Below are 277,551 nucleotides of genomic sequence, written 5' to 3'. Positions count from 1 at the left end.
GCCGCTAACCAGAACAACGTCCAGCAGTGAAATCCTTTAAAAAGGGAGAGGAATAGGCCTGTTAAGAGAATAACCTTGCAGCGGATCAGAGTGAGACTCAATAGGATGTTTAGTGATTCTGGCATTAAAAACACTTCATAGCTTTAGTCACAAGTTCTTCTTCTAACAGGCATCTGTTCAGAGAGACTCAAGTCCCCAGTGCTGTTGCAGGAGAGTGATCCTGCTAGTAGCTCTTGGACTTTCATGCTTTCCTCCTCTATCCCCACACAGCAGTTTAATTAAAAATTCAGGTTAAGAAAGAGGTTTTCAGCCCCTGCAGTTGTTTGCATCACAAGATAAACCAAAGACAGACAGAGACCAGCTGGCAACAGGCAGGTTCATGGCTGAGTCACCGCAGGGCCATGCAAGCAGCGGCAGCCGAACATCTCCTGGGAAGCGTAGGTTACGTAGAGAAAGCCATCCTCATCCTTGTGGTCGCGGTACACCTCCCCCACGGTCACACTCATGCTGGGCAGGCCCTTGTTCACTAGCAGGTAGAAGGCCTGCGTTGCTGTCAGGGACATGCGAGTTCTGGGGGTTTAAGGAGATTTTCAGAGACTGTTAGATAATGAGATCCACAACAGTTCCAAGGAGCGTGAATTGCAGCATTTGGCATCTCGAGTTACTGATGTCAGTGATTGTCACTAGCTGCTGTACAGACAGGATGGACCCTGCCCAAGAGACCTTGGCATCCGAGTACGAGATGGAACAGGTGAATGAAGCATTTAAAGGCTCTCGATGACTATGCAATGTCTCTGGCTCTCCCCACAGTCACCAAGCCTCAACACTGAATGCATGTGAGGGAGGAAGTCTCATCTCCATGAGATAGGGAGCTGAGGCCCTAAGAGGCTAAGTGATGCACCCAAGGCCATCCAGGGAAGTCATTGGCAGAGCAGGGAATTGACACCCTCTTCCCCCCCCCCCCCCCAGCTCTCCCAAGTCCCAGGATAGCACCCATAACCCCTGCTCTGCCCTTCCTCTGCATGTTCTCAGAGTCCACACAGAGCATCCTTCAAAGAGGTAGTCACCACTCCCTCACACACATTCTGCACTTGTTATTGTAGGGTTGGCTTGCATGCATGCTGTTTGTGTTGATTAATCCTACTGGAGCGTTTGTGGTTAACAAGATACTCATGACAGAGGCCCAGTAGCAGTTCTTATAATGTGTGTCAGACCTGACACCAGCATGTTAGGTGCAGTATCATATACTGACAGTTAACACCCCACCCAATGACTTTTGGAACCAGCATGTGTACAGGGTGTGTATAAAGAGTTATAAATAGGTGGTAGAATCGCCCTCAAAGTCTCTCTGGCAAGATATGCCAAGCCCAGTCTGCCTAGGCAATGGAACGTGTATTTGCTTGTTGGACCTGCCTGGTCACCAGGCAGAGACAAGAAAGGTACATTTCTATCCCAGGTAAACAAAAGCAACCTAGCAAATGGGGCAGACTGCCTCGGAGTAGCATCATGGGGGAGGAAACTGCAGAAGTTAGGGTGGTGTCAGTTCCCTGGCGGGAACAGCAAGGTGGGCCCCCAGGAGAGCTTCCTGGCTCTTGAAGCAGGGTCAGTGACCTTTGGGAAGAGAGAGAAAAGGCCATTTGGCCTCCTTCACTGGAGGGGACCAAAGGAACCCAGCACTTGCCACTGTTTTTATTCCATATCCTTGGCATCACTTAATCCCTGTCCTTTTTGTTTAAGGGACTTGTTTTACTTTTGCTATAAACCAATTCAGTCCTTTGATGAAAGGAGAGTGTTTGTTAACCCCAGCTAAGTCCATGCACTGCTGGGTACCGTCTCTTCAAGGAAGCCACTAACGTAGTAACTCGTTTAAGAGTTGAGCGCAGGGGCTGGTGGATGCTACAGGGCAGATTTAGGGGCGGCGGGGGGAGGATGCCATGCACAGAGCACCTGGGCAGGCAAAGCCAGGGTGCAGCTTGTGTGTTCGCTGTTTGCCACAGCAGTGCAGCATTGAAGGCAGCCAGCAAGAACCCTGCAGCATCACAGCGCCACACAGCCATGTTGGACGGCACTGGCCAGGGAAACATTCTGCCTCAGTGGTGCCACTTTGAGCAGGAAAGCGGAAATGCCAGCCCCAAACACACAGAGTAGCACAGCGAGCTGCTGCCCTGGCCTGTTGGGGGGGGGGGGGTGAGGGGGGGGCTGCTGTTTTCCATTAGCCCCCCCTCACCTCTGTTGTTCTAGTTATTCATCCCTTCTCACTGATTAGTGCAACCCTGAGACATCTGTAATAAGCCAGCTTGGAAAGAAGTTATTAGTCATCTCAGCTGAGCACGCAGGGCTGGGATCCAGGAGGGCTGTCTGTCTTATTAAGCCTTGCAAGTTTGGTATTTCTGGTCTCTAGTTAGAGGGAGTTTCTTTGATCAGGTGTAATGCTGCTAATTAGCACGCTGAGCCTCTCTCGGACATCACTAACCACTGTTGGCAGCAGCGACAGCTTGTTTGCATCACTGCTAATTGCCTGCCTCTAATCAGCTATTCACCTGTGCCTGTTTGCAACTTCACACAGATCATTCACATCAAACAGCAGAAAAGCCAGGCTGCCAGCGTGCCACTGCAGGCCTCAGCAACAAGGCCATTCCCAGCCTCCCATCCCAGAGGGAGCAGGAAATTCTTTACAGCAGCAGCCCCTCCCAGTCAGGGGAAGAGGGGCCAGGTCTGTTACACCAATGGCCCTGGTGGACTTGTAAAGCTGGTCTGGTTTCACCAGTGCAAACCCTGAATGCAGACGCACTTAGAGTTTAAGCCTCACGCACCTATGATTGCCAACTCTGACTGAAGCTATTCTGGAAGATTCCCCCACCCCCAACATGACAAGGTCATTTCCTTAAAATAGCCTATTAAAGTCTCCCGGATTGCCTTCAGCAGTCACCAGGAGATCAGTGCTGATTCTGGGAGACTCCAGGCCAATCCTGTAGGGTTCACAACCCTACTGTCACCCTGGTTCCCAAATTAAGCCAGACAGGTTTAAGGTGCAAATGCTTCTGCATTAGAGGTTTGCATTGATGCAACCAGTTCAGACTTCAGCCTATTTACTGAGATTGATGCAGCTTTTCCAATGTGGACAAGCCCTTTCTATTTTAAAGAGTGTGTGAGGGAAAAGAGAGGGGACTTGCCCTTTCCCAGATCTGGGCCACATGAAAGAGCAAACCCTCCCCCCCACGCACTCATTCCTTACCGCAGGGTGATCACAAACTGAGACATGGAGGAGTCCTGGGAAACTAGAAACTTGGTCCTGTCCAACAGAGGCAGCTGCTTCTCCTTCTGGTAACGCTCCACCACCACCTGGAGCCAGAGAGGAGAGACGGGTTAGAGCAGGACCTAGGGAGTTTGCAGACCAGCTTCCCTGTCCCAGAGGCACTGAGAGCCCACAGGGCCACCTGAGACTAGAAATGCCTTTCCTGAGGGTCTCATTTGCACCATTCCCAAGCCCCAGCATCCAACTCAGGCCCTGGACAGCCCTGGTATTTATAAAGGAAGGTTGAGATTTTTATTTGGTGGATTGTTTGAGCCTGTCAAGGTCTCATTTTCAGGCTTCCCCAAGCCACCAGGCTTAGAAGTTTAAACCAACAGTTTCCCCATGAGAAAAGCGATCACACAACCCACAGCAAATTCATGGGAGTCAGCCATGCTGCCTTCACAGGGCAGAATTTGCCCTTCATCTGCAGGTCTCACTGGATGTCAGGCACTTCAACCACTCAATTTCACGGCCCACGACTCCTGTGCTGGCCTAGGCGACAGTGCCCGGTGTGCAGATACCAGGCTATGTTGTGTAGTGGTAGGAAGCCGGAGTGGGGCAGGAGAAGCTGTGGGCCTTGAGTTTGGTTAGCGAAGCTCAAGAAGTGTTAAACGCCCCCAGGGCAGACAGAGAGAGAGGAACTTTACCGGGATCTTGGTGGGGTACTTCGCCCGGATTTCAGCTGCTTCCCGCATCCTACTGGCTGCAACAAGAGAAACAGACACCTGGGTACAGGGGCCATGCCTGGGCCTCCACCCCAGCTCTCTTCCCCCCTTGGCATTTCTCCCCAATCCCCCCGGGATTTACCCAGGCTCTTCCGCTGCTTGAAAGAGCGACTGTCGCTACTGCTTCGGCGACACAGCATCTTCTGGAGGAGGAAGGTTCCCGCTGCCCTCAGGACTCGCCCCGCAGAGCCGCGTCACTGGTGATGAGAGCAGAGGCTACCTGGGCCCCTGATATAGCCCCGCCCCGCCCACATGCTCAGGTGGGGGCGGAGCCAGCCCTGAGGCCACTGAGGCCCTGTAAGCCTCCAGCCAGGCACCAGGCAGAAGCAGACTAAGCAATTGCTTAGGGCCCCCACGCAGCTCAAGGGGGGGGGCCCATTTGCTTTTTATAATGTGTTGGGGGGGCCCCATGGGTTAGCACGGCCTCTGGCTGCGCCATGCCAGTGCAGGACGAGGGTGAGACACCCAGGGCAAGCCCCGCGTGCATCCGTGCCGTGTCTGCATGAGGGGTAGCTGCTCCATCGGGCTCGTCACACCAGTGCACATTTCCCTTGTCCAGGTGGGGCCCGACGGAGAAGGCAAGGGATGGTTTGGGGGTTCTGCAGCTGGCCTTCTGGCTGTGCGCATGGCTGGTCCTCCCGGCCAAGCTGCCCCTGCTCCAGCGTCCCAGCCCCACAGGCTGCCACTCCACACAAAACACCGTGTGGAGGCTGCAGATGGAAGCACTCCAAGGGCAGGGTTCAGGAGCCTCAGTGCTCGCGGCTCCAGACAGAGCACAGCGCTGCCCTCTGCGAGATGAACTGGGGCAAAGCGCCTGGGTTCAAGCCCGGCTGCCCCAGTGCAAACAGCGGCTCTGCCTGTCAGTGCTCAGGGTCTGGCAGGGAATGGGGACGCCAGTGGCGTCAGCTCAGCTCCCAGCCAGAGCCCAGCTCACTGCTGGCATAGGAGGGGCGGCTGTGGGGTTCAGGCCTTCTGCTGCAGCAAATGTGGGTTCAATTCCTGGCTCTGCCACAGACGCCTTGTTCGACCTTGGGCCAGTCGCTAGGCGCCCTGGGGTAATAGTCCGGTTGGTGCATGTTCAGGCTTTTTGCCGCAGGGGCTGCCCCTCATTGTGTGTCTGGGCAGCACCTGGCACCTGCTCCTGGCACAAAACCCATAGCCGCAGTGGCAGCCCAGGGCTTTGCGAGGGTCTGGCCAGCCCACCGGAGGCCCTGTCCCCTGAGATCCCTGGAACTTGGTTCTTGTCAAGATAATGACACAGGAGCCGTTGTGCTTGGAAGTGTAGTGGGCAGCCAGCCACTCGTCACACGCCGACTCCCCATGGACTCACAGCAGCCCAGCAAGGCTATTTCCCAGGGTCACTGCTGGAGGGCGGGCTGCCGTGCTCAAAGCCCCAGCGCCTCTTGCTGGACCACGACTGACCTCATCCTTCTCTATTGTTTGCGTCTTTTGTTTGTTGCATTTTACGAGTCCCTTCCTCCACGGCCTCTCCACGCTGTCATTGCCACCATCAAACCAACTCGTGCGTCCACCGGCGCCTCGGACGCCCGGCTAGGGCAGAGCACGGCCCATACCTCGCCCTTTCCCCGCCTCTGAGTGGCGCATGGGCAGCGGGGACACAAAGAAATGCACTGGACGCAGTGAAAGGCAGGGAGGCGGCGTCCGGTCTGGGTGGGAGCAAGAGGCTGAGGCGGAGGGGCGGGGGAATATCGAACGTGGTTTGTCTTTTCTGCCATAAGAGACGAGATGGGAGTTTTGATCAGGCTTTGGCTGCGTAATTAAAGAGGCCCCCGGGGCCAGCAGCGTTCCAGCAGAGCCGTGCAAGGAGTGGCTGTCGATAGCAAGGGCTCAGGCAGTGTCACGGCTCATAGGCGGAGTGGGGAGCAGCGACAGATACTGTAGCAGGTGACCTCCACCAGAGCAGGAGTCCCCAACCCATGGCTGTCTATGAGGAGCCGTGGGGCCGCGCCTGCCCTCCGGGGCACCGTGTGCAGGCATTTGCATGTGTACAAAGTGGGTGCATTCATTACAGGCCGGATTCTCCGCTCTGTCACCATGGCTTTACTCTGACAACGATGCGGCGGCTCTGGGCTTATGCTGACGTGAGCACACGCGCCGCTCTGCCCTGACTGGCAACAGCCTGTGCTGTTAACGTGGACCTATGCTCTCCGTGACACTCCAGTCCTGAGCTTGAGGGGCACCGCAGAGCTGGGGGGGGGAGCTCGGGATAACAGGGCTGCGGGTCGGGAGTGAGAGGCACCAGCTGGGCTGAGCGGGAGAGGGAGCCCAGGGCTGGGATAGCAGAGAGCTGTAGGTCGGGATTGAGGTTATTCATCTCAGGGAGGGGTTGGACTAACCGTGTCTAACATCCAGCGTTACGTCACTGTGTGTCGGCATCTGTCCAACGTGGTGCTGAGCGTATCGCTTATTGACCGAGAGAGAGAGAATGCGAACGTGAGGGTCCCCCAGGGAGCGTGCGTTCGATAATTTAAAGCATTTTATAAAACAATTTGTCCCCAAATCGATCGATCGAGAGAGAGTTCGGACGACAACATCCCCCCGACAACACACATTCATTAAAAGAGAGGATAAAAAATGGATAGAAAATACAAAGTTAAAAGTCGCCCCCAGAGAAAGCCGAGGAGAGGAGGATCCATCTGACACAATCTCCAGCAGTGTCTCCCTCCCGGGGAACTTTACGCTTCTTTGTGCAGGCGCGTGGATGGACAAAGTGCAGGCCCCCTGCCAGAGACGCCTTCCCAGGACCCCCTGCCAGAGACGCCTTCCCGGGAGCCCCCTGCCAGAGACGCCTTCCCGGGAGCCCCCTGCCAGAGACGCCATCCGGGGACCCCCTGCCAGAGACGCCATCCGGGGGCCCCCTGCCTGACATGCCGCAGGTTAATGCCCAGTCCTGAGAGATGTGCAAAGTTGTTATTATGGTGGTGCCTGGAGGTCCAATATGGAAGCCCCAATGCCTGGGCACCGCATGGAAACAGGCCAAGGGCTCAGGTTCATGCAGAGTTAATGTGAGCATTGGTCCTGTCCACACACAAACACCCTGGGCTCGAGTGCGGTGGTGCTTTTACTGCCAGGCGGCTGGCTGGCCCCTCGGGGGCTGTAGACTACGGCGCGCCAGCTGCGTACAACCCCCCGCTGTGCAGCTCCGGATCTATTTCATGGTGTGATGCTGTCATCCAAGCTCGCCTTCTCTTCAGGCACAAGAGAGCCTGTGAGGCAGGGCCTGCCCCAAAGACCTTACAGCCTCAGCAGGCAAAGGGGCAGGGGAGGGACTTGGCCAACGTCACCCCCGGGGCTAGTGGCAGACATGGGAAGAGAACCCAGGTCTCAAATGTCAGGCCAAGGAGGCCACGCTCTACAAGGTGAATTAACATCCCTCCCCCACTTCTTGCTCCCGCCCTCCAGAAAGCAAGTGTTAGGGACCCCCTGGAGCGTTCGTGCTGAGGGTGGCAGTGTTTCCAATCCCCGTTCCCAGCTCCTGGCCACGCTGTGAAACGCTAATGCTGCCTTTGTCCCAAACACGTTAACACCTCCCCCGCCCGTCTAATCTGCTTGTGCGCCAGAGTTATTGCTTTTGAAGCTGTTACATTCCCCGTTTAATTTGAAGGACTTTCGCCCCGCACGGAACCCAGGAGAGCAGCACAAATGACGCCGGTAATGAAACCGCACGGCAGATTAGATAATAATTGATGGTTAGAGGCGATTATTACAGCCAGCATGCCGCATGGCAATCACTCTCCCTGGGAGTCGCCGCTTGGCAGGTGGGGTGAGATCGCTGATTGCGTTCACGTGTGCAGAGGAAGTCAGAGTTTGGTGACTTTCCCGTCCTTGCTGGGCTTTCACGTTTACCTGCCTGGGATTTGCTCTGGCCAACGCAGCACCCTCCTTCTTGGCCTCGGGGAGATGGCCGCTGTCACAGAGTCCCCGGGCGATGCTCTGGAACTGCTCCCCACAAAGCCAGTCAGGACTTTGGGGAGCCTCCTCTCCCTCGGAGCAGACCGTCTTCAGGGCAAGAAGCTCACACGGCTTCACCTCCTGGGTCTGACCTTGGTGCATTCAGCATCTGCCCCTCCATGCGCTTCCCACAGCGAGTCCGCCCCGGCGGGGTCCTGGGGAAGCCAAAGGGTTCTGCACCCCCACTTCGCAGTCAGACGTGACTCTCAGCCAGCCAGTAAAACAGAGGTTTATTAGATGACAGGAACATGGTCTAAAACAGAGCTTGTAGGTACAGAGAACAGGACCCCTCAGCCGGGTCCATTTTGGGAGGGGCAGAGAGCCAGACACCCCCGTCTGCACTTCACTCCTTGTCCCCAGCCAACTCCCAACTGCAATCCCCTCCAGCCCCTCCTCTCTGGGCTTTGTCTCTTTCCCGGGCCAGGAGGTCACCTGATCTCTTTGTTCACCTTTAGCTATTCCCTTGCAGGGGGGAAGGGCCCCAGCCATTTGTTGCCAGGATACAAAGTGTCGGCCATTTACGCACACTGGAGACTTAAGAAATGCATAGGGGAAACTGAGGCACCCACCCAGTATTCAGAGGAAACATTAAGAACAGTCCCACTTCGTCACAGCTACAGAGACAGGTGATGACACGTTATTTCTGCAGTGCCCAGCGGTCCGTGAGACACCTCCTGGAAAGCAGTGACGCGACAAGAGGGCCCGATTGTGGGGCCTGGCTGCTTGTGCCATTGTTAAAACCAGAGCCAAGTGGCTGGGAGACGCTCCTGGCTCAGAACAGGAGCATCGTGTGCTCACGTTCTATGGGTGCAGGTGCCGGCAGCAGACGGGGAGTCAGTCCCAAGCTCCCTATTCCTCCCTCACTGGCCATCTGAGGCCCTGATCCTGCAATCGCATCCATGCAGATTCCAAATCACTTATCGTCTAGGGCCGGGACCCTGCTATTGGACTGTCTTCCAGTCCTGCTGAAATCTATCGGCCTGAGCAGCCCAGTGGCAGGACGGGGGCCTCATTCTGGACATGATGCAACAAGAAGGCGACAGGTCAGACAGGGGAGATGGGTGGCCGGGCGTGAGAGAAAAGTCTCTCCAGAACAAGAACCTTGGTGCTTGGTGAGTGAACCTGGGCAAACGCATCACTCACCTGCCCAGCCCAGCTTCCAAGCAGCGGGCACCTGCCTGAGTCGTCTGGCCCTGCTTGGCAGGCTTGTCGCTAGCCACGGAGGCCAGTGGTGATACAGTTGCTTCCCCGGTGAGATGGCAGGTTAATGGGCAGCGTGAGTGCTATTAGTGATGGGCATTTGGGTAGCGCCTAGAGACCCTCGTTGGGCCAGGTGCTGTCTGCAAAGGTGGCCCCCGGCCCACAGAGCGGCTCAGGTAAAGACTGATCCAGGAGATTCCCCACTAACTAACGAGGAAGGGGGAGGGGCACTGGGGGCAGGGGGCTGCACTGGGCTTGCAGGGAGGTAGGGTCTTGTCTCACCTCCGCCTCCAAGCCTGAGCCAGTCCCCCCCCACCCTTCCCTTGTCTGTTTAGTCTGAGTCCTTTGGGGCCATGGCTGTCTCCCGCTGTGCATCTGTGCAGCCCCCAGCACAATGGGACCCTGGTCTCTGCATGTCTTAGTAGCAAAGACAGGGTGGGGGAGGTGCTCTCTCTTGTATGTTGTAGATTATTATGGGGCATGCGAGCATCCTCTGACTGCTGCTCCTTCTGTAGGAGAGGAAGCAAAGCTGATTGTCACGGAGTGTGGGGGAGACAAGGCCCTGCACCCCCGGCTTCCTGCGATTCACCAGGACTCTCAGCCAGCCAGTAAAGCAGAAGGTTTATTTAGACGACAGGAATACAGTCCAAGACAGGTCTTGCAGGCACAGACAACAGGACCCCCTCAGTTAGGTCCATCTTGGGGTCCTCGGGCACCCCAGCCCCCTTGGGAGGTCAGAGCCCCGTCTGCCTCCCAGCCATATCACCAGCCAGCTCTGAAACTCCCCCTTCAGCGACCCCTCCCACAGCCTTTGTTCAGTTTCCTGGGCAAAGGTGTCACCTGGCCTCTAACCCCTTCCTGGGTTCTCATGTTACATGCTCAGGTATTCTCCTCGGTCAGTCTCCCATCCCCCAACGCAGACTATCCCAGCCACACTCCCCTGTCAGCATTCACAGACCACAGTCAGAACAGTCCCAGTTCGTCACACTGATGAATAATTAGGTGACTAATTCCGGCTGCTGGGGCTCGCAGCCCTGGACTGACGCCTGGCTTTGCCACGGCGGGGGGAGACCGTCCTGGTGGCGCTGGGATACGGATTGGGTCCACACACCAGAATGCTCCAGCTCCGGCTGACTGGCAAAAACAATAAACGTGCATTATCTTGACACCTTAATTCTTTCGCTATCTCTGCTTTGATTTAAAGAGCGGCCTTTGTCGAGCAGGAACCATAAACTTGCTGAGGGAGCCTCCTCATTCACATGCCGCAGGTATATTTCACGCCACGCCAATTCCCCGAGTCAGGAGAGAAGCGGCTTTTGAAAACAAATTAGACCCCATTACGCAAATTAGATCCCCATTTGTCTCTTTTTTCTCTCTCCTGGAGTCACTTGTGCACGGTTTGAACAGTCTCTCCCCCCCCCCCGCCCACTCCCCCTTCAAAACAGGGAGGAACCAGCAGCAGCCTGGGTAATTTAGACACTCCAGAATCTCAGCCTCATTGAAATAAACTCTGGAATAACAGGCCGTTTCGGACGGCAGCTGTGGAGCGTTGAGAGGGCTTTGCTGGGCAGCGGCTGCCGCTAGGGGCTGTTTGCTGTAGCGAGGGGGCGAGAGTGGCAGACAGAAGCAGGGGTAGGGTTACCATATTTAGTGCCTCCGAAAGGAGGACACTTTAAAGGGGCCCCAGCCCCGCCCCCAGCCCCGCCCCCACGCCCTCCCCAACCCCGCCCCCTCCCCAAAGTCTCCGCCCCCTCCCCTGCTTCCCGCGAACATTTGAGTCGCGGGAAGCCTGAAGCAGGTAAGGGGGTGTGTGTGTGTGGGGGGGGAGGAGGCGCGGCCCACCCCCGGCACCGCAGGTCCCCAGCCCGTCCCCCGAGCCCCCGGCCCGGCCCGGCACCGCCGGCCGAGCCCCTGACCCGACACCCGAGTCCCCGGCCGGGCCCGGCACTGGGCCCCCCCGAGCACCGCCGGCCGAGCCCCCGGCCCAGCACCCGGCCACCCCGAGCACCGCCGGCACCCGACCCGGCACCCGAGCCGCCGGCCGAGCCCCCCGGCCCAGCACCCGAGCCCCCGGCCCGGCACCCGGCCCCCCCGAGCACCGCCGGCCGAGCCCCTGGCCCGGCCCGGCACCCGAGCCCCCGGCCCGGCACCCGGCCCTCCCGAGCACCGCCGGCCGAGCCCCCGGCCCAGCACCCGGCCCGGCACCCGGCCACCCCGAGCACCGCCGGCACCCGACCCGGCACCCGAGCCGCCGGCCGAGCCCCCCGGCCCGGCCCGGCACCCGAGCCCCCGGCCCGGCACCCGGCCCCCCCGAGCACCGCCGGCTGAGCCCCCGGCCCAGCACCCGGCCCGGCACCCGGCACCCGAGCCGCCGGCCGAGCCCCCCGGCCCGGCCCGGCCCTGGGCCCCCCCGAGCACCGCCGGCCGAGCCCCTGGCCCGGCCCGGCACTGCCGGCCAGGCCCCCCGAGCCCCCGGCCCGGCCCCGGGCCCCCCCGAGCACCGCCGGCTGAGCCCCCGAGCCCCCGGCCCGGCACCCGAGCCGCCGACCGCATGTCCGATTTTCCCGGACATGTCCGGCTTTTTGGGATTTCCCCCCGGACGGGGATTTGGAGCCCAAAAAGCCGGACATGTCCGGGAAAATCCGGACGTATGGTAACCCTAAGCAGGGGTGGGATGGAGAAGGTAGATCTGCGTGACTTGGCCCTGCCAACAGGCACTGGAGCGCAGGGCCCTGGGTTGTCGCTAGATGGCGCGGCTGGGAGGTGTTTCGCCTGCCCCGTTCTGCTTGCTGAAGGATGCTTTCCAGAAAGGCATCTTAACTCCCTCTCCCTCCTGCACGGCCTGTGTGGCCCTCTCCGGACCCCTCTCCTCCCGGCTCCCCCGAAGCACGCAGGGCTGGCAGGGCTGTGGCCATGTGCAATCCCCGCTCTCCTGAAACCAGGGAGAGTCTGATTTGCTCTTTGTTCTCGGGCGGCTGCCAAGTCAACGTAGGGTGACCAGACAGCAAATGTGAAAAATTGGGACGGGGTGGGGGGGGTGGTAATAGGAGCCTATATAAGAAAAAGACCCCTAAATCGGGACTGTCCCTATAAAAATGGGACATCTGGTCACCCGAAGCCAACGGGGGCGACTCACGGACATTAGAAACAGAGGCCTAGATTCTGCTTCCAATTGTGCCAGCTTTAGACCAGAGTAACCCTGCTGACCGAAGTGGAGTCACTCCTGATTTACACCAGTGTAACCCCATTTTCCTCAGTGGAGTCACTCCTGACCAGAACCCAGGAGTCCTGGCTCCCGTCCCCCTGCTCTATGCACTAGTGAGAATCCTGGCTGCTTGGCAAATGCTAACGCAAAGCAGGAAAAAGAAGGGGAAAGAATCCAATCTTGGGGGAGGGAGAAGGAGCAGTTATAGGCGGGCACCTATAGGGGAGGTTTCCTTGGCTTCCTCATCTATTTGCTGTGGGGAGCTGTTGAAAATTTTGGGTCGTTCACGTTATTTCTGAGCCATTTCACTGGTCCTCTTACACGACTCAGCACAACTCACAAACGGGGCTCGTAAAAGAAAAAAAATAATTGACACCTCCCCACCCCCAGCCTATTCCTACTGCCACTTTGTTATTAATAGTCTGAGCTGTTAGCGTTACAGTCAGAACTAGAGACCTCAACTGAGACTGGGCCCAATTGTTCTGGGTGATGCATAGTCCCCAACTTGGATCAGGGCCCCATCACGCCGGGCGCTGCCCAGACCCCAGCCAAGATCAGGGCCCCGTCGGGTCGGGCGCTGCATGGACCCCGACTGAGATCAAGGCCCCGTCGGGCTAGGCGCTGCCCAGACCCCGGCTGAGATCAAGGCCACGTCGGGCCGGGCGCTGTCCACACTCCGAATGAGATCAGGGCCCCGTCATGCCGGGTGCTGCCCAGACCCCGACCGAGATCAGGGCTCCATCGCGCCAGGCGCTGCCCAGACCCCAGCCAAGATCAAGGCCCCGTCATGTCGGGCACTGCCCAGACCCCAGCCGAGACCAGGGCCCCGTCGTGCTGGGTGCTGCACCGACCCCAACCGAGATCAGGGCCCCGTCGCGCCAGGCGCTGCCCAGACCCCAGCCGAGATCAGGGCCCCGTTGCACTGGGCGCTGCACAGACCCCAGCCGAGATCAGGGCTCCATCACGCCGGGCGCTGCCCAGACCCTGACCGAGATCAAGGCCCCGTCGGGCCGGGCGCTGCCCACACTCCGAATGAGATCAGGGCCCCGTCATGCCGGGCGCTGCCCAGACCCTGACCGAGATCAAGGCCCTGTCGGGCCGGGCGCTGCCCACACTCCGAATAAGATCAGGGCCCCGTCATGCCGGGCGCTGCCCAGACCCCGACCGAGATCAAGGCCCTGTCGGGCCGGGCGCTGCCCAGACCCCGACCGAGATCAAGGCCCCGTTGCGCCAGGCGCTGCCCATACCCTGGCCGAGATCATGGCCACGTCGTGCCAGGCGCTGCCCAGACCCTGGCCGAGATCAGGGCCCCGTCGTGCCAGGCGCTGCCCAGACCCTGACCGAGATCAAGGCCCTGTCGGGCCGGGCGCTGCCCACACTCCGAATGAGATCAGGGCCCCGTCATGCCGGGCGCTGCCCAGACCCCGACCGAGATCAAGGCCCTGTCGGGCCGGGCGCTGCCCAGACCCCGGCCGAGATCAGGGCCCTGTCGTGCCAAGCGCTGCCCAGACCCCAGCCGAGATCATGGCCACGTCGTGCCAGGCGCTGCCCAGACCCTGGCCGAGATCAGGGCCCCGTCGTGCCAGGCGCTGCCCAGATCCTGACTGTGATCAGGACCCCATTGTGACAATGCTGCACAGACACAATCTCGCCCCTGGAGCTTACAGTCTAAATAGCAGGGAGCATAGTAGGGACTTGCCCAAGGTCACACAGCAGGTCAATGGCAGAGCCAGGAACAGGAGGCAGGTCTCCCGAGTCTCGTGCCAGGGAGAATAACTTTGCACACAGCTGGCCTGATGTCCTGTGTCACTGCATGCACAGAGCTGTGCCTGGGACGAGTGACTTGACTCCACGGATTGGCCTTGAAAGGAGAGACAGAGCTATCAGACCTGTCTGCTTCTCCCAGCTCGTGCGTGGAGCGTGAGGTCATGCGAACTGTGTCCTTGCAGGAAATGGAGCCTCTCACTAGGTGACAGCGTGTGAGTATGCATGTGCATGTATCAGACTGAACCCCAGCGATGCGCCGCTTGCAGGCGTCTGAACTAAGTAACTTTCTCTTTGATGGATTGGAATATTCCCCTACTGCCACCTCTGCCCCGGTGCCACAGGATATACTGGAGCAAAGCATAATCTGTCATCGTATTTTTTGATGTGTTTCATATACATATTTAATATATTTTGCTGTTCTGCAATATATTAGACTGAATTACTTTGCCATAAAAAATTCCTCAGACGTGCTCATCACTGGTTTGGAAAATTACATTAGCAATATATATTCCATATGTGTAGCAAGTGAGGCGATTATAAATTTATCCCCCTAATAAATTTAATTCTTGAAACTTTGAGTGGGATTCAAAGTGGAGGTTTCACAGGGGAAAGGGTCATTTTAATTCCAGCTGAACTCTGAACAATACGCTGATAAATATTAAAGGGCCTCTCAATTTGCTAATAAAAGGAATCGATTACTATTCACTGGCTTAATTCTATATTCAAGTGGGAACTAATTGCTTTCCTCAGAGCAAAAAAAAGTTTTGAAGGATTTTTATCTCCATTTTAAATTAGTTCATTAAAAGCCAACATTTATTATTTATTGGTTTAATTTCCAAATATTGCTGTGATATCGAGCTGGACCCAGGAATCCCAGGCCCACGTGGAAATGTGATGATTTTATTAACCTGAAGTAATTAATTAAAGATTAAGGGAAATTGTTTTCCCTGATTGGAGGACAGCGCAGCAGAGTCACTTCTCCAGCGTTCCCCGCAAAGGCTGGACCTTCTCCCTATTTCAAAGCCTCTGTTGAGCTCTGGCGCCTGATGCGAGATGCCTTGGATGTGATTTTCAGACATGCCCATGTAGTAAAGTCCCAGGTTTCCCGCCGGGGCCAGGTCATCTAGGGGAAATCTCTCCGGGGCAGGGGTGTCTTTGACTGCACAGCTCCCTATCGCTGGGGCCCCGATCCTGTCCCCAGCTCTGCCTGTGTCCTTGTGGGAAATGGGGTCAGCCTGGGATCTCTGCATGTGGAGGGGGAAGATCTATGTACCGCTCTTACTGCTGGACCCAGCAGAGAGCACGGAGCTGTGCTAACGAGAGAGCCCGCAATGGACCGGGCGGCTGCATTTCACACGAGTGGGTTGCGGGCTGGTACCCTGAGCACGCGCAGCCTGCAGCCCAGCCAGCTCGCGCTTGTCTATAAGTAGGGCCCTACCAGAGTCACGGTCCATTTTGGTCAATTTCATGGTCGTAGGGTTTTAAAAATTGCAAATTTCATGATTTCAGCCATTTAAATCTGAAGTTTCACAAGGTTGTAATTGTAGGGGTCCTGACCCAAAAAAGAGTTGTGGGATGGGGGGGTCACAAGGTCATTGTAGGGGGGGTTGTGGTACTGCTACCCTTATTTCTGTCCTGCTGCTGGCGGAGCGCTGCCTTCAGAGCTGGGCAACAGGCGACCAGCCGCCGCTCTCCGGCCGCCCAGCTCTGAAGGCAGCACAGAAGGAAGGGTGGCAATACCATGACCCCCCTAAAATAACCTTGCGACCCCCTGCAACTCCCTTTTGGGTCATGACTCCTAATTTGAGAAACATTCATCTCCCCTGTGAAATCTGTATCGTGTAGTGTAAAAGCACACAAAAGACCAGATTTCATGGTTCGTGACGTGTTTTTCGTGGCCATGAATTTGGTAGGGCCCTGTCTGGAAGTGCTGGGTATTCACAGTGATGGACGGGGAGAGGCATCAGCAGCAGAAAGGCTGGCAGGTTCAGTGGGTAAATCCCTGGCTTGGGAGAGCAGGGTCTAGTCCTGTCTCTGACCTACTGTGTGACCCAGGCACACTCCTCCCCTCCCCATGGCTCTGTTTGGACTGTGAACTCTGCAGGGTGGGGCAGAGTCTGGGCGTGAATGCCGAGCTGCCTGGCGTAGCTAGTGTGCCTTCCTGGGACACCCTCCCTTCAGGCGGGTGGGTGCAGTTGTAACCCACACGCCTCCTGGTGGTGTCTGTCCCATCTAGTGGCACCGAGTCACTTAGCGAGAGAGATTAATGAGTTTGCTCTACAGCCTTAGCTAACAGCCAGTTGGCTTTTGGCTCATGCACTGAGCTCCAGAGGTCCCAGGTTCGATCCCGCCCGCCGACAACCGGGGTCTGTCGGTGTTACACAATGCCCTCTGGAGCCCTTCACTGCGGGGGATTCCCTGACCGTTTTCCTCGGCCCGACTCCCTGGGAACCCAGGAATTCGAGCAGTTGATAAAGTGCCGCTTTGACTGCGGATGCACAGACTGTCCCTGGGTGGCATGAGATGCTGCAACAGCAGCTGGTGGATTTGACCGAGCCAAGCCATGGGGTTTGCAGCTTGCCAGAGGGGCAGAAAGCACCGTTCGGAGAATCCAGCAAGAGCTTGTGTTTACGCAACTGGGGCCCCGACCCAATCAGCGGCGCTGGCGAATCTGGTGCCAGCCCTACTTTCTGCTGCTGGGGGGGGCAATCCCTGAGGAGCTGACCTCAGCTTGCATGAAAAATGGGGGAAGGCCAGATGTGGGCAAGAGGACACCAGCTCCAGCTCCCTGTCCCAGCCTGGCGTGGGGAGCTGTGTCCCTGCCCTGGCAGGGGGCTTGGTAACAGAAGAGGGCTGGCAGTGCGCAGGGTGGATGGCGCGGTCCTGTCACACGGGGTGGTGCTCCCCTGCCTCTCGGACGCAGCCGGGGATGAGCTGCTGCCGCGCTGCCAAGGCTGGGTAAGGCCCTGGACAGGGTTAACGTGGAGCCTGGATTCCCTCGGCGACTGATCATCCTGCTCCTGGGGGGAGAAACCAGGTCCCCTTACCCCCGGCAATCACTTTGTTCAGAGCAGTGCTGCCCACACAGGGAAACTGATCCCGATGCTTCCGGGACATGTGCCGCTCCGTTAATTAACACCCCAGCTTGGGCAGGTGGGCACCGGGGCTCTGCTGCACAGTGGCAAAGGCAGGGGGTCTGTTGCATTGCTCAGAGGAGAGATTTGTTTTGCCGCTGCTCAGGGTCCCAGTGGAGGGCAGGGACTGGAGCAAGTTGGAGGCTCTGGGCCCCATTGCCAGTGATGCTCGGGACCCTTCAGACAGCCCCTGTAGTGTGAAGTGTGTGGGAACAGCCCCCTGAGACTCCCCCGCGGGCAGGGGCCCCCTGAGACTCCCCCCCCCCGGGCAGGGGCTCCCTGGCTGGGATGGAGCTGACGTAAGGGCCAAGCTGCAGCTGTTCTCTGCTTCCCAGGTGCCAGAGGTGACAGAGCGTGAGCTCCTCCCGTCTCTTTGGGGATTTCAAGGGACAGGCCCACCATTCGCTGAGTGCAGACTCTGGGGCTGTCTGCACACAGCCCTGCACTGGTTTGGTTCAGCCAGTGCAACCGCCCCGTGCGGACGCTCTTATTTCAATTTCAGAGCGACTTGTCTCCGTTCAGACTAACCATGTTCCTGACTGACGTAAACGAAACAGAAATAAGCCCGGTTTAAAACAAAATGGGGCCTGTGGCATCGGGTTAACAAAACCAATATGAAATCGGACCTTTTGTTCAACCAGTGCAGCTCTGCTTCGTCTTCAGGAGAAAAACAGGCCAATGGGGTTAAATCGCTTTAAAAGCTGGCTGAGTTAAATCAAGTTTCAGAGTAACAGCCGTGTTAGTCTGTATCCGCAAAAAGAAGAACAGGAGTACTTGTGGCACCTTAGAGACTAACAAATTTATTAGAGCATAAGCTTTCGTGGACTACAGCCCACTTCTTCGGATGCATCCGAAGAAGTGGGCTGTAGTCCACGAAAGCTTATGCTCTAATAAATTTGTTAGTCTCTAAGGTGCCACAAGTACTCCTGTTCTTCTTTTTGAGTTAAATCAGTCCCTCCCCGCTGAGTGCGGGCTCGAATTGCAGTGTCAGAGTGACACGCATGGATTTAGCTAGCACCAGGAGTCGATTTCTTCTTGTGAGTCGTAAGTAAATGGCTATCCTGCATCTGCAAACCGGAATGGGTCTCCATGCACACAAGGGGACTTCACTGATTTAACTAAACCAGTTTAGTCAGATTTCTAAGTTTCCCTTAGTCCCACGGGTGCAATTTTCCCATGTAGACCAGGCCCCTTCCCCCCCAGAACACCCTCCCAGCTGCCCACGGCTGTGTTCGAGCAGCAGGGGTGCTGAGCTCTGGACAGAAGGGGTTTGGCCAGGTTTGTCCCCCCCCCCCCCATGTGCTTTGGAAGCGAGGTGCCGGTGCAGGCAGCCCGGTCTCCGGAGGCTTTCCTCAGGCAGCCGGCATTCCCAGGGATGTCGATATTATAACCCAGCGAAGGGATCAGCTGGTGGGTTGATGAGATGCAGGCTTTATTATCGGCAGCTTCCCTGCCGGTGATTGATGGGGTGCTGACAGCTCCCAGGCCGGGCCTGCTCTTCAAGGAGACTGCGCTTTTGTCAATGCAGCTCATTGCAAAGGAGACGCAGGAGCCACCTGGTGGGACAGATGCCTGAGCTTGCCCTGTTCTGCCCTGTCCCGCATCCGGCCTCTCCCTGCGCCGGCCAGCTGAGGGGCGCCTTGGGAACAGCAGTGATTGGAAGTGACAAAGCACTCAATGCCCAGATGGAAATGGCTCCGCATCAAAGCGGCGTGGTTAGCAGAGATCAATGGTAGCGCGGCGGGGCGGCAGAGGAGCTGAGGATGAGGAAATTGGAAAAAGGAGGGGGGGGATTATCTGCACTGCTCCGGCTGCAATTCTCCCTTCAGCTCCAAGGCCACAGCTCTCTCTGCCCCCGAGAGCTCACACAGGGCTCTGGGGTAGAGCAGGGACTTGCACCCCCATCTCCTGAGTCCCAGGGCCTCAATCACAAACCCTCCTCTGTTAGCTTCCTGGGACTCTGAAAACTTTGTCACTGGATCAGGACAGAAGTAAGGGCGGCATCAAATGGACTCTCAGAGAAGAGTTCCCAGGCCTGTTGTTTCCGCAGCACGCCCGAGAGATTCGTGGATTTGTAGGACTGAGCCGGGTCTGGGAGCTTCCATGGTCCCTCTGGCTGGCGCAATAGCCCTCAGCAGACTGCGGGTCTCATCCCCAGTCAGCCACACACACAGACACACTCTTAACTTTCTGCATGCAGAACCCTAGCAATGTCGGACTGGAAGAGACCTAGAGAGGCCAGGTCATCTAGGCTTTCCCGCTTGCTGAGGCAGGACCTAGTAAACCTGGATCACCCCGACAGGTGTTTGTCCAGCCTGTTCCTAAACACCTCCCGTGATGGGGATTCTGCAACCCCCTGGGTAACCTATTCCGGTGCTTAGTTAGCCTTAGAGTTCGAATGTTTCTCCTGGTATCTAACCTAAATCTCTCTCACTGCCAACCAAGTCAAGTTTGTCTTCTCCTACCCTTGCTGGATGTGAAGAGCGATCGATCACCATCCTGTTTATAACAACCTTGTCCACCCCCGAAGACTGATGTTATGTCCCCCTTTCAGCCTCCTCTTCTCTAGACTAAACATGAGCCAGGCTTTTAATATTTCCTCACAGGTCTGGTTTTGTTCCTCTCCTCTGACTCTCCAGTTTGTCCCCATCTATCTTAGAGCCCAGTGAACAGAGGTCTCCAGTTGAGGCCTCCCCAGTGCCGAGCCGAGCGTGACAGTTACTGCCCATGTCGTAGCTATGACGTTCCTGCCCCTACAGCACCACTTGGGTCCTGCTGGCTTCAGTGGGAGGAACATACTCAAATGCTTTGCTGAATTGGGGCCTCAGAAATCCAGCCCACATCAGTGTGGGATTCCACCCCAGGTCCATAGTACCAGGCAGCTTCGGTGTGTCAGGACAGCCAATGGAGCTCCCTTTCTCCGCCAATGTACTCAGCATGTTTTCTGAGTCCAGAGCATTGCGGGGAGCTCCTTGCCGGGCTGGGGGGAGACAGGCAGAGAAATCTCTTGGGAAGTAGCCCACCTCTCATGCTCCGTCCCCTCCGCTGTATATTTACCGACTAGCCCCTGCGGGAACCAGACATTCTCACGTGGATCAGGACTGTCTGAGAGAAGCCCCTGAGGCTCCAGGAATGTTAATTTCCTTGGAGAGCAAACATCCCAGGCATTATCCAAATAAACTAAAATAAAAAATGCAGGTCCCAGAGCCGGGCCTGTGGCGGGGGAGTGAGCGATAATTTATATCCCCAGCTCTGCCAGCACCGTGCCGGGGTAGACTTGGAATGAGCATCTCATCTGTATTCTGGGCTGCGCCCTGCTGGGCTCTCACGGAGCAAATTTCAGCTGAAGCTCATGAATAAACCCTCTTTGGCACAAGGGAAGTTTTATTCATAGCTCACTTCGTGAGCCACCGAAATGAACCCCCCTCCCCGATTTATCGTTAATCTCAACGGTTAACGCTGAGAGGCTGTGGGTGAATTTCAGGCGTAGTTTAGCTCCCAAGGCGGGGGGAGGGGAGGCAACCAAAATGCATCTCTTTAGTCACATGCTCTCCACGGAGGGCTGAGACTTCACCCAGGACCTGCCCCTCTCTGCCGCCGTTGGCTGAAGGGGGGTGAAGGGGCCCCCATGGCCCAAGGTGCCCAGCTGCCGTTCAGCCTGGCTTTACCGGCACAGTCAGGCCCGTGTCACAGACCGGGAAGTCCAAGGGGCAAGAATGGAAACAGTCTCTAGTCTTAAGTGGGGAGGGAGAAGGTGTTTCCTGACTTGTTTCCTTGTGGGTGAGGCCCTGAATTGTGACCCAGGAAAGCTGGAGTCTGTTCCTGACTCTGCTGCAGACGCCCTGTGTCTCTCTGGGCTCCGTTCCGCGCTGTGGAGTGGGGATGATGAGCCGTCTGGCAGCGTTTCTGGGCAGGGATGCTCTCGCCCTGTGTCTTTGTGCCCCTGCCTCTCTGATCCATCCGCAGACACCTGGCTGCAAACCCATCCAGGTGAATCTGTTCGCTCCTGTTGCCGTGAGCATCGTCTGGTGCACAGCCCAGCGAGTGACTTTCGTGTGAACTGCAGCAGAGGGCCTGCCTGGGCCCTGACTTCTGGTTCTTTTCCCACGTGCAAAGAGGGAGCAAAGCGAACGTGCTTTGTTCAGCAATGAGGATGTCCCTGTTCTGTGCCCCGAAACGTTCCTGGGCTCTAACGGGACCCTTTTTCCTCAAGGCAAGGAGCCGAGGGGCTGTGGCGTGTAAAGTCTGACATCCTTCGGCTTCTCAGGAACGGCACCTGAGCTGCAAACCTTCCCCTGGGCTTTACAAAGGGTGTAATTTCTTCCCTTCTCTGCGGGGCACTGACGTGCATACGCGCCAGGTGCAGGTTACAAACAATGGCCAAAGTGACGACGGGGGCCTGATTTAGGACACCATAACGGGGTCTGAGTTCCATAAAACGCTGAGTGCCCGGCCTTTGGAAATCAGCCTCCTTCAAGGTGTCTGAGAGCTGGCGTCTGTTCCCAGTTCTCCTCCTGACTCCCAGCTCAGTGCTTTCTCCACGGGGCTGCCTCCGGGACTCTGGCAGGGATTCCTGAGTCACTTCGCCTGTCCCCAGCCCTCTGGTGTCACCGCGCGAGGAACTGGGAAGAGCAGAACGTTCTGCCGTGAGCAGGGAACACGCTTTGTTTGCGTGTGGCCATTTCCTCCCCTACTTCACTTTGACAGGGCTCTATCCGTGTATAAAGCCTGACCCATTTGTCCTCCTCTTGAGTTGCTTGCAGCCCGTGTTTGTGTGCCCTGCATTTAAAGGGATCAGTAGAGGTCTGGTTATGCTAATCTGCCCAGCAGCTCTCTGGATCCTAAACACTGCACCCAGATTAGCAACGGCACACTCAATATCCCGCATCCTTCATCCCTGTCCGTTCCCCCCGCCCCACACACACACACACTCGCCGAGGCTGTACGTAACCTTGCAAACTCTGCGCTTTGTTCTGGCTTCCAGGGCGCCGCGGATAAAAACCAACAGCTGTTAACATTCAGGGAAGCAGCGGGTTCTTCTTACTGTGGATGCAGGCGTGACTGGAGCGGCTCATCCCTTCCGAAGTCTTTTCAGGAAAGAGAAGCCACTTAGATGCTGCTGTGGCAGAGTGACCGGCCCCATTCCCCTCCCCCCACCTTGGTTAAATCTCAGGGACACAGACAGACAAGTATAAAGTTAGCAACACACTGGCTTGTAGCTCCGTGGCCCTTGCAGAGGGTTTTGTGTCTGAATTCACCAGGAACAGCAGGTCCTCTGGGCCTGCTCCTTTAATCTTCATTTTCTGCACAATTAAGTCTAAGTGCAGACAACATTACAGCCCTCTCAATGGCCCATGGGCCCTGCTGCACAGAGAGATTCCCCGCCACGCAGTCGCACGTTATCCTGGAATTGTGTTTGGATTCTCACCGATGAGGTGGAAGATTGCTGGAGGAGAGCCAGCCGGAGAACTGGAGGCAGGATAGCGACGCCACATTACACCGTTTTTATGGCAGCACCTAAGGAACCTAACGGAGATCTGGGCTCCCTGGGGCCGGGTACCGCACAGCCACAATCAGAGACGGCGCCTTACGGTCTAAATATCAATCCAAAGGGAGGGGAAAAGAGCTGTGAATGAGCCTCAGTTATCCCCCGTTGCAGATGGGGAACGGAGGCCCTAGACTAAGGTCTAGGTTTGCTGAAAAGCTGTGGAGTCCGAGCATGTGAACAACCTGGACCTAAGTGACTTGCCTGAGGTCACACAGCAAGTCTGTGGCAGAGCCGGGCATTGCAGCCAGGTCTCCTAAGTCCCAGCCCAGGCCCTTCCCCACAAGCCAGGCCTCCATCGCTGCTTGACCAGCCATTAGCCCGGGAGAGTATCGTTCTGCTGAGCTAAGGCACACTTTCAGGCATGTATCTGTGATGTAGGTGCCTGCCTCCCATTTTCCAAGGGGACCAAGGTGCTGCGCTGCCCTGCGTGGCACTGAAAGGCAGGGGCGTTGAGCTGCCAAGGGGCAGATTTTCGGAGGTATTTAGGCACCTAACGCTGCAGTGAGGGGCCAGTGGGGTTGTGAGAAGCACCCGAGCACTTAAATCCATGGGAGTCAGGCGCCCCCGTCGGCTTCGGTGCTTTGAAAACCACAAGGCATGGGTGTCTCTCTCTAAAGGCTATTGAAAGTCTGACCCTTTGGCAGCTAAACCTCCCTGACTTTCAGTGAGACTGAGGCTCCTAACTCACACCTCAGCTCCTAAATCCCATAGGCGTTTGGGGAAACATTCCCCGCTCCCGAACAGCCTGGCTGGGCTGGTGGGATAATAATGCACGTCCTGCTCTTTGCAAACCTAACAACAATTATGCCATTCGGGGCAAAGGGCACCAGCTCTGTCTTTGGGTTGTCTGGTGCCCTGGCCCCGGATCAGCCACCAGTCTACTTTGAGAATGAAGCTACCCCCTTCCTTTGCCTGGTGTGACTGCATTCCCCCCTCCTCTGGCGCTGGCCCGAGGCCCGCCGGGGAGGCAGGAGAATGTGATTGCCTTCCCCAGAATGTAGATTGAAACGCATTCAATTTTTTAGTCTTCCCCTAACCAATCTCCCAGCCCTGACAGCTGGCTACAGCACCTGCATCCTGAGCAGCTCCTCACGCCTGCGAACCATCAGAGGAGAGGCTGGTAATAGAGTGGCTGCAGGTCTGTTTGCTTAGCTATTCCAGTGGCATCCTCGGGGAAAGCAACGGGAATTGTCTCTGAAAGCCAGGGGCTGACCACCCTGCCCCTGCTCATATGTACTTGTGTCTCCAGCGGGGCTCTGTGCACGCCAGGCTGGGTCACAACACTCCGGCTCTCTGCAGCCTCAGAGACTAGAAGCAGAAGGGGGGAGAGAAGAGAGAAGGGCCAGGGTGTTCAAAGGAGCTGAAGTGTCCAACTCTCACTGAATTTCACTGGCTTGCAAAGTCCATTGGGAAACCCCGCCTGACTCAGGCGCAGGGGGTGAGCCCAGGGTGGTGTGCTGGTGTTGGGATATATAAATAGATATCTCAATACTGTGACAAAGTGGGACTGTTCTTAATGTTTCCTCTGAATACTGTGTGGGTGCCTCAGTTTCCCCTATGCATTTCTTAAGTCTCAAGGGGGTGAGATTGTTGCAGAGCAAAGGGCCAGTGCACATAAATGGCCGACTCTCTATCCCTGGCAACAAATGGCAGGGGCCCTTCCCCCCGTAAGGTGATAGCTAAAGGTGTTGGAGAACAAAGAGATCAGGTGACCTCCTGGCCAGGGAAAGGGACAAAGCCCAGAGGAGCAGGGACTGGAGGGTGAGTTAGTTTGGAGCTAGCTGGGGTTGAGGAGTGAAGTGCAGACGTGGGTGTCTGGCTCGCTGCCCCCCCAGGATGGACTCAGCTGAGGGGTCCTGTTCCTTGTACCTACAAGCTCTGTTTTAGACCATGTTCCTGTCATCTAACAAACCTCTGTTTTACTGTCTGGTTAAGAGTCACGGCTGACTGCGAAGTGGGGGTGCCGGACCCTCTGGCTTCCCCAGGACCCTGCCAGGGCGGACTCGCTGTGGGAAGCGCACGGAGGGGCAGAGGATGTTGAATGCTCCAAGGTCAGACCCAGGAAGGTGAAGCCGTGTGAGCTTCTTGCCCTGAAGACAGTCTGCTCACAGAAAGGAGACTTCCCCAGAGTCCTGACTGGCTTTGTGGGGAGAAGTTCCAGAACATTGCCCGGGGACTCCGTGACAAATACACATTGTGATTAATATATCCATGTAATATGTTATAGGGCATTGAGGCCTGGTATGAATGACACGTGCTTGATATGAATGTGTGCGTTGCAAGTTAGCAACCTAAGCAAGGACTTAAGGTCAAGGACTATTAGAACTCTTTGTGCAAAACCAATCTTATGTTCTGAGAAAAATACGGAAAATCATTCGAAAAGGAAATAACACCAGCTGGACGGATATAAAATTCCTGTTAGACCCGCAATAGCGGTCTCCCTTCGGGATGGGGAGCAGGCAGATACCGGACACAGTGTTGGTATATAGTACTCTAAATGCTCTTTATTGATTACAAAACAAACCTTACTCACTTCACATTCACACCCCTACCATACTGTATCAGAGTCCAAAGATCAGAATGGTCCCGATGGCCAGTCAAGATTCCTTTTGTCCGGATAAGATCATAAGATGTGGGGAGCTGGCGAAAACCACATCTATATTCACATGGATTCTGGATCAATAAACAACTCCGATTTGCAGAAATCATAGGCACCATTTATAGTCCATTCTGTTGCTTCATCGGTTCTTTGTCTTTGTTTACTAGGCCTTCTACCCACACAATTCCAAAGAGACAGTCCTGGGCGGGCCACCATGATCCAAGGGGGGCCAGTTCCTGCTATTCTGATATGATTTTATATCCCGCCCTCTACCTCCTTGGGCTGGGGTGTTTTGTCCTCTACCAGGACCTCTTCCTCTCTCACGGTATCCTGATCTATAAGCACTCTCATTTGAATACGTTATTGCTTCAACAAAAGGTACTCTGGGTTTCAATCCTTTTACCTGGCTTCCCCCTTTCATCATTCGTCGGCATACTATCCAGTGCTCCAATGCATCCCTAACAGTTAACCCCTCATCCTGGGCTGCTTGGTTCACCAAATTAGTAGACATCGCTAATAAATTTCTGTCCAATCCTTCAAACACATTGTCATGGAGTGTGGGGGAGTCAGGGCCCTGCATCCCCCCACTTCCTGCGATTAACCGGGACTCTCAGCCAGCCAGTAACACAGAAGGTTTATTAGATGACAGGGACACGGTCTAAAACAGCTTGTAGGTACAGAAAACAGGACCTCTCAGTCAGGTCCACCTTGGGGGCTGGGGAGCCCAGACCCAGGTTCTGGGCCTCCCCCCATCTCCCCAGCCAGCTTCAAACTAAAACTCCCTCCAGCCGTCTCACCCAGACACACCCCCCGGCCCCTCCTCCAGCCTTTGTCCAGTTTCCCAGGCAGAAAGTGTCCCCGGGTCCCAACCCCCTCCTGGGATCAGGGTACATACTGGCCTTCAAGTGACGTCAGACCCTTATCTCCCACCAGCATCCAGTGTCAACGCAGACACTAAACTAGTAAAACTCCCACGCAACATTCCCAGGTTAATACTCCCGACTCCGTCACATCCATCATTCCAAAATTCCCTCGGATTCAAAGCACCTGCCATCAAAGAATCAGCTGTGACATGTCTGGCGGCCTCCGCCCTGGGATGAGTCACCGGTTGTATTTCTCCAGCCAATAATCCCAGTGTTAGTCTCTTTAACAGGTAATCTCTGGATAAATCTCCAGGCTTCATGTAATCTGCACTGGATAACAGCTTCCGGGGTCTGTGACCTCTCTCTCTCCCTAACAGCGTAATAAATTGTGGTATCAGCTGCTGTGCTTCTGGCTGCCTGTCCAAAGCATTTTTCACTCGATCTACTGCCTGTCTAATCTCTCCAGAGGTAGCTGCCTTGATTAACCTGTAAGATTCACTCATATTTAAATTCTCTGTTTCTCCTAACTCTGCCCACTGTACTAGACATGTAGCTAAGTTTTTCATATTCACTGGGCCTAATGACTTTACCATCAACTGTAAGTCTGACGAACTCACAGGAATTATTATGTTTGCTCTGACTGTATCTCCCCCGCTGCATCCTTAATGGTTGATCTCAGTTCTATCACTGCTACAGACTTTCCTGGCTTAGGCTCTCCTGGTCAGTTTCTTATTTCTTCCCTCAACTTAGTATAAAGCCCCTCTCGTGGTTGGCCAAATTCCCTTTTCTCTTGACCCCCTCGCAGATCCTCCCCGCACCAAATATCATTGGAATCCAAATCCAAATCTCTCTCTTTTTGACACACAGCCGCAACTTGCAGCTCCTGTATTTTCACTTGCTTTTTCAATGCTGCTACAGTTTTCTGGCACCAAGTGTGAGAAACGCTTGTGACCTCCTCTTCCTTTTCCTTAGTCAAATCTTGAATTAACTGTTTCAGTCCTATCACTTGATGGTCTAATTTATCTTTGTCTGCTTTAATCTTTTCCCAATCCATCAGTCTTTTCTCCAATTCCCTGTTTTGTTTCCCCATTTGTTTTACCTGAGTTTGCATTATCTGTGCCTGCCTCACTTCCCACTCCAAATTTTCCTGGCAAGTTTTAAAATTCTCTTGTAATGTTTGTAACTCTTGGAAAATAAGACGGTTTTTGCACAAAGAGTTCTAATAGTCCTTGACCTTAAGTCCTTGCTTGGGTTGCTAACTTGCAATGCCCTTCCTTCCAGTTCCCAGCTAGCTCCAAAACTCCCACCCCCGTCCAGCCCCTCCTTCTCTGGGCTTTGTCTCTTTCCGGGGCCAGGAGGTCACCTGACCCCTTTGTCTCCAACACCTTCAGTTTCAGAGTAACAGCCGTGTTAGTCTGTATCCGCAAAAAGAAGAACAGGAGTACTTGTGGCACCTTAGAGACTAACAAATTTATTAGAGCATAAGCTTTCGTGGACTACAGCCCACTTCTTCAGATGCACCTTCAGTTGGCACCTTTGCAGAGGAGGGGCCCAGGCCATCAGTTGCTAGGAGACAGAGTGTCGGGTATTTATGTACCCTGGCCCTTTGCTCTGCACCAACCACACACCCTTATCCCACTCCCTAGATACTTAAGAACTGCATAGGGGAAACTGAGGAAAACATTAAGAACAGTCCCACTTCGTCACACCAGGCCTCAATGCCCTATAACATATTACATGGATATATGAATCACAATGTGTATTGAGATATATATACATATATCCCAGCACTGGGGGTGGGTAACACACGTGGTCTGGGGCAGCAGAAAGACCTCCTTCTCTTAACAATCAAAATACACATAAATGAACCAGCGCAGCTGCTAGTGCAAAGGAGGGTGAAACACTCCCATTTCCGCTGGGTAGCCTTTTACACTCACTTTGCAGGAGACAGAGGGCAACCTGGAGAGCAGGTGTACAAGCCCCAAAGAGCTTACAGGGTAAGTAGCTTGTTCACACTGTGCATCACGTGGTGCATAAATCGCTGGGATCAGAAATGTTCTGTCAGGGGGTGGATTCTGCTGGGCTTTTCTTGGGGAGATCAAACCCCCCCCCCCGCATTTCCATCCCTCGTTATGGGGATTTGTTCACACAGACCACACTTCAATGCAGCAGTCGTGTCCTGGGGACGTCCCTTCACAGGCCGTCTCAATGCCTCCGCTCCGTTCCCATACGGACCACAGCGGGGTAGCCTCCCCAGCCACTGCCGACATGGAAACCAAGGCGTCACGCCTTGTCATGGCCCAAGGAGCCCAGCGTGAGATCAGCGGCGTCAGTGAAGAATGTCTCCGTTAATATGCTGACCCATAGGCAGGTGTGTGACTCTGCGTGTGCGTGTGCTTTTGGGCATGTGTGTGTGTGTGCGTAACTCTGTGTGTGTGTATGTGTGCGCAAGCGAGCAACACATGGCTGCAAACAAAAACAAGCGCTGGCTTTCGACACAGCAGCGGGGACCAGGGAAGGCAGCGGCCGTGCTGATGACAGAACCGTTCGGCGGGGCGTGATGGGATCATTCCTTTAGCCAGCGCAATAACCCGCAGCTGGAGAGGAAATCACGGCTCAGCCTGATGTCATGATCCAGAAGGGTCTGGAAGCAGCCAGGCCCCAGCTCTCCCGGCGTGGAACTAATCGGCAGGTTTCTCTGACCGCGGCCATTCAGCCCAGGTGGGGATCCATAGCTATCAATTACCTCCGGCGCTGATCGGTCCTTTCGGCTGAACGTCCCCTGCTTCTGATGGATGATACAGGTCTCCTGGCGGCTGGGACTGGCGGTGGCCTTAGAAACACAAGGGGGGTCCCTACAGGGGCAAACAGATACTGGAAGGCAGCATGAAGAGCGATTTACAGTCCAGCCGAGGGCAATTGCTTGAGGTTTGGTGCTTTCCTTTACGGGGACTGTTTTAGAGGTGACAGTTATACGCGCCTGCTGTGAACCACTTCCCTTCCATAAATAAGCCTCAATTATCACGCTCACACTGCATTTTGTTAGGGGAAGGTCCCTGGCGGGCTGTGAAGGGAGCCGCGGCTGCAAACACAACAATAAGTCTCGGCTGTAAACATGATTAGTGTGTATCCCCGTGCAGGCGGGAACGGAGGCAGATCTATAGCTGCTTAATGATGAAGCTGGTTATTAATGGGGGACTCGGCGTTCCGTGAGCTGATTTCCCTTCCGGCTGCGATTCCAGCCGGTCTCGGAGCAAGCGTCACACAAGACTTGTTTGGAGTTTGCAAAGTTAACATCCAGGGTCTCCCAGGCGTCTGAGCCGCAGCAAGGTGTGACGAAGTGGGACTGTTCTTAATGTTTCCTCTGAATACTGGGTGGGTGCCTCTGTTTCCCTATGCATGTCTTAAGTCTCCAGTGTGCATACATGGCCAACACTCTGTATTCTAGCAACAAATGGCCGGGGCCCTTCCCCCTTGTAAGGTGATAGCTAAAGGTGAACAAAGAGATCAGGTGACCTCCTGGCCTGGGAAAGACAAAAGCCAGAGAGGAGGGGCTGGAGGGGGTTTCAGTTTGGAGCTGGCTGGGGATGGGAACTGAGGGCAGACGGGGTTGTCTGGCTCACTGGGCCCCAGGATAGACCCGACTGAGGGATCTGGTTCTCTGGACCTACAAGCTCTGTTTTAGACCGTGTTCCTGTCATCTAATAAACCTCTGTTTTACTAGGTGGCTGAGAGTCACGTCTGACTGCAAAGTGGGGATTCAGGACCCTCTGGCTTCCCCAGGACCCCGCCTGGGCGGACTCGCTGTGGGAAGTGCACGGAGGGGCACATGCTGAATGCTCCCAGGAGAGAGCAGTTCCAGAGCATCGCCTGGGGACTCCGTGACACAGGGCATGTGGGAAAACAGTGCTTGCAGTTGTGAGCCTGAGAGATCTGGCTTCAGGTCCTGGCTCTGCCATGGACGCCCTTGGGCAACCTGCTGCATCTCTCTGTACCTAGTGATCCTTCCTTTCTTCTGTCCCATTGTCCAGTTAGACTGTGAGCTGCTGGGGCCAGGGACTGTCTCTCACGCTGGGTCCGTGCAGCGCTTGGCACAGTGGGGGCCCCTGCGCTAACAGGCCTCCAGGCGCTGCTAGAATGGGCTGACATAATGTCGTATCGCTGTCTTTTCTGGAGAGTTTCAAAAGCAATCGAGGTCTCCAAACAGCACAACACCAGAGGGGTGTTTGCGTGTGGATACACACACACCTGCAGAAGCCCTGACACATTCGGTGCTAACAAGAAGGAGCGGGGCTGTTCCCAGCGTCTGCTGATGCTTCCCAGGACATGGGGGCTGTCAGCTGTCCAGGGAGCTGTGTGGATTCTTCACCCACTCTCAGGCATTTTGGAAATCCCTTCATCTTACGTGGGCTTTTAATCGAGGAGCCTGAGTCTCTGAACTGCTCAGTCGCCACTCAGGCTGAACCCCGCCAGGAGAATTCTGCGGCTCCTGCAGCACGTTTCCAGATGGAGCTCGCTAGCTTCCCCCGCCCGGCCCTTGAATAACCAACTCGGCTCCTGTGCGGTTTGATCCTTTGCAAGAATGACAACAAGCTGAAAACCCTGTTCGCAGAATAAGTCATTGAGGGACGAGGCCAGGGAGGGAGGCTGTTTTCCAGAGGAGTTTCTACATGTGCAAGGCTTGTCTTGGGGGGCGGTAAGGCCCAGTCTAATACATAACAGGGGGAAAAGGAGGCGGTTTCCATCTTAACAGAAATCTCAGCTGTCAGAAGGAGTTGCGCACTGGAGCAGCCGCTGCACTGTACCGCTCCTAGTGAGTGGTTCACTACATCGTAGCCACATTGCCTGGTGTTAGTAGTCATAGCACCATCAACGGAGATTGGGGACCCCGTCGGGCCAGGTGCTGTGCAGACACAGAGAGAGTGACAGTCGCTGCCCAGAGAGTGCACTGTAGACAAACACAGGAAAGATCAATAGCCCCATTTTACAGATGAGGAAACTGAGAAGCAGAGAGGTGAAGGCGAAGGCTGGGGCTGGGAACTAGGGGACGCCATTTCCATTGGATTTGACCCCCGCAGGATCCTTTAGGAACCCCTGGCCAGCTCACAGAGGCACTGTGGGACCTTACAAGAACGGAGGAAGCCCAGGTGGTAGCCCGGACTCCGGAGACTGTGACCTGGAGCTAACACCTCTGCCCTGCCTCCCAGGTGGGTTGTGAGGGTTGGAGCTGTGTATGTACCTAAGAGAGATGCTGCCCATTGGAGAATGCTGTGACAGTGTAAACAGCATGGAGGGGAAGGAATTTGTAAAGATTTAGCTCCCGGGGAGTTCCACGCTGACTGGGCCTGCGGCTGTGCTAGTGGTGAAAGTGCTGAAGACAAAATTCCAACAGTAAAGCAATTCTGGCCGTGTGCGTTCATACCCAGGGCACCTTTCTCCTTGGCACGCCCCCTCCTGCTCACGCCTCTGAAACCAGCGCTATTCCCCACGTGGCAGCAGGTATGCTGGAGAGAGCTGGGCTCATTGCATTGACTGGCTCCCTCTGACGCCGCCGATGTTGTTATTAATCAGAATTACAGTAGCCACAATGGACATCAGGACCCCGTTGCGCCGGGCGCTGCACAGATGCCATCTGAGATCAGAGCTGCATTGTGCCAGGTGCTGCAAACAGCCTGGCTGAGATCGGGGCTCACGTTGTGGCAGGCGCTGCCCAGACCCCCCAACCAGGATCGGAGCCACGTTGTTCCAGAGGCTGCCCAGACGCACAGCGAGAGGCAGGCCCTGCCCCAAGCCATCCCAGGCTGTACAGACAAAGGATGGGCGAACAGAAGGGTCGTGAGTCCAGTTTACAGGCTGGGGGAGAAGAGGCCCAGAGACATGCGGGGACTTGCCAGGGTCACACGGGGTGTCTGTGGCAAAGCCAGGAAGTAAATTCAGGTTCCTAAGTTCCATTTTAGGGTGTGAACAACAGGACCAGTGTGTCCAAAGGGACCCTGCTCCACCCCAGAGCTGGCAGCCCCCAGCCCCGGCTGGCCTGAGAGGAGGTTCAGCAGGACAGTTGGAGTCTGAACCGGCAGGTGCGGGAGCTGACCGTTACTCCCAGGTGCCTATGCCTGGCAGCCTGGGTAAATTATTGTGGTGCGTAAGGCGCCACGGAGGGAATTACGACATACAGGGGCATTACGCAGGAACCAGCGGAGCGTGTTGCAGCCCGAGCTGGAATAGAGACATCGCTGTCACATCCTCTGGCTCCTTCCCCTGCCCCACTGCTCGCCCCTGATTTAACGTGTGTGGCGAGTCTTTGAGCGCAGAGAAGTGCCCGGCCCCATCGCTATGGATCCAGCCTCACCAGCCCGTGTGGTTAGCAAGATGGGGAAATATTCCATCTGTCTGCACCAGGCTCTGCGGGGTGGGAGGGCGATTTGTCTTCATGCAAACAGGGGACAGCCCAGCCCCTGCCTGGACTGCTTCTAAAGTCATTGCAGGGTAAGAAAAATTTAGTGGTTCCCCCTCTTCCCCCACACAGCTCAGGGCTGGTCTAACCGTTGTTTATTATGGTAGCAACTAGGAGTCCAGTCATAGACCAGGTGCTAGGTGCTGTACATTGTGTATTAGGTGTATTACGGTAGTGCCTAGGTGCCCAGACAGAGACCAGGACCCCGCTGTGCTAGGGGCTGTACAAACTCAGAGCAAAGACCCTGCCCTGATCTAAGTCTAAGACAAGAGACGACAGGTACAGCCAGACAACGGGGAGCACAATGAAACAACAGCCGCTACTAAGCAGCGTTACAGGGTGCGGACTCCATCCACAATCTGGCCCTGGATCACAAACTCCATTTTCAGTCTCACCATGTCTTCTTGGGGGGGCGGCTGCACCTGCCCGCTTGGCTGGTCTAATCACAGTGATTTAGCTTCAGTTGCTGCTGACGCAGCAGTAAATGGAAAGCCGCCGCCCGCGTGCGCCCGACCGTGGCCGTGCCAGGCCTGGAATACTTGTGGGGAGGAGGGTACAGAGCTCGGCACGCCGGGCAGGCCCCAGGGTTTCCAGCTCCTGCAATAGCAGTGGGCAGGGGCAGGGGAGTGACCAGAACGGAGGCCGTGTTAGCTCCGGGTGCTAATTCCCTTTTCTCCGGCGGCAGCACAATTCATTCCCCAGCCTTAGGCAGAGACGGCGCCATAAATCACCTGGCTCCACCGCTGCGGAGCTGAGCGTTTAAAGGTGCGTGTGCAATGCAAACCCCATGGACGCCATCGCTCAGCGAGCGCCGGGGGCGGGAGAGGGGGGAGACAGGCTGCGGGAAGGAGAGCAAGTCACAGGGAGATGCTGGAGGGACCAGTGGGGTCTAGGCGGCATCGGCAGAGCTAGGCATGGAGGGAGCCCAGGGCTGGGGTAGAAGGGGGTTGTGAGTCAGGATTGAGGGGCAGCAGCAGAGCTATGTGCATGTTGTGGGGGGAATCCCCAGCTCTGCCGGTGCCCCTCAATCCCGACCCGCAGCCCCCTGATGTCCCAGCCCTATGTTCCCCCTACAGCAGCTCTACTGCTGCCCTTGTCTCCACCGCCTAGACCCCCCCACAGCGCCAGCCTCTTCCTGCCAGTTCTCCCCTCACAGGAAACGCGTCATTAGGATTCACGGCTCTTTACAGACCCCTGGGAATTCGCCTCCCGTTTCCTACAGAGCTTTGTATCCCCAGCACCCTGGGTGAGGGCAGGCAGCCCCTTTCCCTCTGCAGAGGAGGACAAAAGGCCTCGGACACATCCCAGCGGGGCTCTGGGTGGACCGGGTCTGATGTTCTCTGGGCTCCCCGCCTAGGAGCAGCTGGGCCAGGCCTTGCCGGCTAATGCACCCATGTCTGGGGGGCTGACGTGTTGTTCCACACAGGGCAGGCACCCTGGGAGCGCGGCTAGAGCCTGGCGGAGCGATGGCCTCCACTGACCCCTATGAAACACCCTGCACATGCCACATGTAAGGCCCCGGCTGCTGCTGGGGTGCGAGAGAAGGTCATGAGTCTCCCCATCTGCCTCTGCCCTATGTCCTGAGGCGAGGGCCGTGGCTGGCAGAGCTGGGGGCTGGAGTTTTCACCCCGAGAGGAAGGCAAAAGGGCTGCAGCTTGGGGAAGCGGCTGCTCTTGCAGGCAGCTCCCGGCAGAGGCGCAGGGCTGCGAGGGTGGGCGTGTTATGGCTTGTATGGCGGGGACCACAGGCTGTGTCCCAGGGCCCTGTCTCTGTCCCTCGCTCGCCATCGGGACCTCTAGGTGCTCCTGTGAGCCAGGCACGAACAATCCCAACTCCGCAGTGGTCAGGGAGGAACGAATGTTGTAATATTTCTTCTCGGATTCCTAGCTACAGTCCGGGGCTGGAGGGGGTGGCGTGAGGGGAACAGCCCCCCCAGCCTGGTGCAGATTCAGCTGCAGCTATACTCAGCCCATCCTGCTAATGTCCTGGCTCTCCCACCCGTTCTCTGCGTGAGGGGCCCTTTGGCCCCATGTGCTACCTGCTCTCGCAGCGTCCCCCTTCCTCTCACCGCCGTCTGCTGCGAATCACAGACTCCTCCGGCAGCCCGTAACGCCGGCGCGGCCAGGAGAGACACGGCAGCGGGGGTGGGGGGCGTGATCGCGGATGCTCTGCCACAGATGGCTGGTTAAATGCTGTCCATTAGCGCCGGGGAGGGGGGAACATGCACGGAGACAACAGCTCTGCGCCACGGAGCGGGTGGCAGGAATTAGAGAGAGCGATGGGCTGGCTGCATTCAAAGCCACTTAAATGTGGGAAAACCCTCTGTGTCCCCGGCTTATGCATGCGCTGCACCAGTTCCTCAGCGTCGCGCCTGTCCGAGGGGCGAGGGACCCCTGCCAGGCGCCCAGCGCAGGAGCTGCGATGACATTGACTAGCTTGGGCAATAAGGCTCATTTGCAGCCCAGGTGTCCTGGGAAAGACACGTCCTTCCCCACGCTACCCCCTGGCAGTGGGTGCAGGCAAAGGATGCCAGGGCTAGGTACGTGCTGGCGAGGAGGCCCAGGGGTCACAGTAACAAGCGACCATGGTGGGTATCCAACCCAGGACCACTGGCGCCTGTTTGTGTGAAGCACGCAGCTCAGATGCAGCAACCACTCGTGGGCCAGGCGGATGGGTGCACTCTGCCGTGGGAAAGGCAGGGCGTCTGGCCACGAGCTAGTCCATTGGGGCCCGGTTTTCCGGGTGCTCAGCTTGGGACACGCTTTGGAAATCCAGCCCTGGGAGTCCCCACCCAAAGGGGCCTGTTCCAAGCCAAACCAGCGAGCCGCCCACACCGTGACACTCGCAGGTTACAGAGATTTGCCTGGCCGGGGGGCTGCAGGCCCCTTTGCGAGCACAGCCCCAGGGGGTGGAAATCCAGGGACACACTTTGTCCCAGGTGCAGTGAGATGAGGCGTGTGCAGTGCGGCTGCTTGCACTGGGCCTGGGCTGTGTCCTTTACGTTCGCCCGGCGCTGGGCTCTGTCTACCCCGCCTGCCCTGCACAACACAGACAAATCGACAGAGCTAACGAACCCCTCGCTCGCCCTCCCACCTTCCCGGCGGAGCCTTTCCAAAGTCTCAGCCCGATCAATCCTCATGACATAAGCTCAGGATCTCAGCGCGGCCCAGAACCAACGTGGCAGTTCGTGCCGGCTTGCAGATGGCTCCGTCCTTGTGCTGAAGGTCGGGAGTGACCACAGTCAAAGGAAGCCGGCAGCGGGAAGGGCACCCGGGGCTGTTCGGGAACTCAGACGCACATGTTCAAACCTGGCTCCCGGGGCGGGTGCTGAGCGAGCCCCTCTGGACGGCTGGGCACTGGGTGTTTCTGCGCCTTGGGCCGGTGGGGCCCAGTTTGCTGCAAGACACCCTCTTTTGTGACACCGTTAGCATGGGGCTGTTCTGTGAGCGGGGGGGCTGGATTGGGGCACAGGACACCTGGGTTCTAGTCCTAGTGCTGACCTGGTGTGTGAGCTGGGCAAGTCCCTGTCCCTCTCCGTGCGTCTGCCTCCCCACCCCCCCGACTAGTTAGACGGAGCGCATCGGGGGCGCCGGGTGCCACGGGGCCTCACTGCGATGCCGACACCGAACAATAACTGGATTTGCATTTAAATCTCCTAAACCCAGCGGGATGCCTCAGCGGGGGCGGGGCGGAATCAGCAGCAGCGGCTCCGCGTAGGGTTTTTATCACCCACAGCCGGGACAGGGGGAGATTTACAGGAAGCCGCCAGCCCCAGCAGCTGGGGTGCGGCCTGGCCCGGCACACACCACAGGGACTTTATGGCTGCTCCGGCAGAGGCGTAATGAAGAGCCACCCCTATGCCTGAGTCAGCTTGGAAGGACACGTCGGACTTTTAGGGCCTCTTCCCACAGGCAGGACGCCAGGGATGACCCCAGGCTGGGGTGCTGCTTCCAGGGCCTATCTGCCACATGTGATGCACTCAGTGCTGTGGGGGAGCACATCGGTGCAGGGTAGGGGATACAAGGGTTGACAAAGTGGGACTGTTCTTAATGTTTCCTCTGAATACTGTGTGGGTGCCTCAGTTTCCCCTATGCATTTCTTAAGTCTCTAGGTGGTGGGATAAAGGCCAGTGTGCATAAATCACTGACACTCTAATAAATTTGTTAGTCTCTAAGGTGCCACAAGTACTCCTGTTCTTCTTTTCACTGACACTCTGTCTCCCTGGCAACAAATGGCCAGGGCCCCTTCCCCCCCTGCAAGGAAATAGCTAAAGGTGAACAAAGCGATCAGGTGACCTCCTGGCCTGGGAAAGAGACAAAGCCGAGAGAAGGAGGGGCTGGAGGGGGTTTGAGAGTTGGAGCTACCTGGTGACTAGGAGTGAGGGCAGACGTGGGTGTCTGGCTCTCTGAGCCCCATAATGGACCAGGCCGAGGGGTCCCGTTCGCTGGACCTACAAGCTCTGTTGTAGACCGTGTTCCTGTCATCTAATAAAGCTCTGTTTTACTGGCTGGCTGAGAGTCACGTCTGACTGCAAAGTGGGGGAGCAGGACCCTCTGGCTTCCCCAGGACCCTGCCGGGGCGGACTCGCTGTGGGCAGCGCACGGAGGGGCAGATGCTGAATGCTCCCAGGAGAGACCCAGGAGGTGAAGCCGTGTGAGCTTCTTGCCCTGAAGACAGTCTGCTCCGAGGGAGAGGAGGCTCCCCAGAGTCCTGACTGGCTTTGTGGGGAGCAGTTCCAGAGCATCGCCCGGGGACTCCGTGACAAAGGGGCTCTGGCAGTGCTGGCTGTTTGGGTCCCTCTCTAGGGCATTCACCCGTCCCCCACCCCTCATGACCTGCCTTTGGTGGCCCCTGAGCCCCACTCCTTCAGCTGACCAGGTGGCGTCGCGAAGGCCCTGCGGCCATGGGCAGAGCCGCTGGCCCTCGCTCCACAGCATGTTCATTCAGGGCCCCGCCGGCACGGGTGCCGCTGATGCGCTGGTTTCACACTGGAAGCCGCTCCACAGGCCAGAGTTGATAGCGGCTGAAATATGGCCCCATTGCTCCAGCGGGTGAAATACCTGGCAGAACCCGGACTCAGCGCTGCTCTCCCCTGGCCAGGCACAAGGCTCCTGCACCACGGCTTGGCGGGGAGCAGTCCCTTTGGGTGGCTCCAATTCATTCCGCTGTGGGGCTGGGGGCTGCAGGACGCCATCTCTGAGCGGGGGCAGCCTAAGGGCTCACGGGCTGCTCATTTCACTGCGCTCACCTGGGGGCTGGCACAGGTGGTTAAACTGGTGCTTGTATCTCCGGTTCCTCTCTGGTTGGTTCATCCCTGACAGGCAGCCGCGGAAGCACGTTGCTCCGTCTGCACTGGGTCCCTCGTCTATTAATGTGTTCTACCCGGAGACTGGCTCTCTTCATTAGCTCCTGTCACTCCAGGGCTATAAAGAACTGTAATTGCTACAAATTGGTGCCCGCTTGGTCTTCAACTCCCCCCTCCTCTCCTGGGCTTTGGGGAGTCGCTGTGTGTCTGGGCAGCGCCCGACCCGACAGGGCCCCGATCTCAGTCGCTGTGTGTCTGGGCAGCGCCCGACCCGACAGGGCCCCGATCTCGGTCGCTGTGTGTCTGGGCAGTGCCCGGCCCTATGGGGCCCCGATCTCGGTCGCTGCGTGTCTGGGCAGTGCCCGGCCCGACAGGGCCCCGATCTCGGTCGCTGTGTGTCTAGGCAGTGCCCGGCCCTACGGGGCCCCGATCTCAGTCGCTGTGTGTCTGGGCAGCGCCCGGCCCGACGGGGCCCCGATCTCGGTCACTGTGTGTCTGGGCAGTGCCCGGCCCGACGGGGCCCCGATCTCGGTCGCTGTGTGTCTGGGCAGTGCCCGGCCCTACAGGGCCCCGATCTCGTTCGCCGTGCGTCTGGGCAGTGCCCGGCCCGACGGGGCCCCGATCTCGGTCACTGTGTGTCTGGGCAGTGCCCGGCCCTACGGGGCCCCGATCTCATTCGCCGTGCGTCTGGGCAGTGCCCGGCCCTACGGGGCCCCGATCTCGGTCGCTGTGTGTCTGGGCAGTGCCCGGCCCTACGGGGCCCCGATCTCGTTCGCCGTGCGTCTGGGCAGTGCCCGGCCCGACGGGGCCCCAATCTCGGTCACTGTGTGTCTGGGCAGTGCCCGGCCCTACGGGGCCCCGATCTCGGTCGCTGTGTGTCTGGGCAGCGCCCGGCCCTATGGGGCCCCGATCTCGGTCGCTGCGTGTCTGGGCAGTGCCCGGCCCGACGGGGCCCCGATCTCGGTCACTGTGTGTCTGGGCAGTGCCCGGCCCGACGGGGCCCCGATCTCGGTCGCTGTGTGTCTGGGCAGTGCCCGGCCCGACGGGGCCCCGATCTCGGTCGCTGTGTGTCTGGGCAGAGTAACTTTGCTCCATCTTTCTCCTGTCCCCTCCATGAGAGGATCCTGTTTCTGGTGCTGGCTCCAAGCACTCCCTGTTCCGAAGCTTTGAGGGCCAGGAGCCTGCAGTAACACACACACACAGTCCCAAGCACAAGCGCAAACACACACACACAGAGGCACAAACGCACACATCTAGAGATGCAGCTGGAAGAAGCAATAGGAACACCACGGTGGTACTGCAGAGTGCACTGGTTCTCCCAGTGTCCCCCCAGTGTCTCCATGCCAGCCCCCCTTCCATCTAGCAATACAGAGATCAGGGCCCCGTCACGCCGGGTGCTGCCCAGACCCCAGCCAAGATCAGGGCCCCGTCACGCCGGGTGCTGCCCAGACCCCAGCCGAGATCGGGGCCCTGGCGTGCCGGGCACTGCCCAGACCCTGACCCATAAAGGATGGAAACATACATACTTGTTGTGGATGATGTTAGATCGCGAGTCCTACAGAGGACAGCTCGCTGACTTACCAGATCAGCTGTCGGGGTCACCAGTGTGTCAGACGTTGGCTGCGTGTGTTCATTCAGCACGCTGGCCCTGCTCTGCACAGGTCACGGAGACAGCAGACCTCAATTAAACTGCCCAATAAATCCACAGACTTGGTTTCCAGTGAAGGTGCCCGGCCAGGTTTATTCGTGACGGCGCACGGCAATCGCACCTGGCAGACTCTACGAGGAGACTATGCGTACACCTGTGACAATAGACCAGCTCAATCGTGGTGGGACTTTCCATTCCCCCCTCAGCTGGACAAAGACACCCCCTCTGAGATACCTCTTTAGACCCCGATATAAACAAGTTAGTTCTGCCCCCTTACATAGTTAGTTACTGCCCCGAGGTCGCCAGTGTACAGGGTGGTTCGATTAAAACATCTCCCTTACGTTCTGTCATCCTGACCTGCTCTTTTAGGAGGGGTCAGTGCGTTCCTGTTACCCTTGGGGACTGTGTCTGCACCAGCCACGCTATCCGGATGTTCTGGCCTGAGCGCTCTGTGCCTAGCACGTCTTAGGAATGTGTATTTCTGCAATATCAGCCCTGTTCTTCCAGAGTCTGTGAGCAGGTTCTGCCTCCTACCTGGCCTCTGATACAAGGGCTCATGTCTCTGTCTACTACACTTGTTCAATGAAAGCTGAGTGTCTGATGTCACCATGAGTTGGGGCCCCGTGCACAGGCCTATGGCGTACCTGGATTGGGGGGGGGGGGGGCTCTCTAGATGCCTAGAGAGACAGAAGCAGCCCCCCACACACACACACATTGTAGCGCTGCACTTTTCCAGCTCCCCACTGTCAGGGCCCCCATCCTTGCAGTAGCCGAGCCCCACACTCCGCCGTGCATTTGTCCCCTGGGGGGCAGGGAAGTGTCACCCCCACAGTACAGCTGGGCTCGGAGCCTGGGCAGATGCCGGGACCCCCCCCAAGGTCACACGAACCGTCAGCAGCAGGGAACTGAACCCAGGTGTCCTGGGCCCCGGGAATGATGTTGCACTCTCTCGTCAATGACTGGTTGATAAAACAGGTGGAGCCGGACCACCCTAATCCCTGGGCTGCCTTTCTGCCCCTTTTCCCACCCCCCAAGGGCAGAGGAAGGGGGCGGGTGTGTTTCCTTGGTACCCCCCAAACACTGCCTGGGGCATGTTCTCCAAATCGATACCTGCAAACAGCAGTTTTATCCCTTCTCATGCTACTGTTGCTATAGTGACACTAAGATCCCTCCTCGCAGAACAAACTTTATAGCAAACGTGGAGGCTGGGAGAGAGCCCCCCCCCCCCCCCCCCCCGCCAATGACTCAGCAGGGACATGAACTCCGGGCTCCCTGGGCAGGGGGTGCTCCGGGCTCTCCAGCACCCGGCACCTTGCACCAGCACGTGCAAACTAGGTGCGAAACGCTGCTGACCCAGCATCACCCTGGTGTTCAGAGCAGCACCACAGTCTGTCTGGTTCTCTCAAAGCCCCAGCCCCTGTGCCTGGCCCACATTCGCAGCTCAGCTTGGGCGTGAAACACAAACTGGGGAGGAAGTTTCTGCCCCTTGGGGCCGCAGAGAAAAGTGCGGGAACGTGGCCCCGGCCGGCTCAGGAACTGAACAGTGAGTGGAAGGAACCTGCTGCTGATGATTCATTTTATGATTTCATGATGTGGCACCAGGCACAGGGCAATGCAGAACCAGGCCCTGCCTGCACTCTTACCCCAGAGCTCCCAGTCCTTCCCCCCCCCCCCGCTAATCTGGGAACGCCGGCCCCTGGTATGACCCCGCCACGGCTCTGCAGCCCTTGGTGCTAAAGCAAATGACGGCTGGGAAGCCGGCGTCGTTCAGCGCCAGGGCCAGCACCTGTGTGTAGCCAGACAGAGCTTGCGTCTTTCGCCAGCAGCACCGAGTCGGCTTGGGAACCTCTGGACCCACAGACCCCGATTCCCTTCCACAGCCACTGCACTAGGGCAGGGGGGGCACAAAGCTCTGGCTGGGCCCTGGGCAGCCGTCAGCCCATTACACCCGCTTGGCGTCTCTGTGAAACCCAGGGAGCAGTAGCAGAGACCAGCCCAGGCAGCAAAAGCGGGGCCGTGGGCTCGGAGAACTAGCCCGCGCTGACTCCACCAGAGCGGGCTGCCTGTAGCCACCACGCAGAGAGACTACGCCCAGGAGCCCTGCCCTTGGGCCCACGGCAAAGTGGGAGCGTGTGCACACGTAAAGATGTGCATGCACGACGTGAGCGTGTTAGTGACTGCACACAGGGGTGTGCGGGGGCTGTGCATTGTATCCTGGGGGGGAGGGGCCCGGCCCTTCTAACTAGCCCAGGCTGATGCGTGGCACGGCAGTAACGGGTTTGTGGGCGTTGTGTTTGCACTGTCCCCCATTTCCTCTGGGGAGGCGGCTGCGAGTTTAACGCCCTCGTTTGTCCCGGGGAAACACAACCAGGCGGCCGTGCTTTGCCAACCCCCCCAGGAATCGCAGAAGGCCGAGTCTGATCGGGGTACTGGCAGCCAGGCTCCCCGAAGACACAGGTCTACGGCCCAGCAGCAGCTAGGGGATTCGCCCCTGTGCAAAGGCCCCAGTGCAGTCCGGGCTCATTCTTCACAGGGAGAGCGGCTGGGAAGGGAGCGGCAGGGCTGAGCGGCAGCAACGGGGGCGTTGTGCATGCTGAGCGTGTCCAGGCTCTGATGTTGGGTTGTCGATCAATAGCGCTGCCGGCGTTCTCATTTGGAAAACAAGGCTTCGCAGCACCTTGCGGCAGGAGCGTGCGGGGGAATCGATCAGTGGGGGCTGCAAGGACGGGGTGGCCGGTCGGGGCTGAGTGGGACTGTCACCCCCAGTGACCGGCCCCGGCTGCATGGAGCCGCGGGGCCCAAACCTCTGCAGCCGGCTGGCACCTCACGGCTGCCTCGCCAGAGAGGAGGTTTTCCGACCTGCTGCTCCAGAAGGCTGGGCTCTGAGCACCCGCGAGGGCCTGGGACAGTCCTGCTGGGCTGGGATCTAGGACACACAGGCAGAGACATGCAGCCGCACCTCCCCATGCTCAGACGCCGCCCTGGGTCCCCACTCAGTTCCAAACAGCTGCCCAGGGCAGCCTGGGCTGACCCTGCTGCACGGCCCTGCTCCAGCCCTGGCACCAGGCCTGTCACGTCCTTGTCAGCACCAGAATGAAGCGCTGCTGTGCTGGGCTTTGGTGCAGCATCACCAGCGGTGCTGGGAGAACCGGTGCCCTCGGTCCCTGGCCAATGCCACTTGCCCTGCAATGCCACAGCCTGCCCCTACCCCTGCCCCTTCATCCCCCCCACACCCACCGGCCTCTCTCCAGCGCCTCCTGGGGGGGGTGTGGGATGCTATGAACTAGTCCCCTGCCTGCACGCTCAGGCTGGGGGCGTTGCTCCAAGTGTTCCCGGCAGAGCCGGCTGCACAGAGCTCAGCAGGTGGCAATTGGGAGCCCCCAAGTGTCTGGGCCCCATGCACAGGGGGTGGGGGACGTTAGAGCCCCCAGGGCCCAGATGGGAAACCCCACAGCACCTCCCAGCTACTGGGCCAGTTTGTCTGGCCTAGAAGCTGCTTTGCCCCTTGGAGGAGAATTTCATGAACTTAATTTACCTGCAAACGCTACCTGGCTCCTTCCCTCCCCAACGCAGCCCCCCCCCCCCCAGGAATAATGCTGGGCACACCCACATGCACTGTGCACCCCTCCCCACACACACACACGTGTGCACACACAGGCCACAACCCCCCCCCCCCCACACACACACATGGGGGACACATTCATTGTGTGCACACGCGCGCGCGCACACACACACACACACACACACACACACTCTCCTGCATGGTGTTTTGCAATCACCACAACCATTTACTCTCTCCTAGCAGCCAATAGCTAACGAATTAAAGCTCTTTGCAGGGTGATGGCTCTCCGGACTCAAGAGCAGCAGCTGCCGCTCCAACCCCACGCTAGATTAATATTCATGCCCACAGCTTGTTTAGCTCCTGCAATTACCAAGCCAGGGAGTTTTGGCTGGGCCCTAATTGCTAAACAACTGTCTGGGGGCGTCTTGTTTACTGTGTGCTGCCCAGGAACCACGCCGCTGATTACATTTTGAATTTGCCCTTTTACGAGGATGCTGTCCCGGCTCGCGGGGAACGAGGTGGGGGCTGGGAACGGTGCTGTACAGCAGAGAGCAGGGACTGCCCTGCATACGCCACAACCTGTCAATGCTCGAAGCGCCTTCCCTTGCAGAACAGGAGTCGTTATGGGAGAGCAGCCTTGGTGGCTACAGGGCACTTGCCCCGCTGCTCTGAACTGCCTGGTGCGTGCCCCGTGCCCCGGTCTCTTGCCTTTCCCCGGTGCTCCTCCCTCAGGTGCTCAGCCCACCCCCTGGATCCTCTGTCCATAGAGAGCCACTTCCGCTCCCTGATGTCCTGGCTGGGTAACCAGTCACCTGCCCCAGCGAATCCGCGGAGCCCACTTACCCCTCTGCCAGCAGGAGCGGTGCCTGCTGATGGGCGCTGAGGGGCTTGGGGAAATGCAGCCGGCTTGGTACCGCACACCATTGGGACACTGACAATCGCACAGACCGTCTAGTACTGGCCTGACTGCGATGCCCAGACACCCCACGGTGCTGGGTGCTGCCTCAAAGAACTCCCAGCCGCGCCAGACCCGTTTCACACCCGGAGAGATCCAGGCTGGATTTTCAAAGGCACCTGGGCTGGGCCATTCTCTGACCCTCAGTGACCTGTCCAAGGTCACAGCCGGCGTCTGCAGCACTGTCAGGAATCGAATACAGAAGACCCGAGAATCCGTCCAGTCTCGTAGCCCCACGACTGTTCTTCCCCAAGGCCGTCAAGCAGCCAGCCCAGGCCATTTTCCCGCTGTAGATGTCTCTGCCGGAGGCTGAGCGGGGCTGGTGAGATTCCAGGCAAGGTGGGTGATTCACCCGACCCCGGGACAGCATTTCATGGGGTTCAGAGGGCAAAACAGCAGCAGAAAGGCCAGTGACCTGCAGCCGCCCCTGGGGCAGCCCAGCTACGCAGCGTTTGCTCCGCCGTTTCCTGACTGGGTGGGAAGTTTCACAGCCAAAAAGAGCAATAAAGAAGCGACAGACACACAGGCTGACTCTGGGCAGCCTGCTCCCCGCCCCCGCCCGGCTGTGTTTAATAACGGTTTCCCCGAGACGTGAGGAGCTGGCTGGTGTTTCTCTCGCTCACCGTCTCCAGCAGCCCACGCATTCCTGGCAGCAAATTAAACTCCCTGCCCGCCCGGGGAGCCCAGCCGCAGCGGGAACTGGAGCCAGCGGGGAGCCCAGCTGCCCTGCTAACAGGTGGTGGGCGAGCAGAGCGCAGCAGGGGCTGGGCTGAGCCGCAGAGCGGAAAGGCATTGCTCCAGGGGCAGCGTCACCCTGCAGGGCGAGTCTCAGCTCACGGCTGGGTCCAGTGCACGGGGGCGACTGCCACTCTCTGAGCCCAAGCACCAGCAGCGGGGACGAGCGGCCAGGTCGCACTCTGCTCCCACACAGCTGCCAGGCCCCTGGGAATGGAGTCCATTGGACAGGCGCAGGGTGGCTGGGGAGGGAGGTGTGAAGCCAGGTGCCTGGGGGATTTTCTGGTACCGCCAGCATTCCCCGCGGGCTCCCGGCCACCTGCCCGGAGAAGAGGGGTAACGTGGGGGGGGGACAGGCAGCTTCAGACAGGCTCTGGTGGGATTGAGCGGTGAGTCCCTTCCAGCAAGTGCATTTTAACCCTTTCCTGTCCTGGCTGCATGATGCAGCACCATCGGTGCTCATGGCCCACGGGGACCTGCCTTCCCAAGCGCTCAGAGCCCGCACTGGCGGCTGGAGCCCGGTCAGGGCGCTTAGAGCAGCCTCTCTCCTCTTTAAATCTGTGGCACACAACTGGAGCAACCCTGCCGTGTGGGACCTGCTCTGCTCCAGCCAGGGCTGCAACCCCGGAGCATGCGGCTGCCAAGAGCCGGGGAGGGCGGGTGCTGGAGGGAGCGGCGGCTCTAAGAGCCCACACGGATTCTGCAGGGCGCTCCCTGTCCTGCAGCCATGATGCCAGCATACGCCCTGGCCCAGCTCTCTGCACAGGGACCAAGGCTGCCGGACGTCAGTGCTGCTGACTTCCCAGCAGGGCTGGACGGCGGCTGGTGGACGCCCCCATGCATGGTACCTGGGCAGGGATTCTGCCCTGAAAGCCCAGCAACTGCCAACAGGGATAAATGCAAAGTGATGCACTTTGGAAAACATCATCCCAACTCTACAGATACAATGATGTGATCTGAATTAGCTGTTACCACTCAAGAAAGATCTCGGAATCATTGTGGAGAGTTCTCTGAAAACATCCACTCCGTGCGCAGCGGAGTCAAAAAAGCAAACAATGTTGGGAATCATTAAGAAAGGGATAGATAATAAGACAGAAAATATCATATTGCCTCTATATAAATCCATGGTACGCCCACAGCTTGAATACTGCGTGCAGATGTGGTCGCCACATCTCAAAACAGATATATTGGAATTGGAAAAGGTTCACAAACAAGGGCAACAAAAATGATTAGGGGGATGGAACAGATTCTGTATGAGGAGAGATTAATAAGACTGGGACTTTTCAGCTTGGAAAAGAGACAACTAAGGTGGGAGATGATAGAGGTCTATAAAATCATGACTGGTGTAGAGAAAGTAAATAGGGAAGTGTTATTTACTCCTTCTCATAACACAAGAACTAGGGGTCACCAAATGAAATTAATAGGCAGCAGGTTTAAAACGAACAAAAGAAAGTATTTCTTCACACAACGCACAGTCAACCTATGGAACTCCTTGCCAGAGGATGTTGTGAAGACCAAGACTATAACAGGGTTCAAAAAGAACTCAATAAATTCATGGAGAGTAGATCCATCAATGGCTATTAGCCAGGATGGGCAGGGATGGTGTCCCTAGCCTCTGCCAGAAGTTAGGAATGGGCGACAGGGGATGGGTCACTTGATGATTATCTGTTCTGTTCATTCCCTCTGGGGCACCTGGCATTGGCCACTGTCGGCAGACAGGACACTGGGCTAGATGGACCTTTGGTCTGACCCAGTCTGGCCGTTCTTATGGGAATTCTGCAGGGTTCTATGCTCCAGAACTGCCCCCTGTCTGTGGGGCGGTCACGTCCCAGCCTGGCCATGGCCTCCGCAGTGGGTCTGGAAGAGGCGGCAAACAGGCAGCGAGAAAGGAAGGTTTCAAAGGTCCTGCAGGATTAGCATGGCCGCGAGGCCCAGCCAGATATTGGAGTGCAGAGCGACTCCTGGGAGAGAACGCTGCTCCTCCGAGTGCCGATCAATAGCGGTCAAGCTCCTTGGTAATTCAGCTGTCGCCAGCGGAGAAGGAAATAATGAAGAGGCCAGCAGGGGCACGAGCGCGCCCTAGGGAGGCGAAGACCCGGGTGCTGTCCGCCAATGGTGCTGGAGTGCAAGGCTGATTCAGGCTCATCTCCCCCTCCGGCAGCGTAGTGGGGCCAGAAGGGAGCTCTGCCCGTGCTGGCCACACCCTGGCTGGCACCGAAGTGGTGTGGCTGGTTCTGTGCCAGCCCTGCCCAGGGTAGAGGGCATGAATGCACTGGGCTGGAGAACTAGTCCCCAGTGCTGGTCCCTTTGGGGACTTAGAGCAGCGAGAGGCAGGATGCATAGGGGCGCCGGACCTAGGACTCCTGGGTTCTGTTTCTAGCTCCAAACTGCTCCCCATCTCAGTCTTGGTTTCTCCTCCTGCCTTTTGCCTGATTAGACAGTCCAGTTCATTGAGTGTCTGTGTTGCATCCAGCACAACGGGCCCCTGATCTCAGCTGTGCCCTGACGCTCCTGTCCCCGAGCCTCCTGCCCTGGGACATTTCGAGTCCCCTCCCCGTTACAAGGTGAACGCGTCCCGGCGACACTCCGGGGCGTGATTCAGCCACTGCAGTGTCGGGACCCCCCCAGCACGGATGCTGTTGCGACACGTCATCGCCGTGGTTCGCACAGCTAGCCAGTAAAAGTGCGAGGATTTACAGTCGCACTTGGAAGCAACTTACGCTCCTCTCCTGGCACATTAGGCCGGTGGGAAGCAGAGGGCTCGTTAAAAGGAAATTGATTAATTTTCTAGCCTGCAGTGTCTTTTCTCGAGAGAGCAGCAGCGCAGGTGACACCAAGCTCACAGGGGTCACTTCTACTTGACGTCTCACATTTCAGCAGCACCTGCCTAGCACCCCCCATCCAAGACGAGGCTGAACCATGCGGGGAGCTTGCCCAGACAGAGGCTGAGACGGGCCCTGCCCTGAAGAGGCTGCAGCCTAAGCAGCCAGAGGAAGGATTAGCGCCGGAGAACCGAGCCCCAGAGAGACCCTAGAGAAGCCTCGAACTTAACCCAGCTCTCTGGAATCTCAGCCCAGTTCCCCAGCCTGCCTCTCCTTGCAGCCCCAGCTCAGCCTCCCGTTTCGTGAGCCGGGCAGCGGGGCGCCCAGGCCAGCGGGACAATGAAGCCCTTCCACCGGGAAAAACCGTTAAAAGCAAACTGTGCCAACAGTCTCTCTCTGGCCGCCATTATCCGCTGCCCCTGCAGCCCCAGCACGTGCTGCATCACACAACCAGGCAGGGCTCAGCACAATCAATTTCCTTCCCTCATGCATGAAGCTGGAAAATTAATAACCAGAGAGGAAGAGTGGCCCTGGTGTAACTCTGGCCATATGATTAGTGGAACCACCTGGGGAACCCGTGATTAAAGCCCAGCGCGGCTGTGGCGGCGTGGCCGGGATCCAAACACCAGCAGAAACCCAGTGTCACGTGGGGGGTTGCAGCAGCAGCAGGGGTCTGAAAGCAGCCGCCTCACTGCCCAGGGAAAGGACAGTGCCCACCGAGAGCCACCGAGCCAAACCGTACGCCCTGGGGACGATGGAAATCACTGCAAGCCAGGGGGAGCGGCCGCCCCCCAGCCCCAGCCCCAGATCGGCAGTGAGGAGGCAGAAGTCTCTGGCCAGAGTGGACGGACGACAGCAGGTGAACGTGGCTCCAGGGGCGGCACCATGAACGCGGTGGGCACCCATAGCCGGGGCTTTGCCGCGGTGACAGACCCTGCCCCACATGGGGATAATGACTGTCCACAGTCACAGCATTGCTGGGAGGAGAGAAACACACCCCCACCCCGAGCGGTACAACCAGAAACTGGCTCCTGCCCCCCCGAAAGGAGAACCAGGCCCATTCTGGGTACAGCCTTGTGCCCCGCGGGCTGCTCGCTATGGCTGGGACTCACCCCGGCATGAGGCCGTGCCCCCCCGTCCCCCAGGCAGGACATGGAGCTAGGCCCCCTTGAGCGCTGATACTTCCTCTCTGGGCACCTCCAGCATGGCCTGGCCGTCTGGAATAAGTGTCAGGAAGGGACGGGGTGGCCCCTGGGGGTTCTCTCCCCCCTCCCAGTCTGGAACTATGGGGAACATGACCAGGGTGCTTTGCTGTTCTCGGCCTGGAAGTTGGGGTGATTAATTCTCCCCCCTGCAGCCTGCACCTCGGCTAGCTGCAGCCCTGCCGCTGTGAAAACCTTCGGTGGAGGAAGGCAGGAGTTCGAGCCCGCTGGCCCCTCTCCTCCATTCCTCTGCGCCCGGCCTCGATGTTATCGCAGGAGCGGTGATGGCCAACGCCCCCGACTGATTCCTGGTGCGTTCTCACACGACAGTGCGGAGCCCTCTACGCCCTCCTGCGTGCGCTTCGCTGCCGCCTCCCGTGAATTCCCAGGGCTGCTCTCCCGGGCTGGCACGGGTGGCATTCCTAAGAGAGGCAGACGCCCAGTTTAGGGACCGTGCCTGGTGTGCATGCGCGTGCACCGCTCGCTCACACGCCTGGAGCTCGGCCGCACCCTCTCTCTTGCACACTCCCCTCTGCCCCTCCCCACGCCAGCCCTCGCTGCTCACACTAGAGCGGAGTTGGCAGCCGGGTGGAGCCAGGCTCCCGATCGAAACCCCCCCTCCAGTTCGGGAGCGAGTCCCGAAGCCCAGCTGGGCTCTGCATGCAGAGGTCCACCAGGGCACGCCCAAATCTTGGTCCCTATAACCAACAGCTGTTGGAAAATGACACCCTAGTGCCAAGGCATAGCCCACCACCTGTCGCCATCCTGGGGCGAAGGAGACAGAAGGGGTTTCACCATTCCCCCAGCAGCCCTCTGGCTTGGAGGAGTAACAACAAACACCAAGTACCTAGTTTCCATCAGCTGCACCCCCACTATACAAATTGTTCCAGCCCCCCCTTGTTGTACCTAAAGTACTGCACAGGAGCTTCTCAGGGGGAATAAGGCAAAGCGCCACATTCATTGGTAATACATGTATCAATCCACACTGTGTCATCTGCATATGAGATATTACACACACACACACACACACACCTTGCTGTTACCAACTAGTTGCTCCCCTTAACTTCACTGGCCAGGTGAGTTAGATGGGGGAGGGGATGGAGCCGGGCTTCTGCTGATCCGGATCGATGCTCCCATGTTGACAAGACAAGACCCAGGGTCCTCTGCAAGACACCTCACTTTTATAGCAGCTTCCCTCTCATGCAAATCTATACCAGATTAAAAACCTGTATCTGTGTCCCTTGGTCCTTTGTGCTGCTTCTTTCTGGGTGTTGTCCCAATGCTGTTCAAAGAGGGTGTTTTCAAAAGAAGGTGCTCGCTTCTAACCCCCCAGGCGGTCAATATATCTGCTCTTCTTTAGGGAGCCCACTTGACAAGTTTTATTGTCCTTGGGTCTGGCTTCCATCCCCTCTCCAACTGTTGCAGCTGTCTGGAGGTGCTGCCTTCCATGCCTTCCTCATTCACACCTCGTTCATTCAACAGGGCAATTGATTACAAGGGGGTGGGGAGATTTTATTTCTACTCCTAGCAAAAAGACTTTTTTTAACATTATACCAAGGCTCAATACAAAGTTTTCTATATAAGGATCTGATACAAAGTTGTATGGAAATAGAGGCATAATACAAAGTCATATGAAAGTTATGTGAAGATGCTTAATGCAGAGATTTATCTACACCCTGCACTCAGTGCCCCCAGGCCAGAACACCCCCCCCCCCCCCCCCCCCCCCGCTCCAGCAAGTCTTGCTGCACCAGGCTCTGGCCTGACCGAAGCCAGGGCTGGGAGCGGGACAAGGAGCGCTTAGCAGGACTCACTTGCAGCTAGCACGGCCAGAAGGGACCACTGGGATCAGCTAGGCAGCTCTCCGGCATCGCACCGGCCCAGAATCGTTCCTAGTGCAGCTCTCCCAGAAAAACAGCCAGGCTTGATGTGGTCAGCGTTGGAGAATCCACCACAACCCTGGGTAAGTTGTTCCGATGGTTAATTTCTCTCACTGTTCAAAATTAACACCCGATTTCCACTCACAATTTGTCTGGCTTCAACTTCCAGCCGTTGGCTCATGTTAGATCCTCCCCGGCTAGATGGACCCGTTGCTATTTATAGACTGGCATCAAGTCACCCCCGAACCTTCTCACTAGATGCAGCTTCGCTACTAATACACTGGACCCTTGCTAGAACGCGGGATTTGGGATCCATGTGCGGGACCACGTTAACCACATTCAAATGAATTTCAATGAAAGTAATTAAATTTGGGATCCATGCCCATGACCGCGTTATATGCGAATTCATGCTATATAGACGTGCGTTCTAGCGAGGGTCCGGTGTAATTTAATCCTTCTCGTGGCTCTTCTCGGAGCCCTCTCTAATCTATCAGCCTCTGTCACCCCAGAACTGGACACCCTATTCCAGCAGGGATGGTGTCACGGAGTGTGGGGAAGTCAGGGCCCTGCACCCCCGGCTTCCTGAGATTCACCGGGACTCTCAGCCAGCCAGTAACACAGAAGGTTTATTAGATGACAGGAACCCAGTCCCAAGCAGAGCGTGTAGGTACAACCAGAACCCCTCAATCAAGTCCTTTTGGGAGGTTCAGGGAGCTTAGACCCCAGTGTGGGGTTCCCTGCGTTGCACCACCCAGCCCAAACTGAAACTAACAACTCCTCCAGCAGCTCTCTCCCCCCTCCCCCCAGCTCCTCCTCTCCTTTGTCCAGTCTCCCGGGCAGGTGTCACTTCTCCCAACCCACCTCCTGGCTCAGGTAACTTCCTGCAAGGGAAGTCCCCCATCCCCAATGCAACCCCCCTGCAACATTCCCAGGTCAAATCCACCCGCTCCCTGCTCCGTCACAGATGGCACCAGCGCAGCAGCCCCTTCTGCTCTCCCTGCCTGGATTTCTGCCAGCCCCTGCCTCTGGGCTCCACCTTCAATCAGTGCTTCTCCGTCAGGCCTAGGGCTCCCCCCAGGTGCAGCCTAGTGGGTTACTTCGCCCCTCCTGAGCCACCGTAAATTACCCCTTCGGGGGTGGGGTGAGCACCCGTCACACGGCCAGACGACAGGGGACGGAGCATGTGATGGTCTGTTCGTTCGCTCTGGGGCACCTGGCCCTGGCCACTGTCAACCACAGGAGACCGGGCTGGATGGACCCTTGGTCTGACCCCGTCTGGCCGTTCAACAGAGAAGGGCCAAGAAGTGACCCAGGCTGGACCGCCCCTGGGGACACACCCGTGCAGTGAGGATTCCCTGGGGACAGTTACCTTAGGGCACCCGTCAGTTCGCTGAGCCGGCTTTTAACCATTCACCGTGTGCCATGGGATTGGCGGGTTTTTAAATCAAAGTCTTGCGCGTCCCGAGACAACTGCCCTGTGGAAACCTAAGTGTATTGTGCCAACACTGTTACCTTTAACAACCCAACTTGCGCTCTCGTCCCAGGAAGCCAGCCGTCAGCCTGACAGGCGCGACTGTCCCCACACCCACGATGAGCGGCTCCTCTACTCCTCCAGGAAGGCTGAGCAAAAGGCCCAGGTCCTGGTGACACCTCTGCTGCCCACTCCAGAACCAGAACAAACAAAGCCAAACCTCTCTACGGCTGCTAACAAATCCCCAGTTCGGACCCCGAAATGTCCCTGCCTTTTAATGGGGCTGTGAGATGAGGCATTTCCTGCCGGGGACACTAGTCTGGCCACAGGTCGGAGCACTGCGCCCCTGCTCGGCAGATCTTTTCCCAGCCTCTGTGAGAATTGCCGGGAGTCCCCCAGGTGCTGAGAGACACGGGCCCTGGTCAGGCTGCAGCAAGCCCAGACCGGCGGAAGAGGAAGCTGCCGAGGAGGGAAAGCCCTGGCCGCAGTGTAGCGCTTTGGTTTGAGGGAGGAGAGGGGTGTGCTGGATTGCTTCCTTCAATACCCCCCTAGACCATGTCCCTGCTCCTGCGCCGTGCCTGCATCTGCACCGTTTCCCGCGCCGCTGGCCTGACAGAGCCAAGCCACTGCAGCGTTCTGGCCAGGGGCCCCTCCGCCCGAGCCCCAGGGCAGCTGGGAGGGCCATTCCCAGACATCCCCACTAGCCCTGCTGTTGCTGGCACCTAAAATGACAGCGGGGCTACCTGCGTGCACACCCAGGGGATTAGGAGGCTCGCCCCAGCTGCCGTGCTAGTGCAGGTCTTTGCAGGCTGGAAATGGTGGCTCCCAGCTGCGGGGTTGACACATCCTCAGAGACACGAATTTAGCTTCGCGTGTGGAAGAAGCATGGGCCCCCTTTTGTGGACTAGGCCCAGAGGGAGAGTCTCCCGCTACAGCAGAGCCAGGAATTGAACCGAAATCTCCCGCGTGCAGCCCACAGCTTTGCACACAGCATCCGCGAGCTCACACGTGCTTTAACCTACGGCTCTTGGCGCGCATTATGAATGCTGACACCAACGCCCAGGACAGGAGTCCCTAGTTCTCATGGGTGGAAACAGAGAGATAAAAATCTCTCTGCCTGCAGCTTGAGTACTTGGATTTCTGTCCCTGGACGCGGCCCTGCAGCACGTGGAGGGCTGGACATTGCTCAGGCATCCCAAGCGCTCCCTCCTCTGTCCCAACTTGCTGATTCCTCGTCAATTCGATTAAATTTTGCATTTAAAGGAGGCCGCGGCAAACACAAGCCAGCCCAGCACAGAGGCGGGAAGGAGCTGTGCTCTCACCAGCATCTGAGCAGAGTGCCCAGGTCTCCAGTCTCCAAAACCCTCCCAGCTGCTTCTCCAGCACATAAGCACATAATGGGATTACCAGGGATTAGCTGCTTATCCCCCCTTGAAAGGGGAGCAGAGAGGCCATGGACCAGCCAGCCTCTCCTCGCTTCAATCCAAACGCGGCCGGCAGCAGGATAAGGGAGGGGTCCGGAACTCAGCCCACAAGCAGCTGGTGCTATGAAAGCCAGGGAAAAGTGTTCCCAATAAATATACGGGCCAGATTCACCATTGGCCTGCACCTCATTGTGCCACCATTTCCACCCGTGCAAAGTGCGTGCCAGCACATCCAGAGGAGAACAGCAGGGCCTGACATCCCCCTGGCTTCAGTGCAAACGGGGGCACAAGTTGCAGGGAAGTGGCAAATTAGGCTCTAAAAGGGGGGGGGCAGCCCTGGAGCATAGACTGTAGGGAGCCCCCAGCCCTGGGGCCGGGAGGCACTAGATGAGCCCAAGAGTTGAACTGGGGGTGCAGTCAACCTGTGGAACTCCTTGCCTGAGGAGGTTGTGAAGGCTAGGACTATAACAGGGTTTAAAAGAGAACTGGATACATTCATGGAGGTTAATGGCTATTAGCCAGGACGGGTAAGGAATGGTGTCCCTAGCCTCTGTGTGTCAGAAGGTGGAGATGGACGGCAGGAGAGAAATCACTTGATCATTACCTGTTAGGTTCACTCCCTCTGGGGCACCTGGCATTGGCCACTGTCGGTAGACAGGATACCGGGCTGGATGGACCTTTGGTCTGACCCAGTCTGGCCATTGTTATGTTCTCCTCAGCCCCACCAAAGGATGAGTTCTGCCTGCCTGGTGGGGTGCTGCTCACCGTCGATGGTGCAGACACTGCACTACTGTTATGAGGTGCCAGTGGTACTCTCAGGCTTTGATCCAGAGACCACCACAGACAGGCCTGTGCCTCGCACCCTCCTGCGGGCTCTGAAAGGATCCGCTCCAGCCCCTTTCGACAGTAAAGCTACCGCCCAAAGCAATAGGCCGCATTGCTGCTCAGAGATACGCGAGGTGGACTGAGGGGTTTTCCCTGCTTGCAAACGAAGGGGTTCGGAGACCGGTAGCATGTTGCTGTTGGCGAGAGAAAGCTGGAGGAATGGTGAGCAGGCATCTGGAGGAGCCGATCCGGGGAGAGGGCGGCCTGGGGGCTGTTCTGCAGGATGTCTCCCCGCTGATGACGTAGGAGGCAGGTGAAACCGGGATGAGATTCCAGGCCCCGAAGCAGGTTGGTGTCACCCCGGCTTGGAGGGATCTCTCCTGCCTCACAGCCCTGAGTACGGAAATCAGTCACAGGCCTCGTTCCCCCCCCCACACCTCTCTGCAGCGGCGCTGGGGGGCAGCCGTTCCCATCGCCCCCAAGGGTTACAATTTGGTTCAGTGGCTCTCGGCACCCTCCTTGCACAAACTGTTCCAGCTCCCCTGCCGCTCGGGCTATAACGGCTCTGCAAGCAGCCACTGCAGCTGGGAAGGGAACCCGGCCTCCCCCACCTCTAGCCCCACGGCTGGAGCCTGGGCCAGGCTGGCTATTCCCCAGCCGCTCCTCCACTGCTAATTGTTTTGTAAATAATTAAACTTTTATCCTGAATTATTCACAGCCTGCTTAATATCAATGCGCTGCTGTCTCCGTGGGAAGAATCCATCATCTCTGCCAAGCCAGGCTGCTGCTGCCGACTCCCTGTGCTGGCCGAGGGGACTCCGTTCCCTTCCCCACAGGCCCCCCCAGTCGGCGCTCGCGAGAGGTTCTGGATTCTCAGCCCTAGAGGCTGGATCCTGCTGGTTACACCGACTGGGCAAGCTCCCCCCATCTGCCCCCACAAGAGCCCCACAGCCGGGGGCAGTAGGGTGACCAGACATCAAGTGGGTAATAGGAGCCTATACAACAAAAAGACCCCAAGATTGGGACTGTCCCTATAAAATCGGGATATCTGGTCACCCCAGGGGGAGGCCACCCTGGCCTATTCACCCTTTGCCTTCGCTGCAAAGGCCAAGTGCATTTGGGTGCTGGGGCCCACCCAGCTCCGCTAATGCGGGGGCCATCTCTGCGACTGGCCTTAGCACTGCCGGAGAAGGGAAGAGCGCCTGCCCCCCCGCTGTCAGCGACCCCCAGAGCTGCCTGCCCACCCACACGGCTGCAGCACAAGCCAGTCACTGACTGAAGGTGCCTTGAACCTCCCTTCGGAGTCCGGCTGTCAGAGATTCCGAGGCCAGCGGGACAGCTGTGACCTGCGGCCAGACATGGCCCCAAAATAATCCCAGTTGGCTCTAGAGCAGATCTGGCAGGAGTCCAGCGTCCACTCCCCGGCTCCAGCTCTGAAGGGAGCCTTAAAGTCTAACGCACCCCCTCGGCCCAGTCACCCCTCGGTGTGGGGCTGTTACGTCCTTGATAACTGGCCACCCGCGCTGGGTGCCTTGCAAGCAGCTAGCATTGAAAGAATTTCCCTCTGCAGACCCCCAACCCTTCCGGCCCATGTGAGCTGCCCTTAAACCCAACATGTTCCTGTCTTAGTGCTACTGGACCAGAGCCTCCCTTCGAGCCCCTGCGCGGCCGCCCAGAACGGCAGCCATCCCATTGGATGACATTAATTTGCAATAGTCGCCGTATCAAAAACAGCTGAACCCAAAGCTGAACCTTGCGCTAAATAGCAATAAAAGCCACAAATGGATTTTAAAGGACCCATTTCAGTTTTGTTCAGCCCACAGGAGCCACTGAGCCGAGACCTGCCAGAGATTTGATCATGGGAGACGGAGCCCCCAGAGATGACGACAGCATTAGACTGGTTATTCCCTCAGACGCTGAGCAGCGGTCGCAGACGCCTGAGGAGAACGTTCCTTAGTACGTCTGCTCCAGTGGGTAGGGAACTGGGCTGGAAGCCAGGACACCTGGGTTCTAGTCCCAGTGCTGCCGTGTGTCGCTGGCCTCTCTCCCATCGAGTCAGGGTGTACGATCTCTGAGGCAGGGCTGTCTTGCCAGGTGTACGTGCAGCGCCTGGCGTTACGGGGGGCTGATTTTGGTTGTTCTGCCGTAGTGCGAATGACAACAATTTGCGCGGTCAAAGCAGTATGTGGGCATTAGTTAGCTGATCTCCACCAGCCCACTCCTGTGAGATGTCACCATCACGGTCACCCCTAGAGGAGACTGGGGACCCACTGCACCGGCCCGTGGGGCAGAGACTGTTTGTTCATTCTCTGCACGTACAGCACCTGGCACAGTGGAGCTCGAGTCTTTGATTAGGGCCCCTAGGTACTATTGCATTGTTAATATCCCCACAGTACAGACTGGGAAACTGAGTCACAGAACAGAGGCAGGATAGGAACCCAAAGCCACCTGCCTCCTAGCCCTGTGCCCATTCCTCCACAGCACGCTGCCTGAGACAGGGACGCCTCCCGGGGAGAAACAGCTGCCTCTTTGGAGGGGTGTGTAGAGAGTTTCTGCCTCCCATGTCAGTTATTTCCAGCTGCAGAGATGAGCAACACGCTGCTAAGCACCAGATTGTTCTCTTGCTGCGTGCCCAGGAAACAATCCTCAGGGCGGATTTCCTACCAAGAACCCCCCTGCGATGCCCCCCGCCCCCCGAGCCGAGTAGCGCAGCCGCTAGAAACTCGACCCCGCGGTGCCCTAAAGCCAGCGGGCGCCAGGTCTCTCAGAGCAGAGCCGCTCACTCTCAGCTCAGTCACGGCTGGCGAGTTCTAGGCTCTACCAGAAACCCTTCTGCCAAGGGGTCCGGCAGCCTTGAGGGGCCCTTTAACAAGGCTGGCTGGAGCCGCTAGCCAGGCTCCCTGGTATTCCTGCTCTGAGAATGAAATAAATGCAACCCAGTGCTCTGGTCGCCCGCCCCATCCTGGCCATGCTGCCCACAGAACAGGGGAAATGAAACGCCAGAGGAGAATATGGGAAACTCCCCTTACCTGAGAGAATCAGCGCTCACATAACAACCCTTCCCTGTTTTACTGCTAGCCGCACACCACGGCCCAGCTGTGCACGACTCTAAGGTTAGGGCGACCCCTCACTCAGGGCATATTTCATACTGTTCTTTGGCCTTTTTACTGCCCATTCAGGAGAACCAAATTCCATTATCTCACCACTCCATACTTCAATGAATTTTTACCAAAATGACCAAAACTTTCACAGTGGAATGGTGGGTAACAAAAATGCAAATGAAGCCTGGGCCCGCTCCGCTTTTTCCCTTGGACACCAGTAGGGGGCAGGATAGAGACAGCTTAGGTCCAGATCCTCCCATTGGTTTCCCTGTGAGCTGAACAACCTAAATACCCGTAGCCCTCAGAGCCCCCGCAATGGGGCTTGCATCAGTCTTTGGCTAATGGCCGTGCTCCCACGCTAGGGGTGCGCATGGGTCAGGACAGTCTCACTGCGAGTCCCTGGTACGGGGAGGGAGGGGGGGTTGCCTCCGCGCAGAAAGATTCTCTGGTACAAGCTGAAATCCACTAGCAACGTCAGGGCTGGCGGCCCCAGCAAACGTCTCCTTCACGGTTAAACACCAAGGAGAGAGGCCCACACGGAAAGGGGAGGAGGGGACAGTGGTTGCTGAGTTGAGGATCCCCCTTGACTGTCACTCGGCTGGGGACGCAGCTCGTCAGAAATGAGATGGGCCCTGAATCCCCCTTATTCATTGGCCGTCCCGGAGTCCCTGACAGCCTGGGTAATTGTTTCCCGGCAGACGTCACCCTTCACCAAAATCAATTAAAAAGAAAAACATTCCTGCTCCATGGTTTGCCCGGCTCTAGTGCAGGCTACCTGCACTGCTGCAGTCCCATTTATCTCAGCCTCAGCTCAGAGCCGGCGTGTGGTTAGGTACTGACCTGACTTGGGAGAGCTGCCTTCAGTTCCCAGCTCTGCCCCCAAGCCCCCGGGCGACCGTGGGCAAGTCACCACCGCTTTGCTGGGGCTCGTCCCCCACCTCTGCCTTTGGCTGGTCGGTTTAGAGGGGGAGCTCTGGGAACCAGGACCATCTGTCACTCTGTGCACGGCCCCGGCCTCGGTCAGCGGTTGTAGACACCACAGCTACCTACAACTCCTCGCCTGCTCCTTCCACCCAGTGGCCCTTCTGGTCTGGTTCTTCTGAGGAAGAAGCTATTTATAAATTCTCTCCCTTTTCTGATGTTCCCCAGCGCGGTTATAATATCCCTGGCATCGGAACGCGGTGCATTAAACAAGCCCATAAACCACAGCTCCAGCACCCACCAGGCCCTCAGACAGGCTGGTGGCGTATCAGCTGGTGAAGATGGGCCGTTAATGCGCCCTGGAATACCGGAGCCGCATCCTGACACTGCATCATACAGAGCAATGAAGCCCTTTGGAGCTGGCAGGGTGATTGCAGCCAGCGCAGTCCTGCAAGCCCAGCCCGGCTGCGGCACGAACAAGCATCAGGGAACAGAATCACCTCCCAGGGGCCCTGATTGCAAGCAAGTTACTCCTAGGAACCGGCTGTGGGCCCAACACCAGGCCTGGCCCCCCATCCCAAATACCTTATCCCGGGCAGGGCCTGGCCCAGGGTTACTAATTACTTTGCACTTCAGCCCACGGCCTCACCGAGCGGCCCACTGGTTCAGAATACAGACTTGGCAGATAAATAGATGAGGGGGTGTATGGGGATAGATAGATGGATGGATGAGGGGGGTGTATGGGGATAGATAGATAGATAGATGGATGGATGAGGGGGGTGTATGGGGATAGATAGATAGATAGATAGATGGATGGATGAGGGGGGTGTATGGGGATAGATAGATAGATAGATGGATGGATGAGGGGGGTGTATGGGGATAGATAGATAGATAGATAGATGGATGGATGAGGGGGGTGTATGGGGATAGATAGATAGATAGATAGATAGATAGATAGATGGATGAGGGGGGTGTATGGGGATAGATGGATGGGGCTAGATAGATAGAGGGGGGGATGGGGATAGACAGACAGATGGGGTGTCCATGAGGATAGATAGATTGATCATGGGGCTGGCTGAATCTTTTGCCAGGGGGTGACGCGTATTACTTACACGGCAGCAAGGGGACGCCAGTGACCCCCAATTCTGGCACGCCCGGCTCGGGCTCAGACAGGCCACACCTGGCGGGGTCGAGCCGAGCTGGGGCAGCTATTGGAAGCCGGCGGCTCGGTTTAGGCGCAGCCAGGACAGCGGCATTGCAACTGGCTGGATCTCTAGTCCCTGGGGGGCAGGGACCCGCTGGAGTGAAATTGTCTGGCCCTCGGCCTAGCCGGGGGCCGTACAGCAGATGTGGCTCTCGGGAACCGGCCCAGTGAGAATAAATCCATTGGCGACAAACCCAGGCCTGATGCTGGGCCTGAGCCGGGGCCCAGCGCCCTCCTGTGGCGCCGAGTGCCGCTCCCCTGATCACACCAACAAGCGACAGCGTCTTCTCGGGCTCACAAGTGTCCAGGCGGTTGTGCAGAGCCTTTTCTGCCGCGCTGGGAGCGTCCCCGGGCAGACAGTGCGGGGGAAGGCCTGGCAGTGGAGGCTGGAGGATTATTGCTTGCCGAGGAGTGGGCGGCACATCATTCCTCAGAGCTGGGTTTAGCTGCACTCAGGCACCCCCCCTGCCCCCACACTGCTAATCCTGGGATCAGGTCCAGGCTGCTGGTGCAAAGAGGAGTGTGAGCGAGCGTCGCAGGGTATCTGAGCCAGTCTGTGTTCATCGTCCATCCCCTGCACCCCAGCGAGCCAGTCCGCAGCCTGCGTGTGCTGGGAACTTTGGAGCCAGGCCCCTGGAGAATGTGGGCTTTGCCTTTCTCCTACCAGGGCTTCCCTCCCCGCTCTCCGAATGAGGGACCCCTCCAGCAAACAGCCTCTGCAAACAGAACAACTGGGGAACGGCACGATTCAGCCCCCGGCAAAATGTCACTGTTTCCGCAGCTAAACTTGTCCATTCACTTTACATCGAGCTCCCAGTGCAAAGGGGGTCAGTTCTGCAGGGAAAGATGGGATATGCCAGAATCGAGCAAGGCAGCTCCAGCAATGCCCAGTACCAGACAAGTATCAGAGGGGTAGCCGTGTTAGTCTGAATCTGTAAAAAGCAACAGAGGGTCCTGTGGCACCTTTGAGACTAACAGAAGTATTGGGAGCATAAGCTTTCGTGGGTAAGAACCTCACTTCTTCAGATGCACTTCTTCTTGCATCCAGACAGTGTCCTCTTAACTGAGCTGGAGTCAATTTTACTACCAGAGACCCTTGAGGCCCCAGCTCAGACCTCAGCCCCATCGCGCCGGGCACTGCCCAGACACACGGCGACTGAGACCGGGGCCCCGTCGGGCCGGGCACTGCCCAGACACACAGCGACCGAGACCGGGGCCCCATCGCGCCGGGCACTGCCCAGACACACGGCGACTGAGACCGGGGCCCCGTTGGGCCGGGCACTGCCCAGACACACGGCGACTGAGACCGGGGCCCCGTTGGGCCGGGCACTGCCCAGACACACAGCGACCGAGATCGGGGCCCCGTCGGGCCGGGCGCTGCCCAGACACACAGCGACCGAGATCGGGGCCCCGTCGGGCTGGGCGCTGCCCAGACACACAGCGACCGAGATCGGGGCCCCGTCGGGCTGGGCGCTGCCCAGACACACAGCGACCGAGATCGGGGCCCCGTCGGGCTGGGCGCTGCTGAAGAGGAGAAACACCCCGTGCACGGGGGGCAGCCAGAGGCCCAGACGCCACGTACGCCCCATGCGTGTTATTAGCTGTAGAGGGGTACCACCAAGGAGCCCCAGTCCTGGAGCAAGACCCCATTGTGTAGACGCCGTACGGCATGTATTGGGTGTATTACGGTAATGCCTGGAAGCCCCAGTCACGGGCCAGACCCCGCTGTGCTGGTCCCTCTGCGCAGAACTACTACAAGAGAACAGAAATGTTACAATCCGCGGCGCAGCCAGCCCAACGCAGCCACCAGCGAGGACTCTGGGTGACATGGGAATAACTCAATAGTAACAAGGTGCTAGTTCTGTTATCGTATTTGTATGTCTGGGTTTTCATACTGACCAGTAGTTTACCCATAGAGCATTTTAAAATCGATCCTTTCTAACGCTTCCCAGTATTTTACTTGCGTGTATCATTTTTAACATTTATCATTTGAGTTGTATACATTTTATCTCTCTCATTTTTAACATTTACCATTATTCTAGCTGGGTACGTCTGCGCTTCGGTGCTCAGCTTAACGGCTGCTATTATTTCAATATTGAACTTTGGCTGTCGAATTTTTACATTTCTCACCCTTCTGGTTATATACACTTGGTGTATAATGCACTTTTTAATGTTTGTGTGCAACTCTCACGTATTTCTATATTTACGGGGTGAATTCCCCGCGGGAATTAGAATCCCGCGTCCCCTGCACAGAAGCAGAGAGGCATGGCCACAACCGGAAAGAAAAGGCACAAGCTCCATCAAATGTCAAAGAAATCATTTTTATTTGCCACCAAAAATAAAATAAAATAAAATAATTGACCTTGGCTCCAACGAAAGCAGACGAGATCCATGCGTCATGTCAACCACAGGAAGAAAGAAAAAAACACAAAGAACCACCTCTGGGCTTTGCTTCATGAAAAGAACGGTCGATCCCGCAGTGTAAAAAAAGAAAGAGCGAAGAACCGAGTCCGGCAGTGGTTTCACAACTCGCCCGAAGTCTTTATGACATGGAAGAGCGTGACGTTGTACACGACCTGGTGGCCATTGTTCCACGTGTACAGCACCCTCTCCCGTGGGTTGTAGTCCAGCATGGAGATGTGGGAGTACTGGTTGTGGAACGGGATGTCCGTGTACTCGTAGCTAGAAGTGTTTGTGTAGTAGGCAAAATAGATCTTGGCCCCGGCCAGGTGAGAATTTGTGACATAGAGGGTGCCGCAGATCATGAAGGACTCGCCGGCGCTGCGCTTGGGGTAGCCGGTGTCCCAGCTGCGCAGGATCTCCAGCGTCTGCGGGTCCACCTTGCTCACCACGATGTTGCCGGCGTTCTGGTTGGTGGTGTAGACCGCCCACAGCCCGTTCTCGTCCACCATGAAGTCGATGTCAGAGAAGCCCCCCCAGGAGTAGGGGAAGGTGTTGTTGTAGCCGGCACTGTTCAGACTGCGCTGCACCAGCACGCTCCGCGAGCGGAAGTGGTACTTCACCACGATGTTGCTCTGGTACTTGTTGTAGTAGAGGGAGCCGTTGAAGACCACGTGGCCCGTCCCGGCCCAGGGGTGCGGCAGCAGGTGCTGCACGAAGTTCTGGCCCGTGATGAAGTCGTTCAGGGTCCGGAACTCCAGCACCCGGCGCCCCTTGTAGTAACCGTCCATGTACCAGACCTGGGCGGGAGAGACCAGCCACACGGTTAGAGGGGGCAGCGGATCCCGGGGAAAATTCACCCCTGTGTGGGGCCCAGACCCCCCCGGCCCCCAACCCCTGAGCAGGGCCCAGCAAGAGGCCTGGGCCCCCTCACCCCGTGTGCGACCCAGCATGGGGCCTGGGCCCCCCAGCCCCTGGGCAGGGCCTTCCATGAGGCCTGGGCCCCCCAGCCCCTGGGCAGGGCCCTGCATGAGGCTTGGACCCCCCAGCCCCTGGGCGTCTTTCCAGCCCCTGCGCTGCAGCGGCATCAGCACGGCTGCCTCCCCCATGCCGCTCCCTCCCCGCACGGAGCAATGACTCCCTGGGCCCCCAGCCCGGGCAGCTCCCACGCCAGAGCAGGACTTCGAGGTTTCATGAATTCCTGGAGCTGCAGCCCAGGCAGGAGCCTTTGGGGCCGGCTGAGCCGGGACTAACCGAGCCAGCAGCCCCCCAGCCTCTCACACTGGCTTAAATGTTTAGAGAAGAATGATAGGGGAGCGAGCGCCCCCCTGAGCCCCACGACGCTGGGCCCCGCGCAGACCCCCAGTAAAGTCTATTGGCAAGGGCCCTGAACGGCAGCTCCACACGTTAAACCTCGGGTGGAAACAGGAGGAGAGAGACGGGCAGAGACGCCAGCTCCAGCTTCTGGCCGAGCGACGGGACCCTGCTCCTCAGCAGGGCTTACTGCCGTCATCTCCACCCGTGCAACCCACATGACAGGGCCGCCCCAAGCAAAAACAAAAAAAACCTGCGGCGTGGCCGGAGTGTGGGTGCAGGGGACCGGCTGGGGAGGGGAGGGAGGGAGCGGGCGGGAAAGAGAGAGAAGGGGGCGGCCAGGGCTACAGCAGGGGCACTGCCACGCAGCCCTCCCGCTGCGCCGCCTCCTGCCGCGAGGGCTCCGCTCCGGTCGGCGGGGAGGGAAGGAAGAGGACTGCCCTGCAGGGCGCTCTGGTTCTCCGCGCCGCCACCTCCTACAGGGCGGCCGGAGCGGAACAAGAACAAAAAAAAAAGCGGCCGCGCCGCCCTAGGATTGGGCAGAATGCCGCCTCCAACAATCTGCCGCCCCAAGCACCAGCTTGCTCGGCTGGTGCCCGGAGCCAGCCCTGCACGTGACAGGCAGCCACGGGTCTGTGAACATGCCCGAGTCAGGCCCCGAAATCAGGCGATTGCTTTTAACACGAACCCTTCGGGTTCTTTTCCGCTGCCTGGGTCCCGAGCTCTCTGGGGTCCATTCGGTAACCCCCAGGGCTGTTTTTGAATGGAAGCTGAAGGTCTCCGTCGCTTTCACAAGAAGCGCTGAGCACCCCGTGCTAGCACCTCGCCCAGGCCAGGCTCGATGCGCCCGGCGGCCCCTGATCTCGGCAGGACGAGTGTCACTAACAGGAGATGTGCAGAGCCCGAGCGAACGGACTTGACAGAACAGTCCTGCCCTGGCTGGATGAGGGGAGGCTGAATAAGCCATCCCTGCCCTGGCTGCTTGCCCCAGCACGAGCAGTGAGGGGAAGGAGCTCTCTACCCCTGGGCACCGGGCCCGGCACGCACCCTGCAGCTCTTGGGCCAGTCCCAGCGCTTGCCGCTCCACGGCAGAGCGACGTGGCCCTGCCCACGCCGCACGTGACTTCAGCTGCAAATGGACGCTCTGCTGGGTGCGTCGCTGCTGCGGCGTTCGGGGGTCTCCCAGCAATAGGGAGAGAGAAATCCAACAAGGACTGGGGAGCAGACAAGTCCCCTCAGGCTGGTCTGGGGGGGGCAGGGCCTGGTGCTGACTGGCTTGCTGGCCTTGGACGTTATTCCATGCCTGTCTCAGGCCCCAGGGAATAGAGGAGGAAGGGGCGTAACACACGGCAGCCCCAGGGACTTTACGAGGGCTACGCCCATTTGTGCCAACTGAGGATTTGGCCCCAGGGGCCCGATCCACCGCCCGGCCCCTCGCACAGCCATGTATGCCAGTGAAAGCAAGTGCCTCCTCCCCCCCCCGCCAGCAGGGTACTGGGCAGCAGAGAACGGAGCCCCGTGCGCTCGCACCCCCAATCTTAGCACAGTTCTACATTGTGGCTGGAAATGCCACTAACCCCCAGCTGGCCCAGCCAGCCCTGCTCCTCGAGTGCCAGCACCGGGCTGAGCCCGGAGTCCAGGCACAAAGGACGCCCAATCCTCACTGGATGCTGGGGAGAGTCACTGGGGCTTGGGGGCTGGTTTGGTCCTTTGGTCCCCCAGGCCTCTGCCCATCTGGTTTGAAAACGCAAACCCCACGATCAATAAAAGGCCGATTGCTCTGCCGCATGTTAGAAATCCAATTTCTCCCAGAGGCCATCCATCAGCCCCTGCCGCTCCCCCGAGCCCTACATAAAAACCTGCCATTTGCAGTGACACGCAGCTCTCCCATCCATCCTGCCAGGCAGCTCGAGCTGCCAGCACTGGCCAAGCTCCCACGCAGCTACAGAGCAATGGCGGCCTGAACTCTGGCCTCCTGGAAGCCTCTCTTCCTTCATGAATTAAAACGACCAGCAGCCCCGGCTACGTCTCCATTGGTTACCAGCCACGCCGGGTGTGCTTTCGCTCTGCTTCGGGCGGGTGCTGGGACAGCACTGCTGTGTGACGACACACCCACTAAGCAATTCTTGGGGTCACCCCTGTAGTATCTCCAGCATCAGGCTCTGACATGCCGGGCGCTGCCCACGCAGAGCGAGAGACAGCCCCGCCGGTGTGAACAGGAAAAGGAGACAAGGGAATGATGCTTGTCCTGAGGCCCAGAGAAAAGTGACTTGCCCAAGTGCTGGGAAAGAATCCAAGAGTTCCCTGCTCTAAACCCAGACTCCTCTCCTCAAGTCAGGGCTGGAGCTCAGGAGTCCCAGCTTCCCACCCTCCCTCCCTCGATGCAGGAATAGAACCCAGGAGTCCTGGCTTCCCTCCCTTCCTCGATGCAGGAACAGAACCCAGGAGTCCTGGCTTCCCTCCCTCCCTCCCTTCCTCGATGCAGGAATAGAACCCAGGAGTCCTGGCTCCCAGTTTCACCTCCTCAAGCACTAGGTTCAGTCCTATGAACCATGCGCCCCCTCTGGGTAACTTCCCCGCTCCCCCAATCCTTCAGCTGTGTCCCCAGGTGTGATGCACAGCCCCATGGAGCCCTGCCCCCTGCAGCCAGCCTGCTACAAGGGGAACAGCTCTGCCACTGGCTCCAGCACGCCTCTGGCTGTGTTTACAAGGCCCTGGCTACAGGCCTGCATGGCCAGCAGGGGCGTCCATCATATAACCAAGGAAGGACATACAGAGAAGTAAGGCCCCGATTCCCCCTGCACACGGCCACGCGTGATCCTGCACTGAAGTAACTCATGGCGCGAGCTGCAGCCGCGGGCGTTAGTCTGGCCCCAGTTTCCAAGTCGACAAGGCCTAGGGTATCTTTAGGCTTCAAGACGCCATCGCCGGGGGCCATGCAGCACGCTTCCCTGCCCCCACCCCCTTCCTAGTACGTGTTCCCGGTGCCAGGTGACGCCAGCGAAGGGTCTAACCCGCTTTGCACCGTGTGGCCAGAGGTTACTCCAGGCGCCAGGCTCACTCTCCGGCTACGCACGTGGGACACGCTGCTAGGGGGCACCCGACACCGTTTGCAGGAGGTGCAACAGAAAGACAATGAATGAGAGAGATGTGGAATTAGAAACAGGAGCCTCCGCTTCCGCTCCACGTTGTTAATAGCCTCCAGCGTGCAGCCCTGGCCCTCCTGGCAGAAAAGCGGGTGCTTGGCTGCAGAAACGGCTGGCATCTCTCACGGGGACTGGGATTTCTTGACACTAGTAATTGCCTCTCTCGAGCTCTGCTGGGCTCTGCACAATGAAGACGCTGCACCTTTACGGGTGTTTCCCAGAGTTTTATTAGCTCTCCCCACCCTCCACAGTCTACCATGATAAACGGGTTTTCGCTCTTTCTGCAGACCGGACGCTTGGCGACATTTTAAGAACTAAAGCGGCACCATGATAGAAATGCCTGGTGTGCCTGATTTCAGAGTTGGCTGAGCGTCACCCCCCCAGGCTCATCTCCTCTGGCCACGGTTACAGGCGGTTTTTAAGGGGTGTGTGTTTCCCATTGCTTGGATTAAAGGCTGGACTGGCCCTGGGCACGGAAATAGACAGGGCAGGGGCTGGAATTGTCACAAGGGCTCCTTGTCCAGGATCGGGGCCAGCAATCCTTTAGGCCAGGGGTTTTCAAACTGGGGGTTGTGACCCCTCAGGGGGTCATGAGGTTATTACATGGGGGTCACGAGCTGTCAGCCTCCACTTCCAGCATTTATAACAGAGTTAAATTTAAAAAAAGTGTTTTTACTTCATAAGGGGGTCGCACACACAGGCTGGCTGTGTGAATGGGGTCACCAGTACAAAAGTTTGAGAACCGCTGCTTTAGGCACCGGAATAAGTGGCCAGATTGTCTGACGCGCCCAGCACGGCAGATCCACGCTGGGTGCTGAGCTCCTGGGAAAACCCTGCCTTGAGTGGCGTGTCAGGAGCTGCTGAGAGATCCGGTCCCGACTGCGGGTGCTGCGCCCTTCTTGGGGGCTGGGGATCAGACCCCTTCCTCCACGGTGTGCACCCAAAACGGCCATGGAAGCCTTGGCCTGCAGCCGTCTGAGGCTTTGCAGAGTGATGCAAGCCACATGGGTGGCTTGCAAGGGGAGAGGAGCCATGGGAAGGCTAGGCAGCCCCCGGACTCCTCCCGGCCCCAGCCCGGCACTCACCCGCCAGCACAAGCCCTCGGCACTCACCCTGCTGTCGGCGCTGGGAGCCATGGTGTCGGTCATCCACGATCCGAACCGGGATCCCGACGCCCGGATGGTGATGGGGTTACTGACACCCGTCAGCTTCCCGCAGCCTGCGGCAGGACAGAGAGAATGGTTACAGGAGAGAAACCTGCCCAACCGCTGAGGCGGGCGGGGATCAGTGGGGGGCAGAGCAGGGTGTGCGGGAGGGGGCTGGGACGGCAGTGACAGAGACCCCTCCACACTCGGCAGCCTCCTGTCCGGGCTGTGCAGTGCTTCGAGAACGTCCCCTACCGACAGCCAGCCGGTTGGTGCCTCCCCGAGCCAGGTAGATGCTGCTCCTGTCCCTGCCTGCATCCCTCACCAGAACTGGGCGCAGTGGGGGAACGTTCGTCCCACCCATGGCGGCAGCAGCGTCCAGCCGCACAGCAAGGCTAGTGGTGTGTGCTTACATCAGGCCAGTCCCCCGGTGGGCGCTCTGCCTCTGATTGCAGCTGGCTGCCCTGGGCCAGTGTGAACCCGACGCCTCCCCAGCACGCGCGCGTCTCTGGCACACTGGGTGAAATCGGCGGGAGGGCGGCAGCACAGGCGTTTGCACCAGTGTAACTGAATCCCTTCCAACCCTGATTTCTGTTAAAGCAGTGCGACTTTGGGGGGAAAGGCATCCCCATCTCCACGAGGACCCCCCGATCCCAGGACAGAGCTAGACAGGAACTGGCTCGAGTCAGTCCCCGTCTTCAGCGGGTGTAAATTACTGGAGCCCCGGTGCCTTCGAGGGGGCGCTATCGATTCCGGCCAGCGGAGGCTGATGTCTGTACAAGGCTCCTCGCTCTCCCAGTCGATCCTGACCCCTGGGATTCACGTCCAGGCAAAGCAGGGACCTTCCTGGGGGTTTGTGGCCTTGAGCCTGATCTCAATTAATCCAGTGTGGATCTGGAGTAACCGGATTCACACAGGCGTAATTACAATCCGGGTCCCTCTCCATTGTCACTGATCCGGCTGAGAGCTGGATCCCAGATTTTGTTCTGCCTGGCGAAATCAAACCCTAAAACCACAGCTCAGAAGGGAGCAGGCCCAAACGCCTCAACAGGCGATGCACAAAACCTCCAAAAAACACCAGCAAGATCGGCTGAAAATCCCACATGCAAATACCACTTTGCTTCGGGCTAATTCGTCAACACCTGGAGCCTTGTACCTGACTTTTCACTGCCCTGTGCACAGCTCCCCCCACCCTGGTGAGGGAGTGGCAGGGCCTGAGCCGAGAGGACAGGGGGCAGTGGTCAGGGCACGCCCCTAGGCCTTGGGAGACCTGCTCTGCAACAGACTCCCTGTGTGACCTGGGGCAAGTCACTTAGCCCCTCTGTGCCTCAGTCCCTGTCTGTGCAATGGGGACACCAGCTCTGCTTCACTGGGGAGGGGCAGAAAGACCCCTCCAAACCCCCATCTATAACCCGCTCATATTGCCAGGGGTCCAAGCAGCGGGCGATCAGGCTGCCTTGTATACACCAGCCTTCATGTGCCACCTCCCCCCGTCCCTGTGCAGCGCCGGTAGCCACCGAGCCAGAGCAGGGCTGGGTCCTGCCTACCCCGGTTATTACAATATTAAAGCAGGGACTGGAGCCCTGCTGTTCCGGGTGCTGCCCAGGCCCTGACCGAGATCAGGGCACCAGCCGTGCCAAGTGCTGCATGGATGGAGAGCGAGGGACAGCCCCAGCCCCAGAGAGTGAAGTGTCAGGATTAGAACCCAGCTCTCCCGCTTCCCAGCCCAGCACCACGCTGGCTCATCACACACATGGGTTCACTGGGGAAGCTCAGCATGGGAGATGCCAGGGGAGTGGGGGAGTTTTCAGGAAAACATCCTGATTCCCTCTGGCTCTGCATGGGGCAGCCGTTTCTGCCAGCGCAGAGCAGGCACAAAACAATCCCGTTCCACCCCTGCTCTGCACGGGCGCCAGGGTCTAAGCATTAGCACTGGAAAGGGCTCAGCAGAGCGGCAAATCAGCCACGTGGACGCCTGGGTGCACTGGGACAGCTCCCAGCATCTGCAGCCTGCATCCAGACAAGAGGTTGGCAGCAGGGAGCGAGCAGAGCTGCGAGGGGGGAGGGATAGCTCAGTGGTTTGAGCATTGGCCTGCTAAACCCAGGGTTGTGAGTTCAATCCTTGAGGGGGCCATTGGGGATCTGGGGCAAAATCAGTACTTGGTCCTGCTAGTGAAGGCAGGGGGCTGGACTCGATGACCTTTCAAGGTCCCTTCCAGTTCTAGGAGATGGGATATCTCCTTTATTATTAAATTAAATTAAATTAAAACTGCCTCTGTCTCGAGACCCAGGCCTCAGGGCGGCATCACAAGGCCAGCCCAGCCCAACTGAAGCCCCTGCCACCCTTGGCTACTGTTGTATTGGGATTTCTAGCTTGGAGCAGCAAAGCCCGTGGGCTGGGCTCCTGGAGAGTGAGACACAGGTGAAAAGCAGCCGTTCCCAGCCCGCATCGGAGGGCAAGCAGCGACCCAAGCTGAGAGGGGAAAGCCAGGCAGCCCGGCAGAGCCGTCTGCTCATCAGAGCTCCGTGCGAGGGCTGCCCCGGCTTCACGGGGAACATGGCGCCCCCGGTTACAGAAGAGAAATGGAGATTACAGGCCCCTCCTTGAGCAACTCTCCTCCCGGCTCTCATCTCAGGCTGGTCTTGCCCAGGGAAAGTGCTCGGGGGGCAGGGAATGCACCCGGGTCTCTTGTCTGCTGGGTGACCTGGGGCCGATCACTTCCCCTCTCTGTGCCTGCCCCCTGCCACGCCCACTGAATGCCCAGACGGGAAGGGCTGGTCTTGTGCTGTGCCTAGCACGGTGGGCCGCGGTGATGCGAATAACACTGTAGGAATAAACGCTAGGCTGCTCTCAGCATGGGCCGACCCCGAACAATAGAGTCGTCTTCCAGGCCAAGGCTTGGCTGGATCTTCGGTTCTCCCTATCTCATAGCAAAGGGACGGTCAGTGAAACAGGAAGGTGGCAAGTTCAAAGGCAGCGAGGAGGAAACACAGTTTCTGTTGGCCAGTGGAACTCTCTCCCACAAGGTGTTGCTGACACCAAGTTCAGCAGGGTTCACAAAAGGGTTGGACATTCAGACGATACAGAGACTATTCACTAAACCAGCAGGTGCTCTGGAAAACTTCCTGCTTCAGGGTATAACTACTGGGGGTCAGGAAGGGTTTCCCTGAGGGCAGATTATCCCATCTCTGCCTCCTGCAGGGCTCCATACGACTTCTGACACTGCTGGAGACGGGCCCGGGCTGGATGGGCCCCAGTCTGCCCCGGGCTGGTGCTTCCAGCTGCTCGCTCTGCACGTGCCCTCTGCGGAGGCTAACCCGGCTGTCTGGCATCAGTCCCCTAGCGCTGCCCTCTCTCCAGCCTGGCGGGATGTCTGCCCCCTGGACCCTGGCTGGGGCTCGGCCCAGGAGCACGTGGGAGCGAATCAGCTGTCAGCTCAGCCACAATAGAGATGGCATGAGGGTGACACCATCCCAGGCGCTTTGCAATGGGAGCTGGCACTCCCGGCACCTTTCGCTGGGGGGAGCCCAGGGGAATTCCTGTCACCCTCCTAGTCTGGCCCTGGCATCCAAACGTGAGAGAGGAGCCTAGGCATCCCCAGACACGGGTCACTGGGGCCGGGGTCCTGGAACCAGACTCAGAAACCTGCATCACCTTCCTCAGCAGCTGGCGGCACCTCCCCTGCTTATAACTCACCAGACCCTGCTTCCCTCCCACAGCTGGGAGAGAATCCAGGAGTCCTGGCTCCCAGCCCTCCCCTGCTCTGACCCATCAGACCCTGCTTCCCTCCCAGAGGTGAGCAGAGAACCCAGGAGTCCTGGCTCCCAGCCCTCCCCTGCTCTGACCCATCAGACCCCACTCCCTTCCCAGAGGTGAGCAGAGAACCCAGGAGTCCTGGCTCCCAGCCCCTAGCTCTAACCCATCAGACCCTGCTTCCCTCCCACAGCTGGGGATGGAACCCAGGAGTCCGGGCTCCCAGCCCCCCTGCGCTAACCCCTAGACCCCACTCCCCTGTGTGTAGAAACAACACAGGGAATGAGATTACCCAGACAGGGAACCCTGCGCTCACTCAGCAAGCAAAAGCCATACCCAATGGACATGAAAGAGGCACTCTCATGCCCCCCCCCCCGAGCCCTCCCTCTTGGCCCGCGACCGTGTGGCACACTCAGCGTGAGCCCTTTGGAAGCAGAGAGGGGAGCCCCTGGGTGCTGTCCCAGGCGTGAGAGAGAGGAAGGGAAGGGAGGGAAAGGCAGCTGCGTTCCATACCCAATTTCTGCATACAGGCATGTAACCGCGCCTCCAGGACCAGCACCCTCTGCTGAAGCTCCTCATAGTCATACGCGCCCATCTCCTCCTGGATTGCCAGCAAGCTCCCCGAGACGTTCCTCACCTCCTCCTTCAGCTGCACGATCATTTTCGTGTCCGCTTTGTATTGATCCAGGACGGGGATCAGAGGCAGCAGCTCCGTCATTTTGTCCTTCAGCTCCTGTCAACGTGGCCAGAGGAATCGGTGAAGGGAAAAATGCAACCTCTCAACAGCAGCCAGGTCCCTCTCCCTGTGCCCCCTTTGGACAGGCACACATCACTCACCCCCCTGCCACACACACACACACACGCATCACTCACCCCCCTGCCACACACACACACACACACGCATCACTCTCCCCCCTGCCACACACACACACACACGCACGCATCACTCACCCCCCTGCCACACACACACACACACGCACGCATCACTCACCCCCCTGCCACACACACACACACACGCACGCATCACTCACCCCCCTGCCACACACACACACACACGCACGCATCACTCACCCCCCTGCCACACACACACACACACGCACGCATCACTCACCCCCCTGCCACACACACACACACACGCATCACTCACCCCCCTGCCACACACACACACACACGCACGCATCACTCACCCCCCTGCCACACACACACACACACGCACGCATCACTCACCCCCCTGCCACACACACACACACACGCACGCATCACTCACCCCCCTGCCACACACACACACACACACGCATCACTCACCCCCCTGCCACACACACACACACACGCACGCATCACTCACCCCCCGCCACACACACACACACACACACGCATCACTCACCCCCTTCCCCCCCCACGCATCACTCACCCCCCTGCCACACACACACACACACGCATCACTCACCCCCCTGCCACACACACACACACACGCATCACTCACCCCCCTGCCACACACACACACACACGCATCACTCACCCCCCTGCCACACACACACACACACACGCATCACTCACCCCCCTGCCACACACACACACACACACGCATCACTCACCCCCCTGCCACACACACACACACACACACGCATCACTCACCCCCCTGCCACACACACACACACACACACGCATCACTCACCCCCCTGCCACACACACACACACACACACGCATCACTCACCCCCCTGCCACACACACACACACACACACGCATCACTCACCCCCCTGCCACACACACACACACACACACGCATCACTCACCCCCCTGCCACACACACACACACACACACGCATCACTCACCCCCCTGCCACACACACACACACACACGCATCACTCACCCCCCTGCCACACACACACACACACACACACGCATCACTCACCCCCCTGCCACACACACACACACGCATCACTCACCCCCCTGCCACACACACACACACGCATTACTCACCCCCCTGCCACACACACACACACGCATTACTCACCCCCCTGCCACACACACACACACGCATTACTCACCCCCCTGCCACACACACACACACACACACACGCATCACTCACCCCCCTGCCACACACACACACACACACACACGCATCACTCACCCCCCTGCCACACACACACACACACACACACGCATCACTCACCCCCCTGCCACACACACACACACGCATCACTCACCCCCCTGCCACACACACACACACGCATCACTCACCCCCCTGCCACACACACACACACGCATCACTCACCCCCCTGCCACACACACACACACCCTACCACCCGCCCGCCCCTGCTTCCTGGCCAGCACCAGCGGTTTCCAACATCCCTTACTAGCCTTCAAGTTTTAGCCCCCAGACACAACTTAAAGTACGTGTAGGTCACTAGTGCCTGGTCACCCCACATCCCAGCTCCACCATGCCGGGCGCTGCCCAGACACAGAGCGACCGAGATCGGGGCCCCGTCGGGCCGGGCGCTGCCCAGACACACAGCGACCGAGATCGGGGCCCCGTCGGGCCGGGCGCTGCCCAGACACAGAGCGACCGAGATCGGGGCCCCGTCGGGCCGGGCGCTGCCCAGACACAGAGCGACCGAGATCGGGGCCCCGTCGGGCCGGGCGCTGCCCAGACACACAGCGACCGAGATCGGGGCCCCGTCGGGCCGGGCACTGCCCAGACACACAGCGACCGAGATCGGGGCCCCGTCGGGCCGGGTGCTGCCCAGACACACAGCGACCGAGATCGGGGCCCCGTCGGGCCGGGCGCTGCCCAGACACACAGCGACCGAGATTGGGGCCCCGTTGGGCCGGGCGCTGCCCAGACACAGCGACTGAGATCAGGGCCCCGTCGGGCTGGGCACTGCACGGACACACAGTGACGGAGATTGGGGCCCCATCACACTGGGCGCTGCCCAGACACACAGCGACCGAGATTGGGGCCCCGTTGGGCCGGGCGCTGCCCAGACACAGCGACTGAGATCAGGGCCCCGTCGGGCTGGGCACTGCACGGACACACAGTGACGGAGATTGGGGCCCCAATCACACTGGGCGCTGCAGACAATCCCTGCCCTGAAAAATTCCCAGTCTAAGAGCTTGTCTACGTGAGAAAATTGCACCAGTTTCACATTCAGTGTGATTCTGAACTGATTTGGTTAAACTGACACAAAAGGCCGTGTGGACGCATGCCCTTTGTTTCACACCAGGCTGATGCTGGCTTGGGGTAAGTCAATCAGGAATCGGTTCCAGCAAAGGGGAAGTACGATGCTGATGAAATAAGACTCTTCGGGCCAGATGAAGCGCTCGGCCCCACATACACTGCCCTCCTTTGCAGCGCTGGCCAGATGGGCTTCAGCCTTAACCTTTCCCAGGGGTGAAATTCACCCCGAGCGGATGGAATCAGGACAAGGCCTGGATGCCCCCTGGCACATCTTAAGTCTCCTCAGGGCTGAAGTGGGGTTTAAGTGGTGCCCAGAGGTCCCATGCGGCCTCTGCCCAGTGCCAACGTCAGGCTCGGCACAGAGGAGGGCTCCATGGCCTCAAGTACCCCCAACCCCTCCCGGCTCTGGCCGATTCCCTCTCTGAACCCCCAGCCTCCCCGGTGGCTACCCTGCACTCCTGGCTCCCCGGAAGGCAACGCCTGTAACACAGAAACCCTGCAGCTCTCCTGCTCACCACAGTCCCTCTCTCACCTCCCCCTAATGAAGATCAAGAGGCCTGTGCGCGGTTTACCTCAGGCATGATAATGATGACAGAGCTCTGGCACCATCGTTAAGAGCTCATTAATATGCCAGAGGCAGGTTCCGGCCCCTGGGTTAGAAATTAATAATAATTACAATACTTAGCACTTTGCATCTTCCAAGCAGTCGGTGAATAGGAGCTAATTAATCTTCTGCAATCTGTGTTGCTGTCTCTGTGTTACAGGGGAGAAGGGGCTCACCCAAGGTCACAAAGGGAGTCAGTGTCGGAACCCACTCGGCCTGGATGGCTCGTTTGGAAAAATCCGTGCTAGCTCAATCACAAGATATGGGCTGGGTACATAAACCACACAGGGAAATTCTATGTCCTGTGTCCCGCAGGAGCTCTGACTAGGGGATCCAAACGATTCTTTCTGGCCCCAAAAATCGATGAAACTCAGCACCTCCCAGAGCAAACCACCAGCAGCGTTGGCCAAGGTCTGGAAGACAGCTTACAATAAGAGATGGTGAAGAGGTGACTTGGCCCCAGAAGTCCCCAGGGGGAGAAGATCCCCGGAGCACAGGGCAATGGAACCCAGCCAGCAAAGACAGACCAGAACCCTGGGGCTGGAAGCAGAGGCCTGACAGGACACGGAGGGGAGGAATTAACTCCAGCAGAGTTTTACTAATGGATGCGGTGAATCCATGGACGCTTTTCTCGGCTCACTTGCACCTGTATTTCGACTGACCTCGGGGGAGGTGTTCCACTGACACCGCTGTCTGCCCGGCAGCTGGAGGGGAGCAGTGGCCGGCTTGGAGAGACCCACGGACGCTAGTTTTGATCAAGCTAGAGCGCTAAAACCAGCGGTGCAGCCACGGCAGGGCAGGCACCAGGCCGGCCAGGCCGGCTGCCCAAGCACGACCTCATCCGCAACCCTCGCTACGTTCGCAGTGGGGAGCCCAGGCTGCCGCCCGCACTGCGGTCTCTGCACAACGGCCTTTCGCGCGCTCCACGCTGAGCGGGTGCGGGAAACGCCACACCTCCGGCTGTAGAGCCGGCTCCCTTTCCTGTCCGACTGCGGGGGCCGAGCTGTTCGCTGCCCTTCCCCGTTTACACCAGTGCCAAGCAGCTCAGAGCAGAGATGATCTGCACTCCTCTGGCTGGTATAAGTGGCGGCACAAGGTGCTGGGCACCGGGGAATCTGGCCTTTGGTGGCTGGCTACAGGATCTGTGCTAGCCCGTGGGAGGGGAGCTCTGGTCTGCACTACGCAGCCAGCCAAGGTGCTCCCATGGGCCCGTCTGCACTCAGGGGCCGGTCCTCCTCCTCCCAGCAACCCCAGGAGAACAGTGGTGTTACCAGGGGGGAGAGGGAGGGGAATCGGGTCCCAGGGCCATGGGCTTGCTAGTTCCCACTGCTTCTCGGAGTCCAGACGCTGCTGCGCGTGGTGCTTTGTGCCCCCCCAGCACATTTCCATGATTTCAGCCGTCCCACACCGGCGGCGAGACACTGCGCAGGTCCTGCCTGCTGCTGGCCTCGGTCATTTCCTCTGCCCTCCCCAGTCCCTGCACCTTCCAGGCCTGCGCTGTGTCCTGGGCAAGGTTGGCTGCACAGAGCGACACCCTGGAAAGGCGGCCCAGTAATTGCTGCTGCATTTTTTATGACCGCTGCTGGAGTGGAGTGTGTGAAAGAGAAGGCCCGGGAATGAGCGGAGCTGCCAGGATCCAGCCTCAGGGACAGGCGGGGGGAGGGCAGTGCCAGTGGAGGGGGGTGGGAGGGGGTTGAGGAGGGGGCAATGAAATATCACTGGGTGTGTGCATGTGGCTGTGATCTGGGTGCACAACAACGCCTGACTTGAAATCACGGAAAAATACCCTTCAACTAGGGGAGATAAAGCCAGTGACCAAAATCACCGTCCAGAATGACGGGACTGCATCCGCCATGGAGCTAAATGCAGACGGCTGCAGCTGAGCGGGAATGAGTCAGGCTCCCAGCTGAACGTCCCTCTGCGAGTGGAAAAACCCAGGCTGGGCTCTGCAGGCAGCCAGCAGCCCTGAGAATTAATTGCCACCCCGTGGGAGTCAACATTCACAGCAAGAGCTGGGGCGGGGGGAGGGAGCGAGTGAGGGACTCCATCCTGCGGATTGACTCCTTGGCACTCCATGCCCCCGCGGCCAAGCCCTGAGACCCTGCATCCGAGCACAGAGACAGCCCCCATTGAAACCAACAGGAACCGTGTGTCCAGACCCGGCCTATGGAGACAGGTGCTTCCAGAACACGCTGAGCTCTCAAGGGGACAGTCAGAGCCCTGGTCTCTGTGGTGCTACACGGACACCTCAACCGAGATCAGGGCCCCAGCGTGCCAGGGGCTGCGCCGATGGAGAAAGAGAGACAGCCCCTGTGCCAAAGAGCTCTCTGGGCATGGAGGGAGGCAGTGACTTGGCCAAGGTCCCCAGCAGAGCCAGGACTAGAACTAGGGTGACCAGATGTCCCGATTTTATAGGGACAGTCCCAATTTTGGGGGCTTTTTCTTATATAGGCTCCTATTACCCCCCACCCCCGTCCTGATTTTTCACACTTGCTGTCTGGTCACCCTAACTAGAACCCAGGAGTCCTGAGTCCCTTTGCAGGGCCCCACCCAAGGGAACGCGCTGCCTCCTGTGACGGCAGCAGAGATGGTTTAACTGCTGCAGAGCTGGGGAGCTGCTGGGAACTCCAGGGCCGGAGAAAGGCTTCGGGGCACGTGCTGGTGCTTCAGGAAGCAGCCGAGCAAAGCTCCCGCCAGGCACGAGGCTGGGGGGGGAAGGGGGGGCCTGTCACTGAGCTCCCCACTGACAGTCCAGAAGCTGCAATTCCAGGCCATTGCCCAAGGTTCGTGTCACTCACCCTGGGTTGCTCCACAGAGGCCCCACTGTGCCAAAGTGCTGTGGACAGAAGTACAGACGCCCCCGTCCCTCCATGCCAGCCTCAGGTGCCATCTCTGGGCTTGCAGGGCACGGGCTTGGCATGGATAGGCGACTGCTGCTGCATCAGTGGCCTCCCCCTTCGCCTACCATGCCTGCCTCTGCCCAGTGAGTGGCCGCGGCCGGACGCACATCTAATCAGAGATGCCGCGGGCTCCCCGGGAACAACGCCCCACCCACACCAGGCACCAGAGGCGCTGCGTGTTACTTGCCTTCGGTCTCGCGGCCACGGGCAGGCTGGAGACTCGCGCCCCTGGAGCGCTGCTCTTTGAAACCAGGTGATAAATCTGCCAGGCAAGAGCACAACGAAGATGCAGGGGTGAGGGGGAAACGGACAAGTGACTCCCCAGCGGGAACTAGCTGCTCTGCTCGGGGCAGTTCTCCAGTCTGGGCACAGCACCTGTGTCCTGGTGTTTGAGCTGTTAGGGTGCGTCTACACTGCAATTCCAAACCCGCGGCTGGCCGGTGCCAGCTGATTCGGGCTCCAGGAGCTGTCTAATTGCGGCGTGGATGTCTGGGCTCTGGGACTCTCCTCGCACTCCTTGACCCTGCAAGGTCAAGTATTCCCTGTCAACATCCTGACTCACACGCACGAACAGATTCGCTTGGCGCAGCCTCCTCCTGTTTTTATCGCACATGTGAGGGGAGGGGGCTCGGCCAGAGTCTCTGCCTGCGAAGCAGGGTCACCTTGGGGGGACGGTGGAGAATCATTGAGCAAGAGGAAATGTTCTCGGTCGTCAGTTTCAGGATCTTGGTGGAGCCCTGGGAGGTAGGAAGGAAGTACTGGCGAAGAGCCGGCGATTTCACTGCCAAGACGGAGCCCCTGTGATTACAGAGCCTGCCCTGAACCACACAGGCCAGAGAACTCACCCCGTGAGGCCGGCCCCCAGCCCCAAACATCCCTAGTAAAAGCAGCTGTTACTTACTCCTCCTTGTCACCCAAGAACTAGGGGTCACCCAATGGAACTAATGGGCCGCAGGTTTAAAACAAATAAAGGAAGTATTTCTTCACACAATGCATAGTCAACCCATGGAACTCCTTGCCAGAGGATGTTGTGAAGACCAAGGCTAGAACAGGGTTCAAAAAGGAACTAGATCAGTTCATGGAGAGTAGGTCCATCAATGGCTATTAGCCAGGCTGGGCAGGGCTGGTGTCCCTAGCCTCTGTTTGCCAGAAGCCGGGAATGGGCGACAGGGGATGGGTCACTTGATGATTCCCTGTTCTGTTCATTCCCTCTGGGGCACCTGGCCCTGGCCACTGTTGGCAGGCAGGACACTGGGCTGGATGGACCCTTGCTCTGACCCAGTCTGGCCGTTCTTACATTTTGAGCTACAGCCTCGGAGCACAGGCTTCCTCTTCCCCACCAGCCGCTCTGGTTAACAGCAAACTCTGCCCGCCGGTGCTAGGGCGCTGGATTTGCTGAGGGCGGGTCTGCACTTCCAACGCTGCATCGGCCCTGCGGCAGCACTTTGGAGAAGACGCTCCTACGCCACCGCGCGAGCTCCTGTAGTTACTGGTGTCGGGAGACGTCCTGCTGCTGCCATCGCGCTGCGCACACCAGGGGCAGGTCGGTATAACGATGCGCTCGTTTCTCACCCCCCCCGAGCGACCCAGTTGTACCAATGTACGTCCGTAGCGCGGCCCCGGCCTGAGAGTCACCTCCCTGGGCTGAGGCAGGAGGGGTTGTGCCGAGCAGATCTCGGCATTAGCTCCCCCTGGGCCATGCTGACCTGGGCCTGGCTGGAAATCGCTCTCCATGTCGCCTCCACTCAAGGACTCCATCCACCTGCCTTTCAGCAAGCGTCTCCTCGCCCTCAGCAGCCCCACGAGGCCAGGAGACGACAGCGATTCCCCTTCTCTTTCCTGCATGTTACTGTGTCTCTGCGGTGCTTAACAGCGAGCGAGCCAGGGCCCACAGCTCTCACCTCACGCAGATGCAAAGCAAGCCGGAGGGACCTCGCCTGGCAGCAGTCGGGTCCCAGACCTGCCAGGGCCTCTTCCCTTGATTTATGCTTTGACAGCTGGCCCTGGACCTGAGCCATCAGCCCCAGAGGGCGGCGAGGGTTAGCCAGCACCATGCCAGGCTCCCTCCGGAGCTGGGCAGGAGGAAGTGCTCAGAGGAATGGCCTGATATCCTGTCTCCACCAGGGGCCAGCACCAGCTGCTCCAGAGACAGGGGCATGAAGCCCCATGGAGGCAGCACTGGGATAATTTGCCCCCTGGGGAAGTCCCCCCATGACCCCTGGATGTTAGAGGTTGGAAGCAGGAAAGTTCAAGGCCATTCCCGAGTGCCTATTTCCATAATTCCCACCGGCCTACGAGAAATGCCCCTGTCTTGCACTGTCACAGGAATCTCCATTTGGCTTCTCTGTCCCTGCAGCCGGAACAGACACGGCCGGGTACCAACCTGCCTGTCTCACCCTGCCCGCTGTCCCTCACCCCCATCCCTCCATAGCTCACCTCTGCCCAAGGCGAGACAGAGGCTGTGACGCAGTAGGGAGCGGGGTGGGGGGGGCAGATTGACCTGGGAATGTCGTCTAGTTTTACTGGGACTGTCTGCATTGGGGATGGGATAGCAGGGGATGATTTTACTTGAGAGTTACCTGAGCCAGGAAGGGGTGGTGCCAGGTGACACCTTTGCCCGGGAAACTGGACAAAGGGAGGGGAGGAGCTGGGGGAAGGGGGAGAGAGACGGCTAGAGAGGTTTTGTTTTCAGTCTTGGGCTGGGTGGTGCAACGCAGGGAACCCCAAGCTGGGGTCTAAGCTCCCTAAACCCCCCAGAAGGACTTGATTGAGGGGTCCTGGTTGTACCTACACGCTCTGCTTGGGACTGGGTTCCTGTCTAATAAACCTTCTGCTTTACTGGCTGGCTGAGAGTCACGGTGAATCGCAGGAAGCCGGGGGTGCAGGGCCCTGACTCCCCCACACTTCATGACCGAGGCCCAAAACGAGACATGTAAGAATAGGTGTCTACATATGGCCCCTTGCTAGCACAGGGATGGGCGCATCCGTATCTAATGGGACAGAGAGATAGCAGGGGTGGCAGGGCGCGTGCGTGGGGACAGACAGACAGCTATAGGGGTGTGAATGAGGGCAGACAGACAGACGATAGCTGTACCCAGCTGAGGCTCCTTTGCCAGTGAATTGACGGATCTGTACAACCCCATTCTCCTACGCCAGGCTCCCTTCTGCAGGCAGCTGGTGCTGGGCCCTGGGGGCTGTGTCCTGCCAGCTGGCCGGGGGTCTGTCCTGACCCCTGCCCTCTCTGCAGCCTGGCAGACCCGCCCCAGTGAAGCAGGAAGGGATCCCACAGAGCGGGGAGACCTACCCTAACCTGGCTGCAGCACTGGGGACGGCCCGTCTCAGCAGCCAGGGACAGGGGCTTGCAGGCTTTGCTGGGAGAATGGCTCCAGCTCCGGCTCCTCTCTCCCCCCCAACGCAGGCATCTCTGACCCAGAGCCCGCGCCAATCCCAGCCCCACTTTGCTCCCCGCTGCTGCTGGCAACGCCGGTGCCAATAACCACGAGGAGGCGGCAGCAGAGGGCGGTCGCGGGGCTGAGCCCCACGGCAGCTGGGAAGGGTTTCAGCCATTCCACGTAGCCTGGCACCACACAGCCTTCCCCGGGGCCCCACCCGCCAGGACTGGGAGCAGTGGGCCCCGCGGGTAATTAACAGCGCTTCACGCGCCCCGGGAGGTGGGCCAGGGTCCCTAGCCCCACCCTACAGGGGGAAACTGAGGCACCGGATGGTGATGTTACTTAACCACAGTCACATGGGAAAAGAGCAGAAAAGAACCCAGGAGTCCTGCCTCCAAGCGCCTTGCTCTTATCCACTACAATACGCCCCCCACCCGGAGCTGAATTAGAGCCCAGCGGTTCCCCATTGCCAGTCCCCGCTCTCGCCACTAGACGCACCCTTCACGGGCCAGCCGGGCGGCTGGGGGGTTACTAAGGCTGGCGTGGCTTGACGCAGATCTGGGCCCAGACGACCGACAGACAGACGGGTGTGTAAGGGCTGGACAGACAGACACTGGCCTGGGGAACGGGACTGCCCAGAGCACCCTTGGCGAGGGGGGGGCTATTTAGGGTTTCTGTCTCTGACCCAAGCTCATCCCTGGGGCTTGGGGCACCCCCCAGCGCCCGTCTCAGCGCAGGGTGCACCTCACATGGGGTCAATGCCTGGGTCCCTGGCGAGTTACCTCCAGAGACCCCCATGCTCCCGTCCCAGCTGCCTGGTGGGGCAATTGCAGCTCCTGGCCGCTCCGCTGCCTGGTGGCTCTGGCTGGGTTACAGTTCCTCTCCCATCTGCTGCAGAAATCAACAGCCATTACTCCCAGCAAACGGTTTCTAATCACAGCAGGTCCCGAGCACTTGAGAAACGACTGGGGGAAGGTGATTGAATGGAGAAGAGCTGGGGAGGCGGCCGGGCTGCAGTCATTTATCAGCACAGATTCCTCCCCAGGGGCTGCAGGGAAAAGCATCTGTTTGTTTACTTATTTTTAATTGCAAATTCTCCCGGTGTCAGCCTGGCGCTTGCCCAGGGCCATGCCTCCTCTGCCGACTCTTGAGTTGAGCTGGTGGAGGCAGGACCAAAGGGCTCCTGGCAAGAGCTGAGCGGCAGGGCCTTGCCTGTAGAGGTGCAGCGTTAACTCCGGCCCCAGCCGGACCAGTCTAGTGTGACCTCCTGCAGGCCAGAGAGCACCCCCACGAGCCCGGCATCCCGCCCAGTGGCCTGCGGTCTAACGAGACCACGTCATCCAGAATCCCCTGCACCTCTAGGTCAGCTGTTCCAATGGTCAGTCCCCTCACTGGTATAAACGTGTGCCTTCGTTCTACGCTGACTTTGTCTGGGGCGGCTTCCAGCCATGGGCTCTTTACTGCCCTTGTCTGCGATCGGAAATCTCCTCCCCACGTAGGCACTTCTAGGCCGTGATCAAGCCGCGCTGTAACTTTCTCTTCAGCAAGTCAAGCAGATTATCCTTTCGCAGTCAGGCAGGTTTCTCAGACCTCGAGTCCGTCTCCTGGCTCTTCTGTGAACGCTCTCCAACTTCGCAGCCCACTTTGCTAACGCTATGACGCCAGCAACGGATGCTGATTTTTGCAGTTGGGATTTGCAAAGCTGGGGAAGGCTCGTGGCCATGCAGAAGACGCTAGAGAAAAAGAAAATAGCATGGCGGAGGCCGCAGACCATGGGAGAATAAGCAACAGGGAACACGCCCGTATTGGCCAGCAGAAATGGGACAAGGTAGCCCGGCAGGGTCTTTCCAGCTGTAATGTCCATGGGTCTCGGAGCTCCTCTACACGTGGTCACTGCAGACAGCCCAAGAGAGGGGACCTCACCTTGCCGCCTCCTCTGTGAAATCTGTTTCATGCTCTGCCCGGGGCTGGCAAGCAGTCACCTTTCACCGACCCCGCCATGCCATGCCAGGCTCCATGGCACCATCTCCAGCAGGATCAGTAATCCACATGAACACAGCAGGGGCTTTGTCCGTCTCCAGCGCACATGGGAGGTGAACAGCATACTACAGATACTAGCCGGAGGAGCTGCTCCCTTAGCTCGTGTGGCAGCTCAACCACTGACATTTTCACACGCAACTAGCAGTTCTGGGTGGCCCGGTTGATCTCCCGGGACATGCACTTACCACAGCGTCCCTTTGAGGCAGCTCACCACTCGGGGTCCCAAACGGAGGCTTTCACAATCAGGCATCGCTTTGAAAACATCGTGTGCTGAAGGCCGTGGGTCCAGACTCTGCTAATGACGCCGGCTGCAGTTTGCCAGGTCGGGGGGCTGAGGTGGGGAGAGGGGGGAGTTCTGAATGCACATATCGGCTGTCGGAGCATCTCTAGCCGAGCTGGAATGAAAATGCAGCTGAACCCCAAGGCACCCCCTGCACACATGGCTGCCGCGTCCCCTTTCAGCGCTTTCGATGCTCACGGAATAGACGCCCGCCTCTGCTGCAGAGAGGAATGACGGGCTCCTGAAGGGTCTGTCTGCACCTGTCGCGCTTTGATTCCACCGAGCAGGACTGTTCAAAGCACCATCGGGGGAGAAAACAGGATGAAATATTCATGTGTGCGGCTCGCTAACAGGCAGGTGGCAGCTCTGGGTAACGAGCCTGTCACGGAGTATTGGGGGACTCAGGGCCCTGCACCCCCGGCTTCCTGCGATTCACCATGACTCTCAGCCAGCCAGTAAAGCAGAAGGTTTATTTGGATGACAGGAATACAGTCCAAGACAGGTCTTGCAGGCACAGACAACAGGGACCCCCTCAGTTAGGTCCATCTTGGGGTCCCCGGGCATCCCAGCCCAGCCCCCCTTGGGAGGTCAGAGCCATCTCTCCCTGCCTGCTTCCAGCACTCTGCCTTCAGCGACCCCTCCCACAGCCTTTGTTCAGTTTCCCGGGCTAAGGAGTCGCCTCCCCTTCAACCCCTTCCTGGGTTCTCATGTTACACACTCAGGTATGCGCCCTCGGGCAGATCCCATCCTGCAATGCAGACCATCCTAGTCACACTCCCCTGTCAGCATTCACAGACCACAGTGAGAACAGGCCCAGTTCGTCACAGAGCCACAAGCTCCCTCATTAGGGAGGAAGAGATGTGAAAACACCTTTCCAGCCAGCATCTCACTCTGGGCAGCTCCCGTCCCTTCTGTGGGAGACACCTCCTCCACCTCGCAAGCCCGATAGCACTATGCGTTCCTGGCAAAGGCACCAAGGACACAGGGATGGCCAGACCGCTCCATCTACCCTAAAAGAAGAACAGGAGTACTTGTGGCACCTTAGAGACTAACAAATTTATTAGAGCATAAGCTTTCGTGGACTACAGCCCACTTCTTCGGATGGGCTGTAGTCCACGAAAGCTTATGCTCTAATAAATTTGTTAGTCTCTAAGGTGCCACAAGTACTCCTGTTCTTCTTTTTGCGGATACAGACTAACTCGGCTGCTACTCTGAAATCCATCTACCCTAGTATCCCGTCATCTAGAGTGACCAGCACTAGCTGCTTCACAGCTAGGTGTGTCCCCCCCCTGCAGTCGGCAGAGTCGGGGGGCAGCAGGCAGGGGTGTGCCTAGGGCAGGCCAGCCATGGGAGGGTGCAGGGAGCCTGTCTTTGGGGAGTGGGCGATAGGAACAGGCCCACGGTCAGGGCAGCCAAATTACAGGTTGACTGAGATCCGTGGGCCTCCCTAGTCATGGGCACGTGAAGACGCTTCGTTCTGCAGCATTCACCTTCTGTTGCCGCTGCTCGTGTGGGATGAAATTCGCCCCCAGGCAGTGGGCCAGTCAAAGGCCTTAAACCCAGCAGGACCCAGAACCCGACAGGGACAAACTCCTTCAAAAACAGGCCTGTCCGGTTTAAACCTGGATGACTGGCCTGCCTATGGGGACACAGGACCATCATCTCTGTACCAGCGAGGACTCCAGATGGACATGTCTGATCCTACTTCGTCTTCCCCTCCCTTGTGTGACCATACCCCCCCAACCCCCACCCCGTCTTCCCCCTGTCCTCTCCGTTGGCTGTTTGCTGATCCTGGAATCAGGTGCCCTGCCCGGCACCGCATGGTGAGATGAGACGGCCCGGCCAGCTCCTCCCAGCCAGACAAGGACCAGTGGAGAGACCTGACGACATCCCTGACCAGGGAGGTGAGCTGGGGTCCAGAGGAACAGCTGTTGTGGGTGACCCACCAGCCCAACACATCCCTCCATGACGGAGCAGCCGCCCTGCATTCGGAGAACAAAAGCCGTCTTTCCCCATCTTTACTGGCCTAGTGCTGCTCCCCCTCCTAGGTCTGGTTGGTCAAAAGCAGCCAGGTGCCCACCGCTCCCAGCCCAGAACTGACCACTGCTTCCTTCCCCACCTCGGAGGGCTGGACAGCATGAGACGCTCACCGATATCCAGTCTCCGAAAAGAGGCGGCGATAGGCTGGGGTTACGTTTGCTTTCAATCTTCACTCAGTTCAATTTCAAACTGTCTTTTGCTTGGGTTTCATTCCTTCCCCCAGCACAATTCTCATCCCAGCGCGTTTGCCATGGCACTGAGCAGGCTGCAGTCTCCGGGCCAGCCCCGAACCCTGGACAGCAACAGGGTCATGTTAACACCTGTCACTCTTGGGGCCTTTATTCCACTCAGATTAATACAACAGGCTCAGACCCAGAGCTGGCCCATCCCCTGGGGTGAAAGATGGGAGGCCAGGCCTGGTGCTGGGCCCTGCCCGGGGTGAAGGGCTGGGGGAGACGGGGGCAGGCCTGGTACTGGCCCATCCCCTGGGGTGAATTTCACTCACCGGGTGCAAGGCCCCACCCTACCTCATCCTCCTTCGAGGCATTTTTGGTGCCTGCAGCTGCCCCTCAGGAGCTCGCCCGCTAGCCGGGATCTCCTGGAAGCCGCTGAACTAGACCAATCCTCAGCCTCCGGCTCCCATCACATGATGCTTTTCTCTCCATTTCTCGCCAGGGCCCTGATTCCCAGCCGGTGTCCTTGGGCCACAACTCCTGCCTCTTGACAGGATCGTATTCCAGTCCCAGGGGCCTGGCCCCTGCCGCTGTGATTAAACCCACCAAGACATTTGCTACAGCTCAGATGTTTAATCACTGTCTCGTCTCTGCGACTGTCAGCTCCGGGTTCCCGCTCTGCCTGCGCTTCCTTTGGCCGGGTTTCAGCATTCGGCACTGGCTGCTCCCGAGACCCAAACACACTTTGTCTGTCAGGCTCATGCTGACGGCTTCAGAAAGAACCCCATTCCCTGGCTGGGGGCTTGCAGGGGGAGAGGGAAGGTCCCGAGCGTAGGGATCAGCCTGGTGCTCACTCGGGGTTTGGTCACAGAGTGCTCCCGTTATGGCACATGGCAGCTGGTTGTCACTTGCGGGGTAGCAATAGCACATTTGCTTGGACAGAGCCCTGGGTCATGGACTCAGGCATTTATTTAAGGACACCTAAATGTGGCTAAGGCTCTGGACTGGGAATAGAGACCTGGCCATGGTGATTCCACTCCCCGCCCCTTCTTGGTTAGGTGTGATTTTCCCACCGACATCTCTCTGATGGTAGAAGCTCCAGTGTAGAAGCAATTCTACCACCAGGCATAGGTGCCGACTCCGTGGGTGCTCCGGGACTGGAGCACCCAGGGAAAAAAATTGGTGGGTGCTCAGTCCCCACCGGCAGCTCCCCGTGGCCCCGCCCCCCTGCTCCAGCTCACCTCCACCTCCTCCGCGAGCGCACCACCGCGGCCTGCTTCTTCCCCTGCTCTCCCAGCGCTTGCGCCACAAAACAGCTGATTCGCGGGGCAGGGAGGGAGGGGGTGCGCATGCGGTGCGCTGGGGGAAGAGGCAGGGCTGGGGCAGGGATTTGGGGAAGGGATCCAATAGGGGCAGGGAGGGGGCGGAGTTAGGGCGGGTGTAGGACTGATGAATGAAATTGTTTTTAATTGTTTACTTTATTAATGTAACTTCATAAGTAAAGTTTTATGAATGAAACAATATTCATTCATAAAACCGGTTACCCCAATAACTGGCTAATTAACAGTTAAGATGCTTGTTAAGAGCCATAGCTGTTCAGTCAGCTGCCTTTGTAAGTTTCATTATCAATCCAATTCCTGCTTAAATCACTGAGACTTGCCCTGTTTCAGTATTGTAACTTCTGTTCACCATTTATTACACTTGCCTACAGTGTCACTTCTGTTCACTGTTTGCCATATTGTAATTCAAACCCCATTTTAAAACGCTTACTCCATTTTGTAAGGGCTTGCTGCAACCTTCATTTTTGCAAACCCTGCTGTAATCTTATTAGTTTAGTTTAGATGTGTGAATGAAGTATGTACGGATGATGGACTCAACCTCCAGCCCCAGCCTGTCCTGATTAAATAGAGTTCAAACACCAGCGGCTGAAGATGCAGACAAGAGCCTTAACAAAGTAATGACAAGTTTCAGAGTAACAGCCGTGTTAGTCTGTATCCGCAAAAAGAAGAACAGGAGTACTTGTGGCACCTTAGAGACTAACAAATTTATTAGAGCATAAGCTTTCGTGGACTACAGCCCACTTCTTCGGATGCATATAGAATGGAACATATAATGAGGAGATATATATACACACATACAGAGAGCATAAACAGGTGGGAGTTGTCTTACCAACTCTGAGAGGCCAATTAATTAAGAGAAAAAAAACTTTTGAAGTGATAATCAAGCTAGCCGAGTACAGACAGTGTGATAAGAAGTGTGAGAGTACTTACAAGGGGAGATAGAGTCAATGTTTGTAATGGCTCAGCCATTCCCAGTCCTTATTCACCATGATTTCAATAATTTCCATCCCACCATCAACCTCAGCCTAGATCAATCCACACAAGCGGTCCATTTCCTGGACACTACTGTGCTAATAAGCGATGGTCACATCAATACCACCCTATACCGGAAACCTACTGACCGCTACACTTACCTACATGCCTCCAGCTTCCATCCAGGACACACCACACGATCCATTGTCTACAGCCAAGCTCTAAGATAGAACCGCATTTGCTCCAATCCCTCAGATAGAGACAAGCACCTACAAGATCTCTATCAAGCATTCTTAAAACTACAATACCCACCTGCTGAAGTGAAAAAACAGATTGACAGAGCCAGACGAGTACCCAGAAGTCACCTCCTACAAGACAGGCCCAACAAAGAAAATAACAGAACACCACTAGCTGTCACCTTCAGCCCCCAACTAAAACCTCTCCAGCGCATCATCAGAGATCTACAACCTATCCTGAAAGATGATCCTTTACTCTCACAGATCTTGGGCGACAGACCTGTCCTCGCTTACAGACAACCCCCCAACCTAAAGCAAATACTCACCAGCAACCACACATCACTGAACAAAACCACTAACCCAGGAACCTATCCTTGTAACAAACCCCGATGCCAACTCTGTCCACATATCTATTCAAGTGACATCATCATAGGACCTAATCACATCAGCCATACCATCAGAGGCTCGTTCACCTGCACATCTACCAATGTGATATATGCCATCATGTGCCAGCAATGCCCCTCTGCCATGTACATTGGCCAAACCGGACAGTCTCTACGCAAAAGAATTAATGGACACAAATCTGACATCAGGAATCAAAATACTCAAAAAACAGTGGGAGAACACTTTAACCTGTCTGGTCATTCAGTGACAGACCTGCGGGTGGCTATATTACAACAGAAAAACTTCAAAAACAGACTCCAAAGAGAGACTGCAGAGCTAGAATTGATATGCAAACTAGACACAATCAACTCCGGTTTGAATAAGGACTGGGAATGGCTGAGCCATTACAAACATTGACTCTATCTCCCCTTGTAAGTACTCTCACACTTCTTATCACACTGTCTGTACTCGGCTAGCTTGATTATCACTTCAAAAGTTTTTTTTCTCTTAATTAATTGGCCTCTCAGAGTTGGTAAGACAACTCCCACCTGTTTATGCTCTCTGTATGTGTGTATATATATCTCCTCATTATATGTTCCATTCTATATGCATCCGAAGAAGTGGGCTGTAGTCCACGAAAGCTTATGCTCTAATAAATTTGTTAGTCTCTAAGGTGCCACAAGTACTCCTGTTCTTCTTTTAACAAAGTAAGAAGAATCCACCCTAAAAAGAAAAGGTGCAATAGAAGGAAGATCAAAGCCCGGTCCAAGGCTGAAAGTCATGTCTGCAATTGACGGGTGATCAATCACCAGACCCAGAGGCAGCGTGACACAGCAAGACCTATAGACTCTGGATTCAAACTAAAGCCTACAAAAAGGATGGGTGAGATGGAAAACTTTGGAGGAGGGTAACATTCTGCTGCCAACATGGAAGGGCATCGGTGCATGCCCAACAGAGACCCAGCTCGTCCTTGTGCCCGGCTTTCCTGGGGATGGGGTTGGAATGGGGGTGGGGGCCAGGGGCGGGGATGGGGTGGAGTCGGGGTGGGGCCAGGGGGCGCAGGCACCCACCGGCGCCGGAGAAAGTTGGTGCCTAGGCCACCAGGAAAGCACGTAAGGCAGCAGAGAGCAGAACAAGCGACACTACCATAAGTGCTTTTAACACGGACAGAACTGCCTACATGGACATGCCACAGTCACGCCGCCGCAGCGTTTGAAGACACTACATTCGGCCAACAGCAGGGGTCTCCCACCAGCGCAGGCTCTCCCCTCCCTGAGAGGCGGTAGCGAGGCTGACAGGAGAATTCTGTCTACACCAGGGGCTAGGTCAGTTTAACCACGTTGCTCGGGGGCGCGGATTTTTCACGCCCCTGAACGACGCAGTTATATGGCCCCAAATTCCTAGCGCCGATTGGGCCTAGGGCAGTTTGTGGCTAGCATGTTAGAGCAGCAGGACATGAGCACAGACAAGGCCTTAATCTGCCTTGTCCATTGGACTGTCTCGCACTGTGTCTGTGCAGCACCTGGCACCATGGGGTGCTGGTCGCAGTTGGTGCCTCTAGGCACTCCTAGCAGCTGCAGAATGGGATTTTCAAAGCCATCTCGATGCCCAAATCCCACCAAGGCCTGGGCATCACTTACGCCTCCCTGCCTCTTGCCCCATATTGTCAGCTGTATCCACATAACAGCGGCACCCAGCCCTGTGCTCCAGACACTCCTGGCGTAGCCGATAGCGCCCAAGGGCAGCAGTACCAGACAGCTAGACCACTGGCAAACGGGAATCTGCAAAGGGTTTACCTGGAAGCTTTTAGTGTTCAGGCTTTTCTGGCTTTCGGTGGCCACCTTCAGCCTGGAATCCAGCCCCTTCATGAGGGACTCCGTGTTGCGCACGTACTGCAGGTCGCGATAGGTTCTCAGGTCCAGCACCTCCATGGACTGGGAGATGTTCTGCACCTGGAAAAGCCAAATGGAGAGGTGAGAGCAGGGGCTCTCCTGAGTCGTGCAGCCCCTCCTTCCCAGAGCAGCGCTGGCGACCAGTACAGGTGAGCGCACGCGGTGCATTCGTGGGACACGCGCTCTCTCTCTCGAGCTCCATTCCCGGGGGTTTCTCTCCAACACAAGCTGAAGTTCTGCAGAAGTTCAGCACGATTTCTACTTCCTGAAGCCCGGAGCTCAGGACCCGCAGGATTGTCCAGCTCCTTCCCCAACGTGCAAAACAACCCAGCTCCATGCAATATAGATCCCAAATCATAGCTCAGTGCTGACAAGAGCGGGGGAAGAGTTGGCCACCGGAATTGTTCTGAGTGTTATTAATAAGGGCCCGGGAACAGAACGAAGCTCTGATTTAATACCAGCGCTCCAGGGAGATGCCTCATTAGCACCGCACTCCTCTGCCTTCCCTGGGAAGGCTGCAGGTGACTTTTCCATTTGGATTCTGCACAGAGTTGGCCAGAATTGATTTGATACGCCCTGCTCCCTTCCCTGATCTCAGTTTAATTAACGAGGCCCTCTCCCAGCTCTGCACCTCCTGCCCATAATGAAAAGATGATTGTGCTAAATGAATTACAGGCATGCAAGGAGAAAGCATCTTCGCTCTGCACCAGAGAGATGGGGAAGTGAGCAGACAGCTGGCCTGGCAGCATCGGCAGCCATTAGTCACTCATTGGAGCATATTCACTGCATCCAGCTCCCCTCCTCCTTCTGATCACACTAAGTGTGGGAGCAGATTCTCACTTACAACCAGGCCTGTTTGTGCTGCCAGCACCGTGCAAAGGGGTTACCGGGTGAGTGACAATGAGGCCTGTTATACGCGAGCCACAGGGCAGCAGGAGTGTGTGCGCGCAGGGGGTTGTTTCAATCCATTCATCTCAACGAGTGGATGGCAATTGGGTTACAGCCAGAAGCTTTGTGATTGTTTTTTTTAAACAAACGTTTAGATTCTGGGCACCGCATTGGAACCTGCTGGCGAGCCTTGTGCCCGAGGCGGGAGCGTGAATTAGCAGGTAGGGCACTGGATGGAGACTCAGCAGATCTGCCTTCTATTCCCAGCCTCTCTGGGCCCCTTTTTCTTTTGTCCGTCTTATCTAGTCACCCTGTGTGTTTGTTAGGGGCAAGGAACCGTCTTTCCCTACTAGGGCTGGGCGCATCGCCGACTGGAACAGCCATGAACGGACCAGAGAAAAAAACGTTTCACTTTGGGTCAAATGGAAGCGGAATTTGGGGTGACTTTGGGTCTGTTCCAGAGCGAGGATTTCAACCTGCATCTCCCACCTCCCAGGTGAGCACCCTAACCCCCGAGAAATCATGAGCCCAGGGGGTTAGGGAGCAACACTTCCCCCTCCCTCCCATCTCCTCCTCCTGCAGCCCTTTTACGAGTGGCCAAAACTATTCATGTCAGAGTCACAAATCAGTTCAAGTCGACCACAACTGCATTTTTCTCTGAATAAAATATTCTTCGGGGAAATTTCACCCAGGTCTACTCTGTGTGTGCGTGAGCAGCCCCCAGCACACGGGGCCGGCGTAGCTGCTGGCGAACGGACTGCAGAGGGGCGCTCCGCCCTGGGACAGCCGGCCCCACACCGCGCTGCTGACCCCGAACATGTGTGTCACACAGCACAGGCGGGTCCATGCTACAGAGGGAGCGGGCAAGCTGGGGAGAGGAAACGAAGCAGCACGGGATACGTCACTGGTTCCCAGTTCGTCCCCGTGCGCCGGCTCAGGTTCGATGCTGGCTCTGTTTATGCAGCCACACTTTGAAAGGGGTGAGTTCATGGGCTGTTTAATTCCCGGTGTGGCAGTGATGTCTCCGGGCTGCCTCTGCCCCAGTGCCCTTGTCCCACCCTGCACCCCATGGGAGGAGGACGGGACAGCGACAATTCACGCCGCTACCTCCCTGGGCTGGGGAACAAGCAATTCCCACTGCCCAGCGTTACGGGCGTGTAAACCCTGTGACAAGTGGCTCCAAACCCTAGGCAGGGCCAGGCTTCCTCGGCACCTAGCTAGACACCGACGTACCCATAGAAATGGTGACACTGAAACTGCAGGGCCCAGTGCCAGGCCAGACACACATCCCTGCTCCCCCTCAGGCCAGGCCCACCCTCCCCCTTGGGCCAGGCCCAGACACCCCCCGCGCCCCGCTCCTCCTCAGGCCAGGCCCAGAGCGCACGCTAGTCCCATTTAGGGATTTAGATGAGGCCTTGGCCGAGCAGGGTCAGTTCCCCCGAAGGGCTGCCCCTGCCTGTCAGTAGCCTACCTAGTGGGGTGCAGGGGAAGCAGCTGCTTCTCCTTAGCACATTTTCCAAAAGCGGAGCCCACACTCCGCTCTGAAGCTTGGTCTGTCCGGCGGCGCTGGGCTCCGGCAGGCAAGGGAGAACAGCATGGGGAGGGGGTGACACGGCCGGAGGAGCATGGCCACAGTGCTCCCCCCGCCCCCCCAGACAACTCCCCCCCCCGACAACTTTCATGCACTGACCGGGTCCCAGGGCGCCCTCGGGGCAGGGAGGGTCTCCCCCGTCTCCTTGCGGCAGCCACACCGGACGGACCCGCGGCCGGTCACTCCCAGCAGGAGCCTCGGCGCCGCCCTCGGCTCATTGGAATAAAACTCCCCCGAGGAGGGGAGAGCGCTTCCCCCCTCCCGCCGCGGCCTCTCAGCGCGACCCACCCACAGCCAGGCTCCCCCAGCAGCCCCGGGCAGGGCAGCGCCCCTGGGCTGAGCAGGCGAGCCGGGCTGGGCGGGTGAGCCGGGCTGCAGCTCGCTCGGACCGCGCCTGGCGGAGCTCGCTGCCTTCTGCCCCCTGCCCCAAGGGGTAGCGCCAGCGCCGAGCCTGGGCTGGTGCTGCTCGCGGCGAGCCCCTCGGAGGCAGTGGCAGTGGGGTTTGCTGCTCTCTGCTGCTGGCTGGGCTGGGCCTAGTGGCCGGGCCCCGGAGAGAAGCAGCGGAAGGGCAGGCAGCGGACTCCCAGGCTCTCCCGGTCCCGGGGGCAGCTCCAGCCCCCTCTGCACAGAGAGCCCCGGGGACCCCAGTCCACGGCACTCCCATCCCCGGTAACCCCTCCCCAAGCTCCATACCCCGTGTACCCCTCCCATGTACCCCGGGCCCCTGCCTTTCCCTCCCCTTCACCTCCCCTCGTACCCCCGTCCTCTGCCACCCTTCCTACATCCTCCCCTTCACCTCCCCTCGTACCCCCTTCCTCTGCCACCCTCCCTACATCCTCCCCTCCACCTCCCCTCAAGTTGAACCCCCTGTCCCCCTCCCTCCACATCCTCCCCTTCACCTCCCCTCAAACCCCCTGTCCCCTGCCAGCCTTCCTCTACAGCCATGGGGGGGCAGCGCGGCTGGAGGAGCGAGGGGGGGCACAGCATGGCCACAGTGTGGCCGGAGGAGCCAGCCAAGGTGGGGGGGGGTACAGCGTGGCCGGAGGAGGAGCCGGGGGGGGGGGGGGGGCTTTTTTATGTTTGCTCCCCCTGCTCTTAGAACCTGGCTACACCACTGCTGTCTGTGCCGTGCACACCAGGTACTCGTAACGCAGCAGCGTCCGGCAGAGGAAAGTTTGCCGTAATCGCACAGCAGCGGAACACAGGCGCCGGCCGCAGATCTCCAGCTCTGTGTCCCGTGAGGAAGGGTCACACTGCAGCCTGATTTCCCTAACCTCTGCCTGCCCCGGGCTCTCTCTTTTCCTGCTTTCCTCTGCCAGGCTGTGGTGAGCATCCGCTCCCCCGCCACACGCTGCAGCAGTGTCCGTAGCCCGGGGTGAGCAGTTGTTACAAGACGCGTGTGAAGATCTTTGCAAATGCAATTTGCTTGCTCACTTGGCTGCGCGTGGTGTCTCGGCCTGGCTGGCGCATTGCCCCCGTGCACCGGTTCTGGATAGACAAACCACTGGCTGAGCGAGAGGTGGCTCTGAGCGGACTGCTACCGCAGAGAGCAGCACCCAGGTCGCTAGCAAGGCCCATCCATCAGCGGGTATTTAACGAACACCAGCTTTCCTCCCAAAGGCCAGGACAGAGCAGCTACAGGAGGCTAAATCAATACAGCACTGAGTTGTTACACACTCCGGTCGCGCCTACAGGCTCCCAGGGAGACCAGGGGCCTGTTGTGCCGGGCGCTCTGCAGACACGGAGATGGACAGAAATTCCACCCCAGCCGGAGGGACTGAATTCTGTCTAAGGCACCACCCAGAGCCAGGCAGAGACACTCTCCGGCCCAGGCAAATCAGAGGTGAGGTGATCCTGGTCTAGTGCCTGGCCCCGGGATTAGCTGAGAACACTCTGTCACGGAGTATTGGGGGACTCAGGGCCCTGCACCCCCGGCTTCCTGCGATTCACCATGACTCTCAGCCAGCCAGTAAAGCAGAAGGTTTATTTGGATGACAGGAATACAGTCCAAGACAGGTCTTGCAGGCACAGACAACAGGGCCCCCCTCAGTTAGGTCCAGCTTGGGGTCCCAGGGCATGCCAGCCCACCCCCCTTTGGGGGGTCAGAGCCATCTCTGCCTCCCAGCCATCTCTCCAGCCTCATTCTAGCCTGCTTCCAGCACTCTGCCTCCAGCGACCCCTCCCACAGCCTTTCTTCAGTTTCCCGGGCTAAGGAGTCGCCTCGCCTTCAACCCCTTCCTGGGTTCTCATGTTACACACTCAGGTATGCGCCCTCGGGCAGATCCCATCCTCCAATGCAGACTATCCCAGCACACTCCCCTGTCAGCATTCACAGACCACAATGAGAACAGGCCCAGTTCGTCACACACTCCTCTTCCTGCAGCTTTCATGTATAAACTCCCGTCTTTCGTTCAGGGGCTGCAGCTGTTCTTTGCTTCTTAAACCACTCGAGTGCACATTTCTTGTGGGCTTTGATTCTTTCATTTTATCGGCCGCCGCTGCTAAAATTAGTTTATTTCAGCGCCTTAACGAGATGAGAACGCAGCCACGTTCCGTCAGTGGTTATTTATTTATAAACAGGGGCCCTGTTGGTGTTTACGGCTGCGGCAGCCTCCGAAGGCTTCAGAGCCGTTTTGCAGCAAGTTATAATAAAAGTTTAATCGTTTTTTTGGGTGTGAATGTATAAAGAGCGGAGAGGAAATAAAAGGAAAGCCGCCTGCTCGTGGACTCTGCCCACCGCAGACGGGGGAATTGAGACCAGTTAGAAAACTTAATAGCTTTTAATAACATTTACCGCAGTAAAGCGACCCAGGGGGCGATTCCTACGTGGGGAGAGAGGGCAGGTCTCTCTCTGCAGCACCTCGCAGAGAAGCAACGCAACCCCCAGAGACTGCATCCGCCTGTGGAGCATTGCCAGCCCCGCCAGGCCCCCCGGGAGTCCAACCTTGGGGCAAACCCCCCCAGACGTCCCACGCTAAGCAGGAGGGGAGACCTCCAAAGGCGGCGAAAGTCTCGGCGGCACAGCAAACGTGTAGAGCTTAGCACCATGGGCACGTCTGCACTGCAATCAGAGGTGTGAATGCAGCACAGGTAGCCATAGCGCAGTTAGCTCGGAGCCAGCCAGCTCTGGGAACAGGAGCCGGGCGGTGTGACTGCTCCAGTGCGAGCTCAGGGTCCCATGCGGGGCCGTACGCTCGTGCTGCGCGCTCGTGCTGCTATTGTTTTCCACGCTAGCTAGGTCCAGGGCAGCTCAGGGGTCTGCATGTGCTGCAGTCACAGCTCGCACGGCAGTGTAGTCAATCCCCGTGTCTCTGCTGGAAATCCAGGGGGAAGCAGGTCACTGGAGCCAGGTCCTGGGGGGCACCCTAACCCCTCCACTGCCCTTCCCCTACAAACGTCAGCTCCGTGTGCACCCTTCGTGGCTCACCTCTGCCAGAATGCTAGAGAGAGCTGCCGTCAGCGAGCGCTGGGCCGTGGTCACAGCTCCAGCCTGGGAATCCTGCACACCCTGCTAGCTTTGTGACCTCATCCCTTCCACCCCGGCCAGGTCTCATCTTTGGGACTGTCGTTCAGTACGTGTTTGTACAGCTCCTAGCGCAGCGGGGCACCATCGTGGCGAGCCCCTGCCATGACTGCAATGTGGATATTAAACAACCACCACCAACACCCTAGCGCTGATGTGATCGCTGCCACACCAGGGCCTGAACTGGGGGCCTCTGGAGCTACGCACATGAGCTGCTACAGCTGTAACAGGCACACGGGAGACCCCTAACACTCGCTCGCCAGCGGTTTACACTCATACCATTGCTTCGGCTGCAGCCTTCCTCATGCAACCAAAACCCACTCGCGCGGATGCAGCCCCAGGCAGGGCAGAGAGCAGTGTTCATAATTCATCAGGGGGCCCCCGGCCCCAACTTGGGTCTGGGGAGCGCTGCGGCACTGCAGGGGCCTGTCAGGCCCACTGTCAAACTGAGCCCCCGCCTTCCACTTTCCACAAGCGCTCACAGGGTTAACCCTTAATCCTTAGCCAACCAGGGGCAAGAATTATACCTTGCCGGGAACAACTTAGTGCCCTGGGTGCCTCTCGACGGGTCAGATCCTACTTCCCCCGTAGCACATTCCGAATGCCGGAGTCCCCTCTGCGCCCTGCCGTTAAACTGACCCTGCCGCTCACCCGAGAAGTAGCTGCATGTTAGCGGTGGGTGAAGTGCCCCTTGTGTGTATCTAGGAGGCTCCACTGGGCTGGGCTGGGCGCTGCGCACGTTGCCCCAGAGTTTACAAGCTAGGTAGACAACGGCAAGATTACGGGTGGCCCCATGTTTACACCGGGGGGAGCTGAGACCCGCAGATTTGCCCACCGTCACATACACAGTCAGCAGCAAAGCTGGGAAGCAAGACCAGATCTCCTGCATCCCCGCCCAGTGCTTCAATCCGCCAGGCCAGCCGGCCCCTCAGCTCCCCGGTAACAGCCCACACAGTGAGCGGCACTGTCAACGTATATGAGTCTCTCACAACGAAGGCTGCACCGGCAGCAGGATCTCTCATCCGTCTCCTCTCCCCACACATCAAACACGGGTCCTTCATTTCGCAGCTCTCCCATCTCCTGCCATCCCAGCTGCTGCTGAGAGGAACAGACTGCTGGCAAAATGGGCAGCATGGCTGCGAAGAGACGTCCCCTTCCAACGTGCTGGGAGGAGATGCTGTTCCCCAGACCCCTCCGTCGGGCTGCAGGGAGCTCGCGTCGAATGTTGCATCACACCGCCAGGGCTTTGCACACAGGCAGACGGGTGGTTCGGGCGACAGCCTCCGCTCGATACTGGCGCTTAGCTGGGGTGTTACCGACGGAGCTGTGCAGAGGCCAGCTCTCTCTCTCGCTCGCTGCTTCCGAGCCATTTTAATTCCTGCCAAGGTCAGGGGCTGACTTCCCTTCACCACCACCTGAGCCCTCCTGCCACTCGGGGAAGATTTATGGGTCTTTATTATTTAGTTTGTGCCTCTCCAGGTCAGTGGTGCGCCGTGCTCAATGCACAGCGCACCGCAGACTCCCTGGGAAATGCCTCCATCGCTTTCCCTAGCTCTCATCACAGGGGCTGCAGACTAGGAGCATTTATCTGGGTCTGTGCAGACGTGGGAGCTCATCTCCCTGCCAGATCTCCTGCCGTCAGCGTCTGCAGCCCCTCACGTGAGCAACAGGCACCCAAGGATCAGAGCTGACTAGGGAAAACCACGTCCATACGTTCCACTCTGGACTTGCCGTCCAAAGCCTGGAACGCGAGGTCCGGGCTCCCAGTGGGCGAGGGCAGAACAGATCCAGGAACCTCGGTCACTTGATTTTCTCTCCATGCCGCGTGGAGCTGGGCTGGATGGTTCGGCAGGGGATCACCAGTCGTGGCTGCCCTGGGCTGTCCTGAGCTGGGTGAAATGAGGGAGTTGGGGGGTAAGGAACAGTTTGCTGCACACAGCGGCGAGATCTACCGGCTCGGGACTCCAGACCCCCGGATTCTTTCCCAGCTCTGTGACCTTAGGCCAATGTTCTGCTCTTTGGGGCAGGGCCCGTCTTCTTGGAGTCTGGGCAGCTGTGGGCACAACGGGGCTGTGACGAAGATCCCAGCTGAGGCTGCTGGGTGTGTTGTAATGCAGATGTGCTAAGATCTCCGAGAACATGGCGATGCGGGACGAGGCTTTCACATGTGGCTGTGTGATGACGAACACGTGAAAATAAGCGTCTCCCAGTTTCCAGGGAAGCGGTGCGCTCACACCTCCAGCGAGGGCAGTGGCAGCTCGGAGAACCAGGACACGCATCCAGCCAGGCACCTGCGTTTGGAAAGGGTTGTCCCTGTCCCTCAGGCAGAGTCTGCTTTCCATGGAGCGAATATAGCTTAACACACGAGAGCCAGTCGAGATTACAGCCGGCATTGCAATAAGCAACAAACGCCCAATGCTCAGCCCTGCACCAGAGCCAAAAAGGATTTAAACCCGCTTAAAAACACTCAGGCCCAGGCCCTGCCAGTCACCCATCGCGGGAGAAGCAGGCATGACCCTGCCCAGGGCCCAACTGTGGAGTCACCCCGTCCCATCTGTCCCGCAGGAGAAAGAAAACTGCCCTGTTCTCACTCCAAACCCAACCCACTGACTCCGCCCAGACAGGGCTTGTTTCCCTGCGCAGCTCCGGGGACGCACCCCACGGGGAGGGCTGCAGGCACCACCTCCGAGCTTGGGCAAGGTCATCTGGAGAAACATCGCTGCACTGGTCCGGAGGAGTCCGAGGCAGCGAGACCAAGGGGCCATGCATCTCAGAGAGCAGCACCCCCTCCCCCCTACCCACAAAATGATAGCAGCGTCTCCACAGTGGGGAGCAGCCGTTCCAGAAATCACGAAGGACCCCCCACACACACACGCCGCCCCGGCAGTGGGGCTCAGAGCCACCCGCTCCTGAGACATTCAGCACGTGACACTCCAGGCCAGGGCTCTTCAGCTCCCCGGTGCTCAGGTGAATGGGACGTTCTCCCCAGCCGCACACGGCAAGATGCAATCGCCAGGGGCAGCGCACAAGCAAGACAGCTCTTCAGCAGGCGCAGCCCCACCCATCCACATTGCTATACGCCTTCCGTGAGCGTCCGCGAGCCCCCAGGTGAGCGCCGAGCCCTAGCCAGAGGGAGAGCCAGCCCTGCCCTGAAGAGGTGACAGGGACGGAGAGGTGCAAAGAGGAGAAGTGACTTCCCCCGGCCCACCCAGCAGGTCAATGAAGAGCCCCCAGCTCTGCTGTGCCCCCGGACTGCCCCACCCACAAGCTTTGCGCCCGAGAGAATGACAGGTGCATGGTGGGGATGTCACACCTCTCTCTGGGCAAGCAGCGGGGTCACGGGCAAGAGCAGCACCCCAGGGGAGCTGGCACATGGCGCTGGCAGTCCCTATGCCCCTAGATAGGACTCGCTCTGCAGTGGTGCCTCTCCGAGGTCTGCATAGCCCGGGGGGAGACGGGGGGACGACAGACTGTGGAGACGCAGCAGAGTCTTGTGGGTCAAACACTGCCCATGTGTGGAGGCGGCGCGGGAGCAATGCCAGCTCTGTGGCGGACTCCCTGGGGGACGTTAGCTGAGCTCCCGCATCTCTCCGGGCTCCGTCCCCCACTGTAACAGAAGGGCAGTGGCACGTCCGCGTCTCTTCAGCCTGAAGCTCTTCGGGGCAGCGGCTCTCTTGCTGTGTAGCTGCGCAGCGCTGGGTGCCGGGGCCCCAGACGTCTTGTCCCCCCCCCCCCCGTCTGTCCGCACCCATCACGCCGACCAACTTGGCCCGTGCGCGGCCGCCTCTTCGCCAGTAGCTTTAGCTGGGCTCCGTGGGTTAAAGCCGGCAGGGATGCGCCAAGCCCAGCTGCACCCCGCCTCTAACGGCAGGGGAGACACCCCTGAGGGCCTCAGCCAGAGCACCTGTGAACCTGGGGCTCCCGAACCTCTGCACCGTCCTTTGACACCGCGCTCTGCGCTTGTCTGCCCGGCCCCACTGTGCAAAGTCATTCCTAGTCTCACTGCCAGTTAGCAGCCGGGAAAGGTGAAGAGCAGAGAGGAGCCAGTCCCTATTCCCGCCCCACTTCCCCTGTTGTTATTAGGCGTTATTCGCCCTGCCCGAGATCTGCCGTGCCAGGCGCTGCACGGACACAAAGCGACAGACAGTCCCTGCCCCACGGCGCTCAGCGCCTAAACAGACAGGAGGGGATGGGAAACAGAGGCAGAGATTTCCAGAGCTGCTGAAGGGATGGGAGCTGCACGTGCTCAGAAATCGGCTGCTATTACCTGAGGCTCCAGCAGGGCTCCTGGAATCGCTTTTGGAGACTGGGCCCCAGGCTGGGAAAACGTGACCCGGGCTCCCGCGCTGGACCCTTTGCCCACAAGTAGCCACAGAGGCAGGGTGCCTTCATTCAGGCACCCTGCGCTGGGAGGTGGTGGGGTGCAACGGATAGGGTGTGAACCTGGATTCTACACCCAGCTCTGACGCCCACCCACTGGGCGAGCTTGGGTGGGACACGTCCCCTCCGTGTGCCCGCCTCCCTTCCCACCCTTTGTCTCCCGCACGAGCGTCTCGCCCCAGGGTATGGCCAGCACCTCGCACAACCAGGCCTCTGGAAATCGCCTGCTCTTGTGCTGAAATAACTTTTTCCTGGAACGAGCTGAACCATTGCAAATAATCAATAGCGATTTGCCTCTAATCTCCCTCTTAGCTGGAGATTTATCTCTGTATCTGGCCTGAGAGTCCCAGCCTCGAAGGCAGATGATAAAATCAGCTACTGCCTTGTTCAAAAAACAAACCATTTTCCTGGGAGGGGACCCTGCCTGGCCTCCAGCGCATTTGCCTTACGGGGCTGCCGGCTGAAAAACGTTTCGGATTAACTTCTCGTCAGGTTTAACCTTTATCACAACAGGCAGGCTCATTTTGCGCAGGGCCCACGAACAGTGTTTGATTGCTTTGCCCACCAACCATGTTCCCAGACACACAATGACCCGAGCTGGTGGTAATAACAATTCACTGCGGTCATGTTACGTCTGATAGCAGCCCTTCATCATTCGAATGGCCATGGAGAACCAGAACATCCCCATCTCCACATCTCACACGGAATGTAAAGGCATTAAAGATGCTAATGCCGGCAAATAGCCACTTTCCCCACAGATTGAGGGGGGGGATGGGGCAGAGATAGAGAGAACGCTGCCCTCATTTTCAGCTATGGTGATGAATAGCCACCTAGCCAGAGGGTCTGAGGGTAGGTGGACAGAGCAGAGAGAGGGGTAGGTAGCGAGGGAATTGGAGAACTGGTCTGAATTCAACAAGATGAAATTCAGTAAAGAGAAGTGCAAAGTCCTGCACCTAGGAAGGAAAATTCAGATGCACGATTCCAGCGTGGGGTACCTGCCCAGTACTGCTGCAAAGAGCTGGGGATTCTACTGGGTTCCAAATCGAAGGCGTCAACACCGTGATGCAGTTGCAAAAAAGGCAAATATCAGTCTGGGCCGTATGACTAGACGTGTCGCCTGCTGCACGTGGGAGGTCACTGTCCTGCCCTCAGCTGCAGCCCTGCTCCCATTCTGGGCAGCTGTAGGAAAGCTGTGAACACGCTGGGGAGCAGCTTAGCAGCAAAGATGATCCAAGATTTAGAAAAGCTGACGCAGGAGACGAGGTACAAAACACCTGGGCACTCTTAGTCCTGAGGAAAGAAGGTTCAGCAGGGATCTGATAACAGTCTTCGAATCTGTTACCGGCTTTTGCAGAGAGGACAGCGATCAATGTTTCTCCCTGGTACCGGAGGTAGGACAAGACGCGGTGGGTTTAATCTGCAGCCAGGCTGGTGTCATGGAGTGTGGGGGGACACAAGGCCCTGCACCCCCGGCTTCCTGCGATTCACCAGGACTGTCAGCCAGCCAGTAAAGCAGAAGGTTTATTTAGACGATAGGCACACAGTCCAAGACAGGTCTTGCAGGCACAGACGACAGGACCCCCCTCAGATAGATCCATCTTGGGGTCCCAGGGCACCACAGCCCCCTTGGGGGGGTCAGAGCCCCATCTGCCTCCCAGCCCTTCCACCAGCCAGCTCTGAAACTCTCTCCCCAGCCTTTGTTCAGTTTCCCAGGCCAAGGTGTCACCTGGCCTCCAACTCCTTCCTGGGTTCTCACGTTACATGCTCAGGTATCTTCCCTCAAGGCCAGTCTCCCATCCCCCAATGCAGAACGTCCTAGCCAACCTCCCCTGCCTTCCCAGCCAACACTCCCCACTCAGCGTTCAAAGACCACATTAAGAACAGTCCCAGTTCGTCACAGCTGGATATTAGGAAACCTGCCTAACTCCCTACGGAGAGAAGCTCTGTGAGAGGTTCCCAAGGCGGTTGGGGAAGCCCCGTCACTGGAGGTGGACAAACCCGCATCAGGGCGGCTCTGGGTTTACTCACTCCTGCCTCAATGCCGGGCACCGGATGTGACTTCTCGAGGTTCCTCCCAGCCCCACCTTTCCGGGATTCAGCAGGAGCTCGCTTGCCCTGTCTCTCGCTCTGGGTCTGCCCAGCACCACCAGCTGCTACTACAAGGGTGAACATCTGGCCCCTAGCACTCAGGTGGGGTGTGGGCCTTTACCTGCACTCTGCAGGGGGCTGCTTCTCACCCCTCCAGGCCTGGCTCTAGGGGGAGGAGGCCGTTCCCCACTGTTTCACCAGGGACTCACGCCCGCCCCAAGCGCCACCCACCCCTCTGCTCCCCGCCAGCCGCTCCCGCGTGCTGGTGCTGCATTAACAGCACCAGGCACGGCCACAAATCCGGGGACCCGCCCCTCCCTGATCTGACTAATAAATACGTTATTTGCAGGTTCAGAGTCAATAACAAGTTGGCTTCCCTGGCAGGAAGCGCCAGGATTAATTGCATTCAAATCGACTAGGATGGATTTGCTGCTCACCCTCCATTAGGAGTGACACAGACCCCATTTGCATGTCATTAGCGGAGGGAAGGGAACTCCTGCCTGGCTCTCCCCCCCATCCTCTGAGCGTGTCCATGGCTGCACTGGACTTCCGGCTCAAAGCAGCCGGCTTCCAACATTTGCACAGGGCCGGAGAAAAAACACTGCAATTAGCGTGTTGGGAAGTGGGTGTTAAGGACTTCCAGGGACGTGGGTATTTCCCAGGACAGGGAAAGACCAAGTCACCGCTCCACACCCATTCCTATGGTGCAGAGGCGAGGAGGCGCGCCGCGGCACACAGCTGCAAGGGGCAGTTGGGACAGGCTCCCCACCACCCTGATGGCCGGGGGACTCGGCCAGCCGGTCTGCGCAGAGGCCGCGTAACCCCAGGTCTGCGTGCAGGAGCGAAGCCGAGTCTCTTACCTTTTCCATCAGCTGCCGGAGCTGCCGGCTGCGCAGGTCTCGGGAGCAGGTGCCCTGCACCGGGATGACCGCTGTGCAGAGGCATTTGCCATCGGGGGCTTGAGCGGAGGTGTAAACTTGCCAGCCGTCATCGGGGCTTTGGAAGAGAGTCTGCAACAGAGAGGGAGGAGACTTATCGGCCTGACTTTGACAGGCTGCTGCGTGGCTTCAGAGCCTGTCAAAGGCTCTCTCGAAGTCCAAGGACACTCTGTGCACTGGATCCCCCTTTGGCGACCCCCTCAGAGAATTCGAGGCGCGATTTCCCTTTACAAAAGCCGGGATCTCTTCCCCACCACACTGTGGCTACCTACGCCTCTGACCATTCTGTCAATCGATTGGCCTGGGACTGAAGTCAGGCGCCCCGGCCTGCGATTGCCAGGATCCCCTCTGGAGCCTTTGTAAAAATCTCCACTCATCGGGAACAGAGGCTGATTTAAGCGAGAGGTTACACCCCACTGTTAGTAGTTCTGCAGTCTCAGATCTGAGTTCCCTCAGAACTTGTGCTTAAATACCATCTGTTCCTCAGGACTTCCTACTTCAGGTTGTTCTAAAATCTCCTCAACTGACACCTCAGTCTGGGGCAGTTCCTCAGATCCGTCACCTAAACCGAATGGCTCAGATGTGAGAGTTTCCCTCCCGTCAATCTTCCGCAGTGAAGATTGATGCAAAGAATTCATCTCGCTTCTCTGCAATGGCCCTAGCTTCCTCAAGGGCTCCTTTAGCACCTCGATTGTCCAGGGGCCTCACTGATTGTTTGGCACCTTCCTGCGGCTGATGCACTTAACAAAAATGTTGCTGTTAGTTTTTATCTTTTGCTAGTTGCCCTTCAAATTCTTTTTTGGCCTAATTATACTTTTACACTTGACTTGCCTGAGTTCATGCTCCTTTCTATTTTCCTCTGTAGGATTTGACTTCCAGTTTTTAAAGGATGCCTTTTTGCCTCTAACTGCCTCTCCTACTGTTTTGTTTAGCCATGGTGGCATTTTTTGGTCTTTTCTTTTTAATTTGGAATATGCATTTAGTTTGAGCCTCTTTATGGTGTTTTTAAGACATTTCCATGCAGCTTTCACAAATTTCATTCTTGTGACTGTTCCTGCTAATTTCCCTTTAACTGGCGCCTTCATTTTTGTGCAGTTCCCCTTTCTGAAGTCAAATGCGCCTGCGGTGGGTTTTTGGTATTTCCCCCCCGCAAGGATGTTAAATTTAATTACATCATGGTCGCTATTACTGAGCAATTCAGCTACGTTCACCTCCTGGACCAGATCCTGTGCCCCACTCAGGACTAAATCCAGAATTGCCCCTCCCCCCTGCGGGGTCCAGGACGGGCGGCTCCAAGAAGCCGTCATTAATGGGGTCTAGAAATTTTATCTCTGCATCCCATCCTGAGGTGACGTTCCCAGTCCATATGGGGATAGTTGAAATCCCTCATTATTATCGAGTTTTCTATTTCTGTAGCCCTCTACTCTCCCTGGCATTTCACAATCACCGTCACCCTGCGGGTCAGCTGGTCGGCTGTACATTCCTACTGCTAGACCCTTATTATTCAAGCAGGGAATTTCTATCCAGAGAGGTTCTATGGTACCGTTAGAGGCAGTTAAGATTTTTGCTACATTTCACTCACTCACACACCACCACCCCCACCAGCACGACCTCGTCTGTCATTCCTGTACAGTTGGTTCCCTGGCATTCCCAGGTCCCATTGAGGGTCATTGTTCCATCAAGTGTCTATGACACCTGTTACATCCGTATCCTCATTTAGTACCAGACACTCTGGTTCAACCAGCTTAGTACCTAGACTTCTTGTACTTGTACACAAGCATTAATAAAATGTGTCAATATTTTGGCGTCTGCCTTCACGGGATGTAACTGAATGGGACTGGTTTTCATTTGACTGTTTCTCTTCAGTTCCTACCAGTCCTCTATCAACGTCTATCCTCTCCTTGTTACCAGGAAATAGAGAATCCCCTTCAATAAATACTTCCCAAAAGAATGGCTCTGTCCGAACCATGTGCTCCTCTGCGTCTGTCGGCTTCCCCCAGCCCTTCGGTCAAAAACTCCTCCACGACCTTTTTAATTTTCCAGGCCACCAATCTGGTTCCGGTTGGGTTTAGGTGGAGCCCATCCTGCCTCTGGAGGGTCCTCCTTTGCCAAGTTTCCCCAGTTCCTAATAAACCTAAACCCCTCCTCCGAACACCATCTCACCTGCGCATCGAGACCCTGTGGCTCTGCCTGTCTGCCCGGCCCCGTGCATGGAGCTGGAAACATCACCAGATACCTGCTACCTGCCAGTTCTTAATCCTAGGGGTGACGTTCTGGGCAAAGCCCTACTGGTGCCTGTCCCACGACTGCAGGCTCATGGCTAGAGCCAGCAGCCATCGCCTGGGATCCTGGCACTCCATGGACACCTTGTGGCCTTTGACGTCACGCTCAGACCCATTTCTGACCCAAAGCGTTGACGCAGGGGCTGGCAGTAGGGAGGAGGAAGAAGGGGAGGGTGGAGTTACGCTAGGAGAAGTCAGAGATGTGGCTGGCAACCTAATGCATCATAAATCCCCTGGCTGCAAGGCAGACTTCCTAGTCACTCCTTCTCTGCGCCTCCTTTCCCCAGGACAACGCGGATACCAGCCCTGCCCTGCCCCAGGGATGTCAGGGTAAATACAGTAGAGAGGGTGAGGCTCAGGCACCAGAGAAGGGGGGACAGAGAGAGAGTCAGGAGCTCAGCTTCTGACAATTCCCAGGGGAGCTGGATGCTTCATTAGGAACTTTTTAGCCTTTTAGACACCCCCCCCCCCCCAAATTAATGTTTTTTCTCTGTGTGTCAGACACACACGCCTCCATCCTCCCTTTCCGGGCAAGGAGTAAAGTGCAAATTAACACCGGTTGCTCCTGCAGGGCCAAGCGCACAGAGAGCCCGGCCCAGACGCAGGAATGGGGCAGGCTGGTGAAACCGGCGCCATCCCCCAGCCTGGCAAATGCCCGCGTGACAGCTGGGAGCACATGGCGTCTGTGTAAATATTTATCAGTGCAAGTGCAAAGAGACCTGTGAGGTGTGTACCCGCCCACGCTCGGTGCTGTACGATAAACAGGAACGTGACGCGGGAGCTAACCATGGGATAACACCCATGGAGAGGGCTGCAAACATCGTACAGGCCCCCACGATGATGGGCTCCCACAGAGCGAGAGGCGCCCCCTGCCCAGAGAACTCTTCCTGGGGAAGGATCAGTTCCTCATTTGACAGAAGGGGCTCGGAGAGTCCCAGCCACAAATCAAACCCAGGTCGCCTGCGTCCTGATCCAACCCCTTCTCCTTGCACCGGCCTTGCTGACACGGCAAGCTGCAAAGCCCATGAAGCCAGTGGGACTTTGCCCTGACTCCGGCGAGGTCTGGCCCAGGGCCGAAGGGCAGGAACGGGGAGCGACGGCCCCACGGGACTGACCCTGCGGGGTTTATCCAAATTCCCTTTTTCCCACCAGGCCCTCTGGCTCTCCACACACCGGTGCTGCACTATGCTCGGTTACTGAACCTTTGTGGGGGTCAGCCTTGGGTTGGGTGAAGGATGGGCATTATCTGCCACCCAAAATTCTAAACAAAGAAAAATACATGACAAACCTCAAAGCAAATGAAACATTTCAATTTTTCAAAGAAATGAAAATGAGTCAAGTACTGAACATTCGTTTTGTTTCATTTTTTTGCAACCCCCCCCCCCTTCCCCTTTCTCTGGGGAAAAAAGGGAAAGAAAGAAGGGGGAGAAAAACAAAACAACAATATGAAAAACAAAACTTTTCCATTTTTCAAAGACTAAATGTTTGATTTGAAACAAGAGAAAATGAAAGTTTTCATTTTCCTTTTAGCTCGTATTGAAAAAATGCAAAGAACATGATTTTTTGGTCAAAATTTACACTTTGTCCTAAAAGCCTTTTTCTGCCACAAAAAACACCCCAAAAGTCACTTGCCTTTCTCTGGCTCTCAGCCCCCTGCCTGGGAAAGGGGGAAATAGCACCGCCCTAGTGGACAGTGAAGAGAAACATTACGAGATTGTGAGGTGCTCAGATACCGCGGCCATGGGGCCTGATAAGTACCCACAACACTGAGGCTGCAAACACCATGGTTTAGCTCGTTGGCAGGACCAGACCCAGGCAATGTCCCCTCTGTGTTTTAAACATTCCCGCCTCTATTCCCGTCCCTGGGCCCGGTTCCCATTCGGCCGGGACCCCAGGGCGGATTATCACTTTCTAACCAATGCCGACGTGTGGAACAGGAGGGGGGCTGGAGCTCTCCTTCCAGGCCAGCTCTGAGAGCTGCTAACTGGGGCCTGACCTACTTTGTACGTCCCAGCTCTCCAATGCTAAGTGCTGCAGCTTCCGTCTCTCTGCTCCTTCGCCCCCAGCCCGGGGCCTTTCGCAGGCCCCTGGCGGACGAGCTGGGGGTGGGGGCCCGGCCAGCCCCTCTACCGGGGGACGCTCCATTGTGAAGAAGCACGGCCTTTATTTCATCCGCTCTAGTCACTTCCACAGCGAATGTCGGGGGCGGGGGGACCCCGAGCCAGAGCGCAGGGGAAGGAGAGGCGCTGAATGGGCAACAGAGCTGCACTTAACGGGCGAGGACAGAATAGGTCACGCCACAACTCATTACGCCAGGGCGGCGTGTCCCGGAGCTGCAGCAGCAGCTAAAAATAGAGGAGGCTCCGTGAACAGCAGGATTCCAGTTATGGATCAGCAAAACCCCCGACCGCTGCCACTTGCATAGGGCTGGCCCCTGCGGCTCGCTCTCGGTCCTACCATCCCCCTCCGAGGGCAAACGCCCTTCAGCTGCGCGGCCCGGTGTGCTACAGCTCCCCCCGGCCGGCCCGGCTCCAGCGGCACAGGGGCAGACAGAGCAGCTCCCCCCGGCCGGCCCGGCTCCAGCGGCACGGGGGCCGACAGAGCAGCTCCCCCCGGCGGCCCGGCTCCAGCGGCACAGGGGCAGACAGAGCAGCTCCCCCGCCCGGACCGGCTCCAGCGGCACCGGGGCCGACAGAGCAGCTCCCCCCGCCCGGCCCGGCTCCAGCGGCACCGGGGCCGACAGAGCAGCTCCCCCCGCCCGGCCCGGCTCCAGCGGCACCGGGGCCGACAGAGCAGCTCCCCCCGCCCGGCCCGGCTCCAGCGGCACCGGGGCCGACAGAGCAGCTCCCCCCGCCCGGCCCGGCTCCAGCGGCACCGGGGCCGACAGAGCAGCTCCCCAAGCAGCAGGGCCTGTATCGCTCTGGGCCAGAGGCAGGCTCGTTACCTAGGCAGCAGGCCCTGGTCGGGGCTTGTGGGGCAGGCCCACACTCCAGAGGGCTGGAGTCTCCCTCATGCCTCGCGCTGCCATTGACACTGGTGCAAATTGCTACCAAAGGCATCACAGGAGTATCGGGGCCCCTCGGAGCCCCAGGCACAGAGCATCCTCCCCCGGCGCTAGGCACGGTACAAACTCTGAGCGAGAAGACACGGTCCCCTGTACGCTCCCTCCGCACTGGGGAAGTGACGGCACAACACAGCAAAGGAGACCCAGGCCCACAGGCGACAAGAAGATTAATCCTCATTTTGTTGCAAGCTCAGAATTCCTTGCTTGGGGCAGAGCTGCCAACGCCAAGAGATTTTATAAACACCGCTGGGGTTCTGCACACTCGCCGTCTCCTCTCGAGCCCCCACGGCCGTGCTTGGGCCACGGGTCCGGGCGTTCCGCCAGATTGCCCCACTCCCAGTTTCTTTTGCCAGTTCAGTTTAATCGATGAACAGGGGCTGGGAGGGGAATATAACAAATCGTTTTTAATATGAAACGTGGATCTGTCCTGCATCCGGACGACTCCGCATTACCAGCTGGCCAAAGCCCCCCGCTAGCTGAACGACGCCTTTCCATATGATGCTGCCGGCAGGCTCCGGGAAGGCAGCCAAAAGTTGTCCTGTACCCAGGAAGTCCTGGAGAACTCACGGCTTGGAATTCCTCGTGGAAGAGCAGTTAGATGAGGCTGTTTTACCCCAACCTGCCTTTGCGTAAAGTCACTGGGGCAGACAGAAAACAGCCTTATTCCCGGAATGTCTCAGGCCTGGCCGTGAGCTCCCTTTCTTCTTGCCGGGGCTGGGCAGACAGCTGTAATTGTGAAGTAAAGGAACGCTGCCCTTTGCCAGTACGTGGCGCAGACACAGTGACGGAGTCGCACACTGTGGCAGGTTCTGGGAGCAGGTCGCCCCAGCTCCGCAGCACAGTACAAGGGGTGAAGATCACCCTCCCCCCCAGGCCGCCGGACGAGAGCTACACTCACAGGAGAAGCCTGGGAACTCTGTGCTGCGTGGCTTGATGAGTGTTTGGGTCGCACCTTCCAGAGCAGAGGGTGTGTGCGATTTTCTTCCCTTTGCTCAATTCTGGGGACCCCCCTCCCCACGACCTGGGGCGAGTCGCTGCAGCTCTCGGTTCTCCGCCTGTACCACACAGATGATCATTCTGCCTTGTCCATGTAGGTGGCAAACTCGCTGGGGGCCAAGGCTCTGAGTCCATGCAGCACCTGGCACCGGGGACCGGGATCTCCACGGGGACCACAGGGCTGCTGCTAACAACAACCGGCACTACCGCAGGGTGGAAAGGGAGCACCTGAACCCCACCGGCTCTGGCTAAGAGCGGACAGGCGGAAGCAGCACCTCAGGGATGCGTTTCTGGGCCAGTCTCCTGACTGGCTTACCTGCACTGACTCTAAGGGAATCTGGTCCTGTGTTTCCCCGGTGGCGACCGTCTGCGCCTGGTAGAGGAACGAGACAATTTCCCCACAGCCCTGAACCGTCTGTGTCTCTTGCTGACACCTGAACGACATGTGGCGCCTTAGGGGGAAGGAGGAGAGCGAAAACTGCAAAACTCAGCCCCTTTTATCTAACAGTAATAGGATTGATGTTCCAGTAATTCCCTGTGCAGAGGTGACTCTCCCCGCAGGGGAGAAAAGCTACACGAACAAATTGCTAATTTATTCCCTCTAATTTCAGGTCCCTTTGCACACGCTTGAGGAGCCCGCCACGCCTGAAGTGACAAAGCCCTGCTCATCTTAGACCGGCGGAGACGCCACCCCAGAGCCTGGGCAAACACTTCCCTGGCTGCACGGAGGCCATAAGCAGTGAGAACAGTGTCACGGAGTCCCCGGGCAATGCGCTGGACCTGCTCCCTACAAAGCCAGTCAGGACTCTGGGGAAGTCTCCTTTCTGTGAGCAGACTGTCTTCAGGGCAAGAAGCTCACACGGCTTCACCTTCCTGGGTCTGACCTTGGAGCATTCAGCATATGCCCCTCCGTGCGCTTCCCACAGCAAGTCCGCCCAGGCGAGGTCCTGGGGAAGCCAGAGGGTCCTGCTCCCCCACTTCGTAGTCAGACATGATGTGACGAAGTGGGGGATTTTCTTGTTTGTTTTCGGTGGGGTTTCAATGGTTTGCATGCGGAGGGGGTGGGACTCAGTTTCCCGGGATGTTACTGGTTTAACAAGGTGAGGGGAGAGGGAGTTTGTTGTTACAGAGGACCAGAGAGGGAACGTGGGACCCCAGCCAATGGCCTGGAGGATGGATACCCCAGCGACCGGTGACCTAACCAGCCGGTTCCAGCCAGAGGACAGATGCGAGGAGAGGAGGCCCCGGTTTACGACCCTGTTTACCTGGAGAGAAGACAATGGACAGAGGCGGGCAAGGCCAGGTGATCTCAGAGGCCCAGCTGGGAGCAGGGGGGCTCTGGGCTGGAGAGGGGAGCAGGCAGAGCCCACCTGGATGTAGGGGAGACTGGGATGTGCTGGGCTGAGGGAGGCCAGGCCTGAGGCCCTGAGAGTTTCCTGTGCTGTGTTCAACTCTCAATAAATCCTCCTGTTTTATGCTGGCTGAGAGTCACTCCGGTCTAGAGAACAGGGTTGCATCAACCCCTTTGGGGGTGGAGACCCGGGGGGTCCAGAGCGAGTGGACTCCCTGAGGGGCCCCATGGCGAGAAACAGGTGTGCTAGGGCTCCGAGAGGTGCGGCTCCAGGAGGTGGAGGGGCCTGACCCCGAGAGAGAGTGGACCCCCAAGAAGGGCTGTCGCACTGAAAGGGGCTCCCCCCCACACGGACCACACGGGGCCAAGAGTGGGCACGATCTGTGAGTCCGTGACATGTGACTCTCAGCCAGCCAGTAAAACAGAGGTTCATTAGATGACAGAAACACTGTCTAAAACAGAGCTTGTAGGTCCAGAGAACAGGACCCCTCAGCTGGGTCCATTTTGGGGGGCAGTGAGCCCGACACCCACGTCTGCACTTCACTCCTTGTCCCCAGTTAGCTCCCAACTGACTTCCCCTCCAGCCCCTCCTCCTCCTCTGGGCTTTGTCCCTTTCCGGGCCAGGAGGTCACCTGATTCCTTTGTTCTCCAACACCTTTAGCTATCATCTTGCAGGGGGGAAGGGCTCCGGCCATTAGTTGCCAGGAGACAGAGTGTCGGCCATTTATGCACACTATGCATAGGGGAAACTGAGGTACCCCTACAATATTTAGAGGAAACATTAAGAACAGTCCCACTTCGTCACAAATGGACTGACGAAGGAATGGCAATTAGGACGGAGCCTTTTAGGAGGAGGCAGGGGACTAATCAGCTGTTTCAGTCCCTGCTCCTCGAGGGTGAATTCAGGGCCCGGCCCGCCGAGATCCCTCAGTCTGGGGCAGGGCCCTGCATAAGGTGCAGCAGGGCTGAAGTGGGGCCTAGCCCCTGCCCACGGGTGAAGGGCTGAGGCCTTGTGCTGGGCCCTGCCCTGGGTGTGAATTTCTGCCCTATAGGGACCCATCCTATTCCACTATATTGGCTGGGGATGCTGCCCACAGGCCGCAGTGGTGTGAGCAGGCCACTGCTGCCACGTGCTCGCTGCAAGATGCCCACAACAGGGAGCCAGGCGTGTGAACAGGATCATGAAAACGCAGCCCCACACACACACACACACCCCGATTTCTCTCATTCACCCCCCACCTCCGCACTCCCTGTCCCCTCTCTGATTTCTAGGCATGGACACGCCGGTCCCTCCCGTGGCAGCGACCAGCCGGGTCCCCCATGCTCCTGCACCACCCAGCGCCGCCGCAGGCCTTGCGCCCGGGCCCGTCTCCACGACCGGCGCCCCCACGGTCTCGGCCCCCGCTCGTCACGCTCTCACCCATCAAGGTGGAGTCCTGCCAGCACGGCAGCTTTGCTGGCACCCCCTCCACGGGTCCCATGTGCAGCCTGGCCCAGCTGCCCTGCCCAGCCACGGCTCGTCCCGGCAGTCCGCCCGGGGGGCAGGCAGGCAGCTGGGACTAGGGCGATGGTTCGGTTCCTGGCTCTGCTGCCGACGCCCTGTGTGACCATGGGCAGATCACTTAATAGCGCTGTGCCTCCGTCCCCGCGTCAGTACAAAGGGGTAAGAATCTTTCCCCTGCAGTGAAATCAAGGCCAAAGCAGCTGGCACAGGGGCCAGCGGGCAGCTCTGGGCGAGCTGCCGCCTCAGACCGGCCCCGTGTCCCCCGCTCATGAGGAACGACATCGGAGGCTCTCACTGGGCAGAATTTTCCAAAGCACCTTCGGAGCCTAAGCCCCATACAATCAGGCTCCTTAATCCCTTAGGCACATGCAAACATGTTCCCCATGGAGAGACCAGAACCTCCCCCATCCTGGGCGGAGCACCGAGCAGCCTGCAGAAAGGGCCTCCGACGCCAGTCGCGGCTCAGCGGGCACCAGCAGAGACGAGGAGTTTCGTAGGAAGGAGAATATCCAGTGTTACCCCCGTGAGCGTTAAAACAACAGGACACGCCGGAGTCCTGGCTGGGCTGCTGCTCCGGGGCGCAGGCTGGTTACCCCATGCACTTTCCTCGGCAGCCGGAGAGCACAGACCAGGCTGGATGGCCCCTGCCTTGAGCCAGGCTGGCAAACCTCTGCTCCCCCCTCGTCTCTAGGCTCCTATGGGGCTGCCTCGCCCCGATCCCCATCTCCCTGTTCAGGGCTCCAGGCTGATCCCAGCACGTTTTCTTAGCCGATGGCTGCAACTAAGCCGCATACCAGGCCCCGCTGGGCCAGCAGTGGCGATTCCCCGTGCAGCTTGTGGAAAGAGAGGCGAGTACGCCAAGAGGAGATGCCCCTTCCTTCCCCCCTGCCTGATTTATTCATGCCATGAGCCGGCATTTCTGCGCTGGGTCGTTTTACATTTCCTGGGCAATTCATAATTATTAATTACGAAAATCAACAGCAAACTAGTCTCTCTCAGCTGCACTGGGCCAGGCAGAGACAAATGACCCGGCGCCTGCAACGAGCCGGGGACGATACTTTACTCGGCATGCAGTGGTTTTATCATGTTTCACATGGGAAGGGATTGATTGGACACAGCGCAGGATAAAACTGCTCTCAAATCCCCAGCCCAATGGATAGAAATTAATGGGCGGTGGGGTAACACGCTCCCTTCATATACTGCATCCCTGAGTCATCGCAGGGGACTCACTGGAGAATTCCCGCAGCAGTGGGACTGCCCACGCTCCTCCAGCCCAGGCCCTGCCTCTGTCGGCAGCACACGGGTAATTCGCCCTGCTTTCCCCAAGCGACGTCCATGCACCCGGGGACAAGGAAAGCCGTGTCAGGCACCGATGGAGTTTAGCCCTGGGCTAAGCAAGTCGCTGCTTTCCTGGCCCTTGGCAGCGTCCCTGCTTGCTGGAGTCAGGGCAAACCTCCCATGAGAGCTGCCAGGAGGCCGGATGGTTAAAGCACTAGACTGGGGCGCAGGAGATCTGGGTTCAAGTGGGGCAGAGCCCTCTGCTTTGTCTGTGAGCTCTGGGGGCAGGGGCTGTCTATCCCCCTGTCTGTGCAGCGCCCCGATCTCAGCCGGGGCTCCGAGGTGCGACCGTCAGCGAACGACGGGCCCGGACGTAGTGGTGCTTTGAGCTCTAACCCTGCCTGTCCCCTTCTCCAGCCACAAGCGAAGGAGACGGATTCCTCTTTCCGGGCATCTCTTCACTTCGAGCTGCCGGCTGAACTGTCACAAGGGTGGGGCCGCGGTTTCAGCGCACGAACAAGGGCAGGGTGGATTTCACAATGAACCTTTGGGGAAAAAGTGAGATTTCAAACCCAGGGCCTCTCTGTTCTCCACCCCACCAAACCTTCCCCTATTTATAGCCTCTTCCCTTGGGGCATCACCTCACATCTGGCTGCACCAGATGGGTCCGGAGTCAGGCACCGCGTCGTGCAATTCTGTCTGGGATCAGCGTTTTCTCCCGGAGAAGGGGGTCACAGCTGTGCGGGCAAGGCCCAGTCCACACAAACCCAGCGGTGAACCCCCTGGGCGGACACACCTACTTCAATTCAAAGCAGGCTTCTTGTCCTGTGATTGTCTAGTGCCGGCACTGCTGGGCCGATGCCTCCAGCTGCTGCCACGGTAGAGAAATAATTAGAAGCTACGCCTGCAATTTAAGGACCGTTACGCAGGGCTGTGCAGGAACAGAAACCAAGGGCAAGCGGCGCAGCCTCCCACCAAGTTACTCCTCCTTCCTGTCCTCTCTCCACACAGTTGTGATGAGTTGTGTGGGGCGGGGAGGGGGAGGGACTGGGGTGGGTTTGTGCACACGCACTGTGTGTGCATACGGCAATCCCTGCAGAAATAACTCCACCCAAGTCCTCCCCGCAATCTCTTCTCAGCGCTGGCGAGCCGGGGAGCCAGATCTCCGGGTAATGGCCATTTAGGAAAGAGGCAGATCTGAATAGCGATGTTCACTTACTGCTATGACAGGTGAATTAATATGATGCATGATTATCAGATGTACTTGTCAGGAAAGACTTAATGCCGACAGCGCTCTGCCTGTCATCGCCCGGGCGCTGGAGAACAGGGCCGTGCCCTTTCTCGTCGGAGCTGACGCATGACACAATCCTCCGACTGGATAAGCCGCCGTGTCTTACGGAAGGTATTAACCAACACGGCAAACAGGGAAATATCGCCCTCGCCCACCAAGCCTCACTGCCAGTGTGCGGGCCAAGGCTCGGGGGAAGCACTGGCAGGTCGGTGACGCATGTGGAGAGGAAAGTGGCACCAATTTTTCCCGAGCCGTGTGTGTGTTTGCACGCGCCCTAGGGACACAAGACGGGTCCCGAATGGGTTGAAGGGTGTTCATCACACAGCAAACTGGGCACCACACGCCATCTACCCCAGATCCGCCTCCCAGAGCTGGGAGCAAAACCCAGCAGTCAGCACGGACTCCAGGCCTCACTCCGCTCTAGCCGCTAGACCCCACTCCCCTCCCAGACCTGGGAGCAGAACCCAGCAGTCCTGCTCCAGGCATTGCAGCCCATTGGCCCCTCTGTGGTACAACAGACAAATTGATTTGCCATGCAGCAGGAATCAGCACCCAGGGCCCCAGAAGTCCCTGAATCCAGACTTGCTTGGACAGGGGTTCCCCCACGCCCGTCTCATCCTGGCATCAGCCACCCCAGAGCCCGCGTAGCCTGAGGGCTGCAGTGCTTCCCGGTCCTCACGCCAAAGCCTGCAAGCTCCCTGTGCCTTGAGCGCCAGCCAGGGCCAGCTCACCCATCCACCCCTCCAGAACAGAACACAACAGCCCCCGTTCACAACCCTCCCCGTCTTGCACTTGGGCAGATTTAAGAGGCTTTAAGCCCGTCCTCCGTGTCTGGGACCAGCAATGTAAAGCGGAGCAGCCCCAGGGCTGCTGTAACTCCAACTGTCACCATGGGAGGCGCTGGGAAGCTGAGGAGACCTGTAGACTATGAATCTGGGCCCAACATTTTAAGAAGGTGCTGAAGTCCCCCAGACTGCCATGCGTTGCTGAATCAGGGCCCTAGCGGCCATGTCCCTGAGCTGCCCCCTGTGCTGTGGGTGGGGCCTGACTGACAGCTCCATGGGGTGAGAGTTCTCAGGGGGCCGTGTCCACTCTGGGGCCTTTAGCCTCACTGACAGCTGGTCCTGGTGATTCCCTTTTAACCCCCATCGGGGGGTTCCCCGCACACGAACGTCTGAAACCAGCTGGAGACGCTAGACGGAGATTTCCAGCACCCAGCTCCAGGGCCACGGGGAGCAGCTCGTCGCCCTCTGCCCAGGCCCCAGCCTCTGCACAGCGCTGGAAATTCCTCCACCGCGCAGCAGGGAGGACCGGGCCCCAGCACACGGGTCCTGCAGCCCGTCAGGCCTTTCTGGTCCCAGAGTCGGCTCCCCTCTTACCGCCCGCGCCCCCTCCTAGCTGCACCGTGACCCAAGGAGCAGTTAGGATCTAGCAGGCGGCGCGCAAGGCTGCCTACAGCCCATCTCGCTCGCTGCTCTCCGGACGAGGCGGGGAACGCGATCGCTGCTGCAGCCAGAAGGGCCGCGGTGCCAGGCCCACCTACCAACGGGCTGGGAATTAGTCTGGCTCCTCGGCCGCGTAGCCGCCGGCAGCGGCTCAGAGAGCGCTGGGTGAACTCGAGCAGAGAAGGAAGCAGTTTCTCCGCCAGTGCCAGACGTCCAGACACCAAAAGGCCCCGCGCCCCCGCTGCAGAGGCGGCTGGGAAGCGACAACGAACCGCCTGCGGGAACTCGTTTCTGGCTGCGACACCTGCTGATAGTCCGGGCGAGTCCCTGCCGTGAGCTGGGGTGAGGGGCTGCCACCTGCTGCTGTGCCAGGCCACGGTGCCGCCCAAGCACAGGGGTTGGCTGGCAGCAGGAACCCCTGGGAACGCCACGGGCTGCGCCACGCAGGGCGTCAGGCCACTGTGAGTCTCTCACAATCTGTGAGCTTCCCCCACCACCGGCAACCGACTCCTCTGGGGAATGGTCCTGCGCAGCCCACTTGGCTCCGAGGAGGCAGGATAGCTGGGACCCAGGACGCCTGGGTTCTATGCCAGGCTCCGCCGCCGGCTCCCCCTGTGACCTTGGGTGAGCTCGAGGGTCAGGTTTTCGAAAGTTCAGCTCCCAAGCAGAGGCCGGTTTCTCTCTCGGGCCATTTTACTGCCTGGGCACTGAGCGCAAGGGGCAGGTGCCGAGCCCCCGGAAGCCCGGCCTGTGGGCTCTGGGGATGCTGCGAGGGGACGCTCTGCCGGGGGCACTGGGGCGACCTGAGCCAGTGCCACATAGACATAGACCGAGCTTTGCAATACAAACACCCAGCCAGAGCCAGGCTCTGTCTGACCCCAGGGCCAGCCGCAGAGGGCACTTTGGGCTCAGCCCGCTGGTTCTGCCCACTTCCGCAGGAGAATGGAGCGCATGGACGCAGCATTTATCCCCTTAAACCCCCTCCCCTTCTGCCCGCACTCGGCACGAAGCACCTGCTGCGGCAGCACGAGCGCCCTGCACCAGCAGCTCGTCACATCACCGGGACAGGGGGTATTGATTAGCAGCAGCCAATGGATGGGAAATCAATGCAGGACGGAGCTGCACGCAGGCCCTTTCTCATCCAGGCTGTTGGCAGCCAGGCCAGAGAGATGAACCCGCTGCTGCATTCATCAGCGTGGGAAAGCCAGGAACGTTCACCCCTGCGCATGGCGGCAGGGCTGGAAGAGGAGCCAGGCAGCTGCTGTGCGATTGCTCATGCGGATTTTCCCTGCAGGCGAGCTGCAGTCAGGGCCCCTCTATTGGCTAATTGCCTCCCGACCGGCATCAAAGCACAGGCACAAGAGACCCCGTGCCTGGAGTCACGTTATCAGGGCACGGTTGCAGCTTTCCTCCTAAAACGTCAGTCCCTAGCGCTTGAGATCGTGAGACTGAAAAACATGAGCTGAGCGTCACTAATGCAGCGACGCTGCCTGGGTCTGCAGAGAGCCTGAGCCCACTGCTCTGAGAGGGGGAGCTGCCCCAAATGTAACTGACACAGCGACGCTGCCTGGGTCTGCAGAGAGCCTGAGCCCACTGCTCTGAGAGGGGGAGCTGCCCCCAGTGTGACTACCGTAGCAATTATTCTAGCCTTGGTCTGATTCAGTCCAGCGGGTCCCACCCCCGTGACTGTATTACATGCTCCCAACACAGCCCTGGTTAGCCGCACTTTGCGTACAGCAAAATAAATAAATAAACAAAATAACCCACATCCCAGCTGACATGTCCCAGGGTGCCACATCCCGGCAGGCCATTTCCTGTCACATCCCTTCACGCCAAGTGCCAGGCCGGGGTGTGACAGGAGCCTGTAACGTGATGCGACAACGTGGCAAAGAAATGTGCAGAGACAAGGGGTTGCTGAGAAATCCAGCTGCTAGGAGAGAGATGTCTTGGAGAGTCTGCTGCCTGCCAAGCGTCTCCGTGACAACTCACCGTGGGGCGGGAGGGCAGCTGCAGAGAACGAAGGACTCTCGCTGCTCCACAATCCGGTGCCTCAGCTGGGACGGGGCGAAAAAGGAAATTTTCATTGCGGGAAATTTCGGGGGGGGGGGGGGGGGGGGAGGGAGGGAGAATGATTTTTCCCCTCAAAATTTCCAGCATTTTTTCGCCTTTTTGGATGAAAACCCCCAAACTGAAAACTTAGATTTTGAAACCAGAAAAATTCAATGGGGGGGAGGGAGGGGAGAGGGGGTTTGTTTTGTTTTCTCCTCCGTCCTCCTCCCCCATTTCTAATGTTTGAAACAAAAGGATTCCATTCAAACAGAGTGGAACTTTTCCGATCATTTTCTTTCCTTTCAGCCATGAACCAAAATATCCAGGAAGACACAAACCTTGCCACAGAAATGCTCCTTTCTTCCAGAAAGCCATTTCACGCTCTGACCCCCCTAAATCCTGGGCGGCCTCAGACGAGCAGCAGCTCTGGCACCAAGGAGATATTTGCTTTGGGGCACTCCTCGGCAGCCCTGTGGGGACCTCACAAGCTCCCTCCTCCTGGAGTCACAGATTGACACGGGCAGAACGGAGCATGAGACCCTCCAGTCCGACCTCCTGTGTAGCGCAGGCCAGAGAATCTCACCCAGCACCCCTGCCCCGAGCCCAATACCAGGGAAAGAGCCTCACTCACATTAATTAGCTGTATGGTGGAAGCACCCAGGAGACCCAGCCCCCCACTGTGCCAGGTGCTGTACATTATACATTAGCCAGCTTCTGCACTCCGGGTAGGAAGGGATACCCCATCCTCCTGGGGGCGCAGCTCCCCCCTGCCATGGGCCCCACGCAGCCGTTTGCACCAGCACAGACTACCGGGGGCACAACAGAAACCGACCTCACCAGGACCCCACGGCTCAGCTGTGGCAGGTATAATTACCACCACAAGAACCTCAGAGCTGCCACCTGGGGCAGCCCATGGTCCGTTCGCCCAGCGCCCTGTGTCCGACAGTGGCCAGGATCAGAACTTCAGGGGATGCACAGACCTGGGCAACTGTGAAGTGAGCCTTCCACTCCCGGCTCCCGGCAATCGGAGGTTTACGGTCATCCCCAGCATGCGGCTGCAGCCCTGACCTGGCTAGCAGCTACTGATGGACCCATCCATCATGAACTTATCTCCTCCTTTTTCAAACCCAGTTATACTTTTTGCCTTCACAGTATCCCCGGCAAGGAGTTCCACAGGTTAACCGTGCATTGTGTGAAGAAATACTTCCTTTTGTTTGTATTAAAGCTTGCTGCCTGTCCAGCTGCTTGGGTGACCCCTGGCTCTTGTATTTTTGTTTGCAGTGCCATGATACCCTCCTGAGATGGGGGGGGGGGGGTCAGAACTGGGCACAGTACGCAGGCGAACCAGGGATTTATATAGTGGCAGGATGACATTTTTTCTCCTAAGAGTTCCTATCATATCGTGAGCCTTTCTGACCGCATCTGGACCCTGTGCGGCCACTCCCCCAGAACAATCCCCGGTGAGTCCAAGACCTTTTGCGTGGGTGCTCCCAGTTAATTTAGAATTCAGCCCTGTCCTCTCCAGAGCCACCCTTTCAACAAGGGTCAGCTGTGACCTGCCGCCTCCTCGAGGCTGGACAGGCCCAGTTCTCAGGCTTTCCTCACAGGTCGTGTTTTCTAAATCGCTGCTCCCTGGCGCCTTCCAGAGGGCAGTGGGCGCCTTCCAGAGAATCAGCCTCTGCCAGGGGCCAAGGCCCCCATTCACATCACCAGTCCTAGAGAGGCACCAACTGAGATCGGGGCCCCGTCGGGCCGGGCGCTGCACGGACACTGCAGGGTCTCAATGCGTGGACGAGACGACGGTGTAGGGAGGAGGGGGTCCAATTTATTAGGAATGGGGGGAACTTTTGGGAAAGGGGCTTATACAGGAAGGATGGGCTCCACCTAAACCAGATTGTAACCAATTGCTGACACTTAATTAAAAAGCTCGTTGAGCAGTTTTAAAACTAAAGGCTGGGGGAAAGCCGAGCGGTGCGGACGAGCACGTGGTTTGGACAGAAACATCCCTTAGGGGGAGGAACTACTAATGGAGATCCTCTATGTCCTAGTAAGGAGGAGAGGACGGATGATAAAATACAGGTAGTCAAATGAAAAAAAGTCTCATTCAATTACATCATGTAATGGGGAGACCGCTACAAAGTGACAAAGTGCTTATATACCAATGCTAGAAGTCTAAATAATAAGATGGGTGAACTAGAGTTCCTCATATTAAATGAGGATCTTGATATAACAGGCATCACAGAAACTTGGTGGAATGAGGATAATCAATGGGACACAGTAATACCAGGGTACAAAATATATCAGGACGACAGAACAGGTCATTTGGGGGGGGGGGGGGGGGGGAGGGGGGGGGAGGTAGTGGCATTATATGTGAAAGAAAGCGAAGAATCAAATGAAGTTAAAATCTTAAATGAACCAAACCGTACCATAGAATCGCTATGGATAGTAATTCCATGCTCTAATAAGAAGAATATAGCAGTAGGGATATATTACCGACCAGGATGGTGACAGTGACTGTGAAATGCTCAGGGAGATTAGAGAGTCTAGAACAATAAAAAGTCAATAATAACGGGGGATTTCAACTAGCCCCATATTGACTGGGTACATGTCACCTCAGGACGGGATGCAAAGATAAAGTTTCTTGGCACCTTAAATGACTGCTTCTTGGAGCAGCTAGTCCTGGAACCCACAAGAGGAGAGGCAAGTCTTGATTTAGTCCTAAGTGGAGCACAGGATCTGGTCCAAGAGGTGAATATAGCTGGAGCACTTGGTAATAGTGACCATCATATAATAAAATGTAACATCCCTATGGTGGGGAAAACACCACAGCGGCCCAACACGGCAGCATTTAATTTCAGAAAGGGGAACTGCACAAAATGAGGAGGTTAGTTAAACAGAAATTAAAAGGTACAGCACTGAAAGTGAAATCCCTGCAAGCTGCATGGAAACTTTTTAAAGACACCATAATAGAGGCTCAACTTAAATGTATCCCCCACATTAAAAAACACAGTGAGAGAACCAAAAAAGTGCCACTGTGGCTAAACAAAGTAAGAGCAGCAGTGAGAGACAAAAAAGCATTCTTTAAAGAGTGGAAGTTAAATCCTAGTGAGGAAAATAGGAAGGCGCATAAACTCTGGCAAATGAAATGTAAAAATATAATTAGGAAGGCCAAAAAACAATTTGAAGAACAGCTAGCCAAAGACTCAAAAAGTAATAGCAAAAATAATTTTAAGTACATCAGAAGCAGGAAGCTGCTAAACAGCCAGTGGGGCCACTGGACGATCGAGATGCTAAAGGAGCACTCAAGGGCGATAAGGCCATTGTGGAGAAACTAAATGAATTCTCTGCATTGGTCTTCACAGCTGAAGATGTGAGGGAGATTCCCACACCTGAGCCATTCTTTTTAGGTGACAGATCTGAGGAACTGTCCCAGACTGAGGTGTCATTAGAGAAGGTTTTGGAACAAACTGATAAACAAAACAGTAATAACTCACCAGGACCAGATGGTATCACCCAAGAGTTCTGAAGAAACTCAAATGTCAAATTGCAGAACTACTAACTGTGGTATGTAACGTATCATTTAAATCAGCTTCTGTACCAAATGACTGGAGGATAGCTAATGTGACGCCAATATTTAAAAAGGGCTCCAGAGAGGATCCTGGCAATTACAGGCTGGTAAGCCTGACTTCAGTCCCAGGCAAACTGATTGAAACTACAATAAAGAACAAAATTGTCAGACACCGAGATGAACATAATTTGTTGTGGAAGAGTCAACATGGTTTTTATGAAGGGAAATCATGCCTCACCAATCTACTAGAATTCTTTGAGGGGGTCAACAAGCATGTGGACAAGGGGGATCCAGTGAATATCGTGTACTTAGATTTTCAGAAAGCCTTTGACAAGGTCCCTCACCAAAGGCTCTTAAGCAAAGTAAGCTGTCATGGGATAAGAGGGAAGGTTCTCTCATGGATTGGTAACTGGTTAAAAGACAGGAAACAAAGGGTAGGAATAACTGGTCAGTTTTCAGAATGGAGAGAGGTAAATAGTGGTGTCCCCCAGGGATCTGTACTGGGTCCAGTTCTATTCAATATAATCATAAATGATCTGGAAAAAGGAGCAAACAGTGAGGTGGCAAAATTTGCAGATGATACAAAATTGCTCAAGATAGTTAAGTCCCAGGCAGACTGCGAAGAGCTACAAAAGGATCTTTTAAAACTGGGTGACTGGGCAAGAAAAAGGGAGATGAAATCCAATGTTGATAAATGCAAAGTAATGCAAATTGGAAAACATAATCCCAACTTTACATATAAAATGAGGGGGTCTAAATTAGCTGTTACCACTCAAGAAAGAGATCTTGGAGTTATTGTGGAGAGTTCTCTGAAAACATCCACTCAAGATACAGCGGCAGTCAAAAAAGTGAACAGAATGTTGGGAATCACTAAGAAAGGGACACATAATAAGACAGAAAATATCATACTGGCTCTGTATAAATCCATGGGATGCCCACATCTTGAATAGTGTGTGCAGATGTGGTCGCCCCATCTCAAAAAAGAGATATTGGAATTGGAAAAGGTTCAGAAACGGGCAACAAAAATGATTAGGGGTATGGAACAGCTTCCGTATGAGGAGAGATTAATAAGACTGGGACTTTTCATTTTGGAAAAGAGACGACTAAGGGGGGATGTGATAGAGGTCTATAAAATCATGACTGGTGTGGAGAAAGTAAATAAGAAGTGTTATTTACTCCTTCTCCTGACACATGAACTAGGGGTCACCAAATGAAATTAACAGGCAGCAGGTTTAAAACAAATAAAAGGAAGTATTTCTTCACACAACGCACAGTCAACCTGTGGACTCTTTGCCAGAGGATGTTGTGAAGGCCAAGACTATAACAGGGTTCAAAAAAGAACTACAAAACTTCATGGATGGTAGGTCCATCAATGGCTGTTAGCCAGGCTGGGCAGGGATGGTGTCCCTACCTCTGTTTGCCAGAAGCCAGGAATGGGTGACAGGGGATGGATCACTGGATGATTCCCTGTTCTGTTCATTCCCTCTGGGGCACCTGGCACTGGCCACTGTCGGCAGACAGGACACTGGGCTAGATGGGACTTTGGTCTGACCCAGTCTGGCTGTTCTGACACAGAGAGAGCCAGACCCTGCTCCAAAGGGTCAAGAGAGGTCGCCTAGGGGCACCCAGCAGCAGACCAAGCTCCCAACTCCCAGCCCAGTGCCCTACCCCCAGACCACATTGCCCCGTGTGAAACAGCTGCTCTATCCTAGTCCAGCAGGGGCTGCATGTCAGTCGTGCGCAAAAAGGTGGGGCCAGACCCCCCACTGCCCTCCCCCCTTGTTTGCACTAGTGCAGAGGGGGCGTGCTCCTTGCACTAGTGTGAAGGACTGCACAAGGCAGCTGAGAATCTGTCCCCAGAGCGAAGGCCTGAGCGCCGTTCAGAAGCACACGGGTGACACGGCCTCTTCCAGCCACATCAGCAGCGTTCCTTCATCCTGAGTAATGATTTTACAAGGAACACCACCGAGTGCCTAGCGATTAGCCAATTACTGTAAAGCAACGACTGCTTCGCCGGGGTGACGCTAATTACCCTGCCACACAAGCACCGACCGTGTAATCCCGGGGCGGTTCCGCTTGACACGAGCCAGCCCAGGGCCGGAGCCACAGGCAAAGCTGCCCGGGCCGAGCCGGCTGCATTCGGGCCCGAAACGCGACTCTGGGCACTTGGGAGCTGGGGTCTGGCCATTCGCAGGGGCGCACAGGGGACACGTTTGCTGCACGAGCGACCGGGGCGAGCAGCAGGTGCTCGGTGCTCCTGGAGAGCAGGCTGTGGACTAAACTGGTGCCGCATCAAGGGACCCCGCTGAGGGGAGACACGGGACTGGGCACTGCTCCGGGGGCAAGTCACGCCCCCAGCCAGTGCCCTGCTGCCCCTCCTGCCCCATTCAGCCGGTGAGCTCTTCAAGGCCAGGGCCAAAACTGCGCCCTGGCCAGGGCTGTGAAATGTCAGCGCCGGACGGGTCCCACCTGCGTCTGGCGCACGGCCCCTAGGCATCCGGTGCTGCCCCCTCAGAGACCGGCTAAGGCAATTCCTGTGCTGGGCGACGCACAGGGACACAATCCGTGCGAAGGTCGCGCACGAGGCCTTTGAAGAAAGGAGGGGAACCAAAGGAAGGAAACAGACTGAGCTGACCGGTGGAGGAAGGGGGCTCTGCTCCGGGCACCGTGCTAGAGCGCCAGGCCAAGAGCGGAGCCCACGGGAGAGGAAGCATTCCCCACACGGCCCCAGCCTGCCAGCCCAGCTGACTGTGGGATCATTCGAGGCAGCGTGGCTAACTAGGCTCAAGTGGACAGACGGGACGTGCCCTGGAGGGGGGCAGGAGACCCCGGGGAGAGCCAGTGAGGCTCCCAGAGACACTCCAGCCCAGCAATCACTGGTGGGGGCGGGGGATCCCCAACGGGGCATCGGCGCCAGTGCTGCAGAGGGGCAGGCGTGCCGGGCACAGGGACAGACAGAGCCGTCCGTCAGGCTGGAGCGTGGCGTTGGTCCAGGCTTGTCACTGCAGGGTCCCACTGGCTCCAGGCCCTCCCTAGAGGCAGCTATGGACAGCAAGGGCAGAGAGGCAGGGGCCTGCTCCCCCTAGGCGCTGCATAGAGAATGACAGTGCCAAGGAACATCCGTCTCGCAATAGACCAAGGGGAAACTGAGGCACGGCACTCAAAGGAGGGAGCAGCACACACGTCTCCTCACATGACGCTGGCAAAGGGAGAGGCTCAGAGCTCTGAATTAGCCCCAGCGCCAGGCCCAGACTGAGCCCCACCCCCACGCAGCCGGGCGCTCCTGCCCCGAGGGGCTGGACAGTGCAAGTGCCTCCTCAGGCGTCACTGGCCGGCGTCAGACCCGGTTCCCACGGACCCCGGGGACAGCGTCGGAGAGGCCTGGGGCCGCGCCTGGAGGGAACACACCTCATTCACTGCTTCTAACACAGCGTTTGAGCGTGGTGAAGGGCCAGGGGCCGTCTCTGGGGGCCCCATGGCAGCAGCTGCAAACTGGCGCCGTTAGAACTCAGAGCTAATCACAAAACAGGCGACGAGGCTGCAAGTGCTCGTGACATGCAACCCCCCCCCCCCCCATCTGTGACACGGGGAACCATGGGAACCCTGCGGACCCACTGCGGGAGGGCAGGGGAGGGCGTGTGGGGCTCGCACCCCACACTTGGGGGGACGCCCCGTCCCAACAGAGCCCAGGGCTGCCGGGCAGTTCTCTGCCCTGGTGCAGACGCTGCCCGCGGCCCCGGCGCAGTGACGGGGGCTCACTCCTGACGGCTGGGCCAACCAGTGCTGTGTGAACAAGGGCCAGGCGGCCGCCTGCTTCGCAGCCCAGCCCAGCGCCAGGGAGATGCCCGCTCGTCGTTTAGCCGCTTTGACTAAACCGGGCTCCTGCAGGCGGCAGGGCTGGGAGAGTCTGGCCCTGGCGTTCACAAGGCAGCTGGCTGAAGAGCATGCGGGGGCGGCTATATCAGCCCAGGAATCAGAGGCCAGGAGGGACGTGCCAGCCTGGAGCCCAGGGCTGGGCAAGGCCGAGACGCCCCAGCGTGGGGCAGATGCGTTGCCGCCTGCCGGCAGCCCAGAGACAACGTGGCTCCCACCCCAGCTCCGAGGAGATCCCCCATCAGGCCTTTCCAGCCCAACAGAAAAAGGGTCGTTTGCCACATTAGACCAACAGCTCTTCGGACCAGGGACTGAGCCCAGGTCACCGGGTCTCCACAGTACCTGGGCCCACAATTGTTCCGGTGTTTGTCGCCCCCCCGTGGCAGGGCTGTTACCCCCATTGTACAGATAGGAACTGAGGTGCAGAGAGGCCGAGGGATGTGCCCAAGGTCACCCAGGGAGTCAGCGGTAGAGCTGAGAATCAAATAGGGAAGGTTTGGGGCCAGCGCTCTGCAGGGTCCTATCAGATGGTGCCTGCCAGCCATCGAGTCCTAAGAACCACTGTCCCATCCGTCCTCTCTGCGAGGGCAGAGACCTCAGCTGCCTTGTGTCCACTGGAAACCCCCTTGGCTGATGGCAGCCTCCGTGCAGAGACCCAGGTGGCGAGTCCTCCCATTTCCTGGCCTAAACTCTGGTACAGTATAGAAAGCTGCTAAGCAGCTGCTGGGTTCCACCCCAGAGGTGGCTGCATCTCAGGGTGGCTGGAGCCATCGCCGTAGATGGCTGCTATGAGGGGGAGGGGTAACGTGCTGTGCATCAGGGAGCCAGCACGCCACGTGAACACACACGCAGTCATCACTGCCATTATAACAATGGCCATACTGGGTCAGAGCAAAGGTCCATCCAGCCCAGTGTCCTGTCTCTGACAGTGGCCAGTGCCAGGTGCCCCAGGGGGAACGGACAGAACAGGGAATCATCCAGTGATCCATCGCCTGTCGCCCATTCCCAGCTGCTGGTCAAACAGAGGCCAGGGACACCATCCCTGCCCATCCTGGCTAATAGCCATTGACGGACCTACCCTCCATGAACTTATCTAGTTCTTTTTTGAACCCTGTTATAGTCTTGGCCTTCACAATATCCTCTGGCAAAGAGTTCCACAGTTGTACATTGTGTGAAGAAATACTTCCTTTTGTTTGTTTATTAATTTCATTGGGTGACCCCTAGTTCTTGTGTTATGAGAAGGAGTAAATAACGCTTCCCTATTTACTTTCTCCACACCTGTCATGATTTTATAGACCTCATTACAGCAACGAAATACACCGAGCAAGATCGGACCGAACACGAAGCCAACGACACCTCAACCATGAATGAGAAAATGGGAGAGGCAGGATGGTCCACTGGCCTGGGACTCAGGCCTCCTGGGTTCTACTCTTGGCTCTGGCAGTGCCCTGCTCTGTGCCTCAGTTTCCCCTCCCACCCTGTCTCTTCGGACTCTGAGCTCTTTGGGGCGGGGTCCATCTCTTGCTGTCTCTGCAGCACCTGGCACAGCAGGGCCCCCACCCCCCATCTCAGTCAGGGTCTCTAGGTATCACTGGAATATCTACAATCTCATCTCCCGTGTCAGACACTGCCGACTCCAAAGAGGGGCTCATGCACAGGGTCTCAGAGTACGTACAAGGTTAAGATGCACTGCCCGGCTTCCCACCTGGTACCCAGGCAGCCAAGGGGTCCCACTTGGGGGGCAGGCAGCCAAGGGGTCCCACTTGGGGGGCAGGCAGCAGCTCCGCCCCGCTCTCCCCCAAGCTGGTGGCTTGCCCAGTACTTTCCCGTTTGGGGCAGCACGCAGCATTTCCCCACGATCCGGAGGTATTTCCACGCAGAAGGACGGCAGCCTGCAGGCTTCTAATAGCATTAGCATGCAGCTGCTCTCCGGGAAAGGCAGGAGCTGGCATGGGGTCGCCTGCGTCAGCTCTTAACGTGGAAGGAAAATCTGCTGCCAGGAGCAGTTATTGGCTGGCTGGAGCCAGATGCGCTGGGAGGATGTTTGGCAGGAGCAGCAGCCTGGGGCGCAGAGGCGGGGCAGAGAGCCGGAGCCCCCAAAGCCAGGAGAACGGAGAGGCTACCAGGGGTACGATTGCGCTGGCCCCGTGTGCCCAGCCAGAGGGAGAGCCGGCAGGCTGTGCTCCCCGTGACGTCTGTCGGGAGGGCCAAGTGCGAGAGGAGGAATCCAAAGACAAACCCAGATGGAGCCACTGTGGGAGCCGCGTTGGCTCCTGGAAGTTGGAATTAAACAACGCTGATGCCTTTGAAGACAAGTCTGATCATCTGGCTAGAGCTGGCTAGATCGTCGGGCTCAACGGACAGCGATCAATGGCTCCATGTCTAGTTGGCAGCCGGTTTCAAGCGGAATGCCCCAAGGGTCGGTCCTGGGGCTGGTTTTGTTCAATATCTTCATTAATGATCTGGAGGATGGTGTGGACTGCACTCTCAGCAAGTTTGCAGATGACACTAAACTGGGAGGAGTGGTAGATATGCTGGAGGGTAGGGATAGGATACAGAGGGACCTAGACAAATTAGAGGATTGGGCCAAAAAAAACCTGATGAGGTTCAACAAGGACAAGTGCAGAGTCCTGCACTTAGGACGGAAGAATCCCATGCACTGCTACAGACTAGGGACCGAATGGCTAGGTAGCAGTTCTGCAGAAAAGGACCTAGGGGTTACAGTGGATGAGAAGCTGGATATGAGTCAACAGTGTGCTCTTGTTGCTAAAAAGGCTAACAACATTTGGGGCTGTATAAGTAGGGGCATTGCCAGCAGATCGAGGGACGTGATCGTTCCCCTCTATTCGACATTGGTGTGGCCTCATCTGGAGTACTGTGTCCAGTTTTGGGCCCCACACTACAAGAAGGATGTGGAAATATTGGAAAGAATCCAGCGGAGGGCAATAAAAATGATCAGGGGGCTGAAGCACATGACTTATGAGGAGAGGCTGAGGGAACTGGGATTGTTTAGTCTCCAGAAGAGAAGAATGAGGGGGGATTTGATAGCTGCTTTCAACTACCTGAAGGGGGTTCCAAAGAGGATGGAGCTCAGCTGTTCTCAGTGGTGGCAGATGACAGAACAGGGAGCAATGGTCTCAAGTTGCAGTGGGGGAGGTCCAGGTTGGATATTAGGAAACACTATTTCACTAGGAGGGTGGTGAAACACTGGAATGCGTTACCTAGGGAGGTGGTGGAATCTCCTTCCTTGGAGGTTTTTAAGGTCAGGCTTGACAAAGCCCTGGCTGGGATGATTTAGTTGGAGTTGGTCCTGTTTTGAGCAGTGGGGTGGACTAGATACCTCCTGAGGTCCCTTCCAACCCCTGATATTCTATGATTCTATGATCTGGAGAAGAATCACCCAACAAGCCAAACGCACGCCCACGGAGGTGACCTTCCCCAGCTTAGCTCTCTACCTGGGACAGCACAAGCAGGGGACACGGAGATCAGGACTCCTGGGTTCTTCCATGCTCTGCCAACAACTCCATCTGTGCTCTTGGGTGAGTCACTTAACCTCTCCATGGGGACAACGGGCTGATCCAGCTTTGAGGGCTCTGGATGAAGGCTGCCAAAGCTACTGGGGGCAGCAGAACCGGGGCACCCAAAACTCCTCCTCCAGCCCCCATCTGGGTGGGGGTCTCAGGCCATTTCTGCCGTACTGGGACAGCCAGCAACATGGAGCTCAGCAGAGCCGCTAGCCAGGGATCCAGCCCGGCCTGCATTACCTCAGTGGACCCACAATTAACAGTGGGCTTGTGGCTACGTGGTCCACTCTAGACAAGGACTGAGACCCAGGACACCTGTGTCAATTCCTGGGTCTGCCACAGACTTATTTACATTACAGCAGCATCTAGACAACCGAGATCGGGGCCCCGTCGGGCCGGGCGCCGCCCAGACATACGGCGACCGAGATCGGGGACCCATCACGCTGGGCGCCACCCAGACACACGGCGACCGAGATCGGGGGCCCCGTCACGCCAGGCGCCGGCCAGACACACGGCGACCAAGATCGGGGCCCCGTCACGCCGGGCGCTGCCAGACACACGGCGACCACGATGTCTCTCTCTCTCTCTGTTTTGCCAGAGTGGGGCGCTGATGCCCCGTTACAGCTGCTGCAGGAATGCAGATAGCGGAAGCACCAGTCAGTGTTTGCACGAGAGCTGAGTTTACACGGCCTGTCCTCTGGCATGCTGGCGTCTGCCCAGAGACACAACCTACAGCTCCAGGCTGTCCTGCTCCGGGCTCCCACAGGCCCCAGGAGCCCAGGCTCAGGCCCTGAGCAGGGAGATAAGAGGAGCTGTCCAGAGCACAGCGGTCCTGAAACACTGAGTTAGCACCACCAGCCGGAGCCGCCCACAAGTACCCAAGCCAGGCCAGGGCGACACCAGGCTCCCGGCTGAGCCCAAGCCGATGAGGGGTGTTTGATGGGCCAGAGGGGGTCTGGGGAGGGTGTGGGGAGGTGGGGGAATCTAGCCCTGCCCCCGCAGGGCACCCCATTGGGAAACACGCCGACTCCACTGGCATCACCCCACCAAACCGCTTCGAGCCGCCGGCCAAGCCGAGACACAGGTGCCCTGGCTACAGGGGGAGGGGGGGGGGGGAGACTCCCAAATGTCGGCGGATACAGGGGCCCCCCAACAGGTGCTGCAGGCAGCTCCAGGGAGATTCAGACCCAGAGCCCAGCAAGGCGCTTCTGGCTCAGCTCGCTGCAGGCCAGTGGGCATGGGGCCCGTGCAGCCGTGCGCTGTCCCCGCCCCCTCCACAGGAACAACCCGGGAACACACCCAAGGGCCCGTGTGCAGGTCTGTGTGCACCGTGTGTGCGCACACATGCGTGTCCACGAGCCACTCCTGCTGCCCCGTCTCCCCCGCACACGCTCAGCGAGGGGGGCTGCCCCCCACCCGACAGCTGCAGGAGGGACCGTGAGCAAAACGGGCTTCCCATGACAGCGAGAGATTTCAGGACAGACGGACGGACGGGGCGGACAGACAGCAATCAGAGCCCCGCTTGCTCCCCCAGTTGGCGTCCGAGCGAGGAGCAGGACACTGCATCCCGGGGCCCCACGCTCCAGCCCGGCCGTCGGGTGCATTGACACAGACTCACGGCAGGCAGCCTCCAGCACCGGGGAGGGAACCCAGGCGTCCTGCGGGGAACCCAGGTGTCCTGCAGGCAGGCATGTGGATCGTTATTCCCTACGCAGCCGCCTCGCCGGTTTGATCAGCGCTAAGGCAGCCCGCGCTGCAGGGTGCTGCCAACTGCCACCGACCCGCGCCCGCCGAGCCGGGGCGTCAAACCAGCCTGGGCTAAACATTGCGACCTCCAACCACCCCCACCCGAGCGCTTCCCCTCCATGCCGATCCCCCCCGCCCAGCAAGCTGCAGCCCCAGGAAGCCGCCTGCAACGTGTGACCCCCCCCCCCCCCATGGTGGGGCCAGGCCCCCCAGCAGAGCCAAGGGAGTGGTGCCCACTCACACCGGCGCAGCCCCCGGCCCCCGACGGACCAGGCAGCTTGCACAAGAGACAAGGCAGCAATTTAGGGCTTGGGTGAGGGCCGGGGGGGCCCTGGCTGCTTGGGAGGGGCAAGGAAGCTGTTACAATCTCCCCCCCGCCGGCCGGCCCCAGGGCGCTTTGCTCTCCAGGCTGCCCTCTGGGGCAGGGAAGATTCCCCCATGAGCGCTGCCCCACCCCTTCCACGGGGCCGGCCCCCACACAGCCCAACTCCTTGGGAGGATGGGTTTCCTTGGGGGGTGCACCCTCCTCCTCACCCTCCACACTCGTTAGCACTGTGCCTGGGGTTAACGAGGATCTGAGCACGCCGGACCGGCTTCACACCAGCCAGTTCCCCTGCGCCGCTCCCAATCCACAGAATCGGGGCCCTTTTCTCCTCTCCAGCAGCGGCGGCAGGTCCCCCTGCAGCCCGCCCAGCCCCCTCACCTTCAGCTCCCCATCCCCGGCTCCCCCAGCCCCCTGTAGTGTCCCCCCCCAGCTCCTCCAGCCTGGGATCCCCCAGCCCCCTGCAGTCCCCCCGCCGGATCCCCTAACCCCTGCAGTCCCCCCGCCGGATCCCCCAGCCCCCTGCAGTGCCCTCCCCCCCCCAGCTCCTCCAGCCGGGATCCCCCAACCCCTGCAGTCCCCCCGCCAGATCCCCCAGCCCCCTGCAGTGCCCTCCCCCCCAGTTCCTCCAGCCAGGATCCCCCAGCCCCTGCAGTCCCCCACAACAGCTCCTCCAGCCAGGATCCCCCAGCCCCTGCAGTCCCCCACAACAGCTCCTCCAGCCAGGATCCCCCAGCCCCTGCAGTCCCCCACAACAGCTCCTCCAGCCAGGATCCCCCAGCCCCTGCAGTCCCCCACAACAGCTCCTCCAGCCAGGATCCCCCAGCCCCTGCAGTCCCCCACAACAGCTCCTCCAGCCGGGATCCCCCAACCCCTGCAGTCCCCCCGCCAGATCCCCCAGCCCCCTGCAGTCCGTCCCCCCCCCAGCTCCTCCAGCCAGGATCCCCCAGCCCCTTGCAGTCCCCCCCAGTGTGCTGAGGGGGTTTGAAGCAGACACTTTCGGTACCAGAGCAGTCGTGCGGGGGTGGGGGGGACCTGACACCCGGCTCGGGAAGGACACACGAGCCAAGACAGCTCCAGTCCACGAGGCCCCAAGACGCACAGGAGGGAGGCGGAGGCATCGGGCGTGTCCCATCACAGACCCAGCAGCACGTCCCCAGCCGCTGGCAGAGCTGGGAACCCCCGGGCCGGGGCCCACAATTCAAGGCAGAGAAAGCGCAAAGTCTCTGGCGCATCCAGCGGGTGCAGAATCGACTCGGACGGGCACGAAGCTGCCAGAGCGGGTGGGGGGGGAGGTCTGTCCTCTTCGGGGGGGGGGGGGGGGGCTTTTTCAGGCAATTAAGGAGCCTCAGGTGGGCCCCACCCAGTGCTGCCAGCTGCCAAGGGCGGCAAGCGGCCGCCAAGCCTGGGTCTGCTCAGGGGATGGAGACGCTCAGTGCAGCGCGAGTCACTTAACGAACTGGGGGGGGGGGGGGGGGGCTGGATTATTGTTCACTCAGTGCCTGCAGCACCCGCCTCCCAGAGGGGCCGGCCAGCGGGGTCACTGGCACGGCCCCATCGGCTCCCCTACAGCAGCTAGGGGGCCACCAGCCCCTCGCCTGGTCTCCCGCAGGGGCCGGGGGGGAACCACAGCAGGGACACTTCCCTCTCCAATTTGCCATGGGTGCAGGAGGGTCTGAAAATCCCGCCCCACCCCACAAAGGGAACCGGAGCCAAAGGAGTCTGGAAACGCAGGAGCGTGACCGCGGGGCCCCAGCTCGGACAGACGGACAGGAGAGAACGCTGCAGCCAGTAAATCTGTAACAACCAGCCCCCTCCCCCCGGTCCCCTGCGATGGGGACCCACAGCACAGAGCAGCCGCTGGTCTGTTCTCCCCCCGGGGGTCCCGCCCTGCTCAGCCCCAGCGGCACAGCACTCCGGGGAGCTCTCCATGCCAAGTGGGGGAAGCAGGGAGATGGACGGCGGGGCAGCAGGGAGCAGAGAGACCGGGGCATCCCCCGCCAAGCTGGAGCAAAACACAGACAGCCCCAATAGGGTCCCTGCACAGGCAGTCGGACACGGATGGACCCTGACCCCCGCGTCAGCTGCCCAGCAGCGTGCGGGGCACCCAGACGGACAGATACCACCCCCCGCCCCCCAGCCGCTCATGCAGACGGACGGACGCAGGCACGCAGATGGACAGACACCCCCCAACTCACACACAGCCGCTCCCGCAGACACCCGGCCACGGGGCACCCAGACGGACAGACACTCCCCCCCACCAACCCAGCCGCTCGCGCAGACGGATGGACAGACAGACACCCCGCAACTCACACACAGCCACTCATGCAGACACCCGGCCACGGGGCACCCAGATGGACGGACACCCCCCCTCAACATACACACAGCCGCTCCCGCAGACCCCCGGCCACAGGGCACCCGGATGGACAGACACCTCCCCAGACACAGCCGCTCCCGCAGACCCCCGGCCACGGGGACTCACGATTTTCTCCGAGGTGCCGGCCCGGGAGATCGTGGTGCCGTTCAGCCCCACCAGGGAGGGCAGCGTCTGCGACATCCAGTTGGTGACCATGGCCATGGTGCTGAGCACGGCTCCGATCTTCAGCAGCGGCACGGTCATGTCGGCCCCTGCCTCATCCCCCCTCGGTGGGGCGGCAGCCTGCTTCCCGACCCTCGGCTCCCGGCCCAGGGATCCCCCTCACGCCCCCGCTCGCCAGCCGGCCCCCCAGCCTCCTCCGGGGCTGAGAGCGAGCCGGAGAGAGCCGCGCGGCTCCGCTCCCGTCCTTATAAAGCGCCCAGCTGGAGCGAACCCCCGCTCCGCTCCCCATCACTTCCAGCCGAGTGACGTCAGCTGGCGCTGGCCACGGGCCGGCCGGGCGGGGGGAGCTGAGAAGACATGGCACCGGGAAGCCCTGGCCATCTGGCCCGGTCTCCGCAGAGCCCTGGGCTCCCAGGGGGGCAGCGGGGGGAGACGGGGGCTCGTCTCTGAGCCTCTAGCACCAGCCGTGAGCTTAAGGGGTTGTCGAGGAAACGGGCAGGAATCCGGGGAGGGGGGTTACGAGAGCTCCGGGGAAGGACACATCAAAGCGGTGAGATGGGGGGGCTGGTCACTGGTAGAGCATCGCACAGGGGGCCCTGTCAGTCACTTAGGACCTCGCCAATCGTCAGCTGGCTGCAGGGAGAGGCCCTGGCCCCACGTGGGGGCTCCGGGGGAGGGATAGCTAGCAGGATGGGAAGGGCCTGCCCCCCCCCCCCAGGGTTGCCCCAGAGCAGGAGGGAGGGCGAATGGCTGACAAGGCCAGGACCCCAGGACCTTGCAGCCCCCACAGCCCAGCTGCCCCCTCCCTGGAGGGGACCCGACCCTGCTATTGCTGCTAACCCCCCCAGGCAGGGGAGAAAGTGCCCAGACACCCTGGTGATGGCACCATACCGAGCCCAGACACAGGGGAACAGACCAGGCCACCTGGTCAGAGGCTGCTGTCAGAGACCTACCGAGCCCTCCAGAAGGGGGGGGGGGGGGGAGGGTTGCATCATTTGCAATTTTAATTGTAAACTCCCCCCGCCCAGCTCTGCTGGTGTCCCTCACTCCTGACCCGCAGCCCCTGCTAGCCCGGCCCTGGGCTCCCCCCAACCCAGGTCTGTCAGTGCCCCTCGATCGTAACTCTCCGCCCCTTCCCGCCGAGCCCGGCACAAGCCGAGTCTCCCCCGCCTGCTGCCTGCTCCCCACAGGGGCTACACGGAGCCAGACACCGAGCCCATGGGGCAGGACACGGGTACTACCCCAGGGGCGCCTGGGGCACCCTCGCTCAGTGGGGATGGGTCACAGGGCCAGGTGCCCGGCAGGCTGCGCTCCAGCCCTGTCCCTCCCCACTCCAGACAGCGGCCCCGGGGCCCGCACATGCCCCCTCTCTGTCACGAGCGGGACTGGCCCCTTTGCCTCCCGGCTGCGGCGCTGTGACTGCAAGAGCCGGCGCAGAGGCTACGTGAGCGTCCCCCCCAGCGCCCCCCCACACACCTGCCTCAGCCCAGCGCGCGCCCCCCCCCCCCCCCCGGTTAGTTTCCAAGCCCGGCGTCGCCACCTGCTGGCCACACGGATGTCTCACTACCTCGGATCGGGCCAGAGAGCAGCTCCCTCTTCATGCTGGGACAGAACCCGAGTCCTGGCTCCCAGCCCCCTGCTCCAACCACTCGACCCCACTCCCCTCCCAGACCTACAGATAGAACCCAGGAGTCCTGGCTCCCAGCCTCCTGCTCCAACCACTCGACCCCACTCCCCTCCCAGAGCCGGGACACAACCCAGGAGTCCTGGCTCCCAGCCCCCTGCTCCAACCACTCGACCCCACTCCCCTCCCAGACCTACAGATAGAACCCAGGAGTCCTGGCTCCCAGCCCCCTGCTCCAACCACTCGACCCCACTCCCCTCCCAGACCTACAGACAGAACCCAGGAGTCCGGGATCCTGCATCCACAGAACTCAGTACACAGGAAGGAGTGTTTGTTTTGTTCACATTAACATAATTTCTATGATGGGAGCCCTTTCTGGCCGGGCGCTGCCCAGACGCACGGCGACCGAGATCGGGGGCCCCGTCGGGCCGGGCGCTGCCCAGACGCACGGCGACCGAGATCGGGGGCCCTTTCTGGCCGGGCGCTGCCCAGACGCACGGCGACCGAGATCGGGGGCCCCGTCGGGCCGGGCGCTGCCCAGACGCACTGTGACCGAGATCGGGGGCCCCGTCGGGCCGGGCGCTGCCCAGACGCACGGCGACCGAGATCGGGGGATCCCGTCGGGCCGGGCGCTGCCCAGACACAGCAACAGACGGTCCCTGCCCGGGAGAGGTGTCAGTTGTGTGACTTCGGGCCCCGGTTCAGCACGACGTAACGCTCGGCACTTGGCTGAATCGGGGCCCCCGTCCTGAGTCCAGAATCCGGATTCCCATTGCCCGGAGGGCGGCTGTGGCTGTTCCTCGGGCGGGGGCTGGGCTGGGCTGGGCTCCATCGCCGTCCCCGTCCCCAGGGGCTGCTCTCCGAGGACGGGCTCCTTGGGGCTGAGTGCGGTTTGGACGTGCTCTCCGCCCCGCCTAGCGCTGGGAACCCAGACCAAGCCGGACTGAATGGTGCTGCAGTGCCACCTTGTGGGGACGAGCAGTCACTGCGTGTGCACACACACACCAAGACAGGGCCCATCTAGCCCGGTATCCCGGCTACGACAGCAGCACCACACACACACACGCACACAAACACACACACATACGCACACGAGTCCCTAGGCCAGCCCAGGGCCCATCTAGCCCGGTATTCCGGCTCCAACAGCAGCAGCACCACACACACACGCACACGAGTCCCTAGCCCAGCCCAGGGCCCATCTAGCCCGGTAGCCCGGCTCCAACAGCAGCACCGCACACACACACGCACACAAACACACACACACGCACACGAGTCCCTAGCCCAGCCCAGGGCCCATCTAGCCCGGTATCCCAGCTCTGACAGCACCACTGCTGTGGAGGAAGGCGCCCGGAGCCCTGCGGGTGGCAGCGGTGGGATTCTCAGCCCCGGGGAAGTCCCCGGCTGACCCCTGCGAGTTAGATGTCAGGACGCAGGGGGTCTGTGGCCCAGCCAGGCCTCTTGGGCCCGTTCTGCCCTTCACTGATCTAACTAGGGACGTACTTGTTAGCCACAGAAACGGCTGGTCCCTTTTCTCAGCTCTGCCCTGCTCTCCGCTGCACAGAGACTGTTAGTTCTTCGGGGCAGTGTCTCCATTCGGCGTCTGCACCACGCCCTCACCCTGGGGCCCTGCCGTAACACCAGTAAACAGCACTCCTCATCCTGCGTGAACCCTGTGGCAGAGAGTTCCACCGGCCCACGCCTCTTCCTCTCTCCCGTTTGGAACCTGCTGCCTTCTAGCCTCACTGAGCCTCACCCAGGCCACGGGGGCGGGAGCGAGACAGTCACCCCCCCCGCCCCGCATTTATCCATCACGCAAACCCCTGCACCAGGTGCCAGCGCCGGCTACTTGGGCTCCGGCTCCCCCCCATCGGTGGGGCGAGTGGAGGCGGCCCCAAGCCAGGCTGGCTGCAGGGGGCTCTTCCGAGTGCCTGGGGGGGTGCAGTGGGGAGACAGGGATGAAGCCGAGGGGGCAGACTCCGGTGGGCAGAAAAACAGAGCCCGGGGGAGCAGGAGGGGCAAGGTGGGTGCAACCCCCTCCCCCCAGGGCTCCGGGTGAGGTGCCTCAATCAGGCACACACACACCCCCAGCCTCAGCTAGGCAGAGCTTGCAATGGGGTGAGACGCAGGGCAAGGGGGGAACTGCAGCCAGTTCCAGGCAGGGGGCAGGCAGGCGGTGCCCAGATGCTGTGGGAGGCTCCCCCCAAGCCCCCTGGAACTGGCACCATGAGGGTCGAGGCCCAGAGACCCCAGGTCTGTCCCATCTTCCCTGCCCCCGTGCCAGGCTGCATGCCAAGGACACTGCCCTGTGCGTGGTTGGTAGCAGCGCCGGACGCCGCAGCGCTGCCCTGCCCTGACTGAGACGGGGCGTCCTGGTGCCTGGCGCAGGCAGGGACCCAGCGAGCGTCAGGAGGCAGCAGCAGCCCGCGCGTCGCACCAGCCGAGTCCCCGCAGGCGACGGGCTGGGGCTCAGCGGCCACGGAGTGCGGGCAGCACAGCTGTGCGCTGGTGTGATGGGGAGACCCTGCCCTGCCCCGTCCCCGCCCCCCTGCCGGCTCCCTCCCAGCCTCTGCCCCGGACCCTTCACGCTGCCACTTTGCTGTGCCCCGAGTGCCCAGCCCCGGCCCTCTCTCTGCAGGACTCTGGCCAGCCGGGGAAGAGAGACCCCCATGAGGGAAGCCTCTTGCCCCGCCTGGGGCACCCAGCTCCCGACGGGCATCCCAGCAGCACCCACAATGCCCAGCCTGGCTGAAATATGCACACCCGGCCCCGCTCTCTGGGTCGCCCGCAGGGAGATGGCTCTGCCCGTGGGGCCAAGGGAACGGGAGCTGGAGGCGCTGAGGTACCCGCCCCACGGAGGGGGCACAGACACCTACACGGGAAGTGTGTATTGTTACACTATAAGCCAGAGATCAGTGACCTCCTGTCACGGAGTCCCCGGGCGATGCTCTGGAACTGCTCCCCACAAAGCCAGTCAGGACTTTGGGGAGCCTCCTCTCCCTCGGAGCAGACTGTCTTCAGGGCAAGCAGCTCACACGGCTTCACCTCCTGGGTCTCTCCTGGGAGCATTCAGCATATGCCCCTCCGTGCGCTTCCCACAGCGAGTCCGCCCCGGCGGGGTCCTGCACCCCCAACTTCGCAGTCAGACGTGACTCTCGGCCAGCCAGTAAAACAGAGGTTTATTAGGTGACAGGAACACGGTCTAAAACCTAGCTTGTAGGTCTAGAGAACCGGATCCCTCAGCCGGGTCCATTCTGGGGCCCAGCGAGCCAGACAACCCCATCTGCCCTCCCTTCCCATCCCCAGCCAGCCCCAAACTGAAACCCCCTCCAGCCCCTCCTCCTCTGGGCTTTGTCTCTTTCCTGGGCCAGGAGGTCACCTGATCTCTTTGTTCACTTTTAGCTATTTCCTTGCAGGGGGAAGGGCCACAGCCATTTGTTGCCAGGGAGACAGAGTGTCAGCCATTTATGCACACTGGAGACTTAAGAAATGCATAGGGGAAACTGAGGCACCCACCCAGTATTCAGAGGAAACATTAAGAACAGTCCCACTTTGTCACACCCCCCGCGGAGCCCAGCACCCAGCTCCAGCACCCACCTCAGCCCTCACTGATTCTCTTCTAATTTGCCCAACCATAGTGTAATCACTGGGAATCTGCATGTAAATTGCTCGTTAATTCAGGCTCGTTATGTGGCATTTAGTGCCGTGCTGGGGAACGAAACATGGTCATAAGGAGAGAATGAGCAGGGAGGCAGCGCAGCTCCCCGGGGAGAGGAGAGTCAGACACATGCACACCCCCAAACTTGTCCATGGGCGCCAGAGTGGGGCAAAGGCGCCCTCAGGAGACAGGGGCAGACCCGAAGGGGTTACCAAAAAACTGTCAGAGAGAAACCCGCGTCCCTGGAGAAACCGAGCAGCCACTGGCCACGGACACTCCGCGACCCGGGGGCAGCCAGAACAAAGGATGGGGGGCGCCCCCCGGGAACTGACCAGCGAGGTCAGGTGGAGACAGACGATGGAGTTTGAACATGGGGTGGCTGCAGCTCGGCTGGCTCCGTGAGCAGCATGGACGGGGCTGCCCTACGGACCCCCCGCGCTGCGTCCGGGTGACTGACTGGGCGAGCATCCCTGCACATGCCGCACACTCACATTGCACGCCAGGCCCACCCGGCCCTCGTGCACCACTCCCAACCACCACACGCTCGCTTTGCACGCCAGGCCCACCCGGCCCTCGTGCACCACTCTCAACAACCGCATGCTCGCTTTGCACGCCAGGCCCACCTGGACCTCGCACACCACTCCCAACCACCGCACGCTCGCTTTGCACGCCAGGCCCACCTGGCCCTCGCGCACCACTCCCAACCACCGCATGCTCGCTTTGCGCGCCAGGCCCACCTGGCCCTCGGGCACCACACCCAACCATTGCACGCTCGCTTTGCACGTCAGGCCCACCCAGCAGCGAGTAACACGCTCACTTTGCACAGGGATGCGAGCGACAGCAGAACTAGGTGGAACCAGAGCACAGCACTAACGGGCTCAGAGCGGAGGACACCCTCCGCCCCCACGATGAGACCTCCCTGCCCCCACCGCCGGGCATAGAGGGGGCGGGGGGGCTGAGCAGCGGCTGTCTAGCCAACCAGAGCCCCCGGCACATCATGCATATTCAGCAGACAGAGCCAATGCTGGCCAATGGCGGGCGAGCCTGCCCGGGTGAATATTCAGCAGGCCCAGCTGTCTAACCAGGAGCCCGGGAGCAGCTGCAGCCTCCAGGCCCTGGGACAGGGCTCGCAGGTGCCAGCTCTGCCAGGCTGCGCGGGGTGGGGGCCAGGGCTGAGGCTGGGGGAGCCAGAGTCTGCAAAAAGCAGCTCAGGGACCCCCGCCCAGGGAGTCCAGCCCTGCAGGCAGCTGCAGATCCCGCCGGCCGCTCCGCGACAAAGCCCTGCCAGCTCCAGGCCGGGGGCATCCCCTCCTCCCCCCGCCAGCTCCCCCCACGGAGCTCTGGGCCTGGGCAGCACCTGGATTCTAGCCACTGGAGCCCACAGGGTTTACAGCCCGGCTTCCCGTGGGGCTTGGGGGGGGGAGATGCCGGCCCAGGGCCGGTGCAGTGCCGCTGGCGGGGACCCATGGGAGGCATCACTCATGTTTAGAGCCAGGATCCCCCTTTCCTGGCAGCCCCTCTGGCCCAGGGACCCCCAGGCAGTGGGGCTGGGAGGGAGGCAGAGCAGTGGGGGGGGCGCGGAGGCTCAGGGAGGGAAGAGCAGGGGAGGTTGGCTGTCAGCAGAGCCGGGCCTCTGGGGTCACAGCTCCCCCTGCGTGGACTCCGCCCTGCCCGACCTCCCGCAGCTGGCCCCAGGGACGCTGGGCTCCAGGCGACCGGTCACTGCAGACACTCAGCTGGACTCACCCCGGGGCCAGAGCCCTGGAGGCTGCGTGCCGTGCCCTGCCCGCCTGGGGTGCTAACGGGGCTGCCGCCAGGCCAGGGCTGAGGCTTGACTCTGGGATCAGGGACGCAGCAGCTGGGCCCAGACCCCGTTTCCTCCCTCGCCAGCTCCCACCGCGAGCCAGGCCCACCCGTCACTGACACAGCCCGGGAGAGTCTCCCACCCAGGGTCACACGGGCGGGAGCTGGCCCTGAGAGGAGCCCTGCCCCCTCCCCAGGCCATGCGCAAGCACAGGGCCAGGCTGGGGAGACCCCCACCCAGCTGTATGCATGGGGGCCCTGAGCTCAGACCAGCTGGGGAGGGACCACTGCACCCAATGGGGGGCACACATCACAACAGCCAGACTGGGTCAGACCAAAAGTCCATCTAGCCCCGTATCCTGTCTGCCGACAGTGGCCAATGCCAGGTGCCCCAGAGGGAGTGAACAGAACAGGGAATCATCAAGTGACCCATCCCCTGTCACCCATTCCCAGCTTCTGGCAAACAGAGCCTAGGGACACCATCCCTGCCCATCCTGGCTAGTAGCCATTGATAGACCTGTCCTCCAAGAATCTGTCTAGCTCCCTTTTGAACCCCATTATAGTCTTGGCCTTCACAACATCCTCTGGCAAAGAGTTCCAGAGGCTGACTGTGCGTTGCATGAAAAAATACTTTCTTGTGTTTGTTTTAAACCTGCTGCCTATTAATTTCATTTGGTGTCCCTTTGTTCTTGTGTTATGAGAAGGAGTAAATAACACTTCCTTATTTACTTTCTCTACACCACTCATAATTTTATAGACCTCTATCATCTCCCCCCTTAGTCGTCTTTTTTCCAAGCTGAACAGTCCCAGTCTTATTAATCTCTCCTCATACGGAAGCTGTTCCAAACCCCTAATCATTTTTGTTACTCTTTTCTGAACCTTTTCCAATTCTTCCACACAGAAGCTGAAGTCTGTGGGCACAGGAATGGTGGTTGGAACAGGACGGGGGGATGGGACTAGAGGAGGTGGGGGGGCAGGGAGATGGGGAAAAGGCTCCTGCACCAGCCCCCCATTTCAGACACTGCAGCTGCACAGAGCATCCACGCCCCCAAACTCCGGTTTCCCTCTCCCCAGAGTCTCCCCCCGCCCCATGTACAGCTGGGGCACCGAGGGCAGAGAGGGACCTAGAGAGACTGGGCCGGGCACACCCCCTGAATCCTGCGGGAAGAGACACACACCCCCCCCATCGGCCCAGAATTGGGGCCCCGCTCTCACCCTGGCGTAGCCATTCCCACACAGAGGGACCAGACGCCCCTTGCTCTCAGCCGGGATCCTGCAGCCTTGGGAAGCTGGAGGCAGGAACCTGCCAAATCCCATGTGGAGCAGTGCTACCAACTCTCCGCACCCTGAGCCCAGGGTCCCGGGGGATCAGCACGGATTTCCCCCTTTGCTGACAGGACAAGGCAGGAATTTTCTGTAATACTGTTATGAAGCTAATGTGTGCCTCAGTTTCCCTCTGTACTCTGCACTGCTACCCAGCGGGTGCAGCAAAGTTAAAGCTGCTCTTGGGGCAGAGAAGAGACGGGAGGACAATGGGAGCACACACCCACACACCCCTGCCCCGGAACTGAGCAATGAACCCTACGAAGGCAGCACACGGGACGGGGCCGAGCTCCGCGGGATGATGCCCGAGAGGTGGCAGGAGGAGGGGTCTGAGGAGGGGCTCAGCAGCTCTCTCCGGGACCGACAGAGCCGGAGATCCAGCCCAGACGGACTCACAGCGGCTTGGCCAGGCGGAGCCCTGGCTCGGCCGCATGGCCCATGTCTGAGCCTTCGCTGCTCTACGCCAACCTGGGGCCGTCCCAGGGGCCAACGAGCCCGTCTCTGCTTGGGGGACGCGCCCGGGGGTCACTGCCAGTCCTGCCTGAGCTGCGCTGGTCCCTGCAGAGGGGCCAGGTCTGTGCCCAGGCGTCGGGCTCAGCCGGACCCACCGGGCAGAGCTCACAGCGGGCAGCAGGAGGGCTGGAGCCCCCAGGCTCAGCCTCGGAGGCGGTGAGGCGCGTGACCAGGCCTGCAGGAAGAGCGGGTCCCCTGGGGGCTCCGGCACGCCGAGGGGCTCCTGCCTGGGGGGCTGGAAAGCCGGGGCTCAGCGCAGAGCCTGTGCATCCTTGACGCTGGCGCTAGGGAGGCCTTTTGCGGTCGGGTGGCATCGGTTACTGACGCTCCCGTGGGAATGAGAACTTCTGCCAGCCCCGGGGTGGGAGCGGAGATAGGGCTGGGCCTGGGGGACAGCGGGTGCCATGGGGCACAGGACGTGGCACAGGTGCCAGGGAGACACCAGCAGGACACGGTGCCGGGGGCACAAGGATGCTGAGCCCCCCACAAGCTGGAGGAACCCAGGAGTCCTGGCACCTGTTCTGCCAGCTCCAGGGGCCAGCAGCCCACAGCCAGCCCCAGCCCCAGCCCCAGCCCGGCTGAGAACAGGCCCCAGAGGGACCCCCGGCCGGCCGGAGCTGAGCTCCCCTGGGAAACACCCGGCGCCCTGGGTCCAAGCCTCCACCTCGGCCCGGTCGGGGCAGGGCTCCCGGGGCCCGGACAGGTGCACACCTGGGGGGGGGCTAGGAGCCACTGACCCGAACTGTCCCCCTGGGGGTGATGGGCTGCGCCCCCGGCACCCCTAGTTCCAAGGGGAGCCCCCCGTAGGGAGCTGGGGGCCCAGACCCCTGGAGCCACCCACCGCCCCGCCCTGCCTGGGGGCCGCGCCCCCGAGACCCCCGCCCGCCTACCTGGGCTGCCCGGGACCCGGCCGCCAGCAGCAGGCAGAGGCTGGGGAGGAGGCGCATGGTGCAGACGCGGAGCCCGGCCCGGGCGGCTCCGGCTCCGGCTCCCCCGCGGCCCCGGCTCCCGCGGCGGGGACCCTCCGCCCCGCGCGGCTCCACGCGGCTCCGCCTCGCGCGGGGCCCCGGCCGGGCTCGCTGCGCGCCGTTTGCGCCGCGCACCCCGGGGCTGCGCCGAGCAGGGAGCGTGCGCGCGGGGGGAGGGGCCGGCCCGGCCCATGGGCCCGGCCGGGCTGCGCCTGCCGGGGGTGGGGGGCGAGGCCCCGCCTCAAACACCTGCGGGGGGGCTGCCCGGCTCCTGCTTAGCGGCGCTGGGCGCCGGACTCCTGGGTTCTCTCCGGGCTCGGGGAGGGGCTGGGCAGTTAGGGGGGAGGGGCTGGGCGCCGGACTCCTGGGTTCTCTCCCGGCTCGGGGAGGGGCTGGGCGCCGGACTCCTGGGTTCTCTCCGGGCTCGGGGAGGGGCTGGGCAGTTAGGGGGGAGGGGCTGGGCGCCGGACTCCTGGGTTCTCTCCCGGCTCGGGGAGGGGCTAGGCGGTTAGGGGCTGGGTGCAGGGCCGCAGAGAGGATTCAGGGGGCCTGGGGCAAAGCAATTTCAGGGGCCCCTTCCATAAAAAAAAGTTGCAATACTCTAGAAAATATTTAAAAAATAAACGATACAGAAAATTTGAAGCATCGGTTATTGGTCATTGGGGGTAACATGCAGAGTATAGGGGCATGTTGGTGTTTTGGGGCTGGGCAGCACACATAGTGTATACACACTGCAATGTCCCCAATGAGGGGTGGGTAACCGGTGGGCGGGATCAGGAAACAGTCGATAAGCGGTGAGGGTCTGTCACCCATACAGGAAGTAGAGACAGTCATGGGTATAAGTAAGTGGGCTGGGTAATGGGGATGGGGTGACCCTCACGTGGTGGGATTCAGTTAGGTTTGGTGGGTTCAGGGCTCAGGGGATAAAGTCCAGCAGGGGGTGCGTGTGGGTGCACAAGGTCTCTACTATATTCTTGTGGAGGCCTCAGGCAAATTGCCTCACTTGCCCCCCTTGGCGGCCCTGGCTGGGTGCTGGACTCCTGGGTTCTCTCCCAGCTCGGGGAGGGCCTGGGGGCCGGACTCCTGGGTTCTTGCTCGGGGAGGGACTGGGTGCCGGACTCCTGGGTTCTCTCCCGGCTCGGGGAGGGGAGGGAGGTCTAGTGGTTAGAGAGGGGTCGAGCGCTTCAAGGGGGCGGGTTAAGACTCCTCTTTCCCTTCTTCCATTGTTGTTGTGTGTCCTGGGCCGGGAGGGCCCTGCTCCCTGTTCTCCTACCCAGATCCTTGTGCCCATCATTGTGGCCTCTAGGTGCCCCCCGCTGGGGCTGCACAGCGGGACCCGGCCTAGTGTCCAGCCCCTCATGACGTGAGGATTGTGCCCCAACCAGGTCCGTCCTCCTCCCAGACGGCCATGAGGGGTGGGCGCCCAGCCCCAGTGGGGTGAGCCGGGCAGATGCCCCTCCACACACCCGGGGGCGGGGGAGCCGAGGGTGCCAGAGCTGGCAGGGAGTGGGCAGAGGGCCTGGGGGGGATGCTGTGAGTGGCTCCGCATGGCCCCCACCAGCTCCTCACGCAGAGCCAGGGCTGGGGCCTGGCTTCGGGCCGTGCTAGGACCCAGGCTCTGGGGCTGCTGCGGGCGCTGACGGGCCTGGGAGCGGCTGCCACAGGATGACAGGAGGCGCATGCAGGGCTCTGAATCCGGGGGGCCGGTGTGTTGCCGGTGTCGGCAGACCGGCAGCTCCATGTGACCGCACGGTGCCCGGAGCTGCCACGGACAGGTCGTCTGCGTGCCTGGGGTCGCTCGGGGCCAGGGGGGAAGACCTCAGCATCGGGGGCTGCTGGGCAGGTTATCCCATCGCTGCCTCCTGCGGGGCTCCAGCCACCTTGCCCCGGAGCACTGAGGCCGGGGGCTGTCGGAGACGGGATGCCGGGGTAGATGGGCCCCTAGGCTGGCAATTCCCGTGCTCCTCAGGGGAGCGGGTGCCTCGTGCCCCAGGATTCCCCGCTCTGCTCGGGGCGTTCTTGACCATGCTCTTAACGACCCCGGCCTGTAATTAAGCTGCACGGCGCAGGCTGCTATTAACTGCCTGGGAGCCTCACAGCAACTTCCCTGTCAATCAGCCGCCCCCAGCCTGGGTTCCTCCCCCTGAATAAATTGGCTCCTTGTTTTTAAGAGTTGCCTGGCAGCCCCTTGACAGCTCCCCACCCCCAGCACCTCTTCCCTCACAGCAGCATGGGCTGCGACAGCTCCTGGCAGGGATGTAATTCCCTAATTATCTGCCTTCTCTGCAGCTCCGTTCCCAGGCTCTGTCCCAGCCACGGGGAGGTAACTGACTTCGGGCCAGTGCTCTGCCCTTTTGGCCACAACCCAGGCTGCTCCCTTCCCCACAGCGAGGGACCCTGCCGAGGCCGGGGGGTGGCGGCTGCTCCTCGTTCACTATTCCCGGGCACGGTGGGACCAGAGTCCAAGGGGTCAGTGGAAGCCGGCCCCTCGTGCCGAGTGGTCTGTGTCCTCCCCTCTCTTGGTGCAAGGGGGTGACTCCCACCCCCGCTAACAGGGGAAAGGGAAGGCCCCACTTCGCCAGTGCCTGGTGTGCTTGTTCACACTCGTGCAAAGCAGGCGTGAGACATAGAGGCAGCATGTCCTACACCCTCCGCACGCTGGTGCACAAGGCTCAGGTGACAGGAAACAAGGTCCCTTCTTTTTAACCACCTGTCACGGAGTATTGGGGGACTCGGGGCCCTGCACCCCCGGCTTCCTGCGATTCACCATGACTCTCAGCCAGCCAGTAAAGCAGAAGGTTTATTTGGATGACAGGGATACCGTCCAAGACAGGTCTTGCAGGCACAGACAACAGGGCCCTCCTCAGTTAGGTCCAGCTTGGGGTCCCAGGGCATCCCAGCCCACCCCCCTTTGGGGGGTCAGAGCCATCTCTGCCTTCCAGCCATCTCTCCAGCCTCCTTCCAGCCTGCTTCCAGCACTCTGCCTTCAGCGACCCCTCCCACAGCCTTTGTTCAGTTTCCCGGGCCCCAGAGTCACCTGACCTCCAACCCCCTCCTGGGTTCTCATGTTACACACTCAGGTATGTTCCCTTGGGCCGACTCCCATCCCCCGATGCAGACCATCCTAGTCACACTCCCCTGTCAGCATTCCCACACCCCAGCAAGAACAGTCCCAGTTCGTCACATCTCTCCCCCCTTCGAGACCGAACTGAGCAGGGTCACTTTAGCCAGTGACCCGGGGAAGTTCGAACCTACCCCCGTTCCCATGGATGCCCCCGCATCCCTCCAGTTCCTTGGTGGGAGTCACACCAGGCCCCTTCCGTTCCACGCCCCCCCTTAGGTCGGGGGTGCTTGATGGCACTCGCAGTTCGCATGTGGGAAGGTTTATGCGGCCTGTGCCCTTTTCCCACCCCCATACCTCTGGGGGTCCAACTGGGCTGTGGTCTTCTCCCAGCGCTCCAGTCTGGAGGTCTGTGCTTTGGGCTCTCTTGGTTTAGAGCCGCCCTTTTAACCTTGGCCACCCTCTGGAAAGGATCCTTTATGCTGGGCAAGGGTCCTAAAGCTGTTTTCCCCTTGTCCCAGGCCTTCCTCCCCCTCTGACAGGGGTCACAGGATCCACAGTACTGTCGGACAGTAACAAAGACCCCAGGCCAGTAAAAGCTCCGTAGCAGCCTCTGCTGGGTACGCCAGGTTCCCTGGTGCCCTGAGAGGGGAATGTCATGGGCCCGGCACAGCAGCTGGCGGCGATACTTCTGGGGTACCACCAGCTGCCTCCTGATCCCCCCTGACTCCATTTTCCCTGGGGGAGCCCATTCTCGGTACAGAAACCCCTTCTCCCACAGGAACCTTTTCCGGCCACCTCGTCCCATGGTCTGTACCGCATTGAGGTCGGCCAGGTCCCTTATCTTCCGCAAGGAGGGATCTCTCTGCAACTCGGCCTGGAACTCAGCAGCTGGGACAGGGATGGCCACCTGCTCTTTCTCGCCCGCTGGGTCTGAAGCTGCAGCCTCCCTGAGCCGTGTCCCTGGGCGTTCCCTCCCCACCAGGTTAGGGTCCTGCGCCTCAGGCAAGGCACCCCCCCCAAGGCCAGGGCGCAGGGCCCCTCGCCGGCTCTGACTGCGGGTCACAACCAGTGCCTTTTGGGGGTTGCCTGGCCAGTTCTCCAGGTCCCCCCCCATCAATACCTCAGTGGGCAAATACGGGTGTACCCCCACATCCTTGGGGCCCTCCTTGGCCCCCCACTTCAGGTGTACCCTTGCCACGGGCACTTTGACTGGTGTTCCGCCCACCCCCGTTAGGGTCAGGTAGGAGTTGGGCACCACCTGATCTGGGGCCACCACCTCGGGCCGGGCCAGCGTCACCTCTGCGCCCGTATCCCAGTATCCATTGACCTTCCTCCCATCCACCTCCAGGGGAACAAGGTACTCTCTCCGGAGGGACAGCCCCGCGCCCACCGTATAAACCAAAAACCCTGAGTCTGGGGCATCCAGCCCCCTAGAGGAGCTGGCCTGGGGCCCTTCTCTCTCTTGAGCAGTTGATAAGCTGCCAGCCCCTCTTGCGTGAGAAGCCTGCCCCTCGTCCGTCTGGGCCTCTACCAAGTTAACCCTATGCGGGTTCGGTCTGCTCAGTCTGTCCTTGAGCTTGGGGCACTGGGCCCGAACGTGGCCTCTTCGGCCGCAGTAATAGCAGCTCATGTCCTGTGGGTCCCCTCGAGCCGGTCGGTTGTCCCTGACGCTGGGCATTCCCCGTGGGAGGGGATTCCCCATATTCCCCCTTTGGGAGGTCCCAGGGTGACTCTCTCTCTGCATCGCGGCGGGCCTGTTCCTTTGGGGCTCCTCCCTGCCACCCCCTGACCGGCTCTTTACAAACTCATCGGCCAGCTGCCCGGCGTGTCGCGGGTTCTCTGGCTTTCTGTCCACCAACCACAGCCTCAGGTCGGATGGGCACCGCTCATACAGTTGCTCCAGTACCAGCAGTTTAATCAGGTCCTCCTTCGTCTGGGCCCCACCAGCCCACTTGCTGGCGTATCTTTCCATGCGGACGGCTAGTTGCAGATATGAGATCTCAGGGGTTTTATCTTGACTCCGGAACCTTTCCCGGTACATCTCAGGAGTCAGCCCAAACTCACGTAGCAGGGCCCTTTTGAATACTTCGTAGTCCCCTTTCTCTGCCTCTCCCAGTTGGCGGTACAATGCCACGGCTTTGGGGTCCAGTAAGGGGGTAAGGACCCGGAGTCTGTCCGCGGGATCAACCCGGTGCAGCTCGCAGGCCGTCTCAAAGGCCTCCAGGAAGTCATCCATGTCCTCCCCCTCCTTGTATGGGGCCATGATGCACTTATCAAAGCTCCGTGCAGTCCTGGGTCCCCCCTCACTCACCGCAGCCGGGGGTTCGCTGCCCTTCAATCTCGCCAGTTCCAGGTCATGCTGACGCTGTCTCTCATTCTCCTCCCGTTCCTGCTGACGCTGTCTCTCTTCACGCTGATGCTGTCTCTCTTCATGCTGTCTCTGTTGTTCACGATCCTCCAGCTCCCTCAGTTTTAGCTCTTTCTCCCATTCCAGCCAATTCCGCTCCACGGATGCCGAACGCCGCCGGGAGGATCCTCTGCTGGCCGGCGAGCTTCGCCGGGAGGGTCCCCTGCTGGCCGGGGGGGTCACGGCGCCCTCGGTATTTGCTGGGCTCCTCCCCACCCTTCCCTTAGGCATAGGAAGGAGGGGTCTCGGGAAGCCCTCAGCAGCCGGCTGACCACTCCCAGCTGGGACAGACACTGGGGCCTGCGCTGCATTTGCCAGGCTGCTTCCCTGAGGCACAGGGATCAGTTCATTCGCGCGATCTTCCGCCTCCAGCTGGGCAATGAGCTGTGCTTTGGTGAGCCTCCCAATGCGCAGCCGCCTCTGCTTGCACAGCTCCACCAGGTCGCTCTTAAGCCGCTTGGCATACATCTTCCTGCTGGCCACTCACCGGCCTGTGTGCTCACAGCTCCCCACAGTTCCCAGGGGGACCCCTAGTGTGCCAGCCCTTCTCGAGGTCACCGCCTCTCTGCCAGGGTCGAGCTGCAGACTCCTCCGCCCCTGGGACCACTCGCTGCGATCCCCCCGGGGGACCCTGTTACTGCAAAAGTCCTTCTCGCTGGTCACACACTCCCAGGGGTAATAACCGTCTCTCTCCCACTCTTCAGCCGGCCTGGTCCCCGTCAATCCCCCTTCGTTTTACTGCTCCCCAGTCACTTACTGCAGGAAGCGCCGTCCACGGGGTGCAGTAGATCCCACCGCTGCCACCAGTTGTCACGGAGTATTGGGGGACTCAGGGCCCTTCACCCCCGGCTTCCTGCGATTCACCATGACTCTCAGCCAGCCAGTAAAGCAGAAGGTTTATTTGGATGACAGGGATACCGTCCAAGACAGGTCTTGCAGGCACAGACAACAGGGCCCTCCTCAGTTAGGTCCAGCTTGGGGTCCCAGGGCATGCCAGCCCACCCCCCTTTGGGGGGTCAGAGCCATCTCTGCCTCCCAGCCATCTCTCCAGCCTCCTTCCAGCCTGCTTCCAGCACTCTGCCTTCAGCGACCCCTCCCACAGCCTTTGTTCAGTTTCCCCGGCCCCAGAGTCACCTGACCTCCAATCCCCTCCTGGGTTCTCATGTTACAAGCTCAGGTATGTTCCCTTGGGCCGACTCCCATCCCCCGATGCAGACCATCCTAGTCACACTCCCCTGTCAGCATTCCCACACCCCAGCAAGAACAGTCCCAGTTCGTCACACCACCACATTGTTTTCAGGGGTGTATTAGAGCCAGGCCAGCCCCCCCGCCCAAGTCCCTGTGGCCAGGGGCCCTGCCAACCGAGCCCCATTCCCTGTAGGATTCGCATCCCCACAGGTTCTGATACCCTCTGGGGGGGCAAGGATCACCCGGCGGCTTTTGGGCTGCGAGGAGGGACGAAGGAACTTTCCCCAACCAGCCTCTCTTGCCCCAAGCCCAAAGAGCGAACCCTGGTCAATGCGCGGATTTGGTTTGGCCCAAGAAGCGGAAATGGCTGGTTTTATGCCAGGCCCGGCTGCCTGGAGCCAGGGGAGCTGCGGGGGGGGCTGATTCCCTAAATCCTGGCCTGCATCGCGGGGCTGCCAACCCCTCTTTGCACCATCAGCATATCAGCAGTACGAGTCTTTGGGGCACAGACTCTGTTCATAGAATATCTAGAATATCAGGGTTGGAAGGGACCTCAGGAGGTCATCTAGTCCCACCGCCTGCTCAAAGCAGGACCAACCCCAACTAAATCACCCCAGCCAGGGCTTTGTCAAGCCTGACCTTAAAAACCTCTAAGGAAGGAGATTCCACCACCTCCCTAGGTAACGCATTCCAGTGCTTCACCACCCTCCTAGTGAAATAGTTTTTCCTAATATCCAACCTAAACCTCCCCCACTGCAACTTGAGACCATTGCTCCTTGTTCTGTCATCTGTGCCACCACTGAGAACAGCCGAGCTCCATCCTCTTTGGAACCCCCTTCAGGTAGTTGAAAGCTGTTATCAAATCCCCCCTCATTCTTCTCTTCTGCAGACTAAACAATCCCAGTTCCCTCAGCCTCTCCTCATAAGTCATGTGCTCCAGACCCCCAATCATTTTTGTTGCCCTCCACTGGACTCTTTCCAATTTTTCCACATCCCTCTTGTAGTGTGGGGCCCAAAACTGGACACAGTACTCCAGAGTTGGCCTCACCAGTGCTGAATAGAGGGGAATGATCACATCCCTCGATCTGCTGGCAATGCTCCTATTTATACAGCCCAAAATGCCGTTAGCCTTCTTGGCAACAAGGGCACACTGTTGACTCATATCCAGCTTCTCGTCCACTGTGACCCCTAGGTCCTTTTCTGCAGAAATGCTACCTAGCCATTCGGTCCCTAGTCTGTAACAGTGCATGGGATTCTTCTGTCCTAAGTGCAGGACTCTGCACTTGTCCTTGTTGAACCTCATCAGGTTTCTTTTGGCTCAATCCTCTAATTTGTCTAGGTCCCTCTGTATCCTATCCCTACTCTCCAGCGTATCTACCACTCCTCCCAGTTTAGTGTCATCTGCAAACTTGCTGAGAGTGCAATCCACACCATCCTCCAGATCATTAATGAAGAGATTGAACCAAACCGGCTCTAGGACCGACCCTTGGGGCACTCCACTTGAAACCGGCTGCCAACTAGACATGGAGCCATTGATCACTACCTGTTGAGCCTGACGATCTAGCCAGTTTTCTATCCACCTTATAGTCCATTCATCCAGCCCATACTTCTTTAACTTGCCGGCAAGAATACTGTGGGAGACCGTCTCAAAAGCTTTGCTAAAGTCAAGGAATAACACATCCACTGCTTTCCCCTCATCCACAGAGCCAGTAATCTCCTCATAGAAGGCAATTAGGTTAGTCAGGCATGACTTGCCCTTGGTGAATCCATGCTGACTGTTCCTGATCACTTTCCTCTCCTCTAAGTGCTTCAGAATTGATTCCTTGGGGACCTGCTCCATGATTTTTCCAGGGACTGAGGTGAGGCTGACTGGCCTGTAGTTCCCCGGATCCTCCTCCTTCCCTTTCTTAATGATGGGCACTACATTAGCCTTTTTCCAGTCATCCGGGACCTCCCCCGATTTCCAGGAGTTTTCAAAGATAATGGCCAACGGCTCCGCAGTCACATCCGCCAACTCCTTTAGCACCCAGCGTGGGCAAGAGAGCCAGGGAGCGGCACTGGGGCCTGGGGCGACTGCTGGCTGCTCCCAGCTGCAACGGGCAGCGCCTGAGGGGCGGGAGCGAACCGTGCCCAGGGCTGAGGCCTGGACTGAGCCACGCGTGGGGGGTCCTGGGCGACCTCTGAACTCTTACTGCAGGAATAGTAGCCACGGGTCACACATGAACACGTACACATGCATGGATGTACACGTACACATGCATGGACTCGCACATGTACACACGCATGGACGCACGCACATGCATGGACGCATGCACACAGGGTACACACACACACAGACACACACACTCACACCACAATTCTGTCTAGGGTCCTCGCTGGTTTCTCCTCTGCCGTTCCTGGCTCTCCCGCTGTGGCCGGGCAGAGGTTGTTGGTTTTCACGCAGATCCCCTGGCTGGACTGCTTGCAGCTCTGAGCGGCCGCGGGGGGGGCTGTCTGGGGAGGGGGCTCCTGGCCCCTGGCTCCATTTCCATTTCTGCACCCCTCGTTTACCAGACAGTTAATTATACAGCAAATGAGCCTGGACGTGGGCTGGGCTAGAAGCAGCTCGGGGCAGCCCTGGGACGAGCCGCCGGCTGCAGGAATATCCTGAACCCTGGAACTCGCAGAGAATCCGCCCACCCCACACGCAACCCCCACTGCCCCCCGTCCCCCGCAGTCCTGGCTCCAGCACCACCCTAGCCACTGCAACACTCCCCTCCCCGAGCCAGGGACAGAACCCAGGAGTCCTGGCTCCCAGCCACCCTCCCCTGCTCTAACCACTCGACCCCACTCCCCTCCCCGAGCCAGGGACAGAACCCAGGAGTCCTGGCTCCCAGACGCCCTCCCCGGCTCTAACCATTCGACCCCACTCCCCTCCCCAAGCCAGGGAGAGAACCCAGGAGTCCTGGCTCCCAGCCGCCCTCCCCGGCTCTAACCACTCGACCCCACTCCCTTCCTAGAGCCAGGGAGAGAACCCAGGAGTCCTGGCTCCCAGCCGCCCTCCCCGGCTCTAATCACTCGACCCCACTCCCCTCCCCGAGCCAGGGAGAGAACCCAGGAGTCCTGGCTCCCAGCCGCCCTCCCCGGCTCTAAGCACTAGACCCAGCGACAGCAGATGGGCGAGGGTGGAACAGTAAAAAGGACCAAAGACTAGTTTCCTCTGCAGCTCTGAGCTTCGGGGGGGGGGGGGACTTACACCCCCCAACACAAAGGAAGGGGCTTGCTGGGTGCCTTGGCCCAGGGATCAAGGGCTCCGCACAAGAGCCGTGGGGCTTTGCCAGGTTAGCCCTGACTCGCACACGGAGCCGGCTAATGACAGATGCTCTTGTTGCCTTTTGGAACAGAGGGTGGCGGAGGTGTGGCAGGGGTTGTGGGGGGGATGTGATGGGGGGGGATTTTCTTGTTTTTTTTCCTTGTTTTTCCAATGGTTTGCATGCCGAGGGGATGGGACTCAGTGTCCCTGGGTGTTACAGGTTTAACGAGGTGAGAGGAGAGGGAGTTCATTGGGACACAGGACCGGAGAGGGAACTTGGGACCCCAGCCGATGGCTGGGAGGATGGACACCCCAGCAACCGGTGACCTGGTGACCCAGAGGTCCAGCTCAGGAGACGCAGCCGGTTCTGGCCAGTGGGAGGACAATGGGCTGCAGAGTGAGGACCCAGTGACCTAACCAGCCGGTTCCAGCCAGAGGACAGAAGCGAGGAGGGGAGGCCCCAGTTTACGACCCTGTTTACCTGGAGAGAAGACAATGGACGGAGGCGGGGCCTGGGGCTGGTGATCTCAGATGCCCAGCTGGAAGCAGGGGGGCTTGGGGCTGGAGAGGGGGAGCAGGCAGAGCCCACCTGGATGCAGGGGAGACTGGGATGTGCTGGGCTGAGGGAGGCCAGGCCTGAGGCCCTGAGAGTTTCCTCTGCTGGGTTCAGACGCTCAATAAACCCTCCTGTTTTACGTTGGCTGAGAGTCACTCTGGGCTAGAGAACAGGCAGGGGGGTTGGGGGCATTATTCCCTTCGGGGGTGGAGGCCCTGGGGGCCCAGAGAGAGGGGACTCCCTGAGGGGACCCATGGCAGAGACAGACATGCTAAGGCTCAGAGAGGTGCGGTTCCAGGAGGTGGAGGGATCTGACCCCGGGAGAGAGGGGTCCCCCGAGAAGGGCTTGTGACGTTGTGCAGTCTATATGGTTTTATAAAAACTTGATAATAAGTCAATATAATGTAACTGAGATAGTTTTAGAGAAAATACGGTAATAAGTGAATGTAAGTAACTGGGATATGCCTCATGCAAAAGGTCTCTTGTAAGGTATCATTACAAAGCTTATAATCTACTGAGTATGATCATCTGATTTGTATAAATGTACCACTCTTGTATCTAAAACTAGAAATATAAAATGTAACTCTGAGGGCCTATTGTAATTGTGTAAAGTGTGGACCATTAATGATGGTTTGAAATCTTGATGACTCCCATTGTCTGCAGATGGCTGTATTTACCTGTGAGTCTTCCTGTATATGTGTGTGCTGGCAAGTGAGTAATGAAGTCTTGCAGTGACATGTGATCATGTCACCTGAACTGGAATCCATCTTTAACCTGGTGCTTTTTCAGTGAGGGGGGGTGGAAACCCAGAGAGACAAAGAGTTCCCGCCTTATGCAAAAGATATATAAAGGGGGGAAGAGAACAGGGAGGGAGAGAACCCATCATGAAGAATCCCCTAGCTACCACCTGAGCTGCAACAAGAGCTGTACCAGGGGAAAGAATTGTGCCCAGGCCTGGAAGGTGTCCAGTCTGAGAAAAACTTACTGAAACATCTCTGAGGGTGAGATTATCTGTATTTAGTTTGATTAGGCATAGATTTGCGCATTTTATTTTATTTTGCTTGGTGACTTACTTTGTTCTGTCTGTTACTACTTTGAACCACTTAAATCCTACTGTTTGTATTTAATAAAATCACTTTTTATTTAGTAATTTACTCAGAGTCTGTATTAATACCTGGGGGAGCAAACAACTGTGCATATCTCTCTATCAGTGTTATAGAGGGCGAACAATTTATGAGTTTGCCCTGCATAAGCTTTATGCAGGGTAAAATGGATTTATCTGGGTTTAGACCCCATTGGGAGTTGGGCATCTGAGTGCTAAAAACAAGCGCGCTACTGCGAGCTGTTTTCAGGTAAACTTGCAGCTTTGGGACAAGTGATTCAGACCCTGGGTCTGTGTCTGGAGCCAGACGGGAGTGTCTGGCTCAGCAAGACAGGGTGCTGGAGTCCTGAGCTGGCAGGGAAAACAGAAGCAGGGGTAGTCTTTGCACATCGGGTGGCAGCTCCCAAGGGGGTTTCTGTGATCCAACCCGTCACAGGGCTGTCTCACCGAAGGGGGCTCCCCCCATGGACCACATGGGGCCAGGAGTGGGCAGGACCTGAGAGTCCGTGACAGGGCTCGAGTTGGTTCTGTGCTGGACTGATGGGAAGGAACCACTAGATCTCGACCCTGGCCCTGGGTGCTACCGTCTCCGCCTGGCACAAGGGTTACACGGGCGATTTCCTGGGGGGTTGGAGTCACCAGGGACCAGCTGCCCGCACCTGGCGGGGTCTCTGCCCCTCTGCCCTGCTAGACCCAGCTCCGCGGTCTGTTGTTCACCTCGCCCCACAGTCGCCAGCCTGCCATGGGGCAGAACTGCTGCCTGTGGGGCTGGGATGGAGGAGTAAGGCCCCACGCTGCAGCCTCCAGCTTCTCGCAGCAAATTCAAACCCGCGGGGGCTCAGCTGCAGGGGGGCGGCCGGGGCCAGAGCCGCAGCAGGTGTGAACAGCCCCGTGGCTCGGCATGGCCCTTGCTGCTGTGCCGGAGAAATGTACCCCTCAGAGCGTGACCCTTCGGACCAGGGGCCGTCCCCCCCCCCCACTGCCCCACAGATGCAGTCCGGCTCCCCCCCATGCTGCCCCATGGACGTGCCCCCCCCCACTGCCCCACAGACGCAGGCCGTTCCCCCACCACTGCCCCATGGATGCAGGCCGTGTCTCCCACCCGCGCTGCCCCACGGATGTGGGTCATTCCCTGAGCCTCCAGGGAGACCTCCTGCCCTATGGAGCCCCTGTCCACACAGATCTTGGCCTGGGACACCCCCCCAACCTGGTCACTCCGGGAGCAGCGACTGATGGCATCGCTCCCCCCCACAGCCCCTCGGCACAGGCGTGGAGGTGGGGCAGGCTGGCACTGAGCCGCGGGAGGGTGACGCGCTATCAGCAGGTCGGGCAATTAGCGTTAATTACAGCGTGTCGCCTCTGTCTGTCAAACGCTGCCTGACCCCAGCGTGGGGGGGGCAGCTCTGGGGGGGGGGACCAGACAGCACCAGGCCCTTCTGGGAGGGGGGGGGCTCAGGTTCATGGCTCACAGACTCCAGTGTCTCCGTCCAGCCCCCCATGGAGCCACCCGATCCCAGAGGCTGATGGGAAAGTTTTGCCCCATCCCTGGGCCGGGCCCATCCCTGCACCAGGGCGAATCCGGGCGTCAGCTGCCAGCAATGAACCACTTCTGTTAGAGTGCCAGGGCTGCAGGTCGGGAGTGAGGGGCACCGGCAGGGCTGTGGGGGGCAGGGCTGGTCTGGCAGGGGCTGCAGGTCGGGAGTGAGGGGCACCGGCAGGGCTGGGGGGGCAGGGCTGGTCTGGCAGGGGCTGCAGGTCGGGAGTGAGGGGCACCGGCAGGGCTGGGGGGAGCCCAGGGCTGGTCTGGCAGGGGCTGCAGGTCGGGAGTGAGGGGCACCGGCAGGGCTGGGGGGGGGGGGCAGGGCTGGTCTGGCAGGGGCTGCAGGTCGGGAGTGAGGGGCACCGGCAGGGCTGGGGTGGGGGAGGGCTGGACTGGCAGGGGCTGCGGGTTGGGAGTGAGGGGCGCCCGCAGGGCTGGGGGGCAGGGCTGGGCTAGCAGGGGCTGCGGGTCGGGAGTGAGGGGCACCGGTAGAGCTGGGGGGGGGCAGGGCTGGGCTAGCAGGGGCTGCGGGTCGGGAGTGAGGGGCACCGGCAGGGCTGGGGGGCAGGGCTGGGCTAGCAGGGGCTGTGGGTCGGGAGTGAGGGGCACCGGTAGGGCTGGGGGGCAGGGCTGGGCTAGCAGGGGCTGCAGGTCGGGAGTGAGGGGCACCGGCAGGGCTGTGGGGGGGAGGGCTGGACTGGCAGGGGCTGCAGGTCGGGAGTGAGGGGCACCGGCAGAGCTGGGGGGCAGGGCTTGGCTAGCAGGGGCTGCGGGTCACGAGTGAGGGGCACCGGCAGGGCTGGGGGGTAGGGCTGGGCTAGCAGGGGCTGCGGGTCGGGAGTGAGGGGCGCCGGCAGGGCTGGGCTAGCAGGGGCTGCGGGTCGGGAGTGAGGGGCACCGGCAGAGCTGGGGGGGCAGGGCTGGGCTAGCAGGGGCTGCGGGTCGGGAGTGAGGGGCACCGGCAGGGCTGGGGGGGGGGGCAGGGCTGGGCTAACAGGGGCTGCGGGTCGGGAGTGAGGGGCACCGGTAGGGCTGGGGGGCAGGGCTGGGCTAGCAGGGGCTGCAGGTCGGGAGTGAGGGGCGCCGGCAGGGCTGGGCTAGCAGGGGCTGCGGGTCAGGAGTGAGGGGCACCGGCAGGGCTGGGGGGGGGGGCAGGGCTGGGCTAACAGGGGCTGCGGGTCGGGAGTGAGGGGCACCGGCAGGGCTGGGGGGGGACCAGGGCCAGGGTAGCAGGGGCTGCGGGTCGGGAGTGAGGGGCACCGGCAGGGCTGGGGGGCAGGGCTGGGCTAGCAGGGGCTGCGGGTCGGGAGTGAGGGGCACCGGTAGGGCTGGGGGGCAGGGCTGGGCTAGCAGGGGCTGCAGGTCGGGAGTGAGGGGCACCGGCAGGGCTGTGGGGGGGAGGGCTGGACTGGCAGGGGCTGCAGGTCGGGAGTGAGGGGCACCGGCAGAGCTGGGGGGGGCAGGGCTGGGCTAGCAGGGGGCTGCGGGTCGGGAGTGAGGGGCACCGGCAGGGCTGGGGGGGGACCAGGGCCAGGGTAGCAGGGGCTGCGGGTCGGGAGTGAGGGGCACTGGTAGAGCTGGGGGGGGACCAGGGCCGGGATAGCAGGGGGCTATGGGTTGGGAGGGGCACCGGCAGGGACAGCCACAGGCCTCTCTGTTCAGCAGGCCAGCAACGGTTGCCATAGCGACAAGAGCTGCTGGTCCCCGTTGCCATGGGCGATGAGAGGAGCTCCCTGCATCCCAGGGCAGCAGGGCCCGGCAGGGGGAGGGGGAGGTCACCCCCCCCACACACAGAGGAAGTCAGGAAGGGGGGCTGGCGGCCAGCGCGTGCGGGGGGGGGGGGGCTGGTGTCCATTGCCCCCCCCAGTATCAGGCCAAGAAGTTCCCACCTGTGTGCACCCCCCATTGCCCCACAGGCCTCCACCCATCATGGAGAAATCCCTCCAGCCTCCCGCCATTCACAAGCACAGGGCACTGAGTGAGTTCCGGGGAGACGTGGGGGGGCAGGAGGTTCAGGGGCTCAGAAGTGTGGGGCAGCAGTGGGGGGTTCCTGGGGCTCACAAGTGTGGGGCAAACCTGGGGCACAGGGGCTCAGTAGTGTGGGGCAGGCCTGGGGCAGCGGTAGGGGGTTCCGGGGGCTCCGAGGTGTGGGGCAGGCCTGGGGCACAGGGGCTCAGAGGTGTGGGGCAGGCCTGGGGCGCAGGGGCAGAGAGAGAGGCGCTGCGGTTTCATACAGGTTGGTTTATCGTACAGTATCTGCGCTGGCACCGCATGGCTGAGATGCAGCGACGTGGCCAAGAACAGACGTGGGGGCCCAGCGAGGGGGGGGCAAGGTCTGGGTCTCTCACCCCCCAGTGCTGCCCTCAGGCTCTACCCCGAGGGATCTTGTGCAGGGGTTGCCGGATCCTTGCCCCCATTACGCACCCCACTGCCCAGCCATGGCTCCGGGGCTCCAGCTTCACCCTCGTTCCGAGGGACCGGGGGGGGGGGGCAAAGGGGGTGTCCGGAGCCCCACCCTGAGCTACAGGCGTCTCCACGGGGGTGTCAACTCTCGGCCCCTCCCAGCCCCGGATGGACAGACCCTCCTGGGCTGCCCAGGCCTCTCCCTGCTGGGGGGCCCCTGCGCTGGTCTGTTCAGTGGGACAGGGCCTGGATCCCCCAATCGGGCCCCTCGCCTGGGCATCATCGAGTCCCTGGGGGGGCTGTTTTGCCCCCAGGGCCCGTCCCGCCCGGCTGGGCATTGTGTGTGGGGGGGCTGCTCGGCCTAGAGACGTGTCCAGTGCGTTGCTAACAGAGGCTCCGGGGGGGTATCATAGCACCATGGGGGGTCAGTCCGTGCCCTGCTCCCCCTTCAGGCCACAGAGAGGTGCCCGCCCGCCTGCCCCACAGCACCGGCCCTAATAGGGCTGGACGTCCCGCGGGGTCCCTGGGCTCGGGCTGGGGGCTGGTGGGGCCAGCGGCAGGGTCCTGAGTGCGCCCTGGAGACAGTAAGGAGGGGGTGCCCGTGGAGGGGCAGTGTGGCCCTGGGAGCTGCCCCCCCCGGCAGTCCGGAGCAGGTCCCCAGAGATCTCTGCCTGGTGGGGGGCAGCCTGGCCCCGGGAGCGTCCTTTGGGGGCTCCGTCCGGCGCCCTCAGCCCATGAAGCAGACGGGTCCCAGCTCGAAGCCAAATTTCTGGTTGGCGGCTCCGAAGTCCGGCACGGCCACGTCGGCCAGGGGCAGCGGCTCCGGGCGGGACGATCTCACCTCCAGCACCGTGCGCGCCTGGCCCTGGCGCAGCTGCGGAGACACGGCCAGCGTCAGGGCTGGGGAGGGGCCAGCAGCCCGGGGGAGGAGCCAGCAGCCCGGGGGAGGGGCAGATAGGGGGAGGAGCCAGCAGCCCAGGGGAGGGGCCAGCAGCCCAGGGGGTGGGGCAGCCTTGCCCGGGGGGAGGGGCCAGCAGCCCATCTCTGGGGGGGGCCCAGGGGGCCCAGGCTGGAGCAGCTCCCCCAAGGGAACAGCATGGCCAGGTGCCCGGCCCGGTCACTAGGTCCCGATCCCAGGGCTGTGGGGCAGGAGCAGTGGGAGCAGGTGTGGCTGGGCTGTGGGGCAGGTAGGGGGTGGGAGATGTGGGGCAGGGGCAGCAGGGAGCGGGGCCGGCTCACCTGGCAGCCGTCGTGCAGGGCGCGGATGGGGGCCGCGGGGTGGTCGTGCCCCAGCTCCTGGCCGTCGGCCCCCCGGAAGCGCAGGGCCTGGGCGTAGCTGGCGGCCCCGGCGTGGAACCAGGCGGCCGAGTCCTGGCAGCTGAGCGTGAAGTTCTGGCGGGCGCCGGCACTCAGCAGCCGCAGGAAGGTCAGTTGGGTCACGCCCAGCGGGTTCCCGTCCGCGTCCACGTAGGAGAACTGGGGGGGCAGAACCGGGCACACGGCCTTAGCCAGGGACCCCCCAGTTCCCCCGCAGCTCCCCCCACCCCGACCCTCCAACCCCCCTAGTGCCCTGCGACCCCCGGAACCCCACCCGATACGCCAGGCCCAGCCCCCCGGCCCCGGCCCCGGCCTACCTTCCTGCCCCTCCTGAAGCTGCTGAACCAGCTCCCCGGCTTCTCCTTGCTCCAGGCAGCCAGTCGCACCTGGGGGCGAGAGGGGACAGAGCTCTGCCGGTGCCCCTCACTCCCGACCCGCAGCCCCTGCTAGCCCAGCCCTGCCCCCCCAGCTCTGCCAGTGCCCCTCACTTCCGACCTGCAGCCCCAGCCAGCCCAGCCCAGCCCAGTCCAGCCCCTGCCCCTGCCCCCCACTCTGCCGGTGCCCCTCACTCCTGCCCCATAGCCCCTGCCAGCCCAGCCCAGCCCCGCTCCCCCACTCTGCCGGTGCCTCTCACTCCCAACCCGCAGCCCCCTGCTAGCCCAGCCGTGCCTGCCCCAGCTCTGCTGGTGGCCCTCACTCCTGACCCGCAGCCCCTGTGTGACGAGACAAAGTGGGACTGTTCTTAATGTTTTCTCTGTGTGAGTGCCTCAGTTTCCCCTATGCAGTTCTTAAGACTCTAGGTGGTGGGATAAGGGTGTATGGTTGGTGCAGAGCAAAGGGCCAGGGTACATAAATGCCCGACACTCTGTCTCCTAGCAACTGATGGCCTGGGCCCCTCCTCGGCAAAGGTGCCAACTGAAGGTGTTAAGTATCAGGGGGTAGCCCTGTTAGTCTGTATCTGCAAAAACAACAAGGAGTCTGGTGGCACCTTAAAGACTAACAGATTTATTTGGGCATAAGCTTTCGTGAGTAAAAACCTCACTTCTTCGGATGAAGGTGTTGGAGACAAAGAGATCAGGTGACCTCCTGGCCCGGAAAGGGACAAAGCCCAGAGGAGGGGCTGGAGGGGAAGTCAGTTTGGAGCTAACTGGGGACAAGGAGTGAAGTGCAGACATGGGTGTCTGGCTCACTGCCCCCCAAAATGGACCCGGCAGAGGGGTCCGGTTCTCTGGACCTACAAGCTCTGTTTTAGACCGTGTTCCTGTCATCTAATAAACCTCTGTTTTACTGACTGGCCGAGAGTCACGTCTGACTGCGAAGTGGGGGTGCAGGACCCTCTGGCTTCCCCAGGACCCTGCCAGAGCGGACTCGCTGTGGGAAGTGCACGGAGGGGCATATGCTGAATGCTCCAAGGTCAGACCCAGGAGGTGAAGCCGTGTGAGCGTCTTGCCCTGAAGACAGTCTGCTCCGAGGGAGAGGAGGCTCCCCGGAGTCCTGACTGGCTTTGTGGGGAGCAGTTCCAGAGCATCGTCCGGGGGACTCCGTAAAAACCCTGATTGCCCAGCGCTGGGCTTCCCCCGAGCTCCGCCGGTCCCCCTCACTCCCAACCCGCAACCCCTGCTAGCCCAGCCCTGCCCCCCCACTCACACTCTGGAATCTCTTGTCTGGGAACAGGCAGGTCTCGCCGCCCGCTGTGAAGTTGCAGAAAACCTTGAAGGCGTCTCGGGCGCAGCCCTGGTTGGGGTCGATCCAGTACTCGCCTGGGGGAGGGGAGAGGTTGGGGGGCAGCCACAGGGGCCTTCCCCAGGCTGGTCCCTCTGAACGCCCGGCCTGCCCCCCCCCGACGGGCACCCCCGTCTCACCCTCTGGTGTGGGCATGGCACAGATGTGCCCACAGACCCCCCATTCCCCAGCACCCGCGCCAGACAGCAGGATCTTGGGCCCCCTCCCCGGACTCCGGGGTCCCCGCGCCCCCAGGGTCCCGCGGGGGCTCACCGTCGGGGAAGTGGGGGTGACACAGCTGCAGCTCCTTGCAGACGTGGGCTGGGCTCTCGGGGGTTCCCAGGGGGCGTCTCAGCTGCTCGACCTCAGTGCGCAGGGAGCTGAGCGAGGCGAACACCTCCTCCAGCCCCTCGGGCACGGAGTCGGGGGGCCCCGCCTGGTCCCCCTGCTCCCCCTCCGCCTCCCGGCGCCTCTTCCGGACCCCCTCCACGGGCAGCGGCTCCCGCAGCTCCGCCGGGCGGCCCTGGGCCGAGACGCGGGTGTGAGGGGCCCAGGCAGCACCCCGGGGGCCACTGGGATGGGACCCCAGCCAGGGAGCATTGCCCCCAACTCCACCCCCATGCCCTGGCTTTGGGGCCTCTGCCCCCTGCTGCCCCTCAGCCCCCGCTGCCCCCAGTGGCCCCCCCAGCCCCACTGGCCCCTCCGCTGCCCCCCCAGCCCCTGCTTCCCCCCAGCCCCCACTGGCCCCCCTGCTTCTCCCCCAGCGGCCCCCTTGCTGCCCCTGCTGCCCCTCCAGCCACTGCTGCCCCCTGCGTCCCCTCCAGCCCCCGCTGCCCCCCCCAGCCCTCGCTTCTCCCTGCTGCGTCCCAGCCCTCTGCTGCCCCCCAGCACTCACCGGTGGCCCTGGTTGTCCAGGGGGTCCTGTGTCTCCTCTGGGGCCCAGGGCTCCCTGCAGAGGAAGGGTCAGAGCCCAGCCAGAAACTCCTGCCGCCCCTCCCCTCCCCCACAGCCTCCCCATTGCCCCCTACAGCCCCTCCCCTCCCCCACACCCTCCCTATTGCCCCCGCTACCCCCTCCCCTCCCCCACAGCCTCCCCATCACCCCCTGCGGCCCCTCCCCTCCCCTCCCCCACAGCCTCCCCATCGCCCCCTGCAGCAGGACCTGCACCAGCAGCCCCCAGGGACCGACAGACCCTGGCCATGGAAGAGATCACGTGGGTCGGGAGCCAGGACTCTTGGGTTCCCCCCAGCTCTGTGGGGAAGCGGGTCTGGTTTCCTGGCTGTGGTCTGGGGGCTGCCCCCCCTACCTCCCCACCCTTCCTGGAGCCCCAATCCCTGCCCTGGGCACTCACCGGCGACCCCTTGGAGCCCTTCTGGCCCAGCGGCCCCTATGGAGAGAATGGGGGGGTGAGCGATGGGGGGGTGCTGGCGGGTCCTGGAGCCAGGACAGGGGTGGGGGCCATTCTCCAGGGGTCTCTGGGTGGCGCTGTGGGTCTCCAGCCCAGCTCCCACCCCATCCCTTTGACAGAGGGGGCGGGCGAGGGGCCCCAGGGCGTGGAGGGGGCGGCTGAGGGGCCCAGCAGCCGTGTGATACTCACCGCGAGCCCAGGGGATCCAGGAGGGCCCGGGGGGCCAATGGGGCCGGCCAAGCCCTGCGGGACAAGGAACATGTCAGCTCCGCTCCCCCCGACCAGACGCTGACCGACGGCCAAGGGGGACCCCACTGCTGACGGTGCAGACCCAGATGTGTGTCCCCAGCACTGGGAGATGTGGGGGGCACATGCAGCCTCCCCATCCTGCCTGAGCCCCCCACCCTCCATGCAGCCCCCCCATCTCACACGCAGCCTCCCCATCCTGCCTGAGCCCCCCACCTCACATGCAGCCCCCCATCCTGCCTGAGCCCCCCCACCTCACACGGAGCCCCACATACTCACAGGGTCTCCTTTGGGCCCTGGGACCCCCTGGTTGCCAGGCAGCCCCTGGTCGCCCTTCTCCCCCATCTCCCCTGGGGGGCCGATGAGTCCGATGAGCCCTGCGTGACCCTGGGGGGGCAGAGGGTTTAGCTGAGGGGGGGGCATCTGTGCCATGGAGCTGGGGGGGTCTGTCCTGCGGGACTCCACTCTGGGCAGTGGTGTAAACATGGGGTGCCGAAGTGGGAATGTTCTTAATGTTTTCTCGGAACATGGTGTGTGCCTCAGTTTCCCCATGTACTGCTGGGGGGATTCGGGTGTGTGACCCTGCAGAGACCCCCAGAGGGCAGGTGTAAGTACCCTCGGCACAGGCAGTGGGGGCCAGACTGTAACCTAGCAACTGACACCCCCCCCCAAGGTGTTGGGACCAAAGAGACTAGGGGAGGGCGGTTATGGGGGTGGGGGTCAGAGGCCAGGCAGCTGGAGGCTGGTCAGTCTCCTGGTTTGGTACTGGGGGGGCAGGAGTCTGGATCCCTCCCCCCGAACTGGACGTTTTGCTGAGTCCCGGCTCCCTGGGCTGCCGAGCTCTGTACCCGCCTGTGCCCCACGCCGGGTCCTGCCGTGGGGGGCTCATGGGGTGACCGAACGCTCCGAGCCATTCCCGAGTGCAGGGGCAATACATTAAAACAAATGAACGACCCCAGCTGGGTGCGCCCCCCGCAGCGACAAGGACCCAGGAGTCCGGCTGCACCCCCTGTCCCGGGGCTGGACGCTGGGTTAAGGCCCCCAGCGAGGGCAGCGCTGGCTGTGATGGGGCCTGGCGCAGGCCAGCTGTGGGGCTGGCAGCAACGGCCGCAGCACGGGCCCCATGTGGGGGGAGCTCACAACTGGGGGCAAATCCCAAAAGCAGGGGGGGCAACAAGCCGAGGGGGGGCTCTGAGTAGGGGGGGCCATTCCTGGGCCTGCAGGGGACTGGGGGGAGGGGCCATGCCAGGCAGCAAGAGGACGGGGAGGGGGAATGGCTAAGCAGTGGGGGGGAGGCACAGGCCCCCCCATGGGGCCCCACTCACCTTGTCACCCTTGTAGCCGGGGTCTCCCTTGAGGCCGGGCAAACCTGTGGGACCCTGTGAGAGATGAGAGGCCATTACCCTCAGTGCCCCAGCCCTGCCCCCCAGCCCTGCCCCCGGAGCTCACTCACCATGGGGCCCGGCGGCCCTGCCTGCCCCGGGGCCCCCAGCAGGCCATGCTCCCCCTGGGGAGGAAACACAGAGTTATGAGACGTGGCTCCCCCAAACCGAGACCCCCCAGCCACAGGGCGAGTCCCTGACCCCCCGCCAGCTCCAGACGGGGTCACCCCACAGACCAAGTGCCCCCCAATTCTCTCATCCGGCCCTCCTGCCCTGCCCCCTCTGCTCACGCAACCCAGCCCCCTGCCACCTCCCCAGCTGCCCCCCGCCCCCTCACTCACCGGCCCTGCCCCCTGTGCTCACCCCCCCAGCCCCCTGCCAGTCTCCCAGCTGCCCCCCGCCCCCTCACTCACCGGCCCTGCCCCCTCTGCTCACCCCCACCCCCTCAGCTGCCCACCGCCTCCTCACTCACCGGTCCCACCCCCCGCCCCCATTGCGCCCCACCAGGCTGGCACTCACGGCTGCACCGGGGATCCCACGCAGACCTTCTGAGCCAGGCCGGCCGGGGGGGCCCTGCACCCCCACGGGGCCCATCTTCCCAGGAGGCCCCTCGGTGCCCGGCTCGCCCTGGGCAGGGGGAGAAGGGGTCGCGTCAGAGCCCGGGCCCCAGGCAGGGATCCCCGTCTCGCCAGCTCCCGGGTGTGGGGGGGATCGAGTTGGGGGGGTCTCAGCCCAGCCCTGGGGGCAGGTCTCCCGAGCACACAGACCCCCAGACCCCCCGCCCCCCCCGGGTCCCTGGCTGCCAGCTCAGCACAGATGGGGGCTGACCCAGCCCCGGGGGGGGGGGGGGGAAGGCCTGGCAGCGCCCGCGACGAAGCACCAGAAGTGCCAGGGGAGTCCCCTTACCTTGGCGCCCTTCTCGCCCGGCCGACCCTCGCGCCCAGCTGGCCCCACCGCACCCTGCACAGAGAGAGGGCGAGTGAGTCACCCGCACCCCGACCCCACTGGGCCTCTCCCCCAGACCCCAACCCCACTGGGCCCCTCCCCCAATCCTTCCTCCCTTACTCCACTGGGCCCCTCCCCCAGATCCTGACCCCATTAGCTTGTCCCCCAATCCCCCCACCCCAACGGGCCCCTCCCCCCAGATCCTGACCCCATTAGCCTGTCCCCCAATCTCCCCATCCCTGACCCCATTGGTGCCCTCCCCCAATCCCCTCCTCCCTGACCCCACTGGGCCCCTCCCCCAGATCCTGACCCCATTAGCCTGTCCCCCAATCCCCTCCTCCCTGACCCCACTGGGTCCCTCCCCCCAGATCCTGACCCCACTGGGCCCCTCCCCCAAGAGCCGTGACCCACTGGCAGCCTCTACTTACCCTCTTCCCTGGGGGACCGGGGGGACCCGGTTCTCCAGAAGCGCCTGCCGGGCCCTGCACACAAACCACAAGGTCAGTAGGAGCCTGGGGGCCCCACACGCTCAGGGGAAGGGGCCCCAGAAACTGACAAGGAGCTTCAGCTATAGCTCAGCACCCCACCCCCCCACAGGGCCCTTTGCTTAGGGGCACCAGGCACCATCGCCCAGGGGTCTCTGTGAGGGGTGCTGGGCACCCAGGGGTCCCCCCCATTGCCCAGGGGTCTCTGTGAGGGGTGCTGGGCACCCAGGGGTCCCCCCTCGCCCAGGGGTCTCTGTTAGGGGTGCTGGGCACCCTCTGGACTTTGCGCTGTGACGGAGGGGGGAAAGGGTTACGCAGTGCAGGAGAAGGGAGGTGCGCGCGTCTGGACAGGACATAGACCCCTTGCAGCCACAGCCGGAGGGAGATTTTCCTGGCCTTGCGCAGGGACGCTGAGGGGGCCCCAGATCGGGGGCCCAGGACGGCAGGTGAGAGTCTGGGCCTCACAGATCCCAAGGCACCGCTGTGCCCATCTTGTCCGACTCCAGCCGGCCAGAGCCCTGCAGCCCCCAGGCGGACTGAAGAGTTACCAGCGCTGGAGGAGCCGCCCGGCCCCTGGGACGGGCCAGTGGCTAATCACACTCCCGGGTAACGGCCCCATTCACAGTCTGGATGCGTCTGGCTGCCCCGGCCAGCCTGGAGCGCATTCAGTGGGGGAGCCCCGTGTAAATACCCCCCCCCCCATGGCGCTGATCGTCACTCCTCACCCTTCTGTTCAGTTGCGTCAGCGGCTGGTGGCCACCTGGTCACGGGCCAGCCCAGGCTCGGGGCAACCCGGGCGGATCCTGTTCTGTACACGGCCCCGAGGCTCCTGCCAGAGCCAGGGTGCTGGGCTGGACAGGCCATCGCGTGCCCCAGCCTGGCCGTCCCGGTGTTCACAAATACATCGAGCTCTTGGCATTTCTCACTCTGAGGCAGCTTCTCCGACCCCCCTCCAATGTATCAACCTCCTGCCTGAATAATCCAGGAGCGTCTCAACCAGAAAAGATCCGCAGCCAACGCCTACGGCAGGAGCCGTCTGTTCAAGCCGCGCCGGAGACGCTAAGGGCCTCTCTCAACAGATCCTTATTTCAGCAGCTACAGAAAACGCCAGCCCTCGGCCATCACAACCAGCCTCTTTCTGGCCATTCCCTAATGGCCAGCGAGCCACCGGACCATCACTGACAACAGCTGAGAGCCAGATACAACTCGGCTCCTGCGTAACGTCAGAACGGCCAGACCGGGTCAGAGCAAAGGTCCATCTAGCCCAGTGTCCTGCCTCTGACAGTGGCCAGTGCCAGGGGCCCCAGAGGGAATGAACAGAACAGGGAATCATCAAGTGACCCATCCCCTGTCGCCCATGGCCAGCGTCTGGCAATCAGAGGCTAGGGACATCATCCCTGCCCATCCTGGCTAATAGCCGTTAATGGACCTATCCTCCATGAACTGATCTAGTTCTTTTTTGAACCCTGTTATAGTCTTGGCCTTCACAACATCCTCTGGCAAGGAGTTCCACAGGTTGACTGTGTTTTGTGTGAACATATACTTCTTTTGTTTGTTTTAAACCTGCTGCTTATTAATTTCATTTGGTGACCCTGGTCCTTGTGTTACGTGAATGCATAAATAACACTTCCTTATTTACTTTCTCCACAACAGTCATGATTTCATATCCCCCCTTAGTCGTCTCTTTTCCAACCTGAATAGTCCCAGTCATTTTAATCTCTCCTCATACAGAAGCTGATCCATACCGGGGTGACCAGATCTGCCTGCAGCATTCAAGAGGTGGGCGTCCCGTGGGTTTATATAGAGGCAACAGGACAGTTTCTGTCTTATTATCTGTCCCTTTGCTAACAGTTCCCAACATCCTGTTAGTTTCTGTGCCTGATGCTGCGCACTGCCTGGATGTTTTCAGAGAACTCTCCACCATGGCTCCCGCATCTCGCCCTGGGGCAGCTGACATTCACCCTGAATACAAAGAAACTCTCAGGCGTGGTGGGCCCATGGCTCCCGAAGCCAATCGGGGGGGTTGGGGAGCTGAGTGACCGTGGGCAGGTGACTGGTTTGTTGCCTTCAGGCCGGCTGGAGCAGGGACCCAGACAGGACAGGGTGGAGCAGGCTGAATACCAGGGTTCAGGCCCCCAGCTGGCCCCACACACCCAGCCTCCCCTGCCCTGGTTTGTCCCTGCAGGTGTGGCTGGGTTTGTATTTCCTTTCCCTGCTCCCCGCCCCAGCAGCCAGCCTGTGCGCGTCCCTCCTAGACCAGCCAGCGGGGCAGCTTGGGATCTCTCACCCCCGGACTGACAGAGCCGGAGATCTGGCCCAGATGGGCTCCCTGGCGGCTCGGCTGGGCGGAGCCCAGGTCTGATGAAGCAAGCAATTTTCTGGATGGTCTGCATGAACACTGTGTGTGCCTCAGTTTCCCTGTGTGCTGCGTGTGTAAGGACAGGTGGCGGGGGAGGGGATATAGGGGGCTGGGCTGGGGACAAGGAGCAGCCGGCCCATGGGGACGGACCCAACTGGCTGGGACTGGCCAGGCCGAGGCCCCTGAGACCTGCCTGGGCTGGATTCAGACGTACAATAAACCTCCTGTTTGAGGCTGGCTGGGTCACTGCTGGGAGCGACTGGGGGAGGGGGCGTTGCTCCCTCTGGGGTGGGGGTCCCGGGGCCCACGGCAGAGCCAGGCTGCTGAAGGCTCAGAGGTGCGGTCCCAGGAGGCGGCAGGGCCACCCTCGCCGGGGCACTGCGGGGCATTGCTCCCGGGGTCATTCGGAGCCGAGAGCCGGGGCCTGGCTCGGCCGCATGGCCCATGTCTGAGCCTTCGCTGCTCTACGCCAAACTGGGGCCATCCTGGGGCCGGGGGCCAACGAGCCCATCTCTGCTTGGGGGACACGCCCGGGGGTCGCTGCCGGTCCTGCCTGAGCCGCGCTGGTCCCTGCAGAGGGGCCAGGTCTGTGCCCAGGCGTCGGGCTCAGCCGGACCCACCGGGCAGAGCTCACGGCGGGCAGCAGGAGGGCTGGAGCCCCCAGGCTCAGCCTCGGAGGCGGTGAGGCGCGTGGCCAGGCCTGCAGGAAGAGCGAGTCCCCTGGGGGCTCTGGCATGCCGAGGGGCTCCTGCCCGGGGGGCTCAGCACAGAGCTGTAGATCCGTGACATTCCCCCCCCCATCACGTGTTGGCCCCTCTGTTAGGGGGCCCGGGGCCTCTCCCTCAGGGGCTCTGGGTGCTGGTCCCAGCCCATGGCAGGAGACGATGTCTGTGCAGCATGGGACCCCCCCGTTGTGCCATCACTCACCGGCATGCCTGGGTCCCCGCCGTCACCCTTCTCCCCGGGGGCTCCGTCCAGGCCCTGCGCACATGGGACGGGTTAGTGCCCCATCCCAGCCAGAGCCACCCCCCACTGGCAACCAAGGGGCTGCCCAAACTCAGCACTGCCCCCCTCCTGGGAACAGAGCTGGGGAGAGAACCCAGGAGTCCTGGCTCCAGCCCTCCCCCCACTAGCCCCCACTCCCCTCCCAGAGCCAAAGATAGAACCCAGGAGTCCTGGACAGACCCCTCCCCCCAGGGCCTGGCTGGACTGGGCTGATGCTGCCACGTGCTGGGGCAGCCCCGGGAACTCCCTTGCCCCCCTCATGTGGGGGCAGCACAGCGGGGCCGCAGGGGCTGTGTGCCCAGGTCCCCGTCTGCAGGCACAGTCTGGGGGAACATGGGAGGCTCAGGCCTGTCAGGATGGGCTGGAGCCACGTGGGGTGAGCAGGGGTACTCACCGGCACCCCGGGGTCTCCAGGGGGGCCTGGGTCGCCAGGAAAGCCGATGGGGCCCTGCAGGGAGAAAGGGTCCGTGAGCCGGAGGCAGAGCCCGAGAGACCCCTCGAGGCCTGGACACCGGGGGAGTGGGGGCAACTGGGGGCTGGGCGGGTGTGTTGGGGGGGTGCAGGGTGAGGGCAGGTGTCAGCAATGAAGTCACGCCCCCGTTCCCCTTGTTCCTGGCCCCATGTAGTACCCCCAGCCCTGCTGGCCCCATGCAGAGCCCCCCCCCCCCACTGACCCCATGCGGTGCCCCCCAGCCCCGCTGGTCCCATGTGGTGCCCCCCATGCAGTGCCCCCCCACTGGCCCATGCAGTGCCCCCATGCAGTGCCCCCCCCACTGGCTCCCTCCTGTGTCCCCCAGCCCCGCTGGCTCCATGCGGTGCCCCCCATGCTGTGCTCCCCCAGCCCTGCTGCACTCACCAGGTTGCCTTTGGCTCCGTCGTCTCCTGGGGGCCCCCTCTTGCCCGGGGCCCCAGCAGCGCCCGACAGCCCGGAATCCCCCTTCTCCCCCAGCTCCCCATTCATACCCTGCAGGGAGACACGGGCATCAGGGCCGGCACTGGGGGGCAGCGTCCCCCCCCGGCACTGCTTCCCCCGCTCCATGGTGGCCCCCGCATGGGGCTGGTGGACACGGCACAATATGGTGTTAACCTGAGGGCCTAGCTGCCGCAGGAGAGGGCTGGGCCAAGCACCCTCAATTTCGTTCCAGCCCCCAGACCCCTCAGCATGCTGCCGGGGGGCCCGGTCCCTGGTCCCCGCTGCGTATGTCCTGAGCATAGACAGAGACCCCCCGTCCCACTGTGCCCCAGAACTTACCGGCCGGCCCGGCTCCCCTGGGGCCCCGGGGTCTCCCGCCTCGCCCGGCTCCCCCTGCGCAAGGAGAGACGAGCAGAGTGAGCCCCGCGCTGCTGCTCCTCCCGGCCCAGGTGATGGGCCCAGCCCCGCCAGGCTGGGAGACCCAGAGGGCAAGGCAGGGGGCAGAATAGACAAGGGGGGGATTTCTGTAAAATTTATATGGAAACTATGAGTGACTCAGTTTCCCCACTTGCACTGTACTGCTCCCCCCCCCGAGTGTTCATTTTCCTTCTAGGGCGGGGGAGAGGGGAGGGGGGCTGTGGCCCCACCGGCCTGTGTGGGCTGGCAGGGTTCACTGCCCTGGAGAGACCAGAGCTGGGCAGGGGAGGGGGCTGGGATGGGGCCCTAGGGAGGGGGCTGGCACAGGAGAGGGGGGTGTGCAGGGACATTGCTGGGAGGCGGCCCGTAGCTGGCTCTGGGGGGCGGAAGGTTCCCATGCACCCTTCCCAGCTGGGGTCCCCAGGGCCCTGACTGGGGTGGGGGTGGGGGGGGTCACAGCATCAGGTCCAGTGCCCCTCCCCCAACTCACCTTGTCCCCGACGGCGCCCGGCTGACCCGTTCCACCTGGCATCCCCTGAGGGCCCTAGGGACGGGGGGGGGAGGGGGGAGGGCCAGAAAGAGTTAATTAGCTCACCCACTGACCTGACCCAGGGCCGAACATTAGAGACTGGTTAGTATGTAACTGAGCAGAGCTGGGAAATGCAGCCGCATTGTTAGGGGTAGAAGGGAGCTGGGTGCTCAGGGCTTGGGATGGCAGCAAACAAGTCTGGTCTATTGCTAGAGCTTTGATTCAAAGATTAGAAAAAGGAGAATTAGTATTTAGGGAGACACTTGAGGGAAATAGTATTATTGTCTCTATGTCTCTTTGAAGGTTGTGGTAACCTGGATCTGAACGGTTAATGGGTAAATGACCCTGTGCTAATTGCCAGGATGTTTGGGAGAAGGAGAGTTAAACCTATTATTTTCTCAGGCCGAAAGGCTGCTGGAAATGTATAAAACCCTGGGACACGCGATCTGCTTTGGGTTTCAAGAGGGGGAAACCCTGAACCACAAGGATTGAGATCCCCAGTCACTGACTGGTGTCTCCCTGAATATGGATATTGGACTATAACTTCTGGACTATCATCACAAACTCCTTCCCCCCACAGGGGCTGTGCCCTCCCAGGGAGTGGGGCTCACAGCAGCCTCTGCCCCCCAGACACCCCCTGCGCCTGGAATCTCCCCCCTCCCCAGGAATGGACAGGGAACTCACATCGCCGCCGGCAGGTCCCTGTGCCCCACGTGGCCCCGCAGCACCGGGGGGGCCCTGCAGAGAAGGGAAAGGACAGGCAGTTAGAGCCAGGGAGTACGGGGCACCCGACGGGCACAGTCACTCGGGGAGGGGCAGGAGGGGGATCTGAAGGGTGGCGGAGAGGCAGGGAGATGTCTTCACACAATGCACAGTCAACCTTTGGAACTCTTTGCCAGAGGATGTTGTGAAGGCCAAGACTATAACAGGGTTCAAAAAGGAACTAGATAAGTTCATGCAGGACAGGTCCGTCAATGGCTATTAGCCAGACTGGGCAGGGACAGTGTCCCGAGCCTCTGTTTGCCAGAAGCAGGGAATGGGGGACAGGGGATGGGTCACTTGATGATTCCCTGTTCTGTTCATTCCCTCTGGGGCATCTGGCATTGGCCACTGTCAGGAGACAGGACACTGGGCTGGATGGACCTTTGCTCTGACCCAGGCTGGCCGTTCTGATGTTCTTATGGGAGCTGAGAGGAGGAGGAGACAAGGGGGGGAGGGGGAGCTGAGGGATGGGGGAGCTGAGGGGCCGGGGGAGCTCATACCATGGGGCCGACATCTCCGGTCTCACCCTTCTCACCCTGTGGGCCCGGCATGCCCTGCGGAGAACCACACAGGGGGTTAACTGGGGGCATAGGGGCTGCCTGACCCCTCCTGGGACAAGGGCACCCCCAGCTCACAGGCCTACCCCCAAACTGCTCTGCTGACACCAACCCGCAGCCCCCACTAACCCAGCCCTGGGCTCCCCCCCAGCGCTACCAGTGCCCCTCACTCCCGACCTGCAGCCCCTGCCAGCCCAGCCCTGCCCCCCCCCAGCTCTGCCGGTGCCCCTCACTCCCGACCTGTAGCCCCCACTAGCCCAGCCCTGCGCCCCCCGCAGTGCTACCAGTGCCCCTCACTCCCGACCCCTGCCCCTGCCAGCCCAGCCTAGCTCCCACCCGTGCCCCGGGGCCCATCCCTACCTGCAGTCCGACAGGGCCGCTCAAACCAAGGAATCCCCGCGCCCCCTCGTCTCCCTTCTGGCCAAACATCCCCTGCTGCCCACGGCGGCCGGGCTCTCCGTCCACTCCCTGCAGGGCCAGAGGGGTTGGGGTCAGCGCCTCCCGGTGCAGAGCCCTCCTGGGGGGCAGAGCTGGGGGTCATGCAGCTCGCAGGGGGGTCACGCAGCTTGGGGGAGTCACACAGCTCAGGGGGGTCACGCAGCAGGACACTGGGGCAGGAGGGGTCTCCTGGGAGTGTCAGACACAGGCCCTGGGCACTAGTGGGGCACGGGTGGCGGGTGTGCGTGACTCCCTGGCAGGGAGCAGAGGGGAGTGTGAGGAACTGGGACTGTTCTTACTGTGGTCTGTGAATGCTGACAGGGGAGTGTGGCTAGGATAGTCTGCATTGGGGGATGGGAGACTGACCGGAGAATACCTGAGCATGTAACATGAGAACCCAGGAAGGGGTTAGAGGCCAGGTGACACCTTTGCCCGGGAAACTGAACAAAGGCTGTGGGAGGGGTCGCTGAAGGGGGAGTTTCAGGGGCTGGCTGGTGATATGGCTGGGAGGCAGACGGGGCTCTGACCTCCCAAGAGGGCTGTGGGGCCCTGGGACCCCAAAATGGACCTAACTAAGGGGGGATCCTGTTGTCTGTGCTTGCAAGACCTGTCTTGGACTGTATTCCTGTTGTCTAAATAAACCTTCTGCTTTACTGGCTGGCTGAGAGTCATGGTGAATCACAGGAAGCCGGGGGTGCAGGGCCCTGAGTCCCCCACACTCCGTGACAGGGAGCAGTTGGAGGGTGACTGTGATGAGGGCCCCGGGGGGCCAGCTGGGCGCTCCCTAGATACTCACCGCGGAGCCGGGGTGCCCGATGGGTCCCTGGATACCGGTCGGTCCCGGTGGGCCCTGGTGGGGGAAGCACAGAGATAGAGCTGGGGCAAAAGCAGCCCCTAAACCAGCCCCCCACCCCCTTACCTGCCCCACTGTTCACCCACCCAGCATCTCCAGCCCCTTCCGAGCCCTCCACTACACCCCTCCCCTGTCTCCACCTGCCTCCTCTGCACGGCCGGACTGGGTGTGAGGAGCCCGGTGGCGGGGCCCAGTCAGGGCCCCCCAGCGACCCCAGCGCTGCCCCCGGTACTTACCGCCTCGCCCTTGTCCCCCTTGCTCCCCTTCTGTCCGGGGCCCCCCAGCTCCCCCTGCAAAGGCAAAGAGACCTCGATGAGACCTTCTGAGGACCCCACGCCAGGGGAACCGTACCCAGGGACCCCGCCATCGCCGGAGGAACCATCCCCCCAAAACCAGCCATCGCCACGGGAACCGTCACCAGGGACCCCGCCATCGCCGGAGGAACCATCCCCCCAAAACCAGCCATCGCCACGGGAACCGTCACCAGAGACCCCGCCATCACCGGGGGAACCCTCCCCCCCAAACCAGCCATCACCACGGGAACCGTCCCCATTGCCGGGGGAACCGTCGCTGGAGACCCCAGCTCGGCACGATGCTCCATCCCACCTACCTTGTCGCCATCCTCGCCCGCAGGGCCCGGGGGTCCGGCTGGGCCTGGCAGGCCCCTGGGCCCCTGAATCCCATCACGCCCGGCAGGGCCCATCGGGCCCCTCTCGCCCTGTGGGGCAGAAAAGGGAGCAACCAAAAGTAGGGTCAGTGGGGGGGCCACACGGACCAACCTCCTCCCCCCACCCCACGGGGCACAGACCGACCCCCGACCCCCAGGGTCCCCAGCCCACCCACGGGGCACAGACTGACGCCCTAAAAAGGGGCAGCCCCCCCGCTGCACTCACACTGCCCCCCTCCAAGAGCCCCACGGGGGAGGGGGGGGGTCAGGGTCCAAGCGCAGCCCTGACAGGAGCAGCCAGCACTTACCGGGGCGCCCTTCTCTCCAGCAGGACCGGGGGGGCCCTGCTCCCCCCCATGGCCTGGCAGCCCGATGCCTCCAGCTGCCCCTGAGGGGCCTCGCTCGCCGGGGGAGCCCTGGGGAGAATTGCACATTGGTTGGGGGGTGCCGTGCCCCCAATTCCCCCATGGAAGTCCCCCCACCCCCAAACTCCACTGAGACCCTGCCCTGAGAGCCATCAGAGTCCACCATCTCGCACCCCCTCCTGACAGCGCCCCCAAGTCCCCCATTGACCCTCCCACCGACAGCCCCCCAGAGCCTCAGCCCCCCAACCCCACAAGCCTCCCAAAGGCCCCCCAAGAATCCCCAAACCCCCTTCCTGCCAGAAGTCCCCTGTGGGCCCCCACCCCAGCATGGGGATGGGGCCATGGGGCCAGCTACTCACTGTGGGGCCCGGGGGCCCGGGAGGCCCCTCCCTGCCCTTCAGGCCAGCTGGCCCCTGTGGAGGAGACAAGACAGAACCGTTACACCCGCGGGTGCCCCATCCCAGCACCAGCCCTCCCGGCCCCCCACCCAGGCAGCACTCACCGCCTCGCCGGGCGCAGCCCTGGCGCCAGGAAAGCCAGGGATTCCCGGGGGGCCGCTCTTCCCAGGCAGGCCAGACGAGCCAGGGTCGCCCTAGGGGACAGAGACGGTTAGCAGTGCGTGGGGACCCCTCCCACACCCTACACCCCCACCGCAGGCAGACACCCCTCACCCTACCAGAGCCGAGGAGGCAGGGCCTGGGGCAGGGCACAGCCCCCCATTCCCCAGAGCTGGCTGGGGACGCCGAGCCCCCGGTCCGTACAGGGAGCAGCGAGGGGGCCCAGCAGGCCGAGGCAGAACGCGGGGGGCCAGAGCAGTTGCTGGGCATGTGAAGAGCGGGAAGAAGGTGACTGTTTGCCAGGGGGCCCTGAGCAGCTGACCCCAGGCCTAGGGTGTCACAGCCTGTGACGAAGTGGGGTTTTATTCATCTTGTTATGCTGCATGTGAGTCTTACTGTCCTGTGCTAATACTCTGTGTGCCTCAGCTTCCCTGTGTACTGCACCAATACTTAGGTGGTGGGAATTGGGGGTGTGAGTTTTGCTGGGGCAGGTGAGGCTGTCCAGGTATTTGCACCTGTGTAACCTGACCCACAACTGTCCTCACCCACAACTATTTCACATTTGGGGACAATATATACCTTCAAGTCAGCGGCACTGCTATGGGTACCCGCATGGCCCACAGTATGCCAACATTTTTATGGCTGACTTAGAATAACGCTTCCTTAGCTCTCGTCCCCTAACGCCCCTACTCTACTTGCGCTACATTGATGACATCTTCATCATCTGGACCCATGGAAAAGAAGCCCTTGAGGAATTCCACCATGAGTTTAACAATTTCCATCCCACCATCAATCTCAGCCTAGATCAATCCACACAAGCGGTCCATTTCCTGGACACTACTGTGCTAATAAGTGATGGTCACATAAATACCACCTTATACCGGAAACCTACTGACCACTACACTTACCTACATGCCTCCAGCTTCCATCCAGGACACACCACACGATCCATTGTCTACAGCCAAGCTCTAAAATAGAACCGCATTTGCTCCAATCCCTCAGATAGAGACAAGCACCTACAAGATCTCTATCAAGCATTCTTAAAACTACAATACCCACCTGCTGAAGTGAAAAAACAGATTGACAGAGCCAGACGAGTACCCAGAAGTCACCTCCTACAAGACAGGCCCAACAAAGAAAATAACAGAACACCACTAGCTGTCACCTTCAGCCCCCAACTAAAACCTCTCCAGCGCATCATCAGAGATCTACAACCTATCCTCTCACAGATCTTGGGAGACAGACCTGTCCTCGCTTACAGACAACCCCCCAACCTAAAGCAAATACTCACCAGCAACCACACATCACTGAACAAAAACACTGACCCAGGAACCTATCCTTGTAACAAACCCCGATGCCAACTCTGTCCACATATCTATTCAAGTGACATCATCATAGGACCTAATCACATCAGCCATACCATCAGGGGCTCGTTCACCTGCACATCTACCAATGTGATATATGCCATCATGTGCCAGCAATGCCCCTCTGCCATGTACATTGGCCAAACCGGACAGTCTCTCCGCAAAAGAATTAATGGACACAAATCTGACATCAGGAATCATAATACTCAAAAACCAGTGGGAGAACACTTTAACCTGTCTGGCCATTCAATGACAGACCTGCGGGTGGCTATATTACAACAGAAAAACTTCAAAAACAGACTCCAATGAGAGACTGCTGAGCTGGAATTGATATGCAAACTAGACACAATCAACTCAGGATTGAATAAGGACTGGGAATGGCTGAGCCATTACAAACATTGACTCTATCTCCCCTTGTAAGTATTCTCACACTTCTTATCACACTGTCTGTACTCGGCTACCTTGATTATCACTTCAAAATTTTTTTCTCTTACTTAATTGGCCTCTCAGAGTTGGTAAGACAACTCCCACCTGTTCATGCTCTCTGTATGTGTGTATATATATCCCCTCAATATATGTTCCACTCTATATGCATCCGAAGAAGTGGGCTGTAGTCCACGAAAGCTGATGCTCTAATAAATTTGTTAGTCTCTAAGGTGCCACAAGTACTCCTGTTCTTTTTGTGTAACCTGAGACCCAGGAAGGGTGTGTGACCAGGTGACACCTTTGGCCCGGGAAGTTAGACAAAGAGAAGGAGGAGGGGCATGAAGGGGGGTGTCGGAGGGAGGTCACGTGGCTGGAGACTGGCAGTCTGCGTGGGGGGAATCCAGAGCGTCTGGCCCAGGACTCCCAAGATGGACTTGGCTGAAAGTCACTGATGTCTGTGCTAACAAGCTCTGTTCTACGCTGTGATCCTGCAGACGAATAAACCCTCTGTTTTACGCTGGCTGAGAGCCACGTCTGACTGCAGAGTTGGGGGGCAGGACCCTCTGGCTTCCCCAGGAGCCCGCCTGGCTTTGTAGGGAGCAGCCCCAGAGCATCGCCCGGGGACTCTGTGACAACATGGTGTGTGTCGGACCCCACGCTTCTCCCACGAGCACCGGAGCAGAGTTGACATGAAATTGGAGCCCTGGTCCGTAAGGACCGACTTGGGGAACCCCGCTCTGCAGAAAACGCTCAGCAGCGTGTCTGCCACGGTGTCTGCCTCGCTAGAGGACAAGGCCACCGCCATGGGACAGTGAGTAGCGAAATCTACCACCACCAGGATGTATTTTTCCCTGTCCGACTTGCCTTGCTGAGGGGTCCCCAAGATGAATAAAACCCCACTTCGTCACACGGCCCCTCTGCATTTACCAGGGTGGGAGGTTCTGAGACCTTCTCTAGGGTAAACAGGCACTAAGCGGGGGCTGTCCTAGGGCTGGGGGCACAGCAGGCTGGATGGGACCCTATTAATCTCTTCCCCAGGCACGCAGTCAGCCTGGGCAGAGCTAAGGGTAGGACCCAGGAGTCCGGGCTCCCCCACCTCCCCCGCTCTAACCACTAGACCACACTGTGACAACGTGGATTTTTCCTCCTTTTTATGTTGTACGTAAGCAGAGCATCGGACCCACCCACTCCCCGCCCAGAGCCGGGCAGAGAACCCAGGCGTCCGGGCTCCCAGCCCCTGGACAGCTCTGCTTGCCGTGCTGCCCAAGCAGGAACTGGGGGTGCGTGCCCACACAGCCCCTGCTCCCCCGGCCTCCAGCATGGCACTTACCTTGGCCCCTTCCCGGCCGGCAGCCCCTGGCAGCCCCTGCTCCCCAGGGGGGCCAGGGGGGCCCGGATGCCCCCGCTCTCCAATGGGGCCCGTCTCGCCCGAGCTACCCTGAGGGGCAGAGGAGGGGGAACAGTGAGGTGGGGCAGGGTGGGCTGGATCCAATGGGGGGCTTGCTGGGCCCTGCAAGAGAAGAAGCAGCCCCACCCCCACAGCAGCCGGGGGCGGGGGTCGAACCTGCAGCAGACGTCCCAGGCAGCTCAGCGAGGGGCCCACGTCAGCCCTGCCACCCCCCAAGGCCTGGGGGGCCTGGCCTGGCCAGCTGTACCCCGCGGGCACAGAGGGAGAGCAGGGCGCCCCCCACAGGACACGCCTGCTGACTGCGCCGCCTCCCAGCCCAGCAATGGCCCCCCCCATGGACAGAGCGGGGGAGGGGGGCATCACAGGCCACTGACAGGAAGACGGACCCAAACTCCCAAGGTGTGGGGCCAGGACGGGCATGGGGCCAGGGGGCGCGGGGCTCACTCACCTGGGGTCCCACCACCCCCGTGGGGCCGGGGGGGCCAGTCTTGCCATGGTATCCCTGCGGAGAGACGGGGGTGAGTGTCCGGCAGCCCCTGCAGCCGGGTCCCACTTGGGGGGCAACAGGGCGTGGGGGGGCCACTCACCGGCTCCCCGCGCTGTCCTGGGTGTCCGGGCAGCCCGTCCTTCCCGGCCGGGCCCTGCAAGGCGCAGAGTCAGGGGCTGCGGATCCCACTGGGGCCTGCCCCACACGCCTCCCCCCCTCCAGGGCAGCTCCACGCACCAACCAGCCTGATCCCCACTGGGGCCTGCCCCACACGCCTCCCCCCTGCCCCGGTCCCTCGCCTCCGCCCCCCCCCGGTCCCGCCCCACATGCCTCCCTCCCCCGGCCGCCCCACACACCTCCCCCCTCGGTCCCACCCCACACGCCTTCCCCCACGGCCCCCCCATCCCACCCCACACGGCCCCCCCAGGGCCACCCCATGCGTTAACGGCCAGATCCCTACTGGGGCCTGCCCCACACGCCTCCCTTCCTGGTCTCACCCCCCACGCCTCCCCCCAGGGCCGCCCCACACAGCTCCTCCCATAATGTCTCTCCCTGAACCCCAGCCCTGCAGGAGGGACCCCTAGGAGGGTTTGTTTCCAGCCCCGGGGGAGGGGGGGTGAGTTGTACTTACGGGCGGCCCCTTCGGGCCTCGGAAACCGTTGGGGCCCTGCGACCCCTGGGGGCCCTGGGAGAGCAGGAGAACAGGGGTGAGCACAAGGGGGACAGCACCCGGACCCCCCTCAATTCCCCTCCCCCACCCTCTCCCACAGCCCCCCTGGGCCCCTGTATTCCCCTCCCCCTCCCCTTAGCCCCCCCCCGGACCCCTGTACCCCCCCTTCCCCCAAGCCCCACAGAGGCCCTGCCCCCCCGGGTGGCTGTCACCCCCCCAGGGCAAGGGGGGTCAGTGGGGGATCCCCTCCACGCCCACAGACACTGGCCAGCCCATGGGGTCCCCGCTCAGACTCACCTTCTCCCCCCCAGCTCCGGGGGCCCCGTCATGGCTGGCGTCGCCCTGGGGACAGAGAACCAGGCTGAGGGTGGCCAGGCTTCCCCATGGGGACGGGGACCCTGCGTCAGAGCACGCACCAGCCGGGGCACGGGCAGCAGGGATGGGCACCGGGTAGGGGTGAGTCGAGGGGATGGGGACGAGGCAGGGACTGGGGGGGCGGAGCAGGGGGCAGGATGCATGGCAGGGGTGCCAGGGGAGGAGGATGGGGCGCTGGGGGGCACTGGGCACTGGGGGATACCAGGCGCCTGGGGGGCACCAGGCACTGGGGAGCACTGGGGGGCACCGGGCACTGGGGGGCACCGGGGGAGGGCCGGGGGACACCGGGCAGAGGGAGGGCTCTGGGTAGGGGTGAGTCGAGGGGATTGGCACGAGACCGGGACTGGGGGGGGGGGTGGAGCAGGGGGCGGGACGCATGGCAGGGGTGCCAGGGGAGGAGGATGGGGTGCTGGGGGGTACCGGGCACTTGGGAGCACCGGGCATGGGGGGGCGCTGGGCAGAGGGAGGACACTGGGTATGGGGGCAGAGGTCAATGGGGTGATGGCAGGGAGCTGGATCGGGTCCCCAGCACCCCATGGAGTGGGGCTAGGGTGCTGTACCCATGGGGCAAGGGGGCTGAGACTGGGCACAGGGGGTCTGGCTAGTACCCAGCAGGTGGACACCGACACAGATGGACGGACGGAGCGGGTGGGGCTGGCGCTGCACAGCCAGACCCTGAGGTACCTTCGGGCCCGGCTTCCCCGTCGGCCCCATCTGGCCTCGCTCCCCTGGCAGGCCCTGGGCAGAGAGAGGGAGAGCGGGATGAGCGGGGGCAGCGTGGGGCAGGCTGCCGGAGACCGGCCTGGCGGATGGGGGGCACCGGGGCCTGCTCAGCGCTGGGGTGGGGCTCTGGAGCCCAGCTGGGGCCGATCACTGTGGGGGTGGGGGGCTACAGGGCTCAGCCAGTCACTGGGGTTTGGGGGGGCTCTGGGGCCCAGCTGGGGCCGGTCACTGTGGGGGTGGGGAGGTTCTGGGGCTGGTCACTGGGGTACTGGGGGGGGCTGTGTCCCAGCTGGGGCTGGTCACTGTGGGACGTGGGGGGCTAAAGGGCTCGGCCAGCCACTGGGGTATGAGGGGGCTCTGGGCTGTGGGGGGTTCTGGGGCCCAGCTGGGGCCGGTCACTGGGGTATGGGGGGCATCAGGGCTGGTAGCTTGGGAACAGGAGGGCTGTCACCGGGGCCAGAACCGGCTCCTTGGCCTGTCCCCCAGCGCTGAGGGGGGCCGGGGAGGTCTGGGGCCGCTCACCGGAGGTCCACGCTGTCCCTCCTGCCCGGCCTGTCCAGCCTTGCCCTGCAGGGGGAGAACAAAGCGGTAGCGTGGGTGAAATACTGTGCGTGGCACTGCCCTGCCCCATGGGCACACGCGCCCCACGCCTGCCACCACCTGGGAGTCAATATTTAGATCAGGGCCCAGCTCACTCACCCTCTTTCCTTTCTCCCCGGCAAGCCCCAGGGGGCCTGGGAAGCCGGCAGAGCCCTGCAGGAGAGAGCACAGGTTAGGGGGGCGAATCCAGGGGGCCTGGGGCCCCCTCCCAGGATGCCGTGGGCTCCAAGGCCCCAGACTCCTGCCCCCCACTTACCTTGGGGCCCTGGCGCCCCGGGTAGCCCGGCAGGCCTGGCATGCCCAGCTTGCCCTACAGGGAAAGAGAACAGAGCTGAGAGGCGGCAGGACTCCAAGCCAGACGCAGGGGCGAGGGGACGGGGACGCACTCACCTTCTCACCCGCCAGGCCGGAGGCGCCCGCCTCCCCCACGGGGCCCAGCTGGCCCTTCAGCCCCTCGGGGCCGTCCTCCCCCCGCGGCCCCAGCGGCCCCACGTCACCCTGCAATGGAGAGAGAGATGCCCCCCAGTGCCAGGATAGCACGGCATTCGGGACTGGGGCTATCCCTGTGCCGCCCCCTTCACCCCCTCGCCCAGAGCTCCCCTCCTGCCCCCAAGTCCCACCCCTCCCCCTCCTGCCCCACACCCAGAGCCCTGTGTGACAAAGTGGGGATGTTCTTAATGTTTCCTCTAAATATTGTAGGGGTACCTCAGTTTCCCCTATGCATTTCTTAAGTCTCTAGGTGGTGGGATAAAGGCCAGTGTGCATAAAACACTGACACTCTGTCTCCTGGCAACTAATGGCCGGGGCCTTTTCCCCCTGCAAGGGAATAGCTAAAGGTGAACAAAGAGATCAGGTGACCTCCTGGCTCGGGAAAGGAACTCAGCAGAGGAGGGGCTGGAGGGGGTTTCAGTTTGGGGCTGGCTGGGGACGTGGAGTCAGGGCAGACGGGGGTGTCGGGCTCGCTGGGCCCCAGAATGGACCCAGCTGAGGGGTCCTGTTCTCTGGACCTACAAGCTCTGTTTTAGACCGTGTTCCTGTCATCTAATAAATCTCTGTTTTACTGGTTGGCTAAGAGTCAAAGTGGGGGTGCAGGACCCTCACCCTCTGGGGGTGCAGGACCCCGCCTGGGCGGACTCGCTGTGGGAAGCGCACGGCGGGGCATATGCTGAATGCTCCCAGGAGAGACCCAGGAGGTGAAGCCGTGTGAGCTTCTTGCCCTGAAGACAGTCTGCTCCGAGGGAGAGGAGGTTCCCCAAAGTCCTGACTGGCTTTGTGGGGAGCAGTTCCAGAGCATCGCCTGGGGACTCCGTGACACCCCCCACCCCTCCCCTCCTGACCCACACCCAAAGCCCAACCCCCTCCCCCGTGTCCCTGCACCACTGCCCAACTCCGACAGGCCCAGCCGGTAGGAAACGCCCCACATTTTGCGGTGAAATGTGCAGTCAACACCCCCCCGCCAGGAGGGGCCCCACTCACCCTGTTGCCCTTGTGGCCCATGTCACCCTTGAATCCGGGGAATCCGTCTTCTCCCTGGGCAGAGACACGGGTCAGGCCGGGCGGGGCCAACCCCGAAACCTGGGGGGTCCCCTTCTCGGAGCGAACTGGGAGCACAGCCCCTTAACGACCAACGTGGGTCTCCCGCACCCACCCCCACCTCTGCCAGTGCCCCTCACTCGCGACCCGCAGCCCCTGCTAGCCCAGCCCTTCCCCCTCAGCTCTGCCAGTGCCTCTCACTTCCGACCCGCAGCCCCTGCTAGCCCAGCCCTGCCCCCCAGCCCTGCCAGTGCCCCTCACTCCCGACCCGCAGCCCCTGTTAGCCCAGCCCTGCCCCCCAGCCCTGCTGGTGCCCCTCACTCCCGACCCGCAGACCCTGCTAGCCCAGCCCTGCCCCCCTCAGCTCTGCCGGTGCCCCTCACTCCCAACCCACAGCCCCTGCCAGCCCAGCCCTGCCCCCCTCAGCTCTGCCGGTGCCCCTCACTCCCGACCCACAGCCCCTGCCAGCCCAGCCCTGCCCCTCAGCTCTGCCGGTGCCCCTCACTCCTGACCCACAGCCCCTGCCAGCCCAGCCCTGCCCCTCAGCTCTGCCGGTGCCCCTCACTCCCGACCCGCAGCCCCTGCCAGCCCAGCCCTGCCCCCCTCAGCTCTGCCGGTGCCCCTCACTCCCGACCCGCAGCCCCTGCTAGCCCAGCCCTGCCCCCCCTAGCTCTGCCGGTGCCCCTCACTCCCGACCCGCAGCCCCTGCTAGCCCAGCCCTGCCCCCCCAGCTCTGCCGGTGCCCCTCACTCCCGACCCGCAGCCCCTGCTAGCCCATCCCCAGTCCCGCAGTGGGACATTTTTCTTTCCCTTGTCACCTGGCAGGTCCCAGCTGGTATATGTGTCTCCCCCACCCCCCCCCCCGTCATCCTTACCTTCTCCCCTTTGCTTCCCTTCAGGCCCCTGGCTCCAAAGGCCCCCTGCGGAGACACGGGGGGGGGGGGGTCAGAGCAGGACTCTGGGCCCCGAACACTGTGGAGGCAGCACTGCATCCAGAGTGCAGGGGCTGGGGGGCTACAGCGCTGCGGGGAGGGGACCCAGCCAGCACCCCCCATGCTCCCTGCTGGTGTCGGTCTGGAAGCCCCCGGGCACGTAGGGAGAGGGACTGGGGGAAGAGGCCCCAGGGCACATGGGGGGAGGGACCGGGGGGAGAGGCCCTGGGGGGTTACCAGAGTCGCAGGGGGAGGTGCTGGCATGGCAGTGGGCAGCTCCCGTCTGGGCTCTGACCTTGCCGTGGGGCTGGCCTGGCTGATGGCCCGGGGTGGGGGAAGGGCAGCGGGGAGGGTCCCTTCGCTGGAGCCCGGCCGAGCATTGGGGGGCGGTGTGACGTTATTGACATAATCTGGGACCGAATAGAACATGGTTGCAACCAAAGTCCTGTAGTGGCACCAAATCTTATATAAAGGGGGTCAAATGAGGTGTCTAAGACGAGGTTATGGTTTGCTGGTTATGATTATGCTGTCTGTATGTGTGTATCAGTTTTGTAGTTGAAGTTATGAATATTGGCTCTATACTGTCTGTATTTCAAACTTATATAGATTCATAGATTCATAGATTATAGGACTGGAAGGGACCTCGAGAGGTCATCGAGTCCAGTCCCCTGCCCGCATGGCAGGACCAAATACTGTCTAGACCATCCCTGATAGACATTTATCTAACCTACTCTTAAATATCTCCAGAGACGGAGATTCCACAACCTCCCTAGGCAATTTGTTCCAGTGTTTAACCACCCTGACAGTTAGGAACTTTTTCCTAATGTCCAACCTAGACCTCCCTTGCTGCAGTTTAAACCCATTGTTTCTGGTTCTATCCTTAGAGGCTAAGGTGAACAAGTTCTCTCCCTCCTCCTTATGACACCCTTTTAGATACCTGAAAACTGCTATCATGTCCCCTCTCAGTCTTCTCTTTTCCAAACTAAACAAACCCAGTTCTTTCAGCCTTCCTTCATAGGTCATGTTCTCAAGACCTTTAATCATTCTTGTTGCTCTTCTTTGGACCCTTTCCAATTTCTCCACATCTTTTTTAAATTGCAGCGCCCAGAACTGGACACAATACTCCAGCTGAGGCCTAACCAGAGCAGAGTAGAGCGGAAGAATGACTTCTCGTGTCTTGCTCACAACACACCTGTTAATGCATCCCAGAATCATGTTTGCTTTTTTTGCAACAGCATCACACTGTTGACTCATATTTAGCTTGTGGTCCACTATAACCCCTAGATCCCTTTCTGCCGTACTCCTTCCTAGACAGTCTTTTCCCATTCTGTATGTGTGAAATTGATTTTTCCTTCCTAAGTGGAGCACTTTGCATTTGTCTTTGTTAAACTTCATCCTGTTTACCTCAGCCCATTTCTCCAATTTGTCCAGATCATTTTGAATTATGACCCTGTCCTCCAAAGTAGTTGCAATCCCTCCCAGTTTGGTATCATCCGCAAACTTAATAAGCGTACTTTCTATGCCAATATCTAAGTCGTTGATGAAGATATTGAACAGAGCCGGTCCCAAAACAGACCCCTGCGGAACCCCACTCGTTACGCCTTTCCAGCAGGATTGGGAATCATTAACAACAACTCTCTGAGTACGGTTATTCAGCCAGTTATGCACCCACCTTATAGTAGCCCCATCTAATTTGTATTTGCCTAGTTTATCGATAAGAATATCATGCGAGACCGTATCAAATGCCTTACTAAAGTCTAGGTATACCACATCCACCGCTTCACCCTTATCCACAAGGCTCGTTATCCTATCAAAGAAAGCTATCAGATTGGTTTGACATGATTTGTTCTTCACAAATCCATGCTGGCTGTTCCCTATCACCTTACCACCTTCCAAGTGTTTGCAGATGATTTCCTTGATTACTTGCTCCATTATCTTCCCTGGCACAGAAGTTAAACTAACTGGTCTGTAGTTACCTGGGTTGTTTTTATTTCCCTTTTTATAGATGGGCACTATATTTGCCCTTTTCCAGTCTTCTGGAATCTCTCCCGTCTCCCATGACTTTCCAAAGATAATAGCTAGAGGCTCAGATACCTCCTCTATTAGCTCCTTGAGTATTCTAGGATGCATTTCATCAGGCCCAGGTGACTTGCAGGCATCTAACTTTTCTAAGTGATTTTTAACTTGTTCTTTTTTTATTTTATCCGCTAAACCTACCCCCTTCCCATTAGCATTCACTATGTTAGGCATTCCTTCAGACTTCTCGGTGAAGACCGAAACAAAGAAGTCATTAAGCATCTCCGCCATTTCCAAGTTTCCTGTTACTGTTTCTCCCTCTTCACTAAGCAGTGGGCCTACCCTGTCTTTGGTCTTCCTCTTGCTTCTAATGTATTGATAAAAAGTCTTCTTGTTTCCTTTTATTCCCGTAGCTAGTTTGAGCTCATTTTGTGCCTTTGCCTTTCTAATCTTGCCCCTGCATTCCTGTGTTGTTTGCCTATATTCATCCTTTGTAATCTGTCCTAGTTTCCATTTTTTATATGACTCCTTTTTATTTTTTAGATCGTGCAAGATCTCGTGGTTAAGCCAAGGTGGTCTTTTGCCACATTTTCTATCTTTCCTAACCAGCGGAATAGCTTGCTTTTGGGCCCTTAATAGTGTCCCTTTGAAAAACTGCCAACTCTCCTCAGTTGTTTTTCCCCTCAGTCTTGATTCCCATGGGACCTTACCTATCAGCTCTCTGAGCTTCCCAAAATCTGCCTTCCTGAAATCCATTGTCTCTATTTTGCTGTTCTCCCTTCTACCCTTCCTTAGAATTGCAAACTCTATGATTTCATGATCACTTTCACCCAGGCTGCCTTCTACTTTCACATTCTCAACGAGTTCCTCCCTATTTGTTAAAATCAAGTCTAGAACAGCTTCCCCCCTAGTAGCTTTTTCAACCTTCTGAAATAAAAAGTTGTCTCCAATGCAGTCCAAGAATTTGTTGGATAGTCTGTTCCCCGCTGTGTTATTTTCCCAACATATATCCGGATAGTTGAAGTCCCCCATCACCACCAAATCTTGGGCTTTGGATGATTTTGTTAGTTGCTTGAAAAAAGCCTCATCCACCTCTTCCACCTGGTTAGGTGGCCTGTAGTAGACTCCTAGCATGACATCTCCCTTGTTTTTTGCCCCTTTAAGCCTAACCCAGAGACTCTCAACACTTCCGTCTCCTATGTCCATCTCTACCTCAGTCCAAGTGTGTACATTTTTAATATATAAGGCAACACCTCCTCCCTTTTTCCCCTGTCTATCCTTCCTGAGCAAGCTGTACCCATCCACACCAACATTCCAATCATGTGTATTATCCCACCAAGTTTCAGTGATGCCAACAATGTCATAGCTGTATTTATTTATTAGCACTTCCAGTTCTTCCTGCTTATTCCCCATACTTCTCGCATTTGTATATAGGCATCTAAGATACTGGTTTGATCTTTCCTCCCAGTTTTGTCCTGACTCTCCTTTCTCTCTGCCAATATAGCCCACACTCCCTCTCGTTTCTGACCCATCTCCCCGGTCTCCATGTTCCCCACTTACCTGTGGGCTTTGCTCACCTGTCCCCGTCGAACCTAGTTTAAAGCCCTCCTCACTAGGTTAGCCTTTAAACTAACTATGCTTCTGGGAGACACCCCAGACAAGTTGGTGTTAGCTCTGCCTAGCCTGCTTGATGGCCCATTAAGGGCCATCAGCCATACAATTGACCCATTGAGAGAAGGCAGATACGCCTTGTAACTCAGCAAAGTATGCAGGGACTGGCCCATGTGACTCCAGACTCCATTTTGCTGTAATTTTCCACAGTAAGAACAAAGAGATGTTCTTACACCTGGAAAAGACTATAAAAGGCTGATGCCTCATCTCCATCTGGTCTTCAACCCTACTTCATGCCTCTGGAGGGACTTTGCTACAAACTGAAGCTCTGAACAAAGGACTGAATGACCCATCCCAGCTGGGGATGTTCCAGAGACTTGATTTGAACCTGCAGTTTATTCTATCACTGGTACAAGCCTGAACCAAGAACTTTGCCATTACTGTATGTCATTGATTCCATTTAACCAATTCTAACTCTCATCTCGATCTTTTTCCTTTTATGAATAGACCTTTAGATTTTAGATTCTAAAGGATTGGCAACAGCGTGATTGGTGGGTAATATCTGATTTATATATTGACCTGGGTCTGGGGCTTGGTCCTATGGGATCAAGAGAACCTTTTTCTTTTACTGGGGTATTGGTTTTTATAACCATTTGTCCCCATAACGAGTGGCACTGGTGATGATACTGGGAAACTGGAGTGTCTAAGGGAATTGCTGGTGTGACTTGTGGTTACTCAGTGGGGTGAGACCAAAGTCCTCTTAGTCTGGCTGGTTTGGTTTGCCTTAGAGGTGGAGCCTTGAGCTGTGACTGCCCTGTTTTAAGTGATTTGTCCTGAATTGGCGCTCTCAGTTGGGTCCTGCCAGAACCAGCATCGTTACAGGCGGTACCCACCTTAACCCCGCGGGGGCCTGGGTAGCCAACGGGTCCCACGGCGCCGGCTGGGCCCTAGGGAGAGAGAGCCTCAGACACCCCAGCCCTGCTCCCCCTGGGCCTCGCCCCCCACGGAAACGCCCTGCCACAGGCCCCACCGCTCACATAACCCCCCATGGGCCCCGCCCCTCATGGAAACGCCCCCCCACGGGCCCCACCCCCACATGACCCACCATGGGCCCCGCCCCCCATGGAAAGGTCCCCCCCAGGGGCCCCACCCCACAGGCCCCACCGCTCGTAAAACCCCCCATGGGCCCCGCCCCTCATGGAAACGCCCCCCCACGGGCCCCACCCCACAGGCCCCACCGCTCGCATGACCCCATGGGCCCCGCCCCCCATGGAAACGTCCCCCCCACCAGCCCCCCCCGACAGGCCCCACCCCACAGGCCCCACCGCTCGCATGACCCCCCCCGCCATGGGCTCCATGGGCCCTGCCCCCCCAAGGGCACCGCCGGGATGGGACTGTGGGCCTGGGGCGTGTGGCTGCTTGGTGCCCCTAGAGGCACCTCCTCCCTGCCCCACACCTGCTCCCCATGTGCCCCCAATGGGGGGCAGCCCAGGCACTGGGGGCTCTGTACCTGGAGCCCTTTCTCCCCCGCCGGCCCCTCTCTGCCTGGGTGACCCTGCAAGGAAGCACAAGAGACATGGGGAGGTTAGCGCCAGGCTGGGCTCCGGGGGCCCCAGCAGCCCCCCCCCAGCCCCAATCGAGCTCACTGGCGACAGGGGATAGAAGAGGGGGGATGGGGGGGCTGCTCGGGGAGATGGGACATGCTGGGGAGGGGGAAATGCCAAGGGGAGGGTGTGCCCGGGGGTACGACGTGTTGGGGGGGCACATGCCGTTCTCTGCCTGTGTGTTTGTGCCTTGGGGGGAGCATGCTGGGGGGGGGTGTTCCCAGGGGGGGACTGTCACGGAGTGTGGGGGAGTCAGGGCCCTGCACCCCTCACTTCCTGTGATTCCCCGGGACTCTCAGCCAGCCAGTAACACAGAAGGTTTATTAGATGACAGGAACACAGTCCCAAGCAGAGCGTGTAGGTACAACCAGAACCCCTCAATCAAGTCCTTCTGGGGGTTCAGGGAGCTTAGACCCCAGCTTGGGGTTCCCTGGGTTCCACCACCCAGCCCAAACTGAAACTAACAACTCCTCCAGCAGCTCTCTCCCCCCTCCCCCCAGCTCCTCCTCTCCTTTGTCCAGTCTCCCGTGCAGGTGTCACTTCTCCCACCCCCCCTCCTGGCTCAGGTTACAGCTCAGGTAACTTCCTGCAAGAGAAGTCCCCCATCCCCAATGCAACCCCCCTGCAACATTCCCAGGTCAAATCCACCCACTCCCTGCTCCGTCACAGGGATGGGGGGGGGAGGGACATGCCGTGCTCTGCCTGTTTGTTTGTGTCTGGGGGGGGGCAGGATGTGCCGGGCAAAGCCCAGGCCTGCATTTGAGTCCCAGCCCCTCCCCTGCCCCCAGCACCCCCAGTACTTACGGGGGGGCCGTCGGCGCCAGCCACGCCCTGCATGCCCCGCTTCCCCGGTGGGCCCTGCGTGGAGAAAGGACATGTTATGGGGGCGCCCCCCCCCCAGATCCTACCCCCTCCTCGCAGCCGCCATGGGGCCCCGGCAGTCCCGGCCGCCCACACCAGCCCCGCAATGGGCACCCCGCAATGGGCACCCCGCAGAGCCATCGCTCCGTGCCCCCAACCCTGCAGTGGGACCAGCTGGGGGTCGCAAGAGGCCCAGTGCCCAGCCCCCACCCCAGCCCCACACATGCTCCAGAGCAGCCCCACACCCTCCCCACACTCACCTTCTCCCCTGGCATCCCGATGGGCCCCTGGGGGCCAGGCAGGCCCTGGCGGAGAGAACAGAGATGGGTCACAGGGGGACGGTGTACACCCCCCCCGCCACACCCCGGGCCCCAACCCCCCCCCAGCATCCCCACCCTCCTACCTCAGTCCCACTCCCCAGCACCTCCCCTGGCCCCACCCCTATCACATGTGCCACCCCAGCCCCCCACTGCAGCCCCATCCACCAGGCCAGGCCCCCCCACGGGACTGGCTGGGGGGGTGGGGAGCGATCTGGCCTTGCCCCATGTGGGTGACGGACGTACCTGGGGTCCTGGGGTCCCCTGCTGCCCGGGGGGGCCCGGCTCCCCCTGGATCCCCTGGGGAGAGAGCAGCATCCGTGAGATGTGGGCACAGCCCCCCCGCCCAGCCACCAGTGCAAGGGGCTTCGAGTCCAACTGTGTGGGCCCAGGCGCAGAGGGGAACAGAGCCCGAGGGGCCGCCCAGCGTTCAGTGCCTCCCCAATGCATCCTGCTGCATCCGCCACTGGGAGCCCCAGGCCTGAGCCAGCCCCCCCACACCCGCTTATGCCCCCCACAGGCCCCCACACCTCCACAGCCCCCCCAACATCCCACAGCCCCCCTACACTCCCTTATGTCCCCCACAGACCCCCTATAGCCCCCCATTCCCCCACAGGCCCCCAACATCCCACAGCCCTTTAGCCCCCCACAGGCTCCCTACAGCCCTCAATAGGCCTCCACACCCCCATAGGCCCCCACAGCCCCCGGCACCCCCAGGGTCGGCCCCGCCCACTCTCACCACGTTGCCCTTGGGCCCAGATGCGCCGTCCATGCCGCTCACGCCCTGCGGGGGGAGGGGAGACCGTCAGTGGGGGGCAGCAAACACATGGGGAGGGGGACAATAGACAGGACTCGTACCGGCTGTCCTGGTGGGCCGGGGGGGCCACGGGAGCCGACCAACCCACGCACGCCCTATGGCCGAAGAAAGAGACGTTAGACTGCCTGAGAGTACCAGCCCCTCCATGCCCCCAACCCCACCAGAGCCCATTGCCTCCCACACCCAGGAAGGGAACCCAGGAGTCCTCCCCCCCCGGCCCCTCTGCTCTAACCCCTAGCCCCCACCCCCTCCAAGCCGTGGAGCGAACCCAGGAGTCCTGGCTCCCAGCCCCTCTGCTCTAACCCCTAGCCCCCTCCCTCCTCCCAGAGCCAGGGAGGGAACCCAGGAGTCCTGCCCTCCAAGCTCCCCTGCTCTAACCCCTAGCCCCCACCCCCCTCCCACAGCCAGAGAGGGAACCCAGGAGTCCTGCCCCCAGCTCCACTGGTCCAGTGTGGGGTACTCACGGGCTCCCCGGGCTGCCCCCTGGGTCCTGGCAGGCCGCCCGAGCCCTAGGAGAGAGAGAGCAGAGCTGAGGAGGGGTCGTGCTGGGTCCAGCAGCACCCGTGCCCCCTTCCCCGCCTGGGGCCCTTACCTTGGCTCCGTTCTCTCCTGGGGGGCCCGGGGGGCCCAGCTTCCCCACGTCTCCCTGTGGGAGAGAGAGCGAGAGGTGAGGCCTGTGGGGCCCGGGGGGGGGGGGGGGGAGGCTCACACCTGCCCCATGGGGCCGGGTGGGGAGGGGGCTCACACTTACCTTGTGACCCTTCTCGCCCGGCAGCCCCGGCAGCCCATCAAAGCCCCTGTCGCCCTACGGGGGGAGGGGGGAACACGTTAGCCAGGCAGGCCTAGTGGAGAGTGGGGCAGGGACCAGGCCCAGCACACAGGGCGTGAGGGGGGCCACAGACACCCCCTGCCCCACCCCAGAGGGCTCCGCTCCCCGCCTCGGTCCCTCAGCCAGCCCCTCATCTCCCCCCTCCCCTTCCCTCCCCCCATTTTGCCCCCTCCCCATCGTCCCTGGGGCCGAGCGCCATCTGCAAAGTCTCTCAGGCAGCCACAGCGTCACCTCTTCGTGTCAGGGGAAACTGAGGCCCCAGAGGGAAAGGGGCTCACCCAGCCACACAGCAGGGGTGTTTGGGGCAAGGCTGGGAACAGAACCAGAGCTCCGGGCATCCCCCTCCCCTTACCTCCCCCTCCCAGAGCTAGAGATAGAACCCAGGAGTCCTGACGCCCACCTCCCCCTCCCGGGACCTCAATCCAGCCACAGACCTTGGGTCCGGTGTCCCCCGGGAGACCCCTGGCACCGTCCGCCCCAGAGCGACCCTGCAAAACACGTCAAGGGTGTGAGGCCGGCTCCGGCGCGCTCGGGCCAGACCAGCTGGAGGGGGCAGTTCGGGGCCAGCCATGGGGACGCTGGGGGGCATGGGGGGAGCGTCTGGGACGTTGGCAGGGACTGACACAGCCTGGGGGCCGAGCCACCAGAGCACGTGGAGCAAAGCCCCGGCTCGGCTGAGCTCTGAGGGGCTGGGGGGGCTGCGGACCCCACTGCGGGACTCAGCCCTTACGTGTCCCCCAGGGGGCACCGTGGCTGCAGTCACCTGAGGACAGTTCAAAGCTCCCAGCGGGGTCCCCGGGCCCAGCTCACACACCACCAGGCCTGGTGAATAACCAGCCGGGCCGTGTCTGCGCCAGCGAAGGAATGGACCCCAGGGGCCCCATCCTTAGGGGAGGGCTGGCAGGACAGAGGCCCCAGGGGGATCCCCCTGCCCCCACTGGAAAGTCCCCGGGGGGCGGGGCTGCCCCCGCCAGAGCCCCTGCCTGGGGGTGCCGCTGGCAAGGCCATGGGCTTCCCTGGTTCTGTCACACATTTACCCCCAGGCCCTATGGCCGGGCGGGACCCGGGGGCCGTCCCTGGGGAGGAGCACGGCCCCGCTGCTCTGAGCCGTGACCGGGCCATGGGGGACCCGCCGGGCCGCCCTTGCTGGGCCGGGGAGGGATCGGGGCCCCACCGCGCTGCCGGGCTGACCCACATCAGGCCCCGGCTCAGGGCGACTCGCGGCACCGACGGGCAGGAGCCGGGACAGGGACGGGGGGCCCAGAGGGTGGGCACGGGGGGCCCACAGGGCGGGCTGGGGCGTGAGGGGCACGGAGCAGAGGTGCCGGGGCAGGAACTGTCGCTTTACTGCCCCTGGGGCGGGCGCTGCATTGTCAGGTGCCCCAGGCTGGGCAGGAGGGGGGCAGCCCCCCAGGGTACCCCCCAGACTGCGCCCCCAGCGGCTCGTCCCCACAGGCAGCAGCACTCACCCGTTTGCCCCCTTTCCCCGGCGGGCCAACTGGGCCCTGCATCCCCCGCGGACCCTGCAGGAGAAAGAAGGGCTGACGGCTCCACTTGATACCCCCAGCTGGGCCCCCCCAGGTCCTGTGCCACCTGCCCCCAACCCCCCCACAGGCCCCCATTCTTCCCCCCTGAGCTGGGCCCCTATCCTCCCTCCATCCAGACTCTGCACCCCACTGGCCCCAGCCCACTCCCCATGCCCCCCCAGCTGGCCCCGGCACTGACCCCCCCCCAAACCAGCCCCAAACCCTGTCCCCACAGTGCCCATCGGCTGGGCATCGGGGCCATGCGCTGCTCAGCCCCACCTGCCCCACGGCACAGGGAGCCCCCTGGGGTCGCCCAGCTCACCTGAGGCCCCATGTCTCCCGAGTCCCCTTTCAGGCCGGGATTTCCAGGGAGACCCTACAAAAAACAAATGAGAAAATCCTCAGTGCGGGGCTGGGGGACAGGTGACGACCCCCAGGTCAGTCACTGGCCAAGGAAAGGCCATGTCTTGGCTCAGCCCCCCGGGCTGGCCCCCCCGCTGCCACTCCAGTCCCATTCCCTGCCCCCCCAGGCCGGCCCCCCCGCTGCTCCCCCCCCACCTCCCATTCCCTGCCCCCCGGTGCCGGCCCCCCACTGCTCCCCCCCACGTCCCATTTCCTGCCCCCTGAGCCAGCCCCTCGCTGTCCCCCCCACGTCCCATTCCCTGCCCCCCAGGCCGGCCCCCCACTGCCCCCCCACATCCCATTCCCTGCCCCCCGAGCCGGCCCCCCACTGCTGCCCCCCCACATCCCATTCCCTGCCCCCCAGGTTGGCCCCCCGCTGCCCCCCATGTCCCATTCCCTGCCCCCCACTGGTTCCCCCCACATCCCATTCCCTGCCCCCCAAGCCAGCCCCCCCAATGATCCCCCACACACATCCCATTCCTTGCCCCCTAAGCCGGCCCCCCGCTGCCCCTCCCACGTCCCATTCCCTGCCCCCCTGAGCCGGCCCCCCACATCCCATTCCATGCCCCCCCTGCTGCCACCCCCCACGTCGCATTCCCTGCCCCCCAGGCCAGCCCCCTCACTACTCCCCCCCCACGTCCCATTGCCTGCCCCCCGAGCTGGCCCACCCACTGCTGCCCCCCCACATCCCATTCCCTGCCCCCTGAGCCAGCCCACCCAGCCCTTGGGGGTTACTTTACACCCCGAAAATAAACGCGAAGACACCCCCGCTACCCCATGCTGCCCCCCAGCCCCACCACTCACCAGGGGGCCCGGCCGGCCGGTCAAGCCCATGGGGCCCGGGGGTCCCTTCATGGAGAGCTGAAAGAGAAGGAGCTGGGTGAGGCTGGGGCAGAGAGGGGGCTTGGGGGCGAGTGAGAGGGCCTGGGTGCGGGTCCTGGCGCGGGTGCAAGGCCCGGCCTTACCTTGGCCTGCTGCAGGACGGCCTGGGCCTGCGCCTCCTGGAACGACACGGTGGGGCCCTTGGGCGAGTCGCCGCCAAACTGGAACTGGAACTGGGGGGGAACGGGGCAGCGCCCGGATCAGCGACAGGACGGGGAGCGGCTGGGCCCCCCCTGCCGGGGCACCAGCCCCCTGCCCACCCCCCCACAGAGCCAGGAACAGCCCTGCCCCTCCTCCCCCCCCCCCCCGTGCCGGGGCACCAGCCCTCTGCCCACCCCCCCACAGAGCCAGGAACAGCCCTGCCCCTCCCCCCCCCCCCCCCCCCGCCTGCACAACAGCCCTCTGCCCCCCCACAGAGCCAGGAACAGCCCTGCCCCTCCTCCCCCCCCCGCCTGCACACCAGCCCTCTGCCCACCCCCCCCCAGAGCCAGGAACAGCCCTGCCCCTCCTCCCCCCCCCCGCCTGCACAACAGCCCTCTGCCCCCCCACAGAGCCAGGAACAGCCCTGCCCCTCCTCCCCCCCCCGCCTGCACACCAGCCCCCTGCCCACCCCCCCCAGAGCCAGGAACAGCCCTGCCCCTCCTCCCCCCCCCGCCTGCACACCAGCCCCCTGCCCACCCCCCCCCAGAGCCAGGAACAGCCCTGCCCCTCCTCCCCCCCCGCCTGCACACCAGCCCCCTGCCCATCCCCCCCAGAGCCAGGAACAGCCCTGCCCCTCCTCCCCCCCCCGCCTGCATACCAGCCCTCTGCCCCCCCAAAGAGAGCGGGGAATGGCCGCTCCCCCCCACCTGGGCACCAGCCCCCCCAGCCCTACCCAGAGAGTAGGGACCAGACTGCCCCCCTCGATGGACACCAGCCCCACAACCAGTCGCAGCACCCCACAGCCCCCCCGGCCCGTCCTGCCCCGCACACCCCCCACCTACCGGCAGCATGATCATGGTCCCCGGAGGCCCCCGTCCCCCGTCGGCTCCCGGCAGCCCCGGCCGCCCTGCAGGGCCCTGTGGGGGAGGAGAGGAGCCCCCCGTCACTCAGCGGGCGACGCAGGCAGGGACTCGCAGCCCCCACGGCGGGGAGCATGCCGGCCATTCCTGAGCCCCCCCCCCCAGCTCTGCAGCCTCTGACAGGGCCCCCTCCCCCAGCCACTTACCTGCTCGCCAGGGTCCCCTGGCAGCCCCGCCGGCCCCACCGGTCCTGGGGGGCCCATCTCACCCTGCGAGACACACAGAGGAACCTCAGTCGCTGCAGAGACCCAGCGAGCCCCCCCGCTCCCGCCAGCCCCTGTTCCCCCCAGTTCCCGCTCCCCGCAGCGCCCGGTCCCCCCAGTTCCCACTCCCGCCAGCCCCCGGTCCCCCCGGTTCCCACTCCCCCCAGCGCCCGGTCCCCCCGGCTCCTGCTCCTCCCAGCCCCCACCCCCCCAGCCCCTGTTCCCTCCGGTTCCCGCTCCCCCCAGCGCCCGGTCTCCCCAGTTCCCGCTCCTGCCAGCCCCTGTTCCCCCCGGTTCCCACTCCCGCCAGCGCCCGGTTCCCGCTCCCCCCAGCCCCCAGTCCTCCTGGTTCCCGGTTCCCCTGGTTCCCACTCCCGTCAGCGGCCGGTCCCCCCGGTTCCTGCTCCCCCTGGTTCCCGCTCCCCCCAGCCCCTGGTCCCCCCGGTTCCCACTCCCCCCAGTGCCTGGTCCTTACCGCTGGGCCCGGGGCTCCCGGCGGCCCGTCGAATCGCTGGCCCTAGGAGGAGAACCACCAGTTAGGGCAATGCGTCCAGACCCCAGACTGGGGATCCAGCCCCTCACGCAGCCCCAGCGCCCGGCAGGATCAAACCCACAGTCCCCGGAGCTGGGCAAGCCCCCAGTCCCCTGCTGCCCCACCCAGCTCCCCAGGGCCGGTCAGCTGGACGGGACGCATGGGGGGCCTCACGGGGGGCCTCACGGGATGGGCTGAGCCCCCCACAGCCTGGTTCCCTTTGGCCAGGGCCCCCTGCATCTCCTGACCTAGCCAGGGGCCAGTCCCATCCCCCGGCCCGGCGGGCTTGGCTGGTTCCCCCAGGACGATGCTGCCCCGGGCCGTAGCACCACTGGCCGCGCTGGTACTCACGGGATCGATGGCGCCCGGCTCCCCCTTCTCCCCCTTCTGGCCGGCTCCCTGCAAGGGACGCACGGAGCAGGTGACACCAGCGGCAAACAGCCCCAGCCCCCCACGCCCGGCCACTGCAAACCCCCCCCCGACCGGCCTCCCAAGCCTGCACCACAGGCCAGGCCTGCCCTCGCCACCCTCCTGCCCCCGCCCGCAGGCCTGGTTCTGGGGCTAGCGACTGATTACGAGAGGCCCCAAGGAGAAGCCCAGATGGCCGGTGCTCTGTCCCCCGATTCCCGCCCGCTCCCCGGCACCCAGTCTCCACCAGTGCCCTGTGCCCACCGGCGCCCCATCCCCCCGGTACCCTGTCCCCCCGGCGTCCGTCCCCCCATTCCCGCCCACTCCCCGTCTCCACCAGTGCCCTGTCTCCCCCTGTGCCTGTCCCCCCCATTCCCGCCCGCGCCCCATCCCGCTCATACCCGGGTGGCCTGTCCCAGGGTTCCCCGTCGCTCGGCAGAGCCGTAGCGCTCCAGGCTGGCGTCATGGCCCGGGGGCTCCCCGTCCTCGTACTCCTCATACTCCCTCAGGGCGTAGTCGGGGGGTTCGGTGCTGTTGGCCTCGGGGTCCCCATCCGCCCAGATCCTGTGCTCCTCTCCCAGATCCTGCAGACGAGGGTGAGAGCCGGGGTCACTGGCGTTTGCAGGGGGTGACAGCTGTGTGCCCCACTGCATCCCTCCAGCCCTCTCCCCCAGCTGCCGTACCTCGTAGGCCTCGGGCAGGTTCAGGCTGATGGTCACAGTGCTGGCAGGGGTGGTCCCGGGCAGCGGGGTGACATGCTCCTCCCCAGACGGGGTCGCCTCCAGTGCAGGGGCTGCTTGGGTCAGGGCCTCCTCAATGGGAGTGGAGAGAAAACTGGTCATTAGGGGAGAAAGGTCAGTGCCCAGGACGGCCCCACCCTGGGCATGGCACGCCAGGGGGAGGGACGGGCAGGGTGGCGGCAAGGGAGGCTGGCTGGGGGGCAGTTGGGGGGTAGCTGGGGGGCAGTGCGCTGGGGGGGCAGTGAGGGGGTGGCTGGGGGGCAGGGGCACCTCCTGCTGTGGGGAGCGTTGTACCCACCCAGGTGCCTGTCCCAGCTCCCCCCAGCACTGAGCCCTGCACTGACCCGGGCGCTGGCTGCGAGTGCCAGGCGCAGGATCCAACCCGGGGGTTGTCACCGACTCCCAGGTCCTGCCCACTTTTGGCCCCGTGTGGTCCTTGGGGGGGAGCCCCTTTCAGTGAGACAGCCCTTCTCGGGGGTCCACTCTCTCCCGGGGTCAGGCCCCTCCACCTCCTGGAGCCGCACCTCTCTGAGCCTTAGCACGTCTGTCTCTCGCCGTGGGCCCCCTCAGGGAGTCCCCTCGCTCTGGGCCCCCGGGGCCTCCACCCCCTCTGCATGCAAACCCTTGGAAAACCAGGAAACCCCCCACTTGCTCACAGGCCTGCAGCAGCCAACGGCTCCGGGAGCCAGGGAAGGAATCGCTCCCACCCCGCCCCGACCTCCCAGCCAAGTGACTCACGGCGCCGCTCCTGCCCTGACCCACATCCGCCAGCTGCAGCCTTGGGCCCACTCCTGGGGGGGCCTCGCTCCCCGTCCCAGCCCTCAGCCCTCCCATTCCCAGCTCAGACACTGCTCTGCCCAGAACGGTCTGAGGCCTGTGGAGAGAGTGACCCCCCCATCCCCTGCCCCCCCCCCAAACTACCCCAACCCAGCCCCCGGCTCCCTGCCCCCCATTCCCCGGCTACCCCAACCCAGCCCCCAGCTCCCTAACCGCCCCCCGCTCCCCCGGCTACCCCAACCCAGCCCCCAGCTCCCTAACCCCCCCGCCACCCCCCCCCCCCGGCTACCGCAACCCAGCCCCCGGCTCCCTGCCCCCCCCAACCCAGCCCCCGGCTCCCCGGCCCTACCCCACCCCAGCCTGGGAGCTGGGCTGCCCGTCTGGCTCTATCCCCAGCAGGTTTCTAGGGAAGCCAGGAGTGAGCCAGGCAGGATCCCCAGGCCGGTGATGGAGGGGGGAGCGGGGGTGGGTCTGTCCCAGGACTCCCCACGTTACCCCCTGGCGGAGTCTCCCCCTGCCCGGGGCTTGGCCCGAGTGCCAGTCCAGGGAGCACAAAGGCTGAGTCGTCCCCTGGAGGGTCTGGGCCTAGAGGTGGCTGTGGGGCCTAGTGGGAGGGGCCTGGGCTGGAGGGGAAGATGGAGCGGGGGGGGGAAGGTGGCTAAAGTGTTGGGGGGGGGGTGGGGGGAACAGAGGGGGTGTGTAAGGAGGAGGTGAGGGGGTGGATGGACGGACGCACGGAAGGACAGACAGATGGACAGATGGACACGCGGCTGGACGGACAGACGCACGGATGGATGGACGGACAGACGGACGCACGGATGGACATGCAGATGGATGGACAGACACACGGATGGACAGACGGACACGCGGATGGACGGACAGATGCACGGATCGATCTCTCTCCTCTCGCCCACCCCCCTCGCCACAGGCCGCGGCCTGGCTCTGGGTCTCCGGGGCGGGCAAGGGGGCACCGCGGGGAACGGGCCCTGGCACAGGGCTCCCCACAGGCTGCGGTTTGCGCCCGGGAAGGGCCGTGCTGGGGGAGCCGCGGCTGCGGGGAGGCACCTGTGCGGCACTCGGCTGGGCGCTCCCGGCCCCGGGGCGGGGGCGGCGAACCAGCGGCTCCGCTGGGCCCGGGGGCGTGTGTGGGGTTCGGGACGCGGGTGAGGCAGAGCTGGGTTAGCCGGCAGCAGGATTAGGCACAGGCAGCGGCGGGTTAGTCGCTCTCTCTACCTGGCCCGGCCCCGCGGTGGGTGCGGTGTCCTGCTGCTCCACCTGCTCCTTGTTCCTCTTCTTCTTGCCTTTGCCCCTGCGTTTGCCCTTCCCTTTGCCCTTCCTGCCCTTCCTCCGAGCGGGGGCAGCCGTGGGCTCCGGCCCACTCTGCACGGGGCAGGACGGGGGTGACCGGAGAACGGGGGAGAGACAGAGAGGGGCATGAGAGAGCCGCAGGCTGGCGTGGGCAACCCCCGCGCTGGCACTGGGGGGCGAGAGCCCGGGCGTCTGGGGGCTCCCAAGCTCTGGCACCGTCCGTCCCCGTCCGGCGACGCCCAAAGTGCTCTGGAGGGCCGGGCCCAGCGGGGAGTGCTGGGGGCAGGGGGTGTGACGAACTGGGCCTGTTCTCACTGTGGTCTGTGAATGCTGACAGGGGAGTGTGGCTGGAATAGTCTGCATTGCGGGATGGTAGACTGCCCGAGGGCGCATACCTGAGTGTGTAACATGAGAACCCAGGAAGAGGTTGAAGGCCAGGTGATACCTTGGCCCGGGAAACTGAACAAAGGCTGTGGGAGGGGTCGCTGAAGCCAGAGTGGGGGAAGCAGGCTGGAGAGATGGCTGGGAGGCAGAGATGGCTCTGACCTCCCAAGGGGGGCTGGGCTGGGATGCCCTGGGACCCCAAGATGGACCTAACTGAGGGGGTCCCTGTTGTCTGTGCCTGCAAGACCTGCCTTGGACTGCATTCCTGTCATCCAAATAAACCTTCTGCTTTACTGGCTGGCTGAGAGTCGCAGTGAATCGCAGGAAGCCGGGGGTGCAGGGCCCTGAGTCCCCCGATACTCCGTGACAGGGGGCTCCCACGCCAAGACGGGCAAGGGGCAGCAGAGGACTCATCTCACAGCGGCGCGAGCTGCGTGGGGCGGGGGACACACTGGGCGGCTCTGTCAGGGTGGGGTCGGCTGCCCCTGGGGCGTGTTCGCAGGCCCCGTCCGTGACTCATCCAAGCCCAGATGGAGACGCCCCCAGGCGCAGATGCAGGCTCCGGCCGTGCCAAGCCCAGCTGGGCATATCCTGGCAGCCGTGGGCGCACCTGGCCTCCTGGAGCTGGGCCGAGCCCACAGGGGGCACCTACCTCCTCAGGGTACAGGCCCAGCAGGCCGTAGGGCAGTGGCACGTCGCACCCGGGCATGTAGGTCTCGCAGTAGTGCAGGGCTGCCCGGGGGTCCGGAGAGATCAGCAGCTGCTGGACATCGCCCTGGGGCGGGGAGACGAAATGGGCTGAGCAGGGGCTGAGACACTGCGGGGTGAGCCCGCGGGGGAGGGGGGCAATGTCCAAGCTCTCCCCTCCCCCCCAGCCCTCCTGGGCCCGGGCCAGCCCCGCGGCCGCAGCTGTGAGGAGCTGGCTGGGACCCGCGGGCAGGTGTTTCCGAGCTTGCAGCGTGACGGGGCTGGCGCGGGGCCCGGGCACTGCTGGAACCCGCATCCCCCAAGGCCTTGCTGTCGGCTCGTTAGCGCCTCGTCGTGGGGAGCAGGCAGGGGGGCTGAGGACAGGGGAAGAGGGGTCGCAACGTCAGGGGGATGAGCACGGCCTGCCGGGCGGGGATCTGTGAGAACTGCAGGGGCGCGTGTAACCACCGCTAACCCCCCCCCCATGCCCCCACATACCCAGACACCCCCAGAGCCAATGGGACCCACGCTCACCCCACCACCCCCCTCACCCCTGGCCACTGGCCCCACAGCCCCAGGGAGAGACACCCCTCAAACACAGCCCCCCAACCCCGCTCGGCTTCCACCACTCAGCTCCCCATGGAGCCGCCGGTCTCCGGGTGGGGCTCGGACGCAGCCCTTGGGCAGCGCACATTCCTGGTGGGGGCGTGGGAACTGGGACCAGATGGGCGGACGGGGGGCGCCCTGGGAACATTCCTCCCAGCACGGCCGCCCCCACGTTCCCAGGGAGATCGGCTTCACCAGCCGGGCACAGCCAGCGAGTGCCGGCCAGCACGGGGCATCTGGGACTAGCCAGAGGGGGACCCCCAGGGTCAGCCCAGGTCACCCTGCTCCCCAGCCCCTCTGTCCAGCTGGAGCTGCCAGAAAAGAGGGGCCCCACCCAGGGCCAGCCCCTTGGGGGCCGTGCTGGGGACCCTGTGGGGGGGCAGGGCTGCGGGTGGCCCCGGGCTCTGGGGCAGAGCCCAGGAAGGCAGCTGTGAGCTGTGGCCTGACCCAGCCCCTCTCCAGCTCTGCCCTGGGGAGCCCCCAGGGGTCCGGCTCCAGGACAAGCGCGGCCTTGTTCCCAGCCGCCCCCAGCCCGGCTCCCCGGCATCAATGGGGCCCTTCTCCGCGGCCCCTGACATTTGCCGCTGGCAGCCGCAGCTGGCAGGAATGTGGGGGGTGGCAGGGTCTGGGGGCAGCTCTCGGCCCTGCTGCCGCGGCTCCCAGCTCCTCGGGGTGCTGAGGGGAGCAGGCTACACAGCCCCCACCCAGCCCCAAGGCCCTGACCCCCGCATGGCCCCCCTGCACTAGGTTGAATGGCAAACTGGGCCCTGCCTGCAGCTCCAGCCCCTCCGGGAGGGCAGACTGTGCAGACGCAGCCGGGGGGGTCCCTGAGCCCGGGCAGGGGCTCTCCATGCCAGGCAGCCCCCGGAGTGCCAGGAGCTGGTAGAGCAAGGGGGACGCCGGGCCCGGCCTGACCCACATAGCCCCCCGGCACCAGGACAAAGGGCCGGCACGCAAGGCAGGGGCTCCCCACAGCCCCCCACAGCCTGCCCCCACCCTGGCTGGGAGCTGCCAGGCTGCGCAGAGCGCTCAGCCCCCCCTGGAGCCGTTCACAACCCCCCGCCCCCCGGCGCGGCCCCACCTGGAACACCTCCTCGTCCAGCAGCCGGGTCCCCAGCAGGGTGACGCCTGCGGTGCTGACGACGGGCCGGGGCCCACGCTCCAGAGGCAGCGTCACGGGTGCCTCGCAATCCACCAGCAGCGACACGTTGGTGCCCTCCACGCTCAGCGCCACGCGGTGCCACCTGCGGGGGGCATCAGCGTCACAGGGACAGGCTGGGAGCCCGGACGCCTGGGTTCTCTCCCGGCTCTGGGAGTGGAGTGGGGGCTGGTGGGTTAAAGCAGGGGGGTTGGGAGCCCGGACACCTGGGTTCTCTCCCCAGCTCTACCCTGAGTCACTCAGAGACCATGTGGCTGGTCGCCCCCAGCTGGCAGCAGGGACAGCGGGCATCCCTCCCAACCGTGCCCGTCTCTCCAGCTCGCCCGGACCTGTCCCCACGCCCTGCCCAGCCCCAGTCCCGGCACTCACTTGCCATCGGCCAGGCTGACCCTGCTGAAGAGCGGGTATCTCTCTGGCGCCGGCTGCCCGGCCTGGTCCTCGTAAAGGAAGACGGGCGAGCGGCCGATCTCCACGCCCAGCTGCTGCACCCCGCGCTCGTCGTACAGCGACAGCAGGAAGGCCTGGCTGCCCCGCCGGGCCCGCAGCGTCGCCAGGATGGAGAAATCCTCGGGGAAGGGGCCATCTGGGGTGGAGACGAGGCATCGGGCTGAGCCCCGTGCCCAGCGCCCCCCTGAACCCAGAACCTCCCTGCCTGGAGCCTCCCCACAACCAGCACGCCCAGGCCTATGTCCGCCCCACAGAACAGCCCCGCACCCCCTCTGCCCCACCCCACAGCCCCTCAGCCCACAGCCAGCACCGCTCAGCTCCACCCCACAGCCCCAGTGCCCCTCAGCCTGTCTGCCCACAGCCAGCGCCCCTCAGCCCGCCCCACAGCCCCTCTGCCCCACCCTGCAGCCCCAGCGCCCCACCCCACAGCCCCTCTGCCCACAGCCAACGCCCCTCAGCCCCAGTGCCCCGCCCCACAGCCCCTCTGCCACTGCCAGCGCCCCTCAGCCCTCTGCCCCACCCACAGCCCCAGCGCCCCTCAGCCCCGCCCCACAGCCCCTCTGCTCACAGCCAGCGCCCCTCAGCCCGCCCCACAGCCCCTCTGCCCCACCCTGCAGCCCCAGCGCCCCACCTCACAGCCCCTCTGCCCACAGCCAACGCCCCTGTTGCGGAGTGTGGGGGAGTCAGGGCCCTGCACCCCTCTTTCCGAGATTTACTGCGACCCTCAACCAGCCAGTAAAGCAGAAGGTTTATTTAAGGACAGGAACACAGTCTCAAGCAGAGCGTGTAGGTACGACCAGACCCCCTTAATTAGGTCCCTCTGGGAGGTTCAGGGAGCTTAGACCCCAGCTTGGGGTTCCCTGCGTTGCACCACCCAGCCCAAACCGAAACTAAACTCCAAGCCCCTCCCGCTGCTCCTCTCCTTTGTCCAGTCTCCCGGGCAGAAGGTGTTAATTCTCCCCACCCCCGTTCCTGGCTCAGGTTACAGCTCAGGTAGCTTCCTTCAAGGGAAGTCCCCCCTCCTCACTGCAATCCCCCTGCAACATTCCCAGGTCAAATCTGCCCTGCTCCCTGCTCCGTCACAGCCCCTCAGCCCCAGTGCCCTGCCCCACAGCCCCTCTGCCACAGCCAGCGCCCCTCAGCCCCTCTGCCCCACCCACAGCCCCAGCGCCCCTCAGCCCCGACCCACAGCCCCTCTGCTCACAGCCAGCGCCCCTCAGCCCGCCCCACAGCCCCTCTGCCCACAGCCAGGGCCCCGCAGCCCCTACCTGGGAAGAGCTGGCGAGTGGGGGCGCTGAGCTCGGTGCTGTTCTCCAGGCGGAAGGCGAAGTCGCTCTCCTCGGCCCCGCGCCGCTGGGTGCAGATCCCAGCCGCGATGGAGACGCCGTCCCTGCCGTCCTGCACCCCCAGCGCCCGCAGCACGTCCACCGGCTCGGCTATGGAGCAAGGGGGAGGCAGGGTCACAGCCCAGGGTCGCCCCCCACCCCCGGAACACACTCCCCCCCCCCGCACCGGGGTCACCCCACACACTCAGCCGGTCTCGGTCTGGACTCATGTCAGGCCCTGCACAATCAGCTCCCAGCATGCCTTGCTCACCCAGCCTGGGGTGAGTCCCCCCACTCAGTGCCTCAGTTTCCCCCATCCTGGGGGTACTGCCAAGGCCCTGGGACCAGCCCGGAGTCAGGCAGTCCCGACACCCCGTCCCCACCGTGTGGCCATGATTCCTTCCCTTCATTCCTCCGCCCCACCTGGCATCGGCACTCGGGCCAGGACTCTGCCCTGGGGAACCAGCAGGGCCAGGCAACCTCCGCTGGGGCCTGTCTCCCCATGGGGCATGGAGCTGCCCTGCCCCCATCTCCCCTGAGGCAGAGTGGGGCAGTGAGGGGGCAAGCAACACCTGGGGACGCCCTCCCTGCCCCCTTCCCAGTCCCACTCCCCCCACAGGATGGAACAGGGGGGCTGGGTACGAGCAGCCACCCCTCCTCCCATTTCCCACAGACTCCTGGGGCAGGGACGGGGACCCCACCCCCAGCAATGGGATCATGCACCCCCTGCAGACCCGGCACCTCGGGGGTTAATCTCAGAGCGGATTTGCATCAGAGACAGAGAGTGGCCCCCTCTGCCCTGGGGCAGCCCCACCCCTCCCCACTCACCTGGTGGAGGGGCCTGTCTGGACAGGCTGGGGGGGGGGGGGGGGAGCCGGGGGAGGGGCGCCTGCTGAGGGGGAGGGGGGGAGGTCCTCCACTAAGGAACCGGCCTGGTACTGAGCCAGCCGGACAGACAGACGGGGCTGGGACGCCTGGCGTGTGGGTCAGAGCCACCGAATGGGGCCGGGGTGGTTCTGTGAGCGAGGGGAGCCAGCGCCCCACGTCGGCCCAGCCCGAGGGGCCTGGCTGAGAACCGGCGTCTCCGTCTCCCAGGCTCTCTTGACCCCAGCGCTCAGTTCCCATTTCCTGCCGGGAGCTCCCAGCGGAGCTGCCCTCGGTCTCCAGGCCCCAGCGAGGGGGGCTGGGGGCTGCGTCCCCCCCAGGCTTGGACCACGGGCTACAGCGAGCAGGTGGGGCAAGGAGCTGCCCCCCCTCATCTCCTGTTGCCCTGTGAGCCTCCCCGCGTCCCCAAGAGACCCCAGCCCAGCCACAGGCCCCCACCACCCGGGACAACAGATCTGGGGGGGGCAGAGACCCCCCCTAAGCCAGGGACAGGCGTAGAGCTGGGCTAGCAGGGGGCTGCGAGTCGGGAGTGAGGGGCACCGGCAGAGCTGGGGGGGGCAGGGCTGGGCTGGCAGGGGCTGCGGGTCGGGAGTGAGGGGCACCGGCAGAGCTGGGGGGGGCAGGGCTGGGCTGGCAGGGGCTGCGAGTCGGGAGTGAGGGGCACCGGCAGAGCTGGGGGGGCGGGGCTGGGCTAGCAGGGGCTGCGGGTCGGGAGTGAGGGGCACCGGCAGAGCTGGGGGGGCGGGGCTGGGCTGGCAGGGGCTGCGGGTCAGGAGTGAGGGGCACCGGCAGAGCTGTGGGGGTGCAGGGCTGGGCTGGCAGGGGCTGCGAGTCGGGAGTGAGGGGCACCGGCAGAGCTGGGGGGAGGGCTGGGCTGGCAGGGGCTGCGGGTCGGGAGTGAGGGGCACCGGCAGAGCTGGGAGGGGGGCAGGGCTGGGCTGGCAGGGGTTGCGGGTCGGGAGTGAGGGGCACTGGCAGAGCTGGGGGGGGGCAGGGCTGGGCTGGCAGGGGCTGCGAGTCGGGAGTGAGGGGCACCGGCAGAGCTGCGGGAGAGCCCAGGTCTGGGCTCGCAGGGGCTGCGGATCAGGACTGGGGGTCAGCGGCAGAGCGTGGTGGGAGCCTGGCCAGGACTTGGGGGACGTGCAAGCCCTGGGAGGGAGCAGGGCTGGTCGCTTGGCCTTGGAGGCTGCGCTGTGGGTGGTCTCTGGCCATGGGTCCAGCCCTGTCCTGCTCCACCCCACAGGCTGCACAAACCCCAGCCCAGCCCCCTTCAGCCCCGATCCCAGCCCTGTTTGCCCTGCCCCCCCCCACGGCACCAGCAGCCCCGGTGCGACCGAACCCAGGAGCAGCTTCACATGACCCTGGTGGCTCCCGCTTGGCGTCAGCCCCTGGCTCTGCCCCCGGGTGCCGCAGGGTCCCTGGCCCAGACCGGGCAGCACGGAGCGTCCAGGGACCCTGGCGGGATGCAGCCAGCCCAGATCCCGCCCTGCGCCCGGCCCCTCCTGCCCCATGGCCACGGGGGATCGGTTCTCTGGCTCACGGGGGCCCTGGCCCGCTGGCACCGCCAGGGTTAACCATGCAGCCCGGCACCGGCTCGGCCGGCCCAGCTAGATTCCCCAGCCATGGCCCGGGGCAGCGCCGGGTGCTTGCCAGACAGCTGGACCCCCGGGGCACTGCACCAGGGCAGCAACAAGCCCAACGCCCGCCTGGCACAGACCTGCACAGCCGGGACACGGCCCCATCTGGGGGGTCCCGCCTGGCCCCGTGTGTATCGCACCTGGGAGTGGGGCAGAGCCCCGGCCCCCGGCCTCACAGCGAGAATAAGGGAGCCAGAAATGGAGCCTTGTCCCCGGGGGTGGGCGGACGGACAGAGGGGGGCTCCCAGGCCAGCCTTGGGGCGACCCTGCTCTCCACGGGCCATCCCAGCTCAAATCCCCCTGCTGCAGGGGCTGCCCTGGGGTCCTGGCTCCAGCTGTCTCAGCCGTGGGGCCCAGCCACGCCCCAGGGGCCAGCTGTGCACAACTGGGCGTGTGTCACCCTGTCAGGGGCCCCATTCCCCATGGGGAGGCGTCAGGGAGAGAATCCGGGGCAGAGAAGACACCCCCCCCCCGTCCCTGCTAGGAGCCCCCCACTTGCTGGGCAATGCCAATGGCTGAGGCCAGAGGCACTGGCTGCCCCATGGCCGGGCTGGGCAGATACTGCTGAGGCCCCCAGCAAGGGCCTGCCCCTGCCAGCCAGGCCGCCCCACACAGCCTGGGGTCACTCCCACCCCCAGGTGTGGGGCTGGAGCCCTCCTTGGTGCTCTGTCCATGGTGCTGAAGGTGGCCTGGCAGGCAAGGCCCCACCGCTGCAGGGCAGGGGACAGGACCCAGGAGTCCTGGCTCCCAGCCCTCCTCCCCTCCCCGAGCCATGGGGCAGTGGGTAAACGGGCCTTGGCCCATCTCTAGGGCTTCTGTGGCTCCAGCACAGGGCCAGGCCCCTCCCCCAGCCCCTTGAGCCCAGGGCCGAGGGCAGAGTCCAGCCCGGCAGGGCCCCCAGCCCGAGCTCCCCGACAGTACCTGCTCCCCACCGGAGCCCGGGAGGTAGCCCAGGGACAAGTTGTGGGGGCAGGAGGGGGCAGAGCCCTGGGGGCTGGACCCCTGGGCACAGTCTGGGCTCTGCTGGGGGAGGCAGAGGAGCTGGGGCCATGACACTCCCGCTGCCCTGAGGGGCTTGACTGGGGCAAGCTGGGGCTTAAGGGGCTGGGGGCTGGGGAGGGGTCTGGGGCACATGGATGGGAGGGGGAGCTGGCCCGGGGGGGCAGAGGCTGGGGAGGGGTCTGGGGGCACAGGGATGGGAGGGGGAGCTGGCCCGGGGGGGCAGAAGCTGGGGAGGGGTCTGGGGGCACAGGGATGGGAGGGGGAGCTGGCCGGGGGGGCAGAGGCTGGGGAGGGGTCTGGGGGCACAGGGATGGGAGGGGGAGCTGGCCGGGGGGGCAGAGGCTGGGGAGGGGTCTGGGGGCACAGGGATGGGAGGGGGAGCTGGCCCAAGGGGGGCAGGGGCTGAGTAGGAGTCTGGGGCCACACAGATGGGAGGAGGAGCTGGCCGGAGGGGCAGAGGCTGGGGAGGGGTCTGGGGGCACAGGGATGGGAGGGGGAGCTGGCCCAGGGGGGAGCAGAGACTGGGGAGGGGTCTGGGGGCACAGGGATGGGAGGGGGAGCTGGTCGGGGGGGGCAGGGCCGGGCGTGCCCCGATCTCTCCCCCACACGCCCACCCATCGCACACTCCCTCCAGTTGTTTTCAATCAAAGCACATTTTTCCCCGAGTCTCCCGGGCGAAGCTTCAGCCAGAATTGTCCCTGCGCGGCCGGGGCAGCCCAGCAACGGGGCGGGGGGGGGGTCGTGTGTGTGTCTGGGGCATGGTGCAAAGTGTCTGTGTCTGTGTCACAACGTGCGACTGGCCCAGACGGGCATTTGTCTCCTGCCTTCAGTGGCGGTGGGGGACAGAATGTGCGGGGGGGTGCACGGCGGGGGGTATCGGGGGGTGCATGGCGAGGGGGATCGGGGGGTGCACGGCGGGAGGGATCGGGGGGTGCACGGCGGGGGAGGTCGGGGGGTGCACGGCGGGGGGTATCAGGGGGGTGCACGGCGGGGGGTATCAGGGGGGTGCACGGCGGGAGGGATCGGGGGGGTGCACGGCGTGTGGGTGGGTGACATCAGCTTGTGTAAGTGTGTGCATGGAGGAGATAAACAAGTGTGTGACCATGAACAGGCGTGGGGGGCACAGGCATGTGTGGGAGAAGCCCCAGTCCCCTCCCAGCCTGCCTCAGCGCCCCCCATCTCAGAGCTGCCTCCCAGGCCCAGTGGTGTGCGGCTCTGCCCCCTTGGTGGCCTGCCCGCCGCACTCCCGGTTGGGGACACCCTGCACCCCCCTCCTGGCAGCGCTGGCCGGCCTGGCCCCCGAGCCCCACTGCCCTGGGACACCCCCCCCCCGAGCCCCACTGCCCTGGGACACCCCCCCCGAGCCCGCCGTTACCTGCCTGCGCCCGGGCCGTGCCGCGCAGCAGGAGCAGGAGCAGAAGCACGACCCTTGAGGGACCCTGCGCGCCCGGGCGTCTCTTCTCCATCCTCAGCGCTGGCTCAGGCCCGCTCCCCCGGCCGCTTGGGGCTCCGATCCCAGCCGGGCGGCTCCGTGTGCAGACTCGCCCCAGCCCCTCGGAGAGACTGGAAACGAGAGCCCTCCCTGGCCCCGCTCGGCCCTGTTCCCCTCCCCTGTTCCCTCCCCTCCCCTGTTCCCTCCCCTCCCCGGCCCCGCTCGGCCCTATTCCCCTCCCCTGTTCCCTCCCTTCCCTCCGGGTCTCCAGGGCGCCCCCTCCCCGTCAGTTGTCCCATGAGGGCTGGGCATGGCTGGGGGATGCTGCCTCACTTGCTGGCCAGGCCTGGCACCCTGGGGACCTGGGGCGAGCGGCTGCACCCCCCGACGGGGCCCCCTCCTCGCTGGTTCCCCCGGACAGGGCGGCTCAAAGCAGGGGAGGAGCAGTGGGATGGTATCAAGCGTCCAGCTGAGCACAGCCTGGGCCGGGCCAGGCCAAACGGGGACGCTGGGCTGGGCCAGGCCGGGCTGGTTGAAAGCACAAAGTGGGGCCGGGAGCAGCGCCGAGGGCTGGGGACGAGAGCTATGCGGCCTGGTCCCCGGCAAGCTGTGGCCCAAGGAGGCTGGGACAGAGCCAGCGATGGAACCCAGGTGTCCTGCGCCCCCCTGGCATCTCTCTCGCCTGAGCCCCCAATGCTGCGCTCAGGAACCAGGCCAGAGGGGAGCCCCGGGGCTGGGGGGGGACTGGGGTGTTAGACCCCCCGGCTCTGCCAGGTGGGCACCGTGTGTCCATCTACCAGTCCGGGGCCGGGCAACGTCACCGGCCCTAGAGCCTCAGATGCCCTCCCCCTCCCCCCGAACTCCAGCACCCCTCCCCCCTCGGGCCAACCCCAGCTGGGACCAGGCTGCTGTGTCCCCCCCACCGCCATCATGGACCAGTCCCTCCCCACTGACCCCCCCCCGGGGGGGGACTCCCCACACAGCTGCCCTCTGGTGGCCAAGGGCGGGGACTGCTCATTCCCGAGGCCAGGTGCAGACGGAGCCTGCAACCCCCCTCCCCCCACGCCCCCCATCTTCCCCCATACAGCCTGTCACCTGCCTCCCCCCACACCCCCTGATTCCCCCCCACCATCAGCCCCCCCCCCACAGCCCCATCCCCCCACCTCCCCCATACAGCCTGAGCCATCCCCTCCCCCCGCGTCCCCATGCCCCCCACCTGCCCCCAAATGCTGTGCTAACCCCTCCAGATACCCCCTGCCCCTCCCCCTCCAAACCTTGAACCCTTCCCCACCCCCTACCTGTCAGGGTCTCCGCCGAGCTCAGCTGGGCCCAATGAGCCGCGGGCAGTGCCGGTTCTCCTGGCTGGACAGACCGACCCAGGGGGCCTGGCTCCACCTGGCAGCCCCTCACTCCCCTGTGGGTCTGCTCTGACCACTAGGCCACGCTGCCCCCCCCCGCCTCCCACAGCCCAGACCCCAGTGGAGCGAAGGTAGCACTGCCATTGGTGCCCCCGGTGCCACCCCCCCATCCCCATGGCCCACGGCGTCTGTCTGTCCGTCTGTCTCTGCCCCAGACACCTTTTCCCAGCCCTTCCTGTGGCCTGTGGGACCTCGGGGTTATTTATGTCACTGTTTCTTTCCCTCTTCAGAAACCAGATGTGTGGACCCCCCCGAGCCCTGCAGTGCCCCTCACTCCCGACCCACAGCCCCCTCCTAGCCCAGCCCTGCCCCCCCCCAGCTCTGCTGGTGCCCCTCACTCCCGACCCGCAGCCCCTGCTAGCCCAGGGTCCCGCCCGCGGCCATGCAGCTGGTGTTGCTCCCCGCCTCGCCTCACTGCGTGAGTCACCAGCTCGGCTCCAACCCCACTGACCCCCCTCCGCCTCCTGGCAAATATTTACAGCGTCTCTGCAGTAACGGGCCCCCTGGGCCAGGCCGGGCCATGGGTTCCCACCGGCCCTGTGCCCCCAGCCGCGGCACCCACCCCCAGCTGCTCTGCTGGGGGGACAAGGCAGGGGGCCAAGCGCTGCCTGAGGCCAGCTGGGAAAAGCCCATTTGAGCCCCCGCCTCCCCCCCCGTGACCCAGCATGTTGGGGAGCTGGGGCTGCATCTGAGGGGGGAGCCGGAGGAGCAGGGGGAGTTACAGAGCCCCCCCCAGCAGGTCCCGCTCATCCCCCCCTTGTGAGAGCTTCCCGGGGGCCAGGGCTGGGCTAGCAGGGGCTGCGGGTCGTGAGTGAGGGGCACCGGTAGGGCAGGGATAACTGGGGGCTACGGGTGGGAGTGAGGGGCACCGGCAGGGATGGGGGGGGGGCAGGGCTGGCCTAGCAGGGGGCTGCGGGTCGGGAGTGAGGGGCACTAGCGGAGCTGGGGGGAACCCAGGGCTGGGGGAGTAAGGCCTCCCATTCTGACCTTGGGTGTCCCTCCCCTCCCCATGCCCCTCAGCAGCTCAGAGCACCAACACCAGGAGCCACCTTTACCCACCCCCTGCGGCCCCCCCGCTTGGCTCCGGGGCCCCCCACCCCGTGGGCGCCACGTCCCACATTCCTGGCGGGGGGCGGGGGGGGGGGGAGTCTCCACCGCGCACCTGGCCAGCTGCCCCGGGGCTCCCATGTCAGGGGCTGACAGGAGCACGCGGGGGGCGGGGGGAAATCCCACAGCACAGAGCGACCAGCCTCCCTGCCCCCGACCCCTGTGCACTGGGAGGGGAAGGGACCCCCTGGAAGTCACAGCCAGGCAGGGATGGAACCCAGGAGTCCTGGCCCCCTCCCCTGCCATTGCCCCCCGTGAACCTGGCCTCTGTAGTCAGCCCCAGACACCCCTTTGCTGTCCCCCCAGCCCCACGTCCTATGGGGCAGGGGGTCCCAGGTTCCCACCCACATGGCCCAGAGCTCTGCCCCTCCCAGCCCCACGAGGAGTGGGACAGAGCAGGGGGGTCCTGAACACCCGGCGTGGGGCAGGTGGGTGCAGGGACACAGCCCGTGCCAGGCCCAGGGTCACCGGGGGGGGGGCTGAGCTGGGGGGACAGGGCCAGCACCTGGGGGGCCTGGTGTCCTCACTCACTCTAGTGGGCAGCGTCTGAGCCGGGGGGTGGGCGGGGGCAGCATCTCAGCCCCACACATGTTGCCATGGTACCAGGCTCAGGGGACATGCTCCCCCGTTCTCTGGGTGCTCATGACCCGTGGCCGCCCCACGGGGGACTGGGCAGGTGGAAGGGCAGGCGGGGCTGGGGGGAGGAGATGATAAGGTGGGAGGGGGAGGGGTGTGAAGGGCTGGGGGGCAGGGAGGTGGGGGGCAGGGGATGCCAGGAGCTGGGGGGCCAGGGGCAGGGGGGAGGGGGCCAAGGGATGGCAGGAGCTGGGGGGAGGAGAGAGGGGGACCAGGGGATGGCAGGAGCTGGGGGGCCAGGGGCAGTGGGGCGGGGGCCAGGCCTTGGCCCGCCCGGCCCAGCCCCGCTGGGCTCAGGGCTGCCCAGGGACTGGCTGATCCCTGGCCCCACGTGACGCCGGGTCTGATCCCATAAGAGCCTTTGGGTGGCGGGCAGCTCAGCCATGGGCAGCGCGGGGCCGAGGACGGTGCTGGTCACGGGCTGCTCCTCGGGCATCGGGCTCCGCCTGGCCGTGCAGCTGGCACAGGACCCCGGCCAGCGCTACCAGGGTGAGGGGCTGCGGGACATGGGGGGGCTGTGGGGGGCCTGTGAGGCACGGGGGGGCTGTGGGGAGCCGCAGGGGGGCATGGGTGCCAGGGGTGCAGGACGGGGTGCATGGGGGATGCGGTGCCCAGGGGCTGCCCCCCCTGCGCTGGGGATTGCTGGGGGGGGACTGGGGGGTCTTTCCCAGCCCTGGGGGGCCAGGAGTAGCCTCTGGGCCCAGCATGGCCTGGAACTGGGGGCTGCAGTGGGGGTGGCCTGGTGCCCCCCAGCCAGCGCCCCACCCCCGCCCGGCCCCTCCCTGGCACCTTTCCCCGAGATTATCCCAGAGCAGATTGTGGGGCCGCCGGGAGGGCACTTGCATAACCCCCCACACACACCTTAGCTGACCCCCCCCCCAGTCAGGGTGTGACACCCCCGCCCCCCGCTCAGTAATACAGGCCCTGGCCTGGCAGCTGCCCCCCTCCCCCCAGGCCTGGCCTGGCTAATGTGGCCCCGTGACACCAAAGCCTCTTAGGGAGCGAGAATCCCGGCTTGACCCCTTGACTCTGAGCCAGCCCCTCCCCTGTCCGGTGCCAGGATGGGGGGAGCAGGGCAGGAGGGGCCGTGCCGGGCTGGGAGGGCAGGGGGGCAGGAGGAGCCCAGGGGCCTGGCTGGGCCCCGTGTCGCCCCCTCCCCTCAGACCCGCTGCGCCCTCCAGTCGTCGCCACCATGCGGGACCTGCAGAAGAGGGAGAAGCTGGAGCAGGCAGCGGGCGCGGCCCTGGGCAGGACCCTCAGCATCCGGCGCTTGGACGTCTGCAGCGACGCCTCGGTGGCCGAGTGCCTGGGCGGCCTCCCCGAGCGCCGGGTCGACGTGCTGGGTGAGACGCGGCTGGGGCAACTGGGGGGGGCAGCAGGGGGCGCCGAGCTACTGGGGGCCGGGGGGGGCTCAGGAGGGGGCTGGGGGGACAGTGTGTGGGTGGATGGGGGCACTGGGCTGTGGGGAGCTGGGGGGGCCAGTGGGGGAGGGGCTGTGCCTGGGGGATTTGGGAGGCATGGCGTGGGAGGGGCCATGCCGGGGGAGGGCTGGGGGGGCGGCAGGGGAGGGGCCATGCCGGAGGGGAGTTGGGGGGGCAGCGGGGCAGGGGCTGTGTCGTAGGGGCTCTCTCTGCCCACATCGGGCTGAGGGGGGCCAGGGGCTCTGAGCGTCTCCCCCCCAGTGAACAACGCGGGCGTGGGGCACATCGGGCCCATCGAGAGCATCAGCATCGCGGAGATGAAACGCGTCTTCGAGACCAACTTCTTTGGGGCCGTGCGCATGGTGCAGGCCGTGCTGCCCGACATGAAGCGGCGCCAGAGCGGCCACATCGTGGTGATGAGCAGCGTGATGGGGCTGCAGGGTGAGGGGCTGGCAGCACCCGGGGGCCGGGCACCGGGGGGGTACGGCGAGGGTGTCGGGGAGGGGTACAGTCGGGGGAGTGGCAGAGGGGGCGGTACAGTGGGCCATGGGGGGTGCCGTGGGTTAATGGACCCCGGTGGCCCCCCCAGCCGCACTGCCCCCCCAAGTTCACCCCCCTCTCCACAGGTATTGTGTTTAACGACGTCTACGCGGCCTCCAAGTTCGCCATGGAGGGTTTCTGCGAGAGCCTGGCCGTGCAGCTGCTCCAGTTCCACGTCTTGTGAGTGCCGGGGGGGCCTGGGGGCGGGGGGGGGGTGCCCAGGGTGGGGCCTGGGGTCCCCAGTTGTTCCCCAGGCCAGGCCAGAGCACAGGGCTCAGGCCCCAGCCCCGTCTGCCAGGCCTGTGGCTGCCACGTGCCCCAGGGGCTCAGTGGGGGGGTTCAGGCTGCCCAAGTACATTGAGACCCAGCCCCGGAGCTGAGCACCCGCAGCTCCCCCGGCCCCCCCCAGAGCCAAGCGCCCGCAGCCCCCCCGGCCCCCCCGGAGCCGCCGAGCGCCCGCAGCCCCCCCGGCCGCCCCGGAGCCGAGCGCCCGCAGCTCCCCCGGCCCCTCCCCAGAGCCAAGCGCCTGCAGCCCCCCCGGCCCCCCCCGGAGCCGCCGAGCGCCTGCAGCCCCACCGGCCCCCCAGCCCTGGAGCCGAGCGCCCTCAGCCCCCCCAGACCCTCCTGGAGCCGAGCGCCCGCAGCCCCACCGGCCCCCCAGCCCCAGAGCCGAGTGCCCGCAGCCCCCTCAGTCTCCCCCAGAGCCGAGCGCCCGCAGCCCCTGAGGCTCTGCTCCCCGCAGCGTGTCCCTGGTGGAGCCGGGCCCGGTGAACACGGACTTCGAGCTGAAGCTGATGGAGGACGTGTCCCGCTCCGAGTTCCCCGGCACCGACCCGGCCACGCTGCGCTACTTCCAGGAGGTGTATCTGCCGGCCTCCCGCGAGATCTTCTCCACCATGGGCCAGAGTCCCGAGGCCGTGGCCAAGGTGGGTTCCCCTCCCCTAGCCTGCGGCTCCCTCCCCCCGGCAAGCCCCATGGACCTGGGGATCTCCCTGCCCGGGCCTGGCCTCCCGCGGCCGCCCAGGCTCCCTGGCCAGCCCCACGCCCACCTCCAGGCTGGCAGGCCCAGCCCCCCCCCAATGTCTGGCACACCCAGCCCCCCCCACACCCCCGAATGTCTGGCACACCCAGACCCAGCCTCCCACTGCTGGGCCCCATCCCGCCTAGAGAATCAGCTGACGCACCAAGTGCTGGGGAGGTGGGATCTCCTGGACAGACAGACGGACGTGTCCTGGGGGACAGACAGACACAGGTCAAGGGGGACGAGTGGGGGACGGATGAGGAGGGCAGACAGACAGAAAAGGGGTGTGAGTGGGGAGCAGGCGGATGGGGCAGTGCGTGGACCTGGGCTGGAAAGGGTTAGCCAGCGGCCTGAGGCTGGTGCCAGCAGTGGGGGCTGGTGAGAGGTGGGTTTGAAGGGGGACGTCCCACTGGGGAGCGAGAGGCCGGATCGCCCTGGGCGGGGGGTGTGTGCTGGCCCCTGTGGGGGGTGAAGCCCAGGACCCCTCAATCAAGTCCCCCCGGGGCAGGGAGCTTAGACCCCAGCTTTGGGGCTCCCTCCATTTCCCCAGCCAGCTCCAAACTAAAAAACCCTCCAGCAGCCTCCTCCCAGCCCCGGCCATGGCTCCTCCCACAGCCTTTGTCCAGTTCCCCGGGCAAAAGGTGTCACCTGGCCCCAGCCCCCTCCTGGGCTCAGGTATCCCACCACCAATGCCGACAGTCTCAATACAATTCCCACGCAACATCCCCAGGTCAATCCGCCTGGAGCAGGGCGCACTCACCCCGCCGGCGCCTCCTGCTGGTCTTCTCGGGAATTAGCTCATTAGCCGTTGGAGCGCCCGCTGCAGGCCGGTGTCCCTCCCGGACCCGGTGCCCTGTTATCTGGGGCACTGCCCCTTGGCAGTAACCCCTCAGTCCCCCACCCACTATTCCCACCTCAGCTCAGTATATGTGACGGAGGGGGCGGATATGACCTGGGAATGTTGCAGGGGGGTTACATTGGGGATGGGAAGGAAGCTACCTGAGCCAGGAGGGGGGGTGGGAGAAGTGACACCTGCCCGGGAGACTGGACAAAGGAGAGGAGGAGCAGAGGGGAGTGGGGAGAGAGCTGCTGGAGGAGTGGTTAGTGTCAGTTTGGTGCTGGGTGGTGCAACGCAGGGAACCCCAAGCTGGGGTCTAAGCTCCCTGCGCTCCCCAAGAGGATTTGATTGAGGGGTCCTGGTTGTACCTACACGCTCTGCTTGGGACTGGGTTCCTGTCATCTAATAAACCTTCTGTTTTGCCGGCTGGCTGAGAGTCCCGGGGAATCGCAGGAAGAGGGGTGCAGGGCCCTGACTCCCCCACACTCCGTGACAGTATACGACTACGGCCAGTCATCGTCTAGCCCCACGCCCTGGGGCAGACGGCAGTATCAGCCACTCATCACTGGCAAGGGGGGTTTGGACCTGCTGCCTTGGCCTAGCCCTGGGCTGCCCTCTGCAACCCCCAGCTCCCCTTGGCCTCCTACTAGGCCGCAGCCTGGGGCTTTCCAGGCAGGAGCTCCCCAGCTCCTCAGCCTGTCCCCAGCCCTGCTCCACTCAGGTACCCTGTCTCTAGCCCCATACAGCCAAACCCTACTCCCTCTGAACGCAGAGAGAGGCTGAGTCTTTGCGCCTGGCTCCCAGCCTTTATAGGGCCCCCCCGCCCGGGCCCTGATTGGGGCGTGGCCCAGCTGCGGCTGCTTCCCCAATCAGCCCAGTAGCTTTTCCCCTGCCCCAGCCCTCTGCCAGGGCTGTCTTTAAACCCCTCTGGGCAGGAGCGGGGAACCACCCTGCTCCACCGCCCCACTCCCTGCTCTGTCCCGCCGGGCTCGGGGCGGGGACGGCTCGTGGCAGCCGGGGGCAGCTGAGCCAGGCGGGTGGAAGAGTCGGTCGCAGGCTCTGCCGTGGCCTGGCCGGAGGCTCCCGAAGCTCCTACAGCCTGATGGAGCTAGAGAGACACTGGGGAAAGTGAGGCACTGCTGCTGCAAGACCACTTCCAGCCACTGGGGGGCAGGTGAGGGTGGGACATCTGGGGTCTGGGTGGGCAGGGGCGGATGGGGTGAGCGAGCCGTGGGGACGGACGGACGGGACGGACGGACAGGCGGACGGGGCGAGCGAGCCAGACACACGGAGGAATGGGGCGCTGACCCCTCTCTCCCGGCAGGCCGTGGTGCAGGTGATCGGCGCGGGTCGCCCCCCCTTCCGCACACTGACCAACCCGCTGTACACGCCGCTGACGGCACTGAAGTACGCCGACCCCTCGGGGGAGATGTCCGTGCGCACCTACCACAACCTGCTCTTCAACTACGGCGCGCTCTTCCACCTCAGCATGCGGGCCCTGCGCTGCCTGACCTGCCAGTGCTTCCGCCGCAGGGTCGCCCCGGCCTGAGCCCGCCTCCCAAACCAGCCAGGACCCCGTGCAGCGCCAGGGTGGAGAATCGCCCTGAACCCCGTCACGGCAGCTGTTTCACCGGCTGCTTCCCTTTGCTGCTCACCCCGTGCCCTTTATTTCCAGCTGAAGTTCTCTAGCCTCAACGTCCAGCCGCTCCACCAATGTCTGCTGGACTGGGGAGCCGGTTATTAAATCTCTGCTCCCCACGTAGGTACCTCCGGCCTGCGACCAGGTCCCCCCTGCCCTGTCTCTGCCCAACGTTAAATAGCGCTGAGCACGTGGAGTCTGTCCCTCCAAGGCAGGTTTCTAACCCTAGAATCCTTCTCAGGGCTGTTCTCTGAGCCCTCGAATTGCTCAGCTCCTCCTGGAGTGACAGGCGCCAGAACTGGGCCCAGGATCCCAGCAGCCGTCGCACCAGTGCCAAAACCAAGGGGAAAATAGCCACTCAGCTCCTCCCCGACATTCCCCTGGTCACGCCGCCCGGGATCTCCTTAGCCCGTTTGTCCCCAGCGTCGCACGGGCAGCTCGTGTTCAGCTGATTCTCCACCACGATTTTCAGAGTCCCTGCTCCCGGGATTGAGCCCCCGGCCTGTAGGAACGGCCTGCATGCTTTGCTCCTAGACGCAGACGTTTCCAATGAGCTGCATTAAAACACAAGTCGTTTTCTTGCACTTCACAAGCGGTCCGGATCGCTCTGGGTTAGTGACCAATCCAGATCACTCTGGGTCAGCGACTAATCCGGATCGCTCTGGGTCAGCAACTAATCCGGATCACTGTGTATCAGTGACCAGTCCTCCCCCGGTATTTACCACACCTCCATTTTTATGTGTTCTGCAAACTCGATCAGTGATTTTATGCTTTCTTCCAGGTCATTATACAGCTGTTAAATCGCGTAGGGCCAAGAACTGCTCCCTGTGGGACCCCTGGAAACACCCACTGGCTGACGATTCCCCATTTACAGTTATCTCTGGAGACCTTTCAGTTAGCCAGTCTGTAATCCTGTGCATGTGGGTCATGTTCATTTGATATCAGTCTCTTCTTAATCAAAATGCCGCGCGATAGCAAGTCAAACGCCTGAATATTGGGTCAACACTATGACCTTTATCAGCCAAACTTGTAATCAAATCAAAAAAGGCATCAGGTTAGTTTGACAGGATCTATTTTCCATAAACCCATGTTCATTGAGTCTTTATTAATCCAGTCCCTGATCAGCCGCGCCATAATTTTGCCCAGGATCAGTGTCAAGCTGACATGCCTGTAATTATGCTGATTGTCCCATTGACGCTTGTTAACCATTGGCCCAACGTTCCCTTCCTTTCAGTCTTCTGGAACTTCCCCAGTGCTCCAGGACTTATTGAAAATCAACATTAATGATCCAGCGACCCCCTCAGCCAGCTCTTTGAAACTTTTGGATGCAAGTAATCTTGACCTGATGATTTTTAAATGTCTGATGTTAGTAGCTGGTGTTTAACATCCTCTTGAGTTACTGTTGCAATGGGACGTGGTTTATCATATGATATGACTAGATCATCTGGCTTTTTTCCAAATATAGAACAGAAATATGTAGTGAACACTTCTGCCTTTTCTACATTATTATTGACAGTTTACTCCTGGTGGAATTCTGCACCAAGAAAATTAAAAATTCTGCACACAGTATTTTAAAATTCTGCAAAATTCTGCGTATTTTATTTGTCAAAATAACACATTATAATCACACCAGTTTCAATTATTTTTGGTCATTTATTTCAAAATACCTGCCAGCAAGTATGGCTGTAACAATACAGACAACAAAACAAGATTCAGGAAATGTTTTTTGACAAATAGATTCCTTACTACGCGTATTAATACAGAACTCTGAGTAATCATTCATTGAAACTATCGTACGGAACCGTATTTCCCGCCCCCCTCAGAAGCAGGGCAAAGGCTTGGGGGAGTCAGGGGTAACGGGGGAGCTGAGGGAGAGGGAAGGAGCCTGTGTGTGAACTTGCAGGGCAGTGGGTGGGAAAAGTCTGGAATGGGTTTTTTGAGGGGCGGGGAGATTGTTAGGGAGCTTCCCGCATGCAGACCCTGGCTGACCCCAGTCTCTCCCATTCAGTCAGGCACAGCTGCCCCTGTCCCCATGTGTCTCTGTGCCCTCCCCCAGCCACCCCCTTGTCCCTACGTCTCCCTGTTCCCCTTCCCCCTGTCCCTATGTGTCTCTGTACCCTCCCCCAGCCACCCCCTTGTCCCTATGCAGCTCTGCCCCCCTTCCCCGTCCCTCTGCATCTTCCTCCCCCAGTGGCCCTACACCTCCACTCCCATTCAGCCCCTGCCCCCGTCTGTCCTCCCCCACTAGCCCTTATGAGCCCCTGTCTGACCCCCCCAGCACCCCACGCTCTGTCTCCCCAGAGCCTCTGTCCCGCTGGCTGGCTGGGAGCGGCTGCTGTGTTCTCGTGCCACAGCGCCCTCTCCTGGGCCAAGGGCGGAACTGCAGACGTTATTTTCTGCCGGGAGCGGCTGCTGTTCTTGCAGCACTGCGCCCTCTCGTGGGCAGAAGGCGGAACTGCGGCCACATTTGGCAGAAGCTTTTTTCTGTGCAAAAGAATAGAACTCTGTGGGGCTAATTAATTATGCGCATGTGCAGTAGCACAGAATTCCCCCGGGAGTAAATTCTACCATTTCCATCGAGGAGCATCAGACCGGCCAGACTGGGTCAGACCAAAGGTCCATCTAGCCCAGTGTCCTGTCTGCCGAAAGTGGCCAATGCCAGGTGCCCCAGAGGGAATGAACAGAACAGGGAATCATCAAGTGACCCATCCCCTGTCGCCCATTCCCAGCTGCTGGCAAACAGAGGCTAGAGACACCATCCCTGCCCATCCTGGCTAGTAGCCCTTGATGGACCTATTCTCCATGAACTTATCTAGTTCTTTTTTTAACCCTATTATAGTCTTGGCCTTCACAACCTCCTCTGGCAAGGAGTTCCACAGGTTGACTGTGCATTGTGTGAAGAAATACTTCCTTTTATTTGTTTTAAGCCTGCTGCCTGTTAATTTCATTCGGTGACCCCTAATTCTGGTATTATGAGAAGGCGTAAATAACACTTCCTTATTTACTTTCTCCAAACCAGTTATGATTTTATAGACTTCAATCATATCCCCCCTTACACGTCTCTTTTCCAAGCTGAAAAGTCCCAGGCTTATTAATCTCTCCTCTTACGGCAGCCATTCCATACCCCTAATCATTTTTATTGTCCTTTTCTGAACCTTTTCCAATTCCAATATTGCTTTTTTGAGATGGGGCGACCACATCTGCATGCAATATTCAAGATGTGGGCGTACCATGGATTTATATAGAGGCTGTCATGGAGTATTGGGGGACTCAGGGCCCTGCACCCCCGGCTTCCTGCGATTCACCATGACTCTCAGCCAGCCAGTAAAGCAGAAGGTTTATTTGGATGACAGGAATACAGTCCAAGACAGGTCTTGCAGGCACAGACAACAGGGCCCCCCTCAGTTAGGTCCAGCTTGGGGTCCCAGGGCATGCCAGCCCACCCCCCTTTGGGGGGTCAGAGCCATCTCTGCCTCCTTCCAGCCTGCTTCCAGCACTCCCCTCTCCGCGACCCCTCCCACAGCCTTTGTTCAGTTTCCCGGGCCCCGGAGTCACCTGACCTCCAACCCCCTCCTGGGTTCTCATGTTACAAGCTCAGGTATGTTCCCTTGGGCAGATTCCCATCCCCCGATGCAGACCATCCTAGTCACACTCCCCTGTCAGCATTCCCACACCCCAGCAAGAACAGTCCCAGTTCGTCACATCTCTCCCCCCTTCGAGACCGAACTGAGCAGGGTCACTTTAGCCAGTGACCTGGGGAAGTTCGAACCTACCCCCGTTCCCATGGATGCCCCCGCATCCCTCCAGTTCCTTGGTGGGAGTTACACCAGGCCCCTTCAGTTCCACGCCCCCCCTTCGGTCGGGGGTGCTTGATGGCACTCGCAGTTCGCATGTGGGAAGGTTTATGCGGCCTGTGCCCTTTTTCCACCCCCATACCTCTGGGGTTCCAACTGGGCTGTGGTCTTCTCCCAGCGCTCCAGTCTGGAGGTCTGTGCTTTGGGCTCTCTTGGTTTAGAGCCGCCCTTTTAACCTTGGCCACCCTCTGGAAAGGCTCCTTTATGCTGGGCAAGGGTCCTAAAGCTGTTTTCCCCTTGTCCCAGGCCTTCCTCCCCCTCTGACAGGGGTCACAGGATCCGCAGTACTGTCGGACAGTAACAAAGACCCCAGGCCAGTAAAAGCTCCGTAGCAGCCTCTGCTGGGTACGCCAGGTTCCCTGGTGCCCTGAGAGGGGAATGTCATGGGCCCGGCACAGCAGCTGGCGGCGATACTTCTGGGGTACCACCAGCTGCCTCCTGATCCCCCCTGACTCCATTTTCCCTGGGGGAGCCCATTCTCGGTACAGGAACCCCTTCTCCCACAGGAACCTTTTCCGGCCACCTCGTCCCATGGTCTGTACCGCATTGAGGTCGGCCAGGTCCCTTATCTTCCGCAAGGAGGGATCTCTCTGCAACTCGGCCTGGAACTCAGCAGCTGGGACAGGGATGGCCACCTGCTCTTTCTCGCCCGCTGGGTCTGAAGCTGCAGCCTCCCTGAGCCGTGTCCCTGGGCGTTCCCTCCCCACCAGGTTAGGGTCCTGCGCCTCAGGCAAGGCACCCCCCCCAAGGCCAGGGCGCAGGGCCCCTCGCCGGCTCTGACTGCGGGTCACAACCAGTGCCTTTTGGGGGTTGCTTGGCCAGTTCTCCAGGTCCCCCCCCATCAATACCTCAGTGGGCAAATACGGGTGTACCCCCACATCCTTGGGGCCCTCCTTGGCCCCCCACTTCAGGTGTACCCTTGCCACGGGCACTTTGACTGGTGTTCCGCCCACCCCTGTCAGGGTCAGGTAGGAGTTGGGCACCACCTGATCTGGGGCCACCACCTCGGGCCGGGCCAGCGTCACCTCTGCGCCCGTATCCCAGTATCCATTGACCTTCCTCCCATCCACCTCCAGGGGAACAAGGTACTCTCTCCGGAGGGACAGGCCCGCGCCCACCGTATAAACCAAAAACCCTGAGTCGGGGGCATCCAGCCCCCTAGAGGAGCTGGCCTGGGGCCCTTCTCTCTCTTGAGCAGTTGATAAGCTGCCAGCCCCTCTTGCGTGAGAAGCCTGCCCCTCGTCCGTCTGGGCCTCTACCAAGTTAACCCTATGCGGGTTCGGTCTGCTCAGTCTGTCCTTGAGCTTGGGGCACTGGGCCCGAACGTGGCCTCTTCGGCCGCAGTAATAGCAGCTCATGTCCTGTGGGTCCCCTCGAGCCGGTCGGTTGTCCCTGATGCTGGGCATTCCCCGTGGGAGGGGATTCCCCATATTCCCCCTTTGGGAGGTCCCAGGGTGACTCTCTCTCTGCATCGCGGCGGGCCTGTTCCTTTGGGGCTCCTCCCTGCCACCCCCTGACCGGCTCTTTACAAACTCATCGGCCAGCTGCCCTGCGTGTCGCGGGTTCTCTGGCTTTCGGTCCACCAACCACAGCCTCAGGTCGGATGGGCACCGCTCATACAGTTGCTCCAGTACCAGCAGTTTAATCAGGTCCTCCTTCGTCTGGGCCCCACCAGCCCACTTGCTGGCGTATCTTTCCATGCGGACGGCTAGTTGCAGATATGAGATCACAGGGGTTTTATCCTGACTCCGGAACCTTTCCCGGTACATCTCAGGAGTCAGCCCAAACTCACGTAGCAGGGCCTTTTTGAATAGTTCGTAGTCCCCTTTCTCTGCCTCTCCCAGTTGGCGGTACAATGCCACGGATTTGGGGTCCAGTAAGGGGGTAAGGACCCGGAGTCTGTCCGCGGGATCAACCCGGTGCAGCTCGCAGGCCGTCTCAAAGGCCTCCAGGAAGTCGTCCATGTCCTCCCTCTCCTTGTGTGGGGCCAGGATGCACTTATCAAAGCTCCGTGCAGTCCTGGGTCCCCCCTCACTCACCGCAGCCGGGGGTTCACTGCCCCTCAGTCTCGCCAGTTCCAGTTCACGCTGATGCTGTCTCTCATTCTCCTCCCGTTCATGCTGTCTCTGTCTCTCTTTCTCCTCCCGTTCATGCTGTCTCTGTTGTTCACGATCCTCCAGCTCTCTCAGTTTTAGCTCTTTCTCCCATTCCAGCCAATTCCGCTCCACGGATGCCGAACGTCGCCGGGAGGATCCTCTGCTGGCCGGCGAGCTTCGCCGGGGGGATCCCCTGCTGGCCGGGGGGGCCACGGCGCCTTCGGTATTTGCTGGGCTCCTCCCCACCCTTCCCCTAGGCATAGGAAGGAGGGGTCTCGGGAAGCCCTCAGCAGCCGGCTGACCACTCCCAGCTGGGACAGACACTGGTGCCTGCGCTGCATTTGCCAGGCTGCTTCCCTGAGACACAGGGATCAGTTCATTTGCGCGATCTTCCTCCTCCAGCCGGGCAATGAGCTGTGCTTTGGTGAGCCTCCCAATGCACAGCCCCCTCTGCTTGCACAGCTCCACCAGGTCGCTCTTAAGCCGCTTGGCATACATCTTCCTGCTGGCCACTCACCGGCCTGTGTGCTCACAGCTCCCCACAGTTCCCAGGGGGACCCCTAGTGTGCCAGCCCTTCTCGAGGTCACCGCCTCTCTGCCAGGGTCGAGCTGCAGACTCCTCCGCCCCTGGGACCACTCGCTGCGATCCCCCCGGGGGACCCTGTTACTGCAAAAGTCCTTCTCGCTGGTCACACACTCCCAGGGGTAATAACCGTCTCTCTCTCACTCTTCAGCACGCCTGGTCCCCGTCAATCCCCCTTCGTTTTACTGCTCCCCAGTCACTTACTGCAGGAAGCGCCGTCCACGGGGTGCAGTAGATCCCACCGCTGCCACCAGTTGTCACGGAGTATTGGGGGACTCAGGGCCCTGCACCCCCGGCTTCCTGCGATTCACCATGACTCTCAGCCAGCCAGTAAAGCAGAAGGTTTATTTGGATGACAGGAATACAGTCCAAGACAGGTCTTGCAGGCACAGACAACAGGGCCCCCCTCAGTTAGGTCCAGCTTGGGGTCCCAGGGCATGCCAGCCCACCCCCCTTTGGGGGGTCAGAGCCATCTCTGCCTCCTTCCAGCCTGCTTCCAGCACTCCCCTCTCCGCGACCCCTCCCACAGCCTTTGTTCAGTTTCCCGGGCCCCGGAGTCACCTGACCTCCAACCCCCTCCTGGGTTCTCATGTTACAAGCTCAGGTATGTTCCCTTGGGCAGATTCCCATCCCCCGATGCAGACCATCCTAGTCACACTCCCCTGTCAGCATTCCCACACCCCAGCAAGAACAGTCCCAGTTCGTCACAGAGGCAATATGATATTTTCTGTCCTATTATCTCTCCCTTTCTTAACGATTCCCAACATTCTGTTTGCTTTTTTGACTGCGCTGCACATTGAGTGGATGTTTTCAGAGAACTCTCCACAATGACTCCAAGATCCCTTTCTCGAGTGTTAACAGCTAATTTAGATCCGATCGTTTAATATGTATAGTTGGGATGATGTTTTCCAATGTGCATTACTTTGCATTTATCCACATTGAATTTCATCTGCCATTTTGTTGCCCAGTCACCCAGTTTTGAGAGATCCTTTTGTAGCTCTTTGCAGTCTGCCTGGGACTTAACTATCTTGAGCAATTTTGTATCATCTGCAAATTTTGCCACCTCATTGTTTACCCCTTTTTCCAGATAATTTATGATTATATTCAATAGAACTGGGCCCAGAACAGATCTCTGGGGGACACCACTATTTACCTCTCTCCAGTCTGAAAACTGACCATTTATTCCTATCCTTTGTTTCCTATCTTTTAACCAGTTACCAATCCATGAGAGAACCTTCCCTCTTATCCCATGACAGCTTACTTTGCTTAAGAGCCTTTGAGGGACCTTGTCAAAGGCTTTCTAAAACTCTAAGTACACGATATCCACTGGATCCCCCTTGTCCACATGCTTGTTGACTCCTTCAAAAAATTCTAGTAGATTGGTGAGGCATGATTTCCCTTTACAAAAACCATGTTGACTCTTCCCCAGCAAATTACGTTCATCTATGTATCTGACAATTTTGTTCTTTACTATAGTTTCAACCAATTTTCCTGGGACTGAAGTCAGGCTTACTGGCCTGTAATTGCCAGGGTCTCCTCTGGAGCCCTTTTTAAAAATTGGCGTCACTAGTGAAGGCAGGGGGCTGGACTTGATGACCTTTCAAGGTCCCTTCCAGTTCTAGGAGATGGGATATCTCCATTAATTATTATTATTATTAGCTATCCTCCAGTCATTTGGTACAGAAGCTGATTTAAGTGATAGGTTACAGACTATGGTTTAGTATTTCTGTAATTTCACATTTGAGTTCCTTCAGAATTCTTGGGTGAATACCGTCTGGTCCCGGTGACTTATTACTGTTTAGTTTTTCAATTTGTTCCAAAACCTCCTCTAATGGCACCTCAATCATTAGACCAATACTACTGTTAGGATTAATTTTGTTCTTAATATACTTAAAATACTCATTATTGTCCTTAACTCTGCTGGCCATAGATTTCTCCTTCTGTCCTTTTGCTTCCTTTATCAATTTCCTACACGTCTAGCTTCTAATTTATATTCATTACTATCAACTTCCCCTTACTTCTGTTTGTTATATATGATTTTTAATAGCCACTTTCACCTCCCCTCTAAGCCAGGTTGGTTTTTTTAACCAGTGTGGCCTGCTTTCTTAACTGGATTTTTGGGCATTTACTAAAATGTTCTTGAGAAGTTCCCAATTTTTCCATTTCAATTATTTCTCCCAGTGAATTTGGTTCAGAATTGTTTTTCCAGCTCAGTGGGACTGGCCCTTGCCAAGCACTGAGTCGATATACTTTGCTTTGGACTTTATTCTGTTTGCATGTAACCAATGCACTCATTTAATCCTGCTGGCTCCTCCACTAGCCCTCATCCAGCCAGAACAGGAACCAAAGGCCAGAGCCTCGGTGGCTGCCAATCACCCCATCTCTGTCAGGGGCAACACCCTCTGTGGCCCTGGCTCTTCTGCAGAAGTTCAACGAACAAGGAAAATCATGACTCTTCAGGGGCCGCGTGGTGAGTGCGGATCCCAAGGACGCAGCCTCTGCTGGGACGAGGGGCTGAAGCCCCTGGGCCGAACCACGGCTGGCACGAAGGGGTGCAGCTCCGTCAATGCAGCTGCGCCAGTTTCCGCCAGCTGGGAGTCTGCCCGGCTCTGCCGGCTAGGGCTGGGGCCGGAAACAGCTCCGCTCAGCGAGGGTGGCAGCTCCCCACCGCGATGGACGGGTACTTTGCTTGTAGCCTCTTTGCCTGTTTGCTGGCTAGCTAATAAAGCCCAAACCCCTCGAGTTGAGCGTGATTCTGCCCTGTGACCTGGGGTGATGGGGCCAGCCGGGGAATGGCGAGGCATCAGGGACAGGTGCTGCCCCCGCTCCAGCGCCCAAAGGACCTGGGAGGTGGTTGCTCTGGGAACGTTGCAGGGACACCCGGCGACAAAGCAGCTTCCAGCCCCAGTCTGGCCTCGCCAGGCCCCGGAGCTCCTGGAGCCGCGGTCCCTGCCTCGCGAGCCAGCTGGGAAGTGAGTCTGGGCGCAGTTCGGGTCTTACCCGCAGCGGGTTCCTCTCCTTGGTCACAGGGGTGGGGTCGTTCAGCCTTGGCGGGCAGGTGGGGCGGATGATTATGTGGTGTCACAGACTCCCAGATCATGCCCACTCTTGGCCCCATGCAGTCCCTGGGGGGGAGCCCCCTTCAGTGAGACAGCCCTTCTTGGGGTCCACTCTCTCCCGGGGTCAGGACCCTCCACCTCCTGGAGCCGCACCTCTCTGAGCCTTAGCACGTCTGTCTCTGCCGTGGGCCCCCTCGGTTTATTGAGCGTCTGGATCCAGCACAGGAAACTCTCAGGGCCTGGCCTCCCTCACCCCAGCACATCCCGGTCTCCCCCGCATCCAGGTGGGCTCTGCCTGCTCCCCCTCTCCAGCCCAGAGCCCCCCTGCTCCCAGCTGGGCATCTGATACCTCCAGCCCCAAGCTCTGCCTCTGTCCATTGTCTTCTCTCCAGGGAAACAGGGTCGCCTGGGCCTCATCTCCTCTCTTCTGTCCTCTGGTCCCTCTGGCTGGAACCGGCTGGTCAGGTCACTGGGGTCCTCTCCCCGCAGTCCATTGTCCTCCCACTGGCCAGAACCGGCTGTGACTCCTGGGCTGGGTCCTCGGGTGGTCAGGTCCCCAGTCGCTGGGGTCTCCATCCTCCCGGCCATCGGCTGGGGTCCCAAGTTCCCTCTCTGGTCCTCTGTAACAACAAACTCCCTCTCCCCCCCCCTCGTTAAACCAGTAACACCCAGGGACACTGAATCCCACCCCCTCTGCATGCAACCCATTGGAAAACAAGGAAAAACCAAGAACCCCCCCACTTCATCACACCGGGAACACCCCGAAGCTTTCAAAACCCAGGCGCCGGCCCAGGAAACCCAAGAGCTTTTTACCAATAACCACCCAGGTTGTGCTGCTTGGCCCCGCAGCGTCGGCACCTGGCAGGGCCCCGTTTTCAGCTTCTCGCTGCAGCCCCAAGGGCTTGGATCTTGCTCCCTCATTGTCTGTGCTCCGAGGCGGCGATTGTGCCCCCGTCACAGGACTCCAGGCGCTGGGGCGTTGGGAGAGCACCTGCCCCTCCCCAGCCGGCCTCCCCCGGAGAGCAGAGAGGGGCCGTGTGCTGGGCAGAGCCCCCCGCAGTCACCCCGACAGGCGGTGTCCCTCACCCGGCTCCATCCCCCCACCCGGTGCTGGTGGAGCAGCCCGGAAGCAGCACCAGGGCATGGCACCGGCCCAGGCACCGTGGGCTTGGCCGCAGCCCAGGGAGGCCAACCCAGGCCGGCACTTACGGGAAACCTCTGGCCTTCCCGACAGTCCGTCCCACAGGATTGCCCAACAGGGCAGCCCTGTTTACTCAGCCAGATAAAGAGGCCGTGCCCAGCGCTGCCCTCCACTCCAGCTCCCCAGCTCGCAGCATGGGGACCCCGGCTCTGAGCCTCCTCAGTGCGCTGCTGCTGTTGCTGGGCCCACGCCTGGGCCAGGCTGGGCCCATGTGAGTGTCGGGGCTGGGGCGCGTGGGGCAGGCCGGGGCTGGGGCGCGTGGGGCAGGCCGGGGCTGGGGCGCATGGGGCAGGCCAGGGCTGGGGCGCATGGGGCAGGCCGGGGCTGGGGTGCATGGAGCAGGCCGGGGCTGGGGCAGGGAAGAGACAGAACGGGGGAGGCTCCAGGCTGCCAGACCTACTGCCCAGCCGCTGGTGGCCCAGGGGTGAGACCCATGGGCTGGTTCTGAGGCGTCTGAGTGGCGGCACAGCTCCCCCCCCCCGAGCCGGTTTCTGGGGTCCTGCTCCCTCTCGAGCCAGCCTGGGAGAACGGGTGGGGGTTCGGTGCCCCTCCCCCAGCAGAGTACCTGGCCGCCCCCAAACCCACCCCAAGGCTACGTCTCCCCTGGCAGTGGAGCTACCCAGGTGCCTGGGGGGGAACCAGCTACCACAGATGGGGGCGGTGGGGCAGCAAGTTTCCCTTCAGTGTGCGCCCCATGCCAGTGATGGGGGGGCAGGGTTCCCAGGGAGCGACAGAGGTCGGGCAGGGCCAGTCCAGGCAGGGGAGGGCTGGACAAGGCTGGGCTGGGCTGTTATCCCCATTGTAGATGTGAACTGAGGCAAGGAGAGGCCAAGAGACTCGGCCCAGGCCCCGCAGATCGGCTGTGGCAGAGCCTTGCACAGAAGCCAGGTCTCCTGTGTGCCAGCCTGGTGCCCTCCTGTTGTACTTAAAGTCCTGCACAGGATCTTTTCAGGGGGAATAAGACAAAACGCCACATTTATTAGTAATACATGTATTCACTAACACTGTATTATATGCATATAATATATTACACTTACACTCACACACACACACACAAACACACTCCGTCTTGTTGTTACCAACTAGTTGCTCCCCTTAACTTCACTGGCCAGGTGAGTTAGATGGGGGAGGGGGTGGAGCCGGGCCTCTGCCGATCCGGATCGATGCTCCCATGTTGTCAAGACGAGACCCGGGGTCCTCTGCAAGACACCTCACTTTTATAGCAGCTTCCCTCTCATGCAAATCTAGACCAGATTTAAACTCTGTGTCTGTGTCCATTGGTCCTGTGTGCTGCTTTCTTTTGAGTGTTGTCCCAATGCTGCAAAGAGGGTGTTTCCAAAGAAGGTGCTCGCTTCTAACCCCCGAGGCCGTTGGTATGTCTGCTTGTCTTCAATGAGCCCACTTGACACGTTTTATTGTCCTTGGGTCTGGCTCCCAGCCCCTCTCCAACAGTTGAGGCTGTCTGGAGGTGCTGCCTTTCATGCCTTGCTCATCCACACCTCATTCATTCAACAGGGCAATTGATTAAGAGTGGGGGGGGGGGGGAGAGCTCTTGTTCTACTGCTAGCAAAAAGAAATTTTTCTTCTATCTTATTCTATCCTTAGGGGCTATAATATTATACCAAGGGCAATGCAAAGTTTCTAAATGAGGCTTTGATACAAAGTCCCATGAAAACAGAGGTCACACGTGGGTAGACCCACCACAAGGTTATATGAAGAGGCACAATGTAAAGGCATATGAAAATTATCAGAGATTGATCTACACTCCCCGGCAGGTACTTCCTGGCGGCCCCCAACATCCTGCGCGTGGGGAATGAGGAGAACGTGGTGCTCCAGGCCCAGGCCCAGGCCGGGAGCCTCTCGCAGGACATCCGCGTGCAGATCCGGCTCTTTGACTTCCCGAAGAGAGGGACGATGCTGCAAGAAAAAGTCGTCTGGCTGAGCCTGGCCAACGGCTTCCTGGCCATGACCACGGTGCAGGTGGGGGACAGGAGAGGCTGGAGGGGGGGTCACGGAGTGTGGGGGAGTCAGGGCCCTGCACCTCCCACTTCCTGCGATTCACCAGGACTCTCAGCCATCCAGTAAGACAGAGGTTTATTAGACGACAGGAACACGGTCTAAAACAGAGCTTGTAGGTCCAGTGAATGGGACCCCTCAGCCGGGTCCCTCTTCAGGGGTGGGGAGCCCAGGCCCCGGTGCTGGGCCTCCCTCCGTTTCCCCAGCCAGCTCCAAACTGAAACTCCCTCCAGCCCCTCCTCTGGCCTTTGTCCCTTTCCTGAGCCAGGAGGCCACCTGATCTCTTTGTTCTCCAACACCTTCAGTTGGCACTTGCCGGGGAGGGGCCCAGGCCATCAGTTGCCAGGAGACAGGGTATCGGCCATTCTCTGTGCAGACACCATCACACCTGCCCCTCTAGGGCTCTGCAACAATCACACCCCCTGGTCCCCCCACCTAGATACTTCAGAGCTGCATAGGGAAAACTGAGACACCCACACAGTATTCAGAGAAAACCTTAAGAACAGTCCCACTTTGTCACGGGGGCCATCACCTCTAGCCACGACATGTCCTGTTGTAGCCCCAGCAACTCGCTGAGGGGAGACCAGCAAGGGAACGGGGGGGGGGGGGTGTGCCATGGGGAGCGGGGGGGGCAGTAGGGAGCGCTCTCCCCTGGCATTCAGTGCTGACCCCACTGCCCCAGCCTGGCACTAGGGGGTGCTGTGCTGCAGGGAATGGGGTGTGGGCTCACTGGGGGGCGCTGTGCTGCAGGGAACGGGGTGGGGGATAAGCGGGGGGCGCTGTGCTGCAGGGAACGGGGTGGGGGATCAGTGGGGGCGCTGTGCTGTGGGGAGTGGGGTGGGGGCTCACTGGGGGGGTGCTGTGTTGTGGGGAGTGGAGTGGGGGATCAGTGGGGGGGTCTCCCCTGACAGTCAGTGTTGGTCTCTGGGGGTTGCTGCTGGGTTTTGTACAAGATGTGAAACTCCATCCCTGCCCCCCCCCATTGCTAAGGCCCCCCCCCTGCCCTTTCCATGAGAATCGGGGCGTTGACACTGGAGTCCCGGCCCCCTCCCCTCTGCCATCACAGCTGAGGGCGGGGTTCTCCGGCCCTCCCTGCCCCAGCCTGCTGTGCAGCTGTTAAACACCTGCCGCGGTCCTCTCCAGAGGTGGCCGCCTCTCAGTGGTGGGTGACCCGGTCCCTGGTGCTCCCTTGGCAGGTGGGGGAAGTGTGTGGTTGGCCAAGCCCCTGGAGCGCCTCAGAAGAGGGGAAGGCTCCTTACTGGGAGTTTCTTCTCCGTGTAGTAGGTGTGCGGGGTGTGTGTGTCCCCAGCTGCCCTTGTGCACACGGGGCCCCAGGCACTAGCACGGGTCTGTCTCTCGCGGTGCACGGACCCAGGTGCCCTGACCCGGGAGCCGGCCGGGGCTGGGTGCTGCATGCTCCCAGGCGATGCAGCACCTGGGGCTGCACCCGGGGCTCTGTCACGGCTCGTTCACACCCTCCAGGTCCCAGAGCAGTACGTCTCCGAGGGCACCGAGAAGCAGTATGTGGTGGTCCAGGCCACGTTCGGAGATGTCCCCTTGGAGAAATACATCCTGATTTCCCCACACACCGGCTACACTTTTGTCCAGACTGACAAGCCCATCTACACCCCCGGCCAGAATGGTGAGGCATGCTGCTGGGGTGGGGGTGTCTCCTGGTTGCAGGCGAGTGGGGCGGGGGGCGCAGCCACTGGCTTCAGCACTCGGGTTAGCTACCCACCCAGCCCAACATCTCCCATCTCTTCACCCCTCCAGTGAACTACAGGGTCTTCGCCGTCAACCACCGGATGGACCCACTGGAGGCTAACTGCATCATTGCAATCCAGGTACTACAGCCAATCCCAGAAGGGGGTGGGACTAACCCATCAGAAGGGGTGGGGCTAATGATCCCATTGCTGCCACCAGAATGGTGCAGCCAGAGCACAGTAACATCCCAGACCCCCAATGTCCAGTATCCCCTTCACCCACCATCCAGCCAACCCCTTGCTGGAGGCCTGGGGACGGTATGTCGTGGCGCATAAAGTCCCCTGCAGAGACTGGCCTGTGGGGGCCCCGATAACATTGCCCCCCCAGGGTACTGCCCCCCCATGACACTCCCCGCAAGGTGTTACACAGAAATGCCCATGGCTCGGCCTGGTGCCCAGGCTGGGCAGACGCTAGTTCCTTGGCCTGGGTCGGGCCGGTGCGGGGTTTGCCAGACACGCCGAGAACCGAGTCTGGCAGCACCTCGGACAGCGCTGGGCCTGGCGCCAGGGCCGCGCTGCGCCTCCACCCGCGGGTACGTGTCCTGGCAACGGCGTGGTGGGTGTAGCGAGTCTGGCAGGCCTCAGGCCGACCAGGGACCCACCAGAGGCTCACGAGCCGGGTTCGCCCCCTGCCGAGCCCCCCAAGGTACCCTGGGGAGGCCTGCTTGCGCCCCACTGACCTGAACTCCCCCTCCTGCCCCAGAGTCCCGAGGGCATCACAGTCAGCAGCACCACCCGGAAACTGGACAAGGGCCTGTACACCGGCACCTTCCGCATCCCTGAGCACGTCAGGTGGGCACCAGAGCCACGGGCCGCACAGCCCCCGGGGGGGCAGCGGGGGGGCACAGGGCAGTGGGGGGGGCACAGCCCCATGGGCACCAGGTGGGGGGCACAGGCCCATGGGCACTGGGCAGTGGGGGGGCACATCCCCATGGGCACCGGGCAGCGGGTGGGCACAGGCCAGTGGGGGGGGCATAGCCCCATGGGCACTGGGGGGCACACGGCAGTGGGGGGGCACAGCCCCATGGGCAGCAAGAGGGGCACAGCCCCATGGGCACAGGGCAGTGGGTGGGCACAGGCCAGTGGGGGGGCATAGCCCCATGGGCACTGGGGGGGCACACGGCAGTGGGGGGGCACAGCCCCATGGGCAGCAGGAGGGGCCCAGCCCCATGGACACCCGGGTGGGGGGCACAGCTCCATGGGCACAGGGCAGTGGGGGCACTGCCCCACGGGCACAGGGCAGTGGGGGGGGGCACTGACCGTGGCCTGTCCGCAGGCTGCAGGGGGCTGAGGTGGCTCATGCCCCTGCTGGACTCAGCCAGGAGCCCCCCTCCCCCGGGCAGCGGGCGGAGGTGCAGGGGGGCTGCCGGGTGCCCCACGCTGGGTTTTGTTCCCCTCCAGCCTGGGCTCCTGGCGGATCGTGACGCGGTTCCAGAGCAGCCCCCGGCAGCCGCAGAGCGCCGAGTTCGAGGTGAAGGAGTACGGTGAGTGCAGGCCTGAGCGCGGGGCCCGGGGGCGTCTGGCGGAGCCGCTCCCCCGCGGGGAACCCAACCAGTCCCCCACCCCAACCCCGCCGTCCGTCTGAGCCCGGCCCCCTGTCCCCCCAGAGCTGCCCAGCTTCGACGTGCTGCTCACACCCAACAAGAAGTTCTTCTACCTCAGCGATGACAGCCTGACCGTGACCATCAAAGCCAGGTGAGCTGGGGCCCGTCAGCCCCGCCTGGGGTATCCCGCGGGGGCAGCACAGGCTGGGGGGCAGGGCGCCAGCTCCTGGGCCTGTGGCCCTCGCAAGCCCAAAGCGCCAAGCGTGCACGGGGGCAATCCCAGCCCGGGAGCAGAATGTGGCCCTGTCAGCACTGCCATGCAGCCACCTCTGGGGGGGAACCAGCAGCTACACAGCACTCGGAGGGGGAAGTAAAGGGGCGTCCCTGCGAGATTCCGGCGGCCAAACGCTCCCGTCGTCTGTCCTGGTGACTCAGGTTCGTGTTCAATGAGCCCGTGGACGGCTACGCCCTGGCGATCTTCGGGGTCAAGACAGAGACTCAGAAAATCAACCTCCAGAACTCCCTGCAGAGAGCTGAGGTGAGTTGTTATTACATGGATTATGGCAGCACCTACAGACCCTGGCCGAGATTGGGGCCCCGTCGCGCCGGGCACTGCCCGACCCTGCCTGAGACCAGGGCCCCGTCGCACCTGGCGCTGCCCGACCCCACCTGAGACCAGGGCCCCGTTGCTCCGGGCGCTGCCCAGACCCCGGCCGAGATTGGGGCCCCGTCGCGCCGGGCGCTGCCCAGACCCCAGCTGAGATCAGGGCCCCGTCGTGCCGGGCACTGCCCAGACCCCAGCTGAGATCAGGGCCCCGTCGCGCCGGGCGCTGCCCAGACCTCAGCTGAGATCAGGGCCCCGTCGCGCCGGGCGCTGCCCAGACCCCAGCCAAGATCAGGGCCCTGTCGCGCCGGGCGCTGCCCAGATCCCAGCCGAGATCGGGGCCCCGTCGCGCTGGGCGCTGCCCAGACACCAGCTGAGATCAGGGCCCCGTCACACCGGGCGCTGCCCAGACCCCAGCTGAGATCAGGGCCCCGTCGTGCCGGGCACTGCCCAGACCCCAGCTGAGATCAGGGCCCCGTCGTGCCGGGCGCTGCCCAGACCCCAGCTGAGATCAGGGCCCCGTCGCGCCGGGCGCTGCCCAGACCCCAGCCGAGATCAGGGCCCTGTTGCGCCGGGCGCTGCCCAGACCCCATTCGAGATCAGGGCCCCGTCGCGCTGGGCGCTGCCCAGACACCAGCTGAGATCAGGGCCCCGTCGCGCCGGGCGCTGCCCAGACCCCAGCCGAGATCAGGGCCTTGTCGCGCCGGGCGCTGCCCAGATCCCAGCCGAGATCGGGGCCCTGTCGCGCCGGGTGCTGCCCAGACAGTAACTCTCCCTGCAGATAAATGACGGCGAAGGCCACGCGACGCTGACGGGGCAGGCGCTCAGGGAAAGCTTTGCCACGCCAGAGGAGCTGCTCGACGCCTTCATCTTCGTTAACGTCACCGTCTTCTCCTCCGGTGAGTGCTGGGCCGGGGGGTGCTCGTGGCAGGGCCTGGAGCCGGGCAGCGTGTGTGACGGGAGGGACAGAGGCCTGGCGGGTGTCAGCTTGATCTGAGGACCCTTCCCCACCCGTCCCGGATGGCTGCCCCACAGGACCTCAGCCCAGGGCAGCAGCCCAGGCTCTGCTGGCCTCACGTGGGGGCCATTTTGCAAGCCCTGGGGGCCTCAACCAGCCCCCTGCTAGGCCAGGTTGCCCCTCAACCCCCACCCCTAGGGCACAGGTGGCCACCAGCTCAGGCCCTGGGGTTCTGGGCCGGCTCTGGGCTCCTCCCCGGCAGTTCCCTTAAAGTGCCCAGCCTCAGGTCTCCGTCCAGACACACCTGTCAGATACGATGATGATTATTGAAAATCTGATCTCATCATATAAAACAAAAGGTTCTTCCAACCCCAAAGGGTCAGCCACACACCCAGGTCCAATGATAACTTAGAGCTTACCCAAAATACACACTTAGAGCCAATTCTAATTAACTAAGCTAAAATGTATTTAAAAAGAAAAGAGAGAGAGAGAGAGAGTTGGTTAAAAGATCAATATACAGACAGACTTGAATTCAATTCTTGAGGTTCAGACACAGCAGAGATGAGCTTGTAGTTGCCAAAAGTCCTTTTAGAAATAGTCCATAGGTTATAGTCCAATGTCCATATTCAGGGTGGCTCCAGTCAGTGACTGGGGATCTCAATCCTTGTGGCTTAAAGTTTCCCCCTCTTGAAACCCAAAGCAGATCTGAGATGAAGTAGGATCATGTCCCAGAGTTCTTATACATTTTCTGCAGCCTTTCGGCCTGAGAAAACAATAGGCTTAATTCTTCTTCTCCCAAACACCCTGGCAATTAGCACAGGGTCATTTTCCCATTAACCGTTCAGATCCAGGTTACCACAACCTTCAAAGAGACATAGAGACAATAATACTATTTCCCTCAAGTGTCTCCCTAAATACTAATTCTCCTTTTTCTAATCTTTGAATCAAAGCTCTAGCAATAGACCAGACTTGTTTGCTGCCATCCCAAGCCCTGAGCACCCAGCTCCCTTCTACCCCTAACAATGCGGCTGCATTTCCCAGCTCTGCTCAGTTACATACTAACCAGTCTCTAATGTTCGGCCCTGGGTCAGGTCAGTCTGGGAGGTAATAACTCTTTCTGGCCCTGTCACCTTGCCATGAGATATTATATCACACTCATAACATCACACTCCCCATTTCCCAACGCGCCGTGTCCTCCCCCAGGCGGAGACATGATGCAGGCCGAGAACTCAGAGGTCAAGATCGTCAGCACCCCATACAGGATCCGGTTCGTCAGGACACCTGGGTTCTTCAAGCCGGGGATGCCCTTTAACTTCAGGGTAAGGGACGCGCCAGCGTCAGATCCTCCCCCTGCGGAATCACTGGCAGTAGGGAGCGCTAGGAACACAGCCGTCGTCAGCCCGGCCCAGCCCAAGGCCCATCTAGCCCGGTATCCCGGCTCTGACAGCACCACTGCTGTGGAGGAAGGCGCCCGGAGCCCTGCAGGTGGCAGCGGTGGGATTCTCGGCTCCAGGGAAGCCCCCTGCTGACCCCTGGGAGTTTGAGGTCAGGACGCAGGGGGTCTCTGGCCAAGCCAGGCCTCTTGGGCCCGTTCTGCCCCTCACTGATCTAACTAGGGACGTTCTCATTAGCCACAGGTCGCTTTTCTCAGCCCTGCCCAGCTCTTTGCTTCAGAGCTATCTTGTGGCAGTGAGTTTCACAGGTTAATGGTGAAAGGGAGCGGGAAGCTCATCCAAGCCAAGGGACGGGTGGCCCATCTGTGGGACAGACAAGTCAAGTCTGGCTCACAGAGTGGGACTGTCCGGGGCTGGGATCAGAGCATGGGGCAGGACAACCAGGTCTGTGCTCTGCCCCAGCCTTGCAAAGCCCCTGGGCCCCGCACGACCCTCTGGAGGCAGGGCAGCACCACGCTCACCCTGTGACGGGCGGTGGGCGGTGTGACGGAGCAGGGAGCAGGGCAGATTTGACCTGGGAATGTTTTGACCTGGGAATGTTGCAGGGGGGTTGCAGTGGGGATGTGGGACTTCCCTTGAAGGAAGCTACCTGAGCTGTAACCTGAGCCAGGAACGGGGGTGGGGAGAATTAACACCTTCTGCCCGGGAGACTGAACAAAGGAGAGGAGCAGCGGGAGGAGTTGGGGAGTTTAGTTTCGGTTTGGGCTGGGTGGTGCAACGCAGGGAACCCCAAGCTGGGGTCTAAGCTCCCTGAACCTCCCAGAGGGACCTAATTGAGGGGGTCTGGTCGTACCTACACGCTCTGCTTGAGACTGTGTTCCTGTCCTTAAATAAACCTTCTGCTTTACTGGCTGGCTGAGAGTCGCAGTGAATCTCGGGAAGAGGGGTGCAGGGCCCTAACTCCCCCACAATCCGCAACAACTGGTGGCAGAGGTGGGATCTACTGCACCCCGTGGACGGCGCTTCCTGCAGTAAGTGACTGGGGAGCAGTAAAACGAAGGGGGATTGACGGGGACCAGGCGCGCTGAAGAGTGAGAGAGAGACGGTTATTACCCCTGGGAGTGTGTGACCAGCGAGAAGGACTTTTGCAGTAACAGGGTCCCCCGGGGGGATCGCAGCGAGTGGTCCCAGGGGCGGAGGAGTCTGCAGCTCGACCCTGGCAGAGAGGCGGTGACCTCGAGAAGGGCTGGCACACTAGGGGTCCCCCTGGGAACTGTGGGGAGCTGTGAGCACACAGGCCGGTGAGTGGCCAGCAGGAAGATGTATGCCAAGCGGCTTAAGAGCGACCTGGTGGAGCTGTGCAAGCAGAGGCGGCTGCGCATTGGGAGGCTCACCAAAGAACAGCTCATTGCCCAGCTGGAGGCGGAAGATCGCGCGAATGAACTGATCCCTGTGTCTCAGGGAAGCAGCCTGGCAAATGCAGCGCAGGCACCAGTGTCTGTCCCAGCTGGGAGTGGTCAGCCGGCTGCTGAGGGCTTCCCGAGACCCCTCCTTCCTATGCCTAGGGGAAGGGTGGGGAGGAGCCCAGCAAATACCGAAGGCGCCGTGACCCCCCCGGCCAGCAGGGGACCCTCCCGGCGAAGCTCGCCGGCCAGCAGAGGATCCTCCCGGCGATGTTCGGCATCCGGGGAGCGGAATTGGCTGGAATGGGAGAAAGAGCTAAAACTGAGGGAGCTGGAGGATCGTGAACAACAGAGACAGCATGAAGAGAGACAGCGTCAGCATGAACGGGAGGAGAAAGAGAGACAGCATCAGCGTGAACGGGAGGAGAAAGAGAGACAGCATCAGCGTGAAGAGAGACAGAGGCAGCATGAACGGGAGGAGAATGAGAGACAGCGTCAGCATGACCTGGAACTGGCGAGATTGAAGGGCAGCGAACCCCCGGCTGCGGTGAGTGAGGGGGGACCCAGGACTGCACGGAGCTTTGATAAGTGCATCATGGCCCCATACAAGGAGGGGGAGGACATGGATGACTTCCTGGAGGCCTTTGAGACGGCCTGCGAGCTGCACCGGGTGGATCCCGCGGACAGACTCCGGGTCCTTACCCCCTTACTGGACCCCAAATCCGTGGCATTGTACCGCCAACTGGGAGAGGCAGAGAAAGGGGACTACAAACTATTCAAAAGGGCCCTGCTACGTGAGTTTGGGCTGACTCCTGAGATGTACCGGGAAAGGTTCCGGAGTCAAGATAAAACCCCTGAGATCTCATATCTGCAACTAGCCGTCTGCATGGAAAGATACGCCAGCAAGTGGGCTGGTGGGGCCCAGACGAAGGAGGACCTGATTAAACTGCTGGTACTGGAGCAACTGTATGAGCGGTGCCCATCCGACCTGAGGCTGTGGTTGGTGGACAGAAAGCCAGAGAACCCGCGACACGCCGGGCAGCTGGCTGATGAGTTTGTAAAGAGCCGGTCAGGGGGTGGCAGGGAGGAGCCCCAAAGGAACAGGCCCGCCGCGATGCAGAGAGAGAGTCACCCTGGGACCTCCCAAAGGGGGAATATGGGGAATCCCCTCCCACGGGGAAGGCCCAGCATCAGGGACAACCGACCGGCTCGAGGGGACCCACGGGACCTGAGCTGCTATTACTGCGGCCGAAGAGGCCACGTTCGGGCCCAGTGCCCCAAGCTCAAGGACAGACTGAGCAGACCGAACCCGCACCGGGTTAACTTGGTAGAGGCCCAGACGGACGAGGGGCAGGCTTCCCACGCAAGAGGGGCTGGCAGCTTATCAACTGCTCAAGAGAGAGAAGGGCCCCCGGCCAGCTTCTCTGGGGGGCCAGATGCTCCGGATTCAAAGTTCTCCGTTTACAGGGTTGGCGCGGGGCTGTCCCTGCGGAGCGAGTGCCTTGTTCCCCTGGAGGTGGATGGGAAGAAAGTTTATGGATACTGGGACACGGGCACAGAGGTGACACTGGCCCGGCCCGAGGTGGTGGCCCCAGATCGGGTGGTGCCCAACACCTTCCTGACCCTGACCGGGGTGGGCGGGACCCCATTCAAGGTTCCTGTAGCGAGGGTACACCTGAAATGGGGGGCCAAGGAGGGCCCCAAGGACGTGGGAGTGCACCACCATTTGCCCACTGAGGTGTTGATGGGGGGGGACCTAGAGGACTGGCCAAGCAGCCCCCAGACCGCCTTAGTCGTGACCCGTAGCCAGAGCCGGCGAGGGGCACTACGCCCTGACCTTGGGAAGGATGTCCCACCGGAGGCACCGAACCCTTCCCGGGTGGGGAGGGAACACCCAAGGACAGGCCGCGCGGTGGCTGGGGCTTCCGACCCAGCCGACGAGAGGGAGCAGGTCCCCATCCCTTCCCCAGCCGCCGAGTTCCAGGCCGAGTTGCAGAAGGACCCCTCCCTGCGGAAGCTAAGGGGCCTGGCTGACCTCAGTGTGGTACAGACCATGAGGAGAGGATGCAAGGAGAGGTTCCTGTGGGAGAAGGGGTACCTGTACCGAGAGTGGGCTCCCCCGGGGGAAGTGGAGTCGTGGGGGATCAGGAGGCAGCTGGTGGTTCCCCAGAAGTTTCACCACAAGCTACTGTACCTGGCCCATGACATCCCTCTCGCAGGGCACCAGGGGATCCGGCGCACCAGGCAGAGGCTGCTACAGAACTTTTACTGGCCCGGGGTCTTCACCAACGTCCGGCAGTACTGCCGATCCTGTGACCCCTGCCAGAGGGTGGGGAAGGCCCGGGACAAGGGGAAGGCAGCATTGAGACCTTTGCCCATCATAGAGGAGCCTTTCCAGAAGGTGGCCATGGACATAGTGGGACCTCTCAGCAAGACGACCCGGTCTGGGAAGAAATACATCCTGGTGGTGGTCGATTTCGCCACCCGCTACCCCGAGGCAGTGCCCTTATCGTCTATTGAAGCAGACACTGTGGCGGATGCGCTGCTGACCATTTTCAGCCGAGTGGGGTTCCCCAAGGAAGTCTTGACGGACCAAGGGTCCAACTTCATGTCGGCCCTACTCCGGTGCTTGTGGGAGAGATGTGGGGTCCGGCACAACTGGGCCTCAGCATATCACCCCCAATCCAACGGGCTGGTGGAGAGGTTCAATGGGACGCTAAAAATGATGCTGAAAACATTTATGAATCAGCACCCGCAGGACTGGGACAAGTACTTACCTCACCTGCTGTTTGCGTACAGGGAGGTACCCCAGGAGTCTACCGGGTTTTCGCCTTTCGAACTGCTATATGGAAGGCGGGTAAGGGGGCCCCTGGACCTGATGAGAGACGAATGGGAGGGGAAGGCCACTCCTGACGGAGAGTCGGTGGTGGAGTATGTCCTGACCTTCCGGGAACGACTTGCCGAGCTCATGGGCCTGGCCAGGGAGAATCTGGCCAGAGCCCAGAGGAAGCAGAAGGTCTGGTATGACCGCACAGCACGGGCCCGCGCCTTCGCCACTGGGGATCAGGTGATGGTCCTCATCCCCGTGAGGAAAAACAAACTCCAGGCCGCCTGGGAAGGGCCCTTCAAGGTTGTCAAGCAACTAAACGAGGTAAACTATGTGGTGGAGCTGTCGAACCGGGCACACCACCACCGGGTGTACCATGTGAATATGATGAAGCCATATTATGACAGGGGGAATATGGTGTTGGCCGTGTGTGGACAGTGGGAGGGGCAGGGAGATGACCCTTTAGTAGATCTATTCCCTGGGACAAGAGTTGGCTTCCCCCTGGAAGCAATTCCCCTCTCTGATCGGCTAACCCCTGCCCAGCGAGCTGAGATCGGAGGGGTGCTGCATCTGTACCAGCAGCTGTTTTCCAACCAGCCTGGACGCACTAATCTGACTGTCCACCGGGTGCAGACAGGATCGCACCCGCCTATAAAATGCTCCCCCTTCCGAGCCACAGGGAAAACTGCTCAGGACCTGGAAAGAGAGGTCAATGACATGCTGGCTTTGGGGGTGATCCAGCCGTCTTCCAGCCCTTGGGCCTCGCCGGTGGTGCTGGTCCCCAAAAAGGACGGGTCGATCCGGTTCTGTGTGGACTATCGGAAGCTCAATGCCATCACTGTAGCCGATGCCTACCCCATGCCCAGGCCGGACGAGCTCCTAGACAAGCTGGGAGGTGCTCGGTACCTTACCACCATGGATCTTACAAAGGGCTATTGGCAAGTGCCGCTGGATGCAGATGCCAGGCTGAAATCGGCCTTTGTCACCCCTCTGGGGCTCTATGAGTTCCTGACCCTGCCCTTCGGCCTCAAGGGAGCGCCGGCCACCTTCCAGCGTCTGGTGGATCAGCTACTGAGGGGGATGGAGAGTTTTGCCGTGGCGTATATCGATGACATCTGTGTCTTTAGCCAGACCTGGGAGGACCACATATCCCAGGTTAGACAAGTGCTGGACCGACTCCAGAAGGCTGGGCTGACCGTAAAACCGGAGAAGTGCAAGGTGGGGATGGCTGAGGTATCCTACCTAGGCCACCGGGTGGGAAGCGGCTGCCTAAAGCCGGAACCAGCCAAAGTGGAGGTGATCAGAGACTGGCCCGCTCCTCAAACCAAAAAGCAGGTCCAAGCCTTTATTGGGATGGCAGGGTACTATCGGAGGTTCGTGCCCCACTTTAGCGCCATAGCCGCCCCCATCACTGAGCTGTGCAAGAAGGGGAAGCCAGACAAAGTGGTCTGGACCGAGGAGTGCCAGGAGGCTCTCCGGGCGCTGAAGGAGGCTCTGGTCAGTGGCCCAGTTCTGGCAAACCCAGACTTTGACAAGCCCTTTATGGTGTTCACCGACGCCTCAGACACAGGACTGGGGGCGGTGTTAATGCAGGAGGATGAAAAGGGGGAGAGACACCCCATCGTGTACCTGAGCAAGAAGTTGCTACCCCGGGAGCAGAACTACGCGGCCATCGAGAAGGAATGCCTGGCCATGGTGTGGGCCCTCAAGAAACTAGAGCCATATCTCTTTGGGCGTCACTTCACCGTGCACACCGACCACTCTCCCCTGACCTGGCTGCACCAGATGAAAGGAGCCAACGCCAAGCTCCTGAGATGGAGCCTGCTCCTGCAGGATTATGACATGGACGTGGTCCATGTGAAGGGACGTGACAACCTGATAGCGGACGCGTTGTCCCGGAGAGGGAGCCCTGAACTTCCCCAGGTCACTGGTCAGAGTGACCCCGCTCAGTTCAGTCTCGAAGGGGGGAGAGATGTGACGGAGCAGGGAGCAGGGCAGATTTGACCTGGGAATGTTGCAGGGGGGTTGCAGTGGGGATGTGGGACTTCCCTTGAAGGAAGCTACCTGAGCTGTAACCTGAGCCAGGAACGGGGGTGGGGAGAATTAACACCTTCTGCCCGGGAGACTGAACAAAGGAGAGGAGCAGCGGGAGGAGTTGGGGAGTTTAGTTTCGGTTTGGGCTGGGTGGTGCAACGCAGGGAACCCCAAGCTGGGGTCTAAGCTCCCTGAACCTCCCAGAGGGACCTAATTGAGGGGGTCTGGTCGTACCTACATGCTCTGCTTGAGACTGTGTTCCTGTCCTTAAATAAACCTTCTGCTTTACTGGCTGGCTGAGAGTCGCAGTGAATCTCGGGAAGAGGGGTGCAGGGCCCTAACTCCCCCACAATCCGCAACAGGCGGGGCAGAGGCTGAGGCCAAACAGCTGCCACGTGGCTCATCCCCCCTGTGCTGCTCCACGTCACCCTCTGCCGCTCTGCTCCCCTGCACCAGGTTTACGTCACCAACCCGGACGGGTCGCCGGCTGCCGACGTTCCTGTTTGTAGCGAGGACCAGAAGCGCATGACCAAGGAGGGCCTGGCCTCCATGGTCCTCAACACCCAACAGAGCGCTAAACACCTGGAGGTCAAGGTACCTGCTGCTCCGGGGTGTCTGGGAGCAAGTGCAGAGCCCCCTGCTGCCCCTCACTCCCGACTCACAGCCCCCGCTAGCCCAGCCCTGGGCTTCCCCCCCAGCTCTGCCGGTGCCCCTCACTCCCGACCCGCAGCCCCCGCTAGCCCAGCCCTGGGCTTCCCCACCCTAGCTCCGCTGGTGCCCCTCACTCCCGACCCGCAGCCCCTGCCAGCCCAGCCCTGGGCTTCCCCCGCCCAGCTCCGCTGGTGCCCCTCATTCCCGACCTGCAGCCCTCGCTAGCCTAGCCCTGGGCTTCCCCCCCCCGAGCTCCGCTGGTGCCCCTCACTCCCGACCCGCACCCCCTGCCAGCCCAGCTCTGGGCTTCCCCCCCAGCTCTGCTGGTGCCCCTCACTCCTGACCCGCACCCCAGCTAGTCCAGCGCTGGGCTCCTCTCCCCTGAGTTTTTCCAATGCACCCTGATTAATCCTCACCTCCGACTCCCCCTCTTGCGCAGTGGGGCTGGGGCTGAGGGGCGCCGCTCGGGCTGCGTCGGGTCCCAGGGTGGGGGCGTTTGTGCGGGATGCCCAGGGCTCTGTTCCCCGTTGCAGGTGGTGACGTGCGGCCCTCTGGAACCACCAGCCCAGCAGGCCAGCGCCACAAAAACCATCCTGGCCTACGAGACGCTGAAGGGCTCTGGGCACCTCCTGCACATCGGGGTGGAGACGGAGGAGGCTCAAGTGGGGACCTCGCTGAGCGTCTTCTTCCACACGAAGCAGCAGAGCTCCGACATCAAGCAGTTCACCATCCTGGTGAGCGCCAGGCCGGGGCCAGCCTGGGATCCGCTGTGGGATGCGTCCGGCCCCCTGCACAGCCTGGCTGGGCACCCCCGGCGTCAGCAGCAGCGTCCGGGGCCCAGCACCCGCAGGGCTGGTGGGGCTGGACAGGCCCCGGGAGCTGGGAAATGCGAGCGCCCCTGGGCGTCTGTCTGGGGAGCCCCCTGGGCTGGCGTTTGGCTCCCCTGGGTTTATCTGTCGCCCCCCCCCCATGGGTCTGTTTGTCCCTACATGTCCCCCCTCCTCCCAGGTCTGTCTCTCCCCACATGCCCCCCATGGGTCCGTCTGCCCTCCTCCTACTCCCCATGGGTCTCTCTGTCCCCACATCCCCCACCCCGGGTCTGTATGTCCCCCCCCATGGGTCTGTCTGTCCCCCCCTCCATGGGTCCTGGGCTGGCGTTTGGCCCCCCGGGTCTGTCTGCCCCACACACACCCCGCCGGGTCTGTCTGTCCTCACACCCTCTGTCACGGAGTATTGGGGGACTCAGGGCCCTGCACCCCCGGCTTCCTGCGATTCACCATGACTCTCAGCCAGCCAGTAAAGCAGAAGGTTTATTTGGATGACAGGAATACAGTCCAAGACAGGTCTTGCAGGCACAGACAACAGGGACCCCCTCAGTTAGGTCCATCTTGGGGTCCCAGGGCATCCCAGCCCCCCTTGGGAGGTCAGAGCAATCTCTGCCTCCCCACCATCTCACCACCCAGCTTCCAAGACTCTGCCTTCAGCGACCCCTCCCACAGCCTTTGTTCAGTTTCCCGGGCCACGGTGTCACCTGGGCTCTCATGTTACACGCCCAGGTATTCGCCTTCGGGCAGACTATCCTAGCCCCACTCCCCTGTCAGCATTCACAGACCACAGTAAGAACAGTCCCAGTTCGTCACACCCTCCCCATGGGTCTAGCTCCACACCCTCTGGGTCCATCTGTCCCCACACGCCCCCACCATGGGTCTGTCTGCCCCCCCCCGCACTCCCCATGGGTCCTGGGCTGGCATTCAGCCCCTGGGGTCTGTCTGTCCCCACGTGCCCCCCCATAGGCCGTAGTGCCCCATACCCGCCCAGCGCTGTCACCGCGCCACCTGCAGCGCGGAGTGGGCTGCTCCCAGGTGGTGGACGCGGGCACCCACGTGGACGGCTCCCGGGTGGTGCCCGGGCACTGGCCAGCCCTCAGCTCTGCAGCCTCCAAGCCGGCGTGTGCCGGGAGCCGGCGGCTCTGGGCTGGGCTCCCACGGGGCTCCTGGCGTCTCACCCGCCTCCCTCCCTCCCCCAGCTGCTGAGCAAAGGCAAGATTGTCCGGGCCTGGACCCAGCCCCACAGCCCAGGCACCATCATGACGGCCTGGACCCTGGATGTGGGGCCCGAGCTGCTGCCCTCGTTCCGCATCGTGGCCTATTACTACCTGCCGGGCAGCGTGGAGCTGGTGGCCGACTCGGTGTGGGTGGATGTGGCGGACGGCTGCATGGGCACCGTGAGTCCCTGGGGCGCGGGGCGGGAGGGGGCTGCGGCCAGACGGGCCTTTCCCTGCATGGCCCCTGGGTTCCTCTCCCTGCACCCTCCACGTCGGGGCAGCCCTGGCCTGGGGTGGGGAGGGAACCGGGTGCTCGTCTCACCCCGTCTCCTCGTCCCGCCCAGCTGCGCGTCGGCCCCCAGAGCAAGGACGACGAGAGGAAGGTGTTCAAGCCCCAGCGGGAACTCAAACTGGAGGTGATCGGGGACCTCCACGCCATGGTGGGGCTGGTGGCCATGGACAAGGCCCTGTTCGCTCTCAACAAGAAAAACAAACTGACGCAGAAGAAGGTGAGAGAAGGCGCTGACCGTGTCCGGGGGGGGGGAGGGGAGGCAGCCTGGGAGCCAGGACTCCTGGGTTCTCTCCCCGGCTCTGGGAGGGGACGGGGGGCTGGTGGGTTAGAGCAGGGGGGCTGGGCGCCAGGACTCCTGAGTTCTCTCCCTGACTCTGGAAGGGGACGGGGGGCTGGTGGGTTAGAGCTGGGGGGGCTGGGAGCCAGGACTCCTGGGTCATGGCAGGGGTCACCTGTCTCTCTGAGAGCCAACGTGCGCTCCTGTCCCCCCCCACCCCCCGGGCAGGTCTGGGACACGGTGGAGGGACACAACATCGCCTGCACAGCGGGCAGTGGGCAGAACCTCATGGGGGTGTTTACGGACGCGGGGCTGGACGTGGCCACCAACCTGGGGCTCTCCACCAAAGCAAGGACAGGTAACGCACGGACGGATGGACGGATGAGGCCTCCCACTGGGGGCAGAGATCCCGGCACGGCCCCGGCCAGCACGTTCCACACAGAACGGAGACGGGGACAGGACAGCTCGGGGCAGGGAACGGGCCAGGGGGCCTGTCCCCTCGGGGGGGCGCTGGCTCCCATCCAGCCCCAGGGTGGGGACTGGCTGGCTCAGGGGGGCCGGGAATGGGGCCTTTCCCCTCTAGGCAGCAACCTGGCCTGGGTACGTCCCTTTCCCAGCCTGACGCCCTGTTCACACACACGGGAGGTGGGTACAGCCCCCCTGGGGCGACGCTCCGATCCCAGCAGCCTGGTTCAAACCAAGACTGGAGCGTCCACACGGCCTGTAACTGAACTGGTTTCAATCCTCACCCCACCCCTTTGCAAACCTGGCGCCCTTCGGCGCAGCATCCAGGCTTGGTCTCTGGAGGCGGGGGAGGGGGGTCTCTGGAGATGCGGGGGGGGGGTCCTCTGGAGGTGGGGGGAGGGGAGTCTCTGGAGATGCGGGATGGGGGGGTCTCTGGAGGTGGGGGAGGGGCCCCCCACCCTGCCGTCCTTCACCGCCCCCCCTGGCCTTGCAGATCTGCGCTGCCCCCAGCCGGCTGCCAGGCGCCGGCGCCGGTCCCTGCAGACGCTGCAGAAGAAGCAGCACAAAGGTCAGGAGGTTTTTTGGGGGGGGGGAGGGGTCCCGCTCCATCACGCCAGGCTCCCTGTGCACCACCCGTGCCCCACCCAGAGCGCCGTGCCCCACGGAGCCACCCCAACCCACACGGAGCCCATCACCCGCTGCAGGCCTCAGGCCGGCCCCCGGCTCTCTGCCCGCCCAACATGGCGCTGCCCCGCCGGCGCGTGGCCTGGTCCTCACGCCCTGCTCACCCCTGCCCTCCGCAGCCGGATCTGGGTGCTCGCTGGCACCTGGCCTCCCCGGCTCAGCCACGGCCCAGAGCCCTCGTGAGGGGCACCGTGTCCGCATCTCTCCCCTGGGCCCGGACGCCTGGGTTCCACCCCTACCTGTGTTGCTTGCCCCAGTGGACCAGTACCAGACGGTCCTGGAGAGACGGTGCTGCGAGGCCGGGATCCAGGAGAATCCCATGGGGCACTCATGCGAGCAGAGGACGAGCCGCGTGCACCTGGGCCCCCCCTGCGTGGCCGCCTTCCTGGACTGCTGCCGCTACGCCCGGGCGCTGAGCCGCGAGGAGCGCACCAAGCTGCTGCTGGGGAAAAGTAACCGTGGGGGGGGCCCAGCCGGGGGGAGGTGGGGCAGGGAGAGCCCAGCCAGGAGGGGAGATGCCCATCGGGGCTGGGGCAGCACCCGCCGGCCAAGAGCCAGCCCAGCCTGCCTAGAGTTTGGTCTGATTTGGGGCAGCACACCGGGGGCGCTGGCCTGTGGAGGGCGGTTGTTGGGGGAGGGAGCCACCTGAGGTAAGCGCCACCTGGCCAGCGCCTGCACCCCAACCCCCAGCCCAGTGACAGTGAGCGAGGGTGGGGGAGAGCGAGAGATGGGGGGGGCTGGAGTGAGTGTGGGCAGGGCAGGGGTGTTTGGTTTTGTGCAATTAGAAAGTTTGCAATCCTGGGGGGGGGGGAGCCTGTGGTGGGGGAGGGTTGCTGGGAGGGGCCGGGCCTGTGGGGGGTTCGGGGGGGTCCCTGCCGTCCAGCCCTGCTGACCGACACCCCCCCCCAACGCCCTGCAGCCAACGAGGATGAGGAGTGCGAGGACGAGGACTGCGGTGGCACCGCCGCGGTGAGAAGCTACTTCCCGGAGAGCTGGCTGTGGGAGAAGTTCAACCTGATCGAGGCAGACTCGCGCCAGCCGGGGTGAGGGGGGCCGGGCCTGGGGGGGCCATAACCCGGAGCCGGGAGAACGTGGGGCGTCCCGCACGGCAGGGCACGGTGCAGCTTCCCTGCTGCAGCCCCTGGGTGGGGATTTCTGGGTTCCCGGCTGCCTCCACGGCCTCCTGTGTCGTGTCAACTCCGGCCCAGGAGTTGCCCCAGGGCCTGGTCCAAAGCCCCCAGCCAGGATCCTGCTGCTGGCGCCAGGCCCCGTGTTCAGTGAATGAGCCTGATTCGAACTCGCCTCCCTCCCTGCAGCCTCGCCAAACACCTGGTCACCAAACACCTCCCCGACTCCATCACCACCTGGCACATCCTGGCCGTCAGCCTGAGGAAAGACAAAGGTAACCCAGCTTCTGGGGCTGCGGGTCGGGAGTGAGGGGCACCGGCAGAGCTGGGGGGCCCAGGGCTAGGTTAGCAGGGGCTGCGGGTCGGGAGTGAGGGGCACCGGCAGGGCTAGGTTAGCAGGGGCTGTGGGTCGGGAGTGAGGGGCACCGGCAGAGCCAGGGGGGAGCCAAGGGCTGGCCTAGGAGGGGGCTGTGGGTCAGGAGTGAGGGGCACCGGCAGGGCTGGGGAGGGCAGGGCTGGGCTAGCAGGGGCTGTGGGTCGGGAGTGAGGGGCACCGGCAGGGCTGGGGAGGGCAGGGCTGGGCTAGCAGGGGCTGTGGGTCGGGAGTGAGGGGCACTGGCAGGGCTGGGGAGGGCAGGGCTGGGCTAGCAGGGGCTGTGGGTCAGGAGTGAGGGGCACCGGCAGGGCTGGGGAGGGCAGGGCTGGGCTAGCAGGGGCTGTGGGTCGGGAGTGAGGGGCACTGGCAGGGCTGGGCTAGGAGGGGGTTGCGGGTCGGGAGTGAGGGGCGCAGCGATCGCCCCAGTGTCCCGGGGATACGGCCGGCTGACCCCCTGGTCCCCCAGGGCTCTGCATCTCCGAGCCCTACGAGGTGGTGGTGAAGGTCCCGTTCTTCGTCGATCTGCGGCTGCCCTACTCCGTGGTGCGGAACGAGCAGGTGGAGCTGCGGGCCGTGGTGTACAACTACCACGAGGACGATGAAGAGCTGCAGGTGACCGGGCTCCGAATCCTGGGGGGCCCTGGGGGGGGCTCTGCGTGCTGGGGGGCCCCGGCGGGGGGGCTGAGTGCTGCGGGGTGGGGGGGCTCTGCGTGCTGGGGGTCCCGCGCAGGGGGGCTCTGTGTGCTGGGGGGTCCCGGCGGGGGGGCTCTGCGTGCTGGGGGGCCCGGGGGGGCTCTGCGTGTTGGGGGACCCCGGGGGGGCTCTGCGTGCTGGGGGGCCCCGGCGGGGGGGCTCTGAGTGCTGCGGGGTGGGGGGGCTCTGCGTGCTGGGGGGCCCCGGCGGGGGGGCTCTGAGTGCTGCGGGGTGGGGGGGCTCTGCGTGCTGGGGGTCCCCGGGGGGGGCTCTGCGTGCTGGTGGTCCCGGGGGGGGGCTCTGAGTGCTGGAGGGTGGGGGGGCTCTGCGTGCTGGGGGGCCCCGGGGGGGGCTCTGCGTCCTGGGGGCCCCGGGCGGGCGCTGTCACCGCCCGCTGCTGCCCGGCTCAGCGGCGCCGGGTGCCCATACAGGTGCAGGTGGAGTTCCCGTACCAGGAGCAGCTCTGCAGCCCGGCCCGGCAGGAGAAGAGCTTTCGGCAGAGGCTGCGGGTGCCCCGGGGCTCGTCCCGGGCCGTGCGTGTCGTCGTGGTGCCCCTGGAGCTGGGCCCCGTCATGGTGGAGGTTCGGGCCTTGGCCCAGGGCCTGGGCTTCCGCGACATCGTCAGGAGGATGCTTAACGTCCAGGTAACGGCACCGCCCGCCCCCCTCGCTGCCAAGGGGCTGGGGGCAGTGGGGAGTGGGGTCGGGTGGGGGAGCCGGGGGGGCTGGGTGGCTCTGGGGGGGTTGGAAGGGGCTGGAGGGAGTGGGGGCGGGGCAGGCTCTGCGGAGGTCTGGGGTCGGGTGGGGGAGCCAGGGGGGCTCGGTGGAAGGGGCTGGGGGCAGTGGGGGATAGGCAGCTCGTATGGAGTGGGGGGATGGGGGATGGGCAGCTCGGGGGCAGTGGGGGCTGGGCAGGCTCTGTGGAGGTCTGGGGTCGGGTGGGGGAGCTGGGGGGGCTCAGTTGAAGGGGCTGGGGGCAGTGGGGGCAGGGTCGCTCTGAGGGGGTTGGAAGGGGCTGGAGGGAGTGGGATGGGCAGCTCGGAGGCAGTGGGGGATAGGCAGCTCGTATGGAGTGGGGGGATGGGGGATGGGCAGCTCGGGGGCAGTGGGGGCTGGGCAGGCTCTGTGGAGGTCTGGGGTCGGGTGGGGGAGCCGGGGGGGCTCGGTGGAAGGGGCTGGGGGCAGTGGGGGATGGGCAGCTCGGGGGCAGTGGGGGATGGGTGGCTCGGGGGCAGTGGGGGATGGGCGGCTCTGCGGAGGTCTGGGGTCGGGAGGGGGAGCTGGTGGGGCTCGGTGGAAGGGGCTGGGGGCAGTGGGGGATGGGCGGCTCGTATGGAGTGGGGGGATGGGAGATGGGCGGCTCAGGGGCAGTGGGGGATGGGCAGCTCTGGGGGAGTGGGGGATGGGTGGCTCGGGGGCAGTGGGGGATGGGCGGCTCTGCGGAGGTCTGGGGTCGGGAGGGGGAGCTGGGGGGGCTCGGTGGAAGGGGCTGGGGGCAGTGGGGGATGGGCGGCTCTGGGGGAGTGGGGGATGGGTGGCTCTGCGGAGGTCTGGGGTCGGGAGGGGGAGCTGGGGGATGGGCGGCTCTGGGGGGGTTGGAAGGGGCTGGGGGCAGTGGGGGATGGGCGGCTCTGGGAGGAGTGGGGGATGGGATCGGGATGGAAGGGCTCCCTCCCAAGCCCCGTCCCTCAGACTCGTTCTCGGCTCCCCGCATTGCAGGCAGGGGGTGAAATCCAGCGGCTCTCGCGGAGCATCGTCCTGAACCCCAAAGGTTCGTGCAGGAACTCGCTGCTTGCCCGGCCCCGCAGCCGGACTCTGCAGGGGCCCGGGGCCCGAGGAGCTCCCCCCTGAGGAGGAGAAATGGCTGATGTGAGGCGGGGGTCCCTGGTGCAGTCCCCGTTCCCAAGCACGGCCAGAGCTCCGCTCCCCTGGATGCAGCAGGAACAAGCAGCTACAGGGAGTTTCCAAGGCTGCCTTTCCCGCCAGTCCTGTGCCCAACAGAGCTCTGTCCGTCAGTTTCCTCCCCTCCCACACTCCCACAGCCATGGTCCCACTGCTGCCCTCTGTGCTGGGTCACAGACACCCAGGGCAGCCCCTCAGCCCATGCGGCTTAGCTTCTCACGAGCTGTGCTGCCAGGCCTAGCCTTGGGCGGTGGCTCCTTGTTGTCCAGCTCTCACTACATAATGGGATTTAACTGCTCCTTCCATTGAGGCAGAGTGGGGAGCTTAGCACACCCAGGTCTGCGATTGTCTGTAGATCCAAGAGCCGGTAACACCTTCCAGGCAACAGGGATCAGGCGCCTGGCGCGGACTCTCCTGGCCTAGGCTGCCCCGCAACGGGCGTCTCCCTGCCCCACACCCTCCCCTGCGACATTCAGCTCCGCACCCCACAGCAGCCCCCTGGCAGGAGCTTGTTTATAACCAATCTGAGCATCGGAGCCCCACTCTTCCCTCACCCCGAATGCTCCGTCCTCCCCTGGCAGGTCAACTGCAGCAGGAGCTGGTCAGAAGCCAACACCTCGAAAACCTGGTGCCCGACACAGACGCCGAGGTCTTCATTAGCGTGCAAGGTACGTGGGGCCCAGCCGGGCACGGCTCCGCGGGGGCGCCAGGCAGCAAGTGCGGCTCGGCCTTTGAGCAGCCGCTGGGCCCGTGAACGTCCCCCCAGGGCTACCCTCCCCCTTTTCCCTGCCCTCTGAACTCCAGCTCCAGGGCCTCCCTGGCCCCAGCGCAAGTGGTGGGACAGATTCCACTCTCGCCTACGCTGCTGTAAATCACCCTGCTCTGCCCCGAGAAACATGCCCCTCCCAGAGCCAGGGTGTAACGATGCTGGCTTTCGCGGGACACATCGGAGAGTGTCAATTCAGGACAAATTGCTGAGAGCAGGGCAGTTACAGCCTGTCATGTTATTGACTTGAACTGGGACCGTATAGAACATGGTTGCAACCAAGGTCCTATAGTGGCACCAAATCTTGTATAAAGGGGGTCAAATGAGGTGTCTAAGACGAGGTTATGGTTGCTGGTTAGGATTATGCTGTCTAAATGTGTGTATCAATTTTGTAGTTGAAGTTATGAATATTGACTCTATACTGTCTGTATTTCAAACTTATGCTGTGCTTCTGGGGGACAAGCTGGTGTTAGCTCTGCCTAGCCTGCTTGATGGCCCATTGTGACGAACTGGGACTGTTCTTGCTGGGGTGTGGGAATGCTGACAGGGGAGTGTGACTAGGATGGTCTGCATCGGAGGATGGGAGTCGGCCCGAGGGAACATACCTGAGCTTGTAACATGAGAACCCAGGAGGGGGTTGGAGGTCAGGTGACTCCGGGGCCCGGGAAACTGAACAAAGGCTGTGGGAGGGGTCGCTGAAAGCAGAGTGCTGGAAGCAGGCTGGAGAGATGGCTGGGAGGCAGAGATGGCTCTGACCCCCCAAGGGGGGTGGGCTGGCATGCCCTGGGACCCCAAGCTGGACCTAACTGAGGGGGTCCCTGTTGTCTGTGCCTGCAAGACCTGTCTTGGACTGTATTCCTGTCATCCAAATAAACCTTCTGCTTTACTGGCTGGCTGAGAGTCATGGTGAATCGCAGGAAGCCGGGGGTGCAGGGCCCTGAGTCCCCCAATACTCCGTGACACCCATTAAGGACCATCAGCCATACAATGGACCCATTGAGAGAAGGCAGATACGCCTTGTAACTCAGCAAACTATGCAGGGACTGGCCCATGTGACTCCAGACTCCATTTTGCTGTAATTTTCCACAGTAAGAACAAAGAGGTGTTCTTACACCCGGAGGAGACTATAAAAGGCTGATGCCTCTTCTCCATCTGGTCTTCAATCCTGCTTCTGACCTCTGGAGGGACTTTGCTACAAGCTATCAGGGGGTAGCCGTGCTAGTCTGTATCTACAAAAACAACAAGGAGTCTGGTGGCACCTTAAAGACTAACAGATGTATTTGGGCATAAGCTTTTGTGAGTTAAAACCTCACTTCTTTGGATGCATAGAGTGAAAGTTACAGATGCAGGCATTATATACTGACACATGGAGAGCAGGGAGTTACTTCGCAAGTGGAGAACCAGTGTTGACAGGGCCAATTCAATCAGGGTGGATGTAGTCCACTCCCAATAATAGATGAGGAGGTGTCAATTCCAGGAGAGGAAAAGCTGCTTCTGTAGTGAGCCAGCCACTCCCAGTCCCTATTCAAGCCCAGATTAATGGTGTTGAATTTGCAAATGAATTTTAGTTCTGCTGTTTCTCTTTGAAGTCTGTTTCTGAAGTTTTTTTTGTTCAATGATAGTGACTTTTAAATCTGTAATAGAATGACCAGGGAGATTGCTACAAGCTGAAGCTCTGAACAAAGGACTGAATGACCCATCCCAGCTGAGGATGTTCCAGAGACTTGATTTGAACCTGCAGTTTATTCCATCATTACTACAAGCCTGAACCAAGAACTTTGCCATTTCTGTGTGTCATTGATTCCATGTAACCAATTCTATCTCTCATCCAGATCTTTTTCCTTTTATGAATAAACCTGCCCTCTTTTAAGCAATTTGTCCTGAATTGCACGGTGTCAAGTATCAGAGGGGTAGCCGTGTTCTTCTGAATCTGTAAAATGCAACAAAGAGTCCTGTGGCACCTTATAGACTAACAGATGTATTGGAGCATAAGCTTTCGTGGGTGAATACCCACTTCGTCAGACGACATGTGTCTGACGAAGTGGATATTCACCCACGAAAGCTTATGCTCCAATACATCTGTTAGTCTATAAGGTGCCACAGGACACTTTGTTGCTTTGTCCTGAATTGGTGCTCTCAGTTGGGTCCCGCCAGAACCAGCATCGTTACACAGACCAAAGCTGGGGTTTTCTCCCCCTCTAAGGCACCAAACCAGCCAGACAGAGAGGACTTTGGTCTCACCCCACTGGCTAACCACAAGTCACACCAGCAATTCCCTTAGACACTCCAGTTTCCCAGTTCCCAGTATCACCACCAGTACCACTCGTTATGAGAACGAATGGTTATGAAAACCAATACCCCAATAAAAGAAAAAAGGTTCTCTCGATCCCAAAGGACCAAGCCCCAGACCCAGGTCAATATACAAATCAGATCTTACCCACAAATCACGCTGTTGCCAATCCTATAGAATCTAAAATCTAAAGGTCTATTCATAAAAGGAAAAAGATCGAGATGAGAGTTAGAATTGGTTACACAGAATCAATGACATCCAGTAATGGCCAAGTTCTTGGTTCAGGCTTGTAGCAGCGATAGAATAAACTGCAGGTTCAAATCAAGTCTCTGGAACATCCCCAGCTGGGATGGGTCATTCAGAGCTTCAGTTTGCAGCAAAGTCCCTCCACAGGTAAGAAGCAGGATTGAAGACAAGATGGAGATGAGGCAGCTGCCATGTGGCCTCTCTTTCTTTGTCCCAAAGAGAATCATCCAGCACATGGCCTGTAAAAACCTCCGAGTCTGTCCCCAGGCAGGTCCCAGCCTTGCTGAGTCACCAGGTGTCTCTGCTTCTCTCAATGGGTCAGTTGTAGCTGACGGTTTGTAATGGGCCATCAAGCAGGCCAGGCAGTGCTGACACCAAACTGTCTGGGGTGTCACCCAGAAGCAGAGCCCAAGTGTGAAATACAGACAGGACAGACAACCCTACAGACAGCATCATCATAACCAGCAAACCATAACCTCTGTATAGACGCCTCACACGACAACCTTCGTACAATATTTGCTGCAAATATATAACAGTGTTTGCAACAATGATCTATACCGGCGGTGGGCAAACTTTTTGGCCCGAGGGCCGCATCGGGTTTTGGAAATTGTATGGCGGGCCGGTTAGGGGAGGGGGGCGTGGCATCTGAAGAAGTGAGTGTTTTACCCATGAAAGCTTATGTCCAAGTAAATCTGTTAGTCTTTAAGGTGCCAACGGACTCCTCGTTGTTTTTGTGGATACAGACTAACACGGCTCCACCCAGATACTTGTCACCATGCAGTGCTCTAACCACTAGCCCCCACTCCCTTCCCAGAGCCGGAGTACAGTGCAGCTGTCCCGCTTCTGAGCAGCACGCGTGGCGCGGCCAGGCCGCCCGCAGCCAGCTGGGGCTGGGGGAAGGGACAAGCTGGGGCATGAGTGGGCATCTCCTCTCCCTCGGCAGGGGACCTGCTCGGCGAGACGCTAGTGGGGGGGCTGCAGAGCTCCACGCTGCAGAAGCTGATCAAGCTGCCGTACGGGTGCGTGGAGCAGAACATCTTCAGCGTCACCCCGAACATCATCCTCACCCACTACCTGGACACCACCAAGCAGTGGGACCAGATCGGGGTGGAGCTCCGGGATCAGTCCATCCAGAACATCATCCACGGTGAGTGGGACCAGCCAGGTCAGAGGGTGGGAGGGAGGTTTTCCAATGTGTGACGATGCTACACTCTGCCCAGCAGGGGGTGCTCTCCACCCTGCCCCTACCCACTCCCCCTGAATCTGAGCCTGGGGGGGGGGGGGGGCTGCATGCAGCCCTCACCCGCCCCCTGCCCTGGGACTCCGACGGCCCAGCCCCGACTGCGTGTCTGTTTGGGCTCTCCTGCAGGCTACACCCGCCAGCGGGGTTACAGAGAGCATGATGGTTCCTACAAGCCCTATCAGGGAAGCACCGGCAGCACCTGGTATGGCACCTTTCTCGTGAGGGGGTGGCGGGGCTGGGGATGGTGAGCTGGCCACAGCGTGCAATGCTGACCTCCCCTGGCGGGGCGTAGAGCTGCTTGCGCTGCGTGTCATACACCCTATACAGCTCACAGCGAGTGGGGATTCTCCGTTCACTCCAGTGTCCTGGGCAGGGGCAGCGGGAGCTGGGGTCTGTGCTGGTGTGGGGGAAGGCCTGGCTGTGCTGCTGCGAAGGGGGCAGGGTCCCGTCCACACAGAGCCCTGCAAGGGGGCAGTGCCACCGCCTGGCTCAGCTCCCCGCAGTGATGTGTTTGCAGCAGCTCCCTCGGGCACGGTGCCGCCTGCTGCTGGGTCTGGCCACAGCTCTCCCGTGGCCTGGGAGCTCCCCTCCCCTCCAGCTGCAGATTCATGCTCCCCCCCGCCCCCGGCAGGCTGACCGCCTACATCCTCAAGGTGTTTGCCATGGCCTTGCCACTGGGCACCCACATCGACCCCAGCGAGCTGTGTGCCAGCGCCCGGTGGCTGATCGGCCAGAGGCAGGAACCGTCTGGGCGTTTCCGCGAGGAGGCTGCGATTTATACACCCGCGATGCAGGTACCGGTCGCTCCATTGGCCAGACGGGAGGCCAGGCAGGAAACACAGGCCCAACAGATGGTGCGATGGGCTACGCTGTCCTGGCAAAGCTCCGTCCCTCGCCCGCGGTCACACCAGGGAGCCAATGACAGCTCAGGGATCAGCACCCGGAGCCCCCCTCTCGCTGCTGCGTGCCGCTGGCTGGGCATGACGGCGCGGGCGCAGGGCCCCGGGAGGTGTTGGTTGGATCAGAGAACGACTGATTCAGCTAGTGGAGTTGCCTCCCCCAGGGGTACTTCTGGGTATAAATTCCTCCTCGGGGAGATGAGGGAGTGAGTCCGGGACTGCGGAGCAGCGCATTAACTGGATTTGTCTGCTAAGATGATCTGCAGCAAACAGAGCCAACATTGCTCGTGTTATCCTTAGGCTTCAGAGTCAACAACCCATTGGGGCAAGCGGGGCAGTTCGCCCTACACCCCCGCAGCCCTTCCAGTGGCGTAGCCAGCTTTTAAGAGGAGGGGGAGCAAACCTAAAAAAGGCGCCCCCCCCCTTGGCTCCTCCTCTGGCCATGCCCCCTGGCTCCCCCCCGGCCACGCCCCCTTGGCTCCTCCTCTGGCTGCACCGCTGACCGCCCCTCCCCCCCGCTCCTCTGGCCACCATGCTGCGCCCCCCCCCCGCTCCTCCAGCCATGGCTGTGGGGCCGGGCCGCATGCTGTGCCCCCCTGCTCCTCCGGCTGCGCTGTGGGCGGCCAGCCTGTGCCCCCCCTCGCTCCTCCCGCCAGCAGCCGCCTTTGGAAAGGCGCCGCTTTTGGGAAAAGGGGTGAGGGGAAGCGGCTGCTTCCCCTGCACCCCGCTAGCTACGCTAGGAGCCCTTGTCTCAGGCTCTCTGCACGCTCTCACCCCTGGGAGGGCTCAGGGACACCCTTTTACCGAGTGCTCTGGGCACGTGGCCCCCTGGCAGCTGGCTACGCAGGGCGCACGGGCAGGCTCCTTTGGCGCCGTTCCTCCCTGCCCAGCTGCTGCTCGGGTCTGCCCCCGCCCCGGGCAGGGCCCAGTGATCGGGGGTCCGGGAGGGGGAAGGGAGCCAGGTGCCCGCACGGCTCCCATACAGCTCGCCCATCGCCCTCTGCTCTTCTTCCACAGGGCGGGTACCAAGGCTCCAACGCCGACGCCTCCCTCACAGCCTTCGTCCTCGTGGCGCTGAAGGAGGCTGAGTCCATCTGCAGTAACCATGTGAAGGTAGGACAGTGACAGCTGCCCCACGACCTGTCCCGGGGGCCCAGCACGGCCCCCTCGGCGGCAGCTGCACCGGCAGGGCCTCTGCAAAGCGAGCCCAGATGCCAGGTGAATGCTGCTGCCTTCGGTGGAACACCTCTGAGAGTGTCAATTCAGGACAAATTGCTCAGAGCGTGGCAGTTCAGCCCCAGGCTGGGGTCCTTTGCACACCCAGGCACCAAACCACAGAGGACTTCGGTCTCACCCCACTGGCAAACCACACGTCACACCAGCAATTCCCTCAGACACTCCAGTTTCCCAGTATCACCACCAGCACCGCTTCTTATGGGGATGAATGGTTATGAAAACCAATACCCCAGTAAAAGGAAAAAGGTTCTCTCGATCCCAAAGGACCAAGCCCCAGACCCAGGTCAATATACAAATCAGATCTTACCCACCAATCACGCTGTTGCCAAGGTTTATCGACTCTTCCAGGTGGTAGGACACCTCTTTGTCCTTACTGTGGAAAATTACAGCAAGATGGAGTTTGGAGTCACATGGGCCAGTCACATGTCCAGGCATGACTCAGTGCTTTACAGGTGGCAGCCATTGCTCACATGCTACCTCAGGGGTCCTCAAACTGGGGATCAGGACCCCTTAGAGGGTGTTGCGGAGTGTGGGGGAGTCAGGGCCCTGCACCCCTCTTCCTGAGATTCACTGCGACTCTCAACCAGCCAGTAAAGCAGAAGGTTTATTTAAGGACAGGAACACAGTCTCAAGCAGAGCGTGTAGGTACGACCAGACCCCCTCAATTAGGTCCCTCTGGGAGGTTCAGGGAGCTTAGACCCCAGCTTGGGGTTCCCTGTGTTGCACCACCCAGCCCCAACCGAAACTAAACCCAAAACTCCTCCTGCTGCTCCTCCCTTCCTGCTCCCCCCAGCTCCTCCTCTCCTTTGTTCGGTCTCCCGGGCAGAAGGTGTTAATTCTCCCCACCCCCATTCCTGGCTCAGGTTACAACTCAGGTAGCTTCCTTCAAGGGAAGTCCCACATCCCCACTGCAACCCCCCTGCAACATTCCCAGGTCAAATCTGCCCTGCTCCCTGCTCCGTCACAGAGGGTCGCAAGGTCATTACATGGAGGTCGTGAGCTGTCAACCTCCATCCTAAGTCCAGGGCCGGCTCCAGGCACCAGCTTGTCAAGCAGGTGCTTGGGGCGGCCGCTCGGGAGAGGGGCGGCAGGTCCAGCTATTCGGCGGCAATTCGGCGGACGGTCCCTCACTCCGCCTTGGAGCAAAGGATCTCCCACCAAATTGCCGGCGCAGATCGCGATCGCGGCTTTTTTTTTTTTTTTTTTTTTTGGCTGCTTGGGGCAGCCAAAACCCTGGACCCGGCCCTGCCTAAACCCGCTTTGCCTCCAGCATTTATAATGGTGTTAAATATATGAAAGAGTGTGTTTAATTTATTAGAGGGGTCGCACTCAGAGGCTGGCTGTGTGAAAGGGGTCACCAGGACAAAAGTTTGAGACCCACTGGGCTACCTTGAATGGCATGTGGATTGGAGCCTCCCAAAGTCTATTGTCAGTTAAGTGTTTCTGGATTGGGCACTTAACTTGCAGATTCCTTTCTCCAGAAGAACAGGAGTCCTTGTGGCACCTTGAAGTGGGTTTTAGCCCAGGAAAGCTTCTGTTAGTCTCTCAGGTGCCACCGGACTCCTGTTCTGTTTGCGGATACAGACTAACACGGCTGCTCCTCTGAAACCTGTCTCACGAAGCCGACCACATGCTTCACTGAGGCTACTTAGAATCAAAGCACATTGAGATACAAGTACAGAGCCAATATTCCTAACTTCAACTGCACAAATGACACACACACACAGACAGCATCATCCTAACCAGCAAACCAGAACCTCCGTATAGACGCCTCACACGACAGCCTTGGTACAGTATTTGCTGCAAATATATAACAGTGGTTGCAATGATGATCTCTACGGGTTATATTAATAATGTCACACCCTGTGATGGGCTTCCGAGAGTCCCCGAACCAGCGGGCACTGCAGGACCGACCCAGCCCGTTGCGATCTTGGCGCCAGAGGCCAGTGTTCCCGTGGGCGTCCCACAAGCTCGTCTCTGGGGCAGGGGCCCAGCCCCTGGGGGAAACGTGGGGGGAAGGTGCCCAGCTGGTCCCTATTCTGCGGCACCTTTCGGGGGCACTGAATCCCACAGGTCCCTCCCCCTCCCGACCGCAGTCCGTTTCTCCTTCTGTCCCGGCGACAGGAGCTGCCCAACGGCCTGCGGAAAGCCCAGGGCTACCTGGAGAGCCGCCTCTGGAGCCTGCAGAACCCCTACAGCGTGGCCATCAGCTCCTATGCCCTGGCCCTGGTGAACAGCCCCCTGGCCAACGCTGTCCTGGACAACTTCGCTGTCCGCAGTGAGTGCAGAGACGGGGCTGGGGCTGGGACTGGCGCTCGGCACCGCCTGGGGTAGGGGCAGGCTGGGGAAATGAGGCAGAGAGGAGGGGGCTGTGCCCAACGCTGGGAGCGGGGGGCACATGTGACTGTGTGCGTGCTGTGTGCGTGCAAGAGCAAGTGACTCTGCACTGTGTGTGCATGAGGTGGGCTCTGCCCATGTGCGATGCGTGTGCATGCGTGTGCTCTGTGTCCCATTGCTTCCCTGCTGACAGTAGCGCCACTTTCCGCAGACGGGACACACTGGCCCGTGGACCAGCACACGGACCGCTCTCTGTACACCATCGAAGCCACGGCCTACGGCCTCCTGCAGAAGCTGACCCTCGGGCGCTTTGAGGAGACCCACCCCATCGTGCGGTGGCTGGTCGAGAGTAGGGGGTTCGGCGGGGGCTATGAGAGCACCCAGGTAAGAGCTGGCGCGGGCCGGGGGGCCCTGAGTGCCAGGAGGCGGGATCATGCCTGGGCCTGAGCATGGCCAGCCCTTCCTCCCGCGGCTTCGGAGGCTTGGTTCTCAGCTGGTGGCCGGTCAGTGCCCCCTACCGGGATCTGGGCCTTCGCTTGCTCACGGCACACAGAGCCGCTGGATGAAAACATGGATCCGCCTGCTGGGAAGCTGCCATGTGCCACGGCTTTAGTGCCCGAGAAGACGTGGGAACCCAAACCAGAGAGAGACGAAACAGGCTGCTCCCTGCTGCAGGGAGGCCCGACTGCCCCAGGCTGGCTGGCTGCCGTCTGACGGCTTCCACGACCCCCCACCCTGCAAGTGAACACGCCACTCCGTGCACCGCAAGCCTGCATGCCACGGCCCTAGCAGTCCCTGGGGGAGTGGGGTGGGGATGCGCTGGCCGGGGGGGCGGAGATCCCAGGCAGGCCCTGCCCGCACTGCCCCTTGGAGTGGCAACGGGAGGGAGCCGGTCCCAGCGCACCCAACCAGCAGCAAACTGGCATGGCGGGAGCAGGACCCACTCCTCCTGCCCTGCCTGGGGGCGCTCGCAGGGCGGCCCTGCCCACCGGACTGGCTTTGGACAGCTGCCCGTCGCGGCCGGTGCCTCCCCTCATACGGGGGTCGAGCACGTGCTCCGGAGCTTTGCTGAACTGATGCCTCAAATACCCTCATCTGGGCAGGACCTTTCCCAGCGCCCCCCCCCCTCCACTGCCCAGCCCCTGCTGCCAGCCTCTGCCTCCTCCCCAGACCACCGTGATCGGCATGCAGGCCCTGGCGCAGTACCGGGTCGCCGTCCCCCCCGAGAAGGTCGTTGACCTGAAGGTGCAGGTCAGCGTGCCCACGCGCAACCTGGCCGAGCTCTGGACCATCGACAACAGCAACGCCTACCTGCAGCGCTCCAACTCCAAAAAGGTCAGCCCTGCCCTCAGGTCCCGCCCCCTGCCCTCGGGCCCCGCCCCTGACATGCAGCCCCGCCCCCCTCCCCTGGGGTCCTGCCCCCTGCCCTTGGGTCCCGCCCCCTGCCTGCAGGCCCTGCCCCTGGCACGCAGTTCTTCCTTCGGGACCCACCCCCTCAGCACATAGCCACCCCCCCACCCTCAGGCCCAGCCCTATGGAACACAGCTGCCACCCCCCACTCTTGGGCCCCACCCCCTGGCATGCAGCCACTCCCACGGCACAAAGCCACCCCCCTGGGGACACCTGGCGTGCAGGGCAGAGCTCCCACGCGGGACCCTGTGCCCCATGGCCAGGGTAGGGCGGCTGCTGGCTCTGGGGTGCTGCACAGCCCGGCACCTCCTCAGCATCTCTCACCCTTTCCCCTGCAGTTCTACGCCCAGGAAGCTTTGAACATCACCGCCCGCGGGATGGGCACCGGCACGGTGACAGTGAGTGATGCCTGGGCCCGGGTGATCGCCCACAGCCTGACCCGGCCCTGCACCTCCTGGGGAACATGGGCACTGGCGTGGGCCCATCACTGGGCTAGACTAGAGAGGAGCAGGGGCCAGGACTCCTGGGTTCTCTCTCCAGCTCCAAGAGGGGAGTGGGGTTGATTGGCTAGAGCGGGGGGGGGGGGGGTTGTGCTGGGAGCCAGGACTCCTGGGTTCTCTCCCCATCTCCGGGAGGAGAGTGGGGGTTAGTGGTTAGAGTGGGGGGGAGCGGGGGCCAGGACTCCTGGGTTCTCTCCCCATCTCCGGGAGGAGAGTGGGGGTTAGTGGTTAGAGTGGGGGGGAGCGGGGGCCAGGACTCCTGGGTTCTCTCCCCATCTCCGGGAGGGGAGTGGGGGTCTAGAGGTTAGAGCGGGTGGGGGAGGGGACTGGGAGCCAGGACTCCTGGGAGGATCTCTCCCCAGCTCTGGGAGGGGAGCGGGGGTTAGTGGTTAGAGCGGGGGGGGGGAGCAGGAGCCAGGACTCCTGGGTTCTCTCCCAGGCTCTGGGAGGGGAGTGGGGGTTAGTGGTTAGAGTGGGGGGGAGCGGGGGCCAGGACTCCTGGGTTCTCTCCCCATCTCCGGGAGGGGAGTGGGGGTTAGTGGTTAGAGTGGGGGGGAGCGGGGGCCAGGACTCCTGGGTTCTGTCCCCAGCTCTGGGAAGGGAGTGGGGTCTAGAGGTTAGAGCGGGTGGGGGAGGGGACTGGGAGCCAGGACTCCTGGGTTCTCTCCCAGGCTCTGGGAGGGGAGTGGGGGTTAGTGGTTAGAGCAGCGGGGGCTGGGTGCCAGGAGGGCTCCTGGGTTCTGCTCCTGATGCCGGCCCCGCCTTGCTGTGCCCATGGCAGGGCGGGGGGGAGGGGAGGGGTGTGCCTTGCCCACGGGCTGGCTGGGGGGTGTGACCCACTCACGCTCTCGGCTTCCTTCCCAGCTCCTGACCGTGTACCACACACTGCCGCCAGCCCGCGAACGCGAGTGCCAGGCCTTCTGGCTGGCGGTGACCGTGGAGGACGTCCCCGAAGGTACGGCAGGGCGGTCGTCTGCTCCCCTGGGAGCCGGCCCAGCATCCCCAGTCCATGTCCCCGGGCCCCAGCTGACAGAAACGGGGCCCCTCCGTCTAATGGGAGGAGACGCCCCCGGGGCCCAGCCCCATAGCTGGGTCCTGCCCTAACCCTGCTCTTTGGGTTCGTAGACATGAAGAAGCACGAATACATCAACACCTTCCGGCTCCGGCTCCAGGCCAGGTAACGCCCCGGGCACCAGGCTGAGTCCTGTAACGGCTGCAGCAGGGGGCTGGTTCCAGCGCTTACGGGCCGGCGCCTTCGCGCCTCCCACTGCCTAGCAGGGCTGGGAATCAGCCGCCCCCCGCGCAGACTCTGCCCCCGCTGTGGGTCCAGCCCCCCAGCTCCCTCCACTGTGCTTCACAGCCCTGTACAAAGAACATGGAGCAGAGCAAGGCAGGACGTGCTCCATGGGGCCTGCCCCCTGCCCCTCCCCTGTGCCCCATGGGCCCTGCCCCCTGCCTGCCCCCTGCTTGTTCCCTGTGCCCCACGGGGCCTGCCCTGACAGCCCTGCCCCTTCCCTGTGCCCCATGGGGCCTGCACCCTGCCTGCGCTGTGAGCCCCATGGGGCCCTGCCAGCCCTGCCCCTCCCCTGTGCCCCATGGGGCCTGCCCCCTGCCCCTCCCCTGTGCCCCATGGGCCCTGCCTCCTGCCTGCCCCCTGCTTGTTCCCTGTGCCCCACAGGGCCCTGCCCTGACAGCTCTGCCCCTTCCCTACGCCCCATGCCCCTGCCCCTGCCCGCACCCGCGAGCTGAAGGCAGCGTTCTGGTCCCTAGGTCCCTGGGGCAGCGGGATGCCACAATGACCATCATCGACGTCTCCCTGCTGACGGGCTTCGAGCCCGACCTGGGCGATCTCAAGCAGGTGACTGGGGGTAACGGGCCGGCCGAGGCTCCAGGCCCCAGGGCGAGAGGGCTACTGGTCCCGGGCCTGAGGCTCTGTGGGGCTGCCATGGGGCTCAGCCAGGCTAGACCCACCCATGGGGAGCCACCGTGCGGCTGCGACCTCTGCCCCTCGCCGGCCCCACGTGTGGCTGTTAGCCCCGAGGGTCAGAGCCCAGGTCCCTGCAGCGCCCACCCCACGGCTCTGCAAGGGAGGGAGTGGAGACAGGGGCACCCCACGGAACGGACCCGCTGCCGGGCTCCTGCGAGCTGGGGGCAGCTTGGGGGGTGCTGCTGGCTGGAGGGGGCAGAGCAGCCCCAGAGCCCCAGCTCAGCGGTGTCTGTCTGGCCCCACAGCTCACTAACACCGTGGAGCAGTACATCTTCCTCTTCGAGAGCAAGGCCAGCACCAGCAACAACTCCGTCGTCCTCTACTTCAACCAGGTGAGGGGCCCGGCCCGGCCCGGCCTGGCCCGGCCGGCCGCCCGCCTGCCCCTGCCCCTCCGCCCCCAGGGACCCTGCCCCTCCCGCCACGGACTCTGGCCCTCCCCCCTGCGCTGGACCCTGCCCCTGCCCCTCCGCCCCCAGGGACCCTGCCCCTCCCGCCACGGACTCTGGCCCTCCCCCCTGCGCTGGACCCTGCCCCTGCCCCTCCGCCCCCAGAGACCCTGCCCCTCCCGCCACGGACTGTGTCCCTCCCCCCCTGCACCAGACCCTGCCCCTCCCCCCTGCGCCGGACCCTGCCCCTGCCCCTCCGCCTCCAGAAACCCTGCCCCTTCCCCCCTGGACTCTGCCCCTCCCTCCCTGTGCTGGACCCTGCCCCTCCCTCCCTGTGTCGGACTCTACCCCTCCCCCCTGCAAGGGAACCTGCCCCTTCCTCCCCCCAACGTGGCACCCTCCCCTTGCGGGACCATGCCCCTCCCCCCTGCATGGGACCCTACCCCTCTTTCCCTGTGTCGGACCCTGTTCTCCCCCCTGCCCCCGTGGGACCGTGCCCCTCCCCCCTCACTGCGGGACCCCTACCCCACAAATGTGCTGCCCCCTGAGATGCTCCAACCAAGGCCTCTCACTGCGCAGCCCCGGGGGCTCTGGGGATCCTGCGAGCTGTACTGGGGGGGTGTCGGCCCCCCAGCCTGACAGAGAACGGGGTTCCCATGAGGTGTCTGGCAGTCCAGGGGGGCAGACGGGAGGATACGGCGTGGCCTGCCCAGGGCGTGGCTGCCGGGGGGGGCGCAGCGGAGACCCGGGGCCGTTCACCCCATGCCAGTAGCACCCGCGCTGACCTCGGAGACGCACGGGAGGGGCCCTGTTGCGCCACCCCACCCTGTGGTCAGAGAGCGGGAGCCAATGTCAGGATCGGGGCTGCCACCCGGCCCCCTGGGCGAGCGCCCGGTGCTTCCTGCTGGCCTCTTCCGGGGGCCGGGCCCAGCCCCACACGCAGGGCTCAGGCCAGCGCTGCCCGTAGCAGGGGGCCCCGCAGCTGCCCTGAGGTTGGCCCCTGGCTATGTCCTGCCCACGCCGCAGCCCCGCTGGGCCCATGGGCTCTCCCCGGCACTGGCCCTCGGAGCGGGGGAGGGGGTTCTCCGTGTGCTGGGCACCGAGGCACGGACAGAGCGGGTCTGGCTGGGCGCTGGGGGGTTCAGAGCCAAAGGGGGCCTGGATCTGTCTGTGGGGGGCACATGCAGAGTTCTGTCAGTGACACCGCCCCACGCTGGAGCCTCCAAGGCTGCAGCCAGCGTGGGGCACACGGGGGCAGGTTATCCCCCAGCGGCTGCTGCTGGGTGGCCTGGGGCCAGCCGGGAGGCCAGGCTGTATGGGCCCAAGGCTGAGCCGTCCGGTCTGTTCCCGGGCACTGCAGATTTCCAGTCAGATGGACACAGAAGTCGGGTTCCGGATTCACCAGCGTCTGGAGCTGGGGATGCTGCAGCCGGCCGTGGTCACCATCTATGAGTATTACGAGCCTGGTGAGCGTCTCCTTGGGGCTCCAGGCAGGGGCGCCGCGGGCACCGGCCCTGCCTCGTGGGCGGGGCGGGGGGGGCAGCGTGCGGACCACCGCCACTCGGAGGCCAGGTGCTGCTGCATCGGTGCCCCGTGGAGGGTGCCGGTGGGAAGCTCCAGGGGGAGGGAGGGGACATGGGCTCAGGGCCGGTAGCTGGCCTAGGAATCTGCCCCTGCAATCACGCCGGGGGCTCCAGGGCGGCTTTGCAAACCTGCCCCTCGTTCAGGTGCCCGGCGGGCCGAATCCGGCCCCGAGCGCGCGAGGTCTGAGATTGACAGGCCGGATTGGCCGTGACACCCAGGCTGCGCCTCCCCGAGGATCCCCTCCCTGCTCACCCAGGCTGGCGTTAGGGTCGGGGGGGTCTCTGGCTGCTCCCTGCTCAGGGGGAGCCCAAGGGGGCAGTGCGTGGGTCAGATCAGTGGGCGAGGGGCGCAGAGGCTGGGCGGATGGGGGGCCCGTGGCTGCAGGGGGGGGCTAGGGGAGGAGGGGCCGCAGGGTGGGGCGGGAATCTGGCTCCAGGCCGGATCGAGAGAGAGAATGGAGTCAATCTCCTCTCCCCAGGCCTCAGCCAGTCCGGAGAGCTGAGGGGCCGGTGCGGCACGCGGGGGGGGAGGGCGCTCGGTGGGTGTCAGGGCAGAACACGGCCTCTGGGTCTCTTCCCCTCGCAGCCCGGCGATGCAGCCGCTTCTACAACATGCGGAACGAGAGCGGGCTGCTGCGGAAGATCTGCCAGGAGGAGGTCTGCAAATGCGCCGAAGGTAAAGCCATGCCCGCGCCCGGCTCCGTAGCGTCGCCTGCTCCTCTCGCTGCCCAACCCAGGGGCGACCCGCTCCTCACGACACAGCCACCCTGGGAAGGGGACGCTAGGGACGGGCCACAGCGACCGGCTCAGCATGACAGTCACCCGCCAGCGAGCGCTGGCCTGGCCACTTCCCCGCGGTTACCCGCTGCCCGGGCCCCGTGGCTCGTTACCCGCTGCCGGGCCCTGTGCCGGGCTCGTTACCTGCTACTCGGGCTCCGTGGCTCGTTACCCGCTGCCAGGCCCTGTGCCGGGCTCGTTACCCGCTGCCGGGCCCCGTGCCGGGCTCGTTACCCGCTGCCAGGCCCTGTGACGGGCTCGTTACCCGCTGCCGGGCCCCGTGCCGGGCTCGTTACCCACTGCCAGGCCCTGTGCCGGGTTCGTTACCCGCTGCCCGGGCCCCGTGGCTCGTCACCCGCTGCCAGGCCCTGTATCGGGCTCGTTGCCCGCTGCCAGGCCCCGTGCCGGGCTCGTTACCCGCTGCCCAGGCCCCGTGCATGGCAGAGAATTCCCTGGGGCTAACGCTCGCTCGTGACGAGGCCCTCATCAGAGCAGTGCCTGGAAACGCACCGGCTCAGCCACACACTGCGCCCAGGTCCCCGCGGTGTCTGTTGGGCTTCGCACCAAGCCCATGAGCCCCCGTGGGACCTGGGACGCTCCAACCATGTTCCTGTGAGCTACCAGCCAGACGTGCAGCCCGGCCAGCCTGTGCCTCTGACCTCTCCACTTTCCCTGCACTCAGACAATTGCCTTCAGATGACCCCTCCCCGCGGCCTGAGCGAGGACCATCTCTACGAAAAGGCCTGCGACACGGGCGTGGACTACGGTGAGCCCCGGGGGGGCTCTGTGGGGAAGACAGGAGGACTCATGAGGGGGCTGGGAGAACTCAGCGCTGCTCTGGCACCATTGAGGGCATTACTCGGCGGCACGTTTCCCAGGTGTCACGGACTCCCGGGACTTGGGCTCGCTCCCGGCCCCGTGCAGTCCCTGGGGGGAACCCCTTTCAGTGCGACAGCCCTTCTCTGGGGTCAAACAACTCCATCTCCTGGAGCCGCACCTCTCGGAGCCTTAGCACGCCTGTCTCTCGCCGTGGGCCCCCCTCAGGGAGTCCCCTGTGTCGCGGAGTGTGGGGGACTCAGGGCCCTGTACCCCCGGCTCCCTGCGATTCCCCGTGACTCTCAGCCAGCCAGTAAAGCGGAAGGTTTATTGGAGAACAGGAACACAGTCTACAGCAGAGCTCATAGATACAACCAGGACCCCTCAATCAAGTCCTCTTGGGGAGTGCAGGGAGCTTAGACCCCAGCTTGGGGTTCCCTGCGTTGCACCTCCCAGCCCAAAACTGAAGAAATTCCCAAACCCTCCAGCAGCTCTCTCCCCGCTCCCCTCTGCTCCTCCTCTCCTTTGTTCTGTCTCCCGGGCAGAAGGTGTCACTTCCCCCACCCCCCCTCCTGGCTCAGGTTACAGCTCAGGTAACTCAATGTAACTCCCAGGCTCCATTCCCAGGTCAAATCCGCCCTGCTCCGTCACACCCTGCTCTGGACCCCCGGGACCTCCACCCCCCAAAGGGGACGATGCCCCCCCCCCCCCCCGCCCTGTTCTCTAGACCGGAGCGACTCTCAGCCAGCATCACACAGGAGGGTTTATTGAGAGTTGAACCCAGCACAGGAAACTCTCTGAGCCTCAGGCCTGGCCTCCCTCAGCCCAGCACACCCCAGTCTCCCTGCATCCAGGTGGGCTCTGCCTGCTCCCCCTCTCCAGCCCCGAGCCCCCCTGCTCCCAGCTGGGCATCTGAAATCACCGGCCCCAGGCCCCGCCTCTGTCCATTGTCTTCTCTCCAGGGAAACAGGGTTGTAAACTGGGGCCTCCTCTCATCCGTCTTTTGTTCCCCTCTGGCTGGAACCGGCTGGGACTCTCGAGCTGGGGTGGGCCTCCTGGTGACCAGGTCACTGCTCACTAGCGTCCCCCATCTCCAGGCAGTTGTCCGGGGTCCCACTCCTTCTCCCACCCCCTCGTTACACACGCAGCTCACAGGGAAACTGAGGCACACACAGTGTTCATGCAAAACTCTAAGAAAATCCCCCAGTTCATCACACCTGACCAGACGCCGGCCAATGACGTCGAAAGGCAGCAATCCCGAACCAGCCAGTGGCATGCTGTGTCGTTAGCCTGTGGAACTCACTGCCACAGGATGGGATGGGGGCCAAGGGCTCAGCGAGGGGCACAGGGTGACCAGAGGTTCAGTGGAGAGCAGGAGCAGGCAGGGCTAGTAGAGTTACTGCAAACAGAGCTTGGGAGGGGGAGAAAACCTCCTGCTTCCAGCTTAAACCAACCTCTGACTCCTTGGGGTCAGGACGAGACCTTCCTGGAGGCAGCTTGTCCTCCTGCCCTGGGAGTGCCATGTCTCTTCCTGGCGCAGCTGGTGCTGGGCCCGGGACACCAGGCTGGATGGGGCTCGGGTCAGAACCCATCTGCTGGCTCCCAGCCCTTGCGGTCTCCAACATCCCCCCCCACACCTTCCTTCTGCCCCCTTGTAGCCCGGCTGAACATCCCCTCTGTGCCAGGCCCAGCTGGGGCGAGGCGCCTCCCGGGGCCCCTGCTCCTTCCCCGCTCAGCCCTGCGGCCTGAGGTGTAAACGCTCCCATGCGCCTCCTGAATCCGCCCCTCCCCGCGGCAGGGCGGGAGGCAGGGCCGGGGCCGGGGCCAGGGCCAGACCCTGGAGACGAGCGGCAGGTCCCTGGAACGGGGGGCGCTGGCTCCGCCGCTCGCCCCCTGGGACATGGGCTCACCGCTGGCTCCTCTCCTCTGCCTCAGTCTACAAGGTGCAGCTGGAGCAGCGGGAGCCGCACAACAGCACCGTCTATTATAGCATGAAGGTCCTGGACGTCATCAAGTCTGGTGAGCGCCGCGGGGACAGCGCTGCCGTCCCGGGCAGGCTGGGCTGCGAGCGGAGACCCCCAAGAGACCACGGCGGAGGGCACGGCCGGGGGTCTCCCCTCTGCCAGTGCTGGCCCCACGGCGGGCTGGGGTCTGCGCTACAGGGAGCGGGGTGGGGGCTCAGCAGGGGGCGCTGGAGGGAGTGGGGCAGGTGGGGGCTCGGCAGGGGGCTCGGCAGGGGGTGATGGGCTGCAGAGGGTGGGTGGGGGCTCAGCAGGGGGCACTGGAGGGAGTGGGGCAGGTTGGGGCTCGGCAGGGGGCGCTGGGCTGCAGAGGGTGGGTGGGGACTCAGCAGGGGGCGCTGGAGGGAGAGGAGCAGGTGGGGGCTCAGCAGGGGGCGCTGGAGGGAGAGGGGCAGGTGGGGGCTCAGCAGGGGGCGCTGGGCTGCAGAGGGTGGGTGGGGGCTCAGCAGGGGGCGCTGCAGGGAGTGGGGCAGGTGGGGGCTCAGCAGGGGGCGCTGGAGGGAGTGGGGCAGCTGGGGGCTCGGCAGGGGGCGCTGGGCTGAAGAGGGTGGGTGGGGGCTCAGCAGGGGGCGCTGGAGGGAGTGGGGCAGGTGGGGGCTCGGCAGGGGGCGCTGGGCTGAAGAGGGTGGGGGGGGCTCAGCAGGGGGCGCGGTGGGGGCTCAGTATGGGTCACTCTCCCCCCAGGCAGTGCTGGTCCCAGTGCGGCGCTAGGGGGCGCTGTGCTGCTCAAATGTCTTTCAGATTCAAAGTCAAACTGTGGGGCCCTGGCCCCCGTGGAAACCTGCTGTGGGGCTTTGCAGGACTAGTGGGGTCCCCCTGCCTGGCCGCACCCCCCAGGGTAGATACACTCCAGCCCCCGACACTTCCCGACAGTGTCAATGGGTTTCATTTCGCCAGTTCCTCCCCTGCCCTGCTGCGGTGGGGGGCTGGGCGCTGACGAGCAGCCCGGGCAGGGGCCCGGCCCCCATCTGTCCTGTCGGGAGCTGGGGGGTCACTTGGTGGCACAGGCCCCTCAGGGATGCCAGAAGCTCTTGCCACTGTCCTGAGCGGTTTCCAGCCGGGAAGCGGATGCCCAGGGGGAAGGGGGTGCCTTTGCCTTGCTGTGGGCAGTGCCCTGCCGGCAGGGAGGTGCCCCCTGTTAGCCTGACCCACGGTCCCTTCCCCCAGGCACAGACGCGGAGGCGAACGGGAAAGTGAGGAGGTTTGTCTCCCACGCCACCTGCGAGGGTGCACTGGGCCTGCGGGAGCAGGGGCAGTACCTGGTCATGGGCCGGACGTGGGATCTCTGGCAGTCCAAAGACAGGTGAGTCCCCTCCCTGAGGCTGGCCGGGGGCTGTGCTGGGGGCTGTCTGTTCCCTGCCGTGCCAGCCCAAGCAGGAGGCCGCGTGGGGGCAGCGCCGGCTGGGGCAACCCTGGCCAGAGCCGAGGAGCCCCGAGGCAGCCGTAAGGGGCTGATGTGCGGGGGGCGACTGGCTGCACGAAGCCGTGGGGCCTGGAGCTCGGCTCTGGAGGGGCCCTGGCTCCACGTGCTGGAGCCCCAGCACGTACCCAGCTCCGCGCCCCTGGGGGTCCCGTGCTTCCTGCGGGGCTGATGGGGAACTGAGCGCTCTGCCCGCTCCATGCTGTGCCTGGCTTACCCTGTGCCCTCGGCCAGACCAGGCTCAAAGCAGCCCCTGCCCCCGGCCGAGGCTCCCATATCTCCCAGCTGGTCTGTGCCCAGCTAGGGGGGCACCCGGCCAGGGCCGGGACGTATGGGCCAGTTCCTATGTTCTGCGCCCCCGGCACTGACAGGCGCCTTCTCCCTTCCTTGTAACCAGCTACACCTACGTGCTGGGCAAGGCAAGCTTCATCGTGCCCTGGCTGAGACCGGAGGAAGCCGGAACCGACAGGAGAACAAAAACATTTCTGCAAACTCTGGACAACTTCGCCCACTTTATGGGCTGTGACACTTAGATCCTGCAGAACCCCCCCATCCCCCATCACCATGGTGCCCCCCCCCCGACTCTCCTCCCCTGTGGGTTGCAGGCGGGAAGCCTGGACCCGCTGCTGCAATGTGCTTGCTCTGAGAAAACAGAATAAACGCTCGACCCGCCAGCCACCAGGCTCCCTCGTGCTGCGTCCCCCCTGCAAGCAGCCCCCACGCCGTCACACTGAGCCCTGGGGTTCCCAAACAGCCGCCCCCATCCGGCCCCTGGTGAAGGCAACAGCCAAACAGCTGCTGGCTTCGGGGGCCCAGCCAGGTGCAACACGTCCAGCGCCCTAGAACCCCCTGTAACGATGCGGTTCTGGCGGGACCCAACTGAGAGCGCCAATTCAGGACAAATTGCTTAAAACAGGGCAGTCCACCTCTAAGGCAAACCAAACCAGCTAGACTAAGAGGACTTTGGTCTCACCCCACTGAGTAACCACAAGTCACACCAGCAATTCCCTTAGACACTCCAGTTTCCCAGTGTCACCACCAGTACCACTCGTTATGAGAACGAATGGTTATGAAAACCAATACCCCAATAAAAGAAAAAAGGTTCTCTCGATCCCAAAGGACCAAGCCCCCGATCCAGGTCAATATACAAATCAGATCTTACCCACAAATCACGCTGTTGCCAATCCTTTAGAATCCAAAATCTAAAGGTTTATTCATAAAAGGAAGAAATATAGACGAGAGCTAGAATTGGTTAAATGGAATCAATTCCATACAGTGATGGCAAAGTTCTTGGTTCAGGCTTGCAGCAGCGATAGAATAAACTGCAGGTTCAAATCAAGTCTCTGGAATATCCCCGGCTGGGATGGGACATCAGTCCTTTGTTCAGAGCTTCAGTTTGTAGCAAAGTCCCTCCATAGGTATGAAGCAGGATTGAAGACCAGATGGAGACAAGGCATCAGCCTTTTATAGTCTTTTCCGGGTGTAAGAACACCTCTTTGTCCTTACTGTGGAAAATTACAGCAAAATGGAGTCTGGAGTCACATGGGCCAGTCCCTGCATACTTTGCTGAGTTACAAGGCGTATCTGCCTTCTCTCAATGGGTCCATTGTATAGCTGGTGGTCCTTAATGGGCCATCAAGCAGGCTAGGCAGAGCTAACACCAATTTCTCTGGGATGTCTCCCAGAAGCATAGCATAAGTTTGAAATACAGACAGTGTAGAGCCAATATTCATAACTTCAACTACAAAATCGATACACCCATACAGACAGCATAATCATAACCAGCAACCATAACCTCGTCTTAGACACCCCATTTGACCCCCTTTATACAAGATTTGGTGCCACTATAGGACCTTGGTTGCAACCATGTTCTATACGGTTTGTCACGGCGTCCCCGGGCGATGCTCTGGAACTGCTCCCCACAAAGCCAGTCAGGACTCTGGGGAGCCTCCTCTCCCTCGGAGCAGACTGTCTTCAGGGCAAGAAGCTCACACGGCTTCACCTCTGGGTCTCTCCTGGGAGCATTCAGCATATGCCCCTCCGTGTGCTCCCCACAGCGAGTCCGCCCAGGCGGGGTCCTGGGGAAGCCAGAGGGTTCTGCACCCCCCCACTTCGCAGTCAGACAGAGGTTTATTAGATGACAGGAACACGGTCTAAAACAGAGCTTGTAGGTACAGCGGCGAACACGACCCCTCGGCCGGGTCCATTCTGGGGTTCAGAGAGCCAGACACCCCCGTCTGCACTCACTCCTAGTCTCAAACCCCCTCCAGCCCCTCCTTCTCTCAGCTTTGTCTCTTTCCTGGGCCAGGAGGTCACCTGATCTCTTTGTTCACCTTTAGCTATTTCCTTGCGGGGGGGGGGGGGGGGGGGGCTGGCCATTTGTTGCCAGGGAGACAGAGTGTCAGTGATTTATGCGCACTGGCCTTTATCCCACCACCTAGAGACTTAAGAAATGCATAGGGGAAACTGAGGCACCCACACAGTATTCAGAGGAAACATTAAGAACAGTCCCACTTCGTCACATGGTCCCAATTCAAATCAATAATGTGACACCCCCGACCCAGAGACCTGCCCGGGCCCTAGAATCCCCACCCCAGAGACCTGCCCGGGCCCCAGAGACCTGCCCGGGCCCTAGAGACCTGCCCGGGCCCCAGAGAGCCCCGACCCCAGGGACCTGCCCGGGCCTTTCCGTCTCCAGTTGCTGGGCTTTCCACTGGGATCTAGGCCCTGCCTGGTCCAAGGAGCCAACCCCCTCCCCCAGGCCTGACCCCTCCCCCGAGCCTTCTTAAAGGGGGGTAGGTGTGAAACCTGGGGCGTAACACGTCAGCCTCAATCCCGGGGTGCCCCAGAGTAGCCTTCACCCCCGTGCAGGTCGGGCGCCTGCCGGCCTCTCTGCTCTGCCAGGACAGCCCAGGGCTCGCGGCCCTTGAGCGGCTCCCACGCTCTTTGGAGGGAGCTGGGACTTGATGGGGCAGTGAGGAGGAGCCTCACTTGCCCCCTCGGCCCCCCCTTACAGACCCTGCCCCAGGCAGCTTCAGGGGTGTCTCTACTCGCAGCTACTAGAGGCCTGATGCGATCAGGGCCCCGTCGGGCCGGGTGCTGCCCAGACCCCAGCTGAGATCCGGCCCTGTCGTGCCGGGCGCTGGCCAGACAGTCCCTGCCCCAAAGAGCTCACAGTCGAACTGTGGTAAGGTGAGAGGGGAAACTGAGGCCCAGGGAGGGGAAGGGACTCAGTAAAGGCAACACCGTAGGAGGGCCCCAGGCCTCACTCTGAAGGGCCCCACCTCCCTGTCCAGTAGCGGGAGAGACGGCGCAGGGGGAGAATCTGCCTCTGTACCCAGAGTAGCTGGGGCTGACGCGGAGCCTGGGGGCGGCTCTCGGCTGGTGCTAGGCAGGGGGCTGACTGGGTGACCCACCTCCGGCAGGTGCAGCCGCCCAGGGGAAGGGCTGGGGAATCTGCCGGTGGCCTCCCTCCCACCCCGACCCCCATCAGGTCCCAGACACTGGGCAGAGCCTGGCCGGGAATGGGGGCCACACTCCCCCGGGCCGGCCTGGTGCTGCCTCCGCTTCCCTCCTTC

At 61.3% G+C, this 277,551-nt stretch overlaps 6 protein-coding genes across 14 annotated transcripts in view; 3 read left to right on the top strand and 3 right to left on the bottom strand.

Annotated features, from left to right (window-relative positions):
* The window catches only part of LOC128828415 (microtubule-associated proteins 1A/1B light chain 3C-like), a 4,262-nt gene extending 82 nt beyond the window's left edge, over positions 1–4,180 (bottom strand). Inside the window, exons 1-4 of the mRNA XM_054013091.1 lie at positions 4,103–4,180; positions 3,943–3,998; positions 3,236–3,342; positions 1–570 (exon numbers count right to left, since the gene is read on the bottom strand). The exon at positions 1–570 is cut by the window's left edge and continues 82 nt beyond it. Coding sequence (XP_053869066.1) covers positions 378–570; positions 3,236–3,342; positions 3,943–3,998; positions 4,103–4,160 — 414 coding nt within the window. The 5' untranslated portion in view covers positions 4,161–4,180 and the 3' untranslated portion in view covers positions 1–377. The remainder of the gene's footprint in view (positions 571–3,235; positions 3,343–3,942; positions 3,999–4,102) is intronic.
* Positions 4,181–62,117: 57,937 nt separating this feature from the next.
* Positions 62,118–145,198, bottom strand: OLFM2 (olfactomedin 2). 2 transcript variants are annotated; one of them, XM_054012167.1, is made up of 6 exons: positions 145,058–145,198; positions 104,340–104,489; positions 90,914–91,069; positions 72,088–72,307; positions 67,788–67,894; positions 62,118–63,015 (listed from the first exon to the last, which is right to left on the bottom strand). In XM_054012167.1, the coding sequence occupies exons 1-6, from the start codon at positions 145,112–145,114 to the stop codon at positions 62,338–62,340; spliced, it is 1,368 nt and encodes a 455-aa protein (XP_053868142.1). In that variant the 5' UTR covers positions 145,115–145,198; the 3' UTR covers positions 62,118–62,337. The 2 variants fall into 2 exon arrangements, with proteins under 2 accessions (XP_053868142.1, XP_053868141.1); XM_054012166.1 differs by lacking the exon at positions 145,058–145,198 and adding an exon at positions 135,193–135,393.
* Positions 145,199–159,472: 14,274 nt separating this feature from the next.
* Positions 159,473–161,075, top strand: LOC128828331 (collagen alpha-1(III) chain-like). The gene is made up of 2 exons (XM_054012908.1): positions 159,473–160,429; positions 160,464–161,075. Exons 1-2 carry the CDS (start codon positions 160,004–160,006, stop codon positions 161,073–161,075), a joined length of 1,038 nt encoding a protein of 345 aa, XP_053868883.1. The 5' UTR covers positions 159,473–160,003.
* On the bottom strand, positions 160,511–211,708 carry COL5A3 (collagen type V alpha 3 chain). Of its 6 annotated transcripts, none has more exons than XM_054012901.1 (67): positions 211,534–211,708; positions 206,578–206,745; positions 205,232–205,445; positions 204,785–204,947; positions 203,063–203,185; positions 201,952–202,098; positions 199,885–200,013; positions 199,603–199,785; positions 199,145–199,192; positions 198,737–198,778; positions 198,205–198,267; positions 197,981–198,055; positions 197,081–197,170; positions 196,920–196,976; positions 196,036–196,089; positions 195,657–195,710; positions 194,622–194,675; positions 194,110–194,163; positions 193,951–194,004; positions 193,823–193,867; positions 193,400–193,453; positions 193,281–193,325; positions 192,788–192,841; positions 192,485–192,529; positions 192,168–192,221; positions 191,270–191,314; positions 190,653–190,706; positions 186,076–186,120; positions 185,144–185,197; positions 184,058–184,165; positions 183,924–183,977; positions 183,767–183,820; positions 183,590–183,634; positions 183,029–183,082; positions 182,267–182,311; positions 181,931–181,984; positions 181,400–181,453; positions 181,261–181,314; positions 180,735–180,842; positions 177,560–177,649; positions 177,417–177,470; positions 177,001–177,108; positions 176,636–176,743; positions 176,262–176,315; positions 175,969–176,022; positions 175,095–175,202; positions 174,678–174,731; positions 174,100–174,153; positions 173,377–173,430; positions 172,809–172,862; positions 172,413–172,520; positions 171,951–172,004; positions 171,479–171,532; positions 168,136–168,189; positions 167,669–167,722; positions 167,282–167,389; positions 166,834–166,887; positions 166,706–166,759; positions 165,660–165,767; positions 165,324–165,377; positions 165,078–165,113; positions 164,622–164,675; positions 164,000–164,249; positions 163,652–163,764; positions 162,322–162,390; positions 161,927–162,163; positions 160,511–161,561 (listed from the first exon to the last, which is right to left on the bottom strand). In XM_054012901.1, the coding sequence occupies exons 1-67, from the start codon at positions 211,622–211,624 to the stop codon at positions 161,415–161,417; spliced, it is 5,388 nt and encodes a 1,795-aa protein (XP_053868876.1). In that variant the 5' UTR covers positions 211,625–211,708; the 3' UTR covers positions 160,511–161,414. The 6 variants fall into 6 exon arrangements, with proteins under 6 accessions (XP_053868876.1, XP_053868877.1, XP_053868879.1 ...); XM_054012902.1 differs by having other exon boundaries at positions 199,885–200,010; XM_054012904.1 differs by lacking the exon at positions 195,657–195,710.
* A 3,426-nt stretch (positions 211,709–215,134) lies between these two features.
* RDH8 (retinol dehydrogenase 8) lies at positions 215,135–220,168 on the top strand. The gene is made up of 6 exons (XM_054013208.1): positions 215,135–215,240; positions 215,933–216,094; positions 216,434–216,613; positions 216,799–216,892; positions 217,455–217,638; positions 219,896–220,168. The coding sequence occupies exons 1-6, from the start codon at positions 215,135–215,137 to the stop codon at positions 220,118–220,120; spliced, it is 951 nt and encodes a 316-aa protein (XP_053869183.1). The 3' UTR covers positions 220,121–220,168.
* Positions 220,169–231,108: 10,940 nt separating this feature from the next.
* On the top strand, positions 231,109–274,647 carry LOC128828316 (complement C3-like). 3 transcript variants are annotated; one of them, XM_054012872.1, is made up of 41 exons: positions 231,109–231,214; positions 232,779–232,983; positions 234,502–234,661; positions 234,793–234,863; positions 235,486–235,574; positions 236,184–236,266; positions 236,390–236,477; positions 236,762–236,864; positions 237,712–237,829; positions 239,092–239,207; positions 246,003–246,140; positions 246,731–246,931; positions 248,224–248,421; positions 248,586–248,750; positions 249,039–249,168; positions 249,769–249,843; positions 250,217–250,411; positions 250,879–251,002; positions 251,276–251,361; positions 251,929–252,074; positions 252,587–252,799; positions 253,874–253,925; positions 254,638–254,724; positions 258,302–258,505; positions 258,728–258,803; positions 259,233–259,395; positions 260,518–260,613; positions 262,861–263,014; positions 263,285–263,457; positions 264,244–264,408; positions 264,822–264,881; positions 265,848–265,938; positions 266,109–266,160; positions 266,754–266,841; positions 267,216–267,302; positions 268,717–268,822; positions 269,526–269,615; positions 270,399–270,482; positions 272,468–272,551; positions 273,721–273,856; positions 274,371–274,647. In XM_054012872.1, the coding sequence occupies exons 1-41, from the start codon at positions 231,138–231,140 to the stop codon at positions 274,504–274,506; spliced, it is 4,965 nt and encodes a 1,654-aa protein (XP_053868847.1). In that variant the 5' UTR covers positions 231,109–231,137; the 3' UTR covers positions 274,507–274,647. The 3 variants fall into 3 exon arrangements, with proteins under 3 accessions (XP_053868847.1, XP_053868849.1, XP_053868848.1); XM_054012874.1 differs by lacking the exons at positions 231,109–231,214; positions 232,779–232,983; positions 234,502–234,661; ... (5 more) ...; positions 237,712–237,829; positions 239,092–239,207 and adding an exon at positions 243,629–243,836; XM_054012873.1 differs by lacking the exons at positions 231,109–231,214; positions 232,779–232,983; positions 234,502–234,661; ... (5 more) ...; positions 237,712–237,829; positions 239,092–239,207 and adding an exon at positions 244,914–245,435.
* Positions 274,648–277,551: the final 2,904 nt, after the last annotated feature.

The sequence above is a fragment of the Malaclemys terrapin genome, chromosome 23, assembly GCF_027887155.1.
Source record: "Malaclemys terrapin pileata isolate rMalTer1 chromosome 23, rMalTer1.hap1, whole genome shotgun sequence".
Classification (NCBI taxonomy): domain Eukaryota; kingdom Metazoa; phylum Chordata; order Testudines; family Emydidae; genus Malaclemys; species Malaclemys terrapin.
Note: the sequence above shows the minus strand (reverse complement) of the source record. Positions and strands in the feature narration are given on the sequence as shown.

Excerpts from the sequence above, each read along its gene's own strand:
- OLFM2 (XM_054012166.1), bottom strand. The coding sequence starts at position 135,330 with ATGACCGTGCCGCTGCTGAAGATCGGAGCCGTGCTCAGCACCATGGCC. Across the intron at positions 91,070-104,339 it reads TCCGGCAGCTGATGGAAAAG|GTGCAGAACATCTCCCAGTC; the intron begins GTAAGAGACTCG and ends TGGCTTTTCCAG. Across the intron at positions 67,895-72,087 it reads TGCCTGTATGCAGAAATTGG|GCTGCGGGAAGCTGACGGGT; the intron begins GTATGGAACGCA and ends GTCCTGCCGCAG.
- LOC128828331 (XM_054012908.1), top strand. The coding sequence starts at position 160,004 with ATGAGAGGAGCTCCCTGCATCCCAGGGCAGCAGGGCCCGGCAGGGGGA. Across the intron at positions 160,430-160,463 it reads GGGGTTCCGGGGGCTCCGAG|GTGTGGGGCAGGCCTGGGGC; the intron begins GTGTGGGGCAGG and ends AGGGGCTCAGAG.
- COL5A3 (XM_054012901.1), bottom strand. The coding sequence starts at position 211,624 with ATGGAGAAGAGACGCCCGGGCGCGCAGGGTCCCTCAAGGGTCGTGCTT. Across the intron at positions 183,083-183,589 it reads AGGGACAGCGTGGACCTCCG|GGCCTGCCAGGGGAGCGAGG; the intron begins GTGAGCGGCCCC and ends CTCTCTGCCCAG. Across the intron at positions 172,521-172,808 it reads CAGGGGAGCCGGGCCGGCCG|GGTATGAATGGGGAGCTGGG; the intron begins GTAAGTTCTGGG and ends GTCTCCCTGCAG.
- RDH8 (XM_054013208.1), top strand. The coding sequence starts at position 215,135 with ATGGGCAGCGCGGGGCCGAGGACGGTGCTGGTCACGGGCTGCTCCTCG. Across the intron at positions 216,614-216,798 it reads CAGCGTGATGGGGCTGCAGG|GTATTGTGTTTAACGACGTC; the intron begins GTGAGGGGCTGG and ends CCCTCTCCACAG. Across the intron at positions 217,639-219,895 it reads GTCCCGAGGCCGTGGCCAAG|GCCGTGGTGCAGGTGATCGG; the intron begins GTGGGTTCCCCT and ends CTCTCCCGGCAG.
- LOC128828316 (XM_054012872.1), top strand. The coding sequence starts at position 231,138 with ATGGGGACCCCGGCTCTGAGCCTCCTCAGTGCGCTGCTGCTGTTGCTG. Across the intron at positions 249,844-250,216 it reads GCAGAAGAAGCAGCACAAAG|TGGACCAGTACCAGACGGTC; the intron begins GTCAGGAGGTTT and ends TGCTTGCCCCAG. Across the intron at positions 264,882-265,847 it reads TGGGCACCGGCACGGTGACA|CTCCTGACCGTGTACCACAC; the intron begins GTGAGTGATGCC and ends CTTCCTTCCCAG.